We start from the raw sequence: 279,448 nt of genomic DNA, 5'->3' as shown, positions 1-279,448 counted from the left end.
CTTTGGAGACTTCTAAAATGAGTGCATGGAGGTAGCCACCAAAAAGGTTTTGTTGAATATTAATTAGATGAGGATTTTGATGGGTTCATATTATTCTGTTATTTGAGATATTTGAGATAAATAAAATGAGCCAGCAAAGGAGGGCACATAAAGGACAGTCTACAAATGAAAGTTCATTTATTGATTACATAAAGATTAGCAGAGAGCGGCACATGGCACAATCCAGGGCTCTGGGGGTCACTTGGAAAGGGATGATTTTCACACTGACCTCAGGGATTCTCCCTTCCTTTCCAAAGCTCAGACCTCCACAACAGAGCCCTCCTTTGTGTATCCCCAGCTGATGGTGTGTCCTGGCTGGATGTCCCACCTTGTGGTGCTCAGGTGTGTGCTCGACAGGACTGAAGCTGGTGGAAATTCCAGAGCACATTTTATCCTGTTGACTGTGCTGGAAGCACAAACTGCAGGCAGGGTGGATGTTGTAATTCTCTATTTTTGCAGCCTACTGAGGTTTTCACCTTGATCATTAGAAACCACAGCACACACCAGATGGCTGATTGACGCCATGTAATTTAGCTTTATCACAGCTTTTCTCCTGACTTTTTTTGGGGTCTGTGTGTGAATCTTTTAGCATTTAAAATATAAACTTCATTATAAATCATGTCGTAATTTTGTGACTGAAAAGCTACAACCATATCATCAGGAGCTGACCTTGGAATTCAATGTTTTCCTCTGAAGTTCTGACTTGATAAAATGTTCCTGCATTTCCATGCTTGGTGAAACTCATCATGTGAGTAGGCAGCCGTGAGATTTTCTGGGTCTGCTTTCCAAGCTTGGCTAATCACACAATTTTAATAGCAATAAATCATTATTTCAACAAAGGGCTGTCTCTTCAGCAGAGACGTGCAACTTTTACTCACAAAGGTGTGAACTGATCATGTTTATTAATAGACATGCTCCACTGCTTTGTCTTGCTTTGTGTACTGCAAGCAATGACTCAGCCCTGTGCCATGGGCATGCAAATATATTATTAATAAAACCTTATTCTGTCACATTTAGACAGATTATGGACGAATGATAAGGAGGGATTTGCATATAAGCAGCCCCATCAGAAGTGTATGAGAGAGGATCATAGATTCTGGTAAATTAGATATGCCATTTCCTGTGGGGGAAAAAATTCTTAAAATTCAGGTGGTCTATCAGAAAATGTGTTAAATATGGTAAATCTTTACTTTGAGGCTTCCAGCTGTTCTTCATGGCATGAGGACATCCCTGATCACCCCCAAATCTTTACTTTGAGGCTTTCAGCTGTTCCTCACGACATCCCTGATCACCCCCAAATCTTTACTTTGAGGCTTTCAGCTGTTCTTGATGGCATGAGGATGTCCCTGATCACCCCCAAATCTTACTGTCAGTGTAGGAACCCTGTGTGAAGACATCTGCCTCCACTGATCTGTCACTGCTGCAAAAAGGAAACCAGCCAGCACTGCTGATGGTTGTCAGGGCCCCAAAATCTCCATGTTGGGGTGCTCTCAGTACCCAGCTCTTATCATGCCTGATAAGCACCACCAGCATAAGAAAACCTACAAAACACTAGTAAACAAGGCTTCCCAGGAGGGAGATAGACTCTCCTCCTTTTCCCTCCCACTCTCTCTCTCTGTGTGCTGGCAAATGTAGCAGTGAGCCAGGATTTACAGCTTTAATTATGAACTTTAGCCCAAGCAGTCATTGTGGAAATATCCTCACGGGGGAAATGGGGAATGGGACCTGGCGTGCACAGCGAGGTGTACAGCTGTGCCTCTGCTTAATTGTCCTGGTTCTGGTCCTTCACTAAAATTATTTAATGGGAAGGGATTTCATCTCCCCCCTCGCTCACCAGTGGTGACAAGGAAAAGAAAATGGGAAAAAAAAAGGAGCTTCAATCTGTCTTTTACTGTATTATCTAATAAACCAGTAGAAATTAGCCTCAGCAGCAAAGATTAGCCTCTTTCAAGCTCACACACCTTAATTAAACATGCTGGGCTCTGGCTGGCAGCAAGCACAAAATGTTTTACACTGTTAAAAGCTGGTCATTTGTTTTAATGTCCAGACATCCTAATTTTTTTACACCCAAAAGCAATCAGGACTCCTAGAAAGAGCCTGACCAGGATGGTGAGCCACAGTGTAGAAACCTCCTTGAAACTTGAGAGAGAAGGCTGAGGGTAAAGAGGCAGGGAGATTTCTATAATGATGTCACCTGTGAACCACTTTGCTGAGAAGGACCACAGATCCACAGAAATATTGTGCTGAAACAGAATCTGGTTTGAGTACAGATCTCCAATAAACAGCCCAGCTAATGGAGTTCAGTAATAATCTGGGTCTGGCCTCATGTTGGAAGTGTGGCCACATCATGATGTGCTGCTGAGCCTATAACCCAGCCCTAATCAGGGCTGTACTGAGGCTGTGGTTCTGCTGAAGAGCCAAAGCAGAACAAAACCATGTGGAAGGTCTTTGTGTCTTTGTTTACTTGGTGTTTTTAGTGAAATAAGCATTCTGTGTAAGACCTATGTGATTGTGTAAGACCTGTGAGGGTACTGGGGCTCTGGCACAGGCTGCCCAGAGAAGCTGTGGATGCTCCATCCCTGGAAGTGTTCAAGGCCAGGGCTCTGAGCAATCTGTGGATGGTATCCCTGCCCATGGCAGAGGGGTTGGAATTAGGTAGTCCTTAACACCCATTGCAACCCAAACAGTCTATAATTCCACCATTCCAAAAAGGCTTTATGGTATCAGGAGCTTTGTATGAACCTACACAAGCTAATGGCAACTTCCTTTTGCAGAAGGTTCAAGATATTTCAAAAAGTCCAAGAACAGGGGACAAGAAGCATCTCAGAGGCACAAAATTCAGAGCAGCATTCCCCCTGTGTGAGGCAGGGAGCATCAAGGGACAGCGTGCTGGCAGCCAGCCCAGCAGGTGAAACAGCTGAACCCGACCCTGGGATGCCCCTGAGTGCAGAGCTTGGCTGTGATCCAACTTGGAAACAGTTTTTTATTTTATTACTATATCTAATTATTCATTAGACATAGTGAGTGGGAGCTTGCAGCTCCCTGGGGAGTGGAGACTGGCCAACATAATTTCTGAACAGAGTCCCTGAGCCCCATGCCATGCCACATCCCCTGGCACAGGCCTTGTTCTTGTCATCAGGGCCTAACCAAATGCATTACCTTGCTGGCATTTGCTGCTCAGCAGCAAGTACAAATCTGAGCTGCACAAACTTCATTTGGAGGTCCAGCACAGTGATTTAGAAATTAGCTTCAGAGGCTAAAAAGCTTATTTTTTTTTCTTCCTCTGAAAAGATTAAATTTTAAATCTCTTTGTAAGAAGACATTTGCAGCTCAGCAGTCCTTTTAAGCTATATTTCGCTCTTGATAAGAAAGAAATTGAAGTACATTAGAAAATGTTCAAGCAAATCAGTAGTCTTAAATATTGGTGCACAGAATACAGAAAAAGTACCTTTTCTTTTCTATGAGGTCCAAAAAAAGGCCTCCAAGCACTTTTGAAGACCTTGCTCTGCACCTATTGTGTGCTCCTGTGGCCCAAATGCCCTCTTCATTATTATTTGAAGGCTCTCAGTTTTATGGTTTAATTTTCAATTCCATACTGTATCTAAGAGCTGGTGTTTGTGGCCTGTCCTGCCAAAGTTCAGCAGCCACTAGGTAAGGTCATTTTTCAGCTATATACTTTAGGTATTATATCACTTCCTGATGTCCCCTTTTGATCCCAGTTTAATTACACTGAAATTTAGCTGTGAATAAGGTTCTTCATCTTGAATTAATTCAGTTTTCTGAAGGTCACATAATCCTGTCCTTCTCTCATCCTCTCCTAAACTCTGTTAGAAATAAGATCCTCCTCATGGTTGCACTCTGGGCTGGTTATATTTCAGAAAATGACCCATGAGCACCACTATCCCTGACATTGATGGAGAATTATCTTCAGTCCAGTTTTGCAGCCATGGTCCTTAATCCACTGATCCTTGACCACATGCAAACAGAGGTTGTAGAATTCCTCTAAAGGTTCTCAAAATATTAATCTTCACTTCCATTGTAGAGAAATATGTATCTATACTTTCACTCTCAGCCCTTCTTTCAAGACCTGTCTGAAAATGCACAAAAATACTGTACTTCCTTTACTAGAAAAATTATCTGGAAGAAATATTGCATCAGCTGGAGTTCACTAATGCACAGCCAAAAGCTGTCATTAAGTGATTGATCATGCATTAAAGATAAAGTTATGAGCTTTAAAGCTGATCTAGTAAAGGAAAATTTAAGTTATTATTAATTACCTATAGAAATAACTCACCTAAACACTGTCTTCATTCATTATGATCGGTACCATTACAATAAATATCAGATATATTCATAATTGCATGGCATTTATCTTCAGTTAATGACCTGTAGGAAGGTTATTGAATAGGTTTCATCCTTTGGCTACTGTAAATGGGAGAATTCACTGGGCTGGTTTGCAATCTCACTCCTCCTCCTGAAGCACAGCTCCTGCTGAGCCCTCCTGCAGCACGACAAAGGTGTTGGCCAGCCAGGAGCTCTGGGAGGGTTGGGTTTGACATAAAGACACTTAATCTGCTGCTCCTTATTGCCAAATCCTAAAGGGAAAGGTGAATTTATCTCACAGCCCTGGGTTGGGATTCATGGTCCAAGAGGTGCTTGGCCAAATGCTGTGTGAAAGAGCTCATCTCTTGATGAGCTGTGTCTATCCCTTAATTGTCAGTGTCCTTGGTTTCCCTCAGCCTCAGCAAAGCACTGGGTGGCCAAGCAGGCTGAAGGACCTTTTGTGACTATTAATTCACCTCCAGGCCTTTTGGTTCTCCTGGGATCTCAGTTCAAGGAGGGTGGTTCCTGTTATCTCTGGTCCCCTTAATTCAACTCTTCCTGCCTCTAACCACAGTTACTGCCTGCAGTGCAGAGAGAGCAGCAGCCTGTCCTGGCCATTAGTGGCTTTTCCTTGGCTGGTGTTTTATCTATCAGTCTTTCCTCTCTGGACTAATTTTAGAAGCTGGATTCAGTGCCAGCTCCACAGATGATCTTTTCATTTTGTAAAGGTGTTTGGCTTTGTTCACTAATAACTTAATTAGAGGTACTCTCCAGATTCCCTCTCTGCTTATGCAGCCCTCAGCCTTTCTGTTCTCCCTGTTCTTTTTCTGTCAGACCGGTACCTCAGAGCTCAGAGGAGCTGGGGTGATGAAACGTGGCAACACTGATGAGTCTGTAGGAGGATCAAGGGCTGCAGCACCTGAGAAATGCTTTGTCAAAAGCTTCTTTCAATTGCAACCACATTGAAATGTCCCCCCTTGATGAGAAATGGAGCTGTTCAGGAAGCTGGGAGCTTGAGGGATGAGAGGGGATGGACATTTCATGGTGCACACAAAACTGGGAGGACTGGTGGTGTGCCAGATGGTTGTGCTGTCCTTCAGAGAGACCTTGGCAGGCTGGAGAATTGGGCTAACAAATGCAAAGTGCTGTGCCTGGGGAGGAATAACCCCTGAAGCAGGACAGGCCGGTGCTGCTGGGCTGGAAAGCTGCTCTGCAGGGAGATCTGAGTGTCCTGATGGACACCTGAGCCAGCACAGGGAGCAGAGACAAAGGAGGCCACAGCTCTCCTGGGCTGTCAGCAGGTCAAAGGGGGTGCTCCTGCCTCCCAGTTCACACTGGTGAGACACACCTGGACACATCTGGGTTCCCCAGGGCAGGAGAGATGTGGATGTGCTGGAGTGAGGCCTGTGAAGGGCCATGGAGATAATGGAGGGGCTGGAGCTTCTCATTGATGGGGAGAGGCTGAGAGAGCTGGGATCACTCAGCCTGGAGAAAAGGAGCCTTGGAATCCTGTTAGGTTATGCAAATACCTGATGGAGGAAGTAAAAGAGACACAACCAGACTCTTCTTTGTGGAAGAACAATGAAATACACTGAAATACAGGAAGTTCTGCTTAAACATAACAAACAATTTTCTTACTGTGAGCAAGGCTGAGCACTCAAACTGGTTGTCCAGAGGGGCTGTGGCTTCTGCCTCCTTGCAGGTGTTCAAAGCCCAGTGGGACATTCCTGGGAGGGTGCTGTAGGTGGCCCTGCTTTGAGCAGGGACCAGGCAATCTCCAGAGCTGCTCCAGCCTCAACCACTCACCGATTCTGTGATTTCTGCTATCTCTAAGGCAAATCACATCCATTACTTTCAGCAGGGTAAATTTGGTCTGCAAATGTTTCTGACATTTTCTGAATTTCTACCAGAAACTGGTGTTCATTCTTTCCTTTCAGGAGCAATAACCATCTGTCCCAACTCCCTGAATGAAAGCTTTTACCTCTTATCAGCAGGTATGGTGGGAAAGAAACAGCAAAGATTGAAAACAGCTTATTGTTTATTAATGTTTGACTGAGTTTATATCCTTTCTGATACTCTGCAGCCTTGTGTATGCTAACTATTCTCCTGGATATCCTTCCTTTGGGTATAAATATCTCTTTTTTTAAACTCTTTAATACATTCTTGGCCTCCATCAGAATTCCTGGGGGCAAGAAATCCCTAAAAATGTGTTATATTATTACAAAATATATTACTTACAAAAAAGTCTGGGTCCAGGTGTGATTGATTGTGCAAAGCCTTGCTTGGATTTTTCCAAAAATGTGACCTGAGGCCTGGGGCTGGAGGAAGGCTGTGACTTGATGGTTACCTGACCCCTGGCAGAAGAGTGTGATCCAGTGAGGCTGACAGCAGCAGCCTCTTGTTCCAGCATTGCTGTTTTTCTGGTTTTATTTCAATTGGAAAGGGGAAAGGGCTTGGGAAGCTGCCAGTGTTAAAGGTTTAGTCACTGACAAGGTAAAACGTGCTCCAAAATACAGACAGCTCTCCTTTCAGCTGCTTTAAAGTTGGAGCTAAACCTCTCTCAGAGCAGGTACAGAGTGTGGATTGCGTTGAGTCCTGGCCCTGGGAGGGTGGGAGGAGATTTGGTGTCTCACACCAGCCCAGCCCTGCTGCAGGAGGGGATGGCACAGGGATGGGACTGTCTGCTCTGCAGTGTTTAATTGCCCTCAGCACTGCAATCTGCAGCACTTTGCTAAATTATGGCTAATGCTGAGCTTTATTTCTTCCTGAGAAACAGCAGCCAGTAATGAAGTGGAGCATTTAGTCAATGGTGATAAATAATTTCTTTCTTAACCAGAAAACCAGTGGGGAAAAAGAGCAATAGCTGAGCAATCAGGCTATCTTCTTTTGTCTGATAACATCACCAACAAGAAAACAGGAGCTTTAAGAAGTCAATGTCCACCCATGAGTTTATTGGTGCACCAGAGCAGGTTTTTCTAGACTTGACTTTGCCATCTCATGTTTAAACCTCAAGCCTATTCTCTCTCAGGCATGCATTACAGAAGAGATTTCAGCTCTCTGCCCACATCACACTTTCTTTCTTCCCTCTTGCTTGAGCCTCCTGCTCTTGGCACGGGCAGAGTCTCCCACAGAAACAGATGTTCCCCTCTTGCCTGGCAAGGACACACTGCTCTTGGGCTCAGCCTTTCTGTTTGTTAGTGCTCCCAGCCCCATGGGTGAGCCATGCTCCCCTCTGGAGCTCCCTTCTCTCCCCAGGAAACCCCTGCACCCCTGAGCAGCCCTGGGAGCAGAGACTGCAGGGAACAGAGGTTTCCTGGAGCTTTTGCTGTCAAGTACAGCAGGGCTGTCCTGGGATGTGTCAATCCCCCTGTATCAGGGACTGACTTGGCTCCCTGTGAATGCTTTGGCTGTTTGCTCTGTCGTGAGAATTCCCACAGACAAAGGAACGCCCTGGCACCCCCTGGCAGGGCCAAGGAAAGGATAGCAAGAAAACAACACAGACTGACTGCAGAAACTTACTCATGGCCCCACCAGCAGCTTTCTTTGTGACTGGGGACCCTCAAGGCCCAGCCTTTGTTCAGAAAATCTTAAATTTTATATAAAAATTAAAACAGGTGAGTGAGATACCCTGTAAGCTCTCGCAGGCTGCACAGCAGCAATTTTTAGGCTCTGTTAAGAATAAAGCAAATCTCTGAGGATGCTGCTGGCTGTGCCTGGATCCTGGGTGTTCCCTCATTAGTTCTCTGTGTGCTCTGCCCTGCAAGGCACTGCTATCAGTGTTTGGAGAGAGGGTGCACACCAGTCACTGCACTGCCGCCTCTGCTCTGTGCCTCATTAGCTGTAGCTCTTGGCATGTTGATAAATCATTATCTCCCAGATAAGCTGAACACACTGCGTGGTTGTCTGGGCCTGTGCAGTAGCACTTGGCCTCTGCCTCTGTGGGAAATAGTGGAGAGGGTACCTGATTAAATCACCTCCTTGGAGATACTGCCCTGTACCACCACCACAAGCACTGGTGTGTGAGAGGGGATCTGAAGAGGAGCACCTGAGAGGGGTCCAGGTGTCCCCTTCCCTGTGCAGTGTCCTGGGCAGAGCAGGCACAGCAGCAGAGCTGGCTCAACAGAGAGCTGCTCTGGGCTGGGACAGCAAACAGCAGCTGGGGAGGGTCATGCTGCAATGACAGGACCCCTCCATACCTGATATTCTTGTGACTTGGGGGAATTTGGTGCTCTCTGGACCACCCAACCACTCTGCCCTTCTGCAGCACTTTGCCACTACATTTGGGCTCATCCAATATCCCAGCAGTGGGAGCACCCGGGGTTTTGGTGCAATCCAGAGCACATCACGAGGGAAGCTGAGGCTCACCAAGGTTTGGAACTACTCTTGGTATATGTGTGCCAATAAAGCAGCTCAAATCAGTGCCCACGAGGCCTCCATGTGCTTTTTCTGCTGTTCCTGCACTGGTTTCCCAGGGCAAACACAAACACAAAACATGTGGGACCTTTTCTGCCAGCCTCTCAGTGATGCATGGCTGTCAGCATCAACACAGCAGAAGAAGCTGCACAACCATCTGCAGCACTGACAGAAGCCAGGCTTGATCCATGAGAGCACTGCATGTTTTCATCAAGGATCAGAAAACCTGCTTGCCAAGGAGAAAAACAAAAGAGCTCGCCATTCAGTACCCTCATCTTTCCACTCCTTCCCAGGATATGTATATCTGGACCCTGTAAGGTTCTAGCTTTTATTTTATTCAGCTGTTGGAGGATGAAATGCCTGAGATCCCCACTTCAATGAGGTACCTGTGGCTAATTCACAGGCAGTGCCACTGCAAAGGGCCCGGCCACTCTCAGGCCTCCGAGCAATCTGTGTTTGGTGATGTCTGCAGATGGCTAAAGTGCCTCATCTCCTCCTCAGCAGAAGTGTTTTATGTTCTCCATAGGGGGAAAAAAGGAGAATAACTGCATAAATTACCACTGGAAGCAATCTCTTCCCTGACATTCTTCCCTGTCTGCTCAGCTCCTAAAGGACCAGTATATACTGACTCTAATCAGGCTTGTCTGCTCGTGTCGGGAATTTCAACAAGAGGGAGAGGAGATTTCTGCCTCCCAACCAGCAGAGAGCCTCCTGCAGCAGAGATTGCTCCCAGGAGGCTCAGGCCCTTTCCCTTCATTGATCAGAGGGAAAAGTCACTCCAAGGCATTACCCACTCACTTTGGCCTTTGTTTTCAGCTGTAACAAGACCCCAGCTCCCTCCAGCTTGTGTTTTAACAAGGCTGATTTTCAGCTGGGAGATGCCTGGATGTTATCCTGCTTCTCCCATTGCCCAGGCTGGGATGTGACCATTTTCATGTGACACCAGCCAGTGTAACCACAGCAGAGTGGCAGAGCTCCCCTATTCTCAGTGCAGGGAAGGAGGACCATGAAAATGCCCTTTACAGGTTTCCTGTCCTAATCCAGTGAGAAATTGCTCTCATTGTTCACTGAAGTTGTGGAATTGCAGGGGTTTGTACTTTCCTTTAAAGAGCTTGCAAGCCCTGCAGAGGCAGTGCCTGTGTTCTGTGTTTTAGCACCTGCAAAAACCACTCAGATCAGCAACTTGCCAGAGCTACAGAATACATAAACCTGGTATTTTTGCATCTGTTTAGTATGGGCTGTTAGTGGGAACCAGCTGAGTAGGTTCATGTCGTTTCTGCAGGAGAAAGCAGATGACACAAAATCCCTCTCCTTGTGTTTTTAAAAGGAGGCCAAGAGAAACCACTTCTCTCTCCTGCATAAAACATTCAACAGTGCCCAACTCATTATTTGGCACATTTTTTTGTATAAAACTCTAGAAGCAATGAGTGCACCTGGGGAAACCTGCATTTTACCAGCCCTGAGACACATTTGGATTGACCTGTCCCCTCTCACAGTGGGACCAAGCAATCCTTTCAGACTGGGTGTGCATTTAGAACTGCTCTCCTTGCTATCAGCTGGGACTTCCCAACCCCCACAAGCCTGGAAGATCTGGGAGCTGTCTGGGGAGCTGGGATGAAGCAGAAAAGATGAAAACACCAATATTGAGTTGTTAAATGTTGTCTGAACGGCTGGATCAAGGCCTCAAAATGAAACGCCACTCGCAACCTCACTTGGAGTGAGAATATGACATTAAATTGTGAGAATTCGGTATTAAATTGTCTCCTTTTTCTACTTGGGCACCACCTGCTGGCATTTAATTAAATTAGCATCATCAGCCAGATATTAAACTCTGCAGTCCCTCAAAGTATGCCAGGTTTTTTCCAGATTATTAAGCAAGGTAAAGAGGAGAATTTTTTAATCACCTTATGCACACCCTGTACCAGCACTTAATTACTGTAAATATAACTCCTTGTACATCCCTCCTCTTTAAGTTTGTGGTGGGGAGTTCTTATGGTGAATATCTGTGGGCACAACTTGCTCCTGGCAGCAGGGAAAGCCAGGCATGTGCATGGCACGGGCACAGTGCTCATCTCACCCCTCAGTTGTCACGGACACATTTTATGAACAATCCTTTCCTTAGGATTTTTTTCTCCTGAGAAGCTGAGAGGCCTCAGGAACAAAATGTAAACATTGATTATCTGCTGCTGTGGAATGCAACAGGTGCATCTGTGATTGGTCTCATGTGGTTGTTTCTAATTAATGGCCAATCACAGTCAGCTGGCTCAGACAGAGAGTCCAAGCCACAAACCTTTATCATTCCTTATTATTCTATTCTTAGCTAACCTTCTGAGAAAATCCTTTCTTCTATTCTTTTAGTATAGTTTTAATGTAATATATATCATAAAATAATAAATCAGCCTTCTGAAACATGGAGTCAGATCCTCATCCCTTCTCTCATCCTGAGACCCCTGTGAACACCGTCACAGACAGGGACATCTTCTCAACATGGGGATCAGCAACTCTTCCTCTTCAGGAAGTCATGCATGTTGCTGTCCTTCCAAGAAGGAACAGACAACTTTTCTGGCTCTTCCCAGGAGTGCAAAAAAGGGAAAGGGCAGCCAACAGAGCCAGCTTCTTCTCCCTAGGTACCCAAAGTCCTGTTGTGGTGCATTTATTGGTGGTGGGGGAAGAGCTGACACGTAGTACCCAGCGCTCATCCTAAGATATTTCCTACTCAGCTTTTGGCTGAGAGCTTCACAGCTGGTTCCCAACATGCTGCTCTGTTTCTCCACATTGAGGGGAAAAAGGATAACCAGGACTTGGATCCGGAAGGCTGAGGGGAAATGAGAAGTGACATCCAAATTCCTCATTGCTTGCAAGATGTGTGTACACCACAGGAGGAAACAAGCCAAGAAGAAATCAAATTAAAAACTGTGCTTGTGAGAAATTCTGCTGAGAGTGAAAAAGCTCCAAACTCTCACTTCTGCTGCAATCTGCTGTTGAAGGCTTGTGGTCTCACAGGACCCCTGGAGCTGGGGGAGAGCAGTGTCAGGTGGCTCTGCAAAGTTATGGAGAGCCCTGTGAGACATATGGGAGCATTTATACATTATCTGCCTTTAGCTGGCTGCAGAAACGTGTGATTTTTATAAACTGGGGGGCTTTTGGAACTTCAGCCTTGCTGCAGGGCAGACATTTGTCCATTTTCTTGGCTCACTGAAGCAAACATGTGCGTGAAGCTCTCCTGGACCTAAGGGACTGGTTCCCAGTGGGATGAGGCAATCTCAAAACCTTATCCCAGTGTCAAATCCAGCGTGCCTGAGCAGCCAGCTCCCATTTCCTCTGCATGGGATGCACAAAATCAATAATGCTGAGAGGAGATACAAGGCCAAGCACAGCCCTGCCATGTGCCAGCTCCATCAGGGAGGCCCCTGGATAAAATGCAGCCTTAGCCCAAGCAGGAGAAGCCCCTGGGAGAACCAGAGTGGGTGGAGAAGCAGCTTTTGGGATCTGAGTTGCTGTGTTGGATGTTCCTGGGGTAGCCATGGAGAGAAAGCCACGCTGGACCTGACCTGAACTTTTCAACCCTGATACCTTGGCCAGCTTACTAAGGACACAGGGCTCTCAGCAGGGCTTACAGTGCTTCATTCATTAGCTCATTTACTCATTAACTCATTGATAAGGAGCTTGAGCAGAAGCCCTGCATCGTGGTGCTCATGAGCCTCTGCAGAGGAGAGAGGCCCATGGCAGTGAAGGAGAAGTGTCCCTTGGGGGCTGCTCCTCCTCGTACCTGGGGCTGGGAGATGAAGTCTAGTGAGAAATGATGAGAAAGGAGGGTGACAGGAGCCAGCAGAGTCACTTGTTTCCCTCTGCTGAAATCTCTGTTGGCATAGGGATCATTACAGGGCCACGCATCTGGGTAAGGAAATGTGCAGGTGAACATTTCCAGTTCAAAGATGGCAAAGGGAGGCCCAGTGCTGGCACCTACCACCAATTCACAGCCCCTGTGTGTCACCTTTTCCAGCAGCACCTTTCTCAGGAATCTTTGAGAAGGCAGAGAACATGGTCCAAAGTCTCTAGATAAAAAAATAAGGATGTCCAGTTTAAATTGAATTTTTGTTATTAAAGAATAAAATTCACTCAGAAGGTAACTTTGCAGAAAGTTATCATTTCATGGAGGATTTGTTCTGAGAAATAGAAGCTTAAGGCAATCAAAGTAGAATTTCTTCCTCCTTTATCAGGCAAGGGAACAGAAATCCAGGCATTTAAAGCAACTTCTGGGAAGGACCCTGCAAGATGTAGGATGTGTGGAGCTGCAGGTGGGATTCATGCAGAAGGGACCTGAGGTTGATGACAGGATTTTCTGGCAGTCATGCAGCTCTGCTTTTACTTGGCAGCCCTGTGCCTGCTTTGTGACATTCAGAATTGTTTCAGCTCCTCATATGGGTAGGAGAAAAGTTCTCAAAATGGCCAGAGAAGGAGATTTTTCAATTAAAACCCTGAGAGATCTCCTAGACGCCTTCAGCGTGAAGAAATGCAAATCTCCATGTCTTCCCTGCAGTAACAACAGTCCTCCAGCTCTTAGAGAAACAACCAGCCTCCCAAAATGCTGCTGCTCCAGAAATGGTATTTAGGATGAAAGCTGCACTCCCATCTGGAAGGACATGGCCTTCCCCTGGTCACTGCTATTTCCTGTGAGTTGGAGGAGATGGGTAAAGAAGTGCAGATGGAAGCAGCAATGCTGTACTGGGAGAGCTGCAATTTCTCTGCTCCATTCTCCCAATGGGGAGTGATGCAGCTCCTGGTGGCACCAGGCAGTGACCCTTGGAGGGGAACAAAGCCTCTGCCACAAACCCTCTTGCTCTGTCCATAATGACCAGCACAGGCAGGAGTTGGACATGCCTCCAAGGCAGCACATGAAAGAAAAAATAACCAACCAACAGTGAAAAGGATTTTAAATATGGTTTGTGAGCAATAAGACTTTCCCATATAGGCTCAGTCCAAAAACTTCTCACAGAAATTTCAGTGAGGGTTTTACCCTAGTGAAAATACAGTGAAAATCTCTCCTTTGTATGTTTTTTAAAGTCTGTGCAATCCAAAAGCTCTTTGAAGCTCCAGGAATTGTAGACGTTTTCTAAAAACATCTGCTTCTCCTTTTCTGCTGTATTTTTCCTCAATGCAAAATGAAACCAACCAAACTCTTGTTGTGGAGGGGAGGCAGGATGGTGCTGTGCTGACAGCCTGGATTCTGGGCTGGGACTGCCTCTATGGCAGGGCTTGGTGGCACCTGCAGTGCTGAGTTTGCTAAAGCCAGCCTGTGCCTCCCCTCTGTGATCTGGGGCATTGGATCCAGCAGGGCTGGGTTTCCCAAAGCCAGCCTGTGCCTCTCCCCTGTGATTTGGGGGATTGGATCCAGCAGTGCTGAGTTTGCTAAAGCCAGGCTGTGCCTCTCCCCTGTGATCTGGGGCATTGGATCCAGCAGGGCTGGGTTTCCCAAAGCCAGGCTGTGCCTCTCCCCTGTGATCTGGGGCATTGGATCCAGCAGGGCTGGGTTTCCCAAAGCCAGGCTGTGCCTCTCCCCTGTGATCTGGGGAATTTGATCCAGTGTGGCTGCAGTTCCTTCCCCAGCTCTTTGCTGTTCCCAGCCATGGAGCTCAGCTCCCCAGCCTCTCCTGAAGGGCTGCATGGAGAATTCTTTCTGCATGCCTGCTGCTACCCAAAGCTCAGTTCCTTTGGTTCAGCTCCATCTCTGATGGAAAGGAGAGCCTGATGGATGGCAGTGTGGCCTTGGAGAGCCCAAGGAGCTGCCTACACCACCCACATGCCCCTAGCAAGGGAAGAACATGCTGGCCAGCCCACAGCCATCACACAGATCACTCTGAGTTTACTGTGTTCAAGCAAGCTGGAGAGAACAGCTGTGGGTTTGTAATTTAAAAGCATTTTAATGGGAGGAAGCTCATTTTTCAGTGTGAAAACAGAAGCTCAAGGAAATATTACAAACTGTGAGCATTACTTTCTGCTTCCTTCACAGCAGGTCTGAGCCATCTCATCTGGTGCATTGTGAAAAAAATATTTTAGATTTCATAAAATGAAAAACCCCAAAAAACCAAACAAACCAGGACTGATGGTGCAGCTACCTTGCTGCTTCTCCCAGGAGGTAATTGCTTAAGAGGAATATCTCACTGTGTGAAAGAAAAATAGAATAACCAGGCCCTTTAGGTCTTCTCCCCAGCTGTTACCTACAAGTACCCACAGCTGCTGCCAGTAATTTCCAGCACCCTGGCTCCTTTCATGCCACAGTACAAGAATATCATCTCCACAAGCAGCCTCATTGTGTAAGAGCACAGTCTGTACTAAGCTGGAGTTGCAGGTTATGTGTTCCAGGAGAATCAGAGCTGATCCAGCCCCAGTGGCAGCCAGGGCTGGCACCCACCTGGAGCTGATGGGCTCTTTTTGTGCAGGGACTTTCTGCTGAAAGCCCAGCAAGCACAGCCAGCAGGGATCAAACACGCAAGGGGAGAGAGCTCAGGGTTCCTCAGGTGTTGTTTTTCCACCTGAACCCCTGGGCTGAGCAGCAGGTGAAGTGGAAGGAATAAGCAGCCAGACCAAAAGCACATCTCCAAGAGGAAGAACATTTAAGCAGAGGATTAACTGGAACATTTGATGAAATTCTGGCAAACCTGCTCAGAGGCAGTGCTAGGGCAGGTGAGGGGGTCTCTCACTGTGTTTCCACAACCTCCCAGGGCAATGCTGGTCTTTCACAGCATCAGTCAGCCTTTCCCCAGCCCCCCTGCCCCTCCAAAGCCCACACTGACTCCTGAGCTGAGCACTATTGGAAGGGCAGGGACAGCCACAGGGTCACTCCTTTGCTTCCCCAGCCCTTTTGTCTTTCTGATGCCCAGCCCCAGCTTTCAGCAATTCTGATTTTTGCAATGGCATCCCAATTTCTGCTCTTCTCAAGACAACTTCAAATAGCTCTTAATCAGTCTCTAACTGCTGCAGCTGCTGCCTGCAGACTCCGTGTTTCTCCAAGGGACTCTCTCTCATCCTGCTGTGCCAGGCAGGGTGGGCACTAAAAGCAGAGCAGAGCTCCTGGTCCATGCCCTGCTGTGCTCCTGGGCCCTGTGCTGAGCTTCTTCTCACGTTGGAGCTGGGGGACTCCTTACCCTGGATGTCTGATGAGAGGCAGCACTGATGTGCAGCATCTGCAGCCTAAAAACTTTGTGAGAAAATGAAATGGCAGGAGGTGGGAAGTTGAGTGTAAAATTCTGTGCTCAGCTTGAGGCTGAAATTCAGTGTGTTCTCTATTAACTCACCTGATTTCTTCCCTCCCCATTACCCTGACAGGTCCATCAAAGCAGTGCAGGTTTCTCTATGGAGATGTGAGGAGGCAGGATCGGACATTCAAAATGGGTACAGTTGATGCAGCAAGCAAGAAGTTTGGGGGAAAGAGACTTAGAGGTAAAGCAGGAAGATTTTAGGATAAAGCTTCAACCTCCTCAAACCACACACCCAGAAACACAAGGGAAATAATTTTTAACATCAGAAAACTGGAATGATGTGAAGCAAACTGCAGTGCAGCATGAGCTGCATCTAGTGGCCAAGGAGAGCAGTGCTGGGCTTTGGAGGGGCAGGGGGGCTGGGGAAAGGCTGACTGATGCTGTGAAAAACCAGCTTTGCCCTGGGAGGTTGTGGGAACACAGGGCCACAGTGAGAGACCCCCTCACCTGCCCCAGCAGTGCCTCTGAGCAGGTTTTCCAGAATTACATCAAATGTTCCAATTAATCCTCTGCTTAAGATGTACTTTTGGTTTGGATGCTCATTCCTTTCCCTTCACCTGCTGCTCAGCCCAGGGGTTCAGGTGGAAAATCAGCCTGGTAGGAACAGTGACAGCCAGCTCCAGGAGTGGAGCAAATGCTTCTGTCCCTGCTGCTCCCAGTGGGACCCAACAGCAATTCTCCTCCCTGGGGAAAAGCAGCAGCTCACACTGAATCACAGCTCAGCACTTTCAGCTGTCCCTGTTCTGGAGGTGCCACAGGTGCCTCCTGACCCGGGTTTGCAGCAGCCCTCAGAGCCTGTGGGATCCCTGTGGGATCAGCTGCAGTGAAACCAGGCTGGTGCTGCTGCACCACCCCAAACAGGGCAGTGTGGGCAGGAGACTGGGGCAGAGGGGCAGGAAATGCAGAGCAGGCAGGTTCATGTGTTAGTGAAGGTACCCAGAGCTGCCAGTGCAATCTAAGGCAGTCCCTGCAGCTTCACATTCTGCTCAGGGCTGTACAATCCCCGATGCAATGCACAGTGTTGGGATCCTCTGCATTTCCTCCCCTGCATTCTGACAGAGTACTGATAACTCAATTTGAAAGCCAAGGTGCTTCCTTGACACAGAACTTCCTCTGAAGGGAAGGCAGAATACATCAAACCATGGCACGATTCATTACCCTCAGCTCAGAATGTAAAACATGTCAGGGATAAAGCTGTGAAGTTTTGATTTATACAGGCTAATCAAGCAGAAAGCTATTAACCAAGGGGCAATGGATTATTAAATAAAATGACAGGAGAAACACTGTCAAAACACCTAGTTCTGACTCTTGAGCATATTATTGCTCTTTTTATCTGCCCAAAGTCTTAGCTATGAAAGTTAAAGCAATCTCTCCAGCTCAGATACAATTTTAAACAAATTGAAGACTGGAACCAGCATCTATTTAAACATTTAAAGCATGGCAAGTAATTTGAAACTTGAATAATATCACTGAAGGGCTTTCTTAGAGTACTCAGTGAGTTCAAAGACCAAGACCTGGACACCATCTGCTGCAAAACTTTCAGTAAATTGCCCTTGACTGACAGCAGGGTCAATTTTGGGGGGCACAGCCTGGAGGAATGTGGCACAGCATATGACAGAGTGCAAGAACAGTGTCTATGATCTTAAATATAATACTCCTATCTGAGCAGGCTGCTAACCAAGCAGAGATTTGTTAATAGCATTTCTCAAATAAGACAAATTTGACCATAAAGCCAAAAACCCTCCCACCATCCTGCTCTTGCTATTCAGCCTATTTTCTCACAGGGCCTCCACAGCTTTCCCTTCCCTTCCCCCTGGGTCAGATTGTTCTAACTCACTCCCTAATAACCAGCTGACTTTGGAGGTGCTTTCTTCTCTACTATCCCAGTCCCCTCTGAAAAAGAAAAAAGACATAACCCCTCCTCTGTAACACTCTCCCATCTCCCTTTTTAAGGGATTGCCCCTCCCAGCCATGTCAGTGATTATTCCCAGATGATTCAGGCATCAGCTGAGGAAGGGAGGGATCACTGATCCATCAAAGGTAAAGTTACCCAGAGACGGTTTACAGGCTGGGCTACAGCAAGTTCTGCTCCACACCAAAAGGTTTCTCAGTTGAGGGGTGCTGCTGTATGCTGCTCTTGGAGCACAGCAATAGGATGGGCTGGAAAGAAATAGCTGGTTTTCACTTTATTTTTGCTCTCAAAGATCAAGGTACAGCAAAGCTCTGTAAAACCACTGCTAATCCTGCAGTGATTAGCCTTCAGGATGAAGGGGCTGGTGCACTGATTTTTCTTCTTGCACAGTAAGTTGATCTTAAACCCCTCCTGAGTATTTTCCTTAGTTGAAAGGGTTCTGATGTTCTAATCTGCTGCTACCAACCAAGCCCATAATTTAAGTTCTGACTTGTGTTTTGTTCTTCATATAAGACAACTTTGTTTCCTAATTTTCACAGATGCCTTAACACAAGGACAAATACTGATCCTAGGGGTTTTGGAGTCACCCTGAACACTGGATATCCCAGACTTTCTGCAAGGTGTTCAAGACTCTGAAACAACCCATCTAGCACATTTTCCTATGCCCAGGGAAGTAGTTTCCCCTTACTACAGTGAATATATTCTGGCTCCCTTTGTTTCTCAGAGGGGCTCTGCTCTCACATGTGCTTTAGTGCTCTATCTCCTCTTTGTATCAATTTTCTTAATCAATCAGCCTGAGATCTCCTGTTGGTTTTAAGCTCTGAAATAATCTCCTGGCATGCCTAACCTCAGTAGCTGTGTGGGTTCTGGGGACTTTAGAAATTAGTAAGGGCGCTAACAGGTTTTAGGAGAGAGAAAGGACATGATGAAGTCTGCTGATACCACTCCCATGCTGATGGAAACAGTCTGTAATGGTCACTCATCTTCTGGTTGGTGGCTATCTGTGGCAAGGGAGAATGTTGGTGGCAAATCTCTCAAATAAGGTTTTCTCTTAAATCAATAAAACTCCTTTCCTTTGAAAGGGATTCCTTGGCTGCTGCCACATTTCACAATGACAGAAAAGAGCCACCAGGTTTAGATGTCAACAATGTCATTTTAATGTTAGGGGGAAGGACTTGCCTCCATGTCAGTCCTGATCACATTTCTGGCAAGCCCGGAGTGAGGTGTGCCATGATTGTTTCTCTCTTTGCTGGGGAAAGTCTCTTCAGTGCTGGCTGATGTGGGAGTTCTGCTGCTCTCTGACACTGCTGCAGTCTTGGGCTGGCAATTGGCACCCTCAGGCTGTGGGGGACACAGAAATCTGCCCCAGTTTCCTGCCCAGATGTCTGTCCCTGGCTCCAGTACAGGGGATTTCTACTGGGAACAGTCTCCATCCTGTTCCTCACTGCAGAGGGCTCTGCAACCCAGTCCCCTTGCTCTAACCCTGCACCTCCATAGCAGGAACTGTTTAGCTTTAATCCTAGAGTGACAAAATGTACTTTGGCCCAAATAACTGAGTAGTTTTAATTTTCAAATGGCTTTATCAGAGAAGGACCATTAGATGTGCTGGGGATTACAGCTGGGATGTCTGAGCTGCAGGACAAGTTTGAGATTTCTGCCCAGCCCACTGGAAAGCATGTTTGAAGTGTGCTGAAAATGAAAGGCTAGTGCTCTAAAAAGGGTTCAAGAGCATTGATACCTCCAGCCTGAGGATGTCAAGACAACATAAGGAAATTGTGTCAATAATTTGAAGCAATAAGGTGCCGTTATGGCTGCAGTATCAAAAGCAATGTAAAGGCTGTTCTTTGCAATCAGCAGGTTAAGGGCTTGCTCTGAACTGCAGTGTTTCAGTGGAGGATGTGGATAATGAGCCCGGGGTGCTGCAGTCTGTCACAGCTCATTCAGTGCCTGCAGTAAAGCAGAGCTGCCTCAGCAGTCCCCAGTGCAGGATTTTTCTGGCTGGAAATACTGTTACAGCACATTGAAACTGTAAGTGGGGGGATGAGAGGGTTGTAAAGCATATTTAGGCACAGGAGTTTTCATAGGTCAAAGGGGGAACTCCTTGAAATCGTTTAGGAAAGTGTAATAAAAGTCAAAAGCTGGAAAAGGCTTTTCTTTAAAAAAAATTTAAAAATAGAAAAAGCATTCAGGGTATCATGGCTTCCAGTGTGTTTTCCAGTCTCCCTGCAGCAACTTGGCCAGAATAGAGTCCTCTTCCCCTTCAGGCAGTTTTGTAGGGTTTGCAATTCACTTGATAGCTCTTTGGACTCGCTTTTCCAGGGTGGGCACAGCGGGCAAAGACTGTGGCTTAATTAGGCTGATATTGCTGAAGGACACAGGGCAGAAACCTGTGGGGCTGGGGCTCCAAGGAAGATTTTGATGCAGGAAACCTATTTTAGAGGAAAGCTACCTCTTCTGGCATCCTGGAGAGGTTCTAAATGTGCTCACTGCCCCTCACCAGGAAATGTGAAGTGTCCTCAAGTGTGGCTGGTCCAGCAGAGCCCTCATGAGCCTCTGCCAGGAAAGCCAAAGATGCTCCTAAGGCAGTAAGAGATGCCATGTGGCACTGAGGCTCCACATTTCATCTGGGCCAGTTTTGCTGAATATCCCATGTGAAAAAAGCCAATTGCTTGTTTTTAAAATTATAAAAGTTTAATAGTAATAAAATGGTTATAAAAATAGTAACACAATTACAGTGATAACAATTTGGACAAATTGAATTAAGACAATATGAGGCAATAAAAACAAAGAGTTACAGATGTCTGGGTACCTTTTTCTGGGCATCACGAGCCCGAAAAAGAACTCCCGTTAACAAAAGATTAACCCTTAAGAACAACAGCCTGTTGCATATTCATACACCTCATACATGATGCATAAATTCCATTCAAACACAGGATTCTGTCTGGTCAGTGTCATCTTCTTCCTTCTAATCCTAACAGGGCCTCTAAGGTGGGAAGTAGTTTGTTTCTTCTGATAAGAAGGCAATAAATTCCCTTTCTCTGAAAGATTTAGGTGTCCTGTGGCTGCTATCTCGCTGCAAGCCCTTCTTGTTAAACAAAGCATCTTACATAGCATAGTTTCTATTTTAACAATTTTTATAGCCTAAAACTTTATTTAACACAGTCCTTAAGAGAACTAATACAGCATTACTTTCCAACACAACACATATAATATTCATTTTAATATTTGCGAAAAGCCAATCATAAAATACATGCATTTTTCACATCCCAGGTGTGCTGCAAGAGCATTAACGTGGTTTTCAATTTTACTGGAAAGTAAAAATTGAAAGTATGGAAACCAAACACATCACTCAGTCTTGTGAGAGCTATTACTAAGTCAGCTTATGAATTTTCTCCCCAGGATTGTGTGCCTAGCTGGCTTTTCTATTAGAATTCAAGAAGAAAAGGAGGCTGGCATTGTGTGGCCTTCAGCCTCTCTTCTGTTTGTACACGTGTCTCGGGAGATGAATTATTTATGATAATGTAATTATAAAGTGAACAAACAAACGCGTTTGTTGTGCGTTTTCCCTGCAGAGAAGCTGCAGTGTGTGATGGGGACACTAGATGGTGGTGTCAGACCAGGAACATTGCACAGATGTCTGACAATGCTGTGACACCAAATCGTGGCTGTTTCAGTGCGTTTTGCTCCCTGCAACACGAAATTTGAGGTGAATAATTTGAGGTGATGTGGTAACGTTATTCTGACCCAAAATTTTTGTAGTTAGATTTGAAAGCTGTAAGCAACTGTTTACAGCTGATTCCAACTGTTTTCCAGAAAAGGAGATCTTGAGTCTGATAATTTTCCAGTTAATCATTACTGGTCTACCCAAAAACCAGTGAAATCTCTATTTCTGCTGGTATAAGCACACATTCTGACCAAAAAAGAAACCCAGACCCGTGATATCTCAATCATTTACATCAGTGATGTTAAGGAAAATTCACAGCCATGTTCCTGCTTGCTTTTTTCAGTAATGTTTTACTGTGAGGTTAATAAAAATTGTGTGTGAGATGTGGAAATCACCATTTTTAATTATTAGATATCATAGATTGACTGCAAAATTAATCCAATTCTGACTGGGAATAGAATGCAAGGATAAATCAGGTACATGTTACTCCTTCTGTGACCATTTCAGTTTCAACAAATTGCAAACAAGTATTGATTTCTATACATAAACTATGAACAAAAAAGAATTAGAAAACTTCTCAGCAGCCTGAAAAGTCAATATCAACCAAACTAGAATGGCATTTGGGAGAGGGATGCTCTGCTGATGAAAATAAATAGCAATAAAATAGCTTCTCACTTGTAATTTTTATCTAATATGGTATCAGGTCTGTAATCCTTTGCAAGTGTCATCCAATGCAGCAATGGTGACTGCAGAAATGGGCAGAATTAATAAAGAAGGTGCCTGGACGTGGAATAGCTCCAGCCTTTCTGAAAGGTTTTAGTTTGATGGATGATATTCCACTGATAAAAGTATAAAATCTATTAACTCACCAAGTGAGTCTTATTCTTGAGTTCCAGCAAAAGAAACCCTTTGTTTGAGGCCCCAGTTTCATACCATGAATTTGTCTTTATCCCAACATGCATCTTCAGCTGTGAAACTGTGCTTGTGTCACTTCTAACAGGAATGGCTATGGAGCTGCAAACATGTGGATTAGAATAAAAAAATAAAACCTGGTTTGATACTCTGCTTTAAACAACCTTTAAACACCTGAAGGAGAGGAAGGGAGTCGTGGGTGTGAATTGGCTGTCAGCACATGAAAGGAACTCCAGTGGGAAGGGGACAATGGACAAGGATGACTGGCATGGTGTGAAATAAATGGGCATGGCAAAAAGCCAAAATATAACAATATCCCCCAGAATATGACCAGACAAATATTCCCCAGAATATTTGTTATATACATCCAGAAGATATGGGATTAGTTTTTCTGGAGATCCTTTCTGTTCTGTTGTCCTGCTCCTCAAATGTTACTGTCCCAGAATATGACAAGAATTCATAATTTTTAAGGGAAGTGGAAGGAGAAAGCGTTTCTCACTAACACAGGCTCATCACAATTTTGCACAGAACAACCTTCCTTTCCTTTGTTTTGGTTCTTCCCTTGGCTTAGAGCAGGGGATGGAAGGGGTGAATGGGGAAGCCCACAGGGATGGACATTGGCAGAGCACACCATGTGTGATCCATCCATAAAAACACAACTTCCCAGGGCCATCCCAGTGCCACTCCATCCCTGTGGAGCATGTGTTGGGGCTCTGAACACATCTGCTCACCTCTTCCAAAGTTTTTATTGAAATAGGAATTTCTGATCCCTCTTCCCTCGGCAGGAGCTGTGTCTCTCTCAGGTTCAGCACGAAGTGAGACCCAGCAGGATGTTCTTTGCCTTCTTGAAGAACCCTTCAAAGTGCTGGACTCTCTTTTTTTTCAAAGGAATTTTGACCTACTCTACTGACCCGAGAAATTCCTTCTAGGCAAGCACCAGTGTAATTTTTAGGCTCAAAGCCAGTTTCTTGCACTAGTTCTGCATGGATGTGGGCTCTTGCTAAGGATAGGAGGATGTTTCTTTCAGTCAGTGTTTTTCAAGTTCAACACAGACTTTGTCAGCCTGGAGCTCAAAGCTTTATCTGCTTGTGTCTGATTGTAAGCAAGAGCAGCTCTATCCTTTCCTGTTTGGCTGGTATCACAGTTTGAAAATAAACTAAATTGAAAAGCAGGTGCTGCATATGACCAGACAAAAAGTTCAGGAAGACTTTCTGTATCCTCAAATCAAGATGAACTTAGATAAACTTGGGTTATTAAAAACACAAGCAACATTTATCTTCCTCTTTTGACTTGCAAATTAACCTAAACTCATATAAGCAAATCTGATGGGAGTTTATTTTCAGCTGTAGAGTTCACCACAGATTTAAAAGACTAAACCCAGAATCAAAACTGCATATTGTGGATTGCTTCTGCTGCAAAAGCTTCCAGAGCAAAATCCAACTTTAGTGAAAGGGGTTGAAAGCTAAAAGAACAGTCAGAAATGCAGAATTGGATGTTTCTCATTCAAATGCAATAAGGATTTTGATTTGGGTCCTTTCTCATTCCCTTGAAATGCTGTTTACCTACATCAGAGTTTAATAAGGTTAATGTGTTAGATGTTCCCCCAGTGTAAATTCTATCAGTGGGAAGAATACTGCCTGAATAAAGTCCTCCAGCTCTATTCATTTGCTTTCAATGTGTCAAATTAATTTTGCCACATGGGTAATAAAAGCTGTGCTTCTGTGTATTTCTGTAAACATTGTACAATTTAGAAAGTGTTTATGATTTCTTTCAACAATGAAACTTAAACTGTGCACAGTCCAATAGTGGTGAGTAATTTCAGAAGTGACTGAGGCATGTAATTGAGTTTGTCAGTGTAATTGTATTTTGGAATAGATAGTGGTGTGGTTTTTTCAGTCGTTAGTGAGTCTCGTATTTAGTGTGCTGATTAATTCCATTAGAGGAGTTAATTAGACTGAGGAGGTGGGGGTGAGGATGGATACAAATCACTTTCAAGCACTGCATTTAACTCAGAGTTGATTATTCTGTGCACAGAGAAATGCCTCCTCTCCCTGCTCTGACTCACGTGTGTGATTAGAGCTCATCAGGGCAGCCCCACGCCTGTGACAAGGACAGACAATGAGCATGGATGCAATCCTCTCTCCTTTCAAGTGTGAACTTCCAAATTAAGGCACTGCAGGGTACAGGGATGACCAGGCTTAAAAATAATAAGCTCCTGTGCATACTCTGGAATAATAAAAATAATAATTACAGTATCTGTATTTCTGGCACAGCCTCCCCATATTGTTTCCTGTAAAGAATAAAAGGCAATAAGGAATAAACAGGCTTCACTTAAGGGCACTCTCTGGCTTTGCAGGCTTCAATAGAGCTTGGGTTCCAGTCTTGACATGGGAGATTCAGAAAGGGGGATGGAGAATTGAAACAGCCTCCTCCAAAGCCAAAATATGCAAAATCAATATACACACAATAGATTTTGAAGCAGCAGTTGGTGTGTAGTTTTTTTTAATTACCTGGAATATTTCCAATCAGGCAAACACAAGACACTGTCAGAAGAGCATTAAAACAAGCCTTGAGGCATCAACTGAGCTGCAGAAAAAGTCAAGGCCCTTTATAAACCAAATGTACACCTTGGAAGATGATATAATTTTCTGGAAAACAATCCCAGTCTGAATAAGCATGAAGGAAGGATACTGTCAAATGAAACAGTGGTCAGGACCACACAAAACCCAACATTTGGCACATTTGCAAGGGATTGTGATGCTGTGTCAGGGAGCTGCTCCCAGGCTGCCTGGTCAGGCCATTACAGCACTGTCAGTAAAATCACCTCTTATCTCCCAACCCCTTCCATGCAGATAAAGCAGCTCTGCTCAGGGCATATTTTAGTAAGATTCACAAATTCACACGTGCTGCTCCTTGCCCATGCCCAGAGCCCCTGTTCCCAGAGCCTTTTGTTTCCCTTAGATAAGAATGTTTGAGAAGTTATCAGCTGGGAATGGCCACACCTCTCCCAATGGCACCACAGGCAGGGACTGTCAGAAAATCCCAGCAATGGGAAACTTCCCATGGGAAGGCAGCTCTGATAATCCTGCTGAGAGGAGAAGAACTGGCAAATTTTTCTCTACAAAACAGAAGGAAAAGGAAAAGGGCCCTGGAAACTCACAGGAAGGTAAATAAAAACGTCTTGTCAGCAGGCTCCTTCCGCTGGTCCTGGGAAGGGCCTCTCAGCTGCCTCTCACCAAAGGGCTGTGCTCACAATGGCAAACAAAACAGGGGGCTCAGGGCTCTCCCTTTGACATCCCCGCCTGCTGGAGCCACTGGAAAAGGAGTCTTCTGGAAAGGGTTAAAGGAGCTGTAAAAGCCACTCACCTGTACCAGTAAAGCTGTTTAGTTTGGGTTTGATGGTGCTGTATGGACAGCCTGATTGATGAGCTGGGTGTGGACAAAGACCCATTCCCTGATCTTCTGAGCTGCTGTTTCACACCTCTGCAGGGGCTTTGCTTTGGGTTTGACTCGCACTTAACAGGAAAGGGAAAAGGAAGACTGAAGAAGACTGAAATTAGACAACTTTCCTCCCCACTGCTGACCTCCTCTGTCATCCCCACCCAGCCCACTCCTGTCCCCAGCTCTTTAGCATCCACACTTCTCCTAGAAGGGACAACCCACCTCAAGTTTCACTAACTCCACACCTCTGGAAGACACCAATCTGTTAATACTCTTTTTTAAAAAAAGAATATTAACCTAAATCACCAGAATGACTGAAGCAAAGCAGTGGCTGAAGACACCATGTTTCCTGGTTCCAGCCACTCTATGGGAATAACAGGGAGGCTTCTCTGGGACAATTTGGAAATGCACAATTATTTGAGGAGCTTAGGGCCATTCTGCAGTAAACTTTTTCTTAGCTCTGCTTCCTGAGTCAACTAAGTCATTGCATTGGCCCACAAAATGAGCTGAGAACAGATGTGAGTCATTCCTGTGTCAGGGGGTTGGATTATAACCACAACTACAGGCATAATTAAGATTTTCCTTCATTTCTCTTATGAGCTAAAATGGAAATATTAGATTAACTCAGCTGTGCTGTAAGACTAACAGCAGAGGGTCTGAAAGACATGTTCATGTGTAAAGGTCACTGCATTGCCACTGGATCATCATTATTTTACTCACTTTACCCAGTAGTTTAAATGTGTGTTTTCTGTCTTTCCCAGGCCTTTCATCTTCAATTGTCCAGGCAGCCAATAAGGCAGAATAAATGAGGAGCACTCAAAAGTTGTACATTTTAAGGCTTTCTATCATTATGCAAAATCTATATCATCATTAATCACTTCTTTTCCTAATGAATTTGGGGACTCGTGTTTCTGCTGCTAAGTACTCAAAGGAGTTATTAAATTTATGGCTGTCTGCTTCCCCCATCTGTTTCCATAAAAATTTACTGCAATTATTATTTCAGCAGAATTTCTAAACCTTGCCAGACTTAAGAGCAGGGAATGCTACTGTAAGCATGAGGGGGAGCTAGTGGCATAAGAGTGGCAAAAAACCACCTAAAATCCAGATTAAACCAGCCTTGCCTGTAGTCTGCATGAGGGTTAAGGCAAGAAAAAGAAGCTTCAGATGGCTTCTCTGGACCCATTATGCACCTGCTTATTATCAAATTAGGGGCATCCACGAGTCTTTATTTTCACTGTATTTATGCCAGGATAAATTTTTGCAGCTGATAAATTTCCATCTGCTTTTATGAACAGTGGGATGGGCTTTTCCTTCTCAGGAAGGAAAAGTTGTTGGGTGTTGCCCAAGCTAAAGCAAAAACGATGATCCAAGAAGGATTGACTGACTGGAAGGGGTTGACTCTGGTGTGCCTGAATTGCCCAGAAGGAAGATAATGAAGAGAAGGAGAAGAGCAATTGCTTCAATAAATAAACTGGAACATGTGTGAGACCAATACCACCGGGGGCTGATAGATGCCAAGAAGTCTGTTTTTAACATCTGCTCTTCAGCAGCCTTAATATGTGATGACCAGATCAATAAATCTTCTGCTGCTGGTGTCAGATATCCAGCAGCAGCCAGAGAGTGGGGAGGAAATCCACACAAAGAATAGAACATGCTTACATATCCACTGATCCACACACTCAGGCATTTCTGTGCAGGTGCATTGTTGTACCAGTGGAAGGATTAATGTGAAATCAATGCAAAATAAGTGTTTAAGTAGCCCTGATAAAGAGGAGCCATGAGTGGCTGATACTCACTCCCTAAAATCTCTTTTTCTGCAGAACATAAGCCAGAGGGTTGCTGTGTTGCTGGCAGCTCATATCCCACTCAGTGCATCCAGAGATGCAGCATGTTCCTTACCCTACCACAATTAAAAGGCTTTTTATCTCTTACCAAAGTTTTTTATGTGCTGCAAAGGCTGAGGGAAGCAGCTGAGGTGGTGTAGGCATAATGGTCATTTTTAAAAGCATTCTTACCAACCTGCAGCCAGGTTGGGCAGAGAAAGAAGAGCAGGGAACAAAAAAAAAAGATGAAAGAAGGGGCTGAGCAAAAAAAATTTTTACACTTGCAGCAGGATGAACACAAGTGTTTGTTCTCTCCTCTGCTTCAGGGTATTGCCCTGCAGTGCCTGGGACAAGCCCCATGGATGCTCCTCAGCCTCCCCAGCTGGACTCAGGCCTGGGAGAAGCTGAAAATAGAGTTTAACATCAATACCTGCAGTTCAGGAGCAGTCAGGCACTACCTGGGCAAGGTTCTGCTGGGGATCTCCTTCCCTCACAGTGGAGCAATGCTGGAAAGCACCCACAGCATTTTCTTGCAGGGAAGAAAGGATGTGAGAAACCAGATCTCCTTCACTCAATTTACTTTTCAAGCCCAGGGGGACTGCACTGAAGGACTTGGCACAAAGATTGATGTCTGGCCTATGGCGTTAAGCACAACTTGTTCATTTAAGACAGGACAGTGGCTTGGAAGAACAGAAGGTTGTGACCTGTCTGATGCAGCAGCAGTTCTCCTGACAGAAGGTGATAAATAAAGGAGTCAGTGCCACAGAGGTATCTGAAAGCTCTGCACTGAGCAATGAAAGAATGCTTGCTGTGACCCCAAGAACCTTTACATCAAGAAACCTCCTGGGCACGTGGGGGTAAAAAGGTCTTGTTTTAAGTGCTGCCATGGCTGGGTTCTGGGGGATAGCAGTGAGTCCAAAACCCCGCTTCATTTACTGCAGATGTCTGATTTTTTTCACATTATGGCTCCAATGTGCTTTATTTAATGACAGACACAGACCTGGAAAGTGAGGAACTTACAGCTTTTGAGTTTATTTAGCCACTCAAGAGAAAACCATCTGGAAATGGTAGATTTCAGGTTCTTTTTATTTCTGTGTAAATAGCAGGGCTCTTTCAGAGAGCCAGGTGCTCTGATGGGTGTTACTGTAATAACTGCTCACAGTCCAGCCATCCCTGTATTACAGCTGGAACATGGAACTGTGGCCCCTGCTTCTTCCAGAAACCAGGATCAAAGCTTTTGTAGAATCACAGAATGATTTGGGTTGGAAGAGACCTTAAATATCTAGTTCTAACCCCTGTGCCATGGGAATTTCCAGGAATTAATTCCCAGGACAGCAAACCAGCCTGCCTTAGACTTCAGGTGCTCAGACATCCACACTGGGGACAGGTGTGGTAGGAATGCCAAAGGAGCCCCCTTGTTTGACCATTCCTGATATGAAACAAACAAATGTTCCTTAATAAGCACAATACAGCCCAAACTAAAGCAAAGTGCTGATAACCCACCAGACTACCATTAAAATTGTAACTTAGAGACAAAAAACCAAGGGCTGCCTTAAAAATCTAAGGAGGCTGAGAAATGCAACACGCTTGGGTTCTTTATATTTTTGCCTGTAGAGCTTTGAGCTTTTCACTCAAAATGAAAATGAAGACTAAATGAAATGAAGACTGCTCTAACATCACCTGTCTCTGGAGACTGAGGCACCTCAGGGAAAAAAAAAAAAAAAAAAAATCAGTGTTGTAGCAGAGCTGTAATGAATTTCCTGGAGCTGGCAATGGCACTTTAATGGTAGTCTCTGTGCTTGCTGTGGGCAGATATTACAGCCCAGGTCTGCACAGTGCTTCCCACCTGCAAACACCCTGATGGAGAGCAGCTGAGCTGGATGTGAGGCACCATCACACTCCCAGCATCCAAAACTCCAAAACTCCTCATCCAAAACTCATCCCAAGAGACGTGCCTGCAGCCAAGGAAATCTTGGAATTGGAGCCTGCCCGAATTTTCTGGTTCTGCACACACTGCAGTGCTGTCCAACATTCACCCCTTCTTCCTCCTCTAGAATCACATTTCCAGTAATTTCAAGTGTGGTTTCCTGCTGGGTGAGGCTTGTGTGAGGACTCTGTGCCAAAATCCTCTCTGCAGCTTTTGGAATCACTGATTAATTGAATGCCTTTTGTAGAAAGGGGGAGAGCCAGTGGGACACAAACACAGAATGTAAAAGCCTTTGGGATGGGGGTGAAAAATGGCATTTTCCATTCCAGGAGAGCAGGCAGAGCTTTGGGAAGAGGCAGGGACAATACCCCTGGCCAGGAGGGTTTATTGCTTTTCCTGTGCACTCATTCCTTGACTTTTTCTGGCAGCTCATTCCTGGTTGGGATTCCTGATCATTCCTGGTTGGAACATCCCTGGGGGAACACCCCATGGGTGTGGGATTCTCAGCACCTCAGGACTGAGGTGCAGTGACCGAGACCACCCTTGGGGGGCTCGGGAGTCCTGGAATGTTGCCAGAAGTGTCTGGTGGCTGGACTTTGATCCTACACAGGAGACGACACCTGTATGAGGATAGGAGGATTTCACTGGGGTAAATGGTGAAGGGATAAGTTAATTAGTGTGAAACACAGGGTTTAAGATTTCTGTACAGGGGGGTCTAAAGAAGTAAGATGGAGGAATTGGGGCGTGTCCTGTCCTCCTTCTTCTTCTTCTTCTTGGCCTCCATCTTCTGTGGTGATGTTGGCACTTTGGGATTGGTTATTACTAAAAGTGCACTGGTTAATAAGGGTAAAAGGCATTGGGGAAAATTGATAAATATTGTATACGTAACTTTGAGTATAAAGATAGGTGACCGCCCCGGGGGCTCGCAGTGTGCTCATGGCTGGCTTGCTGTGCAGACCTCTGTCGGGCCGAGAGAAAATCTTTTAGATAAACAATTAATAAACACCGAGACCGAGAAAGAACCTGAAGCCTCTTCTCGTCCTTTGAAGCGCGGGCTGCCCAAGGCCACTCTGGGCCTTTCCAGGTCATTTAAACAGCCGAGAAACCGACACATGGGCAATGTGCAAAAAGGAGTTTTTTAAGTCTTAAGGCTCATATCATAAGACATGTGATCCAGGTCTTGGGTCTCCCTGCTAAGGCCCAGGAAGAATTAAGGTCTGGACTCTGACACCCTAAACAGTGAAAGATTCCCTTCCCTCTGAAGGTTTACAGCCCATTCTGTCAGCCACACTGCAGAATCCATGTCTCTCTCCTGATGCTTTTATAAACAATAATGAGGGAATGATGCTGCTGTCTAATATTCAAATAATCATTACTCTGTACTTTGAGGGAAAAGCAGCTTTGTAACAATGAGTAATGCCATTGCAATATCCAGTGTCTGAGGTAGAGATAAGCATGGCTGAGAAATAAGCTGCAGCATCAGACTCAAATTCAGCCTGCATGTTCTTCAAGACTAGCAAGATTTTTACAGTCATTTGGTGTGAGTGTATGTCCTTCCAGGGTACTTTTCAGCAGTTGCTTAAAATACAGGGAGCAGATACCACTGTCCCTTATTGCTTTTCACAATCTTTTTATCTCATGAGGCGGGATAGCCACCCATGTCCTGGCACCACCAGCTTGCTGGCTGAATAGCACAAGCATAGCTAAAGGATTTAGACTTTCTTCTTTGCAAGTCTGTTAGTTGAAAATTATAAAAATATTTTTGTGAATGTTCTAATTTTTGGATTAATGCTGGTGGATTTTCAGGGTTTAGTGTATCATTTTGGGTTGAGAAATCAGTCCCAAACACTGGGGGGACTTTGGAGCTGTTTGGAAACAGTTCTTTTTCGGAATTATTTTGTGTTGGGATCAAAGGGTTGGCATTTGCAGGGGCAAAATAATTCTCTGTCTGTCCTGTATTTATTAAAGCAGCTGTCACGTTCCACCCCGGCCCCCCCCTCGCTGCACGGTTTGTGAGCCTGGATGTGGCTGCGCGGACGAATCGTGACACAAAGTAGTCCCACTCGGTGCCGGGAGTGTGGAAGGCGAAAACGCGGTCGGGTGTTGCAGGAGATGCGGCAGTGATCCGGAGCTGCTCGGGTCGGCTGCGGGATGCGGTGGCGGAGGCAGGGACGCAGCGGAGGGGGTGCAGGACGTGGCAGCGGCGGCACATCGAGCACCGGTTGTGAAGGGCTGCGCGCTGCGGAGGGATCTCTCAGTGATGCGGCTGTGCTCGGCTTCTCAAGGTCCGGCAGAGGCAGAGACGCGGAAGGATACATGCAAGGCGCTGCAGTGCCAGCCTGCTGTGCTGCCGTTTGTGGACCCGGTGGAGGCGGAAGCGGCGTGCCCGGGCACGGGGATGCCGGCTGTGGCCGGACAGCGGCACGCAGCGCCTCGGAACCGGGACCGGGCTGCACCAAAGCTGCGGCGAAAGCAGTGGGGGGCCGTGGCGGGGCCGTTGAGATAGAACTGCGCATGCGTGCGGTTGATCCCGGAAGCAGTGCTGCGGCTGGGTGGGGGGCACGGAGTGATATCGCTGGTGGTGCGTGGGTTGTAGCAACCGCGCATGCGTGGCTTCCATCACTTGGTCAGCGCGGGCGGCCGCGGAGCTGCGGACGCGGGAGATGAGGCTGCGGCTGTGGGAGGGAACGACGGGCAGGCCGTGGCTGCAGGGGGCGGCGGAGCCGCGCCATCCGGCAGCTCGGAGGCGGGAGGCTGCGGGGGGAGGCGGGGGGAGGCACGGCTCGGCCCGCGGCCGGCCGCGGTGGCGGGCGGCGGCGGCAGGAGCGGGAAAGCGGCCACGGGCGGCGGCGGGGCGGGCTCGTCGGCGGGAGATAAACCCGGGAGGCAGAAGGGGCGGCGGGGCGGCGGCTGGAGCGCGGCGTGCAGCCGCTGGGAGCCCGTAACCTGGGCTGGGGTGGCTGCCGGTGTGATACGAAGACTTAGGGAGCACTGAAGAGGCTGTAAAAGTCAAGTGATATTCTTTGGAAATTAAAAAATGGAAATAATTAATAATGAATTCCCTGCAGAAATGACATAAGGGACAGGTTACAGGCCAAGTGAAACCAATAGAGAGTAATTAAATTTGCATTTATCAATACAAATAGCTAGTACAGAAAAAACAGTGTATTTTTGTCTCAACATCTGTCTGATAAAGACCTTTTAGCTGTAATATTGACATTTTTGTGACTCATAACTCACTGGAGAGTCACCCACAGTAAAATAAAATAAAAATCCTCTAATTTTTAATGCCAAAATCTCTTTACCAAAACAAGTGTTTTACTGCTGTGTATTTGGGCATACTGGGCAGCTTATTTTAATTCAGAAAAATAAAATCATCTTTCCCAGTACAAAAACCCTCTCCAGCAGCAGAGGAAATGCTGGCAATAGTGTAATTAGAGAGGTCTGGAATCAGGTAACACCACCAACATTGCTTTATCCTTATCAACTGAAAAAAAGTTAAGTAAATGCCTTTTAAAAGTTAAAGCTGCCAAGGTTAATGCACTGGGGAGAGTTGAGTGTGCTGTATTTGTGCAGTAAATTAATTATCCAGGTACAGCAAGAGCACAGCAAAACATGAAGTTTGCCTGGAATTCATGAATATTCAGTTATGGGCAGCTCCAAGCACCAGACTGAATTGGGACACAGTACATGGTAGTATAATTTATTGGATTAAAGTGGTCTGCTGGAAAAAAATGTTTTGAAAGGTTTTAGATGTTTGGGTAAAGAGCTGGCAAAGTCTGCAATCCAATTCCCATCATGAGGTCACCTATCATCAAGCACTGGCTTCCAAAACAAAATCTGGCAAATCTGAAGTTTACCACATTGTCTCCCAATCTGCTTTCATAGCCTTTCCCTTCCTCAGTCTCTGAGTTTTCCAGCACTGCTGAGAAAACAGAACTTTGCCAGTGCACTCCTTACTTTTGGTTATTTTTAAATCTCCACAAAAGCTTCCACTTTATTCTGTAGCCAATGCCTCTTCTTCATGGAAGCTGTTCCAATTTATTTTCTGTAAGGGAAAAAAAAAATTCTACTGCCTTGAAAGCACTGCAAGTATCCACATTGTTCTCCTGCACTGTTTTCCTTAGAAAAAAGGAATTCTTTGGAGCTGCAGAAGAATTGAGTCACCTCCAACTCAAAAATGAGTGTGTCCTTTTACTGAAGGCCAGCTTGTTATTTTTGGGGTGAATTTCCCTGCTGATTGCTCTGCCTTTCCCCTGTGTTGCTCTGCTGTGAAGCTGCTGCTGCCACCATTCCTGTTCCAAGTTTGACCACCAGGATGACGGCCACCAGTTCCCAGTGGGACAGCCAGGGTGACCACCACCCTGTGGTGCTCCCTCCAGTTGTGTGTAACCATGGGGAGAGCCAAACCCCTGGCAGCCTTTCCCATCTTCACATGGATGGCCCAAAACCGTCACTCTCTGATAACACAGCCATGAATTATAAAATCCTGGCAGCAGTGGCCATTTGTACATGTGGTGGTATAACCACGTGTACAATAATATTGAGATATATATATATTCATATATTCATATATATTAATATATATGAATATATAATATTAATATAAAATATATTAATATATCCATACATATTCATAGATAGATAGATAGATAGCTATAGATAGATGATAGATAGATAGATAGATAGATAGATAGATAGATAGATAGATAGATAGATGGATATCATTCAGATGCTCAGAAATGAATAGCAGCTTTCTATGAGCTCAAAGAGCTTCACCCATGGGTGTCATAGGAAGACACACATAAAAATCTGACCTTTCCTAGTGAAACAGCTGATCCACTTCTCTGCATGGGAATTCATGGAATCCTGGATGCTGAGAATTTTAAACTTTCTGTGCTGAAAGGCACAGACCCACAAGACAGCACTGCATTTGATCTGAGCATCTTCTGTGAAGAAGGCCTCCAAAATTGATTGATAGTGCTGGAATTAGGGGTGTGTAGTTGGTTAGAAGTGTGTAATATCACAGGGTGGAAAACTTGGAGTTTGGGATTTTAGAATATAGAAATAAATATGAAGCAAGATGGAGGTTTTAGGGTGGAGGCAGGTTCTTCTTTACTTCATCTTCCTTCTCCTTCATGGGTTTGGGTGGCATTTTGTAATTGGGCAGAAAAGTCCCCACTGTGGGCTCTGTGGGATCAGTTATTGGGTTAAAAGGGAAAATAATTCAAGTGTCAGTTCTTAATTGGATAGTTTAGTCTTAAAAGCCTTTGTAACAAGAGATACATTTTTGTCAAACTCATGGTTGTGAGACTGTTTTACTCATAAGGAATAATAAACATTTGAGTCCAAACATTAAATATTGTCTTCAATGCAGCTCCAGAGAAACACATAGGAATAAACACCTCGTTTATATTCTGTGAGAGTAATTGCTTGTCATCCCTGTATATTCTCTTTCTTGTAGCAAGTTTTTCCTTAATATTACAAATGTCTTGGAAGCACATGCAGAACCCCGTCCTTTTCACAGAGTTCTCTGCAGGACCTGAACTAATTTGGATCACTACAAAACCCTGAACCCACAAGGAAAAAGCACAAGACATGCAGGATTCAGGGTGAGCCTGGAAATCAGTCAAAACTTCTAATATAATCTTTAAACAAAATCTTGGCTACCTGAAGCAGAGAGGTGTAAACCACCTCTGTGCTACAGACCCTGCTGCCGATTTTAGCAGCTCTCTAAACACAGAAATACTTTAATTTCTAAAGGAAACATTGTTTATTTCACACTCAGTGCAAGGTGGCAGTTGCCAGAAATCGAGCACCCCAACGGGTAAAATGCTACATCTATTATATGATAAAATTTACACGAACCCGCCTATGTAATATATATTGTCCCCCTGCCTAATGCACATTGATTTGGGTAATATGACCTTAGGCAACGCTGGAAACACAAAGTTTTATTGTAGATGTTATCTGACCCAGTTACGTTCACAAAAGGGCAGAAAATTCATCCTGGAGACAGAAAATTCAGCTTGAAGGCATCAACACCAATTGAGGAAAAAGTTGATTTCAGGATTTCAGGACTCTTTTCCTTCAGGATTTAATTTTTTTTCCAGGGCACATGGATAAGCTGTTTGCTTTCCAAACAGATCCCAGGCACCTCTGGCGCACGCACCAGCACCTCAGGGGCTCCAGGGAGAGCCGAAAGCGGCTGTGCCGGTATCGCAGAGCAAACTGTCGCTAAGCGACAACTAATCAACTAATTAATTAACACTTGGCGCTAATTGCCGGGAGCTGCCCGCTGTGCGCATGCGCCGAGTCCCGCGCAGGCGCAGAGATAGCCGCGCCCACGTGACCGCGGGCCGGGACGGCAATATGGCTGCGCCCATGTGTGCGCACGGGGTAGGCCCGGAGTGCCGGGACGGGTCCCGCTGATCCCGGCCCGGCAGCCCTGCATGGAGCCGCGGGAGTCCTGGGCGGCCTTGGCGGTGAGTGAGCGGGTCTGAAATAGGCTGTTATACCCGGTGTGCAGGAGCCCGGTCCGCAAACAGAGTAGGGGTATTTTTAGGGAATATAAATTATGTGTCTCTATTATATGTGTATGTATTGATGTATATTTTTATATATAATATACACACATGTTTTTAAATAATATATATATATGTACATATGTATGCACATATATGTAATATGTATACATATATTTTAAACATATAATATATATGTACATATATATATATTTGCATATATATCGTGTATATATATATATGTGTGTGTGTGTGTGTTTGTGTGTATATGTTTGTGCAGAAAGGGTCTCTGCTTGGCAAATACATAAAAATGTATATTGCCACCACCAAAACTTTTCAGTATTTCTGTCCTTTAACGAATAAAAGCATTAATGTTCATTGGCTACAATTTTCACAGGTTATCTTATTAATTAGTATTGTATCTTGTGTTGGTTAATGAGTCTCTGACTTGCCATGGTAATTAATCCACAGGCTCAGTCTTTCTCTGCCTTTAGGTCAGTGGGTTTCCTGTGATGTGCCCCTGCTGGAATTCCCTTTTGCTCAGTGGGAGCTGATTCTGCTCAGTTGAGGAGCTGTCTTTTATTAATTTCTTCCTTTTCTTTGGGGTTCTGCCAAATGTCCTTGTGGCCCATAAATTCTGCATCCTTTGTCTCCATCAGTGGTACATCCTTCTGCCCTGCATTTGTTAAAATCCCTCTAGGTCTGACGTTATCGAAACATGCAGCCCTGAAATTAGCAATTCTACTGACAAGTATTTTGGCTTTCTAACACAGGACATCACATGGAGCCTGTTGGTTAGTCTGTTTCAACAGTTAACTCCTTTGTTGTTGATCAGGCTGGAAAGTTACAAGGCCCTAACATCAAGGAACATCCTTACTTAGGAAAAATTTTACATATTCCACGTTTTGCAGATGTCCTGCCTGAGCATTGTCAAGGTGCTGAGCTGAGCTGTGCTGAGGGATGGCCACAGTTTGTGGCTTCAGCAGCACTCCAGAGCCACAGGGAGGCCCTGTGGACTCTGTGAAGCACTGCCCTCCCTAAAAACTGCTTTTCCATGTGTGGGCTCAGCAAGGGGGTGAAGCCCAGTCACCACAGCTCCATTGAAAACACCCAGTGGGTTCTGTGTGGAAAATCAGGGATGTAGTGCCTTGGGGAAAGCTGCAGCAGAGGAGAGCTCAGCTGCCTGCCCCAGTGCTCTGAGGCAGGTGGGTGTGAGCAGTGAGGTGGTGCCTCCATGAGCTGGAATTAGGTCCTGGTTTTGCTTGATCATTGTGGTGGAGTTTATGGGGTCATTGCATCTCCTGAGTTGGAAGGGACCCACAAGGATCATCCATCCCAGCTTCTGGGAAAAAAAACCACAGACACTCCTGTGCCCAGGAGCTTTGTCCAAACCCTCCTGGAGCTCTGGCAGCCTCGGGGCTGTGCCCATTCCCTGGGCAGCCTGGGCAGTGCCAGCACCCTCTGGGGTAGAACCTTTCCCTGATTCCAAACTCCTCTGGCACAGCTCCAGCTGCTCCCTGGGTCCTGTCCCTGATCAAGAGCAGAGCTTGGAGCTGCCCCTCCATTACCCTTGTGAGGAAGCTGCAGAGCCCTGTGAGCTCTGATCCTGCTCCATCTCCTGGTGAAGGTTCTTTTGCTAACCCTGCTGTTGCTGACAGCTGGGGGAGGAGATGTGCTCCAGGTGCCTGATGAACCAAAAGCCATTTCTCTTTTCTGCAGTTTTTGCAAACACACAACTATTGTCACCCCCTGGCAGGTGCTCTGTCAGCTACCTCATGAATTTAAATGACATTTAAGATACAGAACTTTGAAAACTTAAAGAAGCAATTAGTAACTTTTGATTCATGTTTTAACAGATGGCCAGATTAAATCTGATTAAGTCTGATCAATGCTATTTTGAGCAGATAAGGATTTTGATGAAAAAGAGTGAAGAAGAATCAATGCATTCAAAATAGCCAACTAGATTAAAAGAGTAATTAACTTATTGATTAAACCTTTAGTGCTAGATAGTGAACACCTCTCTGAATCCTCTGTTACCCTGAAAAAAAATCATTGGTGTAACACACATGTGATTTGTTTTCAGAGTTAAAAATCTCTGCAGCTGTTTTTTGGGATCTATATGAGGTAGCCTTCAAACTGTGTTTTCTGAATAGCTCTGCAGCTAAATAATGTCTCATAATGGATTGATGTTAGCTATTGATGGTGTTTTATTTTGAATCAGTTTTTCTGTTGATTTCAGCCTTTTCCTCATGTTTTTGTGAAATAATTTTTTTCTACAATCAGCCATGTCACGGGGTAATTTAAAAACCCCAAAATCCCACTCATCTAGGAACACAAGTGATGGGAATAGATTGAGCCCTAGTTGAATCAATTTTTTAGGCTTTTATTTTATGAGTTCTTTGGATAAAACTCTTCCCCTTTATGACTTTGAAAACTCCTTTTATTTAATGTGATTTCCAGTACCTTGAGGGAGTCTACAAGAAAGTTGGAGAGAGCGCGTGGTGACAGGACAAGGGGGGACGTCTTCAAACTGACAGAGAGTAGGTTTAGATTAGATTTTAGAGAAAAATTGACTCTGAGGGTGGTGAGGCCCTGGCACAGGGTGCCCAGAGAAGCTGTGGCTGCCCCATCCCTGGAAGTGTCCAAGGACAGGTTAGATAGGGCTTGGGACAACCTGGGATAGTGGAAGGTGTCCCTGCCCATGGCAGGGGGCTGGAATTAGATATTTAAGGTCCCTTCCAATCTAAACCTTTCAATGATTTACCATTTTCTCTTTCTATAGGCTTTTATCAAAAAAGAAATGAAAAAAGATGGCTTACTTTGGGCTTTGTTCAACAAGGCAATGAGAGAGTGTGAATACTTTAAATGAAAACATTTGCTGGAAAAATGTGAATGTGCTTTCTAGGGATGCCTAAGGTGGGGAGTAGAATTGCTTCAGTCTTTCCCTGATTTTATCACTCAAATGCTGTAGAGTTTGGTCATTCTGTGCTGTCTCTTCAAAAGTGACATCCACTGTCTGGCTCTTCTGTGGATGGGGAAGTGTTGCATTGCTTTGCTTGCACTATTCAAAACACTGAGATTGTTTTAAAAATACCTTAAAATGGTTTAAAAGTTGTAATATCTGTTACTTTCTTTTGTTGAATCCTCCTTGTTACAGCTGTGGAAGCTGTTGAGTCTTGTGAAAGACTATCAGCTTATAAACTGACCTCAGGAAGGTTACAGTCAGCAGTGCTTTGAGTTACACATGCCTCAGTTACCCACATAAGCACCACTTATATGAGAATATTAATTCACTTTTTTCCATGGTTTTGTCTTGTAGGCTGGTGGAGTTGCTGGTGTGTGTGTTGACTTGATCCTTTTTCCCCTGGATACTGTAAAAACAAGACTTCAGAGTCCTCAAGGATTTAGGAAAGCTGGTGGCTTTCGTGGCATCTATGCTGGTGTTCCTTCCACTGCAATAGGATCCTTTCCAAATGGTAAATTCTCTTTGGATTGTGCTTTGCCTTCTTTAAGTAGTAATTTGTGTCACATAGGACATTCATGTCTGAAGGCTTCCTCTCCTGTGGGTGCCTTTGAAGAGCAGTTTCTAGAATTCCAGCATTGGGCAAATTTGAACAAGACTGGAGTGAAGGCTGCTGCAGGTTTGCAACCCTGATTCCTTGGAAGCATTTCTGGATATAAGCCTGTCCTTACTTACAGGAGCACACTAAAGCATTTCTGGATTCTGAGGGGAGCTTGTGTCTTGCTTGTCCTGGACGTTTTTGTCGTGATCCACACTCTTTCTTGGCACTGGAAATGAATTTCAAAGTGCTTGAGCACTGCAGGTGTTTGAGTTAATTGCCCTGGGGATGCTCTGCCCATCTCCCCAAAACAGCAACACTTATATTGTAAAGGCATCAGGAAGATTTTTGAATCTAAGGTTTTACAAAAGTAAATACTTTTAGTCCCTGCAGAGAAAAAGCATCTGAAATTCCTCATGCCTTTGTCCATTTTGTCTTTGTAGGGAGGGATGAAAAAACAGCAATCTGTGCTGTAAATGTTAGGAGAACTTTGCTGACAAATCCACTGACACCTTCAGATGTTTGATGTCCTTCATAAGGTGATATTAAAAAATTCAGTTCTTTATCTTGGCTGCTCTGTTATCTCCTTTTGAGGTGATAAGCATCTTTTGATTAGTAGAAGGCAATTCACATGGCCCTTCTCTGCAATTAAAATCTGTTCCCCCTCAAGACATGTCATTTTTTTCAGTATTTACATCTCCAAAATCTGCACTGTAGTTTTATCTTTCCAACGTATGACTGAGAACTGAAATTATCTTTAGGAAAAGGAATAACCCTTAAGGTGTAAGTGCCTTTGTAGTTGACTGTTGCAGTGAATAAACAGCTCAGGTTGCTGTGCTCAGTTTAGTTTTGTTCATTTCTTGTTCATTGCACAGAACTTTTACAAATCCTTCAGAAGCTTGGAAAAATTTTATGGAGCTAAATTCAAAATATTTAGCTGACAATAGCTAGGAAGAAGTTATTAATAAACTGCTACTGAAACAGTTTTGTACATTGCAGGATAACAGAATTGTATCAATTTATGTTTCTTGGGATTGTCTATCTTTTCAATAATCAACTGATTTGTTTGTTCTTCCCTTCTTCCCCCCGTCAAAAAAAACCCATTCATTCAATTCAACCAAGAGGTGATCCCTCTACTCTATCAATGGATATGGAAGATACCAGTTTTTCAAAATGTGCTGTTTTGGTGTAAAAATATCCTGGTTTTAACTACAGCCCTGTGATGGAGGAGCAGTGCAATGATTGCATGTATTCTTGAATTTCAGCTGCTGCTTTTTTTATCACCTACGAGAATGTGAAATCCCTGCTGCCCCATGGATCTTCATCTTACTTGTCCCCTGCAACACACATGGTGGCTGCCTCCCTTGGGGAAGTGGTAAGAAGGAAATTCATCTGTTGTGTGTCCAGGGGAGGGGAGGAAACCATTCAGTTATGGGAACTGAGGTTTGGTGTCATATATTGTGACAGCTCTCACAGCAGCCTGGTTTCTCACTGTTGGCACAGTGTCTGGGGCTGGGTGTTGAGCTCTGAACACCCCAGACTGCTCCTGCCAGCCCTGGCCACCTCTGCTCTCCTGGTTTTGGCACAGTGTGTCCTGATAAAATGGGGAGCAGATGGTCTCTGCAGGTGTGAAGTAAGGAAATGGGCTGTGTGGAGACAAACAGGCTTTTCTGGCTCTTTTGCAACTCAAACTTAGCTGATGCCATGGTGCAGAAGAATCTGTTGTGTCTGTGGTTCCATACTATTTTATGTACTGCTTTTATTAACTGATTTTTTATTTTCTTTCCCATGGGGGCTTAGCTTAGGTGTATGTGGTTACCAGGAGTGTGGAGATGCCATTTATTTCAGCTGAACACCAGGTGCCTCACTACTACAGCAGCACAACCTGGCTATTTCCATGGGAAGCAGCTCAGCTCTCCCTGCTCTCTGTGGGATCAGCTTTGACACCCAAATAATTTTTATTCTTCTGTGGAAATGTTACTGATTAGATTGAATGAGATTTAGCCAGGAAACTTAATTTAACATACCAAGGACATGAAGATAGAGGAGTGCAGCACCTATAACCTCTCTGGTAGGGTAGATAGAAGGTGATAGAGGTAGGGCTGGGTGGGATTTGTTTGTGTTGCTGCCTCAGGTGGATTCTTTCTGAGCTTGGTTAGAGCCTGTGCTGTCAGGTTGTAACTCTTAACTTAAGGCAATGCACAGAACTTATTTCCATGAAGATTCTCTAAAAGCTGTTAGAAATCAGCAGGAGGTGTTTTACCACAAATGCACAGCCCTAAAACTCCTTGTTTGCCTGATGTGTCATGGAACAGCAGAGCCAGGAGGTGTTTAGAGCTTCTCAAGTGCTATTGCAGAATCAAGCAAAATGACAGTGATGCCAGCACTTTGCAATAAAATCCAGCAGAAGAAAAAGTCTCTTCTTTGTGGAATAGGTTATTCATGGTACACTCCCTGTGCCTGTAAGGATCCTGTGAGAAAATCACAATCCAGTAATGGAATCAGCAGTAGCCAAAGCCCAGTTGGCTGCAGATGACTCCTTCCAACAGAGCCTGTTGCCTTTTGTTCCCTGTGCTGGTCTGTGCCCTTTACAGCTCAGGCACTTGCTGTTTTTGTGTTGGGGCTGGCAGAGATGGTGCAGCACAGGTAAATGAGCTGCTCAGTCCCACGTGCTTGGCTCTGACTGCTCTATGTACCATTATACAGAAATGTGTAATGGTAGCCACTGAAATGGCAAAGTGACTTTATCATGTGGGAACTACAATGTTTAACAGCCATTTTCCACCTAATTTTCCTGGTTTTGATAGCTTTTCTTCTCTTGGAGTGATGGGTGTGAGTTGAGGACTAAGCTCTAAAATAACTGAGATAGATAGATAGATAGATAGATACTTAGAGATTTGCTACAACAAATCAGTAATAAACTAGCACAAAGCAAGACCTTCTCATGTATGTTTTATGTAAAGTCTTAGTTGAGCAATAGAAATATATAAACTAGTCCAAATTGCATCAGGGTGAAAGTTATAATTGCAGTTTTATTGATTAGTCATTAAGTTTCAATCAGGGCATTACCACTGGGACTATTATTTTGTCAGTAGTTTTTCTGATAATACGTACTTTTCTTCCATTTTATACTTCATGATTTAAATTGCTTTTCGGTGTGAAGAATTAAGCCAAAGACTGTCATGTTAGGATTCTCAAGGCATGTCTTTGCATTTCCACACTGGTTTTTCACAAAACAGGGAAATTAGAATTTAGAGCAAGAAAGTGTTGATAGATTTCTAGGTTTGCTGCTCTTTCACTGGTGAGTATGAATGAGTCAGATTCCTTCTTGTGCACCAAAAAAATGTGAGTATGTGCAAATCTTAAATGTGTTTGTGGTGACTAATCTGTGTTTTGAATGTGACCTGTTAAAAATAACAGAATAGGTAAAGAGGAAGAGATACAAAGGTTGCTTCAAGATATGATAAAATATATTTGAAAAATCAGTCAAATGGGAACTTAGAGTTTTTGTAACAGCCACTTTCCTGTATTTTTTACAGGCTGTGGAAATTTACAGCAGAAAGAGTCCCCTGGAACTGGTTTGGTCCATTTTTCCAGTTCCAGGCTGGGAGAGACAAAGCCAAGCAATAAAAAGATAGGGGTTGTAGCAGTGTTTTGATTTGTTTGTTTTTTTTTTTTTTTCCTTTTAGGCAGGAGGAATGTAGAAAGCTAATCTCATCTCCCAGAGTGAGATAAAGAAAAGTACATACAAAATCTCACCATGTTAAGCATAATTATTTTTTCCTACAGCTGAATCTCACTGTATAGGGACTCTGAATATCCCCTAATATATTAAAAACTGCTTACAAAGGCACATCCAAAACTCTAGAGGGCAGATACATGGTGTATCATCTCATCAAGGAAGGAGAAGGTTGAAGGATACATGAGCTGGCAATGGGGGAAAAGCCCTCATTATGCCACTTGTGTAACTGAAATCTGGAGATAGAAACCACACTGACTGCATCCAGGAATTTGGAATTTTTCATCTTGACTCTGCTTTGCCCTCTGTGTTTAGTCTGCCTGTATCTTTACAGTGAGCTGCCAAATGTGCTTGGAAAACGTGATATCATAGGGAGTGGAAAGGAAAACCAGATGTTCTGAAATGTTACTTTTAATATTCTAAGGTGGTATAAGTAACTCTGAGAAGGAGCAGCATTTTTAAGTTCCTAGTCTCCATTTTCAGTAGTAACCTGGTGTGTCTTGCAGGCCCAGAGTTAACTGTACAGATTTTTTAATGTCAGTTTAATAGAGTGAGTGTATTAATTACAAGAAATTTTGCTGAAGAGAATTCCCCCTCTGAACCTCTCCCATCAAGCTCCTGCAAATGTGGTTTTATGGGACAAGTTTAAGTTTGTCCCTGTTTGACCAATGAGGTTTCCCTCAGGAATGCCAAACTGGCTGGATTCAGCACAGATAATTTTCCATCTCTTTTCCATGGAGGTGAGAATAAAGTTGCTTGGCTCGCATTCCAGAGAAGGGAGCTGACAACAGCCCTTTCCCATTTAATATTTAGATATTGTTATGGTTACAATATGGGCTTTGCAAGACATTAGTGAAAGTTTTGGGTTGTTGCCTGTAAATTGTGGGTTCACTCTTATCTTTCTGACCTTTTGTTCTGGATTGGCTATTTGTGATAGCATTGTCTTTCTTTTTTTTTCCTACTTTGCAAGACAGCAAACCACCCTGACTTTCAGAGAGGAAGTGAGGGGGAGAACTGAGGACCAGCATGGGAGGGAGATGTCCTGATCTTTTGGCAGCTGGTGGCAATGACCCTGCTCTGGATCTTCACCAGCTGAGGTGATGGAGCTGCTTTTGTCCTTGTGCAAGTTTCTAGAGTACATTAGGATTAAAGGTCTGGAGATTTGAAAGGCTTAAAAATTTGTCACTTCAATGGGGAGAGGAGATCATGTGACTCCACAGGGCAAGGTGAGGACAGGTATTTCAAGGTGAATTCCAAGCTCACTTGGAATTCCAGTGTGTTACCACTTGAGGTACTTCTGTGATAAGAGCAAAGTGTGTGGTTCATCTGTGATTAGCATCTGACCCCTCATATTAATAACTTTGGAATTTTTTAATCTGCTGTTGGGATGTATCAAATAGGAAAACTTCATAATTCAGGAGTTATCTTTCTGGGGAGTTCATTTACCCTTCTCTTCTAGTATGAACTTGTTTCTTAGAAGAAGCAAGCTCAAATACAAGCAAGTTTACAGTTTAACAAATCATGATTCTGTAGAATGACTTTTTGAGTGTGTTTTAATTAAAATAAAAGAGGAAAGTGTATGTTTTACTTTATTTTATGCTTGTGGGGTTTTATTTCTGCACAAAAAGAGGCATTTTAGACATGATGGACAACGCTGTTGTCTATCTCTGTCCACGAATCAGCCACTTCATCCCTCTACCCTGGCAGCATTGTTTGAAACATTTAACCAGTTTCAGTTTAAGGGAAGAGTGGGAATCTCCAAAAGGGTATTGGGGTGGATTCCAGGAGAATAACTGGCTAGGTCAGAGAAGAAAGTTGTTATTAATGCCTGTTCTGAGGAGAAGGCAGAAGCATGAGTCAGACAAATCCGCAGAGTAATGGAATGAAAATCTCCAGCAGGATAATTGGCCAGGGCTTTATAGCATGGTAAGCTCTGCAAGATCAGCTTGCAGGAGCCCAATTTAACAGAGACAAGACAGCCACTCACATCAGACATGAAGTTAAGATTTTAGGTATTTCAAACTCTAAAACTTTCAGTGTTGGAGGATGTGACTTTTCAGTTCAACAGGAAAGTTGGACACTTTAGGGAGAGCTGATTTTAGTTCAGCAAAGAAGAGATAAAGTACTTATTTATAGACTTTGGGCTGATGGCTTTGAATATTTTAGCTATCCCTTTTCTAAAAGCTGAACTAATAAAGGGACAAAATTGTTCTGCATTTTGTGCTTTGTATCCTATCTTCTCTCAAGTAGTGTGGCATGTGCTGGCAGATCATAGCATTCATAAGTAGTGTGCAAATGACAGAAATCTAAGTGTGATGGGACCTTTCCCACAATACTGAAACTTTTTTTTCTATTTTCATTGATCAGTGCCTGTGATTTTAGCTGTGACTGTGCCTTTTGTGCTGTGCAAGTCTGGCTGCACACAGGCTTTGAGAAAGGGAATACTCCAACCCTGGCAAGATGAGCAGTGCAGCAATGTAGGTGGTCTTCTGAATTAATCGTGGTGGGGTTTGAAATATTCATACATGAATCTTTGTGAGGTCAGGTCTGCAATGCAGATGCTTTAGGATTTTTGTCAAATCCTTGTGCAGAAGCAGTGGTTAGGAGATGGTTGGGAAGGTGAGACTGCTGCCTTTGAGAGGTAGTGGAGAAAGAGCAGAGGACGGATGGAAACTCGGAGCAGCGGTTGGGAATTGGTTGTAAATAAAGATGAATGGGGGCATGAATCCACAAATGCTGCCAGCAAATTCATCATACAATTAGAGGCTGAAACAGCAAATTAAGAACTGTCAAATACCCAGCCAGCCACCCATGCTGATCTTCTCTTGTGTGCTCCATGCTAACTGCACATAGTGCATCTTCTTCATCAGCTGCTCTCCCCACACTGCTCTGTGTAACCTGCTCGGTTCAGGGCTTAGAGACCATGCTGCTCTGCAGTACAGCTTGATGGTTTCATGTCTTTTGATCACATGGCTGATTATCAGTTGATTTAGAAATATTTGCAGCTCAGAGTCTCTTCAGAGGAAAGCAAATTTGGATTAAAAAGTTGTAAGTGTAAAGTATTTCCTGATGGATTTCCTGACTTGCTCTACCAGTCAGCTTTGGAAATGTTTGAGACACTTTGGAATAAACTTACCTTAACCAATGTTCTATGCAGAGTTTGTCAGGAATAACTCTGAATAGCTCCATATGTGGACAAGCCCATAATTCTTTAAGTGAAAGGGCTGAAGGAAAGAGTAAGGTATCAATTAAAGGAAAAATACTTAATAAAATAGAATGTAGTTGAAATTTCCATATTCTGGGCCAATGTAACCCCAAGAGAGTGAGCAAATTGCAAAATCCTAGTCTTCTTTCAACAGGAGACTTAATGTGTTTTCAGAAAATCCTGCCTGTGTTCTCTTGCCTGGAATCTCATTACTGTCTGTCCTCCTGTAACTCAGCCTGACCCCACTTGGCTGCTTGGACACAGTTTTATGCTGGATGGGATGCACCACACCACTTCTGCTGAAAGAATGGTTTGGCTGCTGGATTTAATGAGTTTCTTAAGCCTTTTAAAATAAATTTAACAGACTTTCATGGTGAAAGTGTTGCTGGAATAGATTGGATCATGCAGATGGTTCTGTACATTGACTTAAGGGTCTATTTTTCTTAGGTTTTAAGGATTCCTGTCTTTAAATGTGGTAGTAATTTATGACTCAAGCATCCACCGGGTTAAGGAAATTTTTTTTTCAAGTTATTCAGCTGCTTGATTTTGCTGCTGGAGTTTAAACCATCTGCTTGTGATTGTACTGAGGAACTTCAAAATCTCTGGGACACAGTTTGTGCTGGAGAACAAGAGGTGTGTAACATCAGGCTACTTTTGGTAAGCTTTAGATCTAGTTTTTAAAAGGAAACAAAACTCTACATTGCTTAAATGTTAAAAGACCAACTGATTTGTGCAAAGCACAGAAACTTTAAAAACATCTGCAGTGAGAAGTACTTCTGCAGAGAAGTTTTTAGTGTCAGCCTTGTCAGCTTCACAAACTTTCCCTGTTCTCTGCCTGTCAGCTGATGTAACTGGAGTAAGAGTTTCTCCTTGCTGTGAACAGAGCTTGGCACAAATTCCCACTGCTGGAGGACAGAAGTTTTCTGAGGTCTATCTGACATGGCTAAAGGAAAGGTAGGCAGGGAACCCACAGCAGGAATTGCTGGGAATGGATGTGGGCAATTGAAGAGCCATGTGTGGGGAAGGAAATGTGAGAGGGGCAGGAGCCCAGCAGCCCTGAGAGGGCTCCTGAAATGATGGATGATCCCAGCTTGGGGTTTCAGGCAGCTGAGGTGAAAAGGCTCAGCCAGGATGGCCATTGTGGAGCAACAAGTGTGTGGTGCTGCAGATGATGCTGGGAAGCAGGAAGGAGGCAGCTCTGGGAAGGAATAAAAGAGTTGTCAGATTTGGAAATGACAGGATGAAATAAATGTGCAAAACAGCTCTGCAGATTCCAGGTGAAGCCATCTAAGGTGGGAATGTGGAGGAAGTTGAAAGTGTTTGTGTAGAAACTCCGGTTTTCCAAATGCTTGTGACATTTGGTCCCTGTGAATGGTCTCATCTCTGAAATAATATGTTGTTAAGCTCTGGGAGGTGCTGAGATCTGAGGGATCTTGCTGGGTGAGATTGTTCTTTGAAGAAATGTTTCCTGCCAGCATGCAGGGGAACTGCAGTTAAATTAATGAAGACCTTGTTGTGTCAGTCAGAGGAAAAGACTGGACAAAGAGCTTGGCATTGTCTAAACTTTCCCATCCAGAGCCCATTAGTCAAAACTTGTTCTCTCCATGGGGTTTAAATTAGGAGTGGAGTCACCTGTTGATGACCCCAGCAGCTTTACACAGGGCTGAATTTCACTGTGCAGGAAGGGCACTCTGTGCTGTGTGGGGGGAAAATAAGATTTAGCATATTCTGAGGCTGTGTGCTGAAGGTGAACCCTTTCCCTGGGGCTGGCATTTAAAGACAGTGGACAGTACATGCAAGGGGCACTTTCTGTCACCCCTGGAGACAATTCCCTCATTAAAACAGGAGTTAACTCTTCCATTCTGTATTCTCTGGCAGCTGGCACAGCCTGCTGACAAGCACATGTGGAAGGATTTGTTCACAGCTGCAGTTGTGACCCACAGTGAATTACTGACCAGATATATATATATATATATATATATATATATATATATATATATGAGTATATATTTATATAAATGTATATTCTGTCTTGGTCAAAAGTGCAGCAATTATTTAGATGAAGGTTTATTGGTGGTAGAAATGTTTTGGGTCTGTGATTGCAGCAGTTCAGGTGCTCTGTCCAAGGAATATATGAAACCGTGTACATGAATATGAGGATATTTCATGTTCCTCCTCCTTTCTGCTCATTTCCCTGGTGGTGGGAAGGGTGAGGCAGTCCATGTTCCATCTGCAGCTCACAGCTCATGCTCCCTGCTAGCTAATGCTTCCAACCCAAGAGCTGTGACCACAGTTAGAGGTACTTATTTGGAGGATGAAATACTTTGCTAATCTCATAATTTTTCCCTTCTATTGAAGAGAGGCATCTCAGGGAGAGCTGAGGAACCAAGCATAAATTCACAGGGTTTGGAGAGGCATGGAAAGCTGCAGTGCTGAATTCAAGTTTTGCTGAGAGCCTTTGACATGAACCAAGAGGGAAATTTCCCTTTGTTCTCCAGATCCAAAGGAAATCAGTGCCATTTAAGATCTTTCAATTTTAAACTTGCCTGTTATTTTAACAATTCAGTTATCTGAGAAAGGGAAAATGACATTTTTCATATTTCAGATTAAAAATAGTAACTTGCTACTTGGAAGGGAGCATCTGACATAGAAACTGAGACATTCAGATTATGACATATTAACCTATTTGGGAAACTGCATTTTTTTAATATTAAAAAAAACCCAGAAACAAAAAAGCAAACTTGAACTCCAAGGTAGCTTTTGTCTGCAGCAGTATGGTCAGGGCTAACACAGGTTACACTTAAAAACTCCAAAAATGCCAATTTACTGCTGCTTCTCTTTGAACAGAGTCTTAGAGTTGTTCTATTTTTCTTGCTTATTTTACATTCTGTTCAGCAGGCAATCCTTCTGACCTTCAGAAATGGGGTGAGAGATTAGGATTTTGTTAGCAGATTGACTGCAGCCTAAACATATGTCCTTTGATAAATCATAGCATCTTTGTTGTTGTCATTTTTGTGCAGCAGCTTTTCCTCCCTAATGGGTTGGTGATTATCTTGCACAGCTATTGTGAGGTTTAGCCTAATGTTTCTGCTCTCTGGTTGCAAAATTTTATAGTGTCATAAATTGTATTTTTATTTGATTAAGAATAAATTAATGCAAATGAAATTTAAAGAGAAACTGTCCCCAGGCATATTTTGTGTTAAGTATTTAACCGATATGGTGAACATCAATTCAAGCTTCCCAGCCTACTCAGACATATAAAGTTCTTAGAACTAACATCCTGTTGAGAACTTTAAATATTAAAATCCTTTAGAAAGGGTTCTAAAGGGTTTAAAACTGCATAAAAAAAAAGATTTCTGGAGCTCATTCCATGTTTCTGTACTAAATTTTCAAGTATGCAAGCCAGAGATTTGCTCAGAGTCACTGAGTGCAGGTTCCTAAATCACCAGCCACTCACAAATTCCATAGCAGCTCTTTGTCCTCACACTGCCCTTCTCCTGCCATGGAGCAGAATGTCTGGCTAATTAATAAGTGGAAAAATATTTGGTCTTGACGCTGACCTAAGGCCAGTGCAGAGAATAGTGCAGCTCATTAGCCAGGAGCTCATCAGGTGCCACAAATGGAGCTCTTGCTTCAGTGGCTTTACAGCAGGGCCAATGCCTGTCTCTTATTAAAGATAACAAGTGCTCAGACCCGGGGCTGTGGGAGCTTTTGGGAGTGTGTGAGTCAGATCATCAGCTGTGCAGGGTGCTGCAGGGGCAGATAAATGGGATAAATGCTTCCTCAAGCTGCTCTCCCTAGAGCTGCAAGAGCTGAAAGTGTGGTACCAGCTGTGTCCCTGCTTCTGAGGAAACCTGTGCTGAAACCTGTGCTTAAACCTGTGCATTGGAACCCAGCTTAAATGCCCAGCCTAAGCCCTTAATGGCCATTATGGCACCTGCTCTGTCCTCTTCCAAATGTTCCTGGATCACCTCGTGCCCAGCTCACAGGGTGAGTGGTCAAACTGTGGTGGAGGTGCCTAAAAACAAATCTCTGTTATCTTGGATTCTCCACCAAGCCCTACAAATCCAGCCGGGGGAAAAACGCTTTTCCTGGAGCACAAAGGGTGGAAGGAAAAGGCTGTTAATCCAAATAAGATATGTTAATATTTGGAGCATAATATGGCAGTGGAGACCAGGAGTTGTTGTGTTCTTTTCTGAAGATGTTGGCATTGTCCCTTTGCAGTGAGCCTCTGTGTAAGCAGCACTATGCCCCCTTTGTTCTTTTTTATTATACAAAGAAAATGCTGGGTACCCCTGTGCTGAATTAGATGAATCTGCCTGATTCTGAACAGCTGCTCCAGCTTTAGGTGGGATTGGTCCCTATGCACAAGTTCCAGTTTTAAGATCAGGTGTTCCCAGTAAACTTAGGGGAGCCCATAGGAAAGGCTTTGGTGGGTTCTTGGTGCTATTTACAGCAGGTCTTATTTTCTGTTTGCTACAGCCACATTTATACTGAAACAAACTGTTTCTATTGGTGTGTATTTAAAGTTTCATGGCACTTTGGAGACTTTATTTGCTTTAACAGCCAGGACAGTGTGGTTCCAACATAAATCCACCAGGAGATGGCAGCGTTGGTTCGTGCAAGGAGTACCTGAAAGTTAGAATGCTTTTCCCTCGCTGACAGGGGAAAGGAATTACCTTAATTTAATTAGAACATACTCGGTCTTAGCAATACATAGATAAATGTTAATGAAATACACCTGGTTTTAGCTTTTGTTCCTGACTGGTTAATGCAAGTTAGTAAATTAAAATTAAATTAAAAATGCATGTAGGTTTTTGTCTAAATACTGGAGTCACCCTCTGACCCAGTAAAGATTTGAGACAAGGGTTTTGAAATTCAGTACCCACTTGTTTAGAAGTGGTCATAGCATCAAAATCTGGAAAGATAATAGGTGCTGATATTGTCGTTTCTGCACACCTGCTCTGTAAACTATCAGTAGCTTTGCTTGTAGCTGTAAAATCAGGTTTTCCTATAGCTTAAATTTGAAAATTTTTGAACCTTTTGTTTCAGTATTATTGTTTTCCTGCCATTGTGGTATATATACATGTGCACTGACATTGTGCTACCTGACCTGGTAAATAAGGAAGGAGATTACAGAGCAGCACCTGAACTTTCCCAGGCTCTTTATTCTGTCTTTCTGCTCCCATCAAAAGATGGGAATAGCCCCTGGCTCCAGAACTTGTTTGGGAAAATGAGCATGGCCCCAGTCAATGGGGTGTTGTTGCCTGATGCCCAAATGTCAGCTGGGGTGGCTGAGCCCCCACTGCTGGACCCTCCCCATGGCTCTGCAGATGTTCAGCACAGAGCTGATGCCACCAGGTCATCTCCAAATCCAGCAGGATACACCAGGAATGCCCTGAGCTTGGTGGCTCTGTTGTGCTCCTCTGTGTCAGGCAACAGGCTGTGTGAACAGCAAGAGATTAAAAAGCAATTATTCCTGGGTGATTGGGGAGCTGCTTGGGCCCCCTGTGTGAGGCCATGTCTGTGTTCTGTTCATGGTGAGTGCAGGTAGAAGTGTGGGACAGCTGCACACTGCATCCCTCACCCTCCCCGTGCCTTTGCTCGTGGCTTTCACATCTGAAAGTGGAATTGTGGGCTCTCTTGGTGCAGTGCCACCATGCTGGTGCTGCTTGAACACCCTTGTCCAAGAAAGCAGAGCCTGGAGAGGTGCCCTGTGTTCCCTTACCTTTGGCAGGATCACCTGGAGGGGCTGCAGTGATTGGGATCAGAGAGAGACAGAATTGAGGTTCTTCTGCCCCCACCAGCCAGGCTGTTACTTTTTTAATAAGACACTTGTGAACTTAATCTTGCATACTTCCCTTCAGAGCCCTGTTCTCCACATCAAAAGCCTGCAGGGGTTGTTGTTGACAGGAAGGTGCATGTGTAGGAACAAACAAGGCTGTAAGTTCAGGAGCACAGTGAAAATGTCACCCTGCAGTCTGATGTTGGCAGCTGCAACTCGTGGCTTTTTGAATCCCAGAAGTGCCCTATGGAAGCAATCTGGCAGCACTGCCCAGGTGACATGAGCCTTTATTTCCTTTCAGAACAGCACAGTGTAATCATTGTTTTTGTTCTTGTGCAGCCACAGACTCCCTTGTAAGCACGGATTCAAATGGAAGGAACATCAAAGTTAATTTGAAATGAAATGCACCCCAAGTAGTCAGGGGGAAACGGAGACATTGCTTTGTAGCCACCTTTCTCCTGCCAAAACTGCAGCACCCCAGATGTCAGGAAGCCACGCTGAGCTCTTTGTCTGCTCTTGATTGACTGGATTGTTTTCATCCCAGCCTTTTTAAAGCTTTCCTCCTGCCTCCGTATTTTTAAGGAATAAAAAGCTAATATAAGGACATGGAGTGTTATGAAGCATGAAGTTCTATAAATATTTATGCTGAACTATCAAAAAAACTTGACAGTTCTTATTTTCTTGACAGATTGGGGTCACTTGTTATTTTTGACCCTGAGAATTGAAGAGCACCTGGAGTTAGATCTGTTTGTAATGACTTTTGGGTATTGTTGTCCAGTAAACTTGTAGGAATGTAACAGGATAACAGATTTTTTCTTGGTATCTTTGTGAAAATAAAACCTAAACCTTGTTATGTGTTACCCACAAATGACCACTCAAGTTACTGTGCCTGTGCAATCTCCAGTGAATTCCTGTACTTTCTTTGGCACACATGGATTTCCCAGTTAGCTGCTTGGTTTGCCACCTCAGATTGACAGCTTTCACCTGGGCTGCTCTGCTCTGTGATCACCTTTGTGTCTAGGAGCTACAGTGTGTTCTTGAGCCCAGGATGGTCTAAAGGCAGGCTAAAAATGTGGCAAAGCCCTGTGGGCTCTGCAGTGTTTTGCCACCAGTCCCGTCACTGCTTTATGTTCCCCTGGAGCCAACTGAAGACAAACTCTGCTTCAAATTTTAAGTGCTGATGAATAGGCATTTTCTAGAGAGATGAGAGGCTTGTAACTTCCACACTTCAGGATTCTCATTTTGTGAAATGATGTGCACAAAAGCTTAATTTAAGGGAAGCCAAAGTGGCAGGTGAATATTTAAAATCCAAGCCTGGCTTTTTCAGCAAGGCTGGTGCTTTGTGGCAGCAGCCACATTTTTACATCCAGCTGCAGAGTCCAGAAATTCATTCTGCAGGAGGGGATCAGTCCAATGCCTTACCTTGAATGAAGCATGGTGTGTATTTTGAGGTAAACCTTGGAATATGTTGTGTTTGAAGCTGACCAGAATGACTCCCGCTATCAGTCACTAGGGGGCACAAAGGAATTACCAAAGAAAGAAGTTTGTTGGTCTTACAGTCCTGAATCTCCTCTTGAAATCTGTGAAAGCAGGGGGAAACAGTCCTGTGGAATGGGAACAGTCAATTCCTGTGACTGCCAAAAGACAAGATGGATTGAAATTTTGGTCTTATCAGCGATTTTCTCAACTCAAATCTACTGCTGCTTTCGAAGTTAAAAATTCCAAGGGTGCTTCCATGTTCCTGTTAGTATAACTTTATGATCAGAAGGTACATGGCTTTCAGAACAAATACATAAGATACTCAGGGACACCTAATGACAAACCTGATTTCCCCATTTGTCAGTTTTTATTCTTGCAAGGAGTGTTTGCTGTATGAGGCTAAGCCAGCCTTGCTGCCTCACCCCAGGTTCTTTTGCAGGTTGCCTGTCTCATCCGGGTTCCATCCGAGGTGGTCAAACAGAGGGCCCAGGTTTCTCCTTCCTCCAGCACCCTCCGGATCCTCTCCCACACCTTGTACCATGAGGTGAGTCCAGAGCAAAATTCCTCAACATTTTCATCCTTCCCACTCAGTGCCAACACATCCAGAAGCATCCCTACAACTTTATCCCAGTTCTGTGCCTTCCCAGCACTTTTCCATCAATTGTTCTGCTCTTAAAAGTGATTGGCATGTTATGATTGAGGAAACCAAGCTCCCATCTCCCCCTGGGGCATGCTCCAAGCAACTCTTTTTTCTCCTCTTTTTAGATGGGATATCTACATTTAAAGATAAGGGGGAAAAGAAGGATTTAGCTTCCAGGTTCCAAAACTCTGCTTGTATTTATGCAAACTGTCCTTGTCAGGGGCAGCAGGACATGGAGTTTCTGTGTGCAGTTTGCTGAATGCTTCCCAGTTTTTGAAGCTGGATTTGGAGGGCGTGACCAAAAGGCAACATTTCAGAGAGGCTCTGGAGGAGTTCTGGAAATGAGTGCTCATCCAGTATTAGTTACTTCTGAAAAATAAGGGTCTTTGTCTTCTTTTCAAGAGTTCTGATCCCTCCTGTGAAAACCTGTTCATGTCTGTTTTAGCAGAGTTTCACAAGGGGGGATTTTCAAGCTGTGTTCCATAAGAGGAAGTGGCTTCTAAAAACAGTGTGGAGAAAAATAGTATAATACATTTTCTAAGCGTAAAACCCAGGGAAAGGAAGACATAAATATGACCTTCAAATGATCCACTTGATTTTTATTTGCTTTCAAATGAAAACTGTTGTGATAACCCTGCACCCTTCTTTCTGTGACTTGATTCTGCTTTAAAAGCTGATTCTGTCAAAACCATATGTTTTTCCCTTTCCATATAGCTGGCTAGAGAACCATAAGTCTTGCCAAACACTTGAATTAAGTGCCCTATAATAATAAACAACATAATTTTATATGCACTTATAAAATGAGTTTTAATTGTTTTGAGTATTTTCAGCTGGTTAAAAATACAAAACATTTGTCTTGATAAGGGCTCTGAATCAAGGCTAAGGAGGTGAAAATAAAACCCTCTGGCACTGTAAATAATGGAATACAGTACACAGTGTTATAATCAATACAGTCAAATTGAAGCTGAGGTGTGACACTTTAGGGCTGTAATGCTTGCCTCATAATCACCAATAAATTGTGGTCTTTGACAAACTCATTCCCCCTGGATGATGCTTTCTTTTGTTGCTTTACAGGGTATTCCAGGCCTGTACCGGGGTTATAAAAGCACCGTATTAAGAGAGGTAAAACTCTTGACTTTTTCTCTTTTATTTTTTTCTCTCAATTGCTTCCTTTGCCTCAGTTTTCTAACAAGAGATAATAGTACAGTTGAGATCAGTTGCTCTAACCTTAAGCTCTAAATCCCAGCATATTTCATTCTAGATAAGTTACCAGCCTGTAATTGTATAGAATACTGGTAATGAACACTAAGAAAACCTTTGATACATGCAAAAATTCATTTGCCATCCTGTCTCCCAGTTCTGTTGCTGCTGAATTGAAAAAGGATGGAAAGGTATATGTCAACATGAGAAAACCATAAACTAAAGCACTGGAAACTTTCTCAAGTCTTGTGATTGCATCATGTGAATTATATATGCCAACAATGGTGAACTGGTGGCATCAGGCCAAGTTTAGCACAGACAGATTTAGGCTTTCTTTAAATATATTTGTCAGCAGATGCCAAGGGATTATTTGTCATCTGTATATAGAGAGGATTGTGCTCTCTCTAGTTTTTTTTTTGAGTGTGTGAAAGAAATGCATTTAGTCACCCAGTCTGTAGATTTGATATGGCATTACTTAACTCTAAGTCAGAAGTATTTCACTGTTAGGAAAAAAAAAAAAAAAAATAGGGCTAAAAATATTTTGGTCCACTCAGAAGAAAATAGTTCCTAAACTAAAATCTTTTATAAATGTACTGTGAATTCCAGGATTGGTGTCATGGAAGTGCTTGATATGCTGTGTGAACTGAAGGCAGTTTATAAAAGAAGTAGAAAAACCTACTGATAAACTCCCTGTCTAAAATTGTTTCAGTCTCAGATCCCAGGAGATCATCTTTTGACAAAACAGAAGTTGCATGATGTATGTGTACCTGAAATAGAGAGATCAGTTGGTTCCTAGGAAAACATAAAATCACAGAAAGGTTTGGGTTGGAAGGGACCAAAAATCCATCTTGTTCTACCTCCCACCTTCCACTATCCCAAGTTTCTCCAAGTCCTGTCCAGCCTGGCTTTGGACCCTTCCTGGACCCCAGGGACATTCTGGATGTGCTGGGTGGGTTTGTCTCCTTATGTAACTCAAGTGGATAAAGGTTAGGTTTGGATACCTAAAGGTAGATTTGGATCTTCCCTCTTCGGTTTTAAACACAGGCTCAGATCTGTTGTCTGTGTTGCCATTGATAATAAAACCAGTTGCAGAGGCTTTTAAATCTTCATTCAGTAGCTCTGTTTTTTAAAGCCTTTCTTCATGATGAAAACTGTTTTGAAAACAATTCTGTTGGCCAGCTCTTGTTTCAAGTACAGAATAAAGATGGGTATTACCTAAAACAAGAAACACCAAACTTGGTGTTCCTTAAAGTGCTGACAAATGCCAATGCACTGCAGTTTATTGTAGCAGTTTTGAGAGTTAAAAAAATCAGTTATTTGTGCAAAGGTGATACCTGCTTTTCTAAAATGTAACCCCCACCACAGGTTTGTCCTGTACTTATTTTCTGGCTCACTAAGCCTGTTATTCACTCAGATTTCATTTGCTGACGGGCAAAAAAAGGCGAATGAATACGAATCATTTTGATTTCTCAGAGGGGTTCTGAATAAATGAATAAATTTAGATCCCATTGAGTACAGATTTTGCATACTAACAGGTAGATAAAGCACATGGTTGCTACTGTGTGCTATTCTCCTTAAAATTTGTTTTGACATATGTCAGGGTGGTAATTAATTTGCAGACCATATTCATGGCACAGTGTGTGACCCTGCTGAGATAACTTTGTTTACTCAAAATGGCAACACTTTGTTGGAAATTTAATGGGAGTCCTCTTCATTATGTGTATTCATAAAAGATCCTTCAGAAGCGATTTCAGTTGAAGTATTGCTTTTTGGAAGAATCTGTCCAATAGAATGAGGAATAAATGATTACTAAATGAAATGTGCTTTCTCTTAAAAATGAAGCAAATCATAGGTGATGTTTAAAAAGAAGAAAAAAAAACCTTTGAATTTAATACTGTTAAAATTGTTGCATTTTTCTGACACTAAATTTTGTAAAGCAATGTCCACTTGAGTAACAGCTTTTTGCACCTTCAGCTGGAGCTGCTGTAAGCCTGATATTTAATCTTGGTACTTTTCCTTCTGTTTGAGTACACTTCTTCCTTTAGGGTCTTTATTTTCAGATAAAAATCTATATTAATTCATTATTAGACACATCCTGGTAGCTACATAGCATATATCAGGTGGTACTTAATTCCAGCTGACTTTTATACTTACAAGGTTTGTTTACATGCTTTGGTTCTCTGCCTACACAAACGCCTTTGTTTAGTTATAATGGAGTGGGAATTTTTGGATAGAGAGTCTTTGATACATGATATTTCATTTAAAAAAATTGGAAGAGGCTGGGAATATTGATGCTTTTCAGATGATTATATTCTTGTGTTGGCAAAGTTCTTGAGCTGGAGTTGGAGAAAGGTTAATTTTAGCTATTGCATTGGGATAAAATTTTTTGTATTATATCAGGATTTCTGGACAGGGATCTGCTTGCCAGTTGATTGAATTTCAGTGAAAATAAATCTGTTTATAAATGGAGTGTGGTGTGGAAGCCTCATCTTCTTGCTTTAGGATAGAAGATCTTTTCAAGGCAGCCTTACTCTGCTCCATGTAATTGGCTTTAGCTGCTGTGCTGGTGCAAGGTTTCATCCTTCAGTTTTGATTCTCACTCTGACTTATCCCCTTTATCTTCTCAGAATGCTTTCTGAGCAGATGGATATTAGAAGAGAAAGAAGATGGCTAAATGCATAAAGCTTTTGGAAATAACTTTGAGTGAACCTCCAGGCTTGAAAGTTTTGGCTGTGACTCTTTTCACCTTTTTGGTGCCTCTTCTCTCACATCTCCATTACCTTTTGGTCTTTACATCTTCCTTTGATAGAGTTGCACTGAACTAATCCTAAAATGGAAAGGGAGGTGAGGTACAGTGCATCATTCTGTTGGCAGCAGAAGCCTGACAGAGACATCTGTGCTCCAAGAGGAAGGCTTTTGTAATAAAGCACAAAGTGGGAGTATGGTTATTAGGTTGCTGAATGAGACTTTGAATAAATGGCAGAAATCAGAGGCTGTGAAATGATGTGGAATTCCCATGATGCCATTTCCAAAGCAAATCCAAGTGAGAATTGCCCCTTCCTATGGCTGTAGTGTACCAGTGTGCAGGACTGGAAACTGGATCATGCTACTAAAATCAATCAATGAACAGGTAAATTTATTCACATCTTCCACAACAGAGAAAAGTTAACTGGTGAAATTTCCAGCCAGCTCATAATGAGGCAGGAGCAGACTATAAATCCACTGCAAATCCTTTAGAATTCCTAAATGGGAATGGAGTTCTGCTGCTGAGATCTTATATAGGCAAATGGAGCCAGATTTTTAATTCCTGCATAATTCATTTTATTAACTATGACCAAGTAGAACATCTGTTAAAATTCCATAATGTTCAGTTCATGGGAAAAAGAAAGAAACCCCTGAGTTCCCACTGGAGCTCTTCCATTTCCTTTCCTGCTACAGGACTCCAGCAGATGTCTTAGAGGACGTTCTTGTAAACGAGGGGACAGCACAAAAGGAAAGGAAGTGCTTTGTCCCTTTCCCTGTGTACAGTGAGTTACTTCACTGGCGTGTCTGTGTGCAGGTTGCAGCTTCTGAGTAAATCTGGTGTCCCTTCTGTCCTGAATTACCATGGTTTGGAGGAAGTGAGCAAGTCCAGAGTGGGTGTTCTGTGTGCTTTTAATCCAGTTTGTCACTTGTGAAAATATTGCAGATGGGCTGGCATCTAGCTTGGAAGTAGATTCAAAAGGAGCTATATTAATATTAAACTTTCTTTAAGACAAAGGGGATGGAGAATGACTGGCTCTCTGTAACTCAGGATGTCCTGGAAAGAGACTGAGAGTCACTTTCAAATGTCAGTCTTTGCTGTGCAGGCAGCCCTGGCTGAGCTTGTCTATTGTAGAAACAGGGCAATAATGTGCTCTGACTCCATGATTCAGAAGGCTGAGCAGTTGCTTCATTAAGCTATACTATATTACACTAATACTATACTAAATTACGTACTAAAGAGATACTGTACTAAGGAATTCTATACTACAAAGATACTAAAGAAAAACCCGTGACTATTTGCAGTCAGCTTTGACCCAACTGGCCAAGGAATCAAAACAACCTTCACTGGTTTCCAATTAACAATTCACTTTGGGTAAACATTCTACACGTGCAAAACAACAGGAACAGCAAGTAGAGATAAGAATTGTTTTCTCTTCTGCTCTGAGCTTTTCACTGCCTTCCCCAGGAAAAATCCTGGGAGAGAGAATTGTGTCTCTCTCTGTTCAGAGAATGTGAACAGCACACTTGTCCTCTTAGACTTTTCTGGACAATTCAAGCTCTGCTTGTGTTGGTGGATGGTAGTGATGCTTTATTGTTGATGTTGTTTCAGATCTCAGAGCTCTGAGATTGGAAGGAAACCCTGACAAACCTGACCCCACCTGGGGACCACACGCTCCTGGCTTTGGTTTAGGTGAGGCAGCCCAGCTGTCACCTTGGGCAGTCCCAGTTCTTTAAGGCAGAGCAGCTGTGGCTTGGTTTGGGCTTTGTGGGTTTGTGTTTTTCCCTTCAATACATGAGAGGCAGAGAGCCCTGAGTGGATAAAGGCACTGCTGCTGTCTTGGGAGGGAGGGAATGGTAGAATAACTTTGGGAGGAGAGGGACAGCCAGTTCAAAGTGTGCTGTGGCAGCAGTGTGGCACACAGCAGCAAATTCCAGAGAGCCAAGCAGAAATAACATCTCCTGAGGAGGAGGAGGTCCTGCTTGTTGTGTGTGTTCCACAGAACTGCTGTCCTTTCACAAGGTGTGTCTCAAAAGGGCTGAGGAGGACCTGCAGTGCAGCCTTTGCAGATGAGAAAGGAGCTAGAAGTAAAAAAAAAACAAACAAAAAAAAAACAAACAAACCCCCCCCCAAAACCCCACAAACAAAAAAAAAAAAAAAACCCAAAAAACAAAAAAACCAAAAAACTCTCCTAAACAACTTACTGCCTAGAAGAGGAAAACTAAAGCAACTAGCAGCAAAATGGGCTTTAAAGGCACACCTGCTTGAGTTTCCCTAGTTTTAAAGGGTTGGTGAACAAAGGATGCTGAGGGGGGTTTGTATAAAAATGTAAAACCCAGCTGAGATGTGTTGACCCTGTTGACTGAGGGTTGGAGGGGATTTCTGAGGGCTGAGCTCAATAGGGCACACTGCAAACAGGGAGTTTGTTTATCCATTTAAGGTAGTTGTGCATGCTTTTCTTTTGTTAGGACATCTTTATATAAATATCCTGTTCTCTGAGCTGTTAGAGAGAGTTTTTTTTAAGTTTATCTCTGTTGCTGTAAGACAGAAAGAATGTTATTAATACATTCTTTCACTTGCACAATTAAAACTTTGATCTTTTGTCGTTCTCTGTGTATTACAGAGCAGATGTCGATAGAAATAGGCAAACAGGACACTATCTTAGTACAATATTTGGAAAAATAAACATCCTCCTTAGTGAAATATGTGCAGTATCTGTCTTTTGTTACCTTCTGGAAAACCAAGCTGTTTTGTTATTGTGACTCCTAGATAAGTTAGGTTTAACCAGGAATTTGCCAGGCAGGAGCTGTAACACTGGTTTTTGACTTTTACTGAGCAGCCAGCATTTCTTTGGCCTGGGTGTTTCCATATAGATCATCAGCAGTCTCATGAAAGGGATAGGGGCTGTAAAATGGATTAAAGAGCTTTGTGGAAAATTGTGCAGAGCTTGTGTGACTTCAGGATTAATGGGAGGAAGTTGAAAAATAAGTCCCTGCTTCCCACTCTAGCATCACTTTGTCTTGGAAAGCCCATCACTGGAGCTCTATCAGCTCCTGTATCACTTGTATCATCCTAGGTGTCAATATTCAGGAGATTTTCATTTTGAGGGGGCTGTGAGGGTTAAAGGGGATTCTTGAGGGGTGGGAGCACAAGACAAGTCTGGGATAAGGCCTCAGGCACACCCTGGTTTGTGACCTGGAACAGCAGTACATGGGTAAAATGAATAACTCTGCTGCTGTAGGTTGTGCTCATTGCCTTCTCCCTGCAAATGCTGGAATAGTACTTGGAGATGAAAATGGAGTTCTCACAAAGCAGCTGTAAATGACTTTTACAGACTGCAAAATAACCCTGGTTTTCCTAATTTACCAGTTGTGGGAAATAGGTTTTGTGACACGCCTGAATGGTGGGCAGAATCCTGAAGCGTATTCCTTGACATTTGTGAGGAAGGAATGAGGTTTTTTTGGGGTTTTTTTTTTGGTCTAGTATGTTTACAAGCAAGATGTTCTGGTTGAACACTCTGTTGGTGCCAGGTGCAGTGTCCACAGAGCCTGGCCAGAAGCAGAATTCAGCCATCCTTGGTGCCAGGGATGTGCTGTTCACCAGTGGAGCAGCACACAGTCACTGCACCTCTCTGACATCAGTGGGTCTACTCACATGAAAAGAATTCCATATATGCAGAGTATTCCTGTATTTTGAAAGCTACAGCCTTGCAGCTGGGGTCTTTGAAGAGGAAACCACTTGGAAAGCCATGTGCACTCAGAGCACAGGCTGTGATTTGATAATGCAGATTCTTTCCAGCTCAATGTGGGTGCAAGCAGAGTCTTGCAGGAAGCGTGTCCTACTCCAGGCTTCCAACAAAGATACCATTTCCATACATTCTCAGAGCAGCTTCCTAAAGTGTTTCTGCAAATGCAGCATTCATGGTGTAGGAATGTGTTTTGTGGGTGGGTAGCAGCACTGTGGGCAATAAAAAGTTGAGAAGAAAATAATAGTACGAAGAAAAAGCTCCTTTTTTTCTTTGTGCTGTGATATTTTTGTTTATTTTATTGTGTTCTTTTTGTTGATTTGTTTTTGTCTTTTAAATAACCTAGGAACTCTATTTGCTACACTGATTGCTTTGATTTCTCCATGTTTCACAATGGTTTGACTTTTTGGCTGAGTGGTGGCTTTTAGTTCTAATTCCTCAGCTGCATTCCAACATGGACACTTTATTTTGTCTGTGTAAATGCTTTCTGTAGGTCTCAGTTCCTGTTTTGCTAAGCTGTAGATCCATCCTGCTGATGGTGGAGGTTTGCTGGGCTGTTTTTGGTGAAGGCCCCATTTTGTTGGTGGGTGAAGCAACTTCGGCTTGTGTGTGCTCTAACCCCAAAAAGATATATATGTGTAGGGCATATGTTTATATAAAATATGTATAAATATACACGTGGATACTTCTATATGTAAAATATGGTATAGCTTTTAATAATTTCTTGTCCCAGGGTCTTGGAGTCTCTGAAGCAGCTAGTCCTGTAAATGTGTGTGATTGGTCTGGAACAGCAAGCAATTTAGCAATTTCCTGAAAGTACAGGACTGTTTTTCAAGGATGAAATTCTTGCCTGAAGTAGACCAAAACATGATTTTACAGTGGAGGACTTCCACTTGCAAGATCACCCTGCTGTCAATTTTAATAGCACTTACCTGTTTTTTTTCATACTTAGGGTACTATTTTCTGGTTTCTCTGCACCTGCTAAAAACAGAAGCACAGTTAAAAGAATCAGCAATCTGATACTTGATTCTGTGCACAAAGATTATGGTGAAGGTGTGGAAAAGAAACCAGATCTATGGCAGAGAGCTCATATAATTTATCAATTATGCTAAGGATTGGAAGAATGGCTAGAGAAGCGCTTGTGAGAGAGTGCCACAAGTGTTTGAGACACATCATACTTCAATTATTTTGAAAGACTACCTGCTTATTATCTAGCAGGAAATAGGAATTGATCCCACTGTTTTGAGTGCTGGAGAAGTGCCCCTCAGAAGAGAAAATACTGAAAGCCATACCTAGCTTCAGGATATTTTAAGGGCCAGAATTGGCTGGTTTTAGCGGATGGAATAAATGAAGCAGCTTCGTCAAAGGGGAATCTCGGGAGCGCGGCAGGAATTCACCCTTGCAATAAACATTTGGGGCAGGAAAAGGGAAATGAGAGAATTCCCGTGGCTCCCTGGCCGTGGCACTGCCCGCGCTCGGCCAGCAGAGGGCAGCAGACTCCGGGCGGAGTTTGGGGTGAAATCCGCGGATTTGGGGAGCGATCCCTTCATCCCGGGGATCCCGGGAGTGACCCCTTCATCCCCCGAATCCCGGGAGTGATCCCTTCATCCCGGGGATCCGGGGCGTGACCCCTTCATCCCGGGGATCCTGGGGTGATCCTCCATCCCGAGGATCCCGGGAGTGACCCCTTCATCCCGGGGATCCTGGGGTGATCCTCTATCCCGAGGATCCCGGGAGTGACCCCTTCATCCCGGGGATCCGGGGAGCGATCCCTTCATCCCGGGGATCCCGGGAGTGACCCCTTCATCCCCCGAATCCCGGGAGTGATCCCTTCATCCCGGGGATCCGGGGCGTGACCCCTTCATCCCGGGGATCCAGGGATCGATGCTTTCATCCCGCCTGCAAAGCAAACTCAACATCTGAAATGTGAAATTATTGTTTTGATGCTGCGAACTAGCCCTGTTGAGTTTCACTTGTGTGAGGTTTAGCTCGGCAATGATTTTATGGGCTCCTATTTTTTAGCTTTGGCGAGGTTTTCACTTGATATGAATAGGTTATATGAGGTCTGTAGCATTCTCCATGTATTCTTGCCCCATGGAATAATGCCCACGTGCCATGAAAAAGAGAAAGGAGGATGTCTGATCCCAACATCTGGCATTAGCTGTGCTGAGACTTCATGGCCTGTGTAATCATCTATTTCAAATTTTGATGTTTCAAATCATCTATTTCAAAATTTTCAAATTTTTTTCAGCATCACTTTATGTTCATATTCTGCATTTCTTTAGCTTATCTGTTTCTAAGAAAAATACAACTAAATTCATAATCTTTGGGGTAATGTGGTGTGTGTCTTAATATGAAAATCTCACATCATTTCTTAGTGATAATATAGTTGGAAATGCAACTATATTGCATTGCATATTGTGGGAGGTGGAGCAGGGTGGTAACATGATTTTCATAATTTTTATAGAAACTTAAGTAAAGCAGGCCTGGTGTGTGTACTGCAGATGGAAACGGTGCTATTAAACCAGGCTCTTATCTCACTTTTATTTTTCTGTTAATTTTAAGGAAGCCAATAAAGCATAAGCTCTGCACATTTTCTTATTATGTTGGTTGAATATGTGAAAGTTGTGTTCTTGCTTTTCAAAGCCAGCAGGTCTAGAGCTTGCCCTGAGTGTTTTGGCATTACTCTGCTGTTCTGGAGTCCCTCTGCCAGATCTGGCTGTCCCAGGCTTGAATCCTTCCCAGTTAAAGGCTGCTAGTGATGCACAATATGTGACATGGGGAGACTGAGGCATCTCAGTGCTCTTTCAGACAGAGCAAAGCCTCAAAAAGAGAGGGAATCATAAGCCAGGATATTACCCCTGCTCTCCCATGGGAGAACAGCCAGTACATTGTGTTCTGTGGTTGCATTTGGCATTGTACAGTCTCTTAATGTAAAAGAGAGGGGAAGGCAAATAGAGAAAGTTCCATGAGCATCAGAATAAATAATATGCTCATACCTCAGTGGGAGGTTATCTGCTCCCTTCTTGCTTCTGCTGATATGAAATCCTGAACTGCAATAAAACATTTTAGGAGGCTCATGAAATACAAGACCATAAGGCACTTAACTGAATCTTGTCCTGCTGACTTTAATGTACTGAATGCCAGTTAAAGCAAAATTTAGCCCATTATTAGTTTTGCCACTGGCTACATACCTCAGAAGTTTTGGGTGGATGTTTCTTAGCCCAGCATTTTGCCTCCTGGCCTGTGCAGCTGTGCTGCTGATACCCTTTCTATTTCTGGAAGTGACCCATGCAGCTGGGTCAGTTTGTTTTAGCCTCACTCCTTGTTGTTCAAGTAGAATAGCACATTTCCCCTAACTGCATGAAATCCAGGGTAGACAATCTTGATAAATATGATTAATGGGCCTCTCTGCTCTGCTCTGCAGCTGAAGGCTTCCTGAGCTCCTGTGTCAGCTGGGCAGCAGCTCCCCAAACCAACCTTTGCACAGAAAGGTTCAATTGTCTCTCTGTGTCTCAGGTTCAATTATGTTGTTAAAAGTACTCCCTGATTTCCCTGATTTTGTCTTTGTTATTGAAATACAGTAATAAGAGACTGAAGATGTGTTATTGGCAGGAAAAATAGTTCATAAATAGGGGTGAGTTTGGATTTCTTAACTCAGTGCTGTTACCTAGAGGTTTGTTTGTTATGGTTCCCAGGACAGAATTTAAATCTGGGGTTAGTGAGGTGTAGAATTCCTTGTCCTGATCAGCAGAACAAGAACTATAACAGGAGACAGTGACAAGTGGTGGCAGCTTTGAGTCAAGTATAACCTGTCAATACTCGGCATATATTTCTAAGTTACTGTCATGTTTATCTCCCATAATGTGGCTTAAATATGGTGTTCATAGGATTTGACAGAAGATGCTTTCTGAAGTATTGTCAGAAGGAAAACCAAATTAGTATCATATTATCTTGGTGAAAAATGTAACCTAGAGACTCCAGCAGTTACACAACCGCTCCTTCACAAATGAAATTAATATATGGGGGAAAATTCCCATAAAATAAAATGTGTGATTGGTATTGAGGCAGACTGAGCTTGCACCTCTCTGTTAATCAGAATACCCTCAAATTTGTGAGGGTATTCTGCAAGTTATCCTTAAAATTCAGAGCCCCTGCATGTGGGAATTGCTGGCTGAAGCTCAGGCTGGATCCATCCAGCTTTCCTGATGGCTGCTCTGCCATTGTAATTGCAGCACAGCAGCACTCTCAATAATTGAGTACAAGTCTTAATAGCAAATAATCCTCTTGAAGTTGTTCCCCCTCCACTGCAATCAGAGGAGAGCTTTGTTAAGGCATTAACGAACAAATTAGCTACTAAATACTGGTAATAGCCTATTTCCCAAAGATTGCTTTTTAATTATAGCCTAAGCTGTGTGATTCCTGAAATCACTTCTTTGGCACACCAGTGTTTGTGATAATTTCCAACCACAGTAAGTAATTGCCAAAAAAAGTAGTTTTTAAGTCTTCACTGATATCTGAACAGACTTTGCTTCTCTAGTCCTGCCTGCAGAAATACTTTTTCAGTGTTTCTTTTCACTGCTGCTAGTATTTCAATTTAAATGTATTAGGCTGTGCTGTGAAATTATTGTTTTACTTCCACATACAATATGTGGCTTCATTAGATTTTTAGATTATGTAGTTATTTTTTCACTTAAGCATTACAATTTTTCCTGTGAGGGAGGAGGAATGAACCACTTTGTTTTTTTTTTTTAATGTATTGGTTAATGCAAACTATTTATTTTGCTAATCTGTGTCACAGTAACTAATTAGAAAAGTAAATTATGTTTAGGCTTTGGCAAGAAGGGATGTTTTTGGTATATTGGCTGTTTTTCCTCCAGAGATTTCAATAAAGGCTTCACATCTACCAGTATATCATTCCACTTCCCTTCAAACCTGACTTTTTTTATAAAGGAGCACAGCCATCAAAATTGGCACGCATTAAGCTTGATAATTAGTTCAATATAGTGACCAATTCTCTGAATTACGAGTTCAAAGCAACACATGGACATGGATGAAATCAGATTTTGGCATTTCTCACTTAGATTGTTTCAGGACACTGCTGGAGCTTCTTTGATCTGTAAATAACAACTGTGGTTCAGTGTCTTGCTTAAAATACATCAAACACATTCATGACTTTTGCTTTTACATGTAGATCTGACTTCTAGTTCCAGTTTTGGATCAGACTAATAAAACTCTTCATGTTTTGAGATTTCCTAGAGAAAGCTACCAAAGAGAGCTCTTGTCATTCTTTATATTTTAAGAAAAGCAGCAAAGACTTCTCTGGTGTGCTGTGCACCCCAGACCTCATCAACAGCTGCTTTGTGAAGCCAGAGGTGACCATGTCCTGTGGTGCAGATCCTCTGCAGCCTGCTGGCAATGTGTGGCTTCCTCTCCTCTTTCAGCTAAAACAAGGGAACCAAGGGTTTATTTTCCCTGTGCCATGTGGTAATCTCATTTCCCTGCTGTATCATGTACAGACCAGTGTTTTTGCTCGTTCTGACCTTTTTTGGGGTTTGAGCTGTGCTGTGGCAGCCAGCAGACAGGTGGCTGGAGATGACCAGGCAGGCTCTGTTTGCTGCTCCTTAAAGAGCTTAAAGATAGACACAGGTGCTGCCTATTCAATCAGTCATTGCCTTGTATAGTTGGGTATCTGCACTACCCTGGGCTTTTCAGCTGTGTCATTTCTTGGTAAGAAAGGAAATTGCAGCTCATTGTCCAGAAATAATAACCAGAAGAACCTCTAACAAAGGTGTGGGCAGAGATGATGTTTCAGAAAGAAATTCTCACCATTGGCAGCTTTGGCACAGCTTCATCCCACACCTGTCCTGCTCATGGCAGAGGTTTCCACTTCTGTGTCAGGGCAGGTAAAAAAGCTGTGCACATCCAAACCCCCCAGAGTTATGTAGGTACAGTGTGATATTCCCCAGAGTATTTACCTTTTTTGTGCTCTGAAAAGTATGCATCTTTTCTGAGTGCTTCCACTCCATCCTGAAGTTATGAGTAGTAATTCTCTTTTGGATTCACAGCTCTGTCACCAATACTTATTGTTTTTCACTTTGCTCATAAGTCTAGATGTGTGTTTAATGTGTTAATTTTGAATTTTAGATGTTTGAGAGATGCTTATTCTGAATATTTAATGGTACTGTTATTTTGAGGGCATGTAGTGTCTGAAGGAATGCAATTAGAAACTAAGCCCAGGAATTTCTGTGGCAGGTCAGGCACTTGTGGCCTCAGCTGTCATTGACTGGAAGGAGAATAAAGCTCTCAGTGCCTCTGCAGATCACTGAAGCATCCCCTTCCCTGATGTTATGATACAGGTCATACACTCTGTTGAGAGACAATATGAATGTGCCTGGTGGGTAAATGTTCTCTGGGCACCCTTGGATGTTCCTGGTTCTTCTCACCTTTTATGATCCACATCTCTCAGGCTGATGTGAATGTGTGAAGTATGAGCTGCTTTGAACAAGCAGGATTGTGTGTACATCTGACAACCATGGAAAAATATGTCTGAGGCATGAGCTGGATGCTGTGGGGAAGTTTCAAACACCAGCCAACAAAAGAGCCCTGATGTGTTTGTTTTCATTCCTGTGCGTTTCAGAGCCTGTTTCATGATTGTTGATGCTTGATTCAGAATTTTGGGAGGGTGTTCGAAGCAGTCAGTGTAGTTGTGTGACTTAAGAGGCTGGTGAACCATGATGGCCTCTGTGACTGAGGGTGAACTCACCTTGCCTCAGTAGTCCAGATGCCTGTGAGAGAAAATAAATTCAGAAAAACAACAATTAGAGAAGAATTTTGAAGACAGTTAAATCTAAATTCTTCACGTTGGCAAACCATAGGGAGAGAATTCTGCCCAAGTTCCCACTGGGCTGTGCCTTGTTCAGAGGGGTGAAAGGCAAGATGCAAAAGATCTTTAGTTCTTTGTTTTGCTCTAATATTTGAGTCAATGTGTGGCACAGATCCACGGGTCAGGTGAACAGAAATTGTGCAGTTGGAATTTATCTGGGCATTAAGTTAACCTCTGACTCACCCCAGCAGTGGTGCAGCATTACAAATGTAGCCTTCAAGGAAGGATGAACAAATTTCCTAAGCCATTGGGCACAAACAAAACCTTCAAAATCAGCCAAGAATTCCTCCTTGTTGCACTGTTCTCTCACCCCTCCTGCCCTGGGATGTATTTATTGTGGCTAATGCCAGGAAAATTCAATCTGTCCATTTGTGCTCAAGGTACCTCTCCTTGTTTTGTGCAGCCTGTGTTCAGTTCTGTGTCCTATAAAAGATTTCCCCACCACCAAGTGTGATGAGTCTCAGCTCAGAACATGAATATCAGTGGTTTGACAAATTAACCTCTTTTGTTAATGTATTTCAGCAGAAGGGAGCATAAGGAAGGGAGTGCAAAATCATGGTTTTCTTGACAGTCCCAGCTGTTTAGGAATTAATTCAGGCCACAGGAATCTTGTGCATTACTAAGTGACCTGAAAAGAATGTGTCCTCTCATCTGTGATTTTATTTTACCTTCATGCTTTCCCAAACCCCCTCAGACACACAGAGCTCCCACTAACAGTGAGGAAGGAGCTTAGAACTTCCAGAAACAAATAAAGCTCAAGTATATGAGTTGGAAATGGATCCTGTGTGTGTAAGGGAACTACTCTTATTTCTTTTCCTAACAAAAGCATTTCCTTTCTGTGGATTTCCTCCCTATTTTGAATTTAGAAGGGGAGCAGAGCTGAGTAGCAATGGTAGGAAGAAGCCAGTCAAGGATCCCATAGGAACTCTGTCCTAAGAAGCCAGCTGGAAGATCCTTCATGGCTTATGGGGCAGACACTGAACCATGGGACTTCTTGCTGAGGTTCATGTTTATCCTCTCAGTCCCCTTGGAGGTGATGGTCTTGATTGAAAGAAGATGGCCTAGAATGACTTAATGTATTTATTTTCCAAAGGCCCATGAATAGCCAACATAGGGAGTACTTTTACTGTAACAAAATACTGTGTATTTAAAGGGAATTCCTTCTTTTTGAGGAGAAATATGACCTTAATTAAATTATTTCTATTTTTAATCAACTTTAAGGTCCCTGGAACCTCTGAAGTCCTCAGCAGCTGTTCCTCAGATGTCTCATGGCCTCTTGGCCTCACAGATTTCCCCATCTCCTTGGGAGGACTGAGGACTCTGAACGTCCTAAACAGTCAGAGATAACATTTTGTGGCCAAGAATGACTCAGTGGTGCCCTGAGCTCAGGAAAACACTCTGTAAATGTTCCCCAGAGCCTCCCCACAGAGGCTGTGTGTTAGAGAACCCTGCTAAGGAGCACTTCAGCCTCAATGGTTGTACACTGATCCCCAAACACTGGATCCTCTGTCTGCTGCCAATCTTGCTTTTGTGCACTGTGTTTCCTCTGAGAGCAGAATGCAGGCAGAATCTCTTCTGCTCTTGCTTTGCTCTTTAATCCAGCACTACAAACCATAAACCCTCAAGGTTTAAGCAGCTTCAACATTTATTTACACAGGTCTGCAGCAGCTTTTTGTTTTCTTTGCTGTTTCATCTGTGGTTTTCCCCCTCTGCTGTGTTTTGGATGCTTCTGTATTCTGGAATTTTGTTTAGGAAATTTTTACGAAATTCTGGAATTTTGTTCAGCTGCCTCCCTATGCATGCAGCTCATCACCTCTGCACGTGGGGCGGTGCAGGACCAGCATCCCAAAGCCACGCTCCCTTTTCCTTACTGATGGAACTCTGCACACAGCACAGCCACAGCTTCCCATGCATCTGTACCCACAGCACCTCTGCTTCCCTTTGTGCTTTTGTGGCCCCAAAACTCCCTCCTCCAGCCCTGAGCTGCTGGTGGAGCAGATGGTGGCAGATGCTGGGCACTTCCCAGGTGCTGCTTGCCAACCCATTGGTTGTCTGTTGACTCCTTCTGCAATTTTCCTGCAAAATGAGGTTCCCAAATTGAGTCTCTTGGCCCAGCCAAGCCTACAGATGGGTTTGAGGCGTTTCTTTGATGTTCACATGAGTTTTAGGAGCTCTGTGTCTGCTGCTGTCCTGTTTGCCTAAAATCAGATGGTGAGTTGAAAAGCTGAGGAGGAGGGGGAAAGAGGGGAATTCTTGCCTAACTTCAATAGCAAAGCAGTCTAAAAATGGAGCTCTGTGCACTCACAGACAAGATGCCACTAAATATCCCATTGAATGGCTCTTGTTCCATTACTTACTGGTACAGCAGTGAAATAATTAATTTTAGAGCGAGCTTATAAGCATATAATAGACATGGAAACCTTAATACTGATCAAGTATTATTATCCCAGTGATCAACTAGAAGTTTACCATCCAGACATTGTGTAGTTGCAGCTGATGGAAAGCAAAACCCAACAAGGCCAGTGAAATTTGCATCAGGACCATGTAATAACAGTATTACTTGTTGGCAAAGGCATTGGGTTTTACTGTATGAACCAAATATTGCCATTTATTGTGTGTAGGTATCCATTGAAAATACATGGACTGCAGTCCAAATACCTGTGGAGATTAACAATTGAAGTTTAGTTCAGGGCACCCTGGAACCCCTGAGGTATGAAAAATGAGGAATAATTGTTGGTGCAAAATGTCCTCAGACTTCATGAGTGCACATGTCCTTTCAGGAGTTGTTATAGATAGTCTGTGACCAAACCATGATGCACATCTGAGGCACCAGTTTCCTTTTCCTGCTAAATATGAGACTTTAATTGAAGATTTAGTTATGGAATTTTGTCTGTATGAGCAGAATTCCGTAGTTTATTATAGTGAAATGCCTGAAATAGCAAAAAAAAAAAAAAAAAAAAAGCCTGTAAAGGAAGATCAGGAAGTCTAAAACCAAGATATTAGAATTGCATGGTGTTGTGTGAGCATTGGGTTGTTGCCTTTAACCAGTGAGAATCAGACTTGCAAATGCTGTGTGCTCGCAGAGGTGGAGTTTTTCCATTGTTGGTTTATTTACAGTTAATTGTATCCACGCCAGATAACAGTCACAGGTGCTTGAATGGGATTAGAAATCTTTTTTTTTAAGAGATATCTGGTACTTTGCTGCTTTTAAGCTTTAGCAGCACAGTCAATGGGATTTTATGTAAATCTGTCAATGCCATTTTCACCACTGGTGATCTTATTTCTGACTGCAAGCACTACTATTTAATTCTGTCAAAGGTGTTTCCGTAATTAAATTTATAGTGAAGCTTAATAACAGTTCAGAGAACATAAATGTGTTTTAGTTCCCAATGTATTTTAGTTCTATTTGAAAATGGATACCCAGGCTAGAGTCTGCATCAGAGACAGTAAAATTGGATAGTGTTTTGAGACCCTAAAGTTTTTCTGTTCAATGACACCTTGGCATTTCATGTCACTGGGTTGGAAAAGATTTTTGTACAAGGAGGTTTGGAAGTGTTTTAGTACGTTGAGAGAAAAAAATCACAATGAAACAGAACTGTTGGCATTTCTGAGAATCAAGAGCTGTTCTGCTCTACAAGCTCCTGTTAACTTCAGTGTGAACTGCTTGACTGAGATGTTTGCGGGGTCAGGCTGCTTCCAGGCCTGGAGATGGAAGATATCCTGGTTTCCTTACTTGAGGCAGCATATTGAATTGTCAGGAAGTTGCTGGTGTGTTGTCTCTCTCCTTCTTGTACTTTTCCATGAGAATAATCAGGAGATAAAAGAAGCTTGTTGCTTAGCAAAGAAATTATTAAATAGTCCTTTGACCATTTAAAAGAAATTGCAGCATTAGAAAATCCTGTTGACTGGAAGTATATTTCAGGTTTTAAGAACTGAAGTATCATGAATATGGACATGGTGCAAATGCCCAGATGCCAGAGCTTGAATAAACTTTTTGATCAAGGATGCAGGTGTATTTTTGGATGAAAGAATGCAGCATTGAGCATTGCTTCCTTTTTAGCCTGAGCTTTACCCCAATATATCCTTTAATGCCTGTGCTCAGACTAACAGAAAACCTTTGATTACCAGTGCCTATAAAGAGCAGATGGTATCTCCTGACTGTGTTTTAATATGAGTATGGATTGAGACTGTGCATATTTTAAACCAACTGTGTCTGTAAACTCCATTCAGTGTTACCTGTGCTTTGAAGAACTTCAGATATTTAATATGGCTACAGACATCCCATAAATTCTTATTCACCCCACCTGCTTCCATGTGCAAAGTTCCTGCTGTTACCAGCAGAGCTTTGATGAATATTTTGATTGCACTATAAAGTTCTTGCCTTCAAAGATATGGATTTTCCTCATGGAAAGAGCTTTGTTTCTGTTCAGAAACACAAGCAGAAAAGGACTGTCTTATGTCTGCAGCTCTCTGGCATTGCAAGTGGGGTGGGAATGAAGAGTTATTCCTAGATCTGTAAAGAGCAGCCAATAAAGGCTCCTATTACCCAAAAGATTGGTCAAACAACTCCAAATCTAGTCTATGCTTTATATTTTTGGTACTAAAGGTATCTCCCTCCATAGCTCTGACATGACTGCAGTGTCGCTGTGTGTTTGTGACACGCTTGTTCATCTTGTGACCTTCCCTCCCTGCTCTCCCCACCTTTCCAACCATCCATCAGAAGCATCAGAAGTCCCAGTTATGGGAACCTGGCTGGGCTTTCTTTGTTTTCCCTCTCCAGGAATCAGCTATTTAGAAGGAGATCGAGTTTTACATACGCAGCTGTGTGAAACTACAGCATCCTTTTCTGAAAGGGGACATTTTACTGCCTCATTAACACCAGCTAGAAGTCCAGCTTTGCAGCATTACATCAACAGGAGCAAGGTGGAAACACTTGACACCATTGGGCTGAGGTTTCATTGGTGATTTTGAGTGTTGTTCCTGTCTTTGTAAAGCTGCCGGGTTCTTGGGAGAGCTGTGTGCCCCATATCTGGCCAGGAGGTTTATAGAACTTTAGACTCATCAGTTATCATCTTCTTCCTCGTCTTTCTTCACAAATGACCTCTTTGTGAGGCTCTCCAGCAGAGAGCTGTTTGATCAGAGTTGACTTTGTGAGGTCTCCCCTACAACTTCCTGGCAGACGTCATCATTTAATGGTTTAATTTTATCCTGGAGCATTTGGGTTCCATGGAAAATCCCTGGTATGTGTGTATATGCACCCCTGTAAGAGGAAAGCTGAGATCTTGCACATATAAAAGATGTTTGTGCTACAATCTGACCTTTCACCATCCTGATAGAGTGCTCAACAAGAAACCTAGATCACCTACTTGCTGTTTTAGGCTTCAAAACCAAACTGGAAATTTGCAGACATAATATGAATGTTCCCTGTGTTGCTGGTGAATAAGATCCACAGGTGAGATGTATTCTTAAAGAAAATGCTTATCCAGAAGGTTTTTTCCTTCAGGGAATTAGTGCCTCTGAGTGCAGCAGTAATTGTGAACAGAAGGGGGTTGTGTTCTCAGGTGGATTTCATGTGTGTTCTCATTGCACATCTGAGCTGGCACTTTGTGTTTGGGTCCTTCAGCCACTGCTGGAATATGAATCATCCACAGAAACCTCATCAAAAGGAAGCCTTACTGTTAACTGACTGTCCTCCCAGCTGAAGGTCATCTTTGAGCTGCTGACCTCCCAGTCCAGTGGGCAAGATGAAGGGCTGCCATTTTCCCCAGATGTCAGATCCAGAGATGGAGTGCTTTGCTTGAGGTTATGCTGTGAACTTCCTATGCAGTTGGGGAGTTCTCCTCATTGCCAGAGCAGTTTCAGGAATGAAAGACCATCCTGCTGCCTCACTGAAGGGTTTTTGTTGTGGCCTAACAGTTGAGCATACACGTGGCATTTTGCAGGGTGCTGAGGGTGAAGCTGTCACCCTGACTGACTCTGCTGATGATCTCCTCTGAAATTCACTGTACATGTGCAGGGATTTCTCTCCTGTTCACTTTTGAGCCCCAGATTAACAAAGCCCTGCAGCTCAGGCTCCTGCTGCACACACAGAGTGCCTCAGAACACAGAGGCTTGCACAGACTCTTAGGGCTGTTCTTGTTTCCCACAATTTTCTGCGTGTTTGTCTCTAAACGAACCATGAAATGATTCAGTGCCCGCATGTGGTTTTAATAACAAGCGTATGTGGGCAAAAGAGAAAACAGAATGTCTGACTGTGGAAGTTTCCAGCACACACAATGGGTTAAAATTGAAGTAGGTTTGTAGTACAGTGTTGTGAGAATTGGTTAATTACTTTGGGTGAGATGATATTTTAGATGATAGGTTTCTCTCTAACCTTGTAACAACTGTTGAGTGGTGGAAGACTATGCTTAATTAAGGGCAGCTTTGGAGCAATAATCTCCAGCTTGATCTTTACTGAGATTTGATTGTTTTTCTGGGAAGTTTGTGTCATGTTGTTGGTTTTTCGGCTTTTTTGCTTGGCTGCTGCTGTTGATGGTTGTTGGGGGTTTTGGCTTTTTGAGAGAGAAAGAAAGAAACAAAGTGCAGCAAGTGGCTTTCTGATTGTGTTTGGCTGAGAGTTATGTCAAGGGCTTTTGCTTCCACATCTTGAAAACTACAACTCTTGTAGATCCATCATGGGTGCAGGTGGTCTTCTCAGTCCAGAGCAATCCTCCCTTTGCCACGTATCCTCATTTGCAAAATGCTTCTGAAAAGATTTTGTGTCACTCGTTATTATTTTGTTAGAATGAAATAAGTTCTCAGATTTTTGAACTCTGCTTTTCTGTTCGCTTTTACCACCTCAGACGTGTTCATCTGTGATGTTCCCTCTCCCCACTTCACTGAAGGGAGATTTACATCCCACTGCCCTGAGATCAGAAGAAATTTGTTGCCATTAGACAAGAGAATCTCTCAGACTACTCTGAATTTCTGTTTTCTTTTGCTCCCACACCTGAAGGGTTAATGTTGGTTTATACTTAGCTTTTTCTAACAATCTGACTTAAGCTTGCTGATGAAAAGCACAGTGAGAATTGCCTTTAGCAGTCTTTGATATCCTTGTGCAGGAAAGAGGGGGGGAAGAGCAATGGAAAAGCCACAGGAAGGTAAAATGATAAATAAAGACAAGTTCTTGAAAATTTTCTGCAAGCAGGAGAAGAAAAATCTGTTCCTGTGCCCGTGATAAGGAGGTGAAGAAGTAATGACTTAAATTGCTCTGGGGAACCATCCAACAAAGCAGCACCTGAGCTGATCATCTGTGCAGCCCATCCATCAGGAGAGGCTGCTGGTGCAGGTTAGACAGGCTGGGAACAGGCCCTGCCCTTGGTCTGTGGCCTTCAGACCTTATTTTCTCTGTCAGTGTAATTCCTGTGAAGGGCAGGTGCAGGTGTAAGAGCAAAAGAAATGCCAGGAGCAGAGCAATTCCTCCTCTGGGAGCTGTGCTCGAGGTGTTGTGTAGAATAAGAGACTTAGGTAAAACAGGTGGGTAAAACCTTTAGAGTTTGTTAAATTCCATGTCTCTCCAGTTGAGTTATTGGAAAAATTGTTTTTCTCTGGGAGTTTCTTCCACTGTCTTCAGTGTCAAAGTCCTTGTGAGTGTGGAGGTCCCTGAACTTGGTGCATAGGTGTGTTTATAAGCTGTGCTGTGCTGCCTTGGTTTCTTCCCAGTCATCTTGGAGCATAAAAACTTGCTTGCAAAGAGGAGCTACAGGAGTGTAGCTCTGCTGGAAGCTCTGCTCAGTGTAGAGGTTAGAAATGACAGCACAAAAACTGTGGTAAAATTTGCTGTAAATCCTTCAGCCTTTATATAGCTGACTTAAGTAAAACTTACAAAAAGTATTCTTGGCCCAGGATTTTGAACCATCCAGGCACCTAAGCTGGGGAAGGCCCTGTGGGGTGTGTTTTTGGGGTACAGAAGGTTTTAGGAGCACACTGAGCTGAGGAAGAGCAGTTCCCACAGCTGCTCCTGCTTTCTGCCCCACTGTGGAACTGGATCCCACCCCAGGCAGTTTGTGGGACTTCTCACAAAGCAAGGGCTGCAGTATCCAGGCAAATACTTGCATGTTCCAGAAGGGAAATGCACTTCTCTGAGGCACAGACATCCCAAGGTGCTGCAGATGATAACACCTGTATGCAGTTATTTTATCTCTGGGCTCATCGGGCCTTAGGAGCAGAGCCATATCTTAAAGGAGCTGTCACAGCAATCCTTGTTTGCCCCCAAGGTGTCTCCTGAAGTGCTCCTGCAGGTAATTAATCACCTAATAAAACACATTCTTTGACAGTAGGTGGAATTTGGAAATTAATTTGCGCCCCTTAAATGAGGCCTCTAAAACTATAATTATCACGGAAGAGAGGAACGAGCTGTGTCAGGTGTATAAATGATTTATTTATCAATAATAAACTGTCACCAAAGTGGCACTGAGCTTGCAGTATCTGTGCTGCTTTTCTTTAAGGTGAATTAAGCAACGACATTTGCCTGCCTTCCTGTATTTGCAGGTCTTGGGGCAAATCTTCAATTGTTTGTGAAGTGTTTGGTACAAAAGTGACCTGTGACAATATTATAGCTCCTTTCCAAAGTTCTCTTTCTTTCATGTGTGATCACTTCTTGCTGCCCCATCAATCCCTGCTGGATGTCTTATCCACTGAGGAGCCTCTGGCCTCACCAGAACTTGTGCAGCCCAGCTGGCCATTTGGATTTCTCATTATCTCTCCAAATGGTGGATTTTGTGAGTTGGATGTTGGTAGCAACAGGAAATAAAAAAGGGAGGAAGTTTTAACTCATTGGCTGGACTGCATATGGAATAAGTTACCTGGAATAAGAGGAAATCCAAGATATCTGATTCTCTCTCCATTTTTTTTTTTAATGGTACAGGTTTAAAGATGTAGGTTGAAACAGAGCAATTTTTAAAAATCCAGATAAATGTGAGAACAGTAACATTTTAAAGGCACATAATTTACAAAAATATTTACCTTCAAAAATACCCTTTCAAAAATGTGTTACCAAAGTGTTTAACTGTGCACCAGAGCATCTAAAGACTTATTTTAGCTGCATATGCAAAGGGGACATGGGCTTCACTGCAGCATTCCCTGCAAAATTGCCACTAACAACTGTTCTAGCTGCTCCAGCTGAAATGTATTTGTTGCTGACAGTGTAATTGACTGGCTTCAAAGGGCATACAGTGCATGTAGTCTGTGGGACATGGAAGAAAATTGTCTCATTATTACATATTAATCTTGCATTATTGGTGCATTTATTTCTGAAAAACCCCAAGAGGATTTCTGTTCATTCGTGTCAGGCTGGCTTCTCTGATGCACAGCTCCAGGGAAGGGCTCTGCCTCATTATTTCCCCCAGACTTGTTTGCTTGGAGTTGAGCTGACTTGAAAAAGGGGTGAGGGTGCTCAGCATCACTGGCTTGGTGCAAAAGCTCTGCACACAGTGAGATTTCTTGAGTTAAAACCCCTTGAGAAAAAATGGAGCAAGGGTGCAATCAGTTACAGTGCCCTTCTGATTTACATTTTAGCTGTGCCATTTCCTACACCACAAGTGACTTCTGCTGCAAAAGCATCACAAACACAAACAAAACAGGGTGCCATTCAAAAAAAAAAAGCCCCTGTGATTAAATTGGCAATGCCATATTGTAGCTGTGAGAAATGACAGATTGCAAACAACTCGTGTGAGCAAAAAAACACTTGTGATTCTGGCTCCTCACTTAGGGGTGTGAGCTGGAATAATGCTCTGCAAAATCCTTTCAGTATAAACTAACGTGTTTCTTCTTTTAAGTTTTACCACAAGGTATTTGTGCTGTATTGCAGAGGTTTTTGGAAGTGTGCTGGAAATATTTTTCATGCAAAGCAAGTGGCAAAAATTAAACGTTCAGGAATGCAGCTGAAGGGGCAGCCCAAGCACCCTGAGCATGTCCTGGTTTGCTTGAAATATGGTTGCCCTTTCCAGGCACTCAATTCATCTTGAGGCCAATTTTCACAGTGCTCAGTGCAGAAATGGCTGTTATGACATGCCCTGAACCAGCTCTGGTTCAGCTTGTGTAAATTCTACATGTGGGGTGCTTTTGGAGCTGACAGGTGGAATTTTATTGTGATCCTATTTAACTATTCTATCACAGTAAAGGCTTTTGGAATTTATCTCACTGGGTTGCTCTGTGTTGCAAAGCAAAATCATGAGTTTTTAAATTTTTTGTTGTTTTTTAAATCACATATTGTAAAGACACTTGTTCAGGGTAGGATCTCCCCTGTGTTCAGCTGGTCTGTGGGCACACACCATCATGTCAGGATCTTTTGTGTCTACAGGACATTTCCAACATAACAGGCTGTTTCCACCATGTCCATCAGCATTTCAGAATGAATTTGGGAACCTCCTTTCCACCCCAGATTAGTCCAGGCCTGTGACAATAATGGAAATTCCATGCCCATGGCAGGGGGATTGGAATGAGATGATGTTAAGATCACTTCCAACCCAAACTGTTCTGTGGGTCTATGACTTCCAGACAAACTCAGGTCATTCACTGGCATCAGGTCAGCTGAGTGTTTAAAATTGCATGTGAGAACACAGAATCTGCACAGTTCTGCAGGTTTCTTAATTCTTTTCATGATCCCAGAGCCCACTACCAGCACATGGTGATACTATTTAAAGAAAGGTATTAATGGAATTATATCCTTTGATTGAAAGCCACAGTTGATTTTTGCTCTTGTATGAGTTCTGCAGATTTTGGTTGTTTTGTCTGAAGTGGTCTATTAGCACTTGCCCTGAGATAAAAATTGCTTTTTAAGTGAAGAAAGGATTTTGGCATGAGTCAGAAAATCCCAGGGAAGATAAATGAATAGTGTAATTAAAATGCCTTCAGGCTGAAACATTACGGAATTGTAATGTATAGTTTGCTAATCTCATTAGAAAAAATCCTGGTTTAAGTCACCTGGTTATATTATATGCTGCTAACACCAGCCTGTTCCTTCTCAGCCCAAAAAGTTACAAAATTATACTGCAAAAGGCATTTTGACATCAGCAAAGCAAGTGTATTAGTATCATTGCTTTCCTTCCTTTTCTCTTTGGTTCTTAATTTGCTTGGTAATTTTTCTTTACCCCTCTGCCTGGTGCCAGTTCCCTGAGTCCAAGTTGCAACTTCTGGGACACCATGTCTTTGATCAGGATCAGTATTTTTTATTTCAGATGCTGCTTCACAGTTTTGTTGAATTAATTTAGGCAGATGTATCCCAGCCAGGCTCAGGGTGAAAGGAGCATTATCAGTGCATGATAGAGACTGAGCAGCACCCAGAATAAGGCATCCAATCCATTCATGAGGCTGCAGGAATAGAAACAAATAGAGAAACCTAAGGGTTGGTTTCTCAAGAAGTTTCTACCCTACTGTCCAGAGAAAAGGTGAAATTTCAGGAGATTGCTCATGGCTAGGGAATGTCCTGACTATTTCTCCAAGCAACATTTTTGTGTTCACTTTTTTCCCTCTCAAGTATTGCCTGTTAGCATGAAAATTATTTAATTTCTGACTACTTCCCAGCTGGAAAACAACTGGGGAGACTGTGGTCCAAATCATATATATGTAAATCCCATTGATTTGGTCTGTGCATTGCAGTCACAATCCTGCACCTACCCACACAACCTCAGCCGTGGCACTGTGAGTTTTGTGAATGTGCCTGTGACAGCAGGGAACTGGCAAATCTGCTGTCATGGGCATTTGACATGGCTGCAAAGCCAGTGAGGAAAAGAAATCATCTCAGTGAAACCTTCTGGGTGCAGAATTTAGATGGGTTGAAGCTGTGAGAGCAGCATTTCCCATCCTGTGGCATTTCCCATCCCTCTGGAGGCCGTGCTGCAGTGGGCGTGCAGCTTGGCTTTCTCCTTCTGCTGTCAATGTTTTCCACAGAAGGAGGTTCCTTAAAGGCACCATCAGTGCAGCAGATGCTGTGTTCAGACCTGCTGTGTGTGAGAGAGAGAGAGAGAGGCAGTGATGGGATCTGATCCCATCGTGGGGCCCTGCAAGGCCCTGCTTGGCCGTGGTGCTGGAGCTTCTTGGTGGAGCTCCAGTCGTGTTGTTCCCTTGGCTTGTCCCCTCTTGGGTGCTTGAGATCACTTTGAGCTCCTCACTGTGTATCTAAAGGAACGCACAGAAAAGATTAGGCTGTTAGCTGGCTTTTCTCATCAGTCACCATGTTGGTTGCAGCCCCAAATTAGCAGAACACTTTGTTCAGGCTTCAGCTTTACAAAACACTTTGGCCCAGCTCCAGCTCTGGAAGAGCTTTTGGATTAAAGGGAAGTTGGGAGTGTGAAGAAGAGCATGGAGTTTTGAGAACTTGTGCTTGGTATTTAACACTTTAAAGGTTAATTTTGTTCCCATTCAGCAATAGTGAAGGCTGTTGTCATGGTTTAACCCCAGCTGGCAGCTCATCCCCACATGGGGTGGGGGAAGGATTGGAAGTGATAAAATGAGAAAACTTGCGAGTGGATTCAGATTCAGGCAGTTGAACAGGTGAAGCAAAAGCCAAGCAAAGCTACACAAGGAATTCATTCACTGTGAGAACAGCAGGGACATCTCACCTGGTGGGGACTTGGAAGACAAATGCCATCCTCTGAACATCCATCCCCCTTTCCTCCTTCTTCCCAGCATGACACCACACGGTCTGGGACGTCCCTTGGGGTGGTTGGGGTCAGCTGTCCCTGCTGTGTGTCCCCTAACTCCCTGTGCACCCCCAGTGGGGTTAGGAGCAGGAAGGGCCTTGTCTCTGTGTGAGCCCTGCCCAGCAATAACTAAAACATCCCCGAGTTATCAACACCATTTCCAGCACAAATCCAAAACACAGCCCCATCCTGGCTGCTGGGAAGAAAGTTAGCTCTAGCACAGCTAAGCATGTGCTTAAGTGCTTTGCCAAACGTGGAGGGGATGATTTATATGGTAAAGTGGAAACTTCTAGCATCTCCTTTGGTGATCACAGCTCCAAGCAGGATTTCACAGAAGGAGCCTGAGCTGCTGTGGTGCTCTGCAGTTCTGTTCCCTCAGGCCCTGCTGATGGCCCAAAGCTGCTCCTGGGCTGTGTGAACAGGGCTGCAGGGTGAGCAAATGAGCAAAATGAGCGTTTGTGTGTGCTGGGATGTTCCAGCTGTTTAGCTGTCTTGCCCACCAAAGCACCCTTGTTGCCCTTGATCTCATTCCCAGGCTTTTGCAGCCTCACACACTTTCCTCCCATCTGAGCTGGGTAACCAAGTGTGAGAATTTGTTCTGGTTTAGCTTAATGGTTAAACATTGTGGCTATGAGAGATTCTCAAGGCAGACAGACATGAGGTGCCTGTATGGAGTCATGCAAAGGAGCTCAAAGGCTTAGGATGAAAGCATCTTCTCCCTAACTGGATTAAAACAAATCATTGAGAGTCGTGACTTTTATTTCCACAGTTCTTACACTGTGATGCCATTGTACAAGAGGGTTTAGGCTCCTTTGAGGCAGCCTGCAAGAGGCTCCTGAGAGCAAACCCTCCCTGCTCTGTGCATGCTGGATTTGTGCAGCCAGCACAAATTGAAGTTTTTTCCCAGCTTGCTGACAGGCAGGAAGTTGGGGGATGCAGCCTTTCCCAGGGGCTGGATTGCCATGGACGAGGCTGCACGTGCACACCTGGGAGGGCAGAGGGTCCCAGGTGGCCCAGCAGTGTCCAGCCCCACATCCTACAGCTGCTACCTTGGGCTGGGGCTGGAAGAAATGCTCCATTAGGAGCAGAGTCACTCTCCAGCTGTATCAGCAGGGAGGTCTGCTGGGTCCAGGGGGCTTCCTGTTTGAATAGTTACAGAGTCTGCAGAATTGGTTAAACTGTCAGAAAAGAGTTATAGAGGGTAAAAAAAAAAAAAAAAAAAATAATAAAGGAACCATCCTTCCTGTATCTGTACATGCATTGTCTAACTGCTCCTCTGGGATCAGCCAAATGCTTGCTGGGATTTTTCAGTTCACTGTAATGAGGTTTAGATTAGGTCTTTTGTGATGTAGAACCAGATTAAAGTTTGTGGAATTGTAGCAGGAAAGTTTTCATAGGTAAAAGTTAAGGTAGTAGGTCATTTCACTTCTGCAAGATCATGTCCTGTGGTTGGGCAAAAGCAATGCAACTGTTAATGATAACAGCTGAAAATGGTACCCACAGAAGGAAACATAGCAAAGCTCCATTTTGTGAGATACAAAATTCTGAATCTGAGGTAAAATACCTTTACATGAACAGTATTTCCTGAATTTGACATTAGTCTGCATTCTTTCTCTCTGCCACATGATGGAGATAATGGTGTAAGATACACAAACAGTACTGCACAGGCCTTACACTTCAGGGACAGAAGTTTCAGCTTGGTTTATAGTAGTTGTTTCATTAATGTTGGTTTTGCACTACCACTGATGGAGTAGTTTCCTCAACAATATCCATGAAGTGTTTTGTTTAAAACAATGTTTGCTTATTTTTCTTTTTTGGTACAGTTTGGATTTTTCCTTTTTTTCCTCCACAAGGGCAAAGAAGCAGGAATACCCTTACCAAATAACCAAGGGTACTGATGCAGCAAAATGCCAAAGTCTGTATTTGGTAAAACATTAAAAAAAACTTGGTTAGCTTACATTAACCATATTGGGACTTAAATTTTTATTTAAAAGTTGATGTTTTGGGCTCAGATATAATTAAGGATGTTGTGTATTTCTGTAAAAACAGGGAATTTGCAGCAGTTCCTGTTAAAGAAGTTTTAAAAAAAAGGAGATTCTAGAGCCTGCTCTCACCATGAGTGGGGTCTGTGCATTCTGGTAGAATCCAGATTAGCTGATTTTTGTGTTGTGCTGTAGAACCTTTGCGTCCACCCTCTCCTCTTTTCTCCATCTTGAGCATCGGTCCTGATCCAGAAGCTGTCAAAGCCACATGTGCAAAATTCCCAGTGATTTCAATGCCTTTGGACCAGGCCAGTATCCAAAGGCAGAGATGAATTTCCTCTTGGAAATTTTTTTTTTGAGTGATACTCAGAAAACTTCTGGCAAGGGGGATGTATTTAATTTTTATGGTGAGAGCTGCTGTGTGATATTTGTAATCATAATGTAGTAACAAGACATTTGTAACAGAACTGGTATAGGTTGAGATATATCCAAGATGGGAGAAACACATGTTTCTTCCCAGTCTTTTTTTTTTTTTTTTTTTTTTTTTTTCTTGTGGCTGTTACTCTGAGGACAAGAGTTCCTTTGCTGATGTCAGTGCAATTACAGCTGCACTGTTTTCCAGTTTCTTAGAGTGAATATTTGCTGGATGAAGCAATACTCTCACTCCTCTCCACAGATCCACCTGCCTTGTGATTCAAACATGCTGTCTTTGAGTCAAATTCTGGATTCAGTTTTGGGCCCCTCACTACAATAAAGACATTGAGGGGCTGGAGCTTGTCCAGAGAAGGGAAAAGAGCTGGGGAAGGGTCTGGAGCACAAGGAGAGGCTCAGGGAGCTGGGGGTGCTCAGCCTGGAGAAAAGGAGGCTCAGGTGGGACCTCCTCACTCTCTACAAATCCCTGAAAGCAGCAGCCAGGTGGGATCAGTCTCTTCTCCCAGGTGACAAGTGCCAGGGGGAGAATGAAAGGCCTCAAGCTGCACCAGGGGAGGTTCAGATTGGGCAGCAGGAAAAATTCATTCACTGGAAGAGTTGTCAAACATTGGAAGAGGCTGCCCAGGGAAGTGGTTGAGTTCCCATCCCTGGAGGGATCTAAAAGCATGTAGATGGCACTTGGGATGTGGTTTAGTGATGTGCTTGAGAGTGCTGGGTTAACAGTTGGGCTCAATGATCATAGGGGTCTTTCCCAACCTAAATGATTCTATGATTTTGTGAATCTATGCTGCTTGTTTAATTCCTTGTGCTTAGGTCCTTATATAACCTGCAGAATTCTCACTTGAGGAATTGTTCAGCTCTGATACTGCAAGTCCATCACTCCAGTGCCCACCAATGAATGAGTGGAAACTAGAGTTTCCAAGTTTGTATTTAGAGGCTATTTCTTGATAGGTACCTTCCATAAGGCATCTTAAAAAATATATTTATATCTAAAATGCCCCATGTATGAACAATGTCCATTAAAATGCTCTCAGAGTCAGGGAACTGATGCTGCCCAGACTGTGTGTGTGTGCACCCACGGGTCGATGTAATAACTCCTCCAAATGTTGGGACTTTTCCCTCAGAAGACTTCTTCCAGCAATGCTGCTCTCCATGTTCTTGGGTTCTGCTCCTGTTTCTTTCATGAGAACAAAGATTAGTCCTTCATGCCCCTAAACTCAATGCATGTGCATGACTTAAAGGCATTACCTACCAATAAATGGGAGATTAGCTGTGGCTTGTGCGTTTCCTGATCACTGCAGGTTTTTTCAGATGGTTCGTTGTTATCCCATTTCCTTTAACGATGGGACACTTTAATGAGTTTGCCATCTGACATACATCTGCTTCCTGTTAAACAATACCTTCATTCTTCTGGAGCTGCTAAACTCATCTTTTATCCTACAAGATTTTTATCTGAGCCCTGAAAACAGCATGTACCAATCGGTGTCGGCATATTCATTTACTTGCTGAGGGGTTTTCTTAATATGTTGTTGAAAATTAATAGCAAAACAGGCATCTCCTTTAATGCTTATTTGTTGGAAAATGGAAGAACATGGATATTATTTGTGTAATTACGGGCTGGTCAGTCCAGCTCGTGTTTGAAATCCAATAAAATTGACTTTTGTGGCTGACAGTATACAATCTCTAATAGTTATTCTGTTCTCCCAGCAGAGTAGGAAGGGGCTGGTTCAAGAAAGGGTTGGGGTGGAATGTGTGGCTGTTAATGTTGTTTCTTTGAGGAAAGAGCCTTCAATAGCTCAGTGATGGTCTGTCTCACGCGTGTGCAAAGTTAGGGCTCTGTGATCATCAGCATCTCTTAAATCAATCCAGCCTGCATTGAGTTTGTGCATCTGCCTCAGTGCCTCTCTTTTTCCCATGTTTTGGAAACATGCACTCATGCTGGATCTCTGACTATGTCTTTCCCCTTCGCTGGTCAATATTGCCCCTGCAGAAAAACATTTTTTCCTTTATTTTTCTTTGCTTTTTTAATCACAGAACCTTTTTCTCATGGAGGAAAAACTGAATTTTCCTTTTACTTATCTTTAGTACGTAATATGCCCTATAAGTTGCTTTTATAATAACTGTGTGATGCTATTTAAGAGGAAATGTGGATGTGAAGTTCTGCCACACAGGTCCACAGGACATCTGTGAGAATGGCTTGTAACCAAATTAAGCAACCCTGTGGGGCACATAATGTTTTGTCTAGGAAAGGAATTTAGTTCCAACCATTCACATATGCCAGGTGACAAGTGGAAATACTTTGGGGTTAGAGCTGGGGAAACGTAGGAAGCAAGGTGCAAATATTTATTTGAGAGTTAGCAGATGCCTGAACCAGAAAAATGACTATAATTCTGGAATTTTGTACTTCTTCCCATTTATAGCTTGCAGTTTTCTCCCAGCTCACAAAGGGTTAATGTTACTTGCTTGAAAATGAGGGAATTGCTGATTACTTCAGGTGGCTGCTGGTGCATGATCTGAAACCTTTGTTTTAATAATACTCTTGGCATTGTTGAGATTGATGTTTCTACCACCCCGAACGCCATTCCTTTGCCTCTGGCAGTGCTGCAGAGCTGGTGTTCAGCACTGAAGGAAGGGCTGTGAAAAGTTGTTTGTTGCAAATGCAACTTGCTAGTTTTCCCTGTTATGGCTGAGCTTCCCCTGGGGTTCCTCCACCTCTCTGGCTTGGTGGTGCAGTGTGTGAACTTGGACCTTCACTGTTTTCCTTAAGGAGTGGAGCCAAAACCTCTTCCCTGGTCGTTGCTATGCCAAAGTTGTTAAACCTGCCTGAAAAGCTTTGTTTGTTTTTGCATCAGTGTTTATTAACAAAGCCCTCCATCATTTGTTTAACATATAAACTTGTCCATTCTTTCACCACGCTCCCAACCTTCCATCTCACAGAGCTGCAGGAGCACAGCTGATGGCTTTGACAGTCTTTCATTCATGTTCAGGTTACAAATTGCCTTTTTATAATTCAGTTCCTTGTGGAGTCTGCAGTTTTTCAAGGAGGGCCTGGGGGACAATTTTAATTGAAGCTTTGCAAGAAAAGAAGTCTACTTTGTCAGCTCTAGGGTATCCCATCGATGATGGGTCCTAGACACCTTCACCTTCAGTCAGCAGAAAAGCTGTGAAACCTCCAAATCTTCCTGGTGGTGGCTATTGCTATGACCTCTGATGTGACCAGGGGCCAGCCTTGCCTCATTTCATGCTGTCTTTTCAAAGCCCGTCCTGGGGAAAGTATATTTATAGCTGGAACATCAGTTTACCCTAATCCAGATGTATTGGGCAAACGTGTGAAGAATTTTAGGAGGGCAAAACACTGGACCAAATTTGCTGGGATTATTAACAGAGATCTTTAACTCCAGTGGGCTGACAGGGTTGTTTTATTCTGCTTTAACTTGAACCTATTAAAAAACTCTTCTATCCTTTATAAAGAAGGTAGAAAAAAAAGAGATTGTAAAAGGGACTTAGGTAGAGGGGAGTTTGTTCTGAAATTTGCTGTGTATGTATCCTTAGAAAATAGTATATTTTTGCTGTACAGAAGTGGCTTATTAGACTTTTCTTTGCAATTACAGCAGAGAAGGCACAGTTTGGCACAGCAGCTCAGTACTCATAAATACAGATTGGACAGTGATGGCCCCTCTGTCCCTGTCCTGGTGACTGCAGGTGACAGGTTGGGTGCAAGTTTGAGAGCTGCCCCTCGATGATGAAATGGGTTCTCCCTGAATGAGCAGATGTTCTTGCTGCTGTCCTTTGTGACATTCATCCTCTAAAATCCCCTTCAGAAGTGTTTGCTTTCCTCCCATTGCTGTTAATGTAGGGAACAGTGGGGTGTGGGTGAGAGCAGTTCCTGGGATGGAGGTGCATTTTCAGGGGCACTGAGAAAGCTCCTACAAGGTGAGCCTGTTCCTCCTCTGGCTGTTTATGCCAACCTCTCCTCCAGTATTTACTCTAAGGTTTATAAAAATAGATAAAGTCTTCTGGAGAGCAAAGCCTGCTGAACTGGGGACAGGGAAAACCTGAATAAACAAACATGTGCCACAGATTAGTAAGAACATCTGTAGGTTTTATATTGTTTTGAGAACACATACCACAGTTTTTCAATTCTTGTGCTTTTCTAGTTTCTCCCTTTCTTTCTGTCTCTGTCTTTTCTTCTTCTTTTTAAATATATTGCTAATAAAGGTTGGAGGTAGGAAGCACAGCTGGACTCTGCATGACATGCCACTGTTTAATTTCTAGCTCGGAGGATGAGAAGAAGAGTAGTTTTATTGTATCCTAGAAGAGAATAAAGCCACATGCAAATTCCAGCCATAGACATCTGTTTCCTCTTTGTGTGAAAGAATTCTCATATTTGGAAGGGAATCCCAGTTCTGAAGGGGCTGATGAGGTTTTGATTTTTTTTTTTCCTTTGGTTCTTTCCCCCATTCTTTGCCACTCCTTCAGCTTGCTGCCCTTGCTCTGGCTGCTGTTTTCCTCAGCTTGCAATTTACCATCAGATATCAACTGGGTGAATTTTCAGTGTTATAGATACACAGTACTTTAAAGCGTTGTGTTGTAGTTGCAAAGAGCTTTATTAAGTTCCTCCTTAAATTTCTTTTATTTAATTAAAGAGTATTTGGTGGGAGGACTTTTGCTCTGTCATCAATCTTCAGTACTTACAGGTTGGTATTTTTCTTTGGAAGCGAGATGTGTCTGCTGCTCTGGTGGGGAAGTGCAGCTATTTCTAAAAGTAACTTGTTAAACAGAATAATTTAAAATTCTTTGTATCAGGGGAATTAAGTAGATGTGTAGAAATAAGCATCTGCAAAGTTCATTACCTTAACTTAGGCATTAGGTGCTAAGGACTGCAGGGACCAGAGTAAATGATAATTTCACTAACCTATAAAACATTTTAGAATAATTATTTGCAGCTGTCTGGGGGCTTTAAATTTGCCTTTTGTGTGCGTTTAAGGGTTGACTCTGATGAACAAACAGCATAGTTATATAACATTAGGCCAGACATGAGAACTGGTACTCTCTGTCTATTTTATATTAATGTCAAATGAGAGGTTGCTGGAACTTGCCAGGGTTTCATATTTGCTGGCAGCAAGTTACCCACATGTGTGGACCACATTTTCATTGTTGCCTTAGCCTATTTCAGGCAGAAATATCTCTGCCTAACAGGGTGTGATTCTGTTCATTGCTGAAGAGCTTTTCTTTCAAGAAGAAGCAAAGTACAAAAAGGAATGAAATGCTGTAAGTGTTCAAATTCGGAAGTGTCCCCAGACTGCAGGATTTTGTCACGTCTGCCGTGGAGGAAGAATAAAGGGCAAGAAGCCATCTGAAGGCTTTTCATGAGCTACCCTCACAGGGCTATTTCTTTTTGCATATATTAATGCTACTTTTGGGTGTGGGCTGTTTAGTCTGGTCTCTTAGGGAGATGAGGCTTATGCAAGCAGGGTGTTTGCACACATGGACACACAGCAGCCTGCACAGCCCTTCCACAGCTTGGCCACGGAAATGTGGCACGAGGGCAGAGGCTGCAAGGATAAACAGGAGTTCTGGTAACTGTCTTGAGGGGAAAATAAAGGTGATTAAAGGGTTTGAGGGAAGGTTTTCAGTAGGAGCTGAGCTTTCAACAAGGGCTGTGGAATAGATCTGGAGAAGAAATGTGATGGAGGTCCCTGTGATGGGAAGATTGCTGAAGGCGGCTTGGAAATGGTTTGGCTTCGGAGAATCTGATGACAAAACCCAAATCCACAGGAAGACAGAGTCCCTTTCATTGCAATACCCATGAAATTGCTTGTGTGGGTTTTGTTTTTTAGTCAGGATGTCAGACAGGATCCAATGGGTGACTGCAATAAATGTAGGGCATCTCTTTAGGATCTTCTTAGTGCAGCAAAGATGCTGCTGCCCTGCTTGGTGATGGTGGTGCTTCCCATTTTGTTTGTGTTTTGCAAGTCTTTAAACTCCAGTAAAGCGTGACTTAGGAATATTTTAATGTTTACGGCCTTATCCTGCAGCCCTGCTAGATAGGAGGGAGCCCAGTGGCTGTGCAGGTCACCCTGGCACACATCTGAAACCTGCATCCCATGGGGCACTTGGGGAAAAGGGAAACCCATAATCCCCATCCAGCCCCAAGCAGGACACGGAAAGCAAACACCACCAACACTGAAAATCAAACAGCACTTGTGAACAAGTTTCCCCTTTGATTGAAATGCTTCTAGCTAAGTAGATATAAAGGGGATTATGTCACAAGCTTCCCTTGTTGTCTTATTAACAGCTGCTTAATTTTACCACTCATTCATGAGCATAAAAAAAGCAAAACTTGGAGGCTGTGTTTGAAAGCTTGTTTTGTTTGGTGTACAGCTGGATACAGAGCGTTTCCTTTTCTCTTTTTTAATAAATTTGAAGCAAATGTATTGGTTATTGTTACTTATTTTTTCCCTATTTTTTTGGTCTAGATCATAGAAGATTATGTTGCTTTTCATTTTACATTGCAAAGAAATCATTCCATATAATTTCAGTTCAACAATGCTGCAGTAGCATGTGGGTGTGTATATATCTTCTCATAAATATATTACCACACATTACTGTCAAAGAGCTGGGCTTTTTCACCCAGTATTAAAAATGAAATTTAATTGCTACACTAGAGTTTCAAGACCCTGATAAATAAGAGCCATGTCTGACCTTTATTTGGGGCTCTGAGATGCCACCAGGGATATTGCTCGTTGTCCAAGATGACAAACTTCCTCTGAGATTTCAGTTTGTCAGCTCAATGTACAGCAGTGACATTGATTTCTTCTCACTGCCATTTCCTGCCTGAATAGATAACAAATTTTCTGTGGCAGGTGTCTGTCAAGTTTAGTTTTGCCTGGCAGATTAACTTAATAGACTCATTTATTAATCATTACTTGCAGCACAGAGAAGCAGACAATACTCTTTGTCTCCTGTGATGTTGAATGGCTGTTCCATTTCAGATTCCTTTGTGTAGCCTGAATTTGGGTTTAATAAGCCATTCATATCTCTAGTGAACGTTTTTAACCTGACATCACTCAGAGCAAAGATATCTGCATTAAATAAGCATGGTCCATTTTGTGTATCTACTCCTTTTCATGGTGAAAGATGTGTAAGTGCTTTCTGAGACTAAATAATTTGATATATGAACTGCCAAATCAGCCTAAACAAGGGGAGAAGTTAAGAAGGATAAAAGTAGAAGAAAACAGGTTGTTGGAGGAAGATTGGAGCCTGGGGTTGACTGGCTAACAAAGCAGAGATAATGCAGCTTTAGGAAGGTGCAAAGCAGACCTGCAGATACAGTTGTAGGGTGATCCTAGGACAGGCCATTGCTTTTCTGGACACCCTTTCCTCTGAAATATCCTGATATTCAGCCTGGAGATAGCAAAGGCAGAGTTGGTACCAGAGATAGGTGTTAGACAGGACTTCTCTGAGTGGTGAAGGACAAGGAAGAATTCAGTGGAGGGCTTTGCAAAGGAGGAAATACAGTAGAAGGTATAGCCTTGGAAAGTGATGTCTCTTGTTGCACAGTGCTTCAGCGTGTTCACAGTGCAAACTGAGTGATGAGCTGAGTTTCTTATCAGGGCAGGATCTGTGAAGGACATGGAAATGCCTGTGCACTCCAGGGACAGGAGGCAGCAGGAATGAGCCGAGGCAGAGATGCAGAGATGCAGACATGCTGCTGGACAGGAGAACCCTGTGTCACAGGCAGAGAACCACCAAGCTTCTCCCTTTTAGCTGGACTGTGCTAGCTCCTCACAACCTGCCTTTAGTTCTGGTTCATGGGAGATCATGGGACATGTTCAGGAAGGTTTCTGCAGCTGATGCCCAAGGGCACAGCGCTGGTTGCAGCACAAGAGCTCATAATCTCTGAGTCTGCACTGCTGAGGATGTTTTCTGCCAAGCTGTGCTCCTGGCCTTGGGAACGTGTTTCTTGAACCATCCTTATGGCTTTCTTGGCTGGCTGACAAACCCAGAATGTCCCTGCACTAGATCACACTGCTTATTGCACTTCTAGGCCACCCTGGTAACAATACATTAACCTCTCAGCAGGGAATGTGATAAACAAAGTAAAACTGCTTTAGTGAAACCAGTCATTTAATGGCAGCGTACATAAAGTGTCCGTAAAGATTTGTAAGCTGCAGTTCACTGGCAGAACAATAACTGTTCCTAATTTAGCCAGTTGAGGAACATGCTAACCCAATTTACCAATTTACTTTGGTAACATTATGTTGTTGTTCTTATTTTTTTCTTTTCCCACCTCTCCAGATTCCTTTCTCTCTGGTGCAGTTTCCCCTCTGGGAGTCCTTAAAGGTAAGTTCTCTTTTAGTGATGGAAATATAAGTTATACATTTTGCAAAGGTTTTCCATGGTAACTTATTTAACTCCATTATTGTGATTTTGGGTATGTTCAAGAATCAGTAATTATGTGCCAACTTACCTGTGCATGAGAAGATCATATGCCTGAATATCTGAAAAATAACAGAGAATATCTAACCACTGATCTATGGCATGCAGGCTAGATTTTACTCCCAGAATGCCAGAAATTTTATCTTCAGCTCTAACATTTTTAACTGCTTAAAAAGAGTGGGAGCCACTTTGTGTTGTGTTACTTCTTTTTTTTTTTAAATTTATTTTAATATTTTTAGTGTTTTGGTCTTCATGGTAAAAGGAAATTGCAAATGAGAAAACTGTTTCAGCCTGGGTTTTGTAAACATCACTGCAAAGATATTTTGATTGGCTGTATGTACTTTATTTTAAGGTCATTTAAAGAAGGTGTCAATGATGATGTTTTAACAGTGCAGTTGTTACCATGGTCAGAGATAGGATCTAGATTTTTGAGTGGAGAGTTGGATTGGAAGGTGTAATTTCTTCTCTGTATGTCCTTGAACTCACTGCAAAAAGTGCAAGAAAGGGTTTTTCGAGTACTTGGAGGTCATGGGGTTGAAGCACAGAGAATTATTGCAGATCATTAAAAACATTGTAGTAAAATATATTTATAAAAGAGGAACTGGAGAGAGAAACTTTCTTCCTGGTAGGAATGCTGGACTCCTGAGCAAGCTCAGCAGAGACCCAGAGTGGGACCTTGTGTGCTGGACTGGGACTGCAGTTTGTCCTCCTGCTGTGTGTCTGTAGCTGGGCCTGTTTGGGAAGGACAAGCCCACAGAGTGAATATTTGCATGTAGAGGCTGCAGGAAGTTCAGTTTAAAGGTGAATCCACAGGCAGGAGGACCATGAAAACCATCGAGAGCTTTGGCAGCAGTGAGGATTCTGTGGGTGCTCCATGAGCTCAGCCTGCTGTGGGGTCTGGGTCTCATCCCACTGCTCAGGGGAGCTGGGGCTGCCTTTTTAGGAATCTGCCTCCCTGGCAGTGTCCAGGAATGGTTTTTGTAAACTCCTCAGTGGTGCTGGCCCAGCCTGCTGGTGGTTACTGCAGCAGGCATGTGTGGGAGCAAGAGGTGGCAGTGCTTTGTAAGTGTGGTGTCCATGCCAAAACCACATAAACCAGCACCATCATGGAGCTGTTTGCAGAATGTAAAGTTGTTTTAACTAATGTCCACCTAGCTGAGACAGTAAAATGTATTGTTTACATTACAGGCTTTAAAGAAGACAGTTTGAATTTAGCTAACTGCAGGAGTGAGTCACTCAGGATGAGGCATCATGTTTAATCTCAGGAGGTCAGTGCAGATCTGAAGAGAAACAAAACTTGTGTCAGTTTGTTCCACAAACCTGTTGCATTATATTCTTCTGATGTGAAGTCGGGAGTAGAAAACTGCAAAAATTAGTCTGGCACACTCAGTTGCTTTGGCTCAGCACAGGGAGAGAGCTCAGGGTCTGTCATATCAAAGCCAGGCAGTGAAAGCAGAATACATTGTGTTTATCTGAGGGAAGCTCTTAAAAAATTGTCCTGACAGTATAACAAAGGATGAAAATCATTATGGTCCCATCAAGAGGATAAATGTGGCCAGTAACATCACTGGAGTGTGGCTGAGGGTGTTGGGCTCTTCACCTTCTCATGGGTGCACATGAACAGACAGTAATTGCAAAGAAATAGAAATGCAAAGGACAAGAGAAAAATGGCACAAAGCCCGAACAGAAAAGAGTTATTGAGATGATGCCTGAGGGACTGCTCTGCACTGGATTAATAGGATTACTTGAGAAAGTAACTGTGGGTGCAGTTGTGTATGATGTGTGTGGGCCATCTCACTGAGGAGAGTAGAACAAGACCTGTGGCTGTGTCATATTTAAAACCATTACTGTGAAGTGACATAAGCTGATGGAAGAGACTCAGTCCTGATTCCATGAACAAGGTAATCACCATAAAAATAAGGAAAATCATTCCACTGTGAAAGGACAGTTAGAGAGGCATGTGGAAGAAGAAGAGAGGTTCCTTTTCTTTCAGATGTGTGCTGACTGCAGCCAGCAGCAGGGTGTTAAGCTTAAAGAAGCCTAATAAAGGCTTGTCATAGGTAGCAAATGGTGTATTTCTATACCCCATTTTCTCTATCTGCTTTACTCCAAGCTGCTCTGGTTATTCCTTATGCTTTAGTCACAGAATTTACATGCACAGTTTTCTCCTGTCCGTGAATGTGCACCAGCTGTCCCCTGTGAGAGCTGCATTCCAGGCGCTGGGCTATGTTAAAAGAAGAGAGAACATTGTATAATTACTGAACTATAATGTTACCTTGGCTGTGGGCACTGGCAAAGGGAGGATTGCAGTAATTAGCAAGAAACAGAAACTGCTTCAAATACTGGCATTACTGATAGTGACTCAGGTGAACACACAATTTAGGAACAGGCAATAGACTCCTTCCTTAGTTCACAATGACTCAAGAAACAACAGTGAAGAAATTATGGTGCTTTCAATTTAAAAAAGTTTTTTTTTCTTTTATTAAAAATATTTTTATTTAGGTAGCATCCACTGTGCTTAATGTCCTTTCTCTTCCCAATTCTCCATTTTTCCATATTTTGTTGGAGGCACAGATGATTGCTATCAACCAAAGGAGAGAAGAAAACTGCTATGGTGTATCAGATTTCAGGACCCTCACCAGCTAGGATGACTTAGTGTAGCTCTTTCCTGTCTCTTTAGTCCAAGCCTTACAGGTAAAACAGTCTTGAATTCTTCTCAGAGTTCAGGGGAAGAAAGGATATTACAAATTTTATTCACTTTCTGCTACACCAATGCTCAGAAGAGCACCATGGCTGAATATTACTGTGACAGTTTGGTCAGGTTTGGATTCTTTTATGTGGGGTCAATGCTTCTGATCCCATCTCAAAGCCAGGTGGCCCTGAAGAAAGGCAACAGAGCATAGATGTGGTGTCTTTCCCAAATACCAGCCAAGCACACAGCCTTCCATATTAGTTCAGGTTTTGGAATTAAAGTTGTAAGATACAGTCCCCTTGTTTTCTGCCCTGGAATTTCCAGGGTGCCTCAGTGAGTTGCTTTGGAAATACCATATGTGTGTTCCTTACTGTGTGAATTTCACACTGTGGGCTCTGTGTTTGGCATGAAATTGTTGTGGGTTACAGGAGCCTGGTGCAGCTCCTGCTCACCCTGCTGCCAGGGCTGTGCAGTCTCTGCTCAGATGGCTCTGGCCCTGTGGAGCCCATCCCTTCTGTCTTGTCTTTTATTCTCTTCTGTTTAGACATTTTATTCAGTGCTTATAATCATCATATCTGAGTTCCTACCAGCAGCAGTAGTGATTTATCGTTTGTTTCATGTTTTAATCCTTCTAGTTTAGAACTAACTGAGAAAAAAGACAACTTTCAGTTCTGCTGAGGGGCTATTACAGACATACAGGGCATCAGGTGTTTTGGGGTTTTTTTTGCAATAAAATAGCATTTTAAAATGCTACAGAAACATATGAGTCCAGAAACATCTTGTCAAAAAAGCCTGTTTCTTAAGGCTCAGTGGCAATGGTCAGGTCCCTCAGAGAAAAGTGCTGTAAGATAAACCCTTCCCAGGAGAAACAAGACTCAGTCCTCCTGGGTTTTATGTTTCTGCATGTTGGCTGTGCTTCAGAGCCTCTGAGAGTTACTCAAATGCAGCTGCACAGGGAGAATGGTCTCTTTATAGAGCAAATGTATTGTGTGTCTGCAGAAAAGGCTTTGGTAGCCAGGGAGGAGGGAAGGAGCAGGCAGGACAGGAGGACACAGGTCTCAAATGAGTTGACTTGAAAAACAAAGGGGTTTTTGTTTGTTTAGTTGGTGGATTTTTTTTTAAGGAAAACAAACCTGCTATCCTGGGAACCTTTTGTCTTTCTCATTAGACAGGTCTGACTCTTAAGATGAGACATTTGGACATTGCTAGGACTGTGGAACATCAGGGTCAACCAGTCCTGCCCCTACAAACCCAGCCTCTCTGGGAGGGCAGGCACACACTGCGCTGCTCTGCTGGCCCAGGAGCTTCAGAGAAAGATAAAAATCTTCAAGTGACCATGCTCGAGGTGATGTCTGACTCTTCTGGCACTCAACAGGGCCAGGATTTCCCTCTCTGAATGCTGAGCAAAGTTTAGGGCTCTCAGACTTTCTGCAGTTCTAGTAAGCCCACAAGGGTTTTTTGTCACTGATTTTAGCAATAAAATAATTTTCTCAAATCTGTAGGTGTCACAAATTAAAAGGTGTTACACAAAAAGAGGATGGGGAGAGTCCAGCTGTTCTCCTGGGAGGCTGAGCAGGATCAGAAAATTGGTTGGGTCAGAACAGGAGTTCCATGGGCTGGTTCTGAGCTGGTTTCTGGCCACACAATGGAGAGCAAGTTTGGGATCAGGCCCTTTGTTTTCTGTTCAGGTGCAGCTGTGACTGTAGGCACAAGGCACTTGTGTGGAGGGGAATGTGCTGGTGAACTGAACCATGGATATAGAGGGGAAATGCACATGGGCTCATTTGCTTGGTTCCCTTGGCTCCCTCTCCAGAGAGCTCAGCTGCTGGGGGCTGGGGTGGGCAGCAGAGAGTGTGAACTGATTTTAGGGTCAGCTTTAGCTGATTTAGGTGATTTAGCTCAGCCTTGCTCTTGGTCGTCAGTGTAGATGGATTTTGAGACACATCCTGAAGCTTGCTGTGCAAAGACTGCTTGGTGGTGGCTTTCAGTGGAGAGTGAACACTCTAACCTTGGTTGAAGCTTATTGCACCTGATTTTTAAAGTTAATAAGAATGAAAGGTTTACAGAATACTTCTGCCCAGGCAGCTGGGGTTCTCAGCAGTAATATGTGTTTATAACTCCACCATTGAATCCATAAACCGCATGCTATTTCCCTCCTAAAATTTACAGTCAGATCTGTTGCTGCTTAACAGGGCAAGTAGAAAATAGAGGCGTGTAGCCAAACTGGGCCCTAAATGGCTCTTTCCCTGCCCTACAGGTAGGTGACCATTTTCCCTTTTTCCTGGAGAAGCAGTCTAGTATTTCTTTCCTCTGTGCTCAGCTGCATGTAAGTCAAGAGCAAATGAAAGCCAGGCCCAGCTTTAAAGCCATTTCCTCCCAGGCAGTGCAGTAAGTGTTCTACCATGCCTTGCTCCCTCTTGGACTAACAGTTGGGCTGATTTTGGGATTAAATCCTCGTGGTTAAATAGCACTGAGTGCCATTTGCTGAGGTGCTGGATCAGGAGAGCAGCCTTGCACGGGGTGCTGGGGGTGGGATGTAACGTGCCCATGCCATGAGCAGAGCTGCTGCATTTTTCTCACAAAGGAACAATGCACCCAACAGCTGTTGAGCAAACAGCCCTGGCTTTATTGCTGCCACAATAAGTGTCATTCACACCATCCTGGGGCACGGCCCGAGGAATGCTGCTCACCATCTGCACCAAAGGCAGAGAAACAAATGCAGGCCTTGCTCACAGCACTGCAGGCACGTTTGGGAAAAGTCATATGGCCTTGGATCATCAATACAGCATTTCAACAGAGCAGAGGAAAACAGGCTCACACAGTCTGCAGATACAGAGCCAGATTGTGATGCCCTCTTGGGCATGGCCAGGCCACAAGAGGTTCTCTAGAAGTTGCTAAGCTTGCCAGTGACATCTGGGGATGTCTGAATATTGAAGGTTTGATTTGGACACTGGTTATTTGCTGAAGAATCTTAGCAGATTTATGGAATTCTTCCATGTAATTTATTCACACACGCCTACGAAGCACAGATCTATTAGGTAAGAGCAGTGCAGGTGCTCAAGAAAAACCCTGCTGGCTCTAAAGTGGTTTTTCAGAAGTGCATTTTCCCTCCCCATATGTCCCTTTGTGCCATGGAAACTGAGTGTGGCTGTTCTGCCTTGCCATGGGAACACAGCTTCGAAGAACATTTCCTTTAACCAGGCTTTTAGCACATCCATTTTGATTTACATCCAAATGGGTCACAGACATCAATGCAGTATTATATGGGCAGAAAAAGGGAATGAAATGCTTTTAACATGAAAAATATGCTCTTGCATATAGGCCAACTTTTGTTCTCTTTCAATTTATCTAGGATTTGGGTGGGTTTAATTCTAGGACTGAATTCAGTACTGGCATAAGTGAGCACAACTCCATTAGTGCAAATGGAGTCTCAGCATTTATGTCAACAGTGAACTTAGATCATTGAATTTTTCCCATGTTTGGGCTTGCATGTTTCCTGCAGGATAATATACACATGTACTTGCCCATATGCTGCACATATGCACATAAAAAATCCACTGAGGAGGACATTTGGCTCTTTGCTCCATGTTGACTTTCTGTACAGAAACAGCAATCAACTTGTGAAGTTTTTGCTTCTCCTGTAGCTAATGTGCCATGCATCTGTAAGGGTCAGCCATGCAGAATGCCACGTTGTGAGCAAAATCCCTAGCAGGAAAGGCAAACATGAAAATTGCTTTTCTTTTCTCAGTCTGCAGGACCTCACATGCACACAGATCCACGTGATTCATTTGTACTGATTTTTTTTCTCCCCTGTTACCATGAAGTTGAACACTGTTGTGAACAGAGGGGCACACAGAGATACTATAGATACTTATCACTGGAATGAATTGTAATATTTATTCAGCTGCAGGCCTCAAGTGTGGTGTATGCCATGAGTTCTGCTTGAAGGATAGCAAGGCCAAGGCAGAGATATCTTATTCTCTGCAATGCTTCCTGCAGCATTGGTGGTGTTGGGTTGGTCATCAGCTTTGAGAGGTGTGGGTATTGCATTTTCCTTGGTTACCAAACTTTAGATGTCCTGAATATAGACCATGACCTGGCTGTGTAGGGAACACAAAGCTGACAGCTGATTTTTTGCACAAACTTTTACTATAAATGATTGGCAAAGGTGACAGGCATGCACAGGTAAGAGTTGTGTGCACTGGTCAAAGGTTATTGGCCATCTGGAGGCCAGGTGTCCTCAGCACTGAGGAGTCCATATTTGTGGGCACCAAATACTTCCCCCACTATTTAAAAGCAGAGGTAATATTTTGGTAATATTTTCCATATTTTTAAATTTTTTTTTAGATTGAGGGGCCTTTGGTATACCTTGAGAATGACTTTTCCAATGCTCACTCTGCCCAACAAAATGAGATGTCCTTGTTTTCTTAGTATCAAAAGAGCTAAATAACATTTGTGCTGAGAATTCGGGTACACTGGCCTATGGAGCAGGATGAAATGGGATCTCTAGGAAGAAAAGTAGGGCTCTGCCCACATATAAAACTTGACCCTTCTCTGTGAACATTATCCCTGTGGATAATTGGAAATATGCAGTCGGGCTTCCTGCTGTGTGCCATCCCCTGAGGCCACACCCGCTGGATTGCTTTACACGGTGCAGCAATGCACAGCCAGATTTACATATATATCACAGAAAAGTGTTTACAAAAAAAAATTACCATGTGATTGAGCTGAGAAGCTGCAGAGGGCCCCAACTGTATGAGTTTCCATGCACTTCAGCCAGAAGATTTATTTCCAATTTGTTATTCATAAGGGAAGAGAGAGAGAGATTGGGATGGGGTCCTTTGAAGTGGAAAACAAAGTCTTCTATTCAGCCTTCAGCTTAATAGAATACACATGACACAGGCTTGGCATGGCGGCCCTTTCATGTAATGTGCTCCCTGTCATTCTGCTTCCCTGGGCCGTGACTGCTAGTGGGAATGGGGACTGCCCTGGAAAAGCCAGGTTGTCCCCTGCAGCCTTCTGCTCAGGAGCACAGTGTGAGCAGGTAGGAGCCTTTTTGGTGCTGGCAGTGGTGGACCCAGGCTGAGCCAGCTGCTGCAGTCGTGTTGCTCGTAATTCGCGGCTTGTTTCATCCTGCAGGAGCACATGGAGACTGAGCAGTGTCCTTGGGGCTTCTGCAGGCTTTACATGGGCACTTGTGCCCTGCTTTGGAGCCTCTGAGCTGTGCCCCTTGGGCTCTGAGCTCTGCCTGACCTCTCCCCATTATCCCCCGTAGTGGAAGGCTCTTCTGCTTCTGTGCAGCATCCAGGATGGCAGAGTGTGCCCTAAGCACTGTACCACTGCAATAACCAGCAATTTTATTCAAAGTCAGTGTTTTAGGCAGATATGGATCCTCTGTTTCTTTCCAGGAAGGCCCTGGTTTTATAGTAATCTACAAACCCCTAACAGTTTCTGTGCTTTGCCTTGTTTTAATGGTATTAAAACCTGCTCAAAGGGCAAGTGTTTTTGAAGGACTTACAGGCCTGACTTACCAGCCCTGTCAATTAGTTGGCCCATGGACTATGAGAGAAAACATGTGTGACCTCCAGCACGTCATCCTGGCCCACAGCATCGTGTGGTTAGAAAGAATTTGGACAGGAGTCCTGCCCAGGTCCTCTTGGCCCTGTGACACTTGTTCCTCTTGGCTTCCTCCAGGATCGTGTCCTCGTGCCCCGCTTCCCTCTTGCTCTTCTGCATGTTCAGGTTTGGAGCTCTGGGTGAATCACCGAAATTGGAGATGGAAAGAAACACATGAAGTCATCTCATCCTGCCCTTGCCAGTGCAGGATTATTCCCCACAGTTCAGCCTTGAGTGCCTTCTCCAGTCTATTTTTAAATGACTCAAAGGAGAGGGCTTTCCTCTCCTCCCTGGGGAGGCTGGCTCCGTGGTTCAGTAGACCTCACTGTTGGGGAATTTGCTTCCTGTTCTCCAGCCTCAATTCTCCTTTTCCCTAATTTAATTGAACTGTTCCTGGCTCCACCCTTTTAAAGCATTTTCCATCTTGCATGACTGTTGCAAATACCTGTTGTCAATTTGCAGGCGTAATGGATGGGAGTTCATCACTGTTTGCCTTGCTTGGCAGAGGCTCTTTGTGCAGAGCTGCCCTGGGCAGCCAGGCTTTATCACAAACTAGATTTTAGAGCTACATGCCAAGAAATCAGAACGACCTTTTCCTTCTTCTTCTTTGGACAATGACATTAACATAAAACCCCATCATGACTGAGAATGGGCTGGGCTTCTGGCAAAGCCATGAATGTATTAATGGGCTGGTTTTCCTCTTAGTCCTCCAGCAGCTCTTGCACAGTGCATTTTTACATAGCAGCAGTAACTGCTCTGAGTTCTTGGGCTTAGCTGTAGATGTACAGATGTTTGTAGAATGTGTAAAAAAACCCCAACAATAATTCTGTTTCTATCAAAAGAAAGCTGTGGCTCCAGAAGCTCAGTTTTTAAACCCTGGCTTTCAAGTCAAGGTTTCTTAAGCACCTGAAGTGTTTTGCAGATGGGTGCTGAAGGTGGGATTTATGCTTTGAGAGTACCCAGATGCTCTGGACGGTAGTTTGTCTAGGGGAGTGTGTCCTTCTTCCATCAGGACTGAGTTGCACGAGAACTGTATGTCCAAAGACTGTAAGTTATTCCAGAAAAGCATATTATGGTTTTGAAGAATTATGAATCCCTATTTATTTATTTATGAAATGAAAATCAGTTTCTGCTGTGGGTGATGGCAGAATAGCAGCCCATACCAAAAACACCAGGAAAAGAATGGCTAGCATTAGAGAGGCTGGAACCCCTCTAGTGCTTTCGTACAGCAGAGCTGCAGCTATTTAGCTGTGGCAGGGTACCAAACAACATTGTGGCTGGCCATTGTTGCTTGAACAGTTTGATTTTTAAAACATTCAGCTGAAATATAACCGCCAGCCAAGCTGGAAGGAGCGAGTCACGAGGACAGCATGTTAAATGAAGAGTCAGCAAACGAGAGCAGAGCTCTCCTGCTCCAGTGGGAAGTGGCTGCACTGCAGACCAGGAGCCCAGGAGCAATAATCTCAGCCTAGCACTGCTATCCAGTTGCTTCTAAGAAAATTTTACAGAAGTAATATGACTTTAAAAAGAAGGAGAATGCCACAGCTATAAAATAAAATTGCTGATTTCTCTGCGGTGGGCCTCAGAAGGGCTGTGGATCCCATCCCTTTTTGCTCAGTGCTGATCCTCACATCATAAACCAGAAACCTCTCCTCCAGAGCTTCCAAAGTTGTGTTTCAGGAGATGAGGACGAGGATGGAGCAGGGTGCAGGAGGGGAGAGCACAGTGACTGCAGCTGCCAGGGAAAACCCCCCTGAACAGACACTGCCCTTGGCTGCTGATACTGCCAGGGCTCATCAAATTGTGTGATGTGACTTGAGAGGTGCTTTTGGAAGGCACTGTTCTTGCTGGGGCATTAAAAGCGTGTGCTTAAATGCTGCTGTGAGGAAATGGATGGGAGCAGGGTGTGTGGAGAGGAGGGTGTGTGGTCCCTAACAATGCCAAGTGAAAAACAGAGACACACCTGCTTTGGGGTATAATGGGAGTGATAAGAGTAATTTCTTAATGGTGGGGTTTTTTTGGGGAGTGTGAGGGGAAGGGTTGGTTTAAGAAATGTAGGGGAGCAAACAGGATTTGTGTCTCGTGGAAGCTCATTTTAAATGGGAGCCTTTTGTACATCTGGGCTGAGCTGATATTGGTTCTTGCATGCCGCCCTCGCGCTCAGTGTTTTGCTTTGTGCTGTTTTATCTGCCAAAAAGAAAATAAATTCACAAAATATTTGCAAAGTTGCATGCCCACAGGCTTAAATACATACATATGAATTCCCTGAAAGCAATTTGCTTCAAGCCCTCCTCAGTTCCAGACGTCTTTCTCACTCCATCTGCTTGTTCAAGTACACAAGTTCCTTGGGAAAAATCACTTATTACATCACTCAAAAATGCCACAAAAATAGCTTTTCACTTAAGTTCCCATCCTCAGAGTTAACTCACATGGGGATCAGATAGATTCAAACATTTAATAACTTTTTATTTTCCTTTCTCTTTAAACACAGGATCTCTGGTCATGGAAGCAGGGTCACGTGGTGGATTCTTGGCAGTCAGCAGTCTGTGGAGCTTTTGCAGGTGCAAAGGATTATATGTTATACTGGGAAAGACTAAAGAAGAAAGGGAAAAATGTGCAAATCTATTAAGTATAGCAGAACAACATTCCTTTGTAATTCAAGTTTGTTTAGAAGAAAACGGATCCAGTTGTTGTTTGGAAATGGGAAAGTCAGCAAAGGAAAGAGAAGGAGGAAAAAAAAAAAAGACTCAACCAGGGTGTCTGTTTGAAAGACAACCAATTTGTTTTTGACAAATTTCTGTTATTTAAAAACTGTGGGCCTGTCAGTCAGGCTTTGTGATTATTTCAAAGTTGATTTGTAAAATCCTCATCCAGGAGAAACTGGGTTTGGGTGGGGGTTTGTGCAGCTGTTCGCTCCGAGCGCTTCCCCAGGGGCTGAAGTGATTGCAGAGGCCGTGATTCACCATCCCTGTGACAGCTCTGACAGCCACCTAGATTAACTGGAGGCAGGAGAGCAGAGGGCCAGCACTGCTCAGCCTGGAGGCAAAAGCCTTCTGCAGCAAAAAAAACCCCAGAGCATGAAACATCTGGGCAATCTCCAGACACTACAACAAGAATAAAGGGTGGCAGAATACAATGCTGCACTATTTGTTACAAACAAGCCAGAAGTTAATTGAATTCTTCAGTAGGCTTCTTGCTTGGTTTTAGCCGACTGTACTTGCTTCCAAAAAAAACAAAAAGAGGAAAAAGAAAAATCAATTAATGACTCATCAGTGTAGCTGACAAGTTTGAGGGAGGAGAGATTCAACTGTCTTAATAGAAAAAACAGATTAATAGTAAAGGGATGGATAGCCAGAGCTTTTTCCCCGAGGAGCTAAAATACATTTTAAGATTCCAAACTAGTAACAGAATATGTGGAAAAAATAAATCCTGTTTAAAGAGAAATTATAGCATTTCTTGAAATGGAGATTATCAAAAGCGAAGCTTGTTCTTTGATAACTTACAAACTCGGAGCCATTACATTGCATGTAATTTTTTAAAAAATAAGTTCTGCTAGGGGAAATGAAGTATTAATAGCAGCAGAATTCCACTAGAGACTGAGGATTTGTTTTGGAGGGCACTGAAGCTGCACAGCTGAGGGGAGGCAGCGCGGCTGTGTCTGCACAGGGTTAAGAGATCGGGTGTGTGAGCAGTGAGGGAATGGTTGAGGTAGAACTGATTCCATTCTGGGGCCAAGGGAATATTTTAGGTGACCTCTTGTAGTCTTGTCCAGCTGTATTTTTTCTGTTTATGCTGATGGGAAGGGAGTTTTATTCTGCTTAAGATCCTGCTGTTGGATTTTACACTGACTTCATCAATCAGTGCAAACCAAGTGAGAGCAAATGAAGCAGATCGTTCATTTTAGTTTTGAAACAAATCAAACTAACAGACTAAAAATGCTTTAAAATGCAATCTGTATGTCTGCAGGTGTGAGGGGGCTCATTAATTTAACACTGCTGATTTCTTTACAGTTAGATTGATACAAAAACTGTGTTCAGGCATGTTCAGAGAGCTGGAAAGGTTATCTGATTTACCCAAAGCCTTGCAGAATAATTTCCTGAGGTCAGATTTGGTGCCTCAGTTGAGAATTTAGCCCTGTGCCTCCAGTTCTTTTTCTGTATGTCCTGATTCTGACCAGTCAAAATAAGAGGAGTCTTATTTTGTAGCTCATGCTGTAATTGGTGAGGATAAATGTTCTCTGGGTTACCCTTCCTCCAGCCAGCTTCTCCTTCTTTTTGTCTCCCCATTATTTCTTTTCACCAGCAGCATTGTAATCTTCCTTTCTCATGTGTCCTTTGAGGAGCTGCTTCAAAGCTCAGGAGGTTGAGCTCTTTTGGGATCAGAACCTTCCCCTCTGCCTCCCTCTGAGATATGTTAACAAGCTGGCTCTGATATTGATCTATTCTGGTACTGCATCCATTCTGTTTCACTGAAAATATTTAGCCTTCTTGCTGAGGGGAGGTAGTGGAAAAATAATTTCCTGCATTCTGAACAATGGATTCCAGAGTTAAAAATTATTAACTACCTACATGTAGCTTCAGATGAGGGAAGAAAAGGCCAACCAAACTCTTTATCCCTTTCTCTCAATCCCAAAACAAAAAAAATCTTCACCAGTACCCTGTGAATAAAACAAGATGTATGTGTGCATATACAAGTGATTTTAAATCACTGTGTTATTGTCCTTAAAAGAAGAATGTTATCCATAAAACAAACTTTGCACACAGATATGCCCTCAAATGCCACCATGGTGGTGGTGGGATGGTGAAATCACACAGACAGGCCTTTCTCCTGTGTTCTTTGCTTGAATTCAATACTTTCTAAAAATATGTTAGAGGTCCTGAGGGGCAGGGTAATAAGCTGAAAGAAACAGAAAGAAAAGTCCTGTTTAGCTTCCCTTTATGGCACATATGTGCGTGTGTCTGTATGAGTTGGTTATAACTGTTTGGTGAAGACAGAACCAAGAGCAACAATCTGTTGAATTCCATCCCCAGTGCCTGTGAAATGGCAGCAGTTTCAGCCCTCATGTGTAAAATGGATGTATGTGATCCATGGGCTTTTTATGGAAATGTAAATGGCCTGAACATAAATGTTAGAGATTTGGAATCCTCTCTGACTCATCTGTTAATAATTTAATCCCTCAAGGCCTTGTCCAGCTTTGTCATCATCTTTGGTGTCTTAACAGAGATGTTTGGAGTATTTGGGGAGTGGGAAAAGGTGATACCTGAGCAGAAGAACCCAAGGGTAGATCTAAATGAGATTTTAAGCCTGAGGTTGTGTTTGAACCAAACCTTTCCTCTGCACCACCCCAGCCCTGCAGAGTGCCAAGGCAGGCTGTCCCAGGAGAGCTGCTGGGCTTCCTGTGTTCTCCATGCAAGGGACAGTGGCAAGGAGATCCTGCCACTGGGTATTAGCTGTTGGAAGAGAAAAGCACTGCCCTGGAGCATCGAGGTGATCCCCAGCTTGTCAGAGAACCTGAATATCCATTTAATGTGACTGCAAATTGCCTTCTTTCTCACTGCCATAAGAAGAAGTGTGGCTGAACATTAATAATTAATGCTCTGTGGTAATAAAGTCACCAGGAATGGAGGTGCAAGTCCAGTGAGTCATAATGCACTAAGGAGAGCTTTTTGCACATGAACAGGGAGGATTTCCCATCACTTTTGTTTTGATCTAATCGGCTCTGACAAGATTACACACTGTGTCTAAAAGCCTCTTTAACTCTATAGCTCTGAATAAATTTTTGAGTAGTTCTCAAGATTTCCCTGCAGAGTCTGCCTGGAACATGCTCCTAGCCCTGAATTGGTTAAATCTCTGGAGGGAGCAGTGCTTTGTCTTGGTATTTCTGCTGAAATCCAAAGAGGTTCTTGGATCACTTTGCTGTACTATAGGCAGGTGTCGTTCCCACACTGATAAAGGACCAGAATAAACTTCCTCTTAAAAAAATTTAACATGATACCAATAAAACAAAAGTTAAAATAAGAGCTTATTGATTGAAGAGTTCTGAAAAATGCCATTTGTGAACTTGGAGATCAGTCAGTGTAAAAGGATGCTGTGAGGTTTAGTGTTGGACCTGAGCCACTCAGTTTTTTAACCCATGTCTTGATTTTGAGACAAATTTCAGGAGAAAACGCCCTGGAATGAACATTTCCTCTAAAGAGAAAGGCTCCAATAATCCCTTTTTGCCAATGAGAGAAATGAATACCAGGGTGAAAGTGAAAAAAACCCTGTTTATTAACAAAAACCAAGGTCCTGGGTAACCTCCAGGTGTCAGTACAGAAAATAAGGAAAAAAGCCAATAGTACAGTTTGACCTGAATCGTTTTTCTTTTCCTAAGATGGGCTAATTCCAACAAGGAACAAATTCCTGTCTCTTGAAATGAGCTTGACCTAGAGAACAGGGCTGGTATTGCAGAAGGGAGAGCAGAGGTCTGGGCCATATGACAGAACTCAGACTCAGGGAGAACCCCTGTAATGGCCAGAAGGATTCCCTGAACCCTGCAGAAGAGGTGAGGAGGAGTTAAAATGGTACAGAAAAGCAAGATGCCAAAACTGAAGGAGAATTTGTCTTTCTCCCTTCATAGGATTTTGTTTGAGGATTGTGCCTAAGTACCTGAGAAACATTTTCCTGTAGCAGCAAATTCTACAGGCTGTGAGAACCTAGGGTTATGTATTGTTCCCAGGTGAAGTATTTCCCTCAGTTCTGATGCTTTTATTTGTGTATGACAGCTAAAATGGTATAAAATGCCACCAGCAACCTAGAGGAATATTTTAAGTCTTCAGGTCTTTTTATTCTTATTGCCAAATAAAGGTAAATCATGCTCTGCAGATGTCTGTCACCAGCACTTCCATCAAGGGCTGGTCATTGGGAAGGTGTGAGTAGCAGGGGGATTTTCTGTTTAACACCCTGCCTTGGTAAAGTGTGAATATACAGTGACCATTGTAACTTCTTGGGAGATGGGTGATGAATTTTCCACTACTGCATGAAGGTTTATTTTCCCAGTAGAGGAATTTGCTCAGCTAGAAGTATAAATGAGCCAAGAGCCTTCTCTCATGTGAAAATCCATCTTTAAGCCTACTTGCTGAGCCCAAGTCATCCCCAGCTCTGTCTAGGGAAGGGAGAGAGGAGCCTTGAGTTGGTGAGTGAGTCTGGACACGACTGCCTGCAAAGGTGCCCTGTTCTCCATCAGCTCTGCAGAGAAATCCCATCCCAGGATGATTTAGGAGTGGGAGGCTCCATGTGTCTCAGCCTTTCTTGTCCACATTGAACTCTGATGCTTTTCCTGGTTGCTGATTAGTGGAGCAGGCTCCAGCCTCGTGTGGCAGCTCTTGGTAAATTCAGTGACAGCAGGAATTGAATGACTATTACATAATTAAGTGATTTAAAGATCTGTTGGGCCCTATTGTGGATTAGTGCAGTGCCCAGCTCTCCTATTTTCAATGAATAGACTGCCTTTTACAGTTTGTGTCTGTTGTATCAATCTTCTGATTGGAAGCAGTCAAGTTTTAAGTTCCTTTATTCTCTTCCTGGATACCTGTGTACTCAGTTTAAGAGGTCAATCTAAAATTATCTTGGACATTTAGAGTTAAGGCTGGAGAACATTCATTTTGTCAGACTCTCTGCCTTCAATAAAGAGCAGTCCCCAACAAATGCTAGCTTTAATCTCATGTTTTTGTCAAGCATATACAAACTTGCTTTTAATTTAGCTGCTATCCTGCTGCTTGTTGTGCTTATGAAGCTTTTTATTGTTGCTGTTGCCATTCTGAACTGATTGGTAAATCTGTACCAAATACTTCCCAGTGATGGAAAAAGAAACATTGAAATGTTAATAACGAAAGAGTAGGGAAGATCCAGATGTCAGCTGGGGAAAAAATGAAAACCAATCAGCCTTGATTAAACTTTTCAGATAAGAATTTGGGAACATCATGTCAGGATAAATTGTGTTTGTTCTAACCCGTCCATCAGCCAAGACTGAAGCTGCTGCCAATAAGAAACTCTCAGGAGTAAATGCATTTAAAAAGTTACAGGAATCTGATAAGAGATGTAAGTAAGTCCGACTAAAGTGTTGCCATCAGAGCTGGGTGATGCTTTGAGATTTTTTTGCTTGATACAGGCCTGACAGCCATGTGGTTCACTGTTTAATTTTAGCTTGGTCTGTGGGCAAAGGAAGGCCTTCTACATCCAGACTTGTAAAGCCACTATTTTCCATGGAGATTATTTTTACCATTCTAAAAATACATTGCTGACATGAGTACCGAAGTTTCTATCCGGACCATTCTCGAAGCCTTTCGGTCACTTACACAAAAACTGGCTCACAATAAAAAGATTTTCTGACCTTAAAGAAGGTCCAAGAATGGACTGGAATTTGGTTTAACTTGCTCATAGTTTCTGCTTTGTCTTGTTGAATACACAGCCCATTTTTCTGCTTGTTAGTGAGGTATCACTGCTAGAAAGCTTCCGGCAGAGTGAACCACGTGGGCCAACCCAATGGGAGTGGAGCTGCTCCCAAAACCAGGCATTTGGGGCTGCTCACTGACTCCACTTTCCTGCTAATCTTGTTTGAGATCCAGGGCACTGCACATGTGCCTCACTGCATCTCCTGAACTGTCATGGGACATGCCTTAATTAGCTGTAAGAAGTCAAGCAGGGTGCCAGCTGGCCCAGCCTGCTCTGTCATAAAACAGGGGTTTAATATGTTCAAGTTAAGGTGGTTGAGAAAGAGAGATGCAGGTAAAAACACAAGCCAGCAGGGTGATTTATTTTTTTTTCATTACTTTAAAGATTTTAGAAGAAATGCTTTTTTCCCCTTCTCCCATCCCAAGAAAAGAGAGATCAATTTTTCTACATTCCATAAAACTTGGAACAGAAAATAGATTATTTTTAGCTTATTCCCTGGGCACTGTGTAGGCTTCAGTCTTTGGAGTCACTTTGTTCCCGGCTGTAGCAGATACAGGATTTATACAAGCTCCAGAGAAAAGAAAAAATTAGGAGCAAGAAGAAAGATTTCAGAACAAGTTTTTGCTCTCTTTTCTCCTCCCTTTCTTCCCCTTTAATTCTTCACTTACTGCTGCTCCTGCATTTTAGAAGTTTCCTTCACTTTGGCTCTTCCTCAGCATGAATTACTCTCTTGAAATATTTTGAACAGATGAGGGAAAGATTAGAATTGATTTTAGGATGGGGAAATAAAGGAAAGGAATAAAATCCTGGGAGGAACAGCAGCAGAGCTGGTCCCTAGATAATACAAGAGGCCAGGCTGTGGTAACGGTTAAAATACAGAGCCAGACACACACGTTTGGGGCCAGACATGCAGATGGATAAGCTGAAGATTTCTGGCTGTCAGGAGGAAAGCCACAGCTGAGCTGGCTGGGGCAAGTGACAGTAATGAGCTCCAAGGGTGAAGTTTGGAGAGAGTCGAGAATAAAAATGCCCCTGAGGGTAAGATGGCACTTGTGACAGCAGACTTCTGACAATTTCCTGAGACCCTTGGGCAGCTTCACATTGTTGTTATCCAAAGTGGAGCTGATTTCATCTGCTGGAGATGAGCTCCATCCAAAACAATGACTTGTCTTTTTTCCTTGGAACAGTCCCAGATCCAGTCTGTGTGTATCTATTGAGTAGCCCAAGCATATGTGTTTCAGAGACAGAGCATGATTCTGTCTTGCCAGCATTTAAATGGTCAGGCTTTAATTCTCCAGGCAGAACACAGTGTGGCTGGTTTATTTCCTATCTCTGCAAATGAGTAAGCAGTTTTTTCCTTCCAAACTTGCTGTAGATGTTGGAGGTGGAATCTGTTATCCTTACAACCTTCCTGTGTTCATGTGTGTACAGAGTACAGAACAAAAAGACAGCAATGTCCCCGGGGATGTTTGGATTTACAGTTTAGCAGCAGAGAGCTGTTTTCTAGAGTCAATATCAGTAACAAAAGGTCTGTGTCCAGGCCTTGGGCAGACGTACCTGGGCTCTGACGTGAGGGAACGTGCTGTAGGTATTAATAACAAAGCAGTGTTGACCACAGCCCTGGGAATTATAGGCAGTGTGGCATTCATATTCACACAACAATGTCTCACTTGTGCCTGGTGTTTTAATTTTCTCAGGTGGATTTGCAGCTGCAGTCACCACCCCGCTCGACGTAGCAAAGACAAGAATTATGTTGGCAAAGGTAAGAGGGAGGGAGGGGAGGAGGCCACCAGACAGGCCAGGGGATGGCCTGGGCTTTCCAGGGCTTCTGTAGGTCCTTACAGAATGAAATCCAGCCCCTATTAATAATCATTTCTGCTCCTGTCCTGGAAGGCAGGAGTAGATGTGAACAGGCACTGCATGCAGAGCTAATGAAATTGTTGTGTTCCTTTCCTTGAATGCTTCTCTGGTCCCTTCCCAAGGGAGCTGTCTGAAACAGACCTGGGCTTGTGCTCAGCCTCCAGGCTCTCATGCAGTGTCTTTAGGAGAAAAGCCTTGCAGAGTCAGAGTTAACCCAAAGTTAAACTGCCCATCAGGGATTCATTCTGCTGTTTTGGTATGTCTGTATGTATTTTCTGGTGCTGGATTTTCTGTTGTAAAATGTTAACTATAGAGATTGTGATGGCCAACATCAGCCAACCAGGGCAGGAGGAAGATTGCTTATAAAATCAGCAAGTTTAATAAGTTTAGAAATTTCTGGTGAGTCTGGTGTTCCCATCATCATCTCACTGAGCCAGGGCAGAGCTGAGAGCCACCAAGCTAAGGGCCCTCAGCTCCTAAAGCCTCTCCCAGCCCTGAAAAGAGCTGCTGTGCTGGTGAAGAATGGGCATTCTGGAGTTTCTGTGGGTGTTTTTTACCCTATTCCTCACATCTCTAAATTTGGGGTGTTTCTTGTTGCTAAAATGCACTTCCCCAGCTGGGTCCCATCTGCTGTGTTATCTGTCACTGCTGGGGTGTGTCTTTGGATAGTGTTGGTGATAAACCTGTAAAAACCGGGTTTTATTTACCTCTGCCTCTCTTCTGAGCAACCAGGGAAAGAAATGAGGGTGCTTTGAGACCATTCAGTTTCTATTGATCATTTCACATTAACGAGGTCACACATGGAATTAAAGTGTCTCTAGTCCTGCTGTTTGTCAAGACAATTTTCACATGCAGTACACTACTCAGGGTTTTTTTATTCTTTTAAAGCTAAAGGAGCAGCAAAGTCACTTGGTGCTTTGAGAAAGTTTTTATTAATGTCTAATTGCAGTGTCAGCTGCTGGATGCAGAGCTGAGTGTAGTGCAGAAGGAACTGCCTGCCCAGTTCTGAACTAACCAGCTCTGGGACCTTGATTGTTTTGTTCTCCTGTGTCTCTGCTTCACTTTCTGTCCTTTTTTCCATTCCTGTAGGTGAGGAGCTTTTCCTGTGCCCGGGGTGAGGAGGTTATGGGGATGTCTGTAATTCCTGTCATGCAGCACTAACGAGGGGCAGGAGCCCAGTAAATCACTGAACCTCTGCCAACATTTCCCATCTCTCTCTCTCTGTGCTGCAGGCTGGTTCCAGCAATGCCAGGGGGAATGTCCTGGCTGCCCTTGGTGGCATCTGGAGGACAGAAGGCCTGTCAGGGTAAGGACGTGCTGCACCTCAGGGGTTGTGCTGTCTGTTGGTTTAGGGGCTGTGAGAGGATGGGCTGGGCTCTGTTTCTGTTTAAATACTGGAGTACAGAGAAGCCTTTTGATTGCTGCACACCTGGGCAGGGAGCAGCAGTGGGGTGGCCAAGAACAAATCCCTCAGGGAGGCTGAGTGTCCTCACCTTAGCCCTGGCTGGGGCAGTGTCCAGGGAGGAGCACAGAAAAGGGGCTTTGTTGGGAGTGTATCCAACCTCTGAGCCCAGCTCCAGGTGGCAGAGGTGAGGGTGGCTCTGTGTTAATGACCATGATGGACTCCTCCCTGTGAACATTTGTGATTTGTGTCCATTTAAATTCAGGCACATCTCGTGGCAGGTTCAGCACTTTCATTTGAGGGGTGTGAATCTCCTGTCCTGAGGAGCCAGGGAAGGTCAGCACAGGACCCACAAGCCCCTTCTGGACAGTTTTTCCTCCTCCTGGCAATTTCTTGCAGATTTGAAAGCACCAGCAAGGTGTGCTCTGTTCAATTCCCCATCCTTGTTGTGAAGCACAGTGCGAGCAGCAGTGCCAGTGTGGTGCCAGCAGTGGGATGAGCTGTGAGCTCTGAATCCCCTCTTAGGTCTGGCCCTGAGTGTGTGCCCCCAGATTTTGGCAGTGTGGAACCCATTGCAAAAGTGAAAATTTCCTGAGTACAAAGAGAGGTCTGAACAGCCTCAGAGCAGCTCTGCAGGGCTTTCCTGCTGCACCCGGGGTGCAGAAATGTTCTGGGCTTTCCTCTGACCAGCTGGAAGTCTGAGGTGATGTCCATCCAGTCTCTTTGTCCAGTCCTGAGACAGAGAATTGCTCTCCTGCCCTTGGAGCAATGTAGGAACACACAGTTTTCTGCTAGTGTTTCTAGAGCACTTCGAGGTATCAAAATTATTATTGTTTGTTACTAACACTGCTTCACTTACACCACCTTGTCCTCTTTGAGTGTGTGTCTTATACCAGTAGTTGGCCTCTGAAAGGGAATATGTGTCCTAACTCCTCCAGTCCATGAAGTTCAGCCTGTGCTGCCTTCAGTAGGGCTTGTGTCTCACCTGCCTTTGGCCTGGAAGAGAAACTGAGGGATTTTTCAAAGATTTGGGCTTTTCCCTGTAGTTTTCCCTAGATTTTTAGCCCTGTCACTCCTTCAGGGCACTGTCCTAACCTTTGTTGCCCCGAGCATTGTGCACAACACAGCTTTCTCTGAACATCTGATCTCTGCCTGCCCAGCTAATAAAAGTTCAGCCCTCTTTCTACACATGTGGGAAATAATGCAAAACAAATTGCAGGAAGTTCCTGAGCACTGATTCCAGGAAGGCATCCAGCTGTGCCCCCCAGCAGCACCCAGGGAAGGGATGGGCTGTCTCAGGTTTGCCTCTCAGAGGGGACAAGGTGATGTGGCAGGGGATGAGTTTTGGGCGCTGCAGGGCTTGGTGGGCTCTTAAAGCATGTTTGGAAAGGGACTGGGAGAGCGAGGCCATGTCTGCTGCTAGTGGAAGCTCTGAAGGGTGTGAAGAAACAGGGATTATACTAAGGAAATTTCCCCCACCCTCCAGCAGAAAGTAAAAATGTGTGTTTGTGTTCTTTCCAGAGTGTTTCAGCAGTGCCCTTTCCTAAACAACCCAGAATTAAGCTCTGCCCAAAGATAGCACCACTACACCAGGACCAAAGGGAGCACAATTCAGTTGAAATCAGCAGAAGTAAATCAGCAGAAAAATTCAATTGAATTTTCAGTTCACTTTCAGAGGCCAGCTACTGATATAAGACACACGCTCAAAGAGGACAAGGTGGTGTAAGTGAAGCAGTGTCAGTAAAAATCAGTAATTTTGATACCTCAAAATTGAATTCAATTCAGTTGAAATCAGCAGAAAGCAAAAATGTGTTTTTGTGTTCTTTCCAAGCTGTTTCAGCAATGCCCTTTCCTAAACAACCCAGAATTAAACTCTGCCCAAAGACAGCACCAGTGCACCAGGACCAAAGGGAGCACAATTCAGTTGAAATCAAGACAATAAGAGATCTGGAGAAAAAGTAACGTGCAGAGGAGGCCAAGCTGCGTCAGCTGCGAGGAAAAGGAAGAAAGTCTTGGGAAAAATAAACGCAGAGGCTGCCATGCCTGCTGCCAATTATAAATCTATTAATCAAAACCAATAAAAATGTCGGGCTTTTTTGGCCAGCTCCAACATGACATGATTTATGGCTCCTCTAATAAATCTCGTACTTGAAGAGGAGGAATTCTGAGGGCAGAAAGACGCATTGCTTATTGCCACCTTATTAAAAGCAGAGCACCGGGCTCAGCTTCCTGGTCTGCACCTAGTAAATCCCTCTGCTCCACGCCAAGAAATTCCACATCCCTTTCTGTCAAGGGAGAGCCAGGACCGGCAGGGCTTGGGATGGGGATGGGGTGAGTGGATCCGTGAACCTCTTTGCTCTTGCCAGAGGAGTGGAGGAATCATTCACAGGAAAGGTTTGGGGTTTGCATCTTGTCTGATGGCTTTTCTCACAAGGAGATGGTGGTGTTTGGAAGGCATGGATGAAGCTTCGCAATTTCTTGGTGAGAAACAAACACGAGGGTTATAGAATGGTGATGCTGGTGAGGTGACCTGTGTAGAGTGGTGGTGTTGCACCAGGTGTCCTGTTCCTGCCATGAGCTTCCCAGCCAGAGCAGAATTGGCACGTGTGAGGTACTGATTTAATTTTGAAACAACAATCCCTTGACATCGTTTGGTTTTATTTGTTGAAGTGTGGGTTGTGAATCTGGATTTCAGTGGAAAAATACCAGAAGGGCACAAGCCTCAGCAGTAACAGCACATGCACAGGAAAGCCTCTGGTGCTGGGCAGCCCCTCCAGGGAAGGAGACCAGGAAAATTCTCTTTAGGGAGTAGAGAAGGATTCAATCTCTGAGGAATTTCACCTGGCAGCCAAGCAGGGGTAAAAGCCTCCAGCACTGGGCTGCAAGTTACACACAGTGCTTTTATCAGCACTGGGCCCTCTGTGCTGTGTCCAGGCCCTGCCTTGCCCTGTTTCCCAGGGAAGTTGTAGAATCAGCATCCCTGAAGTGTTCAAAACGTGTAACTGTTCTGCTTGGGGACATGGGCTAGTGGTGGGCTTGGTAGTGCTGGCTTATTTTGGGCTTGTCCTTTTCCAGCCTGAATGATTCAGTGATCCAAAGGGTAACTGCAGGGGTCCTGTTAGGAGCTGAGGAGTGGCAGAGCGCCAGGTGAAATCTGCAGACACAGACCAAATGCAGCTGGACAGCAGATCCCTGCCCAGCAGAGCAGCTTCTGATGGGGCCAGCAGAAATAAACCCAATTTATCTCCTCTGCTGGTGGAGGTAGGCATGGTCCAGAGTATCAGACCTGCCACAGAGCTCTGCTCTCTGCATCTGGGACCTCCCTGCAGCTGTTGAGCTCTGTCCTCATGCAGAGGGGGAGCCCATGGGGAAGGATGGACTGGCAGGTGGGAACAGGAGACTGGGAGAAGCAGGGCCAGGATTCTTGGAAGTGATGGTTGGTGATGGGGGTTGCCAGGGATGCAGCTTCTGGGTAACTCAGTTATGGGCCCCTGTTTGTGTAATAGCTGTGTCTCGAGTGGGCTGTTCTGGAAACAAATGTCTGCAGTGTCTGCCCCTGCTCTGTAATGAGCTCCCTAATTCGGGAGGAGAGGGATGCTGTGTGCTGCTCCCTAGGATTTGCCCTATCAGTGCTCTGTCCATACATGCCTTGTACAAATTACTCTGTTTTAAAGCTGTCATTATGGTAATAGGCCCAATTGCTGTCTAGTAAAGCCATAAAATGTTTCCATCTGCCTGTGTGCTCCAGGCTCCTTAGCAGAGCTCATTGCTGCCAGAGGTTTCCCTGCGCAGGGGGAGCAGGGAGCTCCTGAGCAGCCAGGTCTCACCAGGAATCACAGCTTGTCCCCCCTCAGCAGTGCTGGACAGCCAGGGACAGGATGGATCCCTGTGGAGCTGAGCCAGGCTCAGTGCCAGGGATCTGGAATTGGGGTGGGATGCCAAACAGATTCGAGTTTAATCCTTGCTTGCCACAAGGGAAGCCTGTAATCCTCTGGGAGGATGCACTGGCCTGTCCTGAAGTTGTTGAACCAATTGTGAGTTTGGATGTGTCAAGGAATTGGCTTTGCACGAGTTTCCTGTTAATTTTGAAGAACTGTGCAGATCAGGCAGCTGAAGGGTGGCAGCTGAAGGTGCCACAAATGGAATATTTCTGCTCCCTCACTGTTGTGTGCTCCTGGGAATGAGCCACTCCGTGAGCAGGGCTGGCTGTGCAAGGGGCAGCCCTGAGAGGCTGTGGGGACATTGGGGACAGGCTGTTCCCACCTGTGTGCACTCTTTGTGTCCATGTGCCTGAATTCCCCATCCCAGTGGTCCACAATGGCCTCTGCCTTTTCCTCCTGCACCCGAGGAGTGTGGAGAGGGGTTAAAAACCACAAGCTGTGTTAGGGAAGCCCAGACAGATCCCTGCAGTGAGTAGTGGGGTGGGATTTAGGAAACCAGCAAGGGAGAGTTGTTCTTGGCTCTGCTTCCCGAAGCAGCCCCTGCATCCGCTCCTCTCTCAAAGCTCCTTCCCTCTGCCCTCAGCTTGTTCGCAGGTGTTGTCCCACGGATGGCAGCCATCAGCCTGGGAGGCTTCATCTTCCTGGGGACATACGAGAAGACTCGGCAGCTGCTGCTGTGAGCCAGCCCGAGGAGGAGGAGGAGGAGCGGGAGCGGAGCCTTCCTCCCGCAGCCCTCCCAGCAGCTGTCCCGCAGGCTGAGAGCCACTCTCCCTGCTCGAGAGAAGTAAATCCTCCAATAATCCACTTTCCCAAACATGAAATTCTCCTGCATGGAAAGTGGGTGAGGTAATTTGGGAGAGTTGTGCCAAAAAAAGTGATGTTTGGGGGGTAAACAGCTAATTACGGTGGCTGCAAAAGGCATTATTAGAACTCCTGCAGGGAAAGTGTTTTGGAAAGCTCTGGCTTGGGGGGCTGAGTGGGGAGGCTGAAATAAAGCAAGTTTTCATCATTCAGTGGCACCTGCCTCGTAACAGGGGAGGGGAAGGGGCTGATAGAGTTACAGCCAACAGCACCGAAAGGATCCTGGCCTGGGAGAGCTCTTTGTCAGAGACAATCATCCATTTGTTTCTGATCCGAGCTGTATTTGTGGAAGTCTATATTCCTGTTTATACCTACAGGTGCTCAGCAAGCATTCCTGTGTGGGAGCCAGTGCAGCTTTATTAATCACACTCATATTTCTGCAGTAAAAGCACAGGCTTGTATTATTTTACAGCTGTGCTTGTGCAGAGGCACGAAGCTCTGCCTTCTTTTGGGCTTCAGCCCTGAAGCTGCAGGAGGATGGAAGTGCTGGGATGGAAACCTGGGAGGTCAAGGCAGGGAGAACATCAGAGTTCTGCTGATGTAGAGGGAGAACAAACACCAGACCAGGTCAGTGTCCTGACACCAGTGACACCAGAGCCCCTGCCCAGAGTGCCTACAGCACAGGCTGGATGTTTTATTATATATAAATATATATAATATATATTTATATTATATAATAAAACATATATATATATATATATATATATATATATATATATATATATATATATATATATATATATATATATATATATATATAATATAGATTATATACTATATTATATATACTATATATTATATTATATATAATGTATATTATATATTATTATATATTATATATAATTATATATAATATATACTATTATATAATATAAAAATATAATATATATAAATATAATATATATTATATATAGTATATAGTATATATATTATATATTGTATATAATACATATATTATATAAATATATATTTATATAACATAGTAAAACATATTAGCAGTATTATATATACATATATACTGCTATCCATGACAGAGTAGTAAGACTTTCCAGAGGCCAAAACTTACTGCAGACAAGTAAAACATGCAGAACAAAGGACATAATTCTTAAAAATAATCTTCAATTAAAATAGGGAATTCAGCCAAGTCCTGTATTGGCTGGTTGGTAACGCTGCTCATTAGCATGGCTTGGTGTAGCTGTGCTTCCTGCCACTTTGAGGCTGTCTCTTTTATGACATTCTATAAATACATGTATCACATTCAATTTTAGGGGCTGGGAAAGGAGGGAGATTTATTACTCTGTCTCAAAAATCTATCACATTTCCTATTGAAGATCTTTAAACATAGTGAGGGGGTTAGCACTGCAGTTGATGCATTTAATTACTTGAGCTGTAAATAACCATCTTGATGTCATTGGGTCCAAACGGGGCATTTTTTGTTGTTTTTATTTAATATTGCAGAATCAGTTTTTGTCATCACTTTTTTTAAAATTAAAATTAAAAACCCCAACTAAAACCCAGCCAAAAAATGATTCCCCTTCCTGTGTGCCAGTGGAGCAGCTCTGCACCAAAGGCCAGAGGTACCTGGGAATGGCAGCAGGACACTGACAGTCCCAGCAGGTGGCCAGGGCTGTTCTGCATGCACCACTTTGCCTAATATGGATGAAAAGGACATTTTTAGTTTTGGGACTGCAGGGGGAAAAAATAGACCAAAAAATGCATGGGTTCCCCTATGACTGTTTGCCTTAAGTTTTAGCAATGTTTTATTTTAAGTTTACCAAAATTTAATGTGGCCCATTACTAGGATAAAGTGGGAGAACAACTTAAATTTTACACCAGGCACCAGCCTCTTAAAACCTCTCTCAGTTTTAAAAAATTTTAACTCCTAGATGTGTTAAGGAATTTTGAGTATTCTCAGACAGTCTGCTTTATACCCAAAGTGGTAATTTAAAGGGGGAATTAATTTTAATTTTTAAAAAATTTACAGAAGCTAAGATTTTTAGTTAAAGCAGGATTTCACGCTTATCTCCAAAGCTACCTCTGGAATTTCCACCCAGGGTGGGGTTGGGGTTTGGGAACACCAGAGGTGTTCACAACTGCAGCTGGGTGTGCTGCTGTCCTGTTTTTACTTGGACACACACACACCCCCCTCATCTGTTCTGTTCTCACTGCCAAAATGGGGGGACTTGCCAGCCACTAAAGCAAGCTGATATATTGGAAATGTATTTCTTACAAGTTCTGTATTGTATTTTTCCATCCAGCCCCAAATTCCACCCCATCCACGTGCCAGGCTGTCAGAGCCCCACAATCTCATGGCCCCATTTCAAGAGCAGGTACTCTGGCAGTTAATCTCCATTTTCATGACAGAAAGACAGCAAAGAGATATAGCAATGGATTAGAATTTTATTTGATTTCCAACTGAAACTCCCAAAAGCTCACTCTCAACAGATCAGCTGTAATATTATAAATGAACCTTTATTAAAGACACTTCAATGCCATTTGTTAGACACTTCAATATCTTACATGTTTTTCAATGTACAACATTGTACCAAATTCTCTAATAAATAAATAAATTTGTACACAAAAGTAATACTTCCTCTTTCACATTGCCTCTTAGAAGCAGCAAATTCACATATTTAGTGGAAGTCATAACATTAGGCAGTTAACTTTATTCAGAACCATTATTTTCAATGTTAACATGGCAAATATGCTTTTGTATCTGCACTGGTGATGACATTTCTGCCAGCAAAGCGAGCCCATCGAATCATTCCCATCTCCCCCACGTCCCTGGTTCCATGAGTTGGCTCTGGAGCACTTCTCCCTTCAGCAAAGGGAAAACTCTGCTCGGTTTATAATTTTCTAACATCCATTTATTTCCTCTGCTCTGAATAAACTTGGCACTCAACATAATTCGCCACCTGTCTCAAAGTGCAAACGTGTCAATAGTCAGGGACTGGGACAGACAGGTACTGGTGAATTATGGCTGGCTTCATGCAGGGGCAGCTGCTGCTCCCCCTGAGCCCAGGTCCTTCCCTAACAGGAGATAAGGCTGGGCTGGGTTGGTTGTGATAAACCAAGGGGCAGCTTGCAGCTTTCACTGCCTGAAACCCCCCAGGTGCAGCAGCACTGGGACAGGACCCTCAGTGATGGAGCTAAAGTGACCATGAAGTGTTTCTGCCCTTGTCTCTGCTGCTTGTTCTGAACCACAGTCCTGGCAAAGGTGGATTCCCAGACTCAGCCTCACTGGAACTGGTATTTGAGTTGCTTCTAAGGAAAAAGGTAACAGCACCCCCTCCCACCCATGATAAACCTGCCCCCAAGTAGTCATCACCAGAGTTAGCAACCTCATGTTAGCACAACTCAAATCACAAAGAACTGGGAGTCCTCCATCCACAGGTACCAACAAACACCAACAGAAAGGTTTTATTTATATAAATAAAAAGTGTCATTGTGAAGTCAGAAGTGACAAATATCTGTTTGACTGAGGGGGGCATTTCTTTATATTCCCCCCCCATTAATGGATGAACTTAAAAAAAACCACATAAAAACGTTTGGGATATTTCCATTTAAAAGTCTGTTCAACCATGAATCCACAGTTTTCCTTATAAAATAAATGTATTTCTAACTAGCCCAGAATTGCTACACAAGGCAGCATAACTCACTTGAAGGTGATGTTTTTATATAGAGAGTCTGGCTGTTCAACTACAAAGTGTAATATTGTGTTGCAGGGAAAAAAAAAAAATTTATTGGATGAATTAGTGATACAGCTGTCCCCTCAGGAGTACAGTTTAGTTTTGTTGTCAAAACAGCTCTATGGTATCAAACCCCCACAGAACAGATGTGGGGTTTGGGTGTGAAAATGCATTACACTGGCACAGGTTATTTATTCTAAGCTGGAAAGGCTGGATTGCTGCACACACCTCAGACAGGTAGAGCTGGGTCCCTTTGGGAGGGGAAGGGCCTGTGGTGAGGGCTGTGGTGCTCAGAGTGTGCACACATGGCAGGTAAAACCTCTGTGATGACGTGTTTGAGAGGTGCACTGGTGTGAGACCACCCCTGGTTTACTGCACCAGTTATTTATTTTGGTAACAACTTCTTCCCAGTCAAAACAGCCTTTTCCTCTGGTTGTTTTGGGGCTCTGCACTGCTGAAGAGTTATTTAGTGTCTCCTGTGTGGTCCACTCTAAAGTCTCACACAGTCACAGCTCGAATACTAATTTTTATGAAGTTTTGAAAAATAATGGAATTCAAGTTCTTCCACCAACAGGAAAATATCAGGTTGCCATGTAATTGCTCACTGCTTTTTTTCTTTATAAATTTCATTTGACACAATTGAAGAGCTCTGTTATTAAATGTGTTAAGTACAATAAATTTCCAAGGGGAAGGAAATTTGTGCTAAAAAATCCAATTGAATCACAGAAAGTCTTGAGTTGGAAGGGACAGTCACAGGATTAACTAGGCTGGAAGAGACCTTTGAGATTATCAAGTCCAACCTATGACCTAACACCACCTGATCATCTAAACCATGGCTAAGTGCCAGATCCAGCCTTTTTTAAAACACATCCAGGCATGGTGACTCCACCATCTCCCTGGGCAGCCCATTCCAATGTCCAGTCACTTTCTGTGATGATTTTTTTTCCTAATGTCCAGCTTAAACTTCCCCTGGCACAGCTTAAGGCTGTATCCTCTAATTCTGTCAGTGGTTGCCTGAGAGAAGAGCCTGACCCCACCTGGCTCCAGCCACATTTTGGGAGTTGTAGAGAGTGAGGAGGGCACCCTGAGCCTCCTTTTCTCCAGGCTGAGCACCCCCAGCTCCCTCAGGTGTTCCTCACAGGGTTTGTGTTCCAAGCCCTTCGCCAGCCTTGTTCCTCTCCTCTGGACAAGCTCCAGCATCTCAACATCCTTCCCAACCTGAGGGGCCAGAGCTGGACACAGCACTCCAGGTGTGCCCTCAGCAGGGCCAGGTACAGGGGCAGAATGCCCTCCCTGCTCCTGCTGGCTCATGTTCAGTCAGGTCTCAACCAGTGCCCCCAGGTCCCTTTCTGAAATCTGGCACTGTCCAGCCACTCTGTCCCCAGCCTGTAACACTGCAGGGGTTGTTGTGGCCAAAGTGTAGAACCCAGCACTTGGACTTGTTCAATTTTATGTTGTTGGATTTAGCCCATCTATGCAGCCTGTCCTGACCTTAAAGATGATCTTGTTCCAGCCCTCTGCCATGGGCAGGGAGACCTTTCCTTAGTCCAGGTTGCTCAGAGGTGCAGCCAGCCTGAACACCTGCAGGGATGGGACATCTGCAGCTTCTCTGGCAACCCGTACCAGTGCCTCACCAGCCTCACAGGGAAGAATTTCAATTTCTTCTGTATCTAACCTAAATTTCCCTTTTTTCAGTTTGAACTCATTACTCCTTAAATCAAAGGCACCAGAAGTGTGTGCAGAACCCCAGGTGGGGCCTCACCTGACTGGAGCAGAGGAGAATCTGCTGCCCACAATGCTCTGGATGCAGGCCAGGGCATGGTTGGATTTCTGGGCTGTGAGCACCCATGGCCAGGGCATGTCCAGCCTCTGATCCACCAAGACCCCAAATCCCTCTCCACAAGGCTGTTCTGGTCACTTTTCCACCCATCCAGTACCTGGGATTGCCCCAACCCCAGTGTACATGGTGTAAAGGAACTTCCACTGAAAAGAGGACAATCCCTTTGGAACAGTCTGGCTTTTAAAAGTTCTGTTTATGCATTTAAGGCACCAGAATTATTTCTCTCACAAAGTTTAACAGCAACCTGATACTGAAAACAATATTGCCAAAATTGTAAAATTTCACTCAGTTTTCCATGCACTAAAGATTAAAATAGCCTCTGTAAAAGATATATATATTTTTTTTAATATATATATATATTTATATATGAAAACTCTTATGTACACTTGTATCAAATACTTTTTCTCTTTACACAATAATCCCTTGCATTTATGTGCTTCATATGCAAGTTGACTTTTGAACACTTCATACTTCTCAGGGAAGTTTTAAACTATGTACAATCAGATGACGCTCGAACAGGAGTTTGTTCCCCATACAAGCTTGTTTCTCATACCTCAGTTGGTTGCCTTTGCCAGGCCATCAGTTCAAGATTCGAGGTAGAAGTAAGTAGCCTATATACTCTGTGCAAAAAAAAAAAAAAAAAAAATTTAAAAAAGTAATAGTGTGTTTGTTAACTTGCACATGGCAGTCAGTCTGTGCTCTCAGTCCAGAGATCTGTTGGGCAGCTTGGGCTCGTGAGCGGAGTCGTGGGGCTGGGCTGTGCTGTGGCTGGGCAGGAGAGCCTGCTCCACCTCTGCTTCCCCCTGCAGATCCAGTAGTGCGGGGGGTATTTCAGGAAGCACGTTCAGTTGCTTTAATGACCCTCCTGCAGGCGAAGCTCTCACCAAATTAAGGTTGTTAAGCTCTGAAGGCTTTGCTGCTGCCTGTGAAGAGCCTGCAAAAGCCCAAAGGAGCAGCATGGTTAGGTGACGCTGAGCTGCCAAGCACCCCCACCCTCCATTGGCCCCAACCTTAACAATTCTATCCTCTGCCCAAACCAACCCCACCGGTGCCATCCCCAGGCTGAGGGGAGCACTGGGGCTGTGCTCCAGCCCTGCTGGTGGCCCTGGGGATCAGAGGTGACCCCAGGAAGGAAGGACGTACCGTGCGCGCCCTCCGGCCGTATCCTGTCGTGGTTGCTGGGGTACAGGGTCCCGTCTGTCTCCACCCTCCTGCCACTGGCAATGCCGTTGCAGGGCTGGGCATGAAGAAGGCTGGTGCCAGCACCCCTCTTCCTCTGGTGCTCCCTGCTGCTCAGTGCATTGGGGTGGGTGTTCTCCACAGTCTTTAGGCCCTGGCAGTCCTTGGGGTAGGGGTGGACGCTGTCGCTGTCCGTGCTGCCGCTGCACTCCGTGCACACCACGGGCAGCCCGTAGCCTTGGGGGAGGAAGGGAAAACCAGCAGGGTGAGAGAAGCAGCTGGAAGTGGTCAGCACTGGAGGACACAAATCATGGAAGGAAATGGCAGTTCACTGGGGGAATCTCTCACTAAATAACATGGACACTTCATGGTCTTACACAGCGCTATTCCACACCCACCATCACTCAAGGTAGTTCCAATTAACAGCTTTAGTTATTTAGGGATTCATTTGCACTCCAAAGTACTTGTAACTTTCTTTTTTTTAAATAAACTATGCATTTATTTCCTTTTCCTTTCTAATCAGGGTAGAAGTGCAAAGTGGAACTTTACTGTAGCTGTGTTAAAATACCAAGTTATCTTTCTTATTTTTAATATAAGAATTAAGAATTAAATAATTCTTAATTAATTAAGAATTATCTTAATTTTAATATTCTTATTTCCTGTGCTTTACAGGGAGCAGCATCAGCTTGCACTGATATCTCAAGATATGTTATTAATGGTAGTGATATCATTAGATGAGCAGAATTCAAAGCAGCAAAGAGTTTCTAAATGCTCAAAGTTAATTTCCTTAGTGCACTCAACAACTTTCCATTATTAAACTTTACATTAGTTTCTCCTAGAGAGAAAATTTGTTTCATTGGCTGATTTTCTGTGGCTTTTACAATGCAGTGTGAAAACAGAAAGCACATCCTAAAAATAGAAAAGTATGAGTGGAACACCATAGAAATTGGCAAAGAGCAGAGGCAGGTGTAGTGCCCAAAACAACCTTTAAATTTTGAAAATAAATTTAAAAGCTGAGCTTTAAAGTCAACAGCCCTTTTAAAAGAGCATGAAAAAATTTAACACTTTCAGTTTTGAAAGTGCTCTCATAATTTAAGAATATTTCAAATCAAAATTCCCATCAGCCAGCTGCACAGAATGGCAACTGGGAGCTTTACTCTGCCTCTTTCTGACAGTTCCTCAAATTCCAACTATCCGAGCTTGAGAGAGTATCAAAGCAAGCAGGAGAAAGTAAACTTTCTGTGCTTGCACCTGAGAACCATTATGAGCTTTTTTTTCTCTAAAGGTAACAATTTCTTGTGTCAATGCTGTCTGACTTGGAGGGTTTTGTGATCTGTACAAACACAAAATGCCTTCCCAGATTAATGGGTTTTGTACCTGTCTTATCTGGAACAAGCATTCCATCAGCCATGTCCTCAGTTTTCCAAGTGTCTTTGTTATAGCTGATACACAGCTTGGGCTGCCTACAACCTGCAGCAGGAGCTTCAACATCTGGACACCTTCCAGCATCAGCCTGACACATCCCTGTAACAAACAAACCATCTGGGTAAAGATCACAGCCATCTGCTCATAGTTAAATGACTTGTTGGTCTTACTTACACTGGAAAAGGGATGAAAAATAGAAATGGAGATAAAAGATAATTTTCAGCAAACATTTAACAGAGTAAATGCTGCACAATCTCACAAGGATCTTTGTTCAGAACTCTTAACTTCTCCTTCCTAATGTGCTGTGTTTAAATAGTGTAAAACCCCAACATTTAATTTCAAAGCCTGGAGGCAGGGACAGGCAATGTTAATGCATTTTCTAGTATGACTGTGGGTAACTCTGCTGCCAAAAACAGAATCCAAAATTAGCAAAAAACCAGTCCTTAGGGCCTGACTGAGCAGTTTCTGAAGCAGTCAGCTTGTAGGAACACTTACTCCTGGGAGAGGAGAGCTCTGTGAAGTCAAACACAGATCCCTGCTCTGCATAAATGCAGGAGTTACTTTATAAAGATCTCGCAGATAACTCAGAACAAACACAAACACAGAAGTACTCTGGGCTGAGATTTCTACCTCCCCTGTCAAGTTCAGAGGCAGCACTGCAGAACAATGAAAGCACAGCTCACCATTGCTGTCGATGTGCCCGTTGGGCTGCTGGCTGTCCACGCCAATGGCCACGTCCTGGCGCTCCGAGAGGGTCCCCTGGGAGGACAAGTAGCTTGGCACATCAGGAGGCACTATAGTCTCATCTGGAGCAATGGCAGAAGGGAAAAGTCAGCTCCCAGCAGGATTTTTCAAAGGAAATTCACATTTTCAAGGGGGATTTGGGACCTGATCTAGAACCAGTTGTTTTCTGTAGGTGCACTAGAAACTGAACTACCTAAATATTCCCTTCCCCTCAGAAGCCCCATTCCTGATTTTTCAAAGCTCACAGCTGTGGGAGAGAGTGCTGATAAAGGCACTTTGAGTGTTTGCATGTGGCATGGTCAGTACATTGTAGGTGGAGAAGAACTATTTATTCAGAACAAGTAAATCCTTCTCTTTCCCCTGAAATTCAATCTGTCCTTTGACTTTTACTTCTGCTTCCTGAAGTCAGGAGTAAAAGCATTCTGCAGAACAGGGTGTTTGATTCTCTTAAGCAGGAAATAAGTCTTAAGCCTCTTGGCATTCTCCATTTTCTATCAGGCAATTTCAGCTTCCCCTGCCACACAAAACCAAGTAAAACTCAATTATATTGGGCACGAAGCCATGGATTTTGAGGACTAAAGAAAAGGAGTCATAAAAGAATCCCACTAATACATCACACTTATAATAGGCTATCCAAGACTTCCTACCTAGCCCACATCTTTAAAAATCCTTTTGTACTCTATCTAAAGCTAAGGAAGGCTGGAAATTCCAAGCAGGCTGGGAAAGTCTTAGGCTGGTTCTTCCATACTTCTGTTTTGTTCAGAGGCTGCATAAGGAGGGCAGGAGATTTTATTCTCACTGCAACATCTATTTCAGCATCAAATTATCCCCTATGAGTATCAGGAGAAAGCAGTAAGTGCTAATTCTTCCTCTAAAAAGTAACAGATACCTCCATCATCAGGGGGGGTATCTGTTATAGCCAACATGGAAAAAGGGATTCCAGCTTCTAAGCCTAATTTTTCAAGTTTTGACTTTGAAGACTTTGACAATACATTTTTCCAACAACCAAGACAGGTTCCCAGCATCACGAACATCATCCAGACTGTCTCAAAAGTTATCATTTATGGTCATGGAAAACCAAAGTAACAAAGCAACAGCTGGAACTACAGCCAAGTGGAAAAGACCTTCCTGAAGAGCAAGCCAAGGGGAGAAATGCAGCTCTGAACATGCTTCAGCAGCAATTGTGAGAGCTGGTTCCAGCCCTGGGAGGCAGGAGAAGCTGCAGTTCCAGGGGACTGTGGGGCTCCCTGCCGAGCTGGCTCAGCCTCGGTGGGATCTCTGCCAGCACAAAAGGTTAGAGGGGACCCGAGGACACTGCAGCTACCTGTGTTGGTGACACTGTACTCCTCACTCTTCTTCCTGGTCTGGTAGATGATGCAGACCCAGACGAGGGAGGTGAGCACGATGCTGCAGACCACGGCGATGGTGATGATGCCCACGGTGGTGCGGTCCTTGCGGCAGCCCAGCGCCTGCAGGATGCTGACGTGGCTGTGCGCGCGCTCCGTGCCCAGCGTGTTGGACATCTCACACGTGTACTTCCCTGCGTCCTCCAGCACCACGTTCCTGACAATCAGCAGCTGGTTGCCCGAGGTGAAGTGGTGCCTTTCTGTCACCACCAGGGGCTGATCACCCTTCAGCCAGGTGATGCGGGGCGGGGGGCTGCCCGTGGCTTTGCACTGGAGAGCCACGGTCTCGCCGACGGACACCACGTGGTCTTCCAGGGGATGGAGCAGGGATGGTGTCTCTGCGGGAGGACAAGCACAGAAATTGATTTTTAGGGATGGTGTGTAGGAGTGATGGGGGTAGGACGGGCAGGACAGATGGAGATGAGAGATCCCTGTAACCAGGGCTTGGAACTTGGGGTTTGTTGCAAAGAGTCTGGTGCAGGGACCTGCTGGGAGCTGCCAGGCACAGCTCAGAGCAGGCCTGAGAGAAGAGAGGGGTAGGGAGGATGAGAGGGTAAGAGTGTAAAAGGGTAAGAGAGTAAGGGAGTAAAAAAGGTAAGAGAGTGAGGTTCCCGTTACAATACAATAAATCTTCTGTGTTGAATGTTCTGATTCTCACTAACCAATCTACTACAATATACAAATCCTATAGCATTTGCATACAGCCTATAAGAATCACTACATTACCATACTGTGTTACATTTTAAACCTAAAAAACTCCTCTTTGGGCCCCTTCTGCCAAGCTGTAGGGTCTGCTCTGAGCCTTGGACCTGTCTGCAAGCAGAGAGTATTGTTTGATCAAAAGGGGATCACCTTCAGCCAGCCATACCATTGTTTTCCAGTTGTTAAGTAACTAAGGTTTCTCAAAGCTTGCTTTCATTTCAATCTCACTTATAGTTTCTATATTCTCAAAATCTTTTGCCAGACAATCATATTTATAAGGCTTTCCTGTTTCATCTTCCCCGACAATGGTGTAACAACTGTCCCTAAAATCCCTGTCAGATTTAACAGCACTGAAAGTTCCTCGTGTTCCTGCAGACATAGCAAGGCATGAAGCAAGCACATGCTCAGGAACACAGCACACACAACACACCACAACAGATCTAACAACCACAGCCAAGCTTTCACTTCCCACAACCAACTGGTATTAAGTTTTCCCAACAAGAAACTTCTGAGGACATATGCCAACAGCTGAAATGTGAATTATTTCACAGAGCAAGAGAGATGAAGTGCAATTTCCTTTTGAAGTCATTTTCCCAGACAGGAAATAAGCTGGTTGGAGGGGCTTCCTTGGCACAAGAGGAGATGCAACTTACAGCTCCTTCTCTTACTTTACAGATATTTTTCATTAGTGAACTACAATGTGAAAGAATGAAACAAGACTAAGCAGACCGTTTGACTCTGCCTCTCTTTTATCTGCAAGTGGTAAAGAGCTTGAATGGCCATCCTTCCCTGTTCCCACTTGTACTTGGCCTCCTGGGGCACTGATGATGGCTTTTTGGGACTACCTAAAAACAGAGGCCAGACAAAATTAGGGGAATAAAAACAGTTAATATTCATTGAAGGGCCTTCAGGTTCATTTAGAGCAGATGAAGTGCCCCCAAGGACAACACCCAAAAATGGATGATGGGTCACAGGTTTTCACACTTTTATCAGTTTGGTCCATTTGCGTATTGGGGGTTAATCTTCCAATTACAGCTTCAGGTAATGAAGTAATTTACCCCAAGTTTACTTCCCCCCCAACTGACTTTTCTCTCCATCTCTCAGGGCCTGAGACAGTGATGTGTCCTTGATTCAGGCCTAGAGAGAAATTGCTCTGTGTGACCAAAATGGAGGAACAGTAACACTCTATATGCAGTTTAGAGCCATACACTGAAGAACTGTAGGATTACAACCACATGAAAAAATTGCAAACACACAAAAACCCAAAGGATCCCTACCCAGCACGGTGAGGGTGGCGTTGGCCAGCACGGAGCCCGCCGAGTTCTGAGCCGTGCAGCTGTAGACGCCCATGTCCTCCACCTTGACGTCGGTGATGAAGAAGACGTCGTCGTCGGGCATGACGTGCATGCGGCGCTCGCGGGCCGCGGGGAAGTCGGTGCCGCCGTCCTTCTGCCAGGCGATCTGCGGCGCGGGGTGGCCCTCGGCCGCGCACTCCAGCCGCGCCGTCGTGCCCGTCCGGCTCGTGATGTCGTGGGGGGTCTTGATAAACGATGGAAGCACTGATAGAGGAAAAACAAGAAATGAGTGTGAGTGGTTCTGCGGGGGAAACATCATCTTCTGGGTGGTTCTGTTCTCCTTCCCACAGAGGCCCTCGGCCGCGCACTCCAGCCGCGCCGTTGTGCCCGTCCGGCTCGTGGTGTCGTGGGGAGTCTTGATAAATGATGGAAGCACTGATAGAGGAAAAGCAAAAAAAGGCTGTGAGTGATTCTGTGGGGAAACATCATCGTCTGGGCGGTTCTGTTTTCCTTCCCACAGAGGGATTAAGGTGGTCCTCAGCCGTGCACTGTGATAGTGTTCGCAGGGGTCTTAGGATGAGGGAAGATATGAGGATCTGACTCCATGTTTCAGAAGGCTGATTTATTATTTTATGATATATATTGTATTAAAACTAGACTGAAAGAATAGAAGAAAAGATTTCATGACAAGGTAAGCTAAAAATAGAAAAAGAAGAAGAATGATAACAAAACTTTGTGTCTTGGACAGAGAGTCTGAGCCAGCTGACTGTGATTGGCCATTAATTAGAAACAACTAACATGGGCCAGTCAAAGATCTACCTGTTGCATTCGACAAGTTCCTGAGGCTTCTCAGGAGAAAAAATCCTAAAGAAAGGATTTTTCAGAAAATGTCATAGCTACAGCACACTCCAGCCATGCCGTTGTGCCCATCCAGCTCATGATGTCGTGGGGGGTTCTGATAAATGATGGCAGAACTAACAGAGGAAAAGCAAGAAGAGGGTGTGAGTGACTCTCTGGGGAAATAACATTTTCTGGGCAGCTCTCCTTTCCTCCCCACAGTGGGATTAAGGTGACAGTTACCCACAGGCAGGAAGATGGCTCTGAACTGTTTCTAGAGAATACACCTGTCTGCAGAGTCCATGACACCCCCAACTCAGATCATTAGAGCTGGGATTAAAGCTAATTTTCTTCTGTGAAAACAATCTGTTATCTCTCCTACAGAGAACTTCCAACTGCTACTTCCCTCTTCTTTGCACCCTTTTATATTTTCATTTTCATTGGGCAAAGAATCTACCTGAGCAGCCAAAGAGCAGCAGCTCAAGCCGCTAAAAACATGCGTGCTTGGCTGCATGGCATCCAACACAAAATGGTGTGTGCTCCTCACAGGGCATTTCCCAGCATCCACTGAGATACATACAGCTGCTGTGCAGAGGTTAAGAGCTCACCATCAGGAATAGACCCTCAGGAACAAGGAACTGTGTGGCATTCCCATCCTCTGAAAAAATCCCTTCACCCAGGATTTTTCTCCTGGAAAGCTGAGAAACCTCAGAGAAAAGGGAAACAATTATTATCTCATTTGCTTCTCCTGTGTTGTGCTCATGTGTGGAATGTGTTTGGAGATTGTTTCATTGGATTTGGGTGTGAATTGTTTTGGATCATTGGCCAATCAGGGCCAAGCCGTGTCAGGACTCTGGAGAGAGCCATGAGTTTTCATTATTATCTTTTTAGCATTGTGTGAGTATCCTTTCTGTATTCTTTAGTATAGTTTAGTATAGCATTCTTTAATATATTATAGCATCATAATATATTTAGAACATGGAGTCAGATTCATCCTTCCTCCCTTCATCGGGGCACCCCACAAACACAACAGAATTGTACCACAATTCAGCAGCAGCTCAGGCTGAGGAGAAGAAGAGGAGGAAGCAGCTCCCACTCACCATTGACGGTGAGCCTGGCCTTGTTGGAGTAGGTGGAGCCGAAGTGGTTGGTGATGACGCACTGGTAGCGGCCCTCGTGCGCGAAGGTGACGTGCCGCAGGTGCAGGATGGTGGTGCACTCCATCACCTCCCCGTCCTTGGCGCGCACGTGCGCGAAGTTCTCGATCTCGGCGTTGTGCAGCATCTCGTTGTCCTTCTTCCAGGCAAACACCATGGGGGAGCTGCTGCTGCTGGCTGCCAGGCAGGTGAAGCGGATGTCCTTGCCCAGCACAGCCACCGTCGTCTCGGGCTGGATGATGATCTGGGGCTTGGGGAAATCGTCTGGGAAGAAAGAGCAGCAAGAAACAGTCAGTGCCGGGCTCTGAGGGGAGGCTGGAGCAAGCCAGGAGGTGAAATGAGAAATCAGCAGTGCTCTGTAGAGCAGGTGTGCCGCACACAGCTCTGCTAAGTCATTGGTTTATGTGGGATTGTTGTTCCTCTGAGATGGTACTGAGTGACCTCAGACACCTACAAGACACCCAGCTCCTTCACCAAGTGAATCTGAGAAAGATACTATGCTCTGAAGAAGATATTCAGACTGAATTTAAAACCTCACCTCCAGACCTCTACTGGCATGAAGTAGGAGGGGAGAGGGCATTTAAAGGGCTGGAAGCGTTACCTCCAGGGAAAATTGCTCACAGGTTTTAGTGAGGTGGGGATTGGTCTCTTCTTCCGGGCAACAGCCTCAAGTTGTGCCAGAAGAGGTTTAGATTAGCTAACAGGAAATCTCTCTTCCCCAAAAAGGCTGTCAGGCACCAGAATGAGCTGCCCAGGGACCAGGGAGGTGGTGGAGTCACCATCCCCGGAGGTATTTAAATCATGTGTCATTGTGGCACTCAGGGCCCTGGTTTAGTGGTGTGTTTGGCTGCAGGAAGTTAACAGTAAGTAAGTTAAAGTTAAAAGATCTTAGAAGTCTTTTCCAGCCTAAAGGACTCCATGACTCTCGAAGCAGAAGCAGCTGTATTTGCCTGTCACCCGACCAGGGTGGAAAGCTTTGCACACTCTCTCTCTGCCCTGAAGACTGTTGGTTTTAGCAAGGTTCCAAGCAGATTCATTTATTAGGTTTCTACAAATGGTGTAATTTAATATTTGACTAAGGTTTAATTAAACAGCCAGGCCTCTGGAACCAGGACTACTAGTGCCTGGAGGACTTGGCAGGCAGCGAGAGCAAAGCTGCTTTTGCTTTGTGATGTTGCTGTGGGGATGGAGCTTTCAGGATCTCTCCTTCCAGATGAGCACAGCAGGGCTCCCTCCCAGCCTGCTCAGACAGAGGCCACCTAGGCAGAGAGTGTCACAGGGGGATCAGGAGGGACCCTGGAACAAAGCTTCTGCTCCCTGTTCAGTGCAAGTCATGCATTCAGCTCAGTTAAATACTGTTTGCAAAAGCTCATTTTTCCTTCAAACAGCCATGTGCAGCTCCACCCAGGATCCTCACTGGTTGGCTCCACTGCACAGGGTTTGGCTCCCAAACCAAGCCTTTCTTTTCCCCAAAACCTGGATGCCTGAGCAGCACTGATTTGGCCTCTTCTGATCATTTAAATTTCTTTATGAGAAAGGTAGTAGATGTTTATGTGCGCTGGTATTAAGTAAAGCTGCTTTGAAACCATAGCTCAGGTGCAGAGTGAGCTGCAGTATTTGGGTGGGCCTTACTGGCCCCAAAGAAGCAGCTGTGATGGAGGGATTCCCCTCTGGGTTTTGTTTTTAACTCTTTGTTGTCTCCAAGAGGGAGAAGAGATGGGTGAAGAACACAAATCCACAGAAGAGCTCAGAACACTGCAGAAGGAAAAAAAATTACAGCTGCAGGCTTGATACTATCAAACTGAGAGGACTGGGGAAGTGTCTGTGCAGCCCCATCTGGAAGTGGAACAGCCCTTAGTCCCTTTTGATTTAATACTCAGGGAGCCCTGTAAGGAATACTCTGGATGCAAGCAATGCACTGTGTGGTTTTAGTGGGAAATAAATTGTAGCCAATGACAAATTTTTTAAATGCAGGCTTGGGCTTCCTTTGATCCCACTGAATAACAAAACAAAACAGAAACCCTCTCATAATAACATGCTGGTACTCAAAGAAAATGTTTCCCAAGTGACTCCTACCCTTCACACAACCTCAAAACACACAGGCAAGACTTACCACACACAAAACTCTCTGGCTGGATGGCAAAAATGCTCTTGCTCTTCAGTGACTCAGGATGGGCACAGGTGGCCACCACAAAGGACTGCAGCTCCTTCTCCACCAGCCACTGGGGCAGCCACTTGAGCTGGCAGTCACAGAGGAAGCTGTCACTGTTAATGTGCCTGCAGGGAAACAGAACCAACACCAGCCTGCTGTCAGTCCTGCACGGAGGGAAGGCTGGGAAACTCACAGCCCTTTCATGTTAAACAAGGGTGGAAGGATCAAAAAGGACTGCAGGGATGTCCTGGAGGCACTGAAGGTGTCACAGGCATGACACAAATAGAGAAACCCCCTCCTGCACTGCAGTGACACTCTGCAGCTCCTTGTAATTATTAACCAGCCCCCAGAGTGATCCCCAGGAACAGACAAGACATATCAATGAGCTCCTGCTCTGCTGCTCTGCCCCTCTGGGGTTTGAGCCTTTGGTAGGGACCAAATTCAACATTTGGCTGCTGACCAGAGAGAGAGGAGACCCAGCTCCCACTGAAAGAAAGGCTTTGAGTTCCCTCCATGGCAGAGCAGTCAGCAGAGAGGTCCTGCCTTCCACAAGGTGACCCTGGAGTTGTGTTTAGTGATTAAAAGAAGCAGCAGAAGAGAAATGACCAAAGATATTTGTGTAAACCCCACAGGAACAGTAACTAGTCTGGAAAACAGAACACACAAACATTTCTCAGCATCCTGAGTTCCAACTCCACCATTGTAAGAGTCTGTAATTCTCTGATCCAACACTAGGAAAAGAGGTGTGAAAAAGGGGCAAAGAAAAAGGGAGCTTTGGGATTAACGTGGGTTCTTTTTAACATTCTGCGCCAAATTATGGCCCAGTGTAACTCAAAGGCCAGTGAAGAATTGTAAATTTACACAAATAGGGCATTCATACTTTGGTTTGCAAAACTCATTCTGATCCTTGGAATTGAATGTGAGGATGTTCAGAGACTGGAAAATGCTCCAGAGAGAGCTCCTGCCCTGCAATCCTACAAGCTGTGCAAGAGCAGGGTATCAAGAGCACAGCAGAATCCCAACTCCAGCACTGCACTACAAGATGTGAATCTCCTGCCAATTTTCTACCCAATACCTCAGGAAATCCTGAAGTTTGAAATGAGCAGGGAAGGTAAAAAGGGAAAATTGACTGGAGAGGGAGGGAATATGGGATTTCACTTTTCAAAGCTGTCCATTTTCCTGTTCTAGAAAGATGTGTAGCCTCTAACACATATGATGACATAAAAACCTCCTGGGTACTTGGGACAGGTCAGGAGATCCTTCAGCACAATTCATTCTGCATGTAAATGGCCTCTATCTGAACTTCTCCCTTTTATAAACATTCCTTCACAATATCTGGGATCTCACTATCTCTCACTAATAAGATCAATCCTTCATCTCAATTTTGTTTCAAGTGCCAGTGCAGAAGATAAAGTTTTTAATCACATAACAGACACACAGTGTTTATCTTCTTCACTCCCAGTCACTGGTATCAGGTGTCACTGCCAGCAGTGACCATCTGATTCCCATTTCCAATGTCAGGAGCAAGAACCTGTACCTGCCCAAATACCAAATAAATGATTCTGTGTTCCACAGACACTGCACTACTCTGGGGCATAGCAACACACTGACAGTGGATTAAATATTTATGGAGAAGAGGAGAAAAGGAAACCAGGCAAGACTGGAAACAGTGTCTGATAACAGTGCAGAGCCCCAGCCTGGAGCACAAGCAGCAGCTCTGATAACACATCTGTATTTTTACACCAGAAGGCTGAATGACAAGTGGATGCAGTTCAAATGGTGCTTATCACTGCAGTATCAGTCCTGTGTGTGAACCCTAAACACAGGAACAGCAAGGGAGCACATGGGCCACTGGGAATTAAATCCATGGTGCTGTGAGCAGGAGAGCTGGCTAGCAGGAGCAGGGCTGGACTTCCTGAATGGAGATGGATAATTGCACAGGCACAAACCTGCTGGAAGAACCTGTCCCTGTGATCTAATTTCACTCACTATTACATGCAATGACAGCTCCTGATGTGTAAAAATACCCCCCAGAGGAGGATGCAGGGGAGGGGGAAATGAATGAATGGCAGTGTGGGTAACAGCAGTGCTGCTCTGAGGTGCAGGGCCAGGAGGATCCCTCCTGCCTGGGTGGGTGTGAGCAGGACAATCACTTACAGCTGCTTCAGGCTCCTCATCCTGGCAAAGGCATCGGCTTGGATGGAGCGGATGGCATTGTCCCCCAGGTTCCTGCAGGCACAACCACAGGCAGGGTCAACAGAGGAGATGCCATGGCTGGGATAGAGCCTCTCACAGTGATTTAAGCAATGACTCCAGTAAAAGGTGGTTTGGTAGCTCCTTGTTAAGGCCTTCAGCACTTACATAGAAATGTTGCTCAAAACGCCTTTGTATTATTAAAGCATTGCTGAACAACAGCCAGCCAACAAAAATTACACTTAACTGAATCACTAAGACATTCCCTACCCCATCTTCTCACTGCATTTTCTCAGTCTGAGCTACCTCCATCATCCATAGCTCAGAAATTCCTCAGCCCCCTCAATAACCAAAGATAGTCAGGAATGTGTACCCCAGGCTAGACCTTCAGCAAACATAAAAGAAAGCAAATACTTGCACTAAGCAGCATCTGAGGAATTATTTGAAAATGATTTGGAGAGGATACTGTTGGATTTAAAAAAACATCCCAGTATTTCCAAAGGAAGGGGTTAAAGCCTTTCCTCACAACTATTGCTAATTAAAAATATAATTTGCTCTCTGAAAAAGCAGTGTCAGATTTGGGGCTGAAGTTTACTAAGTGACATGTAGGGCAGATGAGCACTGCCTAAAGAGGACAATCTCAGTAGGGCATTAAGGGCACCTTTATTTGGGAATGTACACCCAGTCAGGCAGCCCAAACCTTTCAGTGTGCTCTCAATGGCCACAACATTTCATACAATCAACAGCCAATAAAACATGTAGAGCACAGTCACATATACTTTAACTTGTCTTAATCCAAGAAAGGAGGTTATTAATGAATCACTGCTGGAGTCATCAGCCTTGGGACACAGAAAAAAAGATTACACAGAGGCAGCCAAAATTCACTTCTTGCAAATGGCTCTAAGGGGGTTGTGCTGAATGGGGATGTTGAGTGGGGATGCATCAAACCCAGTCATCCGTAACATGTGGCACTGCCAGAGCCTGGTTTAGGAGGGAGTTGGGGCAAAGGAGGAGAGAGTGCTGTGCCTGCACCAGCCCCTTTTCATTGCTAACTGCCTGCAAAAAGCAGTAATGTGCAAGTCAAGGTGATACTCTCAAAAAATTAGGAGCATGTAAATTTCCCATATGTTCTATAACTTTGTTCCTGGCACAAAAAAAGGCCAAAGTTGAGGCGCACTTATAATGAGAAGGAAGCAGGTGGGCCCCACAAATGGACTGGCTTCTCAGTTTACAAAGACACTATTAAATTGCTAGCAGATTTCTCAAGCAGCTCCTTTTGGCAGACCCCCCTTCCCAAACTCTGAGGCATGGTGGGTTACTCACAGGTGCTCCAGAGCCTCCAACCCTGAGAACGCCTTCTTGGCCACCGACTTGATCTTGTTTCCAAACAGAGTTCTGCAGTTTCCAAACATCCAGTGCCAGATAAACAGAAAGAAAATGGGGAGAGGGGGGGAAAAAAAAGAAAAAAAAAAAAAAAGGAACACAATTAGTATGGCTTTATCTGATATACACACTCAGTGTAAGTCCCAGGAAATCTGAACTGCACAGAGATTAAGAGGGCTGAAGCACACTCGCCTTCCTGCTCCTGAAATGAAATCCTTTTATCTGTATTTGAATTTAATAGTGATGACAGCACAGAAGGGAATGTGCCATATCATGTAAAAATGCAGGTTTGCTCCTGTGCTTGGGAACCAGCTTGCTGAGTAACAGAAGGTCCCCTCTGTTCTTCACAGGCTGGCTGTGGACAGGATTAAGTGCAGTGACAGCTTAACAAGATATTGGTTTCTCCCCACAAACTTTTCATTTCTGACTTCTTCCCAGACAGGAAGAAGAGTGGTGATTTATCCCCTGGTGCTTGGCCTGAGCAGCCATCAGCACTCAGAGCTGAGGGCTGCCCTGGGCTGCACACTCACACAGCAGCTGACTGCAGGCACTGCTCATTCCTCATTGTTAAATAGGACAGCAAAGCAGTACCATGCAACAGATCCTAGCCAAGGGACAATTTCAAGGAGCAAAAGGCAGATCAGGTAATGTGCAGAGCTGAGGAATGGGTTTGTGTGCATCTGTGACCAGAGAGCATTCCTCTGAATCAGCAGTGGCATGAGGGGGCTATCACCCAGCTGGAGAGATCCCAGCCCAGCTGCCATCTCCAGAGCAACAGCTCTCCATAAATATTGACCAGGGTTTGTGCCAAATGGATAGTCCCCTCACCTGTTTTAATAAAACATCAACCAGTGTCATCAATTAGGAACTGCTTCCTTCCCCAGGCTCCCACCAGGGTTCATCCTCCAGGTGCCTCTGTTATCACCACGTGGTGTCCAGGGCAAGCCATCACCCACGCCTCAGGTGGAAAAAGGGCTTATCTGGTGTGCCCTTTTTGATTGGTGTGCCCTACATTTGATTTTGAGTTTTCATTCAAGAGCTGCCCTTCAGTACAGGGTGTGAAGGCCATTTCTGCACCCCAAAAAGACTTACAGCTATGATGGCCCCACTGCTTGCTCACTGACCAGGGAGAAGAGTTCAAGATGGAGCATGTGCAGCCATTCCATGAGCAAACACATTTCCAAGAACTTGTCAAGGCTTTCCACAAAGCACTTTAAAAATGTCAGAATAATTTGGTTATATATTGGCTCCAGGAAAGCCCAGTCTCAAATACCCCCAGCACCAAAGGATGTGTGCAGTCATGTGTGCCATCATTTGATAAAAGGGATGCTGCATTAATGAAGGCTTTGAGAAATCCATTAGAATGATTAATACAGTAAATAATTTACTATATGTAAACTCTGATCAAATAGCTGCATCCACACACACAGATTTCTGCAGCCATATTCCTAATAAATGTGCTTTAAGGACAAGGTGAGGATAAAGTAAGGACTAAAGGAAATGGCCTCAAGCTGTGCCAGGGGAGGTTTAGATTAGATTTTAGGAAAAATTTCTTCAGAGAAAGGGTTGTAAGCATTGAACAGACTGCCCAGGGAAGTGGCAGAGTCACCATCCTTGGAATTGTTCAAAAACATGTGGATGTGGCACTTCAGCACATGGTGATGGTGCTAGGTTAATGGTTGGACTTGATGATCCTAAAGACCTTTTCCAACTTTTATGATTCTAATGGAAGTTAGATGGGAAACTGCTGCTGAAAAGATTATGCTGAGCTTGGGTTTGATAGCTGCAGATTTCTATTACTGTTCAGTGGATTTTGGTCTTTGAAAATTGGATACTGCTGCTATCTGTTTAGTTATCTGTGCACAGATAAGGAGTGCATCTGGGGAAGGGAATACACAGCTACAGCACATGTGAAGGTGCACACAGCTCAATGCCTGGACATAAAAAATGCCTAACACACATAACAAGTCAGGCCTCAGCAAACTCATTACTCCTTGCAACTAATTTCAATTAAGTGCCTCTACAAATGCCAGAGTTTGAACCTAGAGGCCCCCATCAAAGGGCTGTGAAGGCTGGAATGTGAAGGCAGCAGAACACAGCCACAATTACCCATCCCACTGCTGCCTGAACCTCCTCCAGGGGCAGAGCCCAGCACAAGCTCTCCTGGAGACTGCACCAGGGTAATTACATGCCAAGCACACAATTCACTGCAGCCTTTTCTCCTCCAGCCAGTTTTGCACCTGCAGGAAGATCTCGCTGAGTGAGCCATCAAAAAGCTAGTTACGTTTAGCAGCTTGAATAATTAGGAACCTCCTTGCTCCACAGCGATTCCACCGGTGCTTTTTATGCTCCAGTGCTTCTCAACTCCCTCTTTCTTCAAGCAACATTTTAATTTAAGCCTGTGCTCTCCATCCTGGAGAGTTCATATATAATTCAGGGAAGGCTAAAGTGACTGGCCTCTCCATCTCTGTTTAACACCTTCATGTCAGCGAACAACCCTCTCTGTGCTAAATCCTTTCAGAGGCTAATCTGTGCCAGATCAAAGGGGAAGGGCTTTTAAGGCAATCTCCACAGAGCTGAGGTGATTATTAATTCATTGGAAGGTCTCCTCTGAAGTGCCCATTTATTTTTTGTATGCTAATGCATTTAAAGAGGCTGACGGTTTAAACACAGGTCCTAAATCACACAGTGAAATGTTTGCTGAAAGGGCTGATCTTTTATTTACAAAAAAATCCTGATACTCACTTCAGCCTTAGAAATCACCAGTTTGGGATTTATGTGCTGATAAGCTAAAGAGTTCCGAGGAGATCCCTTTAGAAGTGATCATTCACGAGTATTCTCAAGATGTCTCAAAAATAAATAATAATTAAATAATTTTATTTTCTGAGCGTTTTTTAGCTTTACATGCTGGCTGACAGTGAACAATCCCAGCAAGCTGTCTGTCCCACAGCAGGTAATTAAACCACTCCTGCCTGCCCCAAACCAACCTGATCCACATGCTCAGAAATGTGCTGCAATCCCCTGCACAAACCCTCCCTGCACAGATCCCTCAGCCAGCCACAGAGCTGGCCTGAGTCCATGAGCAGTGACAGGCATCACTCAACAGAGGAAATAAAGACATGAACCAAACTCCCTTAGGCTTGCACAAGCCCTCAGTGCATCCTGGGCTAACAGCAGCCCAAGCTCCATTTTCTGGAGGTGTTCCTGGGTTGCGCTGGGTGATGAACATCACATCAGGCCAGGGCATTTTCCAGGGGACAGCCATAGCTGCTGTGCCCAGAGCTGCCAGCACACAGCCCCACAGGCTGCCCCTGCTCCCCTCCTTCCTCCTCCTGCTCCTTGCTGCTCCTCCTGGCCTCTGCCTGACCCCCACAGCTCATCAGGCCTCACTGCTCCTGCTTTCCAAGGCAATTCTTCTGCTGAGCTTTCTTTCCATGCTGTCTCCTCTGGACTTTTCACCACTCTCCTGTTATCCGCACCCAGCATTTCTACCACATCCTAAACCACTAGTTTTGCTCCCATGCCACTGGCCCTGTTGGAAGGATGCACCACCAGGACAGCTCTCTCCTGCTCCTTTCCACCACTTTCTCTCCCTGTCAAAGCAGCACTACAGACTCACAATCCTTGCAGCCTGCAAATCCCACTGGACAGAGTCTCTGCTCCCATCACCCTTCCAGCTGCTCATATGCTCTCACTGATTTCTTCAGACAAACCAAACACTTCAGTCAGGCAGCCAAGAACTCTTCTACCCACCACATCTGCTCCTCTGCCTCTTTTCTGGCAGCCATGGGAAGATTCCCTGACTCTGCATGCACAGCAGTTCTTACTCACTTCTCTCTCACCCCCACACTGCCTCTGCTTCCCTGCCTGGCTCCCCCTGTCCTTAAATCCTCCTCTGCTTCTGCCCCACCTTCCATGCAGCTGCAGCTTGGTGCCCTCAGCAGCAATGAAATGCCCTCTCTGTCTGTGATTGCAGATTTGTCCCCTCTGAGCACTGCATCCCCACAACCCCTGCCTGTCCCTCTGCCCCAGGAGTCTCTGATGAGAGCGTGACAGTGTCCCTCCTCCTGCCAGGATTCATTGCAGCCATCTGCTCTGCATCGAGGTGCTTTTACTGCACCTCTGGCTGTGCCATGCCAGCAGCACAGACAGCGGCACAGGGGGGGCACTGGGAACCTCAACAAAGGCAAGAGGTAATGATTAGAGACTCTTGATTTGTCACAAGCCATCAGAGGCACCTCTGACAGGGCTGATTTATCTCCCCCTGTTTCAAATGGGACAGGGATTGCAGAGAGCAATGTGAAAATCCTGGCCAAGGCCAGGCAAGCCATAAACATTTGCAAGGCGCATGCTTGCCTCGGGAGCCTTTTTATCTCCTCAAGAGCCTGAGCCCCATGGTGCCTTTTATTGTCACTGCACATGGAACTGAGCCCAAAAGATCACTCTCAGAAAGAGTATCCCACAGAAAGGAATCCTGTTTCAACCCCTCTGCTGCAGCAGGAAGTGGGGAGATTTTTCTCTTCTGTTTATTGTTATTTGCTGCATCAATCAGTGCCTGGCTGCACACTGCAAGGGGTCGGTTTTGTTGCTTGTTTGCTTTTGGGAGTGAGGAATGGTTGTGCTGAGTTTTATACGTGAAAACAGCTTAAATTCCTCTCTGTGTCTGAACTGCAGTGTGGCACTGTCTGCTCACCATTTAGAAAGGGAATAATTGCCTCATACCTGCTCAAAAACCACATTTGCACTCCTGCAGTGAGCCTGCAAAACTACCACAGCACATCAGATTTTCTGCTGATTTTTGTCTTGTTCCAAGGTGAGAGAGGCTGCATAAAAAGGGACAGACCCAACCCCACACAGGCACACACCAAAACTGGCTTGCAGAACCCAAGCCCAGGGATACTCACAGCTTGCTCAGGTTTTCCAGGCCTGTGAAGGCTCCATTGGTATCTTCTATTGTGCCTGAGATGTCGTTGTGGTCCAGCTCCCTGGGGAGAGCACAAGAGAGAGCTCAGAATCAGCACCTCAGTCTCAATGTTACAAACAAGTGGAGGAAACTATGTTTTAGAAGGCTAATTTATTATTTTATAATCTATATTATATTAAAGAATACATGAGAGCTTCCCATTTTCTCCTGACAGTTACCAGAAAATGCAGAGTCCTGCAGCAAAGCAGCACCAATCACTTCTCCTGCCCTGGAATGGTGCATTCCAGACAGAGCTTGCCCCTTGCTAAAATCCTCTGAGACAACTACTTTTTACCAAGCAGGTTTCTGTCCTTTTCTAGTTCTGCACATCCAAACAGGAGGAAAATTAAAATAAAGTGCCAAAGTTAAACTGAAAGGAAGAGCTGTCCTTAAATGCTGCTACCATGAAATAAGATCACTTTCAGTGTATACATGTATTTGTCTAAAGCTGAATCTTAGGAAGATGATTTGGTGTATTTTCTACAAAGCTGCATTTTTTCTGGCAATGAACTTGAAAACTCAACAAAGGAAAGTGCCAGCATCACTACACCAGCCTAACTCTGTATAAGCATTTGAAAAAAAACCAAGAGAATTCCTTTTTCAGTTAGCTTCTTTTGGCTTTCAAATTGACCATCAATTACAAGAGTCAAAGAGGTCTGAAGAAAAACAAGCACACAGAACAAACACAGAGATCCACAAAAGCTGTTTGAACAGACTGTTTAGAAATCCTTCCCTCCCAGCTTTTGAATCCAGCTAGCAATGAGTACCCAGCAACACAGACAGAAATTCATCATTTCCAATGTTAAGTAAAAAGAAAGAACAACTAAATAGGCTTTGTTGGTTTTGTTACATCACTCTGATTTAAAACCTGGCAAAACACAGCACCAAAGCAAACTTCAGCATCTAGATAACCCCTGAGCCCTCAGGTACTCCTTTCACACCTTTTGAAGATGATTATCAGAACGTTTCCAGACAAAAAAATATTAAGACCAAATAAAGAAAAACCAAGTCCCCTTGCATTTTGCAACACTCCAGACACAGCCAACACAGTGTGGCTTCTGGGCAGCACAAATACACAGTAACTCACGGGAAGGGAAAACAAATTTAAAAGAGAGCCCACTTTCAATACGGGAATGGTTTCCCTCAGCTGGCTCAGTCTTTGCTCCTTTTTCTGCTTTAGGGTGAACCAAAGGGAGATGGCCAAAAGCCACAATTCCCATTTCTCAGCTGGCTAAAGCCTGTGACCTGCATCTCACATCCCTGGAGAGCCCTGGCCTCAGCCAGCACCACTGTGGGTGTCAGGGTGATCTGTGGGGTGCTCTGTGCCAAAGGCATGGACAAAATGGGGGCACACAGAATGCTGTGGTGGCCAAAGAGATGGATCCAGGACAATGCTTTGATGTGCTGGCATTTCCAGCACCATCCTAGTGGGACAGGAGCAAATCCATCCTCCTGGAGCTCAGTTTCTACATTTTCCTTAGGCTTGCCAAGCCCATGTCCCTTGTTCTGTTTGTTTTTTTAAGGGAAAATCCCTTCTCAGACATTTCTCCTCTTCAGTTTCACCACGGGCTACTGGTCTTTGGAGCAGCAAAGCCTTTCCCATGGCAGAGGCAGAGAAGTGGGAACAGCCTGTAGGAGCTCTGACACACACTTTTATTAATTGACTGCCACACATTGTGCCTTCTTGAAAAAGGGAAAGAAAATGGTATTGCTTGTTCATCCAGTGGCAACTCAAAGGTTTAGTGTTAGAAAGGAGGAATAAAAAACCTTTTTAACAAATGAGTGAAAATAGAGAGAGGGAGAAAAAAAGAGTGGGGTATTTTGGCCCAGCTCTCTTTGTATCCCAGCCCCTCTCCCAGCCCCTGTTGCCAATTTCCTATTCTTTCTGGCTGGCTGAGCCTGAATGCTCGCAGCCTTGTTAATCATTGTGCTCAGAGGTCTCCGGGCCTGACCTCCATTTGAATAGCTCCACATTTCAGCAGTTTCACACCCACCAAAGGCTCCCCAACAATAGCCCATAATTAAAGCATGCTCAGCTCTTTTTCACCAGGTGCAGGACCCAATGGGCCTTTCTCTTTATTAAATTAGAGCTCGCTCACACACTCCACCTCCCCCCCTCTGCCCTGGACATAAAAGAGGCTCCACATTCAGTGCAGAGCAAAGAGAAGGAGCAGTTTCCCTTCCCCTCCATTTTTCTTTGGAAACCTTTAGTTCCGGTCCTGACAGCTGCCTCAGAGAGGTCCCTTCTCAATGCCCAGGGCCTGAAAGGCTTTGGCTTAAGTTTAAAAAAAGCAAACAAAACCCAAACTCACTTTCCAGTCACTTCCTTCACTGTGAACTTCAATAAAGAAAAGAGTAAGATTCAAAAAAGTACTGTAAAGAGGGGAGATTTTTCTGTTCCCATTTCCTTTTAATGACTCAGGCCACAATGGGCTTCTCAAGAGGAATAAAAGTATCAAAGTGTGGCTTTTTCCTTTGGAAGGAAGAACTAAATCAGTTTGCTGAACCCAAGCAGCCTGGGAACGTGTCTGGTGCTGTCACAATGGCTGTGAGAACTCTGTGCTGTGCCAGATGAAGGTGCTGAGCCTGCAGCTCCCAGGGAGAGGAGAGAGCAGCACTGCAGGTTCCAGTGAGGAGACAGAACACAGCAATGGAACTGCATCCCCATCTCCTGATGCTCACAAGACAAGCCCAGATGTATTTCAGCTCTCACTGTGCAATGCTACAATGATACAACTGTGTCATCATCACATTTCTGAAAATTCTCCTCCTGGGAAGCTGAGAAGCCTCAGAGAAAGAGGAAAACAATAATTATCTGATTGCTTCTCCTGTGTTTTGCTGCTTTAGAATGTGTTTAGATATTCTTTACCAACAGGTAATTGTTTCATTGTTTTCATGTGAATTGTTTTGACTCAATGGCCAATTATGGCCAAGCTGTGTCAGGACTCTGGAAGGAGTCACAAGTTTTCATTATTATCTTTTTAGCATTCTGTCTGTATCCTTTTTCTATTCTTTAGTACAGTTTAGTACAGTATTCTTTAATATAATATAGATCATAAAATAATAAATTAGCCTTCTAAGAACATCGAGTCAAATTCATCATTCCTTCCTTCCTTCCCTTGTTGGGGGTCACAAAAATACAACACAATTGCACCCCACAGGAGGCCACACTGATCTATCTCATGGGCTATACTGCTCCTAAAACCTTACAAGTTGCTATTTGGACTAGGCAAGCTCATTTCCAGTATCACATTTCCAGGTATTTTATTGTGTCAGTGGTTTTAAAATAAAAGCCTGTGGTAAATGGCCACAGCCAGCACTCGATGGATCATTTCTGCAATTCAGTATTAGGGCACACAAAACTTTTGCCATTGCAATTTTTTGGTTTTTCAGGACTTCCCATGAAAATCAGAACACAGAATATTTCATGGGCTCTTTGAATTAAAAACTTCTGCTTATTTGCATGGTACCTGCAAAAGCTTCTTACTTCTATGACTCTTCTGGTACAGTCAGATGCCAAGCACAACTTCTATATTTCTTTCTTTTCCAATTGCTTTTTTTTCTTAACATCATCTTATGTTAATCATAATTTTATATATAATCAAAATTTTATATTTAATCGCAATTTTATATTTAATATTCAGTTTAAAAAAAGTAACAACACAGAAATGTTCAATAGCACATTTAAGAGGATATTCAAATTTCCAGTGTTGTCAGTAGAAGGAATCATTCCCTGCTCCTTCTGAGTGCAGAATGATCCAAAAGAAACCAAGATTTTCTAAGAATTTCAATTAAAATCAATGTGATAGCAAGAGAAATACTGCTATTAGCTGCAGGAATGAGACCTCAGGGATTTTTGGTCAGCTGAGGTGGCTTCAGGAACCTGAAACTGCCAGACGTGGGCACCCAAAGCATCTTCAAAGCAGAACCATGTGGCAGAACACAAACTGTGGAGGGAAAACATGGGTGTGGTGTGACAAAAGCTGAGAGCAACTTACAGGACACGGAGGTTTTTGAGTCCCCTGAAAGCTCCTTCTGCAATGTGGTTGATGGAATTGTGGCTCAGCCTCAGCACATGCAGTCCCCCCAGGTCTGCCAGGCTTCCCTCATCCAGCCTGGTCAGGTTGTTGTAGGAGAGAATCCTGAGGGGAAAAAAATGCAACAAACAGCTCTTGTCAATCCATTTGGTATTTTCCAAACTCCTCAGTGCCAAGCAGTGCCTGCCTCCCACAGGCACCTGATGCACTGGGTGGGTGAGGAAATAAGACTGAATGCAAGTATTGCCCCAAAACACCCATGGGGGACATCAAGGAGCAGCAGGCAGCTGGTACCCAGCTCTGGGGCCATTTCTGTGCAGGCTACAGAGAGGCTGTCCCAGGAGTGACTGAGGGCAATAACCCAGCACACACACCTTGTCAGCTCCAGCAGGGAGAGCTCCTCTCTGGTCTGCTCATGGTCTGGAAGCCCTGCTGTGCTCAATCCCTCTCCCTGAGGCCCACAGGAGCAGCAGGCCCTGCTGCCCACGCCCTGTGAGGTGCAGAGTGATGTCACACTGATGGATTCTGGAGCTCACACAGCTCTTGGCAGGCTGCTGTGCTCAGGAGGTGCCTTATCATTCTGCACTTGTGCACAGCCAGCCCCAGGCTCTGGGTGTGGGTGCCTGGGCTCCACCCCAGTGCAGAGCCAAAAGCATTTCACCATAAGGCAATTGAATGCTTCCTTTCACCCACAGAAAGGAGGTGTCTGTTGTAAACGAGCCACCTTTCCTTCCTCCCACTCCCCTTTGTAAGGAGCACAGCTTGCCTTAAATCCTCTCCACTTACAAGAAACTTGGAGGGTTATTTTTTTTTTTCCTAGTTTTCCATCTATCTCCTCCCCTTGCCTGCATTATGTCTGGTCTGGGAGGTTTTTTTAAGCACTGCTCCTGTTGCATTTGGAAGCTGGCAGGAAGGCAGCAGCTTTGCTCTCCCAGCAAGGTGTGGATGAGGCTTTGGAGATGTGACACTGAGGGCAAGCCTTGGGATCTGTGCAACCACCTTCCATCCAGAATAAAGTTCTGCTTTATTGTGGAAGATCACCCTGGATTCTCACATGAGAGGAGCAGCAGGCACCAGATTTTCACAACCACCTTCTTGGTGACCTGGGAGTGCCACTCACTTCAGAAGATGTGAGGGTTTGGACTGCTCAGCTTTTGAAAAAGTGAAACAGCTTTGAACAAGCACTGAAATTCTTCACTGTACAGACAAGAAAAAAAATCACTGAGTTCCAAACCTACAAATTCCTCTTCTAGCACTGCCTGTTAATGAGTCTGCTTAAAAATGTGTCTGGGGCTTGCATGAAACTCGCTGCAAAGCCAAAACCAAAGCCCAAACAGACACATACTCCAGAGCACTGAGAGTGTCATTTACTTGGCAAAGGGGCTGTCTATCTTTTAGCTGTGTGAGTGGGCAGAGGGCAAGCTCTGGAAAAAATTCAGCAAAGATTAATGAGTTTGAAGGTATGGGACAACATACTTTCATTCCTAAAGAACCTATAGTGTTAGTTATGAAGAACTGGCATCTGGTCAAAATTATGTCCTCACCTGCTATTAAAGAATTTGGGTTTTAAAAAAAATTGTTTAAAAGAAATCCTAAACCTGGCTGAGAAAATAAATAGTTCCTTTTGACTCCACACATAAGAGTTCCTGCCACAACTGGTGAAGGCATGTTCCCTCTGTTTGGATGGACAGACAGCAGTGGTGACTCTCATTGGTGTCACACATGGAAAGTTTCAGGAGCTATTGCACCTGGCAGTGGCTTCTTCAGGGCCCTGCTTCCTGCCACAGGACAGGGCAATTTGTTGTTACACTTCTGGTACAGTCAGATGCCAAGCCCAACCTCTACCTTTCTTTGTTTTCCAATTGTTTTTTTTTCTTAACATCATCTAATGTTAATCATAATTTTATATTTAATCATAATTTTATATTCAATATTCAGTTTAAAAAAAGGTAACAACACAGAAGTGTTCAATAGCACATTTAAGAGGATATTAAAAAAAAAAGGTGAGAAATCACTGGCATGAATAAATGGCAATGTTTGTCTACACAGCCCTTCCAGCCTGGTGAGAAGTAGGAGATTTAGAGCAACATGCCAAACTTGGTGCAGGAAGGGGTTAACCAGAGCCCTGTTGTGCAACTGGAGCTGCTGCTGCCAGCCTGCTCTGGACCAGGTACCTCTCACACACTTCACTCCCCCTGACCAAGCTACAGGTAAAAAAAAGGGAAGGAAAGACCCAGCAGCCAAGTCACCATTTACCTCTGATGAAACCCTCTGCTCCCACTGTGGTTTTTTCCATGATGCTGATGCTCCAGCACCTGACTGGTGAATACAATCAGCCCTTTCTCATGCTCAGAACAAGGCAAGAGCTTTCTTTCCTTGTCAGCTCTTACATCAGCCCAGAGCCTTGGCTTCACGTTTTGTCCCAGCAACTGAATGTGAGATAACTCCTCCTTCAGATATCAACTCCCTCCTTAGAAGACTGAAATTCATTCCCTGTACAGCCACAGTGGGTTCAGGTAACTGAAACCCAGTGGATTTAGCAACAGTGGAGGTGAGCAAGGATCTTTCAATGAGGAATGAAACCACTAACAAAGTGCACGAGTCAGTCTGGATGTACCCACGGCTTCCTTTCCTCACCCTGGCATTTCAGCACAGGCCTCTCCTACAGGAGTTTCACTCTGAGATCTGATGGCTCCCTGCAGCAGCCTTACCCTAAAGGCAGCACCTGAGAGAGCTTGCAGGACTTTGCAGGGCTGTGCTAACTCCCACACAATCACCTTTCCCATCTCAGCCACGGCCTCAGACTGCAGCACAATCCTGCCCTGTCAGGCCAGGCACACCCCAGGGCCTCACACCACCAGGCACCTTCCAAATCTACCCCATCCTGCACCCCAGTTTCTGCAATTCCTGCTCCTAAGACAGGACAGCTCACTGCTAGAACTGCTTGCTGGATGAGATCCTAATCCATACCTGAGAAAAAGGACTCAGCATGACAAGCAACCTCCAGTGTAAACCTTGAGGGTTTGCAAAAAGAGTCATGGAGAGAAGGCAAGCTCAGCTCTCCCTAAAAGAGTTCTGCCATTAGCCCTGGGAGGTGCAGGTGAGTCTGACCCATCCCATCTAACCAGGCTGAAATAAAGCTCAGCACAGGCACCAGACATTTGGTTCTGTGCAGTGCAGAGATCTGCATTTGGCTGCTCCAAGGATCCAGCTGTGAGCGCAAGTTCCCCTTTTTTGGATGCTTCACATTTTAACAGACCAAAGGCAGAGCACAGTTCCAGTTCTATCTGCTGCCTTGAAGATCTCTCCATTAACACTGCCTTAATCTAGCAAAATATCATGTGAGGATCTGAATTGAGCAAGGCATGGGCAGTTCTGCAGCAATTTGAAAAATCAGGTAATTCAACAATCACACATGTATTTAATTAAAACAAAAAATAAAGTACTTCCTTGCACCCCCAAAAAATAACCAACATCTGAACAAATAATTTGGGTTCAAGAGAAGACCACAGGACTAGAATGTTAATTCTAAACATAAAGAAATTATATGTGTCATGTGTATCCATCTCTGAACCCACAGCCCAAAGGTTCAGGACTCACAGCTGGGTGGGCAGATACCAACCTCCAGTGTGAGAGCAGAGTGAGGCCTCTGGCAGCAGGAATTTGCTCCACCATACTGCTTTTTGGTGTGTAGGAGACTCCCTGACAATGTTTAGCAGAATGAATTCCAGCTCCACTGACCACGTGTCAAGTTGACCAAAGTAAAAAGCAAAGCTTTGCACAGAGGGGATGGCAGCACCTTCTGTAAACACTGCAAGCATCCCTGTGTGTCTCTTCAAAAGGGCATTTAAAGCAGTGCCACAGACCCAAAAGACACCCTTGTGGGGCTGCCCTCAGCAGCAAGGCTTTCCTTCACTTGCCAGGCTGTATCCCCAGCACCTCAGGAGAGCAAAGCCATGTATTTACTGTTCAACAACTGAACCCCACAGGAAGGATGAAGTGTAAACAGGAGAAACAAGGAGAACTGCCTTGAAAGGGCCAAATCTCTGCTGGCTGAAAGCATGGTTGTTCTTTGTAAACACAGAGGATAAAGCAAAGCTTCCTTCAGGCTGTACAGTTATTATATGGCAAGTTACAAGTCTTTTAACTCACTAGCTAAAAACATTGGCAAGCCACAGCTCACAAACTCTCCAGGTCTTCTGGCACTGTGCACTTTTAGTGGGTTCTAGCCTTTGTTTCTGGTACAGATGTGTTTTAACCAGGTGCTCTGAAGGTCGTAACATCATAAATAACCAGGGCATCACTTAGGAGCCTGCAGTTCCTGCATCTCTACAGGCTGATACAGTGGGAGCTGTAAGCCTTGAGAAAATTCCTTACTCCCCTCTCTCCTGCCAGCATTACACAACACCACAGAAAGCAACTCACAGCTCATGCAGCTTCTGGCAGAAGCTCCAGCCATCGGGGTTGATGCGGGATATGGAGTTGTTGCTGAGGTGGAGTTGGTGCAGAGAGGAAAGGCCATAGAGAGAGCCACTGTTCACTTCTGTCAGGCTGTTGTATTCCAGGTGCCTGTGGAGGAAAATCAGAAGGAATTGCCAGATAAGCAGCACTAGTCAAATGCTGCAAGAATTTCCAAAAAGAATTGGGATTTTAGCCATTCCTACACACCTTTCTACATACCCAGGTGGACACATGCATGTGTGGGCATTTCTTGTCAAACAAAGAGAGAAATTCAAGGACAACACAAAGGAAATGCCCAGAAGGAGATGTGACTGCAGAGAGAAGCTCCACTGCAAGTAAACTGGGCTTAAAGCATCCCACTCAAGTTTGTATTTGCAGAGTCTCAGTTGTGTGACAGCAGCACCCAGAAACCTGCTGCCTTCATCACCTGGGACCTCACAAACACACCTGGAAGCCAAGGGTGCTGGAAGCTGCAGGTATCTCTGCAATGACTAATCAATTTATTCTCTGGTATGGAAAGAAAACATCACCAAGAATGGCCAGCTTGGTTTCTAGGTATCCCATGAGGTGGAATGATACTGTCTGCAACACAGAGTTTCCATCTATCAGCCAAAACAATTTTGCAGAAGCCAGATATTTAAAGACCAATTGAGATAAAGGCTGAATGTTCAAACTGTCAAACTTTCAAAGGAATAGTGCCACAGCTTAAAAAAACAGTGCTGTTTTTACTGAACACCTGCTGAAGCAGTGAGCTTTTGTAAACTGTGGGTCAGCCAAAGAGAAGCTGCTGTACGGAATTTGTAGGCACCCTAACGAGGGGAGAGAATTATGTATCTGAGTCCATCTTATCAGAAGGCTAATAATTACTTTATTATACTATATTACACTATTTTACATTACTGCCAAGCACTCAACTCTGCACACAACTGCAGGGAATCTCGTGACTGTCAGCTCACAGTCCCAACACACACTTGTAAATAAAACACCATTACTTTATATAAACAATCTCCATATTGCATTCTATTTTTACACAAACACGGGTACAGCAAATAAATTAAGAATTGTGTTTTCTTTCTCTGAGGTTCAGAGAATGTGAATCTCAGAAATATTCTTGAGGGAAATTATGCTTTGCTTTTTCTCTGTGAAGAGAAATGTGGCAGCACCGCTGCAGCAGCAGCTCTGGGCGTGCAGGAAAGGGGCACACAAAGCAGCACGGGTCACTGCTAAAATACAGAGAAGGATGTGACAGCACCAACTTACAGAACTTGCATTTTGGCCAGGCCCCAGAAAGCCCCATCAGTGAGTTTGCTGATGTTGTTGCGCTGCAGTTTCAGCACTTCCAGGCTGTCCAGCCCCTGGAACGTCAGCCCTTCAATCAGGCGGAGACGATTGCGGTTCAGCTCCCTGAAATCACCAAGGCCATACAAGTTTGTTAAAGCCCAGTCCTTTCTCACCCAGTCATCTGTGCAGCACACAATGGGGACAGCAATGCCAGCAGCTCCTGTGTCTGTGGTTCCCAGGAGGCAGCAGAACAGCACCGGAAACCTTCAATCCCAGAGCTATCCAGGGGAGGCAGCTGGGTGTGATCTCCTAAACAAACTCACCCTGGGACAGGCTTTCACCACAGAGAAATTACACAGGGCAGCGATTCCTCTTCATCCCTTCTCTCTCTGCATTTCTTTTTAACCATTGATCCTCCTCATCAATTCCCACTCTCTATCCTCCCTCAAGCACAGACACCATTTGATCAAATCATTGGCATTATTTCCTTTACAATCCATTGTTTTTATAGGACTTGTAATTGCCCAGTAAGAATGAGCTCTGAAACATGCAGGTACCCCAAAAGTGTGGGCCCAAGAGAAAACTTTGTGGCCAAGTCTGAAAGGAAAGCCTTCAGTCCCCGTGAAAAATGTAACTTTTTTCTTTTTTTCTACTATCAGAAACTAATAAAGAATGAAAGTGTTTCCAATAACAATGTAGTCTTAGTATTGTATATACAATAGTTTCCAGCCTGGTTCATTAAATTTCTTTGGAGTTTCCCTGGGTGAGGAAGGACCCCTTAATTTTGGCAATATCTTTTTTTCTGAATAGCAATATGAACATCATCACAGCACACTTTACCAACCTGTATCAGTCTTATGGATGGCTTAGCCCAGACATACCAGCTGAAAATCCAGTTCTGTTAAGTCAGTGGAGAACTTCAATGCACTGAAAGCTGAAGCTAAAACTTTTTAAACTGATATTTTTCCACACATACAAGATTAAGCTGAGGATAGTTCCCTATTTAGTGTTTGTATTGAGGAAAATGGTGGAGGTTACAACATCCAAACTTGTTTTGGAAAAGATGTAGAAGCCATAGAGACTTTAAGCTTACTTTTCAACTGCCTAAAAAAACAATGTTGAACTTGGGCTCAAGTTGAGAATACTTAAAGTCAAGTAAGCAATAAAGATTTTGCAGGCCTAAAGTCCCTTGTGGTACAGCACTTCCTGGGCTATTAGTGAAACAGGCTTTGCCAGAAAAAGAACTGTACACAAATCCTACAACACACCAATCTGGGTAACTTGCAATTCATTCATGTTTATCTGCAGAGTTAAACATCCAGCTCTGAGGCAGTCATTAAGAGCACCAATTACTCCATCTCTCAGTGCAAACCATGTTCCTAAACAGACTGAGCTGTTTTCATTACAGTTCTGCACATGATGCAGTCAAACACAGTGAATTAGAAGCCCTCACTCAATGGACAGCAACTTCCAGCTGAGAGGCAAAAGACTCTTCCTATTGTGTGTCCCATCCCATCCCATCCCAAACTGGCTGTAAATCCTGCATGTATGCAGACACAAATGCACACACTCTCCTTGGGCACACCCTGGCTTCAGGATTTCTCCCTCAGTCAGGAGGTTGACACTTGGAGGTGCAAGTTCCAACAGCATTTGTGGACTTTATGTTAACGACAGAGGTGGACCTTTTGTCTATCAAATTTGATGGAAAGATTGCAAGGAGCCTTAGGCTGGGCCCATTTCTGCAACAGCAGCAGAAGGGAAAAGTGCCATTAAGTGGCCACTTTTTTACACATAAAGCACGTTTACAGCTGCAGATGTCTGCGTGTCCCCACACAGGCAGAACAACAACCATGTGTGTGTTAACTCATCTGAGCTGCAATTTTCTCTGCCCAAACATCACCTCACAGTTTAACAACCTTCCCTCATTGCTTTTTTATTGCCAATAAAGATACCTGTGTGGCCTTCAAACATTAACATAGCATCTGAGTTCTGTCCCTCTCAATGGAAACATCTTGCAAACCTCTGTTGCACCAGACACCAGCAGCTTGCAAGGCAATGGATTTCTCTCACTCTGTCAAGTGCAAAAGATGCTGATATCTGTTGCAGCATCCCTCCCTCCCTCCCTACCTGATCCAAATAATGACCTGAAAAGCCAAGAAGCAGAAGACAAAACCCTCTCCCAGTGTGCCTTCCTAGGAGCTGGCAGAGAACTGCACAGTGAATTCTACATTTCGTACACAGCAGGTGAGGACAGGTGACATTTGCTGTGCACACCCCCAGGATCATTTTATCTCCACAAAGAGCTTAATTAAAGTGAACATTTGTACTCACAGCTGAATTAGCCTGGGCAGCCTGAAGGCCTTGACAGGAAGCTGGGTGATCCTGTTTTTACTCAGCCTGAGTGTCAGCAGGGTCCGGGACAGGCTATCAAAGGCACCAGGCTCCAGGGTGCTGATTCTGTTGCTCCCCAGGTAGCTGCAATAAATCACAGCACAAAAATGAATGCTTCTGCCAGAAATTACCTTTTATCAGCATTTAGTTGGTCTCCAGACAAGCTGGTAAAACTACAGAGGTGGCTTCAACCCAGCTGAATTTCCAGAGCCTGTGATGAATGTAGGGAATTGCTGGGCACTTCCAAAGAGCTCCCTGACACCCTCCTACTTGAACAAGGCAATCAGGAGTGGAAGCCAGGAACTGGAGACTATTCCAGTGCAGGATGATGCTATTCATTCCCCATTTTCCCCTCAGTATCTGTCCCAGAGGTCTTTTTTATTTGGATCCTAGTCTGAGCCACAAAGGGCTGTTTCTGCAGGACATCAGTCACAACACCACTCTTTTGTACCCTCCTGCAACCAGGAACACCAACTTGGGAGTAAACTTTAATGCAGGCAGACTACTTGCCTGCACCTCTTCAAAAGTACCTAAAATACAAATTATTTCATATTTCTCTGAATAGGCAAACATCCTGTGGGAGTGTGTTACTCTGCTTGACCCCATTTTCTTCAGATAATCAGAGACATGTCTGTTCTCAATATTCAGAAAGCCACTTTAATGATTAAATAGTTGTTCTCTCTCCACTCTTCTAGATACACAGAGGTTTGCAGTTGTAAAGACACCTACACATGAAGGATGTAGGATACCTGAAAGATATCTTTTCACTGCAACACAATAATAATAGTAATAATAAAAATAATAATCTGTATTCTTTATAGAGACACCTACACATGAAGAGTGCAGGATACCTGAAAGATAGAGATCTTTTCTTTGCAACACAATTAATAACAATCTGCATTCTTTATTGAGATACCTACACATGAAGGATGTAGGATACCTGAAGGATACCTTTTCTCTGCAACACAATGAATAATAATCTGCATTCTTTCTAACTACATCACAAACCAAACACCACTCAAAAAATATCGTGACAACAGTGACAACGTGCTGCCTTTTACTCTCCCTTGCGCTTAAAATCCTGACAAACAATCCCATACTTCTCATGCTCATGGCTTCTTTTTCTGAAGGTTTGAGGCCCTTTTCTGTGCTGTGCTAAGTCCACAAAAGCAGTTCCCAGCCAGCAGCACTCACAGCTCCTTGATGAGCAGTCCCTGTGGGAAGCAGCCGTTTCGGATTTCCGTGATGTCATTGAAGCTCAGGTCCAGCGTTTCCAGGGTAACGTAGGGCTGCAGCTCTCTGCCCTCGATGCTGCGGATCCTGTTGTGATGCCTGCAACAGTCAGGAGCAGAAAAAAGGGACTGTTTAGCTCTCTTAGAAAAACAGAATTAATATCAGAGTCTGCAGCAGGCCCTGAGTTTGTACACTCAGAGTTATGGTGCCTTTTTAACAGCTTTAACTTTTTAACCATTGGGGAGAGATTCCCTATTCCCCTCTCTGCTCCTCTGGCTACAGCCAGCTCACAGGTATCTGCAGGCTTCCACTTTTTTCCTTCTACAGAGCTATTGACTCCACTCATCAGTTTTTCTTCCATTAATCTGGGCTCTCCCACAAGCCCGTACTTCCAAACTGGGTTTGTTACATGCAAGTGCTACAGGGCTGTTTCTAAATCCCAAAGGCAGGAGTGCAGATCAGTGGCTCAGCATGCCAAGGCTTTATCCAGAGAATGTGGCTTTCAGAGAAGGAAACAAATAAGTGACTACAAACTCAACCAAAGTTACATAACACTCTACATTCCTAAAGATTCTTCTGAAAATTCCCCACTTTGCACTGTGTTACAGTGATTTATAACATACAGAAATAAGAAGTCTTGCAAACGTTCTTGCTGGCATTTCCTTATCTTTTGCTACTTTTGTCCTGCTGTAGGATTAGGACAACTCTGCAGTGCCCAAGCACCAGCTGTAGGATCAGACCTGCACTGATCCTGTGTTTGCTGCCTGACCAGGACAGCCTGAGGGATTCAATCCAAAGTTTCTCTTTAGAGAAATTCCTACCAACTGCCCTCAGTTTGCTTCCACAGGCAGCAAACAGTTAAATACCTTTAGACATCATCTGTACTCAACAAGGCCTAAGTAAAAATCACCCTCTCACTGAGTCCTTTCCTCTGACTCCTTTCTGGCCTGAGTCAGTAGAGAACAGTAATCAATTAAAAAAATACATTGTGCATTAGTCACAAGAGGCAGAGCACATGCCTGATGTGAATTTAGAGCAGTCACTGATATTACTGGCAAGGCTGGGAGTGAGGCACTCCAAACAGAGATGCTCACCAGATACTTGGGAACTTGCTGAATAATAAGAGACAGTAAAGAGAGTTCAGACAAGTCCTGTGCCTCAATCCATCCAGACACCCACTGGGTGAGCAGAGGAGGGGAGAGCAGCCAGTGAAAGCACTCCTGAATGCAAGTCCAGCTCCCCTGACAAGGCATCAGCCCTTTGAAACAAAAACCGAGACAGCTTTTCAGGCATTTCCAGCTGTTCAGGAGCCCATCTTCTCCAGCTTCACCCTCTCTTTGGGCTCTCCCAGGGGTTCAGACAAACCCCTTTGGAAGAAAAGCTCCTCTCTTTGACAGAAAATGGCAAGGGACCTGCTCCCCACACCGTGATCTGCTCCCTTACCCTCCCTGTTATTAAAACCAGATTGTTTCACCACAACCTTTGCTGGTGTCCACAACAGGAAGAGTGAAAAATCTGCAACCTCAGAACAATTTGCTTTTGGGAGACTCACCCTTTAAACAGCCAGCACATGGCCCTTGCTTAATGCTGGGGAAACAGGCACAGAAACAACACTTTGACTGAAGAGTTTAAATGATAATTAATTCAGTGCAGGCTCAGAAAACACTAAGGACAAATTTTACAGCACTATAGCTGCTAATACAATGCAACAAGGTGTCAAGAAAAATCAAAGGAAAGTCATAATTTATGTCTCCAAACTGGTTATTCCATGGGTTACCTGCACACAGGTCTCCACAACCACAACTGTTTCAAGGGTAATGACATGGCTGCTATCCAAAAGACCAATATTCATTTACAGCTGGGAATAAAGTCTGGATTTTCACATCCATGCACACAGTAGGACAGTGGTGCACTGAATTTATACCACAGTGAGACTAAAATACAGGAAAAATCACTATACCCAGAATTTTGTGACCTCCATTAACTAAAAACACAGGCAAGGGAAATTTCTTTCCCTCTAGGACTAATTTTTTTTTTTGCAATTAACTTGATTAGTAGAATCACAAGGTTCAGAAATTTTTAATCTTTTTTCCCTCCTCAAAAGAAGAGCACCCATTAAATGTGCATCCAAGCCTGACTCAGGAAAGTACCTGAACACAGACATAACTGAAAGCAAAGCACGAGCACATTTTCTGGAGCTCTCCTGAAGCAGGGGCTGCGAGTTCAGCTCTGATCTCATCTAAGCTGAGATGGCTGAGATGAATCTGGCTGTAAATTAACAGGAAATGAAGGCTTGTACAAACGAACATGGAGAATCTATAAATCACCTGACAATCCCTACACAGGGCAGCAAAGTCTGCAAGGGACTGAGAGCACAGAGTGAATTTGGACGTGAAATGCTCTTCAAAAGCCAATGTTTTTTTGGTTTTGTTTTTTTTCTTTTGGAGTATTAATATTTTTGTGCTTTGGTTGCTCAATATATATTCACTCTGCCTGCCAGATCTCCCAACCCATCCCAGAAGACAGACTTGAAGAAGGGAAGAAAAGGACAGGAAAGAACTATTTTGTTTGAGCCGTGTTCACAGTTTCCAGGTGACTTCTGTCTGTTCGCCTCTCGCTTTTCATGTGCTGCAGCTGGCAGATGAGAGGGATACTTTATTTTACACAGGCAGAAAAACTGGCTCCTTTCTCTCCCTCTCCCCCTTCTCCTTCAAACATGGGCTGACTCCAAATGTAGCTCTCAGCTCCAAACACCATCCCGGGCCAGTCCCAGCTGGGGAATGTCAGACAGTTCGCTGCAAAGCACTGCACCCTCTCAAAGCACTGCACTTCAAACAAAGCCTGTGACTTTTCCTATACACAGCATGTGATATGAAGGCAACAGAGCCCAAACCTTTTACTAGCTTGATTACAATTTATTTTTCATTCTTTTGGTAAGGGGCCAAATGTGATTTAACCCTTACTGTTACTACTTGGATCCTCTCACTCTGCCACCTTTGTTCCCCTGTTCATCCCAAGGGAGTTTTGCAGAACAAAAAGCCAAAAAACCAGTGATGTTATGAATTTGCCTCTCCCCTTTATCACTGACTGGAAAAGGGCTGGATTTCTCCCAACCACTTCACACTGGGTTGGCTTCAAATGTGACAGATCAGATTTTAGAACCAATTGCCGAAACCAGGCGTTAAAGCACAAATACTTGGTGCTTGCACAACAAACACCTCCAGGTATCCTTTCCTCTCCCCACTCCTTGGGTATCACAGCCTGGAAACAGCCTTCCCTGCCTCACTTTACTTCAAGAGTGTACAATGACAGGGCTTCAATGTGAGATTGTGCAATTAGAGCCTGGAGTGGGAGCCAAGTCTCTTGGTTTCTATTCCCAGCTCTGGCACAGACTCATCTGCCTTGGGCAAGTTCCTTAACCCCTCTCTACCTCTGGCTTTCCAAAGTGCATGGAAAAGGACTACCCAGCTAGGATGATGCAGCCTTTGCTGAGGACTAAAAACCTGGAGTGAAAGCAGCTCAAGCGAAAAAGAAATCATAGGAACTGAGGAGCCCATCCAAGTCCATTTGGGTTTGTTTATGAATATGGGAGGATCTGGCTAAAACAACAGAACTTCCAAGTTCATCCCCAACGTCATTCCCAGAGACACCTCATCTGCAGCTAACACAGACCTGGAACACCTCTGTGCCAAGCTAAGGTAACTGGCAGTCAGCAGAGATCCCTTCCACACTCTCTGTGCTCATGGCACTTGTTCAGGAACTTCTTCACCCTGGGGTCAGCAGCAGCTCCAGTCGCAGAGGGAGAGGAGAGCTGGGTGGATGCACCCTCCAGCCCCTCAGTTCAACACCCCAGAGTAGCACAGCCCTTCAGCACTTGTATTTTGCACAGACCCCTTGTGTCTACAGGAGATTTGGACCATCCCCAGGCAGCTCCTTGCTGAAGCAAGGCCGTGAGGAAACAAACGCAATGCGCGCTCTCTGCTCCGCCGCGCTGAGAAAAACAAGCAGAACGTTCCAGCACAGCCAAAGCCTGTTTGGGTTTGCTCTGAGCCGGGAGGGAGCTGGAGGGGGTAGCAGGAAAATAACAGGTGGCGCAAAGTCAAAGGCTTGCAGCATTTCCAGGAATCTCAGCTTGTATTTTAGAGGTAAAGTTACACTTTAATCCCGGTGTGTTTCCTCATTTGAGGCGTCTTTGTGAATATTTATTTGATAAACAGGCTGTGAAACATTTTCCACCAGACCTAATAGGGGAAGAATTCACCTTCCTCTTTGCAGCAAGCAAGGAGAACGCCACTCAGTTTAATTTATACCTCAGCTTCAAACTCCTCGTGTGAAATGGATGCAAAGAGCAGCACAAAGTTGTTCCTTTGTTGTTTGAGCCACATCCACTCTCCCCAGCAGCTGCCCACTCCAAAGCTGACAGCAGAAAATCAAAGCAAGACCCTCAGACAGGAATGCATGAGGGGCTTTGCTTAGGCTGATTTAAATACAATCAGCACAAAACCTCCTGGTTTACACAAAGCTTGAATTAAGCCTGCTGTGGCTGCAGTGTAAATGTTCAGTGTGAAGCGAGGCCAAAGGCAGGGAGAAGTCACATGCCTGCCCTTCATGTAGTGTCAGCTTACAGATCTGGCCCAGCTCACCAGAGAAAAAGGAAAAGCTGTAATACAGCAAACCTATTAAACCAGCACCTGTTATAGGCATCAAAAATAAAACTGAGCTTCTAAAGAGGGGCTCTGTACCTCGGGCAGGGTTCTATTAATATGCCAGCACATTTTCAAAATTAGCGTACGAGGGAGATCACAGGACTAGAAAGAGAGAGTTTTTTAAAAAGTTCAGGGTTTGGTTAGTATTTCCATCCTGACAAAGCACTGAAGAAACAAAATGCTGGAGCCAGAAAGAGTTATGGGGTTTGGTACTGAAGGACAGGCAAGGTTTGGTGTCACAGACTGGCTGTGCAAAGGGAGGGAGATCAAAGGCAGGGTACCCAGAGATGGATCACACACACTGTGACTAACACATAACCTGCCCTCCTCCTCCTGCTCACCTCAGAGATGGAGATCCAGTACTGATCCTTCTAGAAACACTGAAGAAGATCAAAGGTTCCTAAGCTTTCACCACACATGATTTTCTATTTGATTTTAGCCTGTCATTCACCACACAAACACAAAAAATAATAAATAAAATCATGGTTTCAGAGTAGACTGCAATGCCTGAGTAACCTTCCTAACAAGACAAGAAGGGTAACTGATGGTCTGGAAGATGAATTTGTTTTTACAACAGCAGCAACATAAATGTTCCTGCTTTTCCTGGTCACCTTCTTACATTCAATAACCAAAGATCTCCTAAGTGATTTTTATTAACATATGGAAAGAAGGAAGGGGAAGAATGTCATGGGGACCTGCACATCAGTTTTGACTCAATTTATCAGCGTAGAACTTCTTACATGGTTTTAACATTTTACTCACAAATTTTACTTCCAAAGACTTCTATCAGAGAACTTTTTCTTCTCTACTGTAACTTGTGAAATGCCTTCCTTGGAGTAGAGCGAAGCCATCTCTGCAGCTGAAGATGAAATAAGCATGCAGGACATGCTGGAAGTCTGTGTCACACCATTCTCTAGTTCTTCACATGAGACCTTCCCAGAAAAACTGAACAGCCTGATGTGCATGAGCCCTCACACTTCCCAAGTGCTCTGGAAAGCCCCACTAGCTGTCTGACACTTTGTGTTTTCTTATCAGCCTTTCCAGAATAATCCATGAGGCACAAGATTTTGTACTGTCACAAGAATGTGTATTTTTATCCAACACAAAAACTGCATTTGCTTATGGGAAGTGCCCCAGTGTCCTTTCAGAGCAAGGCTGCATGGGTTGCTGTGTGGACAGGAAGCAGGGATGCATGGAAGCAGCCCCCACTTTTCTCAGATGCTCTGAATCACTCCTTCCCTGAGGAATCCTGGCGGGTTCCCAGGCTGTCACAGATACAGCTCTGTTTGTTCAGGTGCTGCCTGCACACACAACAAGAGCAGAGCAGTGGCAGGCCAGCCAGCCACTGCATTTCAGGGTCAGCCACACAAAACAAACCAACCCAGAAAAACAAAAACCACCACCCCCAAAAAGCCCAAAAAAACCCACCAAACCCCCAAACCACTGAAAAAAAAAGCTACTTGTGTAATTTTTTACAGATATCCAAACTTTCTCCTAAAGTTCATATACTCTACCTAAGACTGTAAGTCAGGATCTTCTCTCTCCCTAGCGCTCCTTCAGAAAAAGGTCTAAGATGAAGCAAACAAAATCCATGACCATTTTACACTGTTTTTCACTTAAAATCATATAAAGGAATAATGCCTGAAACAAGCTGATGAAGCTGTTCCAACTATATCTAACTACAGCAGAAAACCTGAAGAAGATTTATTCATCTGCTGTACATCAGCTTCAAATCAGATATATTCCAGGGGGCTTTTATTTATGAGGTCATGTTCTCACCCTATTTGGTGGTTCAGGATGGAGAAGCATGAAGCAAATTACCCCCAGCTACACACAGCTGGGACAAGACAGGGGGGTTTAAAAACAACCTGGGTTTTGGGGTTTTTTTGAAGATGGAGGGGATGGTAAAAATGTGGAACCTTTCACAGTGAAGTGACTGTGTCTCTGTTCCAGGTCATGGCTGTTTGGAGGCAGAAATCAGTCTGGGAGCTGAGATTTGCTAATTCACCCCTTTGGGCCTGGGAGCAGCTGCCACCTGCAGAGGGCTGTGCTATGAACTCTCTTCCCACAAGCAAACTCTTATTCACACAAATAGTTCCACTGCAGCCAACAGGGCTGTTCATGTGAGCCCAGTGTGACCCAGGGGCTATGTTTTCACTGTCTATTATTAAAGGCTGCTCTGTGGTCACTCACAGGACCAAGCTCATCTGCCTCTCACACTGATGGACTGCAACCACTGACCCTGCTGCACTCCCCGTGGCCCCAGAGCATCCTCGTGCCTGGGGTACCAATCATGGGCAGATGTTATCCTGCTGCCAGGAAACCACAGCTCCTTCTTATCCACATGGATAAGAGAAGGGGATCAAGAATTCTCTTTAAAATCTTTCCCAGCAGCTGGACATAAGCAAAGGCCTGGATCTGATGAACAATTTTTGATAGGTTAAGTCTGAACTGCATGAAGGAAAGCCCTTCTCCTATTGTAACCAAAACCACCACATGCCCACTGAGATACACATTCCCTCTGAGTATTTCTGAACTAGCACTGTTTATGTAAACTTTCTGACTCCTTATATGACCTTACACTGTGTGCTGATCCACTGAGGTAAGCCATGTCATTTTTCAAAGTTCTCTCCCTCCCTCACTTTGATCTGCATTTCCTTTCACTGGACTTTGACTTGCCACCATATGATTTTGGATATTTTTTGCAACATACAACTTCCTAAGCCTTCAGCATTTCATTCCATTGAGAGAACAAAATGTGTGGGACAGGCAGGATTAGAATTTAGTCATCTTTACAACAGAGGCTGTCTTATCTCTTCAGCAGATTACACAACCTGATGTGACATCAAAGGAAATAAAGATTCCTGAAGACAAGACAGTCTCTGTTATGGGCACAGTCCCCCCATCACAACTGGGTGGCTCTAAGAGGACCAGCTCTCTTCTGGTTACACTGGATGTTTCATCAGAACAGTGCTCTGCAGCAGCTTTTAAAATTATGTATTCACAAGGGGCTGAGATCCATTAAACAGGCTGTGCAAAGCATCTCTCATTGTCTGGCACAGCTTCTCTGTAATGACCCTCCCTGAACTTCTGTTAACTTGAACCCAAAGCATCTCAGTGATGATCTGCAGAGCCCTGAGCTCACCCCTCAATGGAGGAGATGCATCTGCAAGGCTTGGGGCCAGGTATCTTCAGCAGGGGCTGCCCAACCTGTGATGCAGTTTGGCCAAAGGCACAAGGGAGGGAATCTCTAAGCCACCGAACAACATCACTGCTGGTTTTGCAAGCACTCAGAGCTGTATGAGCCTTTCACCCCCTCCTCCAGCTCCTGTCACTTCTCACATTCCCTGACCTCCATCTGGAGCAAGCACTAAGGAAGGCTGCAAAGGACAGGAGAGGCTCTTCTGAGTGCTGAACTCTGCTAAGAGGAGAATTGTCCTGTGGGAATAGAAGGAAGGGAGTCACACAAGGTAAATGGCAGTTTTCACACAAGAATGCAGGAAACCACAGGGCTCTGCACCAGCTGCTGAATGGGGTCGTGGCACTCAGCAGAGCCTCTTTGAAGGAAGAGGCTGCATCAGTATTTGAAAGGGGTCATTCAGTTGCTGGCAGATGACAGGTCAGTGTTTCCATGCTCTACATCTCGTATCTTTCATCTGCTACTCTTTGCTCTGCCACTGGCTTTTCCTCTTGTGCTTCTCCCTCAAGGCTTTCTTCTGCCACTGATACATGCCAGCCAAACTCAATTTTCTATCACAAATTAAATGCATAAGCAACTCTCTGAAGCCAAGAAAGAGGCTAGCTTCACCCCACAGTTTGCTGCTCTGATTAATTCCTGCTCTTCACAGCCCCACAGTGCCCAGTGCCCATGTCAGGGCTGCTGCCCAGGCCCCCCACCTTATCACTGCCTCAAAGATGAGCCAGGTCTGTGATAAGGAAAAACAGAAACCCCAAAATCAGATCCAGCCCAGATGTCAACAGAACCAGCACAGAGCACAGACAGTAGCTTCCTTTCATTTCATTTCATTGCATGCAAGTTTTGTGCTTCTAATCAACAGGGATGGCATTTCCATTTGAAAGTCAAGAAGCTCCAAAAGCACAGGGCATGGAGGCACTTTCATCCTTAAATCCTGATACTGATTTTAGTTTCTCTTTGTGTAATACATGATCAAAGTAAATAAGATCCACCACAGCCCAGAGAGCACATGTGTTTTGTGGGTGGTTTTGTTTTGCTTTTGTCTCTCCACGGGAGCGAGGAGGGGAAAATAACACAAGGGGAGAAGCAATTCAAGTGCAAAGCAAATGCAATGGCTCTGCCCATGATGCTGCAGTTTTCATCCAAATTTTAACTGCAAGCAGACTTGATAGCCTGCACTGTGTGTAAGCCACAATGTGACACAGGGGTTTTTCCCACCTTTGGCATGAACACCATGAAAACAGGTGGATTTAGCTACAGTGATGATAAGGGAGGTAAAGAAAGGACAACATACTTGAATTCATCTTCCACACCATCAAACTCTCAGCCTCATGGAACTTGCAGCAGTGGCTGCTAAAAGACCTGCCTCTTGAAAAAGGCAGCATTTGAAGGAACTCCTTTTTGACTGGCCAGTCAAACTCCTGTTAACACTTGAGAGATGTAGATAGGCTGGCTGTTCTGGCTGCTCCAGCATGACACACACTTGTGCTCTGTTGAAAGGGCTTATCTGTCTTGTCAGCAAGGTCACAGGAACAGGGATTGCCTCTGGGCAGCCTTCACTGAGCTCTGCTGGGCTCACACTGCTCTGCCTGCAGAATAGCTCCAGTGTGGAAAAGCAGTGGTCAAGCTAGCAAAGAAAAGAGCTGCTCTTCACAAGAACAGGACCCTGCTGCTAATGAAGCTCATCAAGGGGGAAGGGTGGCTTTGGGAAACCCCAAAACAAGGTGCCAAAACATCCAGGGAAGAGGAAATTTGGGGTTTAGAGTAGAACTGCCTCTGTGCTAAGCCAGGCTGGTGTAAAACAGGCTGTTCAAGCTTCCCTGGTAAAGATCTTATAAAATCAAGTGCAAGCAATCACCACCACTCAGCCAGTAAGTCCTTCAAGCTTCTATAGTAATATCATTTACATCTTCAGTTCTTCCTATTTTGAAAAAGATGACTGCTCTCTCAAGGAAACAACCTTGATGGCAAAAATATCTTGGTAAAATCACCAGAAGTGTTCCTTTTCCAGGGCACCTGAGGGATTACAGAAAATCCAATCCCTTGGCCTGATTGCTCATGCTAATCACCACCCTGGTCAGCACAGAGTGTGTGATCTGCAGTACATGGACTGGGCAGGAAATGACTTTTAAGTCTAAAATCCATGAGCAATTTACAGATTCTTTCTTTTGTCAACAATTCTTAATTCTACCTCTCCCCAACTCATTTTATCTGCTCAGATCTGACCACTAACACAGTTGTCTTTTCACTCAGCCCTGCACTCCAGTTTCATCTTCCAGTTACCTTTGCTATTTTCCCTGATGTGCAATTGAACATTAAATGGTTTGACAGGCAGAACATGCACTCACCCAACCACTCATTCCCAATCAATACTCACGTGGAATTCCTGTTAACAAGCAGGAGTTATGCACACAAACCTGAGGGAGCGTGGCCTCTCAAGTGATCACTTCATCTGAAGGTGTGACAGATCACTCTCTCATCTCTCTTAACCAGCAATCACATTTTCCACTCTGCACACCCCCAGCAGGGCTACTGTTGCAAGATAATCACTATTGACATGATCTCTATTGTTCACTTCTGCAATTAATTGGGGAATTTGACATGGGTTAAAAATAAGAGAAAATCCAGCCCATAGCTGGCTTTTATTCAGTTAGAAATGAGCTTTCTGCAGACTTTTTTGCTAATCTCTTAGCAAATGTGATCTCTTAGGAGTATCACATTCAAGTGAACATTTTCTTCACCCCACACTATTCCTAATAGTGCCAGTGTTTTATGGCACCCAACTTAAATCCCACAGTTCTAACCCCAGCCCTGTTCTTACTCCTCTCTGGGATTTATTTCATGCTCTGAACAAGCACCACTGTCTACAACCAGGATAAATAGCTGCTCAATCTCAGTAGGGATGTGGGAACACACTTTAGATTGTGCAATTTTGTTAAAAAGCTGAATTGGCTAAGCTTTCAGAGAGGAACATGGAGAGAGACTTTTACCCCAAAATAATTCAATTTGCTTTTACTGTAGCTTCAACTTGACTTCTACTCACCTCTGAGCAAACTTAATTGCCACTGCCAGCAGTTTTTAGGCAGGAAACTCCAATGAACTAAAACAACTTTCAACTCAGCAAGTTATTTATATTTGAAACCTGCTTGGTCTGTGAAGACTAACAAAGGAATTGCTTTTGTAGACGTGTGCTTTATTTGCCATATGCCATTAAATGAGACAGTCAATCCACCACAGATATTAATAGGAGCAATTTTGGGCTATTCTAAGGCTCAAATGTGAAGCTATTTTTCATACTGACCTTAACAAAATATCGTGGTTGCAGATGACCCTAACAACTGATCTAGGCTTGATCTGCAGAGGGACAGAACTTGGAAACTTGGAAACTTTGTGCATTGTATATAAAAGATGCTCCTGCCCTTGGAGATGTATACACATACTTTAGGGCACAATGAATACGTGGTCATGCACAAAAAGATCCTATTCCAGTATTCCAAGCCCTAACCTTGTGCTCTGTCCCACTGGTGTCCTCTCTTCCCTCCAGACACAGATTAACCCAGCATGGCCTGCAAAGCAGGACAGAGATGCCAGAGCAGATCTGGCCTAGCTCACAGCAATTCTCTGCTCACAGAAGAAGCTGCCATGGCTGCACAAAATGCTTGTTATTAAATACATAATAGAGCAGCCTCCAGGGGTAACTGGTATTTCATGGGCTGCCACCAACTTTCACTATCTTTATCCTCTGGCCAATTTTTACACTCCACTGTATGTGCCCAGATTACTTTCTGATGCTCTTTTGTTGAGTCTGATAACTGTGGGCTTTACTGCTGTTGCTTTTCCAGAAGAAATGATTACTCATTTCCCTGGAATAGCCTCAGACCCTTTGCTATTTCCATGCATTCATGCTATATCTAAAAGCTCAAAGAGAACATGCAAATGATTAGAACAGTTCCAGCAGCCCAAAAGAAAAGTCAAAACAGCATCTCTTCTGGTGCTTGGGAGTACATGATTAATGAGGGTTTCATCCACTGGGAAAGGCTCCTGCAGTCTTTGGCTATAAAAACTTGCAGACTTTACACACCAGAGCCTTAATATGAACTCTGAGCAAAACAAGCTTAAGAGGTGAGTTTCAGAGTATCTTATGCCTGTGCATTGCTGCACACTGAACAGCCTATCAGCATTCTTTTCATTTTCCCTTTCCATATTAATGTATTTCACATCCAAACCCAGAAGCTCAGTAGTATACCCTGTATAGCCAAACTCTCAGAAAGCAGCTCTCTCCATCTCCAAGGGGAATTACCTAAGCAAACACTGGAGAACTGGCCCCTGCAGACATTACACCATGGAGGTGATGCAAGCAGGGGCTGGGGGTGAATCTGCTCCCACTTATCTACCTACACCACCTCAGTTCCCAGAGAAAGTTTTCCCTGGGCCAATAATGAGGAAGGGAGGAAGGCAGTGTGGTTTGTGAGCTGCCCAAGGCACGTCCTGCACACAGGCAGAGCTGCTGACTCCGAGCAGACCCCGCTGCCTCTGACTCATCTGGATTTGGTGCTTGCGAGCACAAAGCCTCTTGCTTCGACCCAGATGGAATTAACAGAGTACTCTCCTTATTTCTAATTGTTAGATCATCCCTTTTTAACTCCAGCAAAGATGACTTGCAGATTAAACCCCTTGGGGGTCAAGGCAGTTGTTCTGTTTGTACAGCAATTAGCACAGCAGGATCCCAGGCCACAAATGGCCTCCAAGGCTGTGTCTGTGCTGTCTGTGAGCTCAAACCTCATTCCTCCTGCAAGCCAAACTTCCCAGCTCTCAACACTGCCCACACAGAGCCTTTTACTCTGACCTAGCCAGGAACACAAAGTGAGCTCACACCTCGTGTAGAGACCAGCTCAGGCTTGAGCTGAGCTCTAGGAGCAGCACAGATGGCAGCAGCTCTGAGCTCTTCCCTCTAACAGGGTCACCCTGACAGAGCTGCAGCTGCAGCCCTGATGCTCAACAGAGTCTGCAACACCTTAACCTGAAAAGCAAAGATGTTCACAGATGTCAACCCCACCAACCCAGCTCCCAGGAAATTTTGCAGAAAAGAAGGTCTGTTTGTGAGATCCCACTCAGAGCACAGGCTGCTTGCATTGTTTCAGCTCACAAAGCAAGACACCTTTGTCTTGGATGAAAGCAAAACAGCAGCTCAAAGAACCTAATGGACCACATGGGTTTTCAGAAAGTCTCTGCAAACCCCATCTGACACCACAAGTGAAGCAGTGCAAACAGCATTACAATAACAGCAGCTTTCCCAAGCCTTCATTGTGGAGGAATGAGGCAACAGCTCAATAGTGCAATCCTGATTCTGCCACATTATTGACTTCCAAGACCAGACAACTTTTATCCAGTACAAAGGTTAATAAGAGTCAAAGAAAATCACAGAAAAGGATTACAATCTTAACAGTGTGGCTAATTTAACCAGAATTATAAAGAAATTCCCAGCACTTAAGAGGAAAAGCTCTACAAGAAACCATGCAAGCCAAATGGAAGAGACTGGCTGAAGTCTTTGACCTGTCTTACCTGACATCCAGCTGGAATAGCACTGACTACCCTCCTTTCCAAGAGGATCATGCTGCCCCAACCATCTGAGCTCATCAGCCCTTTTCCAAGCAGCCCTAGCATGTTCCCTGCCACTCCCAGTTTCCAATTCTCCAGTATTTAGTTTTCAAATTTTACATGATCTATTTGGCCTGGGGCACAGCAGATCTTACCCTTCTCCCCTTAGCTCTCTGTTTAATTACAGTTTAATGTGAATTGATCTTTACATTAATGAGTCTGTAAAGAAGATTGATTTTCTTCAAGAGACTTTTCTGCTCAGTTTGGCAGCAGAGTAGTCCTATTGATTTTGCTTTCCCTAGTAAATACACTGCAGTGTCACTGCATCTTCTTGTGAATCAGCTAATCCTATTTCACACTCTTTTGCTCTAAAAATCCCTATTCTGAGTTTCCTTGTTATCTGTGCTTATTCAGAGCAAGATGATGGGGCCAAAGCATCTCGAACAGCTCTGCCTGTTGCTAACACACAGCTGACTGCTGTGGGTCACTGTCCCCTTTGTTCCTAAATGGCTGGAGGCTTAAAAGACTTACAGCGAAAGAAATGAAAGTTATTTTTAAGTGTTTAATCTGTTAACTTCCTTAATTCCCAGTCAGCTAAGGATGGGGCAGAGTGTTGTCTGGTTAGCACTCTCCACTGAGCCCTACAGCTGCCCAACATTCTGTGGCAGAAGAAGAGGATGCTGACTGAATCAGGCTTGGAGCCAGGGCAGAGGACAAGGATCCACCTCCATCATCTGTCCAAATGCCCCAAAACCCCTCCAGGATGCAGTTTCTCACATGCAGGTAGATGCAGCAGTAATGAAGACAAACCCTAGAGTAAGGGCTGAGCTTAGGGGTTTGTAGGAAACCCATAACAACAGACCAGTGCAGGGTTGATTGCAGCTCCTTTAACCTGGCAGGCCTAAGAGTCCTTCCATGCAAGTTAGTGAGGAAGCTGGATATAAACAGACTAAGTTCTGCAAATAAATGGTTTCTTCCATCACCCCTCTCCTCAGCAGATCAGGTAACAGGGTCTCCTCGAGAGCCTTCAGAGTTAACACACTGTGGCTGCACTGGGATGGGAAATCCTCAGCCAAGGGCATGTCAGTGAAAACATCCTGCCATCAACTCCCCAATGTCCAAGTCTAGGAACTGTAACTAAATTACAAATGCTGTGGGAATTGCAGGCAAGGTTCTCCTCTCAGCTATTCCGATGTAATTTCGGAATGAATCCAGACTCGGTCTCTCCCCCTCCCAGCTGAATTTCCTGGCTTTTGTTTGCACTAACAGATGTTTGCATTTAATGTCTGTCTTTATTTGGTAACCCTACATAGATTATTTTTCCCTTCTGTTCTATTAAAAGCCTTATCAAGTCCCTTATGTTTGCTCTTGCTGAAATGAACGACTCTGGCAATATTTTCAACATGCAAGGCAAACAAACTGATTCTTCGAGGAATAACTGAACTGAACCAAACTTCATGGCAGGGTATCAGGACAAAGCATTTTTGGTACATATGTTATGTCTGCATCCATCTGCAGCCTGGGACATCCAAAGGCTTGCAGAAAGCTCTGAGAATTCTCTCTTCAGCAGATTCTCACATGCTTACATATATATTTAACTGGCCTTTGGTCCTCGCACGTGTTGGGTCAGGCAAGTTTTGGGTGATGGAGACAGGTATGGAAAACCCAAAAACAGGGAATGCAAAGCAGAGCTCATTAAAAAAAAAAAAAAAAAAAAGGCAAAACCCAAAAAAACCCCACACAACCATCAAACTTTATGGGAAATTTGAGTTTGGCAGTATTGTTTCTCCCAGCCCCAAAATGAGAAAAAGTGCTTTCTCCTGTTTAGGAAGAGTAGGAGATGAAATAACTCATTCAGAAGGGATGTTTTGAGTGACAAATACACAAGACTTGCTTTTATAATACATTAACAGTCCTTTGGAAATACTTAACCACATGCAATATACAAAACCTACTTCAGAGGTTTGTGAGGTAAACACACTTCACACATTTCTAAACACTGAAAAAAACAAAAAGGAAATGTATTTATTTTTCTTTAGCATTAAGAATACACTGTAACACTATACACTTAAACATAAACCAGTTTCTCAGTACACAAGTCTTCATTATGAGTCTTCACCCTGGGTTTGGTTTGGCAGCCTCCCCAATTATTACTTCACAGATTGGAAGGCCAGAAGAAACCAGTAAGACCATATAATCTGATTCCTCACATCACACAAGGCTAAATTTTACCCACCAATTTGCCTATAAAGCCCATTAACCTAGGGTTGAACTAAAGGCCCATCTTTTAGGAAGCCAAGCAATTGATTAAAGACTCCCAAAGATGGAGAAAACTTCACTTCCTCAGCAAATCATTCCAATGTGACTCAGCAACATTGATTGGAACAGGTCCTTTAAAACATCATTCAGGTTATTTTTATCTCTGATAAAAATTAAAAGGAAATGCAAGGGGGAAAAGATGTGGCATTCTCTAATACAAGCTGAACAAAGAGACCCTTCTTGCAGCAGTATGACAGCAGTATTACAAATCCTGCTATCAGAGTTATTTATGTGCAGCAGCTGAGGGGAGCAATTCAGATTTCTGGAAAGTGATAGTAAGCAGGTTTGTTCAGAATACCATTCTTTTATCATTTGGCTTTGTAGCTTCTTCTTCCTTCTGCACCACTCTGAAATTTCAGAGGAGCTGTAAATCTACTGCCTTCCACAAGCCATTATTCCCCCTTTCCAAACTGCTCATTTCATTTCAGGAATAAAAAACCCAAAGCTCTTGCAATTTGGTTCTTTGCCAACGGTGAAATTAATAGCAAAAAATAACAACAGGGGCTTGTGGAACTCAGAGCATTTATAGACTTCATGAGAAAGAGAAGCCAATCTGGGGGGCCTAAAACTATATCCCTGCATGGCAAATTCTGTGCAAGCTTTCCATCCATAAATCAGATTTCTGGAGGTCTTTTTCAAAGGCTGGTGCACAGCACAAATGTGGCTGCACAGAAGGGCAGCAGATAAAGGTTGCCTCAGAAAAAGTCAGAGCCTTTAGAGCAAGAGAGGCCAATCAGCTGGTGGTGTGGTCACAGATGATTTTCCACCCCAAGAAGCACCAAATCTGTGGAGAACACAGACACCTGCACAGGGCCATGCAGGCTGGAAGCCACCACTTGAACTGCTCCAGTCCCTGTTAGCCATTAACACTTCCCAGGAACCTGGGAGGTATCATGCATACCTCAGCAAAATTCCTTCTCAGTGCACAGTACAAGCACACACATGCAAAAATTAATTTCAGAAATCCACACTCTTTAGATACGAAATAGTTTTCTGTTTTAGTATTTTATTCCCTTCAGCAGCACCATGGACCAATGTCCTTGGTGGTCAATACACAAGGGCTCCCAGGTGTCTGATGCTTCTGTGGCCATCTAAACTACCAAAGTTAGGAACTTCAAACCTTCTGCAGATCATGCTTTGCAATCACTGCATGATTTCTTCTGAGAAAAAGAAATCTCAAAAGAAAATGTTAAAAAGAAGTTGAAAGAAATCATAAAAACAGGTCTGGAACGAGTTCCCTAAAAGATTAAGATATGAATACTCTCTGGCTTTAAGAGGAAAGAAGAAATGATCAGAACAGGCCCAGGAATAAAAAGAACAATAAAGCAAATGTAAAATTTAATACCACAGGTATGACCTAATGGTTGAAACCCAAAGGCAGATAAGAAAAATGAAGTTTTATTCAACCTGTGGAATTTACTGACCTGAATTACCACTGACCATATGTACAACACAAAACCTCACACAAATCACACTACTCCACATGATGTTTCTTAATTAAGGTTAATTAATTCTTAAATTCCTTAACAAGCCAAAAACCAAACCCTAAAATCAGCAGGAACAAGTGTGACACCCATGAAGCTCCCAGAGGCAGCTAAACCCTCCCCAGAGAAAGCCAGAGGCAGAGGAGGTGACAATGACTTACAGGTACAGGGCACGGACGCTGGAAGCAGCAGAGCCCAGCGAGGGAATGGCACTCAGCTCGTTGTGGTCCAGCCTCCTGCAAGAAACAGAAACCAGGGTTGAAGGCAAGCAGCATGTGCCCAGGCCTACAGGAGCAGGGGAGGCTGGCACTGAGGCAGAAACCTCCATCTGGGTTTTTCTGGCCCTCTGATGGCCACACCTTGAACTTTAGGCCTTTCCTCCCTGCCACCCACTCCCCAAAGTGCCAGGCAGGAAAGCAATGTGGCACAGCCCTCCTCTAGCCTGTGTTTCCAGAATCAAACCTGACACAGGAGAATTTTGCACCTTAAAGCCACCTGTGCCATGGCTCAGGAATTTAACCCTTCCCATGCTCACACCAGGTCAGGGCCTGGGGGCACAACCTGATGGCATCCTGTCCACAGCAGGCCCAGCTCTGGAAATCCCAGAGGGATTTCCCCACAAAGGCAGCAGTGCTGGCCACAGAAATGTCACCAGGCCCAGAAATGTCACCAGGCACAGAAACATCACCAGGCCAGGCATCTGGGGAGCACAGAGAGCCCCTGGTTAATGGCAGCACCAGCACAGACACATCCCCTGCCAGGGCCTAATGCTTTAAAGTGTTTTTCTGACTGAAAGCAGATCCTTGCCATGTGACTGGCTCTTCCTTGCTTTAAAGAGCTCTTGTTTGTACGGTGAATTAGTCAATTAATTACTGTAACAGTCGCTCGTCTGGCTGCCTGAAAATTACCTAATTTCTCAGTCTTCTCACCCTCTCCCCCCTCTCACTGCAGTGATCACAGCCAGGCCCTGGGCAGGCTCCCCAGCACCCCCACAGCACCCCTGGTCACTCTGGGCTTTCCAAGTGCTCTCCTTTTGCAGAAAATCCCAAAATGTTCACAATTTGGGTGCAAAGCACCGCATCCCAGAGCTGCACAGCCCAGAGTTGCTAAGCCACAGGCATGAGTAGGGGCAATCTTAAATTATGTTGGGTTTTTTTCCCCTCTTCTTTCCTTTTAACACTATTTTTGGCAGGTGGGAGAGGGCAGTGGCACATTTATCCCAGAACTTCCCTTCTGGCTCCTCTGAGAGGAGGCAAGATATTTGATTTCACGAGGAGTTCCAAGCACTGCTGGGATAAAAGCTTTCCTCTGCCTCTGACATTATACCCATGCCTTAAAATGTAAGGGAAAAAAGCCAGATGCATTGCAATTCAGCAAGGAGCTCCACTCTGCAACTAACAGCTCACTGTTGCTCATATTACAACATGGTCTGGAGCTTCCAAAGGTACAGAGCAAGCTGGAAAGAGCATTAAATTGCTTATTTGAGCATGTTTTCATTAGCATCTAACTAAGCATCTTCAGGAGAAGAAGGAGCCTGGGTCAGCTCTGGTTAAGCAGCTCTGACACCAAGCAGCATCTAACAACTGGTCAAACCCTGCTCTGACATAAGTGTGATATTCATATATCAGCCTCCTGCCATGGCAGGAATCAGTCAGAAGTGCTTCTCCCACCTCATTTTCTCTCTTGGCTCACAGGCACCATTTGCTGACACAGAGGAGACAGCCAAGCTCTGTATTTGCCTGGGATTTCCCACTCATCTTTTCTTTTTCCCTATGTAAAGCAATTGAAAAATAAAAAGAAAAAAAAAAAAAAAAGAGGGGGGAAAACCCCCTCAAAACAGAGCAGCTGGGCTCAACAACTTTAAAAACTTTCAGTCTCCTTCCCCAGCCCTCACCTTTGACAACACAAACCCTCTGGATGCTGAGGCAGAGGGGGGGGGGGGGGGGCACCCATATAAAATATTTACAGTCCAGTTGCCAGGCTGGTGTCAAGCTGAAATGGAGCCTGCTCAAAAATAGCACAGCTCTCCAGAGCTTTCAGTGAAAGGCACTTTAGAAAAGAAAAGGTGAGTTGTTTGGAGAGGAATTTTAACTTGGTTACTACTTTTATTTGCTACCAATGAGCCTGGAAAACCTGAGAGCCATGAAACCATCAGTTTGGGGGATTCCATGAGCCACATGAGCTGAGGAAAGGCCAGAAAGGAGCACGGGGCCCACCCCACCGCAGCCCCATCCATCCATCCATGGAATGAGAATGGATGGACACCAGGGCATTGTCACCACATGAAGGCACCAAAGGGAATGAAAGATCAAGTGTCCTGAAGGAAAATAATGTCCCAGTCCAGCCCCTACCCTGAGCTTCCACCACTTATTTCAGAGCAAGGGGGATCACTTTGAGCCACTAAATTTCATCCTACACAGACTTAAAACTTTTCTAAAAGCTTCTCATAAAGGCCCCCAAAACAAAGCACACAAACAACTGCCTAAACTGAGGGAGAAGTGTAGGGTAAATTCTGCTCTGACTTTATCACAATCTCAGAAAGCAAAGCACAGCATTGAAGATAAGGGATGAAATTTAAATCTTTTGGTCTGCAGATATTTTCTTTAAATCAAGGAAAACAAAATGTTTTCAAAATATACCACAGTAATTATTCACATGGAGAGACACACACAGAGTTTTAAGCCTTGTGCAATGCTCAGGAACCACAGACAGCACGTTTGAAGCATCATGGGAGGTTCTGCTCTTATCAATGCATCTATTATTTGGGGCAATCTCTTTCCCTGAGGGTGCCTTGGTTTGCCCAGCACAGCATGCACAGAGAAACACTGATTTGCTCTCGAGACATGCCACAGCATGATGCTTATTTCATGAATGTTTGTCAAGTGCTTAAAAAAAAAAACCAAAACTCAGAGAGAAGATGCTCTGGCAATAGAGATGTGGTTCTCCTTGTGAAATGAAGTTTATTTCAGTGGTCTGTGGTTTAGCTGTTATTCAAAAGCAACCAAGATTAGTAGATAGGGCTTTTAATAGAGCTTCTCCCTCAGACTGCCTTCCAGGCTCTGCTCCAGACCTCTGACTCCCCTCCAGTCTCCCATTTCTGACTGCTCCCTTTCCCTCCTACTCACTCTTCTGCTCTCTCCCCATTCCCTAACCCTTTCTGACACAGCTAGCAGCTCTTATCTACCCATTACACTGTGGCTGCATTACTTATCTCCCCAGAAACCCTGACACCTTTTTACAGCAGGGAACTGTTCACTGCTCTACACACGTGCACAGCACTTTGCTCAAGGGAATTCCCTACCTGGGGAATCAGAAGCCACACACATTTCCCAATTTCCCACCCTGTGCTCCCTGAAGTCACACACCTTCAGGCACTTCCATGAATAAAAGCTATTGCTAAGCCACAGTCATGTCAGGATAATTATAAATCAGGGCTGCAATTCTCTCCTTTAAGCACAGAGCAATTTAAGGCTTTTCACAGTGAAAAGAGAAGTTGAGAAAACAGATCCTGCAGGCAGTGTTCTGCTGACCCACATCACTTTCTCTCTAAAGATTGTGCAGAGCTGATTTCAGAGCAGCGCAGTCACTCCTGATATCCATTCCTCACTTACTCATGATTCCCAGCAAGCCCCTACTATTCATGCAAACAGGAGGCCAGGAGAGAGATGCTGCATGAATCTCCACAGTCCAATCCAGCAGCCATCAGCCAGGGAGAATTCCACTTTTTGCCTATTTAAGAATCACAGGATCTGGCCCCTCCACGAGTCCCAGAGTCAACACTTAATGAAAACAGACAGAGGACAAGAGCAAATGCTTGACAGAGCACAGTATTGTTTCTGAAAGGAAATGTTTTTTCAGTTTCCCATGAGGCAGCAGTAGCTCTTCAAACAGAGCCCAAACCTCAAACATGCCAGCGATTCACCAGGCAAACACAGCTCATTACCTCAGCCTGCCATCTCAGGCACTTTTGGTTTTAAACCCCAAAATCAGAACTCCAGGCACCCCTGTGAAGGGCTGACAGTGCAGCCCCTCTCTGAGTGAAACTGCTCAGCCTTCTCAGGAGCTTGGAAAACCTGCATTCCCTGAAATGGGTTTGTTTTACAGCAAGGAGGGGCTGGCACAGCCACTCAGACCTTCAGCAGCTCCTCTGTTCCTCACCAGGGCAGGGGACAGCTCTGCTGGTTTAGCCTCTTCTAGCAACACCTCCAGCAGAGCTTGTTCTGGTTCCAAAAGGAGCACAAATGTCTGAGAGAGGAGGAGGCACAGTTAAGTGCTTTGTTATCCACTACACTACACCTTTGTTTCCTGGGAGATTTGGGCTAAGTTGGCATCAGGTGTCACAATCCAGGCTGCTGTGCTTTGCTTCAGGGTTGTGCTTTCAGCAAGGAGCTGTGTGAGTGTGCTCAGGAGTGCTCAACTGCTGCCTCCAAGCATTGCACAACACCCAGGGAGGCAAATTCCAATGATTTCCAATAACAGCTCTGCTGTTTTAATTGGAATGTTGTGTTCTGCCCATTGATTAGTTTAAAAAAGAGCAGCCCAGATACAATATAGAGGGGAAGAAAAACCTCCACACCAAGTCAGACCTGCTCATTCAACTTAGCTAAAGGAAGGTACTGTCTTAGGAAACTAGATATAATTTCCTCACAGCCCACAAGCAGCCCTGGCAAAACACAATTAAAGCCTTTGAAGGAATACTTACACCTCCTGCAGGTTCGACAGCTCTGCAAAGACAGAAGGATCAATCTCTGCCAACTTGTTGTAGCTCAGGTTTCTGTTAAAATAAAAGACAGAGGGATCAGCAAAATGCAGTCACCCTTCTCAGCAAAACAATCATCTTAATTATTCTGGATTACACTAGGAGAGTTTGGGTTTTGGAGTTTTTTTTAAAGAGAACTTAAACAGGAGTGCAGCACTTTTCTGCTGGATACACAAGTGAGTTTAGCTCCATGACAAAAATCTTATCTAGCTCTCCCCAAGCTTCTTCCTCTTTTGCATTAGATTAGTGTGGTTTTAATTTGTCTTCATATTACACAATTACATTTATTATTCTACTATAGATTATTTCCAACCACAAAACTAATCACAGACGAATAGGATGTTTCCTGACAAAGTCAGAACTTAAACAATCAACAAACCTTCCACTAAATATTTTATAGCTATATTCACACAGGTATTTTTTATACCACAGTGTGTTACACACAAAATACGCATATGTACACTTGCTATGTGTAAACATAAAATATATTCTATATTTTCTAACAAAATTATATAATTAGCCTGTCACTATTTTTTTTTAATCAGTGAATACAGCTTTCAAGCCACACAGTAGAACACATTTTGGTCCTCAACAATCCCAGCCAACACTTTCCAACTATCCAACAGCCTAAACCTAAATCATATTCGAGCACTGATGGCTGACAAATGGGCTGTGCAGCCTGGTGGGAGAGCAGATCTGCCTCACAGGACATCCCTGACTGAAAACACATCCACAGCTCAACATGCTGCAGGAAGGAACACACTGCAGCAATTGCTAGGGACAGCAAACAGGCAAAATAATGCAAATTAAGTGCCAAATGCAGAAACCACAAGCAAAAGCTTTGCCATGCTCTGCTGTAGCATCACACAGTGCAAGAGCAGAGCCTTCCCTCCAAGATATGCACTCTCAGCACTCCACACAGGACAGGTCAAACCTGCAGCCAGGACTAACCAGATCAATTAAGACCAAGTGACTAATGATGCAAAAAGTAACAAGTGCTTTAATTATCCTTCTGTATGCAGCGCTGGCATGTTTCTGTGAGAGTGTAATCTAAAGAGGGAGGAGGCAAATTGATGGGTGGCAGCAGAACAGCAACCACAGTAAATTGTAAGGAAATTGTGAGGGGGACTTCTTTAATTTTATTTTGCTCCATGCCCTGCTCTCGGATATTACCCTGGGTAAAATTCAGCCCTCCTGCCTCCTCTGCAGGGAGGTTACACCCTCTTACTGCACCTCTGAACACAGCCCAAAAGATTCACGGCTTGATTTTAGATAAACCCTCAAACGTTGAGCTGCTTATTCAAACCACCAAGCCAGTCTGACTAGAAAACTGGCCAATCTTCCCTGGTTTGGGATTTTTGTTGCTTTAAAACTGTGCCCACAGAAAGCAAGCAGGTCTGGAACCCAAACTGGGTCTAAGTCACTGAGGCACCCACAAAGAAAAGGCAGCTGCCAGAAGAGCACTGATGGAAAATCTCTCCTGAAGTGCTCACACTGACACACTGCACTCTGTGGCAATGCACAGAGAAATCCAGGCTCACAGCAGCCTTGCAAACACCAAGACTTGAAAGACTACAAAGCTTACCAACTTTGCAGGAAGTGATAAACACCTCTTTCAAGCTAAAAAGCAGATATTGATCACCTGCCCTCTTGTAATGCATTTATGGGAAGTCCTCAAAGCGTTCCCCTGCACCAGGGAATCATTTGATGGCTCTCACATCACACTATTCCCCATCATTTCAGCTCCTTGCATCTTGCCCAAAATGTTCCATTTTTTTTGCCAATACCTGCTGTGGAAGAATGCTCCACAATCAGCAACACAAGCTGGCTCTTAACAGAGCCTAGAGCTGAAGTTATAGAGGAGTGTAAAACCTAACCAAGCATCTCAGTTTAAAATATGCTGTCCTGTAAGCCCCTACCGTCTTTTAAAACACTCAAGAGACCTTTAAATCAATACCAGGCTACAGCAGATATCCATTTCACTATGAACTCAAAGGCATTTATCTAAATAAAAGTCAAACTGCAGTTTAAACTCAGAGTGTGTTTGAAAGCCAAGTCCATATTCATAGCACAATTACGAATTAAAGTGCAATTTGCCCACAGATTACGTTACTACTTTTTTTTTTTTAACCACACAGTAAGATCATGCTGAAGCTTGCCCCTGCCTGATCTACAGGCAAAAAGAAAAATACAACAGGTAACCTCCTACAGGCTCAGCACAATAAAGTCAACACAGAAACACAAGTGACAAACTAAAAGGGGGAAATACAGCCAGACATGATGGTGCATGAATCCATCTGTTTTCATGTATTTCTGTGCCTTTTACTGCAGCCAAACTTCACATTTTTCAAGTAATGTATTTCTCCTCAACACATTCCTCTGCAATAGGCTAAGGGGCTGTTTTATGAAGCAAGAAACAAGAACACATGCACCAGAACTGATCCTCCCTGCACTTGCCAGAGGGACCAGGTCCCTGGTTTAGTCTGTGCTCAAGCACTGAGTGATGCTGACAGGAACCTCCAAAGTTCACAAGTGAAAAACAAAGATATTCATAAATTAAAGGATTTCATGGCCATAGTTTAACATCACGCAAAGTGATTTTCTGATTATTGCTGCTGCCATGCAGGACATTTGAACATCAAGTAGCTGATTCTTCAGATAGCACAGAGAGATTTTGCTGCACCAGCAACAGAAAGACTTTCCAATATCTGCTGCAGAAATGCAGGTGAACTCCATCCTCTTGAACACCAAAGTCTTCAGTTCCCCCCACACTACTCACCCCAACCACCAAATATCCTCACTAAATGTACACTACACTGCTCAAAAATCAGTGGGGAAATGAAAGCTAGAAATAGAGTCAGTACAAAACAAACAAGAGACTTGAAATTACATAGATATGCCAAAATAAAGCTTACTGAGTATCTGGCACTAGCTGTATTTTAACTTATATTAAATATCCAAGAATTTCTAGCCTGAAGCATTAGCAATCAAAGGATGTGCTTCCCAGAACTCTGATCCCCTCACTAGGCAGTGTGTGGCATGCCAGTCACAGCATTGAAGTGAGAGAAAGAATTAACATGTTTCAATAGACAGATCACTGGGACTGGGAGTCAAGAAACCTCTGTCTGTTCCTGGCTCTCTTCATCTCCTGCTGTGTGACCCGGTCATGTCACATCACCTCTCCAGAGCTTTTGTTTCCACAGCCACCCTTTGTCTGTCTTGTCTATTTAGACTGTAAATAAAATTGAGATAGGTATTGTCTTGCTTTGCCTGATGCTGATGAAATGAGGCCTCAGTCTTGGTTGGGCTCCAGTAATGCAAACAAAGAAGGGAGCTCAAAACTTGAGGTCATGGGTGCACAGGATGCTCTCCCACCCCTAAATGTGGGTCCTAAGTGTCCAGCAGTGAATGAAGCACTGCAGGATTTTAATGTCCCCACCAGGCTGGCCTGAGCTGAGCAGACCAGCAGTGCAGGCTGATGGAGATGCCAAGCCCAGGGCACAGCTGTCCCACCACTGCAAGCTGGCACATTTGCTGTTCCTCTGCAGCACAGAATGCATTTCTTCTTGAGGAGCCCTTGGGATGATGCCAAAATTGCCCAATCACCAAACAAATGTTTCTGCCATCAGTTTTCCAAAATGTCTCCCTCAAAGAAAGAGAGGCATCAGCTCCCAACACCAAAACCCCGTCCTTTCCCAAACCAGCACTTGCCCAGCCCTCTGAGGTATCTCTCACCCTGAGCATCACTTCAAAGCCAGTTTATAAAGCAGCATCTGCAGTGTTTTATGCCAGCTCTAAGACCCCATGGCTTTGGTGCATGTTCTGCCCATTTCCTGGCACCTACAGGTGATGTTAGCTGACCCAAAAGTGGGGCTGCCCACAAACTGCTCAGTGCCCTGCTCCTCTGCATGGGTATGTTGAATTACTCATGGAAGGATATTTTGATCCCTCTAAGACAACTGTGGAAAGAAAACAAAAGTCAAGTATATAAATTCAAGAGCCTGAGCTGTGAGTTGAGGGAAGCATCCTACAAAGCTTACTTTTCTACAGCTGGCAGAGGAGAAAGAACAGAACAACCAACCTGAGCAGCCCCTAACATTCAGATTGTTTTTTTCATATCAGCTTCTATTGAAAAGGAAAAGCTGGTAAATGTTTTTAAACTTTATTCTGATTTACTGGCATGAAAAGTGTTCTGCATATTATTTATCCATTTAAGTCTTCCTTGTACTGGCTAATCCAACAATGAAGGGTTTTCCCCTCCTGTCACTAAGATGCCTGTGATCAGGAACTGAGAGCCTGTAAAATCAATATGGGAAGGGCCCTGGTCTGTCTTTTCAGTTATTCTAGTCTCTAAATAAGAAAGCAGTGTTTGCCTTCAGCTGGCATTATGAAAGTGGCATTATCACTGAACTCTGCAGAGACTGAAGTCTTGTTAAATAACTGGGTATGCTCAAACTACCTCCCAAAAGAAACAGTGCTGTCACAGAAAGAGTCCTGCTTGCAGTGAGAGGGATCAGTCAGTTCTTTGACCTGTAGAGGCCAGGTGCAGGGCAGATCAGGAGTTTATGTCCAAGTTTTGGCCCTGCTTTGGGACCTTGACCAGTGCAGAGAAAAGCAACCTAGCTCTCTGCTGAAAACCAGACAAAGGAACAGAGACATACACAGCTCCTGGTCTCTGTCCACCACGATGATGGCTGAATTCTGTTCTGCAAGGTGAAAGTTTCCAACCCTCACATCAAAACCATTTATCTGTCAGTGCAGAAGATTATGTCAAAAGCGTTTCTGCACCTTTTGATGACAGGCATTGAAGAAAAGGAGGATAGCTTGAAATTCTGTCACTGCCAACTGTGGCTTTCATTAAACACTTTGTCAACCGTTGTCATAACACAACTTTTCATTGCTCCTGCACAAAAGGGAGCTGAGGGCCCAGAACAATTGAGCCCTGCAGTAGAAATTCCTCTGGCTCATCTGTCGAAAGATAGCTGCCTAGTCTGCAGCTCCCTGAATAGGCACCATCCTCTTCCCACATGTTTGTAGATGGCTTTACAGCCCTGGAATGGAGGCCCCATGCACACTTGAGTGGGTATGAAAAGCATGGCTGCAGCTGAATCAGCTTGGGGATGGGGGCCAGGGGAGCCAGAGAGGGAGCACACTGCCCATGCTACAAGGGTACAGCTGTGCAAGAAGAAAGCACACTCAGATGTCTCTTTTAAACAAGCCTGTGAGGTGCCAGGGAGATGGCAGTGTCCTTGTAAGCAGTGACAGGGGAGCATTAATGCTGAAGCACAAATCCATCAGATTGCATGGATTCAGGTGGTTGTATGGACAAAAAGGACAAAGAAGGAGCTTTAGTCCATTTTTGATTTCTGTGCACAGGACAGGTGCAAAGTCTACTCCCATGAGGCAAGAGCAGCCAAACAGCCACTGCAGCCTCTTCTCATGAGAGCTGTGCTCCAGCCCCTTCCTCTGGACATGCTGCAGCACCTCACTGTGCTCCTGTACTGAGGGGCCCAGAACTGAGCCCAGCATTCAATGCAAGGCCAGTGCTGAAGGTGATCACTGGCCCTGTCCTGCTGGCCACACTATTGCTGGGTGCCGCTGGCCTCCCTGGTCACCTGGCATTCACTAGCTCATGTTCAGACAGTTCAACCAGCACCTCCTGGTCGTTTTTCACCAGGCAGCTTTTCAGCCACTGTGCCCCAAGCGAAGCCCCCTGTAATTTCTGTTACAGGGTACCCTGGGTGCTGCCTATAAGTGCAAAGCATCCAGCTTAAAGAGACTCTGAAATGCAGCCCAGAAATGGCCCACACCAAGCATGGCAAAGAGCCACCTCCTAGAAGGAGGTAAGAGCACCAAAACAAGGTGGATGCCCCGGATTGCTGCTCAAAGTGCTTTTGGAGAGAAGGGGGCTCTGCAGGACACAGCACCCACCTGGGTGAAGCTGTGCCCCACAATGAGGGGTTCTGTTGGTGGCTCAGATGATGTGCTCAGTCAGGCTTTACTTATGTCCTTGTTCAAATTAGCTGCAGCATCACACTGGCTTGGGTTAACAGCCTGCTCATATAAGGGGCTTTATGTGCAGGGGGGAGTCAACCTAAGGGCAGCCCTCAAGCCATAATATGAGCTAATTTGACAGTGAAGACAAACTCTGAGAGGTCATCCAGACACCAAGAAAACTGCACCATGAATCACTCTCAGTCATGACCAGTGATACAGGCTAAAGGAAATTCCTGTAGCATGATCCCCAAAGAACTGATACCATGCAGATACAGCCATTAACGCAAAGAACACTAATTAAAACCACATCACTGAGAGGTATTGTGCCAGACTACAATTGAATTTAGCATGTGGTTGGTATGGTTTGAGGAAAATGGTTTGGGAATGATCTTACCTTGAAGTGACTTTCAGGGACACAATGTCAGCCTTGGCCCTTCCTCCTGCTCTGCCACTCTGCACTCACAGCTTGGGGTGCACAGAGATCACACAGGGCTGTAAACGTGAATATCTCTGCCAATGTGGACTGCCAGCCTCCAAGAGGCAGCACAGGATGAGCAGGCACACTCTCAGGGCTGAGGAAAGGCAGGAATCCTCTGCAGGAGCACTGCAAGGCTGCTGAGGCTTCCACATCTCCCACACCAAGGATTTTTACAGGCTTATTTGTCTCTTTCAGTAGGTTATTTCAGATCCTGTTTGGCTTACACAAATGTGTTTTGACAAAACCTAGGATCCCATTTCCTCCTATTTTAATAACCTTAGCAAAACTCAAGTGGAGTTCTTATCTGCTTTTTTCTCTTTTCTTGAAAGATCATCTCCTCCCTATTTTATTTCTTAAGACAGAAGGCTTAGATGCAATTTAATCTACATTACCACACATATATGGCAATACTCCATAACACATGTAGAAACCACCTGGGTAACTCAGGTGCTCATGGACCTCATGCTATGGCTCTGCACCATCAGAAGGGACATGAGGATACTCATTTCACCAGAGCTTCATCCTGGCCCACTCAACAAGCTCTCAGTATTCCAACTGCTTCAAAACCACTGTTCCAATTGTTCAAAAAAAAGTGAAGTGAGGTTTCAAGAAGTGAAGTGATTTCAAAGTCATGCATGAGATCCCCTCAGGCCCCTCTGTTCCCTGGGCACATGGACAGCCCTTCCCAGCAGCTCAGGGACTCAAACCAACACAGGGCAAAGCAAGCAGGAATCACAAGGTGTTCCACAATGCTTTTTCTGCTTCTGGGAAGAGCAGCAGCCACAGGCAGACAGCCTGCAGCCCCTGAGGCTGCTCACCCTCCTGCTGGGGCCACAGGCTCCTCTGCCCCAGCCCAAGGCAGCTTTGTGTGCAGGGGATGCTGCAGGGCTCAGAGCAAGCAGGATTTAATTGCAGCAATCTTTCTGTATTTGCCTCTTCTATTAAGCTGCACTACCTGAATGAGAACAATCCTCTCCAAAACACACTGAGGCATCAGCTCCAAATACACATTTCAAAGGGGGAATGAGCATCTAAATAAGAATAACTGTATTTAATTTCAAGTAAAGCAATCCTGCTTTGCCACCTGTGACAGGTAAGCAGTTGGAAGGAAAAGCAGGATGTGGAGGGTTTTTTAACCCACAAATAAAACTCCACCCATCATCTGCCCTGACACCTTAGAGGGTTTGTTCTGGGTTTATTGCTTTGATTAAAGTGCCAACTACTGCCGTGAGAAAGACATAGCCCTAAAACCAAAAGCCTGCAAGTTCGTTGCTTGATTGTATATGACCAAACTCACATTTCTCTAATTTGATAGTAAATTTCTTTCTTGGTGATTTTGTACCCACAAAGCAAAGCAGTCTCTTGAACCACTGGAGCAATGGCTGGATAGCCCAGCTCAAACAAAATACTTACCAAACAAGTTGCTTCTGCTTCCATCACTGCTGTTTTTCTTTGGTAAATCAATAAAGGCCATGACTTCTTTACTAACATTTTCAATTAAGGCTCCCCACTGTGTATTCAACATATTAAACCAATTTATTGAGGATTAATAACTATGTGATTTACTATACATATCTATCCTAGAACTGCTCAGCCTCCATTAACAATAACAAGCTGCACTGATAAATCAGCATTAAGTGCTATTTACAGTTTCAAAAATGGCTCCTTTTGCAAAGCAAATATTTTCTTCTGAAAGTTGTGCAATTCTTCACAAGTACTCACAGCAGATAAACCATGTCAAGCCTTTGGCTTTTTCAGATGTTTGGGAAGACCCACAGCAGCATGTTGGACTGCTGGCAATCAAACCCTCCCACCACATGACTTTGCAAAATCCAGCTGGGGGTTAGAAAGTGAGTGCAGAGAGAAGAGAGAAATAATTCAGAAATTCCTCAAACATTGTTCAAGATTTCCATGATTTTAGAAAACTTCCAAGGTCAACCATTCAGTAATACCGAATAATCATATTTCAAGTTTTCTCAAAGAACACAGAATTGTAACGTGCTCTGCTCTCTTTGGGGATTCAAATGGTTTCAATCCTATCTGCAAGTGTTCCTGGTAAGCTCAGAGATCTTAACCACCCAAAATGATATTTTTTCCACTACTCCAACACCACTTTTTAATCAGAAATATTAATTTAGTAAACGCACAACCTGGCACAACAGGTTCCCACTATCAACCATTACCCAGCAGCACCATGTCTGCATTACTGCACACAGGATGGGGGATGCCCAAGCCCTGAGGATGAAATTTCAGCACAGAGCTGGCATTACCCCTTTGCAGAGCCCACCCTGAGTGAGAGTTGGCCATGGCTGGCCCAGTGACAGCACTGGCATGGCCCTGCCCAGTCGATCATTAATGGTGGGGACAGGGCACACAAACCTCTCCCACTGTGTTTGCTCAGCCACTCTCTCCTGGCACTTATTAACAGTTAATCAGCGAGGACTGATCTGCCCCCAAAACATGCTTGTTGAGAAGTGGCACCAAGGAATATCTGGTTTAAAACTAGTCAGGAAGACTGCATTGGTTAAAACTAGTCAGGAAAAGAGTAGGGGGAAAAAAAGTTTTTAAAAAAGCAATGTGCAGATTTTTCCTGCAGCCCAGGTATGGGGGCTCACTCCAGGCTTGCTCCAGCTTCTCCTGCACTTGATGCTGCTTTCCACCCATCCTGAGGGGCTGCATCACCTCCTGCTCTCACACAGTGATGGTACCCAAGTATTTTTAGAGGTTTTTCCCAGAAAAAAGCACTGCTGTCCTGTTCTCCCCCTGGCTGGCCACAATACCTGGCTGTTTCACTCCCCAGCCACCCAGGGCATGGCTGTGCTGTCACCAGGGAAAAAGCTCTCAGCAGATGGACTGAGGTGAAGCTGTGCCTCCTCAGATGGGCTGCAGAGTTTGATGGAGCAGAGCCAGCCCAGCCCACCCAGCTGGAGCAGCCAGGACACAGGCACGGCCAGCCCTGCCAGCTCTGCAGCAGTGGCTCCGATCTCACGCAACACCCAGGCGACTCTGCAGCTCTGCACAGAGGGAATAAAGCCCTCTCTGATCAGCCCAAGTGGAATTACAGCCCTGTGCCCCACCATAAACTCGCTCAGTTTGAAACCAACCAGAGCAAGGACATTCCTGGCACCTTCCAATGCCACGGGCGGGAACTGAGAGCTTGGCCAAATGCAAACATTTAGTGTGTGGAAAGGAATGATGTATATAACCCCAAATATCCCAAGGACTAGTTACCCAAGGGCTGTGTGAGGCTGGCAGCACTGCATGGTGCAGGGCCAGCTCTAATCCCCCAGAGGTGTGAGGAACACATGGCAGACAGCTCTCCATTCCCAGTTTAAAAATAGTTCTGCTCTGTAATAAAGAACAGCATTTTAAGGGCAAAACCTGAGGATTTTAAGCTAAAAAAAACCCCAAAGCTGTCCATCCTGGCTGGAGGTATATGGTTTACACAAGCATCCATCCCCTTTCCTTTCGAGTAATCAATGTCCAATCGTAATGCACTTCCACTCTAAGCACTTTCATACTGCCAACAAAGCACCAAGCAATTTAATGGATTTCTAACCCCAAATTGGAAGCTGTACCACATCCAACTGATCCAATTTGTTCAGCCTTAGAGGAAGCCCCGGGAACAAAATGCTGGAAATAAAACCACATGCACTGATAACATTACAGAAATAGATACACCAAGAAGCAAATGTTCTGTCCCTTCTATCTGACCTCCAACTTGGTTTAATTGACCTTCAAGATGGAAAAACTGCGTTTAAAACAAGCCATTTCCACTCAGATCAAGAGAAATAGAAGTGTGAGTGAGTGTATAACTGTGTGTGAGAGTGTGCTCTATAAAAAGCACTTTCCTACCTCCATGTTAGCATCAGGGTCAGCTGTCAGAATAATCACTCAGACTTTTTGGCATAACGCCTGTATTGGTTTTTGCCCCTGGGACAGCAGCAATGTCAAAGCAGATGGAGCTGAAGCTCAAGTCTCTGCCCAAGGAATGCCATAAAATAATTGAGGGAACAATTGAACCGACTGCTGCTTTACATGCCAGCCTTAACATTCCTTACATACAGCAGAATCTCACATGTGTGCATTCATGCTTAAATAACTTACACATGTACATGACCTTCATGCAAACACAAACACATGCATGTATGCATGAGGCAATACAATTACAGTGATTACACAGCTAGAAAAGCTTTATCAGGGGAGTTTGGGACAGCTGTACAGCTTACAACTGAGTTGTGAAGAGTGCTACTAAAATATCTTTATTGCACTCTGCCCCGGCATATAATGTCACATCTTTTACAGAAGCACTATTTTAAAAATCTTTGAGAGCTTTACAGCTTTTATTGGTGCTGTTTTTCAGCTCCTTCCACTTAGAAAGCCAGGTTTCTCTATTAGTGCAACTCAGACTACAGAAAATCTCAGAAGAAGAAAATGTTATAGGCAATTAAATTTTAGAAAGTCCTTCAAATGAGCTTGTTCTTCCCCAAGTCTGATATCTCAGAACTTTGCAGCATTAAAAGTCAGTCCTTATTTCCATTGGCTGCAGTTTTTTGCTTTTTGGATCTCTCAAACTTTCAGGATTCTGGGCAAATGGGGCTGCAGCAGAGCCAAGGGGAAGCAGCTGCTCCTGAGCCCACGTTTGCTCCTGCTCCCCACCTCTGTTGGGGGCCACTGCAGCTGGGTTTGAACCCTGCATCAGCATCAGTCAGGCACCAAAGCTCTCTCTCAGATCATAAAGGTATTTTTTCATCTACTTCAAAGGGCCCTGATGTCCTTTGCTGGATGGATGCCTTGATTTATTATTCAATGAACTCCCTCGGATTTGCAGAGTTTCTCAGCTAAAGGCATCACAGCTAATTCAAAGGGAATGTAGATGTTTAAGGTTCAGTCAAAGAACAAACTTTCCCTTCTATAGATTTTTATCCTTTCCACATTGCAGATGGGAGGGGAACATTTCCCAGTTCTTTTGCTATGGGAAACAAAGAACCTACTCTCCCTGCAAAATTGCTGGATTCAGAAGGTACTTGGATAAACTAATTTTTTCATCTTTTAACTATTATTACTGGAATCATTCTACTCCTCTTGGCATTTCAGATAAGATTTTTTGTTATAACTACCTTAGTTTCTGCTCACCAGGGGATGTGCATTTGTCACAGGAGCTTCAGTCCCAGCTCCAAGGACAGGGAATCCTTCCTCTGAAGGGATGCTGCATTCAAGCAACAAATTCTGCAGGAAGATGTTTAAAGGCAGCCAGGTCCTTCCCTGTTGCTTTGAGCCCACCTCACTCAGGCATAACCCAAAGTAGATGCCATCTCAAACTTACCTAATGGCCTCTCAAAATATTTTTTTTAAAACTCTCATAATGAAACTCCATGTGGGTGGCCACCTGGCTGCCCTGAAAATAGAAAAGCTAACAGTGCAATTTGGCCAGGAACAGAAATACCCCTTCCCTCTTAGGAGTGGTCCTTGTGAGCCCAGGCACCGTGCCAGGGGCTCACCATTCGCTGCACAACCTGCAGCTCTCACAGGGCCAAGGGCTCCTTGGCTTCACACCAAGCCCTGCTCCAAAATGGGATTAGCTGGGAAATGTGAATGCAGAAGGTGCCCCAAGGTTTGTTCCTGCACAGTGAGGGACACAGGTGCACTCACTGCTTGGAGAATTCAAACCATGTCCTTTTGAGAGGAGACAGACTGATCTCTGTGAAAATAATAAATGTCACCATTTCAAGGAAATCAGAGAAAGAATTAGTTAGGGCTTGTGGGAAGCACTGCTGCTCTAAGCACAGACAGCAATTGTCACAGACATCTTTTCATGAAAATCCTTTCCTTAGGATTTTTCCTCCTGAGAAGCTGAGAGGCCTTAAGGACAAAATGTAAACAATGGTTATCTGCTGCTGTGGAATGCAACAGGTGCATCTGTGATTGGCTCATGTTGGTTATTTCTAATTAATGGCCAATCACAGTCAGCTGGCTGTGAGAAAGTCTGAGACAGAGCCTTTGTTATCATTCTTTCTATTCTTAGCTAGCCTTCTGAGGAAATCCTTTCTTCTATTCTTTTAGTATAGTTTTAATGTAATATATCATAAAATAATAAATCAAGCCTTCTGAAATATGGAGTCAGATCCCCATCTCTTCCCTCATCCTAAGAGCCCTGTGAACACCGTCACAAGCAATGGGAAAAAGAAATGCAGCAATTCACATGAAAAGATGAAGGAATCCTGAGATGAACCATGATGGAGAAGCCAAAGCACCCTCCAAGAGGAGATATGGAGGGATGGAAGGGGGCAAGCCAAGGAGCCAGAGGGTGACAGCGTCTCCATAGCTGAAAAACCAGAGGAAGGAACTCCTGTGCAATTCATCACCACATCTGTGCTGCCATTGCCAGCTGTGACCTGCCTGAAGGAGAAAAACTCCCTCAGTGCTTCCCAAAACTGGGCATTGCCAGGAGCAGACCCTGGGTCAGACATCAGCGTGGGAGCACAGGCTGTGCACACTCCCAGCCTGGCCAGACTTCAGCAATGCCACATTAAAAAAACACATTTTCCTCAATTTGTCACAGCAAGTGAGGTATGAAATAAAAAACAACAACTTTCAAGATCTTCCAAACCCTCCAAGTCTTTGCAAAGCAATCAAAATTGTGTAAAAATAAATTGCAGTGAGTTTTATAGGGGAAAATAACTCTACTGCAACTGGAAACACATAACCTTGCTTTTCTCTAACAAAACCTACAGGAAATGGCTCTGCAAAAGTTAACTGAGTGATACTGGACTTTCTCCAGAACTGCAAAAATGACTGCCCAATTTAACCTTTTGTCCAGACTGCACCACAGAGCCACCACAGAGGAATCTGGCTGATGTTAACAATGCTCTGGTGCATTCTCCAGAACTGAAGCAGGTTATCTCACACATGCTCACCCTTGCCACAGCACAGAGCCCAGGCAGCCAAGTGCTGATGGAAAACAGCAATCCACAATTCTCCCCTTCTCAGCCAGCAATTGGGTTTTGTTTTTTAAAGATGCCAAAAGCAGAGCAGATGCCCGCATGCCCTGTGCCAGGCTGGCACTGCTGACACACCCAAGGGGTCCCATCCCCTGCACATCTGCCAGCCATCCATCCCTTGGGTAGGGATCTCAGAATGTCATAGCAGAGTATCTGTGGGTGAAGCCTTTTCTTAGCACACATCACTGACACTCACTGAGCTTCTCCCCCTTTACTCACCACCTCCACCAGCCCAGCAAGGGCTGCAGGAAGTGCCAGGGAAGGATCTTTAGCTCCCAAGGCACCTCAGGAGCAGAACATCTGCCAAGGAACCTGGTGTCAGCATTTGCCTGGAGCTGTGCAATCACACAATTCCACAAGCTGAGCCAAGCTGTACTCCCCATCCTTTCTCCCCCACCATCCATGAGGCTCCAGAGTGGAGAAGGTGCTGCTGCAAACACAGGAAACAAATCTGGTTTTCAGCCTTCATTTCTTTTGGTTGAAAAGGAGGAACTACAGCTTTATACATACATATATACATACACATACATCTACTGAGTCCCCAACATTTCATTCAGCTTTCACTTTCCATTAAATACACCATATTGGGGATGAAAAAAAAATCTAAGAAGAAACCAAGGCTTTTCCATATCCCCACAAAGTTTGGGGTCCTGTGTGATTTAACCAGGAGAGAGCTTCAAGAACTGCAGAATACTTCTTGATCACATTAGGCAGCAGGAAACCATTTCATGCTCCTTTTTTTCAGCAAATTTGACACCACTACCAAAGTTGCTCCAAGACACATTAAAAAACACACCAAAAAACCACACCCATGGTGGGGAGAGCCAAAAAATCAGTCCAGAGCAAAGGAGGCTCACAATAAAATGCCCCCCCATGGAATGACACTGAATTCAATATACTGAAAGAGCCACTGGGAAGGAAGCCAATACACAGGGATATTGCAATCAGCCTTGGGAATTAGCTCTGGTAGGTTGTTGCTTTTCCTGCAGCCCCACACTTACGTCAAGTCACGTGAACACAATTACATAAACTGTACCTTTTCCATGAACACCTTCACTGCGATAAAGGTTCTCATTTTGCTCCACATAAAAACACTCTCCACAGCTTTATAAGCTTTAATTGCTATGAGAACCCATAAAAAGTGCCCAAATAAGTCTATTTAATGGTTACACATTAACCATCATACACCTCCAGGCCTGTGTTATCCACCTATTTGCTCAATCAATAAACTGCTCGTAGGCGAACTTTTGAAAAGCACTGCTGCTGCTGAAAATGTTCGGTTTCTGTGTACCAATAACTTCATAAAATTAACTGAAAACTCCTAGCCACAGCTGAAGTTTTCTGCTTATTTCTTGTAGGGAAAAAAGCAAGCTTGATTCAGCAAAGAATCAACCTCAAATATCTCTCTTGTGCTTGAATTTGGATGCTGGCCCATAAGGCAGGGTAAGAGCAGCACAAATCCAGGCTGGGAAGGACTTGGGTCAAGAAATACGTGAGTGTGTGTGCCTGCAGAAACAGCTCCTGTGATCCTGAGAAGAACAAGTCTCTAGGAACTGTAATAAGCACAGACAGCCAGGAGCAGGGAAGCTGTTCACATGAGCAGGACAAACAGGAAGCATTAGGAAGGGGATCTAGGACAGCAAAAATCAAAAAAACTTACTGGCAAACAAATCAAGGGCATTGCAGTCAGTGGATTCACCCCTCTAACCCTCACCTGCCTCTGGGTGCAACAGCACCAAATGAGCAGCACAACAGCCCCTGAACCAGCCACTTCAGAAAATGGAAAAGCTTGGGTAAAATATCTGAAAAGGCCTGGATAAAATAAATACCTGAAAAAGCCTGGATAGAACACCTGGAAAAGCTTGGATAGAACACCTGGAAAAGCTTGGATAGAACACCTGGAAAAGCCCTCTTGCAATGCCCCTCACACCACGATGCAGGAGGGCAGGCAGCGTTTCAGTTCACTGCCCCGTACCTGAGGGGACAGCAGTGACCTGATGCAGCCCCACTGCTCTCCTTATGGCCATAAATGTTCCCTTGGGCACTGACAGATGTCCTGGTGTGCCATCACAGACACGTGGAGCTGACAGTGGGGCACAAGGCCAGCCCCAGCACCTCCTGCCTCCTCTGGGGCTGGGAGAGGAGCAAGACTGGGCCAAGCTGCCTGACTGTGATGAAGTGCTGATCAAATCCAACTATTTCATAAAGTTTCTGGTATGCCCAGCCAGCTTCAAGAGTCTCTGCACTCTGCTGTGAAATCTCTAGGATATTTATGAAAAGCTGGCAAATGGCTCCTTAGACACACTTCCCTCCACCTTAATAAACAAAATTCAGTTTGAAATCTAGAGATGCACTCTGAAATCTCAGTGTGGCTTTTCTGTCCAAGCACATGGGTACCAGAGCCCCACTCTGTGACTTGGATCCCTGTGGAGAAGGGACAATTCTATGGATGGGTCCCAGACCAGCCTGGTCTAGTGGGTGCACAGGACATAGGGATGGGAGCTAAATGGGTTTTAAGGCCATTCCAACCCAAGCCTTTCTGTGATTTCAACAATTCCATGACTCTGTAGATGGCTAACACACTTTTTCCCTGAGCAGCCCCCAGCCCATCTGCAGAGCCCCTTGCAGGGGGGCAGACAGACAGACAGACAGCGGGCACTTCACACCTCCCCACCATAAACCTGCCCAGAGCAATTACCCAGCCCCATTCCAGCTGGGAACACATTGCTGCCTCTTTTATAGCACCAGGGCTGCAAGGGCAGCAGGCAGCTGGCCCCAGCTCTGCTCAGAGAGAAGCCAAAGGCCTCCACCAGCAGAGGAAATGCAAACACAGGGGGCTCACACCACCTGCCCCCCTGCCTGTGCCCATCTTAAAAATTAATCCCAATTGTAAAAGCTGGAGTGCAGCCTGTATTTCAGGCTGAATAATAAGGCAAGGCCCATATAAATAAGGAATCACTTACTATTCGTAGGGAGGGGAAATTATAAAGGTTATTTAAATTAAAAACAAGCCACACAAACAAATAAACCTCAGTGTCTTTCTCCCCCCAGCCCCACGCTGGCTGCCTGCTCTGCACATGTTATCTGCAAACCACAGGGAAAAACCATGCCCTGCTCTGTCCCTGCTGTTTCACAATCTGAACCTTACACCACGTCAGCAATTAAACAAACATTTCCTCCTTCTCGGGGATTTCCCCCTGCCCCATCCAGAGCTGGGCTCCAAAGTCCAGCTGAGCAGCACGGGATTGAGGGGGAATGGTCAGCTCACCCCAAAAGCATCCAGGGGGTGCTTGGTGGTGGGGATGGAGCACAGAGATGCCCTTGCATCGGGAAAACAGCCCAGAAAACAGGAGGGGGTCTCAGTGAAACCCTGAGCATCCATCCCACTGCACCACTAAGGGAGAATGAATTCACCAAAGCCACCAAATCTCCTCATTTCTGCATGATCAGTGAGGGGAAAGTTGTTTGCAGTCGTGTTGTGGATGTCTGTCCTCTTCCCCAATGAGTTTAAAAGTGGAATAAGACCAGAGGGCTGGGAAAGGTAAGGAAGGAGCTCCTGCCAGGCTGCAGAACAGGGACACCAAGGAGGGGAGAGCAGCACAAATCTTCAGCCCTGGATGGCCTGGGCCCATCACTGCAGAAAAGGAGCCCCACTCTCTCAAAATACACCACAGCCAAGGTGGGGAAGGAGGGCATTGATAAAATACAATCCAGAGATAACAGCAACACTCTGCACTAATTAAAACCTCAGTGAGCCCTGGAGACACAAACCATCAGGAAATCAGATTTCTTGTGCCCATTTTCATGTCTATTACTGGGATTACAAGTAACTGCAGCAGAAAAATTCCATGAGAAGTCTTCTCTTAATTTGTCCATGTTACCAAACAGGTTTATGTTACAAATTTGGAGTTTATCTTCCTTGGAAAACTCTGGTCATAGCAGGGAACCAGCAAAGTGAGAGCATGATTTAAACCAAGGGGCTAAACACTGGGGAACAAAGTCAGGTTGGCTGAATTTTTTGTGGTTGCTGCTCTTTAATGGCAATGCCTCATTAAAATGTGGGATAAAGGAAGCTTTTGTTAATGACCTCCTCTTTCCCTGCCTCACGTACCTTTCCCTCAGGGTTTTGAGATCACATACAAAACACATCCCCAAGCTCCTCAAGGGATTTCTTTTTTTCTTTTTTTTTTTTTTCCCCAGCAAAGCAAAGGCTGACAAGACTTGACATTCTTGAAATGTTTAAATGGGGGAAGAGAGAGAAACAACATTTTTTCAAACCCACTTTATGCATCAGAGACAAGCAAAAAATTGGCCCAGGGCCAAAAGAAACCCCCAAAAAATTTCAAAAAATATTTGCGAGATCATCTTAAACACTCCCAGTGCTCCTTGACAGGAAAGTCCCCAGCTGCACAGGGGACCCGAGCTCCCACACTGAATACTGCACATTCCTGGAGGGACACAGAGCTGCCAATCTGTCCCCAAGCACTCCATGGGGACAATGCCACCACTGGCTCTGTGGGGAAGCCTCTATGGGAGGATTCCAAGGAGGTGGGGACCCCTAAAAAAAAACCCCAAAACCCACATCCCTAGGACTTGGTAATGAGCTTGGGATGTGGAAACCAGGCTAATGAAAAGGCAAGAGCCAAGATATCCAATTTCTGCCAAATCCCAGGAAAAGCACACCGCTATCAGTAGCCATTATATTAATTAATTCACACACCAGCCTATTCTGTAGCTTTTTCCAGGCTGGGGATTTCACTTTCCTGATGCTGTGGGACAGAACTGGGCAAGGGAAAGGGTGCAGATGGAGCACTGCAGCTTGCAATAAAACCACTGAGGGTGATACAAACCAGATGTGGATGGTAACCCCATGTGCTGGAGAGGTGTTACAGCTCCACACGTCACACACAGCACGTCAAACACTCCAGAGCAAGCACCCACAGTGCCAAAACACACTCAACAGTGGGGAGCATTCCAAGGGGTACAGAATGGGTTAACAGGAACCCTCCGAGCTCCTCTGGCCAATTATCCTTCCTCTGGCCAATTTTACTAGCACAGAAATGTGGGCATCAAAGGGGACCACAGTGTTCCACTTGTGCAGTAAACTCCTTTCACCGACATCACTTCACACTTTCTAGAGTGCAAAGTTCGTGCTGATATTGTTGGCTTTTTTGCTCCCTGCTTTTTGGCACCCTCCCTCCTTTCTTGGCTGTTCATTAATACGCAATCAGTGCATTAAAGGCTCTGTTCCACAGGCCCAGCCAGGCTGCAGCAGCCTTTTCCAGCAAGTGCTGTCTTGTGCAGGACAGACGTGCAAATGCATTTAGGTGCTCCCAAACAGTCAAAATTAAAACCCCAAGCCCTATATTCCTTGCTCAAAAATTGTTGTTTTACAGAGCAAGGAATTATCACCATCAGTGCCAAGAGTGTCCAGAGAAAACCTGGAAATTTACTGAATTTACACTCATGATGCTTTAATCCTGTCTGCACTGGTTACACCACTGATGTTTTGCACCATTTACAGACTGACTGATCTTCATGGCAGAGGCTGCCTGAACTCACTGGCAGCGAGAAAGTTTCCACTATTTGCATTTGAACGATGAATCGCTGGGGATGCTGTGAACAGCCTTCCAAAAAATAACACCCGTTTTTTCAGCTATCCTCTAATCTCCCAGATCTGATCAGGAAGCAGGACAGCCCTACCTCATTTACCATCACCCTGGCTGCATGGAAAACCATGTCACCATAGATCAAAATAACTCCTGCTCTCTTGGGAGCATTTTCTGAAGGGCTCTGCTCCCCACATGCCTCACTCCTACACCAGCCCCATCAGCGAGCAACACTCATTTCAACCAGGAAACCAACTCAGCTCAAGTTCCCCTCCAGTTCTCTACAAAAAACAACCCATCAGCTGCTGGCTAACAAGCTCCTCAATTAAACACCTTGTATTTCCTTCCCAGCCTCCTCTTCTCCTGCCTCTGGGCTTGACTGTTCAGCCTCTGCTCCAGCCCATCCCCTGCTGCCCATCCAGCATCACCTCCTGCCCTGCTGTCCAAAGAGGCTCAGAAAACTCACCCCAGCCTCCCATAATACATTATTAAATCCTGCCTTATTTTTCTTCCCTGGGAGACTAAACATAGGCTCTTAGCTCAATATAAAACTAAGTACATGCTCAAAACAGATCAAACACAGTTTAATTGCAAGGAGTACCAGAAAAAGCACTCTGGCCATTTTAAGCCACACTAATAAGTTTTTTGTCCCAGTTTTTCAAGGGTTGCTTATTATGGAGATGAGCCCAACTGGAAAATCAAAATCAAGAATCCCTGAACTCTGTAGGAAGGATTATCTGAGTTTGGGGCCATATCTGCACTGAATGCAGCACAGACAAATAACATTTTTCCATTACTTTTTACCACTATTGCTTCGTGTTCTCCCCCATGAGCACATGGTCCCATCAAAATTTCTCCAGACAGCCCCCAGTCCCATAAATTATTAGAAATCTGGACTTACATCAGTGGGATTACAGGAGAACAGACAAATGTGCACATGCTGGATGGAAAGGGGACAACACAGCACTTTCAAACTGGAAGAGATTTTTCATTTATAAATAGTTTACATTTTTTGGATCCAGGGGCGGACAACCCGCTCAGTCTGTACTGAAACCAAAGAAATATCATGTGTGAGCACTAACCACAGTGCAGCAAAGATAATAAACAACAGACAGGCAGCCATATGCAATGAGACTGGTGTTTTTGGTAGGGGAGGCAAATTAAAAGAAGAAACACCAAATCCAGCAATATATAATCACAGTGAGAACTATTAAATTCCAGAGGGACCCAAATCTGGCTGCAGGAGTAACCTCCAGCAGAGACTGAGCTCCCTGCACTCCACTGCACTAATGCTTTTAGGTCTCAGACCATCACCCTGGCACAAGGGAAAGTCAAATCTGAGTACCTGGAGCAAGGAGGGACAAAATGATGCCCAGGTGGTCACAAACACACAGCATGGAGTGGCACACAAGTCCTGGGGCAAAATTCTGGGTTAAATTCTCATCCAAGACACACCTGGTGCGCTCTTCTAAATTAATACAGGAAATTCATACAAGAAACAGGGACCTAAACCACACTGTGCACCTTGCAGACCATGTTTGCAAATGTCATCTTATGGGGTATGAAAACAACAGCTTGTACTCAGCGCCAGGCAAGCAAGGGCTGCTGTGGGCAAAGGTTTGCTGGGCTCTTTGGGAGTTCCAGCCTCCTGGACTTCACCATGAGAACTGGCTGAGCTGGGCTGCAAAGCTCCCACACCAGGCTCTGCTGTCTCAGCAAACAAAGCTGAAATGAGTGCAGACATCTGTATTAGCCATGCTTTCACAAATGTTTTCGAAATTACGTTGAACAATATCCTTATATCCCACAGAAGAGACGAGTCTTAAAAGGAAGTGGGACAACTCTGCTTGCCAAGCTGAGAAACCTGGACTTGGAGCATCTCTGTTGAAATCAGCCTGCCAAGACCAATTTGATGTGTTTTATTACTGCAAGGAATTCCACAAATATGCTGGCAACTTTTGAGCGTCAGCGCGGGTTCCTAGGTAGGAAAATACGCATTTTCCAGATTTTGCAAACATTTACCAGATGTAAATTCATGGGGGCAATTCATCTGCCATGACAAGTGTGCAGACATCAAATCTAGCAGCAGGCTGAGCACCCACCTCTGTCGTGAGTGAAAGTCAACAGCCAGATATGCCTGGCTGAACAAAGGTTTGTTTTCAATTATATTTCAAATTCTCCTCACAATAACTGTGTGGCGTCTGGCACCAACACATCTGAGCCTTTGAAGTGGTTCTTGACTTCAGCAGGAAAAAGGGAGAGGGCAAAAAAGGGGAATCAATCAGCAATTTCAGTCTGAGTCAGACCCATCCTCTTAAGAGAAGATGTCAAAACCAAAATCCCCTAGAACCGTGGATGTGCTCACAAAAACAGTAACAGCAAGAAAACTAAGACAAAATCTATACTTGGGCCAAAATAGCCATGGGGTTTCACCTTTAGAAATAAGGTTATGAGATACACAAGTCAGACTCAGGAGTCTTCCTGCCTCCCAATTCCCTTCCTGGTCACTCGTGGTCATGTCTATAAAGAGCTCATGGCAAGAGACATCCAGGGCATAAATTATAAACCCAGTGTTTGGAGCATCCACAACAGACCACAACAGCAACATGGGTGCTGCAGAGCACAACTATGGGGTGCTGGTGGCAGCACACCCAAATAACCTCTAGGAGAACATTCAGAGGTGAACATTCAGAGAAGAACATTTCCAGGAGCCTTAAGCAGGTTTGCAGTGTCTGCAGGTGCAGGAGTTGCCACACAGACCCTTCCCTTTCTTTCAAGTCCACTTTGAAGCATCCAAACTCCATTTCAGATTTAAATGACACACAGATCACTGGGGAAGTCAGTGCAAGACCAGGGGAAAGCTCAGTTTAAAATCTGTATCTTTATCTGGTTTATTCAAATAAGCACAGCTGTGGTTTAAGAACAACACGGTGGCAGAGTGCAGCAGCTCTCAAGACTGGGAATGGTGGTTTTGGTCAGAATGATGCGAATTTAAAGAGGGATAAAAATGCCTTATTCATTTTTCCTAAGCCATGCCCAAGTCCTACCAACTCTTTCTTAGGTCAGGCAGTTTTTGAAAACATTTTCTGGCTCAAAACATTTGCAGAATTTCAAGAATTTGCTCCACAAATCTTGAGGCTGCTTTGCTCAGGAATGCTGACATGTGGGCAAAGGGAAACCAAAACTTTCCTTGAATGCTGCAGAAAACTTTAAACCCTGCCCATGATGAAAAATGCAAGAGTCAAAACTCTGAAGGAAGTGTGGGATTTCTGCTGCATTTCAAATATCACCCTGAACCCTTTCTTCCAGGAGGGGAACATGGCTGTGCCAGGACAGCAAGGCTGGTGGCCTCCATGTGCTTCCCTCAAACAGGGCTGGAGTTAGGAATGAACAAATAAAACAGGCCTCCAGATCAAGTTTTCTTGGCCTTTACAGAGATGATCATGCTGTGAAAAAGCTCTGGGAAGAGTCTCTTTTCCCAGACAGGATGCAACCACATCCCAATGCCCCCATCCACAAAGGACAAGCCACATTTGGACATTTGCTTTCATGGCCCCTGGACAGTTCTTGACTTGTCCTCTGGAAATACCCACTGCACTCCACAAAACAGAGAAAACTAAATCTCTAGTTTATCCATAAAGCCTAATGTTTATAGGGCTATATTAGGTGAGATGCATCTTCACTGCTTTAATACAGGGCCATTTTCAGGAGGAGTGTTACCAAAGCAAGGTCCAGCTCCTGCCTGCATCAGCTTGGCATTTATTTCTGCCTCCATCAGCCTGGCATTTATTCCTGCCCTGCTTCCCAACAAGTCCTCATAGACCCCATAAGGTGAGGGCTGGAGGGATGATTTACATCAGAGCAAGGTTGGAAATGCAGAGCAAGGGTGGAAAACAGCCATGGTGGTAGGATGGGCATGGGTCAAAAAGCCAAATACTGCCCCAAAACACCATCAAACACACAGAGCTGGCTCACCTTGGCTTGAAAGCCCTCAGTGGATGTGGCCAGAGTGGATGGTGAAGCTCTGGCAGAGTGAGAGGTGCTGGAGGGCCTGGCTTGTCCCCACAGACCAGACCTAAACGGGCATCCTGCAGCCCCTTCCCAACACTATGGGAATGACAAGAGAAGGACCAGCTCTGCTCTTCCACATTTGGCACAGTCAGGTGGCTCCAAATCCACTCAAACAACTCAAGAGGAATTCTGCATTTCAAACCTAAACAGCAGGAAAACCATCAAAAGGCTTTTCAGTTATGACTGTCCATAATCCCCCCAAAATATTTCAATGCACATTTTTAATTCACTCCCAATCCCAGTCTATGAGGGCTGTGGCTGTTTTTGTCTATCTCACACTGTGTTCAGGAAACCGACTTCCCAGAGGATTGGAAATTTCCCTGCCACCAGCTCAGGAGCAGGGATGGGATGGCAGGCAGGTGCTGGTCCAAAGGGAGATCTGGGGAATGATGCACCCTGCCATGGCAAGAGAGATTGTTTATAACCAGCAGTCAGAATTACTCAGGAAACCATAGAGGAAGCAATTGGAACTTGTTGGACAGGGACACTTCCCCATTTTGTTTCCAGACCTGTAAGTCTGTGCTGAATTCCTCTCATTTTAACCATGCATCTCACAAACAAATTGACATTAATTAACACAGCCCCAAGTGTTCAGCTGCCACCTCATCCTCCTCTAAAAGTGTTTTTGTATTTTCTGACTTGAAAAAAAATGATCTGTGACAAATCTAAATGGCTTAATGGTGCACAGCCCCTTCCCCAGCAAGCCCCCTGCCAGCATTACAACTTGCAGTGCTTCAAGCTCTGCCTTTCAGCTATTCCCAGCTGGAGAGAGAAGCAAACAAAGTAAACAGCAGGGCACAGAGCCTGGGCAGCCTGAGCACACCGTGCTTATCACACACAGAGGGATGCAGCACAGTCCCAGGGTCCCTGCCAGCCGAGAGGACAGCTCAGGCTCTTGTGAAGCCGACCACAAAGTGGTAACACTTGAGACAAGTGCTAGGAAGCATGAGAGAAAAGCTGTGGTAAACAGCCAGGGCTGTGATTTGGCATCTCCAGGGATGCTGCCCAGCTGCATGGCTCTGCCTCCTCCCCACAGGGCTGGAAATCCCAAACCCTGAATGGCCCTGAGGGAAGGGGCAATCTGAGGGATGCAGACACCCAGGGCCATTCCTTCTCAACCACAGCTGACAGCCCCATGCCCAGCAGGCTGTGAAAGCACCTTCTTCCTGAAAATTCTGCTTCAAGAGGAGAAGCACATCACCAAAACCCAGTCTCTGGCTGTGGCAGTCACAAGAGCTTGCTGCTTTGGCTGAGATGCTCCTCCACTGCACTGGTGACAGCACTTTAGACACAGAGGAATCCATGCTGGTCCCCAAAGAGATCAGGATTTGGGGGCTCTCCATGGCATCAATCCCTTGTTTGTTCCTCTGCTCCTGGCTGTGGATATCAGATACCACCAGCACCATTCCAGCCAGACTCTGAACAGCTCCCTAACCAAACTGGTATCAGGGGTAAGCAGAGCCCTGTCTCCCAGCTGGGACTCTGTCACCCACTTCTCCTGCAGGGATGGCTAAACTGCACCGCTCTCTCCACAGAGACTGATTTCTCATACAGGATAATCTCACACTGCTTCCCTTCCCTCAGAGGGGATACAGCCTGCTGCCCATGGGAGAGGCAGGCATTCCAAATCTGAGTTCACCCTTAAAGTGAAGGTGGCCAAAAGCTCTGGGGGGAAGAGAACAACTGCACAAGCTCCTTTCTCAGGAAACCTGGGCAAACAGCAGTACCTGCCATGAGAGATTATTGCACCAGGGAAGGCAAACCCACCTGTTGTTTGAAGTGGACAGTGCAAGCCTAACACATCCTGGTATATCTGTACAAGTTTCTGTCCAAGGAATTAACTCGGAGAGCAGCACATGTCTCTGCTGGTAGGGTCAGCAAGGATGAAGCCAGAGCTCCTGAAGAGCTTCAGCTCACCAAGGAACCAGAAGCCAAGCACCTTCACTGGGGAGCTGGGCTCAGCCTCACAGAGATCAACAGCAGGAAAAACTGAGAACTGCAGGAGCTGATGGAGTCCCACTGCATCCCTGTGGGATGGAGGGACTCCTTGTCCAGCAGGCAAAACAGGTGACAACCCTGGATAAAAGTGCTCAGAAATCAGGGTGAAGCCTCAGCACTGCAGACCTCCTCCCAAAGCAGAGAACTTCTCCTTGCCCACTCACACAGCAAAGGTGGAGTCTGCCTAGGCACCCATTGTAACATTATTTTCCAACCCATTGTAACAGAAAATTATGAACAGTCATTCAAACCCCTTAATTTAATCAACCTCAACAGCTTTTGGGTGGTCACCACCTCAATAAAAATGTTGGAAAGTGGGAGAGGAGATACACAAGAGATTTATAACCATGTGAAACAAAGATGGAACAACTCTCACAAATCCTTCCAATTCAGATAAGTCTAAAAAAAAAACACACTATCCTTTATGTACTGATTTATAAGCAAAATGCATGCACTACTCCAAAAGAATCCAAAGGTGTTCAAAAGCCAGGAATTCTGACTTAGATTACTTGTTTAAGGAGGAAAAAGAATGAACAGAGTTGTTTATAGACCAACAGACAGGAACAGCACAAAAATACACTTAGCAAAAAAAAGCACAAACTATTATGACACCTTTCAAAATAAAACATCACATGGTTTGTTTAAATCTCCTAAAACAGGAGAAGCCTCCCCATATTGCCAAAACAAATGAAATACAAGTGTGGATGTGGCTGTGCTGCAGTTCAGGAGGGGACACAGGTTTGCATGAGTTACATGGACAAACAGAGCATGGGATGCTCTCCTGGCTCCCAGCAGGTCACAGCTGCCCTGTGTCACAGCACCTGGCATTGCTGCCCATTTCTGCCTCTGCCACCACCAGGCAGGTGGGTGAGCACAGAAGGAACTGGGCATGAGAGAAGCAGAACATCCGTGATCAATATACACCTCCTCACCCTCTGCAAGTGACAGAGAGGTCATTGCCTACACAATCCTGCCATACCCCTCCATTCTCTCATTCCCTGAGGCTGCAAAGTCTCCTGAGAGAGGAATAAATCCATGGCTCCGTGCACCTTCCAGCTCCATCTCAAAGCAACCACCCTGTGCTGGGAAACAGCCAAATTCAGTCTGCCTGCCCATGGACTGCTGCAGAAGAGCTCATCCTGTCCAGACTGCTGGAGAACATTTTTTAAACCTATGCTAAAGTTTCTGGTACTTTTCCACAGCTCTGAAAGCTGTGTGGACGGCAGAGGAACAGCAGAAAGGCAGCAAGGGGTGCCTGGGGCTGCTCCCCAGGCAGCAGCAGAGCTCCAGGCTCCCCCTGCACACAGCACACGAGGAGAGGCACCACTGTTTGGACAACTGGAACACATTTAGGGGGCAATTTTTCACAGGGCCTCCAGCCAGGCCGTTTCCTACAATTGCTGTTTTATTACCCAGGACACAATCCACAGACCAGCAGCCTCCCCCACCCCTGCCCAAATCTCCCACCACCCCACTCCTAAATGGACGTGCACCCACTCACCACACCCCAGTGGAGCTCCTACACACACAGGACACCTCCAGCACTACATCCACAAACACAGCTACAATCTACACCCACCAAGGGAACATCTCCCACCAATTCAGCCCAAACCTGCCACCTCCAACAATTTCTTTCACCAGTTCAGCCCCAGTTCCCATCTGCACTGAGGAGCAGCACTGCAACACAGGCCGCATATCCTGCCCTGCTGGACAGCCAGCACTTCTTAAGAGTATTTTTAAGATAACATAGAAAACTTGTGTTTATATTGGCATGCAGCAGGCTAAAACACACTATAAGTGAAGTTATAAAGCAGCCTGAACACCAGCTAGGCAAAGTGTATTTGGAATTTGCAGGTCAGTATTTTGGAGACAGGCCTGTGAGTAGCTGGTGTTGATGGTAAACTCTCCAGAGCAGAGGAGCATTCACAGCATTGAAAGACAACAGGGTTCTGTCCTGGAAAGTGCCCATCCCAAAATCACAGGCTTTGGGCAACCAGAGAAACATTTAAGTGGTGAGGACAAATCCCTGTCCCTGTGTGTGTGGGCAAGTGGGAAGCAGCACTGCCCACACTTGGCATTCTGAATTTCTCATTTCCTCCATGCACCTGAGGGTTTGTCTGCCTTCCTACAGGGAGGAAAAAAAAGCCACTAAAAATTGAAGGAGGTGGTCTAGGAAAAAGCTTTTCACTTCAGGATTTCACAGTCAAATTGCCACAGAGCTCAGGAGGGTGTGTTCTCTAATGTGAAAGGATTCCTCTAAAAACAGGCACTTTCTGTAGTATGCAACCAAGTAAGGTTGAGTAGGATTTACAGGAATTACGTTTAAAACTGAACCTCTCCTAATTACAAAAAATAATGAGACTGCCCCAACAGGTCCAAGAAAAGACCCCAAAGGAAAATTCACACAAGTTACTGCCACATCATGAGCAGCAACATCAACACTACCAAACCCTGCCTCCCACCCTGGAAAGAAGGGAAAAAAAGATAAAATTCTCTTGCACATAAAACTTTCATCTCCAGAACAAAGTTTTAGGCAGATAATGCATTTTCAAATGCAACTTGTGTATAGCATTTTAAGAATCTGTAGCCCTATATCAAATTGTTCAATTGTTAAGTCTCCGCCACTTTTCCTCCCAAAATCCACACAAAGCTCTGTGGGAAGCTACAAAACTGCCATGGCAGGTGCAAACAACCAACCATTCTGTCTGCACCCCCAGCATGGTTAATAAAAGCTACACAGATGGCTGCAGTTTGAAGCCTGTCCTTCAATTCTTACTCAAAGTGAAAATGGAACCGAGTGAACCCTGCTCCTGGAATTGGATGTGACACGTCATCAGGTCTTGAGAGGTGTCCCCAAAATAGCAGGGCCTGCTTCTAGACATCTCCAAAATTATATGGTTGAGGCCTGAGAGACAACGTGCTGAAAGCATAATGAGGGGGTGTAACACAGGACATGTGTTCATGTGTTGTGGTCCTGCTCCGAAGCCAGAAGAGGCTGGGGCTGCAGGACTCGGGCTGCAGCACAGGACTTGGTTAACTATTAATGCATGACTCAGCTACAACAATAATAGGTATTTCATGTGGTGCATTAGCACAACGGCACCTTGGTCCTTGACTTAGGCCTCTGTCCATGCTAGGAAACAAAAAAAAAATAAATTGTAGTACATTATTGAATAGCTGGATGTAGCAGGAAACAGGGTGTGCAAGAAGAAACCCTTTGTTTCTTCCTGCACACCCTGGAGCCACACACTCTGCTTCTTTCTTCACATGCCACCAAAAACCAGCAAGGAAGAGCTGTCAGGGGGTGCCCAGGTATTTTATGAAACCACAATCCAGACCAAGGTGATTTATTTACTGTTATTCACCAAAGCTAAATTCTATGTTAAATCACTCCCTCACCCCGCATGAGGTGCTAATTCCTGCTCAGCCCAGGTCCTGCAGAGCTGCTCAACCTGAAGCCTGGATTTTCCACAGATGGCTCTCCCAAGCAACATCAGTCTAAATTATCTGTGCTGCATTCATCCACATGACCCCATCCAGCTCAGCGCTGCAAGACAAGGGAGTCACACGGGGTGATTAGGTTAGCAGCACAAAATGATTGTGTTAAAAGCTGATGAGCTGAGCTAACTCAATCCAAGGTGTCTGGCAGGGCAGCCAACGAGATCAATTAAAAGCCCTGCAGCCCTAATTGAGAGTTTCTGGGTGCAGCTAACAAACCAGCCAGGGCCAATACACAAATCAGGGCCAATACACAAACCCTGAGCAGAGCTGGCTACCGAGCAATGAGAGCCATCATCCCCATTTGCACCACTCAAAGTTCAAGGCAAAACCTGAGCCCCTCTAGGATGGATCAAAGCTCTCAGGAGCCAAAGACAGGCAGTGCTTGGGCATGGCCAGGGTGGCACTCAGCAATTCCCAGCTGCCCTGCATGGGAGATGCTCCTCTACTCATGAGCCAGGTGCAAGCACAGTCACAAGGGCATTTCCAGGACAATTCTTGGGGGATTTGCCTCAACATGAAACCACCTTGAGCCCTTGCAGCAGTGAAGCTGCAGTCTGGAACCACCCTTCCAGTGCTGCACCAGGTGAGGCTCACGCAGCAAATAAAGCTACACTTCCAAAAACTTCCACATCTGCCCAAATCCCCATCAGACAGAACTCCAGCAGCAGCTTAAGCGGGGAAGTGAAAGCTCACCCATGCTCGAGGAAGCATTTAAGTACCTGAAGTGCTTTGATAAAGTGTCTGGGGTCCCAAACGTATTAGTTTACCACTTTTAGGTTCTTGATGCCAACAAGTAAAGAGATAAGACAATCAACCTCACATTTGCTCCTTAAATTCCAAGCAGGAAATCCTGCAAAGCTCAGCCACCCCCAAACCTTACATCCAGAAGACTGTGGAGCACTTTGCACAAGCAAAGAAAAAAAATATTAAGCTGTACCTAACACATAATAGTTGGTTTTTCTAGAGAACACTTGATGGTGTGTTCGGTTTTTTCGGTTTGTTTGGGGTTGTTTTTTTTTTTGTTTTTTTTTTTTTTTTTTTTTTTTTTTTTTTTTTTTCCTACTGCCTACTGAGACGCTGTTTCCCCTGTCCTGGGAATTTTCCCTCTGCAGCTCCTCCTCCCCCAGCTCCCAGACCATCCATTCTCCCCTTTTCAAACTGCACCCATTGTAAATGGCACTGAATATTAACACAGCCCATTGAGCACTTGCTTCTTTTGTATGGGACCCCTGCGTTTCGAATTGCAGTCACTGCAGAGAGGAAAAGTCTCAAAGTGATTAAATGCCGTGAAGTTTCTCAAAAGGAGACAGGAATATGCACGGGAGGTCCTAAGATTTTCACTAGAAGCCAGGGGCTTCTGCAGAGCCAGAAGGGCTTCTAAAGTGGGGGTATATTTTTTTCTTTTATCAGGCTCGTATTTGCTTTTAATCCTAGTCCGATGAGCCAATTTCTGTCCCGGCCGTGGCTCAGTGTGGGATGGAGATGAGAAGCTCAGACAGCAGATGCAAAGAGGGTTTGTGTTAACTGCTGCCCTCCCGTAGGAACTGATAAATAAATACTGCGGCATGCTGAGGGTGGTCAGCGAATCCACCGACACATGTTCGCACAGGAAGGGTGGATTTACTCGCAGGCACATGTATTTATTTGTGCTTAAACAGCCGGCCCGGAGAGGCTCTGCTGCTCCCCACCAGGGCAGGCACTGCAATGCTGAGGGTGCAGAGCCATCCTCAGCCCTGGGACTGTCCCAAACAGGGCCACCGGCAAGGACAGAGCTCCATTAACCACCAGAGCTGTGTGGCACTGAAATCCTGCAGGGTGCAGAGCCATCCTCAGCCCTGGGACTGTCCTGAGCAGAGCCACTGGCAAGGACAGAGCTCTGGGAAGCATCACCAGAGCTGTGTGGCATTGCAAGCTCCAAGCATGTCCCACCTGAGCAGGAAAACCCTTGAAGCATCACCAGCAGGGTGTTTGGGTGGCCAGAGGGAGCAGCCACCTGCACTAAGGCACATCCCTGTCCCAAGGCATCCTCCAAACCCCCCGGGCAGCCAGCACACGCTGAGAGCTGCACAGCTGTGCGGGGCAGGAGCCCAGGGTGACCATGACTTAATCTTTGTTCCATTATTTCAGCAGGCCTGGAAGCAGGACGTGCAGGAGAGGTACTGCCAGCAGCACTCCCCTCTCCCAGCAGGAGAGTCCCCCACTCCTCCTCCAGCATCTGCAGGAGCAGGCTTACTCCAGAGCCCGAGAGAGAGTTATGCTCTCCCAAAAAAAACAAACCCAAAAAATTAAAATCCCATGCCACCAGCATCAGCAGAGCCCCTTACCAAGCAAGCAAAGCTACCTTAACATGTGAAAGCAAAGCTACAGGACCTGACACCCAGTTTAGCATGAAATTTACAGGTAATTTTGAGCACAAACATTAAGTTTCACTAAACAAAAATCTTTGTGTGTATGCACTTGAGCCCAGAAAGAGACTGCTCCTGACTCCTAGTTCAAATGCACTTCCAGAGCCTGAAACCACTGGCAGGCACCCACAGGACTTTAAAAAGCATTCAGGCGCTTTGCCCTGGTCCCTCCGGAGAGCAGCAGCACCGTGCAAAGAGCCAGCACGCACACAGCTGGTGCCTCGGGGCAGCTCATCCATACACCAAACCCCGGAGCCTTCCTGGGAAACAGAGAGCAGCTCTTAGCCCGGCTCTCCTGGGGCTGTTGCCTTCTCCCAGACATGCCAGGCACAAGCACACCGACCCAGAGGCAGAAGGGTCCATGCACAGATGGTCAATATCCCCCAAAATATCTCATTTGGGTCAAAAATGCACATTACAATACTTCTGTTTAAAATAAAAACTGTCTTTGCTGAAGACCGTGCTAGCAATGAATTCACAATCCAACCATAGCCTCACTGTCCCTAAATCTTCTCACCAAAAGCTGTACCTAAAATATTGTTGCTTTATCACTAAATAGAAAAGGAAAACACCGTCAGTCATACATGATGTCTAAAGGAAATATAAATGCTAAATACTCTTCTGTCACTCCTCAAAAATCAAGATGCATGGAGAGACAGAAGCAGAGGATGCAGGGGATGTGCCACATCACCAACACTGCTGAAGCCCTGGCTGTTTTGGGGCACAAAGAGTTCTGCACTTAAGCTTAGCCCTAAACTTGATGCCACATGTAAGACTCTACTGTAAAAACAAACTTCAGACTTAAACACCACAAGACACTAAAGCACCTGCAAAGGGAGGCACTGCAAAGGAGCTCTGTGCACCTTTCCCAGGACCAGGAACCCTTTCCCAGCTGCAGCTGGTGCTGCTGCGAGCACGGGATGGGTCATGGCAGTGTTGCAACGTGCCCTGTGCAGCAAGTCAAGAACACTTATATAACTGCTGCACAGTGCTGAGCTGCCTGTTGCTTTTAAGGAAGAAAGAAATCAAAAACAACTCTGAAAAACATCCATGCTACACACAACATTAAATGTGAGCGACTGTGTATCAGCTATTCCTTCTGAAAGCTTCGGAGAAAAATGACAACTCCGAGCTCTGCTGCCAGCAGAGGAACAACAATAGTTTCAAAAAGCGATTTTCCGCGGTACTGATAGTCCTGTTGACAAAATACGCGGCGTGATTAAGTCTGTTCCAGAAGCCTCCCCGGCCGCATTTCCAAGCCGACAAACAAAAGCTTTATCTCCAACACGCTGAAAACCGACTCCGAGCGCTGCCCCGGCATTGTGGCACTCGTTAGGAATAAAGATAAACTGCTAAGGAGGGATTGTTCAATAGAGCCTTAATGAAGTTAAAGCACTGCCACCAGAGCCGCTGGAAGCTGGGGTTTATCTCGTCTCCTATTAGCGATCCAACATGCCCGAGCTTATCACGGCGGGGAGCGAACAGCTCCGGCGGGACCCAGCCTGCACAGCGGGGATGGAGATGGGGATGCGCAGCTCCAACATCGCCTGGATCCCCCAAATGTATGGCAGGAGAACCCGCACCCCCTGGGCTGCCCTCCTGCATCAGCCATGCACCTCTGAGGATCGCTACATTTCCCTTCTTTTTCTTTAAAAACAAAAACAAAAAAAAAAAAAAAAAAACATCCAAAAAGAAACAGAGGTACTCGCACAGAGTATCGCACTTTTCGCTAGCACATGGTGCTTTTAAAGAAGTGAGTTATCAACTCTCTGCACAAAAAATGAACATTTACGATCCCACTAAGCCTGAAAAACATGCTTCATCCTTGTACTTCTAAACTGAAATAGGTAATTTTAAGTAACTTTTAATAATTAGAAACAAAAGTACTTGCAATAGCTTCAACGTCTTTTTTACACTAGCTATGGAGAGGAAAAAAAGCCTTAATGTTGCATTTTCAAATACAACAGCCATCATTTAACCAACTCTTGGTTAGTTTCAGTATGCAAAGTTACACATCGTATTCTACGTGTCTAAAAGATCAACAGCCCACAGGTCCACAGCAGAAGATTTATACGTGCTGTTCCTCCACCAATAAAATCTGAACTGAACTCAAGACACTCCAAAACCTGCTCCATTTGAAAGACACTCCTGGGTATTAGCACTCCGGAAAAAACACCTAACAATAAATTTATTTTGTCGGGGTTATTAACGCCCTTCCTTGCCCAAACAAAGATACACTGTCCTAGTTTAAGAGGTGCATGGGAATGCTGGAATTATTAAAAGCTTGCTCTGAAAGGTGAGGGAAAGATCCTTCAGAGCAACAGGTGAATGGGATGAGTCAGGGCTTTAATGCAGAGGCCACACGCTCCTCTCGATACGAGACACGATAATTTAATGTAAAACAAGGCATTTCTGCAGCTAAAAGTGAATACCACCAGGAGAACCCGACAAACCTCTAATAATTCTTTTCAATAAGGAGCTGGACGAACTCCAGCAACACTTCAGTGACCATCCTCTCTCCTGGCCGGGCTGAGCAGTATCTATTACAACCAGGCGTTTCAGAGATTCGATAATTTATGAATCTGTTCAAACAGCAGAAAGGCCCCGAAGCAGAAGCGCTGTTTCCCTGTCCCTTTCTGGATACTGATTTCCCGAAGTTAACTAACAGCTCGGGACACTTTTTAACAAGTTTGTGAGCGCATATAGATACTCTCAGTCCTCCTGGATTGTTAAACCACTCGAACTGTCAATGCTGAGCACACTTTTCCCCCCGAAACTCCTGAGCATTAAGTGTCCGATGTTTTATTTCGATTTCCACGAGCAGCGGTCAAAACGCGCTGCGCTGACCGGGAAATGGCAGAGACACCATCCTGCGCTTGGACACGAACCTGAGCACTTAAAATCACCTTTCTTGTAATAAAAAAACACCTCAGGGTGCCGCAGCAAGCCCCAGGTGCGGGGCTCTGAGCTCGCTGCCGCCCAGGACACACGATACAGCGCAGCTGAATGACTTCGCTTTACAGCGAGCACGGAGGGAGCGCAGCCAGCCGCGGCTGGAAAACACCTGGGTTTTACCGAAACTCCCCAGAAACCCTCGCCTCCCTTTCCTTCCCCGAATTTCACAGCCGAAAAAGTTGGCAGCGTTAAAAGCCAGCACTAAAAGAGCGGGCGCGGCCGCGGCGCTGGGGTCCGGATTGGGGCGCGCCCCGCTCCGCAGCCCGGGACGGCGCGGACAGACGGACGGACAGACGGATGGATAGATGGACGATGCCCTAATAAGGATTCGAGAGCCCGAGCTGGCCATTATCTCCAGCAGATCCCATTGCTGAGAGACCAAACCCGCTCCCGGCTCCCTTTCCTCCGGGACACCGGAGGCCAGCCCCGAAGGGAGCCGCAGCTTTCACCCGGGACCAGCACCGCACCGCCGCCTCCATCTCCGCCATCCCCGCCCCGGTGGGTGCCAGAGGGGACACCGGATCCCGGGACAAATCCCGCACCGCGCAGCCCAGTTGTTTAAGCGAAGCTTAACCCGGAGTTTTGCGGGGATTTCTGTTTTAAGTTCTCCTGCCTTGACAACAAGCCAGAGAGCGCTGGCTTGGCTGCCCGAACCCCCCGCCCCGTTCCCGCGGGTGCCCCCGGTACTCACACGTGCCGCGGCCAGCGGGGCAGGTCCCGGGGCAGGGCGGGCAGCGCCAGCCCGCCGCAGCTCAGCGTGTCCCCGCCGCAGGCGCAGCCCGCGGGGCAGCCGCCGGCGGCCGAGCGCAGCAGCCCCAGCAGCAGCAGCGCCGCCGCCGCCCGTGACGGCAGCGCCATTTTGTATCCGGCACCGGGCAACGTCCGCGGCGAGAGGAGGAGGCGGCGGGAGCGCTCAGCGCCGCTCCGCCGCCCGCAGCATCGCCTCGGCCGCCGGCCCCGCGGGGCGCTACGGCACCGGCATCCACCGGGCACTGCCGGGCGGGTCAAATCCGCGTCCCCGCCGCGGGAAGCGCCGCCTGCTGCTGTCGCTGCTCCTCCTCTTGCCGCTCCGCGCCGCACGGCTCAGGCTCGGCGGGCGCCGGCCGGTCCCGGTGCGCTCCCGCGGGGTCGCAGCCGCCGCCGCTGCCGCCCGGCCCGAGCGCCGCTCGCCGCGGACCCACGTTGGCGACACCGCAACATGTAGCCGCGCCGCCCCCCGCGCGCCCGCCCATTGGCTGCCTGGCGGCCCCCGCCGAGCCGCCATTGGTCAGGAGTCCCCCCCTTTGCGGCGCCGCGCCGCCCCATTGGTGCTCGCGGCCCGTCAATCACGGGCGGCGGGGCCCGCCCCCCTTTCCCACTCCAGGTGTGAACGCGGGCGGGCGCCCCCCCCGCGCTGCCGCTCTTAAAGGGGCCGCTGGGACCCGCGCTCCCGAACCCCCCCGGCCGTAAATCCCGACAATTCCGGGAACACCCGGGCCCGGGGCATCCCCGCACCCCGGACTGTGCTTCTCTGCACGCCACGACGCTGCCGTGGGGCTGCACTCGCAGGGACACGCGTGGGAGGAGCGGGTCAGTCCTTGACGCGCGTTCCAGAGCGCACCTGAGCGCGGCTGCGGGTCCCAAATGTGCCCGTAGGTGGGGGAACCCAGCTCGGGGCCGATGGAGAGGGCACCGAGCCCGACCCACCGGGGCTGCACCCACAGCATCGCGGGCACGGCTCATTTGGAGCATCCCTGCGCTCCAGGACCGCACCGAGCGAGAGGCGCTCCCGAGCTCACCGGAGAGCATCCGCTGCCCTGGGTCAGGTTTGGACGTGGTCCAGCACAGCTTTTAGGGAGGGAAGCTCTAGGAGCGCTCAGCGCACCCACAGAGGGCAGAATGTGATTTAACCCCTTACAGCAGGATGTATCTAAAATACCAAGCCAGTGTGATTTAACCCCTTACTGCTGTAAGGAGTTAAATCACATTGCCCTGATATTTTAGATATCACAGGGCAATGCTGCTTCTACTGCCTTTAATTAAATTTGCAACCTTTTAGTGCAGATCCCTCCTGCGTGCAGGGACAGAGCCGAATTTCCTTCCTGTGACAGAACGGGGCATTGCACTGCAGGATGCTCCAGTCATGCTGCTCATCCTTTCCCAAAAAATCCCAGGGCAATGGCATTTCAGGCTGTTCAGAGTGGGACCTCAGCTGTACAAAGTCATGAAAAGCATCAAAGCTGGATTGCTGTCACCTAGAGAGTAGGTTCAGATGAGCAAAATAAACAAGTATGAAGTTGAATTTGCTGGTATCCCAACCAAGGAAACTCCATTTAGCCCACAGGCTGTGATAGTCCCATGTCAAAACCTCAGTGTCTCTTCCCCATGCAGGACGTGGAGTTTTGCAGCTCCATGAGTATGATGAGGAGGATGAAGGCACAGCTGTTCTCCATATCCATCAGTAAGAACCAGCAGCAAGAGAAGGCAGCACACTGGAGCCTTATCAGCAACTGACAGAGGAGGAAGGCAGGTGACAAGCCAGCCTTTAGAGTGATGAGCAATTTGGTTTTTGAATGCCTGAGCTTCAGCATTCCTGCCTGCAGTCCCAAAACTGAGCAAAAATCTTCCAAGGTCTTTCTCAACCATCAGCACCAGTGCTCACAGTAATGAAAGGCTGCCTTGATGGTGTGAGGGAAGGTGTGAGAGAAACACAATTTTGGGAAGCTGTCACTCTGGGTGAGGACATTCCCACCCCCTGCCTATTCTCCTTTTCTTCTAGATTTCTTACAAAGTGGTCAATGGAACCATGAATTGTATTTGACACAACGCACAGGGATTTTTTAGCTTCTCAGCCAGATGCCTGACACACAGCAGTCAAATCTGCTGGACCCAAAAGCACTTCTATGGAGAGGATTTCTCCTGCTCAGTAGGGATGGTACCATAGAAATAAAGAGACTTTTTTGCTTCTTTTAAAGTGTTCTCAGATTTGACAACCAGGCTTTTTAATTAACTTCAACAATTCATGTCAATATTTTTTAATATTAGGGCAAGATTGTAAGTATGGGGTTTCCCATGTGGAGAGACAGAGAGATCCAAAATCTTTAGATAACCTTAATGAAACAGAAAGCTAGAAGCAAATCCGCTGGACCCCTCTGAAATTTACCTTGCAAGATATCCTTGCACAGAGGAAAGGGCAGCTGGGAGGAAATAAAGCTCTTCGCAGTTGTGCTCTCCCTCATCCCCAAGTCAATGCCTGTGCGCAGCATGGAGGATGTTTCTTCCTCAAACCTCATTAAATCTAATTAAATAGCTTATAAAAGTATTTATGAAAACAAATTTTAAAATGGCAGAGGCATGCCAACACGGAAGATACTTCTAATTCTGCCGGTGTCTTTTTGTGGATTTGGAGTCGGTTCAGAAGTGCACACTTGGAAGGTAATTGCTGACAGCATGCAGAATCCATCAAGCTATAATTAACACTCTACTATTATTCTAATTGCCTCACTCAAGCTTCGGTGTTTTTTAATTGTAGAGCAATTTGCCAATAGAGGATTTAATTGCAATACATATTTTATACATTTTGGGACAAAGTACCATTATTTCCACTTCAGCAAAAATATTCCTCAGTTTTTAATAGCTTGCTTTATTCCTTTTGGGGATTTTTCAGGGGGTTTTTTTCCCCCTATACAGGAATTTGATTGCAGCCTCTTGTGAAATTAGCAATGCTATAACATCCAGGAGTGCCTGGAGGCTTCAGTTTGGATCATGACTCTATTAAGCCAGGAACTGTACATACATGTATCAGACACAGCCCTGAGGAGCTTGAAATCTAAACAGAGGAGACAAGCTGAGGTGAGAACAGAAGCATTACCCTGCTCTACAGCTGGGGAAGCAGCCCCAGATGATTCACCTGGGCTGACCCCACACTCCTGGGGCACAGCCAGGAACTCACAGGAGCCCCAGGCTCAGGGCACCCTTCATCTCCAGCATGAGCTGAGTTTGTCTCCTGGTTTCTGCAGAAATCTCTCTCTGGTTTGATTTGCAAGCTAGACCTTCCAATTAACTTCTACCCACCCAGGATCTGCAGCTGCCTTTCACAGATGTCTTTGCTTTCACTGCAAGACCCAGCATTGAGGAGGAGCCCTGGGGATGGCAGAGCACCCAGAGGTGTCACACTGCATGGGCAGCTATGGCAGTGCTGTCAGGCTTTGGGAAGGCTGCGTCTGACTTCTCCTGGGGCAGGCTGAAGGTTGGAGACAGCAAAATAGCAAAGGATGGACCTTTGCTCTTTTTGACCATCCTTGCATTTGACATTTTTCATTCCCTCCTATTTGCAGAGCAACAAATCCATCTGTAACAAGATTTGTCTTCTTCTAATAACTTTCACGATGGCTTTACACCCAGCACCAGTGGTGTTGAGGTTTGCAAAATGACTGCTGCTATGGCTTCAACCCCCTTGTATTGTCAACGTGGGTGCACTGAGGTTCCAATCAATATTGTCATGATGCCAAATGCTTAAAAAGTTTTCAGCAGGTGTGACAGAGTCACAGTGATTACTCAGCACAGCAACAGTCACATTAACACATCTCTAGAGTGGCCTTTGCTATCAGCTTCTCATGAATTGGCTCCTGCCATCCCAGCTGCAAGAGATGGTTTCTCTGGTGTGACCAGATCAACCACAGCATCAGCATTCCAGAGGTTTATTAGCTGTTCTGGTTACACCAGACCTGCAAGGACAATTCTATGGCTTGTTGGCACCGAAAGCTGGTGTCTTGGATGCCAACCCCACTCCTCAGAGCTTGTTTTGTTGGTACAAGCTGCATGACGTGATGCACAAGTGATAACATCACTCCTCACTGCTGAAATGGGGGAAGCCAATTCAGCTGAGCAGGAGGCAGAATATGACAGTGAGAATTAAAGGAAGAGATGATCAAGTGAAGCTTCAGCACAGGGTCACAGACAGTGCTGACATGAAAGTTTACCTTGGCCTCAAACTCTGAAATTTACTTTGCAATGACACAGAAACCTTTTCTCCTCTTGAAATGAGAGGCTGGTGCTTGAACTCTGGTCCTCCAGGAACACAAGGTCTTTGATCAAGAGCAGATCATGCTTCCTTAATGTGAAAGTTCACTTGAGTAGCTGCTGTCATTTCATTTTTCACAGGCAATGAGTTAAATTGCTTTCTGAGCCCAGGACTGACACAGGCAGTTAGTAAAAAATGGTGCAAATAAGTAGATCCAATTAACCACATCCAAGTTCTGTCACAACTTTGCCACCTCTGATTCCTTTTTATCCCATACTGAAGGACTTCTCATAAAACTGTTGTATAAATGTCCGTGTATTTATCTCATTTTTCTAAAAGCAAAACAGCATGAGAGCAGTTTCTTGTCAAGACAAAAGGAAGAGAGAAAGAAACAGCACTAGGATATTGCCTGCCATTTGGATGGGCAAAATATATGGTAAGAATGAGGGTTTGAATGTAAACCTGTAGTACTCAAACCTGGAGATTACACTTAAAAGCTTTTTTATTTTGGTAGACAAGGCAATGGACTGAGTCCAAGTGCAGGAAGAAAAGCTGGTAGACCTGAAGTCTGAGCACTGTCTGCTTGGATCACACATTCCAGCACAACATTACACTAATCCTGCTTGAACTCCAAAACCCAGAGGTTTCCCCAAGCCCAGGGAAAGGTTTGGCCCCATGTGTGAGCTGGCAGGGTTTGGGCTTTGCTCTTCAGATCTGGGCTTGGACTCAGATCCGTGCCAAGCCTCCAAGAGCAAGAGCAGAGCTGTTCCCAGCAGTGTTTGTGCCATGAGGAGCTCTATTAGCTGGCATAATAACCATAATTACATGGTGCAACTTCTGCTCCTCGCTCTCACCTCTAGGCTGAGAGGGAAGCATGAAGTTCCTGCAGCCACAGAGGAATGTGCTAGATGAAAAGATAAAAGTGGAGCAAGGAAGACTGGAATCCTGCTGCAGATAAAATTGGAGTCACCTGCCCCTGCTCAGAGAATAATAGAAAAAATAATTAGAAATAGTGGTGGATGAGTTTAATACCTTTCAGATAGGGATGCTTTAATAAAGACTAATTATTCACTCTGGATAAGTCTCTAGAAAGGGCTAGGAATCCATGTGTAGCTGAAAAACAGATGCTTTATTTTACTGTAAGCTCTTGCCTCTGTGTAAGTGGGAAGATGAGCCACAAGCTTGCTTAATAAAAGCAGTGGGCTCCAAAGGGTTCCCAGAGTAAAGTTTGCATTTCCTTGCTGATGGCTGTTGACTTGACTTCCATGGCAAAAAAAGGTAACTCACCCTGCCCCAAAACAGCCCTGACCTCTCTGTGGGCTCAGATAAGGAAAAACCCACATGGAGTAAATGCAGGGTGCCTGCTGAAAAATAAAAACCTGCCAAGCTGAGTAGCTATGTTAATTATTAATAAACATTTAAATATAGAATTAATAAACACATTTATTTAATAGCTCAGTGTCCAGTCGTTATTCCACAGCTGAAGGGCACCATCAGCAGGGGTGGGCTCTGCCTGGCAGGGTTTCCAGGGCAGGCTCAGTGAGGGTTGCACAAGTTGGGGCTGCTCTCAGAGGTCCAGATCCCATAAAACAATCAAAGGAGGATGATTGCAGAATGGCCACAGCAGCCAGGCTCTGGGAGCATCTGGCAAGCAAGCACTGCCTTTACAGGGCAGAGCTAGTTTTTCTCAACTTGTGTCCTTGATCTTTATCCACACTGGAAGTGGGGCAAGATACCTTGTGACAACTTTTATTGGGACTCAATTACTGCCTCCTTGATTACTCTGGGCTGTTACTACCAAGCTGTCTTTTGTTGCTTCATCTGGCTGGAAGATATTAAGATTTGTCCACTGCTTCATCATACTTTGATCCCTTGTTTAGGAAAGAAATCTGTTTCCTTGCTTGAGTGCCTCATTCTCGGCTAGGGATTGAGCTGCAGGCTGATATTTCTGTTTGGCCCTTGAAGCCAGCCATTAACCACACTCCTCATCCTGCTGGTACCACCCAGGAGTGCATCAATACTGCAATACAAATGGCACAGCATCATTAGGGGAAGAACAAAATATGTGGCAGGGCCCTGCTGTGGCTTAGAGGCTCTGAGAAGAATCTCTCAAAATATCTTAGACATCTGCCATGTGTAAAATCTCATGATTGTTCTTCAAATTCTTCTGTGGATACATCAGCCTCTGCTCCACTCCTCTCTTGGTGTCCCCGTGCCAGCACATGTGTTCTCACCAGCAGCCTGTGACACAAGGCCTGTTTTCCTCCACAGTTATTCTGTTTGTTCAGTACCTGAGGGATGATCCTCTGGTTTGAGGCACCCTAAATGACTCCCACAGTGCAACAGTTGGGATGGCATGAAGGATTACGACTTCATGTGGGAATAAGGAAGAGCAGATGAAGGCTTAGTAGACACAGATCCCAGTTTATGCCAATGCCATAACTAATTAGAAACAGGGGAAGCAATGGATGGAAAATGTCTCAAGCTTCTCTCAGAGCCTGCCATGGCACATGAATGAGTCTCTGGCAATGCCACACCATCATGCAGGAGCTGGACAGCTTTGTCCACAGCTCAGTGATGGATGTTTGGGATTTGTGCATCAGCTCAGTGTGTGACACCCATTTCCCACACACGCCTGCAGCTCCCACAAGATGTGAGCAACCAGGGGAAGTTCCAGGGATGCAGAACAACTGTTTCCATTGTATCCCAGGAGGATTGCATTCCTTTGGCCCTAAGGAGGCTGCTCCCATCAGCTCTGCAGAAAGGCACACTGTGATGAAGAGTTCCCTCAGAAATAGTGAGCCTGAATCCCCTACCAGCCTGTGATCTGAGGAAGCACTGTGTGAAGAGGCACAAGCTGCCTTATGCTCCCTGCCACCCAAATTTAAAGAAGACAATACCCTCAGAACTGAAACACTCCAGCAGGATGTGATTTGTCTCTTGGGTTAGAAGAAACTGTGTAGAACTTCTACCTTCACATCTCTGCTGCTCCAGAGAGGAGCTAAATTCACCTAGGGTTTCTTTTGTTCTTCAGCTTTTATGTTTTTCTCCAGGAGGCCTCTATTATTCCCTTCCATCCCACTTGGCCAAAGCCTCTGTGTTCTAGTTACCCTGGACAATATTTTCTTTTGGATGATCCAAACTCAGACCCCTTGAAGGTCAGGGCAGACCAACCAACCCCCTCTGCTGCTCACAGAGCTGTGGCAGCATCACCTGCTCCTGGGGCACTGAGAGGGAACCCTCCCTGGGCACAGCTTAGGGGACAAGCAATGTCCAACAAAATCCCCAGCCAAGAAGGTGAAAGAAGAAAACAAAAAATGCCATTCTTACCTCCCACTTACCCCCCTTTGTGATGAGGCTTTTGCAGTCACTGACTCCAGCTGGTAACAAAGCAGTAAATAGCCACGTACCTATGCACAGGCTTGCTGAGAGAAGGACGGGGAGCCGAACTCCTTCCCTTCTCCTACATCACCACCATCTGATGCTGTACAAGCCCTTAGCTACACAAACCATCCCTCTGAACCAGGGCTGGCTGCAGCAGAGGTAATTTGTGCTCTCTCCAGCATTTATGGGGTGCAGGGTGTGTTTGCTTGGGTCCCTGGATGAGCTACACCTGTGGGGAGGAAGCAGCTGTGGGCTATTAACCTGCCAGCACCACCTGCACTGCCCCAAGCCTTTATCCTTCCAGGGAGCCCTGAGGCTGAAGTTGCAGGTGGGGCCTTTTTTTTTTTTTTCTTACATTTTCTGGTTATTTTGCCAGAAATACCAGAGCTATACTTCAGGTGACTTCTTGTCTTTAGCCCTTGGACTTGTCCTTTTTTTGGGAGGATGGAATTCATCTGGGGTGTGCTGGATATTTTTGAGTGCATGGTGAAGCCTTATGATACTTGGAATATCTGTCATGGTCCCAAGCTACAATGTGAGGGGTAAGTGAAAGAGATTTGCTTCTCTTGTTAAGTGCTGTTTTATAATTTTATCTTGTTTTGAGCTGCTTACCTCCAGTTTGACTAATCATTGCTGAATGGCATTGTTTGAAGTGGTGCCTCTGTGTGAGGCATTTCCTTGGGACTTTAGGTGCCTTCTGTGGTTTTGAACAGAGCCCACACTTGGATGTGGTCAGGAGGGGCTGCTGGTTCTAGAGCGGGAGCGTTTTCAGATTGGTTCCAACAGGACTGATGGTTTTCTTTGGCTGAAGGCTTTTTTTTGGGGGCAGTAGTTGTCCCAAATATCTTTCTCTGGTAGAGAGCAAGGCAGACAGGAGGTGTGTGTGTGTATGTACCACAGTGATTGTAGGCAGTGCTGAGCGTCGCCTGGCTCATCTATGAGAAACCCAGGTTCTGTAGGCTGGCACAGCTTCCTTGCACATGGCAGTCTCCAGGTGACTGGATCCTCCCCCAGATCATCCATAATTTGTTAAAGTTGGCTCTCTGTGTTAACACAAGGCTTTGGAAAAAGCCATTAATCACATTGAGGGTCGGTGCTGAGCGCGCACCTGGAGGCTGCAGCCCTGGCTTTGGGGTTTGAGCAATCTGCAGGGCTCTGACACTGCCTCAGAGCCTTTCCCATTACATCACCTCTGGGGCCAGCACAAAGGCTATCTGGGTTGCTCAAGGAAGTGTGTTGTGGAAAACAATTCCACTTTGATGACTGATCCAGGCGTTTATTTAGGCAAAGCTGAAGCAGTTGCATTGGCTCATTTGATCTGTGCTGTTAATGGGAGACAACTCAGTGCATGCTTTTGTTGTGCTTGCTCTTGCTTGCAGAAGTTGCTGAGATTTTTTTTTTTTTTTTTATGAATAAAACTACCTATCCCTTCACATGGCAATGATGCCAGTGTCACAACCTTAATTATCACTCAAGTTTTCCAGATGGGATTTTTTCTTAAATCTGGCTCAGAAGAATTTGCCCAGGTTTAAGGAACTCACTGAACATGATATTGAATACCTAGAAAAGCATCTGATTGTTACAAGAAAATAAAAGACAGGATGCAGCATGTGCAGGCATGGGGTGAAAATAAAACAGTTACTTGATTTCTAGTTGCATGCTTTGCTTTTACAGCAGGAATGTGTCAGTAGCCCGCTGTGTCCTTTTGCAGCATGGTTTCCTGAGAGAGAAGGAAATCTGTTCCATGAATCACACTGATCTCTGGGGCTGTGGCTGGAGCACCTTGCAAAACACTTACTTTTCTTTTTTTTTTTTTTAACATTCATTCTCTGTTAACATTTCTCACACGTCAGTGGCTGTTATTAAAGGTTTGATAAATGGCTTGAATGAAAGACTTGCAGAAATGGCCAAGTGACCCCTTTGAAATTTTGTTTACTCTCTATCTAGATATTAGTTAAGTAAAATAAACTGACCTTCTGAAAAACAACCCCCCAAAAAATAGTGGGGCTTTTAACAATGTAATCTACAAAAATAAAAGGTGAAACTTGGTGGGAGAAGCTGACAAATGGATGTTTAGCTTTTCTCAGGTTTATATGATATGCTAAAACATGATGTTACTGCAGGATCTTTCTGTGTCATAGAAGTTTTATCCTGTTTTAAATCTCTTCTAAGGGTTAATGTTTCTCACCCTCAAAGCTGTGGGAGAGGAAGGGGTTTTCAGCTCCTTATTTTAGAGAAATTCTCAAAATTCTCCTCATTTTGGAGAAAGACCACTGTAAATAACAAGGCATAACTGGGTGAAATTGCAAGAACACACAATGAGGAGAAATCTCCTCCACCCTTCATTAAGGTAAATCACAGGAAATCCATCTTTCCTCCTAACCTGGTCTTTGAAAGTCTCAGCAAGATTTGTCCATCGCTGTTTCTTGCAGAAAAAGGTAGTTCTGGTCCAGCTCTGCACTCACAGGTCCACCAGCCCTGCCAGGGCAGTTCCATCAGGAACGGGTTCTGTTCCTTCTCTTTCTGCAGCAGCTCAGACAAGCAGTGGGCACTGAAGGCTTTCAGAGTTTCCAAAAGCCAGGAGGGCAGCCCAGGGCACAGCTCCAGCCAGGACTCCCTTGAATGCCTCTCCTAAAACCTGCCCACCCTAATGGGGAGGATCATAAAGGGGGGTCAGGACAGCTGGAAGTCACATCTTTGGGATAATGGAGTGTGCAGAGTTGCAACGTGGATCCAGACTGAGTGTCAGCTCCTAAGGGTGCTGACAGAGCCCATGCTGAGAGTCCCCTCCAGTGTCCCTCATCAGAGCAGCCTTTCCCATCCTCTGCCTTCTCTGCTAGATCATTTGTCTGCTCTATGGGCTCCAGGAATGGCGCATCACCATCTCTTCCCAGTTCTTGCAATTAATTTTCCACAAACATTATGGGGTGTGTCTATTTCATTCATTCATTTATTTATTTGTTCAGAAGAGGTTTTTACATAGCTCCAACGTGACCTCAGGAGCCTGCTGCAGTGTGAGGCTGGAGGAGGGCAGAGCTGTGTGCGTGCCTGGTATCGCCTGCACGCACCAGACCCTGCAGCTACTCATTCCTTCTCGTGCAGGCAGCTGAGAGCGTGACAATAGCACTTGGATATCATCCCATTTCCTCCCCCTTGAACCTGAGCGTTGTCTTCCAGGTGTTACAGACGTTTTTGAAGTCAAAGCACTTGCCAGCTCCAATTAAACTTGTGGTTTGCAGACAAATTGGGAGCCGGCCGGAGAGGAAGCTGGCGGGAGAGCAGCTTTGTGCAGGGTTCCAGGACAGCTGAGCTTCCAGAAATTCTGTAGAAAGAGTCATCAGGGCAGAGATGAGACCATAGTGATCTGCCTCTGCTAAGAAAGGTGTAAATGCACAGCTGCACAGTCTGCAGTGAGGGACCTGCTGTGGTTGGGTAGGGGGAGCTCCTGTTAGAGGTTACAAATTGGAGAATTCAGATTTTATTTGTCCCAAAGCCCAGGCTCAGTGCCACCTCTCTGGCAGTCCTGCTGGGGCACCAGGCTCTGCAGGGGCTGGAAGCAGATTCTGCACGGTCTGCTGATGGTTTTTTACAATGAGAGTGGTGAAACACTGGCACAGGTTGCACAGAGAGGTGCTGGATACACCATCCTTGGAAACATCCAAGGTCAGGTTGGACAGGGCTCTGAGCAACCAGATCTGGTTTAAGATATCCTTGCTTATTCCAGGGGAGTTGGACTACATGGACATTAAAGGTCCCTTCTAACTCAAACTATTTAATGATTTTATTTTTTTTTTTGGGGGGGGGGGGTTGGATGTGGTAACCACATTTTCCTTCCTTCCCTCTCTATTTTACTGCTACAACCTCCAATCCTTCCTTCTTCCTTATTCAGTCCCACATTCCCCATTTATTCCCTGGTCAGAAAAGGGCTGGTTTACTCTCACCTCTTTGCAAATGATTTTTGGACATCTGAAGTCCCCTTTTATGCAGTGTTAACCAAGTTAAGAGATAGCTTGGGTCCATTTGTAATGAATTTCTTTAAAATGGAGCAGGAAAGAATTTTCCCAATCTGGGAATATTTCAGACAGCCTTTGAACAGTGTTTTTCAGATTGCATAGTGACCATGTTCAAACACTTGGGTTTTGTTTGGGGACAAGGGAGAAGTTATTCTGATCCTTTTCCTACTTGCAATGTAAGGAACAGACACGTTTTAAACAGCAACATAAAAAAAGACTTTCAATTTTGGCACTCACTTGAAATGAGACACTTCACCTGGATTTAAGAAATAGATCAAAATGGCCTCAAAATTAAACATTTCCTGCAAAAATGTTCATTGTGAAAATGTTGTTTTTTTTTTTTTTTTTCCGTGGGAAAATATTATATAGTGAGGAAACTGCTCATTAGTTCTAGCATTTGATACTATTGGAGAAGCCTTTTACAGTTGTTAAAAAAAAATTGCTTTCTTTTTTTTTTTTTTTTCATTCACTCTGCCAGCCAAAGTGGAATCTGAGACTAAAGTCAGACACAAAACCAGGAGGAAGCAGTTTGTTAGACTAAGGGTGAGTTTTGCATCTCACTGTCCTGGCTTTAGTGATCTTTCCAACCTGGCAGCATTGCAGGAGCACCCTCAAAACGTGTCCCTGTGTTGTTGCAGTGTTTCTGCCCAGGGTGCTGGTGCAGCTCTGGGGATTTCCATCCCTCCTGCTGCAGTCTCTGCTGTTCTCTGCCTGCAGGCCCCACAACCTGCAGCTCCCCAGGTCTGTGTGTGCCTTGCCTGTGCCATTCCCTGGGGGATTTTGCTTGCTGCACCCTGTCTGCCAGGCACAACCTTCATTTGCTGCCCCTGCTAGATCTGAAAAACTCCAAAAGCTGTGGCTCTGGAAGGCTCAGAGGGAGCTGGGCTGGGGTAGGAGAGAAGGGCTTGATTGCCGTGGTGAACGTGAGGATAAGGAGGACTGGGGAACAGTGCCAAATAACCCCTTTAAAAACACTTTCTACTGCAAACGTGGGATTTTGTATGTTCCTTGTAGGAAGTGTTTCTGCTCCAGGCACCACTGGGGCATTTCAGAGGTCAGAACTGGGAGGTGTGGGGCTCTGATGGCTGGAAATAAGCCCACACCCACAGTTCTTCTCACCAGCAAGATTTTCCTTAGCCAGTATTGGTGACCATGTGGTGTCCCAGGGGGCCAGGCAGCATCTGGGTTTCCAAAATGAGTTGCTTTGAGTGTCCCCCAGTGCCTCATCCTGTGAGCAAGAGCTGTGCCCTGCTGTTTGCCCACAGCCCAGGAGGACGTGCAGGTCTGGGTGGGTTCTTCCTGGAAGCATCTCTCCTCCTTCTTCCTGACCAGGTTTCTGTTTTTCCTCTCGTCTCTTTCTCCATCCTCCACCTCCCCCTGCCTCCATCTGGTTTCTATCTGGACTAAACAGATGTTTTTCCACTTCTGAAATGTCCTGTACGCTCACCTCGCTGATGTCTAACAGGGGCTGCTCATTCTTCTTTCCCCAGGTGTAAAACTTGAAAAACTGGAGGGGCTGGGGGAGAAGCAGCTCCTCTTAATGCCTTGGTGTGCATTTAGTGCTGGTGGAGGGATGAGAGAAACCTTTCCAATTACTCACCTTGCAGCCTAGAACCCTCTCACTCCTCCCAGGTCCCCTTTCCATTGCTTGTGTACACAGAGGATCAGAGCTGTGATTTATGCCAGGGCAGTGTGTATAATATTCTCACTTTCATGTTATAAATGTTTAGCAAATCCACAAGGTATCAAAAGAACTCGTGGAGGAGATTTGCTGCAAAGGGCTTGTGGATAAACCTTTTGGACTTGGCTGCAAAGCAGACATCCACAGTTTATTGCTTCCCCCTGCTGCAGAGTGACAATAGGTTAAATGGAGGCTTTTCCTTAAAATAAAAAGTTCCTTGCTTGGCAGTTCAATCAAGTGGTATCTGTCATGCTGAGGTCTCATGAAGGATTTATTCCCATTTTAAGTAATGTTTTGGAGGTGCAGGCTCCACATGGAATACATTAGGCAGCAGGAAGGTTTGCTGGCATGCTCGTGGGGCTGGAAAGGTGCATGTGCTGTGGGCACAGGGGCTCATCGGTGGCATCTGCTTCCCCCTCACCCTCTTTCTCCCTTTTTCCCCTTACATGGCTCTGAAGGTCTTTCAGGGAGGCTTTTCCAGCCTTCCCAGGGAGGGAGCTGAAGCATCAGAGCCGATTGCTGGGGGCAGGCAGGAGAAGGTCCCCATATCCCTGTCCACTGAAAGAGAACCCAGCAGCTCTCCCAGTGACTGTGGGGCAGTGCTGATCCCAGCTCAGGTTCCTGAGGCAGTGCTGGCCCAGCAGTCCCCATCCCCTGCAGGCCTTGCTGGGGTGGCAGGAATGGTCTCTGAGCTGCTTTGAGCCCCAGAGGTGGTGGCAGCCACTGCTGGTGCCTCTTTCTGCTCAGCTCCCACAGGGGACACTGAGGTGAACAACCATCTTTTTTTTTTCCAGAAAAACAAAACAAAACAAAACAAAAAAAAAAACCCCAAAACAAACAAACAAAAAAACAACAACCAAAAAAACCCCAAACAACCCAGTTGCTTTCTGTGATGGGAACTGAATGACCAAGTAAAATAATGTAATTTGGAAGCTGCTCTCTTCTTGGCTTTTGTATTTATTTATATTTTTTGGGGTTTTTTTTGTTGGCTGGACTCTTTCTGCAGTGAAAACAGCAACCAGGGCTGGGGTGAGCAATCAAGTCCCTGCCAGGTGTCCCAGCTCTGTGCCACCTCAGCAGGTGGGTGCTGGTCTCTGGGTCAGGCTCTCCTGCTTTGCTGTGGCTTGTGGAAACTCCTCCCTGGAGAGCAGAGCTGTGAGCAGTGGCATTTTCCATGCTGCCTGCCAAGGGGGGCTGTGCAGGGGGATTAGGGACTGAGTGTGAGCACAGCCTGCCCTCCTGGGCAATTTGGCTTTTGTCAGGCACCGGCTGCAGGGACAGGAGCACCCACAGCATTCTCTGCAGAGAGCTCTTTGCTGGGACACAAATGAGCTGGGAGTGGTCCCCATGGTGTGATGGGCACTGGTGAGGGGCAGCAGGGGGTGGGAATTGCTTCTGCTGTGAATTTGCCCTCGTAGGTGCCCTCTATGAGATCCATGGTCAGAGGGATGCACCCGTTCCATGCAAGTGTGGGCACAGTGCTGCACTGTTAGAGGGGCACAGAGACAAATTGCATGGAGTATGCATGGGATTGCATGGAGTATGAACACAACCAATTAAAAAGCAGCAACCTGAACAACTTGAGGACCCATTTTAATCCATATTTACCTGTTATGCAGCTATAGGTTTGCAGCATTGTTCACCTTGGGACTGCCTTACTATGCTATCTCACAAAGTCTGCAGGTTCCCTGCTCCTGGCACTGTGGGCATTGGGCACATTCCGTGCCATTGCTGCCAGTCCCAAAATGAGCAAACACAGCCCCATGTGCCCCAGGGGAAGCTCACAGTGTGGGGACAAAGGGAAAAGAGGATTTCAGTTGATTTTATGGCAGTGCATTGTAATGACAGAGACTCAGCACTTCAGCCACTGCAGTAAGGTCCCTTTGGAGAGGGTGAGGCTGGTGACCCTCTGCTGGTGACCCTCTGCTGTGTGCCACCAGCACCACTGATGGCAGCAGACAGGTTTAGCTCTTCACAGAATGAATTTCCCTAAACTTCTTCCTGACCTTGAAGTTTTCAGCTGGAGTTTTGGTATTTCATGTTCCCCACCCCGGTGAAAGCTGAGCCTCGGGGTGGAGCAGAGGGGCTGCTAATGGGATGTGGAAGGGCCATATGGCCCTGGAACATCACTGTCAGCGAGACAGCACTGAGCAGCCCCCCCAGAGGGGCAGGGAGAGGCAATTAATCATCCTCACCTCCTAATAAGCATGTGAGCTCCAGTACCAACAAGGGCTCTCGTTGGAGGGGCAAAACTTCAAAGCCTGTGGTGCCCTGCAGATGCACAGGGCAGTGCTGAGCTGGGGCTGTGTCCCACTGGGGTACAGTGAGGGCATGTAAGAGCACTGAAAATCAGTGACAAATGTGATTGGAGTGGCTAAAAATGCTGCCTTTGGAGAGGGATGTTGTGTGTCACAGGGCTTCACCAGAGGGGTGCAGCTCACAGCATCCCCTGCTCGTCCCAGCACGGTGTCTGGGGGATACTGTGCTCCTGGGGTGTCCGGCTGGAGAACTTTCACTTCCCCTAAAACATGAGGGGTCTGTAAAGCAAAGGAGATTCAGGTCCCATCAGCACTTGGTTGTGCTGCCCCCTAAGTTCTGAGTCCTCATCAGATCAATTGTGAACATGGGGCTCAATAAACACAGCCCTGAAGCCCCCAGCTGAGTTTCCCCCACTGGAAAATCAGCAGCTCCTTTTCCTTTTATCTTTAAGCTCTGGCTGGATGAAGCTGAAAGTGATATTTGGGGGAAAAAAACCTGTTTATTCATGCTTTTCTTACTTTAACAGACTTCCCTTTGTCCCAAACCCCTCTATTTCACACACTTGCCTCCTGCAGTACCATCCTCTGGCTTGTTCAGCCCTTTCCACTGTTGTATTTGTACACTTGGTGTCAGGTTGGAAAATCTTGAGCTAATTGTGTTTCAGCTCATGGATAAAATAATACTTCCAAACCTCACAGCACATTATCAATACCCCTGCCTGCGTGGAGAGCAGTAGGCACATTGCAGAGCCCTGTTTGCAGGCCATGGAGATTTCGGATATTTTTTGGGAAGCTGGGCTGGATCTGTCCCTGCCCAAGTGCTGGCAGTAGTGTTTGCTGTGTTCAGGAGTCAGGGCAAGCTTGGGGCAAACTCCAGAAGAGTTTGTGCATCCAAGTCCATTATCTCTGGAGAAGAGGGGTTTGTCCCTCACTGGGATGACAAGGAGGCAGGCAGTGAGGTGCATGGGGTGCTGCTGCTGCAATTCCTGTGTGGATGCAGCTCAGTGAGTAATGATGGCTCTGGGAAGAGTATGCTGGAAGGAGAAATGTGCTTCAGGGAATTTTTCCCTGCTTTCTACTGAGACTGGGTCTCCAAGAGGGACCTTGGGGGCAGCTCTGAGTTTGTCCTCCTGTTTGCCACCCCTGGATCCCCCTGATGGGCGCAGCCCAGCACAGGCACAGCTACTGCAGCAGCCACAGTGCTCCATGTGGGGCACCCAGAAGAAAGGAGCTCAAACCAAGCTGTCCTTGGCTCGTGTCTAGCTCTGGTTAAGCAAACAGGCTTTGCAAATTCTGTGGTCTGAGCAAGCTTCCACTTGCATTTCCACATGCAGCATCGTCCCCAGCAGTAACATAAAGCAGATCCCACAGAGGGTGGTGTGTGGGGGGAAGACCTCTGCCCAGGCAGGGACCAGCCACCAGTGTCCTGCCCCTGGCAGGGCTGTCTGGGCACAAAGTGCAGCCTGGAGTGCAGGGACCTGGGGCTGAACATGTGTGGCATGTTCCTTAACCATAAAAACCAGCTCCCAGCCTGGGGGATGGCTTTTGCTGGGATTTTTTTCAGATGTTTGAGCCTGAAAATTTGTGTGTCTGCACACATGTTGTTCTCCCTCTAGTGCACTGTCAGGCCAAAAAGACAATTTCCTTTTCTCACAAACTCTGCCTCTCTCCTGTGTCCAGGAAGGCACTGCAAAATGGGGGCTTTGGTTCCCTACATCCACCCTGGAGTACCTGTGGGGGAAGAACATCCATCTGATGAGCACTGCTGTGTCACCAGTCACGGGGAGGGCCCAAGAGCAGCCAAGCTGGAAGCAGCTGATGCTCTGGATGGGTTTTGGAGACCTCCCACTTGCTGTGAGGAGGGACATGCAGGATTCAGCTGAGCACACAGGGCTCCACTTGGGATCCAGCAGCAGCAGTTATATATCAAGCTATTCCTGGCAATTCACCATATCCTAAAAATACAGTTTCATTAAAGCTTCTTGCTGAAGCAGCTCTGGTGACCCAGTAAAGGGAGGTAGGCTACCGAACCAGCTGTGGCTTTTTTGCGAGCTTGCTCACTGGAGTTTTGAACTCTCTTGCTCAGTTTGCCAACTGCTGTTCTTTCTGATGCTGCCCAGTTGTTTTGCATGGCCTTGAAGTGGTTTCCCAGCTATTTGAACTCCCTAAATGACAATGCTTCATTATTGTCTAATGGAGAAGTGGATTCTTCTGTTTATATGTAAAGGTTCCCCTCCTTCCCCCCTACCTCCCTCAACATATGCAAAGGCACTGCAGAAACTGGAACCAGATAAAAAGAAGAAAACAGGCTTTTAAAGCAAGTTCTGAAGTGTAAAGATGTGAAGGCCACTTAGAAATCATTGCCTTGTGCTTTCTCCCACACTGTGATTCATTTGGTCCAATCCATCATTGATTCAACATGCTCATGGGCCAGAGCCTTCAAAGGCAACTGTGCATCTGCTTTAGCCATTCATCAAGGAGGAGCACAAAGGAGAAGGGCAAAGGAAAATGTATTGCCAGCTCCCATTGGTGCTGTTTAATGGGTGTGAAAGAAGGACAGTGGAGAAGCTGGGTTAATGAAAGCCAGGATGACCGAGGAAGTGCCCCCAGGACAGATATTTTTCCAGCCTAGGTATGGACCTTGCTAAATTTGATTCTGCACAGGAACTTCAAACACTAAGCAAGAGAGCCAAAATGAGGTCGACACACAGAAGAATAATACAGTGCAGGTGGATGTTCTTCCCCAGATGTGGCCACCAAGTGGAGAGTGGCTGTGGACCATGCAGAAACAGCAAAGTATTTTCAGATGATGCTCTGCTGCTCCAGAGAGCTCCCATGGCCTGATCCCTCCAGATCTGAGGCTCTCATTCTGCTGCAGTTCTGCCTGCAGTGGTTTATCTTGCATGTTTGCTGCAAGGTGGGTCCCTGCAGCACAGCCCTGCTCGCTGGACCCTGCCCAGGTGTGTGCACATAGTCCTGGTGCTGGATCTGAGGGGTTCCTGAGGGATGCCTGAGCTCCCTGACTCCCTGCTAGCACACACATCTGCTCTGTGCTCTGTTCTCTGGGGACAGGAACCACTGGGCAGCAGCAGCACCTCCTCTGACCAACCCAACGTGGTGGCAAACCCAAATTGTGATGGGCTCCAGGGGAAAGTAGCTTGTCTTAATACAACAATATTTCCTTGAGGTTGCTGGGCTTGTTGCTCATGTCATCTGTGACCCTGCTGAGTTGTCTAGTGATTAAATCAGGGTTAGTTTACCTCATGTGTTTCTTTTTATTTCCTTGCCTTCTCACATTGTTTTTCCTGTTCTTCCTTCTCCTGTTCTTCCTTCCTTCCCATTGTCCTCCCACATTCTCTGTCCCTCCTTCTTGTGCACCCTTCCTCATGTGGAGTAGAGAAAGAAAGATGGCTGGTTTTTAGGAACAGGTTTGACCTTTGTTTGTTCACCTTAAAAACCAGAACATGTTGGAGGTAAAATACTTATAATTCTCAGTCTGTAGGAAAAAACAAAAGGAAAAATAAGATTATAACCTGTGAGAGTATCACACCATCTGCCTGTACAGCCCCATGACTCTCCATACACACGTGTAAAAATGATGCCAGTGGCCAGCAGCAAGTGGGACAACAGAGAAGAGACTTGGTCCCCACCTTTCCTCTGTCCAAGCAGAGCCAGAACTGTGCAGGTGGGAGGTGCATGGGAGGTGTTCCTGATGCTGAATCCAAGAGTGCCACCAGCTGCTCAAGGAGGGTGAATTCACAGCTGGCCTGAGCTGTTCTTGTGTAACATCTTTCTCAAAACATGTTAGGTGCTTGAGATGTGACTGTGCTCTCCTTGGCAAGGAGGAGTTAATATTAACAGGGTGTTAGATTTTTTTTTTCTGGGCATCCTTGAAGCTCATCCCAAATTCCTGGGCCAGCCAACCCTTTGTTAACAGAGAGGGATTATTTGTCCTTTTTCTCTGTGGGTTTTTCTTGGTGGAGGAAGGCTGTTACAATTTGCACAGAGGAAAAAGGACATTCTGTACAAAACCCCAGGGAAGGCTCTTGGGCAACTTATTGGCTGCTATGGAGCAGCAAGTGATAAAACATGTCTGATGTTACTTATCTCACTTTTGGGGGAGGTTAAAGCCTGCTGTGTTCTCACCTGATATTATTTATCACTGATATTATGCTCTTTTCAATCAAAGGTACTTTGCCTGAAGTTTTGTGAAGATTCTTCCAAGTAGTTGAGCAACAATTTGTTCTCGGAATAAACCAATTTGCAGCTGGGGCCTGAAATGCTTTGAAGAAGATGAGTTTATACTTGCAGGCATTCTGCTTTGTGCTTATCTTGATTTGGCCTTGCAGATCTTAGTCCAGATTTATAGCTGAGTGCAGTCTTCAGCTTCAGCACGGGGAGGGAAAGCACTGTGCTTCCCAACAGCATGTGGATGGGTGAGCTCTTATACAAAATCCAAAATCCTTCTCCTATGAGTTAAATAGAGCTTCTGGACTTCAGTAATGCATGGTCCAGCCTGTGCTCCTCTCTTTCCTTTTCATACTGCAGGATATAGATGGAAGCTGCTATGAATTATTAATCTTTGTGCTTCTGTTCTGTAAATTGGGAGAGTTTGAGGTTGAAACCTCTGCTGGAAAAGTTTGGGAACTCTGGACAAAAAACATGTAGGAGTTCTGTGTTTCTTTTTTTTTTTTTTTTCATTTTAGCGCATCTATCAGTGAAACCCTGCCATATCTATATTTTTGTGTCCATTTTCCAGTACAACTGTATAGACTTCCTTTTTTTTTTAGTCTCCATGCAGCAGGTTGGGATTTGCTTTTCCTGGCTGTCTCCCCTTCAGCCTCCCTTATTAATGCCCTTGCTGAAGCTTTTTTCTCTTGAATTTTCTTGAGTTCACTCCATTTTTGAGCTTTAAAACTAAGAACCAGGACATCTCTGCTAATTTGCTCGCAGCTCAAGTCAAACACAGCCACTCTTCCCTGCAAGTTCATCATTGTTACAGAAATATTGTAAATCATCCTTGTGAGTTTTCAGTTTGCTAATGAAGAAAGCAAGACAATGCCTGCTGCTAAATGAGTGTACTCATGTTAAAAGGCTCTTGATGGGAATCCGGGGCAGTGAAGTCACACAGCCCTAGCCTGGGTGCGGTCAGGATTGTGAGCACACATCGGGTTTAGATAAAACACAGCTCTAGCACCAGTGAGCTTTTATTGAAAGTTAGTAGCAGGGATGTTGACCTTATGTTTGGCAAAAGCAGACTACCCAAAACATGTATGCAAGGCAGATGGGGAATGCGATTTAATTAAAAAAGAAAATATTATGATATTCTGAGAACAAAGTGGTAAAATCTTCTGGCTGCGCAGGAATTTCTTTTGAGAAATGGAAGGCTCTGAAAGGCAGCGAGACGATGGGATCTGGAATGTCCTTCTGCAGTGGGGAGGAAGAAGAACCATCCCAGGGTATGTGGCTGGCAGCAGGGTTATCAGGGACTCCTTGGAGCAGGCATGGCTCCAGGGAGAGCTTCCAGGAACATTTTTCCATAGGAGGGTGCCAGCTTGCTGAAGCCCAGGCATTTCCCAGGAGAGGGTTTGATTGCAGGGTGATAGTGGCAATGGCTCCCTGCCCTGCTGGCTCCCCACAGCCCCACCTGTGCTGCCCACCTGTGCCTGGCCCCAGGGCTCTCCCCCAGCCCTGGGTGCTGTGCCAGGAGCTTTGCACTGGCTGAACCTCAAGGCATCAGGTGATGTAATGGGGAGGAGGGAGCTGAACTCAGTACACACCAAACACCCATCCCTGTTCCCATGCATCTGGATTTCCCTCTATCCCTCAGGGACTTGTAATGAAGACCCATGTCCTGGGACTGGCTCTCGGATCCTGGGCCTGCTGGCTCTCGGATCCTGGGCCTGCTGGCTCTCGGATCCTGGGCCTGCTGGCTCTCGGATCCTGGGCCTGCTGGCTCTCACATCCTGGGCCTGCTGGCTCTCACATCCTGGGCCTGCTGGCTCCCATATCCTGGGCCTGCTGGCTCTCCAATCCTGGGCCTGCTGGCTCTCACATCCTGGGCCTGCTGGCTCCGTGATCCTGGGCCTGCTGGCTCCCAGCTCCCCTGCTCTTGGTGAGGAGTGGAGCCTTTGAAGTGCTCTGCAGCAAGGCAGGTTTTTGGGAGCAGGGAAGGAAGGACACAGCTGTGCAGTCCCCTCCTGGTGGGAACAATGTGACCCTGGATTCCTGCAGGGTGGGACAGGGCAACAGAAACCTCCCCTTGTTCCCTGAGGTTCTGCACCCACGCTCTGCTCTCCCTGTCCCTCCTGCTGGCCTTCACCCCGGGCAGGGACAAGGCTGCAGCTGCTCCCCAGGAGCAGGGGGGCAGAAGATGACTCTGTGTGGGGCAGCTGCAGCCCACGCAGGCACAGACACAAACTGGGGCTCTCCTGAGGCAGGGAGTGCAGCCCCAGCTCTGCTGTGCATCCTCACTGCCATGATTGATGCCTCTCTGGGGACTGGAGAGGATTGCTGAGTGGGCAGGAGCTCAGGAAATCAGGGAATTTAAGGGGCTTTTGTGTGGATTGAAGAGCCCCCAGACAGATGCCTGCTCCTGAAAACACTTGCCAAGGGCACCAGTTGGGTGCAGGACGTGGGAAAGGATCTGTGAGGGTGAGTTGGGCTGAGGCTGCTGTGTCAGAACAGGGTCCCTGAGGCAGAGGGAGCTGGCAAGGGCACAGTTGAGGCTGCCGGGACAGGGGTGACCTCCTTGCCTGGCAGAGAGGGTCTCTGGTGGCTGATGGAGATGTGCCTCAGCTCAAGGACGACATCCCTTGCCATGGGGCTGCTCAACCCTCATCACCCCTACTCAGAGCATTGACCTCTTGGTGGCTTCTGTCACACGTTCAGCCCTTCAGAGAAAGATCCCCCAACCTCTGGAGACCTCCACCTCCTGAATGACCTCAGAGACCTGCAGACAGTCCAGCCCACAACCCTGCTCCTCCAATCAACCATCCAGTCCTGTGCCTGTGCACACCCTGCAGGCTGCCTGTGCTGGCCCTGGGGGCTTGTGGGGAGCAGGGGAAGCAGATCTGGCTGCAGCTTCCAGGCCTTCATTTGTAAATAAGCACCTAGCTGCTATGGTAATGCTTATTTAATTTAGGCTAAGCATTTCCACAGCTGTTCTGGGGGAATCATGCTGCTTTATGCTCAGTGTTAATTCATGGCTGCTCACAGCTGCAGAAGTGTATTGGCCAGGCAGTCCTGAGGTTCTGCTGCTGGTATGGCACAGCCATGTGGGCTGTTCCTGCTTTGGGCTTCATGGGGAGTGCCAACTGCTCCCCAAAACCATTGCACACAGCTGACACCAGACAGACACCAGTACTGATCTGGGCTAGCAAAGCAGGCTGTAGATTGTAGGTTACCTGAGGCATTTAAAAGAAAAGGATGGTGGTACATTTCCCAGGTGTAGCTGTCTTTTTTCCTGCCCTCTGCCCAGTCACACTGTGCCAGAATTCATGCTGGGTTTGCCAGCCCCAGTTGTACAGGATTGAATCTCCTCCTGCTCCTCATCCAGGGTCTGAATGACCAGGATGGGACAAGGGGACAGACACAGAGCATGTGGCACAGGCACCTGTGTGACCCCAGGGGTTACAAGCAGTGGGTGAAGGCAGGAGGGTGCCAGGGACCTGCTGGGGGTGGTCTTGCTTTGGAGCAACCATCAGAGCAGAGCTGCTTCAAGGCTGGCCATGGGAGCCCTGTGCCAATTCCCCTTAGAGCTGTGGGGACACAGCAACCATCCCAAAGAGCCACAGAGCCCCCTGCCCCACTCTGCAGCACACCAGAGTCACACTGGCTCCTCTGCAGCTGAAACCTCCCCCAGCCATGGGATCCGTGGGCTCCAGGGCTGTAAAGCTGCCAGCCCATGCTGCTGCAGCAGGTGGGCCCTGCTGGCCAGGAGGAGCTGCAGGGAGTGTTCACAGCCCCCAGGGCTGCCTGCTCTGCTGCTGACAGCAGCTGGGAAGATGCTGCTGCTGGCCAAGTGTGAGAAAAGTCTCCCTCCAGCATCCCCTGGGCTGGGCTGGGATGGAAAGCCTGGCTTAGTTTGTACTCAGGATGAAGGCACCCTGCAAAAAGCACTTTTTAGGATATGATGGGCTGTAGTCACCCCTCTGTTGAGGATTTTGGCGCAGGCTTTGGGGAGCTGCAGGGCGCTCTGCAGCTGCCAACCTAACCATGGGCTCAGGATTGCCATGGGCCTGTGTGGTCTCAGGGGGCACAAACCTTTGTGCAGGTGAGGTGACCCTGGGCACAAGTGTGCTATGGACTCCAGGTGGTGGTGGGTCCAACCAGCTGTGGTTTCCATCACCTGAGGTGACCCTGGTCCAAACCTGCCATGAACCATGGTGGTTCCAGCTTCCAAACTGTCAGGGCCCCAATCATTCTGCAGATCTAATATCAGCTCAGGTGGAGAGCAAATCTTTGCAGAGGTGCTGGATCTATGCTTGGGCACACCATCACCTCCATCCACTGCTTGTTTGCACCCAGTGCCATCTCAGCTTGCAGAACACACTGTGCACCCCTGGGACAATGCTGGGTCCATGGTATGCTGAAATAAGCCCCGTCTGGCAGGAGTTGTCCTGCAATCTGTTTATGGCTGGGGTTTGTACCAGAATTTAAACACTGCAGCGAGGAGTAAACGCAGCCAGCCCCACGCCGGCTTTGTTATGACATTTTGTTGCAGGCAGGAGGCAAGCTCCAGCTCCAATAACAAACACCCACTGTTATGACACTTTTACCTTTCCAACTATTTATGCAAGCACAAATATTTTATTTTAAGTTTCGAGACACACCGTTAACACAAAGCAGTCTCGTTCCTGTCAGTACAGGAGGTTCTCACTTGGGGAGCTGTTGTTTAATGAAAAGGTTAATTGTGTTTTATGGGGCTCTATCCCCTGCCTGCCCACCAGCCTCTGGCTTGGAAGGAGGTGAGGTGTAGCTGCTGGTGCTGGTGCCAAGTTATGGGCTGTGAATACAGGCAATTTCTGGGAAGAAAACCAAATGCATGGCAAGAAGTGGCTCAGAAACCACTTGGATTTGTGGTGCAAATCTGTTTAGGTGCTACAGAATTAATTTCATGTGAAATGGTTTCCAAAGAGGCTACCCCATGACAACACCCAGCAGCAGAGGATGAGAAGGGGGTTTCAAAGAACAAGGACTGTTTTCTGCTCAGCTGCAAGCACACTCAACCTGTCCCTTCCATGTTAAATCCTACAAGTATTTTTCTCTCCTGAGGTTGAATTAATTAACTTGAAATTTCTTAACAGCCTGTAATGAGCGCAGAGAGCAGAAAGAACTGAAAGTTTAATCTTGACTTGTCAGCAAATTCCTCCTCCAGCAGCTGAAGGAGCAGCAGCCATGCACTTGCATAATGCCCTGGTGTGGCCACCGGACTGTTTTGATTAAATGGATTCTGGGGGTTTAGGAAAACTACAAATTTTATAGCTCTGGTGTTCTGTGCAAAAGTGATGTAAAACATCGTAAAGCTGCCAAACCACCAGTGTGGTGCAGGGATCCTTGCTGGCCTCCTCTGCAGCAGGGACTGTCAGCCCCAGAGAGCACTGCTAACAAAACAGTCCAGAGGGGATTGGCAGAATGGTGTAGGGGGAGGTTTGTGCACTGCAAACTTTTGTTCCCTCTTTCTGAACAATTAATGTCTTTGATCTGTGCCACTTAGGAGCCACATCTGAGTTTGGCTGGGGTTTGAATTGGACAGTGCAGAACCCAGTGCTTCTCTGCAGCAGCATCACTCACAGCAGCAGCAATGCTGTCATACCTGAACTTTTCTTATCCCATTTGAAGAGGTTTCACAGCTGTCTGTATCATAATACTGCCTGTGACTGTGTTCACGGGGGTCTTAGGTTGAGGGAAGAGATGAGGATCTGACTCCATGTTTCAGAAGGCTTGATTTATTATTTTATGATATATATTACATTAAAACGATACCAAAAGAATAGAAGAAAGGATTTCCTCAGAAGGCTAGCTAAGACTAGAATAGCAAAGAACGAATAACAAAGACTCTGTCTCGGACTCTCTGTTCAACCCAGCTGGGCTGTGATTGGCCATTAATTACAAACATCCAACATGAACTAATCAAAGATCCACCTGTTGCATTCCACAGCAGCAGATAACCATTGTTTACATTTTGTTCCTGAGGCCTCACAGCTTCTCAGGAGGAAAAATCCTAAGGAAAGGATTTTTCATAAAAGGTGTCTGCAACAACTGCCCTTTTCTGCCCTCAGAGTGCATTGAAGGTGGATCCAGGGGAAATTGTCTATCTAAACAGTGGTTCCAGAGTAACTGAAAGAAGGTGCTATTGGCCCAAAAGCTCATGTAGGGAGTCATCCCCTGCCTCTTATCCACCCCATGTTGCCACCTGACAACTGCCCCAAGCAGTTGTACCCAGCTCCAGCAGAGCTCCTGAAGGTGATCTCTCACCTGGGTGTCTCCATCAAGCATGCTGTGATCCCCAGATCACTCTGTGTCCTCTCAAACCCAATCCAGCTGTCAGAGCTTGCTTTGTTTTTCACTCATAAGTGGGGTGATGACCTGGAACCTTGCAGAAGAAACAGGCTGGAATACATAGTCTGGCTGTAGGTCTTTGTCAGCTCCCTCTCTTGCCTCCTTTGGGCTGGATGGAAGCTCTGGGAATGGTGCACCCTCCACTGTGAGGGTCTGGCTCTGAGATTTTGGGGAATGCTCCCTCTTTTGGAAAATTTTGATGTATTTTCCCATGGGTTGGAGAGATTAAATGCAGTTCAGGGTTTCTTAGGGAAAAAACTGAATTCCTGAAATCAAATCAATTGCATTAAAATTCTAGTTACAATTGTAGCCACTCTTTCTTGAGAACGGTGCCAGAGGGGTGTGCTCACTGACAATTCTAATGGCCAGGACCTGAGTATTCCAACATCCCAGGCCCTGAAGAAGAGTCAAACTCAGAGCAGAAGGGGAGAAAATTGAGCCCTGTTCACTGCCAAGAGGCAGCAGGGAGGATGGGTGGACACAGAAATGACGCTCTGCTCAGCACTGCCACCAAACTGTTCACTTGACTATTTTATTTTATTTTATTTTATTTTATTTTATTTTATTTTATTTTATTTTATTTTATTTTATTTTATTTTATTTTATTTTATTTTATTTTATTTTATTTTAATTCCTTCTTCTTGTCATCAGCGCCAATCCTGCTGCCAGCACCATTGGGACAGAGTGTTCAGTGATGGGAGGTCACTGCCATGGAGCAGGGGGTGTTCCCTGCAGCCCAGACATGGTCCCAGGTGAGCTCTTGGACCCAGCACCATCCCAGGTCTGTGGCACACCTGGAGCCAGCCCTTGGACAATGCTGGTCCAAGCCACACTTGGATCCAGCATCACCTCAGATGGCAACAGGACTTGTGTGAGGCAAAACTGTGCTCTGGATAGAACTGGTGGAAAAAATTTAGAATCAAAATACTGTTAAATGCCTCTAATGTAGAAATGTAAGTTCTTTAAACCTGAAGGTTTAATTGATATTTTTTCTTCAAATAACGGACTAATGTCAAGTAATTTAAGCCATTTTACAGCAAAAGCAATTGAATAATTGCTAATGGCTTTCAGCTGAATGTATTTAAAGTCAGGTCACAAATCTGAGCTGATTGAAAGACCAAGGGGCATTCCTTTCTCTTGAAAAAGAATTAGATAACAATGACAATTAGAAGGTGGGATTCAAAGAAAAGTTGGAATTTGAGTATGACCCTTGGCAGACCAAGAGAGAAAGAACTGACCTGATGAAGAAAAATTGTTGCCAACTGTCCTGTGGAGTGATTGAGGAGAGAAAAAGAAAATAAAATCAGAGACTTTGCCATTAAATTTTTGAATTATCTTAATGTGCACTGAGGGGTGAAATAAGAAGGTTTTTTTCAGCCTGGTGCAAGATATCCTGGGCTGTGGCTGCACCTTTCATGCATTCCCAGGCTGGAAAAGGATCAGGATGTGGGATGATGGGCACTTTGGCTGGAGGATGCCCTGGGCACAGCAGAGCAGTGCAGACTGGCAGGGCAGCACTGCCACAGGCTCTGTGTCCAGGGGTGCTCACAGGGGGAAGATTTAAAATAACCCCCAAGCCCAGGAGAAACATTCAGAGAAATACTCCCCAATATTTGCACGGGTGTTCTCAGAGCAAATAAACCTCACACTTTCACAAAGAGCAATTTATTGATACTGCAGACAAGCTGGAACTGCAGCCTCCAGTTGCTGTTGGGGCAAGTCGTTGTTGTGTTTGTTTTGCTGCTGCTGGCTCAGGAATGTGCTGGCTCTGGGAGCTGGCAGGTGCCTGTCCTCACGTGTGTCACCTGGCACTGAGCACTGCCACGTCTGCTCTGGGGGCTCATCCTGCTGCCGGGCAGGGCATTCCTCTCGGGTTGCTGTTGATATTTGTGGCCCCCAGATGTGCAGGATGTCTCTGCTTCGGCCCGTGCAGCTGAAGAACGAGTCTGGACTCTTCACTTTTTGGTCTTGAGGTTGTTTATTAATTCCTATCTATAAAATTTTCTTTCTGCCCAGCGGAGATCTGCTCAGCAGGGCAGCCACAGGCACTCTGTGTTGTCCTTTTATACTGCAAACTACGTATAACATATTTACATTTAATTCCCAATACCTATCACCTATGTTAGACAGTGCACTTCTACGCTAGACCAATCCCAAAGTGCCAACATCACTGCAGAAAATGGAGAACAAGAAGAAGAAAGGCTAGAGACACACTGATTCCTCCATCTTGTCCCCATAACCTCCATACAAAAAATCCTAAAATCTACATTTTCACCCTGTGATTATTCTGTTATTACACTGTTCAAACCTGGGTGACTTTCAGGTCCTCATACAAAGCTGGCAACTTGCTCCAAGGGTCAAAATGAAATCCCAGGTGTTCTGGGCAGCATGCCAGGGTCTCTGAGCCCCCCGATGGGGTTCTCAGCAACTCTGGACATCCAGAGGGATGTGCTAAGTTCCGACACATTCCAACTGTGCAGCAGGCAGATTCCATGAACAGCAGCTCTAAAACTGCTCCACAGAATAATTCCAAGCTGTAACGTGCCCAGCCTGGGCTCCGAGGGGTAATTCAGGATATTCACACCCATCTCAGCTGCAGCTGAAGCTAGTAGGGATTTCAGTTTCAGTGACACCTTACAGTAGTGGCCTCCATGTCCCAGTGAGGGGACTGAACAAATCTGTACCTTTGCTGTTCTCTGGGCTGGCCTTGCTCTGGTAGTTCTTGGAGGAAGAAAACAGGAATTCTTCATCAGCTTTCTTCAAATAATTGAAAGTGGATTCCTTTGTCTCCTCCTTTTTTGATTCCTTTTAAGGTAACTGGTTCTGGCTCTTCAGAGGGGAATTTTCTTTTTATCTCAGTGTTTGTTCACTTCTCTGAATCCCTCTGTGCCCTGCAGGGATGGAGTGTCCTGTGGCAGAGTGGCACATCCCTGCTTGTCTCTGGCCTGCTCTCCTGGATGGGGTTTCACTGGAGGGTGCTCCCCATTCAGCTGAGATCTTCCCTGCCCCTCCTGCTCTGCAGGTCACTGTGCAGGGCTGTGAGCACCTTCCAGCACTGCCTCTCTCAGCACTCAACTTCCATTGCTGTTGCTCTGTGTCCTGAGGAGATGGTCCTGCCTCTGGACCATGGCTATTTGAAAGGTTTTAACCCTCCTGGCCTGCCTCCTGCTGTAATCTTGCTCTTTTCTCCTGCACGTGGAGGTGTGATTTGTTAGCACAAACCTGCTCTGAACTTTGTCAGCATCACCCAGGGTGTGCTGTGGGCAGTTTTCTGTGGCTTGCAGGCCTGGGGCTCCTTTCTGGCAGCACAGTAGTGTTCATGAAGTGTTCTTGCAGCCCTTCATTGCAGCTCTCATGGGTTTTCCTTCTGCTTTATTGGCTCCTGGCAGAAGATCCTTTCTTACTGGATCCCATCTGTTCAGCATCCCAGCTGAGGCAACCTTTGTTCAGGTCTTCTTCCCTGCAGATTCCCTTCTGGATGCTCCTGTTCTCCACCAGACTATGGCAGCCTTCATCCTGATTTCATTGGGAATGGCTCCTCATTCAAAGTCATAGCTACTCTTCGTTTTCTTTCCCTGGTCCTTTAACTTGCTCCCCAGGGCTCTCAAGGCATGAGATAAGGAGAAGGCAAAGAGCAAACAAAGCTACCAGTGGACTTTTATCCTCCTTTTTCCTTAGAAAAGGCACTGGGTGTTGCTCTTTGCTGTTTTCTTTGCTGTTACCCAACTTTCAGGGCAGTCCAACATGGGAGCAGTTAAACAGTGTAAATAGCAAACAGGTTCATGTGCCTAAGCACTTCCAGATGCCTGAGCAGGTAATGCTTTGAAATGTGTTTTAAATGAGTGCTGAGTTTTGGCCTGCAGGATAAATGCTGGCTGGCATGACACAAATAATACCAATCTTGAAAATTATCTCAAATTATCCCCACTGGTTGTAATGGAGGTAACAGCTCAGGGACTGCCCCTCAGAGGGTGATTTCCTGACAGGGCCCTGTAGAGCCCTGCAGTGACTGTCCATTGAATTACCATGTCTCTGCTAATTGTCCCTGTTTCCTCAGGAGGTCTAAATACAAAATTAATTTTTAATTTATTTTCTGCTCCTTTATCCCTGCTCAGCCATGCCCAATCTCTGTCCTCCTGATTTGGTCCTGAGGAGCTGAGAGCTGCATGTTGAGCACTGCTCGTGCAGAGCTTTTTCCTTTGGTTGGCTTTCCTCCTGCAGGGATTTTGCAGCTGGTCCCTGCAGCACAGAGCTGTTCTTTTCCCTTCTCTCCCTCTCAGTACAAACCTCTTTTTTTGAGGAGGATAGTGCTTGTCTTGCTGCAAGGACAGCATTGCAAAGCAGTGATAAATCAAGATGGTTACATATCTCCCTTACAACTCCTGTTTGTAGGCTCCAAACAGCTGAGATGGCTCCAGTTCATTGAGAGACATAAGAACAGGTTGTGTTTTGTGTCATTTTAGGAAGAAAATTCTTTGTAACTTCTCATAGTTGAATATAGCCTGTAAATCAGAGCAGATCAAACTCCATATCAAACTGATACCAATGTGAAAATATTCTTTTTGCCTATGAAATGGTAGAGAGTGGGTGGAGGTGAAAACCTGGACTCCACTCCTGGATCCTTGAGGAGGACTTCTTGTCCTTTAGAAATCTTGGCATCAAACCCTGACTCAAATCCAATGAGCTCATGAGAGACAATTTCTATAGAAATTCTCATTATCTACATGCTCAAAAGATTCCTCTCTGTGTGTTCATTTTTCCTTTTTTAATTTTTTTTTTTTCTGCTGAGAATGAGTATTTCATCTTCCACAGGAGAGAAATTTATAGGCAAAAACCCTGAGGTCTGTGTGTGGGATAAACCAGTGAGCTGGACCATACATTCTATTATTGCAGAGCAAAATCAAATTGTACTTCTAGTAACTGTTTAGAAATGCTTGGTTCTTGGAAACTGTCTTCTGTGTGTGAACAAGGAATTAACCAGTTTAAAATTATTGGAATTAACCTACCAGTTTTAAATTATTGTGAGAGCAATCGCTTTGCTTTGTGCTGAGTGATAACAAACATCCAACAGAATTTTAGAGCCTTTCCTTCCTCTGGCTGTTAACATTTAAAGCTTAATACTAAATAAAACTTTAAATGAATTATTCTCTCTTGACTGCATTCTGTCTGCTCCCACTTTCTCCTGCAATAGCTGCAGGAGACCTTCCCTAATCTTTCCAATTAAGTCGGTATTTCCTGCAAGGCTGACACTGAAGAGGGTAAGAAAGGAGTGTAAAGCGAGGAAAGACATCTGTCAACTATTGGAAATACTTTCTGTGTTAGGAATTGAAGGGAGCCCACACTGCAGCCAGATGATGTGAGGAGAACAATTGCAGCGTTGGCTTGACAAGAATGTGGGTGATTTGTTATAGCTGTCCTCGCAGTAGGCACCTGGTTGTCACGTTCACATGAGAATACCTTGGAGATATGCTAAACAATATCCTGTTCCAATCAGGAGTGCTGAAGGGCCAGAGCAGGCAAGGTTTGACTTGCATTTTCTGAAAGACATAAATTATCATTTGTTACTAAATCTCCATCTTTTTAAATTCCTTCTCATTCCTCTCCGCTGTCCCATGACTATTTCAGAGGAAGCAATGAGAGTTTGTGTGTTGGGCAGGCAGCTGAAAACGTGTGTTTGACCAACTGTGGAGGCTCCTGGCTGACCCTTTTTGGGGGTAAGGCTGTGTGCAGAAGGGTTTTGGTGGTCTGCTTTTGACTGAGTTTTATATAATAGGTCAGCAGAGACCCGTTTTGGTAATGCAGCAGTAAAAATATGAAACACTTTCTGGAGAGACTCAGTTTCTCAGCTGATCTGACACATAAACTTGTTGTTTGCTTGGTTTGCTTTTTGATTTACTCTGAAGTCTGAAAATGGCTCCAGTGTAGCTTGAAAATGAGCTGGAATAACATTTCATGTTTGGGAGCCAGGACACATTTTAATCAGGGAAAGGCACTACAGATTTCCAGGGCTCTCCTACTTCTCTGCTCCTTGCCCAACCCAAACTAAATTAATTCTAGATGCAGAGACTAGAACCAGCTTCATCCTTGTAAAAGAAAAAAACAATTTCACTGAGATGGTTTCTGCATCGCTTGGTGTCCTCCTCCCTTCCCTAGTCTGATCAAAGCCCAGCTTGTCAGCAGTCCCTCCTCATCCCCATCTCAAAAAGAAGCCTATGAAATAGTTGAGTCATGGCCCCACTAGTTTGTCATTTCACTCTTTTGTTCTCCTGCATTTAATCTCCCTCATTGTGCCAGGCTCCAGGAAAACAGAGAAAACTTCTGTGAACAGCTGGATTAGTTTTAAGGGCAGAGAGTATCGAAAGATCAACAACTGGAAGTTTACATTTCATGAATCATGGGATTTACCAGTCACACTGGCAATGAGCCCAATCACTCTTATTCCAAAATGGCCTGCCAGTGAGACATCAAGGGATGGAGGCTGTTAGTAGCTCCTTTGTTATCTCTGTGCTTAGCCATGACGCTTGAATTGGGTAATGTTCATCCCTAACACAAATTCACACCAGTCCTTCCTCAATTTCGGCAGTGGATGTTACTGTGGGGTGAGAAAAGGAGAAGTGTGGAGGTCCCTGCTGCATGTTTAGGTCCGCCAGATCAGCCTGTGCTCTGGATCTCATGCAAAAAGAACAGCCTTGCCTGAGGGTGCAAACTGATCCAGGATTATCCCTGAAAGCATCACATCACTGTAGTTGTGTCCTCCCCTGCTGGCTCGAACACAGAGGGACCTTTTCTAAGTCAAAACCTTCTATAAAAACTGTTCAACATGTTCTCCTTCAAAGGGTCAAACCTCTGTCATCTTCTGGGCATTTTCCCTGGAGCTGTCCCTCTCTCTCTGGCATTCAAGACAGATGGTCCCACCAAGGACAGGAACTGGTGCAAGGCTTGTGTCAATGCACTGTAGGTGACACTGAGCAGGGAATCTGCTCCAGCCTGTGCCTGGACAGTGCTCCTTGTCCATCATGAGTGGCAGACCTGTGCCACTGCATCATTTATATTATAAATATTTCACCTCTTCCTTTGAGCGTTGCTTTCCTTCAGCCTGTTGGCCACAGTTGGTTATGCTGGCCTGGACTGTTTGGTGGGACATCCTGGCCATCCCCACTTCCAGCCCCTGCCTCCATCCTCAGGATTTAAGCTCCTCCCTGCCTTGCACTCCTCCCCAAGCCTCATGACATATGTGCTATTTGCAGAACATGTTTGTCAAGACCAGGTGGTTGAAAGTAAAAATGCCAACAGATCTGCCTTTTGTAACCGTGCAAGCAGCTTGTTAAAATTAGTCACAGGCTGAGCTGCAGCACATCTGTGCTGTCAGCCTTCCATCCATCCCGCCCCACGGGAGCTGTGCTCCAACACCCATCTGCAGGGCTGCTCTGCTGGAATCACTGCTGCAGTCCTTCCCAGAGCCTTTCCCCCCTCCTCCAGTTCACAAACCTTTGCCCAAATTTAGCCATAAGCCTCCTTGGAAATAATAAACACTTGTGTGTCCTGAGTTTTGGATACTGGCAGACAGAGCATCCCAAAACAAAACCTGGGGAATCTCGAGGCTGGCATTTGCTTTAGAAGAATTTGTGCTTGGCTGCTGTGAGAACTTTTTTGTTTCACTTAATTGAGCAAGGACTGTGATTTCCAGGGTTCTTTGGGGAGTGAGGTACCTAGCTGCCATTGGAAGATTTATTAAATGTGTGCCCACCTCCCATTTTCTGCCTGTAAAACTGAAAATCAAAGTTCCTCCCTGCTGTTGTACAGCTGTCTATGGGAAAACACCAAATCAACTGGTAATAAATAGCCATCCCTGGTGTTGAGCAGGAGCCATCTGTCCCCACTTTCTGTGCAGCTCCCAGCACCAAGAACCTCTGGAAACTTCACCCCAGTGAGCTCAGCATGTGGGGTTAAGATGGCAGGGCTGTGCCTCAAACCCTCCTCTTCTCCACTGGGGCTGCCTTTGATGCAAGTCCAAAATTACAGCTTAGATTGGCTTCTTCAGCCCCATCGTGCTTAACTGCACTGTCAACAGACACATGAGCAGTTTGCATGTCTGTCCTGGAGCCAAAGGTCTTGATTTCTTCCCATCCTAGTTCTGAAGATTTTTCCTGACATGCTGTAAATGATGCTGTACTCACTCTGTCCTGCATCCTGCGGGACCTGCATCCTGCTCCCACCTTCAGCCACCTGGCACAGCCTGCTCAGCTTGGGGATTGCTGCTCCTCCTCCTGAAGCACAGAAATGTGAGGGGTTTGTTCTCCCACCACTAAACCAGGGATTCTCATGGGTTCGACCAAGATTCCTCCCACCACCACCAGCCACAGACCCAACAGTCCACGCTGGCTGGAGAAGGGGAGCGCACTGCTCTGGCTTTGCCTGTCTCTGAGCACACTTGGTGCTGACTTCCAGGCATTTTGCACACAATTCCCTTGCTGTGTGAGGGGCTGGTGCAGTGCTGGAGGCCGTGAACACAGAACCTTTGTGCTGGCCCATTGTGCTTTTCCCGCGCGGGGCTCTGCGCTCGCACGCGCCGTCTGGCCAGCCCCCCGAGCTGCCTCGCTCGCATTCCACGCTCTCCTATGGAATTTGGACTCAAATGTGAAAATTCTCTGCCACACAATAAAAGTGGCATTTCCATGCCCTTTAGCACATCAGTCTTTTCTTGTGAATAGAGCCCTGAGTTCTTTGGCTTTTGCCGTATGGAACAATTGATCCCTTCAGTTCACTTGCCAACAGTAATCGGTTTCTTCTAGCCATAAATTTTAGCCATTCTTTTTTTTTTTCCCCCCTGCTTTTTGGGGGGCATAGGGGTGAATAAAGTAATAAAAAAAGACAGCCATAAAGTAGGCAGCTGTTACTAGCCAGATCTTAGTCTGAGAAAGAAGTAAATCAAATATCAACCTGCATCTTACCTGTTGCTGTTTGCTCACAGCTATCAGGACAGGTTGCTCAACAATGGGTTTCACTGCCAAGGTTCCTGCTTCCTCTATAATGGCTGGTTATGTGCAGTTTTCTTCTATTTAAACTAGAGGAATAACCAATTTAAAGCACCCTGTGGATTTTAGGGTTGTTGATGAAACTCAGGTAATAGAATGTAAGTGAGCAAAGCAGCACTAAAACAATTTTTTTAGGATGGAGATTTTGTATTAATCACTTTTCTACCTGCCATCATTATTTGTTTGCCTTGACAGGCTGTGCTCGGACATTTTAGCCAGGTTTTCCTTTTCTGTTCAGTGCAGTATCTGCTCCAGGGCTCCTTGCTCTGGTTGGTCACAGTGAGCTGCAGGTTTCATGCTGGGTGGCACTGGAGGGGCTCTCCAGAGCACCACGGCATCCTCACACCAATCCCTGCAAAATCTCCCTCTCCTCTCCCCTCCTAGGGACCACATGTGTGTTTTGCTTTCCTTCTGTCTGCAGCTGAGGCAAAAAGGGATGGGAAATGCCAAAGAAAACAGTTCCCCTCTCCCCTCCAAAATGAGTGCTGCAGAGTTTACTTTATAGGCTCAGCCTAGAGTGTGTCTCGAGCAGGGGTTTATTGAAATACATTTATCCTGGAGGCAGATTTCCTATCCATATGGCCCAGTACAGCAAAAGCTGTTTCACACTTCTCTGGTGGTTTACAGTAAACTGGGAACACCTGCCTCTGCTGGGCTTGGGAAGAGCCGAGCAGCTTAGGAATTGTTGATAAAATTGTTCTGTGAGAGGATTTGATCTTGCTGGGTTTCCTTCCTCTGCCTGCCCGGTGCTCCATGCTGCTGGTATCAGAGAAGGAGGGTGAGAGCCTCTGTTTTGAGCAGCTTATCAGAGGAAACACATCAGATTTAGAGTCCAATCCCTTGGAATTGCAAAAGAAAACATTCTGCGGCTCTGGAAGGGAGCAACCTCCTACTTGAGACCAGCCTGTGCCTCTGCAGCTGCTGCTGCCACTCCAGGGACAACCAGGAGGCATTAATGAGATATGTGATGGAGCCTGGGCATGCTGGGCAAGCTGCAGACAGCCAGAAAACTCCCCTGCAGAAAGAGCTGCTCCTTCCCCTGCAGCTGAGGACCTGCAGACATTTGCTGTCTCCCCAGCAGGACTCTGATTCCTGCAAAGTTCTTCCAAAGCTGATGTCATGTGGGCAGAGACCTGCCAGATTTCCTGACCTCCTTGACATGCTCCCAATATCCACATCCCCAGGGACTCTGAGAGGATTTGTGCCAAGGCCAAAGGCCGTGGGGCTGCTGGCCCTCAAGCAGGCACTTGCCTCACAGGCTGCCCCAGGGGAGCCAGCCCAAATATTCAGTTTCCCACCCCAGCCTGCCTAAATCACTCCCACTGAAACCACTTTATTTCCCTAATAACCCTCTATAACTACATTTTGATTTTGGAGAGGGTTTAGGTTCCTTTCCACCACCCCCACTGAGGACTGGAAAGAAATAGATGTATTTTAAACCCCCTAGCTTTGGCAGAATCAGCTCTTTCCAGGGCTGTCCCAGTTTGCATGCCAGGTGCCAACATCAAACCACAATGTCACCTTGTTTCCATCAGTTCAGCTTGAGACTTTTTCTAAAAAAATATGGGATAAAGCAGGACCACCAAGGAGGTCTGCAGACATATGTCATTAGACACTTTCTCTTGAGGAGTATCCATTTCAGGGCCCTGTGTAACCAGGGATCCTTCCTTCCACTTTGGACACTGTGCTGGTGTTTGTAGTAAAGCTGGGTGACCCCAGGGTCCCCCCGTGTGTCACCAGCCACACTTAAAATAGGTGGATGGCACTGGAACACAAATGGGAGGCAGCTGGACCAGCCAGCACAGGGACAAGCCTGAAAAGCATTGCCTGAGGCTGGACACATCTTGGAGGCACTGCATGCCGAAAACCTTCAGCATTTCTGTGGAGATTTCATGCACTACAGCAGAATTTGAGATGCTGTTTCAGAATCCTGTTCCAGATCTTGACAGGCTGGAGCCACCTGGGCTGAGCAATGGTTTTCCACATTCAGGTGCACAAAGTCTGGAGCATGGTCTTGAATCAAGATGAGCTTTTTTTGTCCATGCCAGGCATCTGCCTGTGTGTGAGGCTTCTGACTTTGTGCAGGGTCTGGTTTGAGAAGAGACCTGCTCAGATGGATCACCAAAATGCTGCTGACACCCAGAGAAGATTAACAAACTCAAGGAAAGGCCAGAAATAATATATCCAGTCCTACTCACATTCTTGTCATGAGCAGTTAAAAGAAATAAATATACACAACAGTCAGTCCACCACAACTGAACACAGTTGTATTATCTGCTGCACTTTCTGATTTATTTGTTAAAGTAGAGCAGTGCACTTAATGCTCTGCACAGCTCAGAACTGCCCTTTCACAGGCAGCAGAAATGCTTATGCATTCCAGTAGTTAAATGATGCAATATCCAGGTGGATATTTAATGGCCCATGGCAAATCTGGAATGACACAGCAGACACCATAAATATCTTCACTTGAACAGATAGAACAAAATCTTTTTTATGAAGGCTGTTCCAAATATTTTCCACGTGCTGGCCAAATTTTTAGAATACCCTTTAAGGACAGTCTGGGGAATCATCCCTGTCCTCCTTGCAGCCTGGTCCATTCTGAGCTTGGAGCTTTGGTACTGCAAGAAATGGAGCCCTTTCCAATGCAACAGATAATTCCTGGCATTTTGTTACACTCACAGGAAAACCTGCACAAGTTCATTCACATGAACGTGCCCAGTTTGTTCAGGGAAACTCCTCAGGTTTATGTGCTTTCCTGAAACATTACTTTTGGTTTAACATTAATAGGTATATTTAACATATTTTGTTTAATCACTCATTGACTTAATTTTTAAAAAAAATTTCTTGACTCTCTTACTGAAACAGTGTCATGGCATCCTCTGTTTGATGCTTAAATTATAAAGGTGCTATCTCCAAGTGTGTGCAGCCCCTCAGCACTGGCACAAACAGAAAACTATTGGGTTGTTGTCACGTTCATCTGAAAACTTGGATCTTAAAAAGGCAAAAAAGTGTGTGAAGGGCAGAGCAGGGCTCATAGTGACCAAATCCTGCTGGCCACAATTGCCAGGGCAGAGCTGTGGTGGTGCCAGGGACCTGCTAAAGGGATGGAGGGTGGTGAATCCCTGGAATTCACCTTGGACAAAGGGAAGTTTTAGGAAGTTTTTGGCATTGCTTAACACTCTTTGTGGATTTGACTCCTTGTGGATGCATGGCAGAACCCATATTGCTGATCCCAAACAGGCTATAAAGACCCAGAAGAATGTACCTACTGCGGCTGTCCTTGTTTATGGGCCTATTTTTGTGTACTTCTTTCCAAAACATTTAGAAAGCAGTAGGATTTCATGACTGAGACGTCTGTGCTTGGAGGCACCTGCTGAATCCAGTGGAACACCACTGTTTTAGGTAAATTGTGGGTATATTTGTCCCTTTGGACACACAGGTATTAATTAGTCTGTTAAGTTCAGCAGCCCATGCTGATATCAAGTACCTTGGAGCCATTTTTCAAGCCAGGCAAGTCTGAAATGCAGCACACTCAGCTTAATGGACTATGCAAAACTCCACGCCTGCACACACCTCCCCTCTCTAGAAACTCTCTATTTATTCTTTGAAATACTTCCTTTATTCATAAACAGTGAAGAACTTGTCAATTTGTCACAGTCTCTGTGTGCCCTTCTCCTCCCTGCAGTTAAATCCTTGTTACAGGCTAACACAACTGATCTTTATCTGTTCTCAACCACTTACCCTTTCTGCTATTTTGCAGTCACTTTCACTGATACTGATGTTTATTTCTGTTTAATCTCTAGTGTCAAAGCCCTAGAAATCTCTCTTGGGCTTGAGTTATGGGATACTTGTCTCTACCACAAAATAAGGAATGATGTAATCACAGCTGCATCTTGAAGTAGCTGGAAAATACCTCAGCAGGGCTCTCCAGACAGGACCACGTTGCATTTGTCCTCCAAAAAACCACGTGCTGAGGCCAAGCATCCATGGGAGACCCTCTCAGATGCACATGGAGACAGAATCCCAGAATAGGCCAGGTTGGAAGGGATCACAGTGGGTTATCAGGTCTGCTCAAGCAGAGCACAGGGCACAGGATTGCACCCAGACAGGGCTGGAATATCTTCAGAGCAATTGCTCCATCCAGTCAGGGTTTACTGACTGCTCCAGCTGCTCCTGCTGGGGTGCTGGTTCGTCCCAGGAGTGTCCCTGTCCATGGCAGATTCCCATTTGGGGAGATGGAGGAAATGTCCTGGCCATGGCTCAGCCTCCCCAGCAGGGATGTTTTCCTTCTCATGGCTTTGAGCTTGCAAACTCCTCTCTCCTCCAGCAGGCTTCAATGTTTCACTCCATTGTATGGAAATGTTTGTGTTGCTCTGTGAAACATTGATGATTCTCTTATTTTTTTCTTTTGCAAACGTAGACAAAACAACCCTGTTTTCCATGAGCTCATTCTACAAAACACAAGACTTATTTCAAGTGTTTTCCCCCCAAGACTCCGACTGCAGCAGATGCTTGCTTGGAAAATTTAAGCCTGGATAGTGGAATTTTGGCAACAGCAACTGAAAAACCAGTGTCTTGTCACTGAAAGCATCTGACAACCGTAACCATTGAGAAGTGCAACATAAAATAAACGCAGGGAAAGCATTCAGTGTGCAGGGGAGGCTGTGCAGATGAATGAATGGGGAAGGATATCTCCAGGCATGTGGTTTTCTCCTTGATTTGGGACTGTGCACAGTCTCCCACTGGCCAGTGGGGCTGGGCACCACTGGGACAGCCCAGCTGCAACCAAGCCACGCTCCTGTTGCTCAGGGCAGTGTGAACAGAGCTCACAGTGACTTGGCCTGGCCAGCAGAGTGACTTGGCCTGGCCAGCATCCTGTGTGCTCCATCTCTGCCGGGGCAGCAGCCTCTCACTGCTCCTCTCCTCCCTTCAAACAGCATTTCCCACACAACCAGCAGGCTGCAGATGTGGAGCTGTCCATGGGCAGGGGCTGCAGCAAGGGCAGGCTGGGCACTGGCAGAGGAGAGTGAGGCTTGACACTGACCTGCCCTGTTGGAACACATCAGGAGAGATGCTCAGGCTTCCCAGGACCCTCTGCACCAGCACCAAGATATCTAGATGGACCTAATTTAAGTTTGGGGTTTTTCTTTCTATTACCCCAACTTCACTGATGGCTTCTTTGCTCATCTTTGTTTCCTTTTTCTCCCCTTTCCTTGTTGGTAAGAGTGTGGCCCCTTCTAAGGACAAGTCTGCCTGGCTGGGAAGATTTGAATTTCCATTACCAACGTCCATCATGTGTTTGTCAGGTCCAGTACACAATTCTTGCTTTGTATACCCAAGTGTTAAATTGCACTTATTATAACAGACACTAAGAGAAAATTGCCAAAGCAGTTGATGGATAATTGTGTTTCTTATATTTTCCCATTTTTCCTCATGCAGAAAAGATTTGTTTGGTGAAAGGACCTCTGCATTTTTATCCAGTTTTTTTCCCACTGTGATGGAGCTGTGCTCTCATTACTCATTCATGGCAATGAATTTATGGCAATGAATTTAGGGGGTTTTTGGCCATGAACTCATTTGTTCTGTCTTTGCCCTGATTAGCTCACATTTTCTTTTCCTTCTCTTCCTGAAAGAACATCTTTTCCTACCAAAAAAATTAGTGCGTTTATCTTTAAGGCATTTGTTTGTAAACCTCCAGCAGGCCTTTGTACTTAATCCAAAGCAAAAATCCCCAGGATCTCCAGGAGATGTTTGCAATCTGACCACAAAACAGGATCCTGTATGTGGTGGGTGTTAGGACCCTTCTGTGGGCCAGATCAGAGCTTAGTTCTGCCTCGTGTTTGGGACTATGGAGCAGATGCTGAGAAAAAACCCTAAGGACAAAGCAGAAGGGTCCTGATACCACCCTCAGCATTGTTTTGATCCACAGCAATCGATGGTTTTGGGGCTTCCCACACCAGAAGTTGCCTGTTGGTATTTAATGTCCATGTCTCTAATCCCAGTTAAACACTGTGTTTAGTAACATTTGACTGTGTGGTGGCTCACAAAGCCTTCTGTAAGTGGCTTTTTTATTTTTGTTAGCAAAATTCTTTTGGGTTCCATAAAACGTTTCCCTTAAAAAAACAAACAGAACAAATCTTGGTAATCTATCAAATTTAGGGCTGTAAAAATCACAGCCATTCCCAAGCCAACCCCATTGTCTCGGGCTCAGCTCAGCCTCTCTGACAGTTTTCCTGCAGGAGTTTCCCTGCAGGGATCTCTGGGGGAACCATCCATGCCCCAAAAATGTGACTTCTCCATGCAGGAGTGATTCTGCATGTGCAAATCCTCCATGGGGTGGAGTCACTCCCACAGCTCTTTGCTGGAATTTTTCCAAGAAAACTGATTTTTCCAGGTGCTCTTTGTATTGCCCTGAGTTGAAGGTGCTGATTTTTGCAATGCTGTGGGTGTTCCTTGGTGACCTTGCTGCTCATGGCCCTGCCCAGGATCTGATCTCCTCAAGGGCCTCTCTGTGGCACTGCACTGACCCTCGCTGCATCCCCATGGTCCCAACTCCTTGTGCTGGAGAGAGGGACAGTGTTGGGCCCTCTGCCCCTCCTGGGACATTCTTAGAGGAAAACAAAACCCTTTTCTGGGTTTGCCCCAGGTTGCTCTTTATAGCATTATTTTCCAGACTGGGATTGGTTTCTCCTGGGTGCATCAGGTAGTATTCCTCTCCCAGGCAAAATCATAGGATTGTTTAGGTTGGAAAAGACCTCTAAGATTGAGTCCAACCATTAGTCTAAAACTTCCTTCTGGTTTTGACTCTTCCCCTGTATCTTTTTTCACCCTTCAAGCAGTTTAGTGCCCAGGGTGAATTTTTGGAGTGTCTTCTCTGCTGTTTTCATTTCTCAACTGATAACACTGGATAAGCCTGACCTTTACCACAGCCAAAATCTCTGTACACCTCTCCTGCCTTCCCCTGTGCTTCTGCACACTTGGCTCAGCTTTTCTCATGGCTGTTGGTCTCCAAATGAATGACTCCTTGGCACTGTCCCATGGCTGGAAACCCAGCCCCAGCCTCACAGGCTGCCCATGAACATCTGGGAATCAGGCAAGGAGCAGGATGCAGTCCTACCCATCTGTCTGTACAAATCCCATGGGATTTGAATGTCCTCTGCATCTGTCTGTCCATCCCCAGCTCAAATGCAGTGTGGAGCCAAATCCCTGCTCTGAGCACTTGGGCAAGAGCCTCTTTTAGGAATTTGCTGGGTGCCTTGGCAGTGGTGCTTGTTTTCCAACCCAGAGCAAGCCATCAGGGCAACAGATGATGTTTACTTCATGTGACATAATACTCAAGTCAAATATTATTTAGTAGCGCTTGCTTTCATGTCCTGACAACTCTGGAAGTGCCTCTGTATGACAAAAAGCTGTCAAGCAACGTTCTGCAGCTTTGCCTTGTTTTGTGTGTGGAGGGAATATTTGTCTTTTCTTTGGCCAAGTCAGCCTGATCCCAGCAGAGCCACATCAGGTCAGACTGAAGCCATTTGCCTTCAGTTTTACTGGTGCAAGTTTATCACATCCGTCAAAAGAGACTGGAAAGGCCTCTGGTGGGGTTTGAACTGGATTTAAGGTCTCCTGGTGTGCTTGGTGAGGTGGGAGGGGCGGCAGGAAGAAACCTCAAATTATGACCCAAAAATGTGTCAGTGCTTCCCAGTGTGTTCAGATGTTTGGGGTGAGGTTCCTGCTCCTACTGACATCCTTCACTGGGTGAAGGAAGTATCTGCTGCACACGAGCACTGAGAGACACCATTGCAGCAGTTGCTGATTTATTAACCTCTGGTAAACAAAATTTTCACAATAAAGCAACACATTTCAAGGACATGACCCGGCATCTTGCAGTATGACAAGCTGACTGAATTTACAGAGCCTCTCCCACTAAAAATTTGTGGATCCAACTAACCAAACTACCCTGGCAATGTGGTAGCTGTGATGTAATGGATATGCTATTTAATTTTTATGGTGTGCTTAAACATATTTTATTGTCATGTTCACTGCAGCAAGCAAACATTATCTGTCTTGATGAAGATGTCTCTCTGGAGATGATATTCCAGGTGGCTGAGGCTGCCAGAGGGAAGCGTGTCTGCTCTTCACCCTCAGCCTTTCTCAGTCAACAAGGTTCCCATGAGCAAGGAGTAAATAAATATACAAAAGGTTTTGTTAAAATTTTTGTTGATAAGGGAAAATATTACTCCTAGCATGCCTTCTAGCAGCACCCAGAGGATCTGGCTGAGATCAGGCTCTCCGTTCTGTGCCAAATGCTCCCCAAATCTCTGTGAGAAAGGCGGTCCCCACTTGCTGCTTGGTGTTTAGCAGAGAAATCAGTGCATCTGAAATTACTTGGAGAGGTTGGTGTTTGCCCTGTGTTCTGAGGCTGCAGGGGTAAAGCACATCAAGGATCACTGGAGGGTACTGGGATTGAGGGTTGTGTTCAGGATGTTTACAGACTGTGCTAAGTGTTGAAAAGTAAAGTTGCATTGGTCCTAATTTAGCAGTGAAGGGTTGATAACTCCTGTGTGAAGAGCAAAGCTTTTCCCCTGCCCCACAAATGGCTGTGATGCTGCTGGGGGAAGTCCAAAATGCTGTTGATGGTTGAATGCCACAAAAATGTCATGAATATTCATTGGGATTTTACCATGAATTTGCCTGTGATCACACCCTTTGTATCCACTTTTCACAGATACCCAATCCATCAGGTTGCACTGGCAAGCATAGAAACCAGGATATCATTGCCATAAGTATTTGTAGAAACTGGGCTTTACTTTCCCATGCAGGGAAAAAGAGAAAAAAAAAATCAGGAAAAAAATAATTCAAGATATTGCTGAATAACAAGTGCCAGGAAAGTTGGACTCTTCGAGTTGATTTTGTGATGGCTTCTGGAGTGCCAAGTACAAAAAGGGTAACAGCCACCAAGTAACAGCTCAGTTTTTGCCAAGCAGCATCCCTGTGCTCGTTAGGCTGGGCTGTCTCTGTGTTTTAATTGCCCACATAAAGCTTTCCCCTGGACACCTTCAGCACAGCCCTCTGTGCAACTTGTCAGAATCCAAAACATCCAGAAGCGTTGCATATGTGCAAGCTGTAAATCAGTTTTAAAGCTGCAAAAAAAAAAAAAAAAAAATCTGCGTGCTCTGGAGTCTCATCAAGCCCTCTCTGTTTTCCTCAGTGCTAACTGTGTGTGGCAGTTCAGGAAAATAAACTCCAGGCCATTAAAGTAGCCTTTGCTGAGAATATTGGACTGACAGAACCTATTTTATTACAATAAAGTTCCTCTTCCAGCCAATGCAGATGTAAAGTCACTAATGCTGGTGTGTTTGGAAAAAAGATGTTTGGTCTGCTTTATGGGTTTTATTGTTTTAAGATGATTGATGTTGCAAAAGGCTTTATCCTGCTGTCAGCAATAAATGGGGAAAGGACACAGCACATCCACAGTCATGGAGCTGGTGGCTCAGCCTGGGTCTCCTGACTTGCAGCTGGGTTCCTGCTCTGCTTGGCCACCCCAGTCTTCTCCAAAGTGCTGGACTTTTGTCAGAGCTCCAGCAGCAAGCCAAAAGCCCACAGGAAGGAGAGGGATGTCTGTCAGCAGCTCTGGTGGGCTCTGCTTGGAGAGCTTCAGACCTTGAGGGATTTTCAAAAGGGGGATTTTCAAACCCAGACAGTGTCCCAGGCTCCACTCAGGGCTTCTTCAGCCACGTTGTAGCTGATTTGACTTCACATTTTGATTGGAGACAGGCAGCACAGTTTAATCCAGAAAAGATGGAGACAGAAGTTCTTTAAAATGGAGTTTATAGAGCTCCCTACTGCTTTAATGCCAGGAGGGGCATTTTAAGGAGACAGAAGGTTGGGAATCTCTCCCTGCTCTTCCCTCCCATCCTCCACAGGAGGGTGCAGATGTGACCCTGTGGCTATGGACACAGCAGAGACAGTGTCTGGTGTGCCCTTTCCTCGGAGCCTGGTGTGCCATTCCCTGCTGTGCCATTCCCTGCTGTGCCACTCCCTCATGTGCCATTCCCTGGTGTCCCCCTTCCCTGCAGTGCCCATTCCCTGCTGTGCCATTCCCTGCTGTGCCACTCCCTCATGTGCCATTCCCTGGTGTCCCCATTCCCTGCAGTGCCCATTCCCTGGTGTGCCATTCCCTGGATCCTGGTGTGCCATTCCCTGGTGTCCCCATTCCCTGGTGTGCCATTCCCTGGTGTGCCCATTCCCTGCTGTGCCATTCCCTGGATCCTGGTGTGCCATTCCCTGCAGTGCCCATTCCCTGCTGTGCCATTCCCTGCTGTGCCATTCCCTGGATCCTGCTGTGCCCATTCCCTGGTGTGCCATTCCCTGGATCCTGTGTTCAGACCCCAGCCAGCACTGAGGGGCACCTCTTGCTCTTCTTCTCCCTGCCCTGCTTTTGTGGGGCAGCATTTTTCTGCCCTGTTGGCAGCAAGACAAGCTTTGTCTGAGCAGGCAGGAGGCAGCCTTTGCTGGCAGCTCTGTCTCCTTTCTCGTTTCCCCTGGTGCTTTGGCTCTTTCTCCCCTCTCTGTTTATTCCCTCAGGAGCCCAGACACCAGCAGAGCTGTTGAGACTCCAGCAAGGGTGCAGCAGTCACAAACATGCCATCACATTTCTCTCAGCAGGGAGAGAAACAGAGCAGATGCTGCATGCAGGGAGCTGCCCTGGGCATGGGGACACTGGTGCCCATGCAGGGTCACACCTAGGCTGGCACCACACTCAGGTCATTCCATGCCACCAGCAGTGGAGAGCACTGTGCCAGCCTCTCACAATGCCAGCCAGGACAGGCCAGGCTGCTGGGATGAAGCTCAGGAACAAACTGCAGTCCTCTGCTCTGCTGGAAAACTGCAGGGCTGCTGTGGGAGCAAATCTGCCCTGCAAGGGAGCATTTGTAAAGTGCCTTAACTCCCTTGCTGTCTCTTTCTGCCTTTCCTCTCAGGGATTCAGATTTTAGATGCTGAAAAGAGAACATTGGATCTGGATACTCACAGATTTGATTAATTCAAGCAGGGTTTTGAATCCTCTCCCAGATAACTGGAAGGTGTAGTGGTGCTTTGCTGCCTCTTTCCTGTCACGGCAGGAGATGAGGATGTTTGCTTCTCCACTACTCACCTGTAAACCTTGAGACAGTTCTTTGGCTGACACAAGATGCCCCAGGAGCAAAGAGCTCTTTGTTGGCTTATGCCAGTCTAGGAGCTGCCTGTCCCACCTTCTTTTGGAGCTTTTGATATATTTATTTTTCTCCTTAACTGAAAGCTCTGCCTTTGGAAATCTTCCTGTCCTATAAGCCTGGGACAAATAATGACAGCTAAAACCCTTCGGTTTTCCAAAAGGAGCATTTTGGATTTGAAAGAGATTTTATGAGATTTTTTGTGGGGTTTTTTTGTGTTTTTTTTGGGGTTTTTTCTTGTTTTTTGTTTTTTTTTTTTTTTTTTTGGGATGGCAGGAGACAGGATTCAGAGGTCTTTTCCAGTTCCTTATCCCTAAATCCAAAGATGGTAACTTAAGCATTAGTTTTACCCAGGGAGCCTGGTGCTCCATGTTACAAAGAAGCACAAAATCAGTACTGACAAGAGGCTTCTCACTTGGCATCACCTCAGGGGGGAATGGGGCTGATGTGACTCTTAGATAAATCCCTTCCAAGGCATTGACCATGAGGCCAGCAGCCCTCACAGAGCTCCTGGTGGGGCTCTTGGTGGCACCCCAGCAGGGCAGATCAGAACCTCAAGGCTCCCTCCCAGGCAGGCAGAGCCCACACATGCCTCTGCCATCCATCCATGCCTCACAGGGGTGACTTTGAGCCTTGCCTTTAGCTGGTGGAGCTGCCTGGCTCAGGCACCCCTGTGCTCATCCATGGGGAGCATTTCTCATGGGGCTGAGCTCATGTCCCACCCCACATGTGGCAGGATGGGTGGCAGCAGGGAGAGGCAGCTCCTCTGCCCAGTGCCCAGCGAGGCACAGAGCTGCTCTCAGCACAGCCCAGCTCCTCCAGGCACGGCCAGCAGGGAGCTTGTCCTCTCCACAAACCACCCCGGAGCCTTTCCTGTGCTGGCTCTGGGCGGGAGGCTGGGTGCTTTGAAGGGCAGGACCACACAGGCAGTCAGTCTGTCCATCCCAGCGCTCTGCTAATTATCTGTGTCTGGCTACTGCTTGGCAGGAGCCACCCTGCCCATGGAGCAAGGTGGGCTCAAACACACAGCCCAGGCAAGGGCAAGCAGCTTGTGCTGTAAATTCCCCTATAAATAGCTGAGGAATTACCTTTCCCTTTCTCTGAGGAAGATGTGCTTGGCTGAACAGAGAGCAGCACCGAGGGGTGGCTTTGTTTGTTGACACAGTTGGTCTCCATGCAGCCTGCAGGCTCTGCCAGGTTGGAAACCCCAGCAATATTTTGGTGACATGGAGTTACTAAGCTACTGTCAAACCTCCCTGGGAGAGTGAGCAGAACACCTCCCTGAGCACAGCATGCTCGCTTGGCTCTCCTCTTGTCACTCTGAACCTGTTTTTTCTTTTATGGCAGCGGCTTTGTCTGATTCTGCAGAATTCTGGTTGGACTCAGGGTGCTCTTCCCTTCTCCTGAAGACACCAAGCTGAAAATGTTCCTCCCTTCAATGCCCATGGTGGAAGGTGGGACAGAGCTGGAGAAGCCTTTTGTTTAGGAAACCCAGCCCAATCCAGCTCCCAACCTGGCCGTGGTCATCCCACACGAGGCAGGAGAGCCGCGCTTGGCTGAGGGATGTTTTGTTTGTTCTCCTCTCCATGCTTTGACTTGGAGCCTTGGCAATGCCTGCAACAAATGCCTTGGGGTTAGAAAAGTCTAAAAAAATATGTTTGTTTCAAATATTTGGCTGGGCTTTTTTTGGGAAGGTTCCCAGCACAGGTGTGAAGTTTTTTGGGTGTCGGTTGTAATGCAAACAGTGAAGGAAGTGCTCCCAGATGCTCCCTGGATTACATAACATTCCAGATCACTTTGGGTTTTTTTTTTTTTTACTTAGGGCCTTTGGCAATGTTTGTTTAATTCCTTATTTATACATTTATTACTTAAAAACCACTCTTCCTTCCCGCCCTGCCCCAGTCATAAGATGGGGAGGCAGGAGATGCCATGGTGATTTTCCTGGCAAAATTTTCATCTTCATTTTGCCCCAATTCATTTAAGTTCAGCCTGAAAGACTGGAAGAAACCCCAAACCCTCAAAACACCCTGATGTCCTCTGAGCCCCACACCTCCAGCTGTTGGCTTGGTCTGCCTCTCTTGCTTTTCAAAAGAGACCTGATTTTTTACGGCACTGCCCAAAGATACCATAGATATTTTGATTTAATGGGAAAAATTCCACAAATTTTAATAGAATAAGTGAGAGTAGGAACCCGGGCATGCTGCAACCTTTGGTGCATCATGGGTTCTGGTGTAAAAGGAAAAGTGAGTTAAATTAGCAGCAGGACCAGGCCTTGCCCTGCAGACCAAAACTCCTCCTGACTGCTCCAGGACTTGTGGGCTGGAAAGGGTATGGAGGGTGGGGAGAGGGAGCTGCTAATCTGCTGGAAAGGAGGTTTCCTGGAAAATCTCTAATGCAATCAACTCACCAGCACAATGCAAGGCAGGAGCTGCAGTGGGAACAATGCACTTCACTGGAAGAGCTGGGAGGAGAAATGCAAAATATCCCTGCAGTGACAGCTCCCTTCAGCCTCACCCTGCTCTGCTGAGAAGAGCCTGCATGCCCAAGGTCAGTTCAAGGTGCTCCAGGCTCCTTTCAGAGCTCAGAGGTGGCCATGCTTCGCTCTGCAGCAGTGCACGGGGTCTGGCTGTGCTCTCCATGTCTTGCTTTGATCCACCTCAAGGCTGCTGGGAAACCAAACCATGCTACAGATTTCAGGAACAGAGGCAGCACCAGAAAAAGTGGCTGAAGTGGGAAAAGCCAGGCCCCAGGTTTCACCCCCTTAGCTCACTGCCTTCTGCTGCTCTTTGTGGACAAACCATAGGACTCTCTTCCTTCTCAAAGGGTTTTGAGCTCTTACCAAAGGCTCCTTTGAAAAAGAACCAATTATAGCTCCCAGCATCATTTCCTTGCTCAAGCGTGACCCAGAAGTTGTAAGTACTCACATTCTCTATCTGTACTTCATTTCAGCTTCAATAATTATTCCTGCTTTTAATTTGATGCTGATTGATCATGAAGCTGTGTGGAAGACACATGGCACAGTGTGCACGGTTTTACGCCATTCCCATTTTCCAGCAATCATGTCAAATGATTTATGTAGCTTCAAACATGCTTAAGGGACAAAGAGTGGCATTTGTTTTGATTATCTTATTAATGCTTTATTCCATCAAGAGAAATCACAGTGAATGGGGAACAGACCAAATGTGTACAAACACAACTGCCCAAATTCATGGGGGCAGGAAGGAAGTGGGGGCACTTGATAGGGCTTTGCACATCTACTTTCTGAAAAAATAGATTTCATCTTTGCCAACAAGGCCTGAGAAATTCTTACTGAAGGCAAAAGACAATTTTCTTTGGCTTGCCCATTTGTGAATTCAGTGGGCACAGCTGGTGGCAGCAGTGCTTTGGGCAGGTTGGTGCCCCAGGACTGGAGGGCACATGGGGATGGGGTGGATGAGGAGGAGCCCCCAATTTGTGCCCCATCAGCCAGCTGAAACTCAGAGCCTTCTTTACCAAAACATGTGGCATTGTGCCAGACTGGGGTGCCAGGTGCCACCTGGGCCCCGCCTGTGCCACACCCCCAGGGGCAGGGCTGGTCCGGGCTGTGATTCCTGCTGGGCACAGAGCAGTGCTGCCAGCTGCCCGTGCCCTGAGCTCCAATTCCTGCCTTGGCAAGGCTGCACCCAAACCCCACAATGGGCACAGTGTGTTTTGGCCAGCTGCGCTCAAAATCAGGAATTCTGAGTTTCCTCAGAACCTGACAAAGGAGGGAGGGAATCACCTCCTGCTGAACAGATGGAGATGACTCCCATAGCCATGGGCTGCAGCCTCTCTGAAACAAAACTTGTCCTTTTTTCTCTCTGCACGCCCATGAAAGCAGCGGCCACAGGTGCTTTAATATGCATGGCCCAGTTTAATCCAGTTCAAAGCATAAAATAAAATGGCAAAGAGGCAGTAAATCATGACAAATACCGATATTCATCCTAATCTCATTCCTGGCAGTGTCTGGAGCCTTTTATCATAGCCAGGCATCTCAAAAGAGCAATTCATATTTAAAAGATTAATTTCTTAAAGGTAAAATGTGCATTCAAGAGAAAAAAATAAGGATAAGGGGAGAAATCTGGGCTGGAAGCCTCATTCAGACTGGGGTCAAGGTATATAAATACAGTTGCAGTATGAGGTTTGCAAGGATGTTTTAGGGATATAGTGCTCAGTTCCTGTTTACTTCTAAAGCTGTTGATCACTCACATCCTGCAAACAGCATTTTCCTTTTTGGATAAATGCTGCTTGATTTAGCTATTTAAACAAAGATAATTTTCTTTATGAAGAGATCTAGTTGGTAAAAATGAGAATATATTATTTTCTAATAACTGGAATGCCAGTTACTTAGTCAGTTTAAAATCCACTAAACTTTAAATAACCTCCCTATCAGTTTCATACTTTTTTCCAATAAATCCCATGCCTCCTTGCCAAGGATAATGGTTAATCCAATAGTGAATTGGCAGTTGCAGGCATAAAGTGGGACAAGAAAATTACATGAGACTGTCACTAGTAAAAGTGCTCCAATCTGCTACAGATATTAGAAGTATCTCCTGCCTTAATAGTTAGTGACTGTTTTGCCCTGGGGAATGATTTTCTCAATGACACTAAATTTTTATATATATATATAAAAATATGTGCACACACATATACATATATATGCACCATATCAAATGGGAAATGGCGCATATATATATATATATATATATATATATATATATATAGTTACTGTAATGTATATATAATAGTTACTGACTGTTTTGCCCTGAGGAATGATTTTCTCATATATATATATATATATATATATATATATATATATATATATATATATAATATGTGCACCATATCAAATATGAAATGGTGCATATATATATATATACATATATATATATATTATATATATACATATATATAATATTACACATTTCTCATTTTACATGCACTGTTTTCTTCTAACACCTCAGAGTTAAAAGAAATAAAATGAGAACAAAACTCCAGCTTTGCCAGAAAAACCTTTTCAGCTGCACTTTGCCCCAGGGCAACTTTCAGCTGTGCAGCACTGGGAAAGACTTTACCTGCAGGAAAAATCTATTCTAAAAGCCATTCTAAGAGGCTTTTAGAATAAAGAAACCTCCAGGAACAGTAAGAGTGGGATGAGCAGGATGCCCAGGCAGGGTGATGACACCTGTGAGCACTGAATTGAGTGTATGGATGTCAGCTAAGGGGGGTTTATCTGCAAGCAGCAGCTGCACTTGTATTAAGCACTCCTTCATGCTGCTGTCAGCAGCCTGTTCTGCCTGCTCTCCTGTCACCAGGTCCAGCTTTTGCTGCAGGCAGCATTTGCCTGCCACTCTGTTCTTCATGCACAGGTGATTATTTACAATTCCAGGAGTGATTTTTCTCCCTCCCAGCAGCGTGGGCATGACACCCTCCCTGCCCCCTGCTATTTTCCTTTAAGACAAAGCAAAAGCTCAAGCAGGGAATTCAGGGAATGTTTTTTCTTCCAACTAAGGAAATCTCAGGGGCTTCCTCTAAACCTCTGGTGAGTGCCCTGGGCCTGGCTGCAATGTGCAGCATTTCACACTGGCTCAGCCCCTTGCCTGGAAAATGCGCCCCAAGCTCTGAGGCAGCAGCTGGGGAGCAGCTGGATGGGCCATGCTGACACTCACAGCCAGAGCAAAGGAGGGTTTCTGTATAAATGTGGGAATTTTTTTTTTAATGCATATGGAGGGTGAACTTTCCTGGTTTTATGTTCCTTTTCCTTCAGGGAAACAACTCAAGGGCAGAGTTGTTGCTCCTACACCCTGCACCCCTGAACAAAGAGGGTTTGGGCAGAATTCTAGCCCACAGTCACTGTGCAATGAGTCAGGGCATCACCTTGCCAGGTGTGATGGAAAAACCCTTGTCATCCTGCTGGGCTGATGGTTTCCTGGTCCCCCATCACTCAAAGTGCTCACTGCAAACAAACATTTTTGGCCTGCCTTTCCCACTGACATTTCCCTGTATTTCCCACTGCTGAAGCTGGATGTTGGTTTGGTTTTCACACAGAGTGTTTAGGGATGGGTGTGTGACGTCTCCTGACTGTCACCACATCTCCAGGCTCTCCCTGTGTGGCCCTGATGCTCCTCCTGCAGCTTCACTCCTGGGACAGACACACACAGAGCCTCAGCCAAAATTGTCCAGAGCTGGTTCAGAACCTCTGACCTGTCGAATTTATTTATGGAAAAACAAATTTCTCCTCTTCCTGCAAGACAATTCAGTGTTTCTACATGAAATTTGGATTGACTTTATGAGTACCTAAGCTGAAATCTCCCAACATAAACACAGTGAATTCTTCATGCAAATCTGCAGCAATTTGTTTGACTTAAGCCACAGGAAAATCAGCAGAACTTTTCTATATAGATTTTTTTTTTCTATATCAGAGAGGTCCAGAAATAGATTTTAATTATTTTTAAAAGAGAAATGGTTAATATCAGAATTGATTGAAGTATTTGCTTTCTGGTAGGAGCAAGGAGTCTTTTGAGGTCTCTTAGGCAAGCTTCAAAAACACCTAAAAGTTGCATGATCGAATTGTTTTCAATTATTCATTTGCTTTCAATATCTGAAGGTCATACAACAGGCTGTGATGGGGAATGCAGCTGTCATTAAAAATTTACTTTCTTTTTGTACTCCAATTAAACTTACAGATAATAGCAGATAAAAACAACAATGTGATTGCTTTCCTGATGAGGGCACTGATTTATTGACACTGGACTTGGCTTCAGTGTGCTCACACCAGGGATGAGTTTGTCTGCAAAGGTTTGCTTCCATTTTAGGAAGAAAACAATTGGCAGCTGTAAAAGCAGCAGGCAGTGATGCTGTCCTTGGTGAGGATTCTCTGGGCAGCATGGCACACACCATGGCATGCCCCATGCCCTCTGAAGGTGTGGCCAGCCAGTGCTGGCATGTTAAATTTGGATTTCAGCCCCTTCTTTCCTTCTGCAGTCAGTGATAGAGGAAAAAGATCTGGGTCTCTGATGGGAATGGCCTTCAGAGTCCAAACACTGAACCTGGGAATTTTCCCACATTGAAAGGAAGATCTTTCATCTTCCCCAAGAAATCACCCACCATTCAGCTTTCTAGACCTGGATGTTGGTGTTTTAATAGTTCACTGGGCAGTCAGTAGGACAAAGTTATAGAAATGTTGCTTTTGGAAATCCAGCCATGGAATTCTGGCATTTGGACAAAGCCTCCTTTTACAGAAGGAAGAGGAGATGCTGCAGGGAATTGATGCATCCTGCACATACCCAACAGATGGACTTACAGGCCAGCAGTACCCAGGAAAACTGCAGAAATAATTGGGATATGCAGCAATAATGCAACCTTTTGCTCTATGTGACCTAAACAAGAAATGAGACTCAGCCTTGTGGCCCAGATTCTCCTGCCTGAGCCAGGGCTGAATTTACAGAGGATGTGCTCAGCTACAGCGACCTCAGAATATTCTTTAACAGCAAATTGGACTGCTGCACAAAGGCAAACTCTCTAGGAATGACTCCTCCCTTATCAATGATGGCTAAATCTGATTTATACTCAGTATATGTACATAGGTCTGTGGATAAATAGAAAGAGACCGAAATGCAAAAAACCTCAAAACAACAAAGATTGCATTTGGAAGCAGCTGTAAAAGAAGAAGATGTCACAATTTATGAAGAAAGATCAAGAGGGGGGAGCTTTGTGTAGAAATAAAACAAGGAATTAATTCTTATGCCAGTGTCTCAAGAGTCAGGATTTCCCAGAAAAACCCAGAAATTTTAAATGGAAATGGATCAGACCAAAGACAGCTTCACTCTCATGCCTAAGGCTTCTCTTCTAAGTGGTTCTCCATCTCTTCTTGTGGTATTATTTGTTTTATCTCTCTCAAAACAACATCTCAGCTTATCAGTAATATTAGGGAGTGATCTTAAGCATTGGATCAAAGGGATCCTTTCACTGTGAGATTTCTGGTCAGTGAGCTTTAACTTGTGCACAGCAGCTACCCCCACCCACAGCCTCTGCTCTGAGAGGGAGCTCAGCACCTGTGGAGATAAAGAAATCAGAAACAATGGGTAATTTGGTAAATATTCACTATAAAGTGGGTGTCTGGTGGGGTTAAGAATGCCAGAATTGACGCAAAATCTGCTCAGGATTGGTAACAGGACAGGCAAATGATGTGAGGAATTACACAGATAACAAGGTCCCATTAATTCAGGAGGTTGGATCATTCTCACTGGCCTAAACTTTCATCCCCTTTTTAAGCTGCTACTCCAATGTGCTCTGTATGAGCTTTGAATTTCATGAGACATCAAAGATGTTATCACCATGGAGCTCCCAGAAAGACTGATGGTCCAGGCTTGCTGTCATCACTCTGTCATCCTCCCAAAGTGTCTGGATTGCAATAAATTACAGCCCTGCTCTGACTGAGGAAAGGCTCCTGTGTGCTCTGCTGAGGACAAACTCCTGCTGCAAGCCTGTAAAATGACTAAGATGGATGAGAAGGGCTTAGATTTGAACTCATCTTTGAGTCCTCCTCATGCCTGTAAGCCTGACTGATACAACTACGTGCAGTGAGTGAGAACATTGGGTCTAAATTATGAAAACAGCTGCAGCAGAAGGTGGCTCCTAAATCTTCCCTGAATATCTGTGTACGTGTGCATGGAGCAGTCAGCTCCATCTTCCTGCTCAGTATCCTTCCAGGCAAAGCTCAGGGAACTGTTTGCCTCAGATTTGAGTGGAATTTGATGAGTAATTTCAGCCAAACTCTGGTATAAGGTGAATTTTGTATGGATTTTAAGTGCCTGCTAATACATTTTTAACCAAGAAACATCTTATTGTTTGCTGTTTTTCATCAGTGTGTCATGGGCCATTTTGACTTTTTGGTATCTTTCATAAATGGCAATGCCCAAGCTAAATATACTCACCCCAAATTGTCATTAAAGAATACCAGAGTAAGTACTGTTGTAGCCATGAAGAAAACCTTCAGCTGGTAGGAATAAGGATTAAAGAGACATGAGCACTGAATGAAGAAGAGATCCAGACCACAGCTGAGATGAAGTCTGGGGGACCATGGGTTTGGGGTCTCTCCTTACCAGGACAATTGAGTGTCCTCATGGGGTTGAGCAGTGTCTGGGGAAGCCTGTTGGGATTGCCTTTTCATTTTAATTCAATTATTTCTGCACCCAGCCTGTTTTCTGCAAACTCACTGCCTTGCAAACTCACAAATTCCTTGTGCCCCACTGAACTCAGGGTCCTTTGTCAGGGAGCTGCAGCTGACACAAAACCAGAGCAGCATCCTGAAGTTCAGGGCTGGGACTGAGAGAAGTGCTCAACTTGGTTATTATACAGAGGGTTAAAGATTCTCCCTGTGCAGTTAGAATTTTGCTATGGGCTTTCTGAAATTAAAATAACTTCTGGAATGTATTATTTCTCTTTATTCTGCTGATAAGAATTGTAATACAGGGAATATTTTGTTATCCACAGAATGTTTAATTTCCCGTACAGACAGGATGTTGCATTTTTGCATTTTCTTGGATATTCCCAGAAGCAGCCTGAGATCTAGATGCTTGTAGGGAAAAAAAAGATGAGCAGATTTGGTTTTCCTCCACTGAATTTTCATGAGGTGAAAAGTTAAAAACAGCCTTTAGGGAAAGGACAGTTGTAAAGAGGACAGCCTAGAAGCATAAGTGCTAGAAGCTAATTGAAAGGCACAATTACTTTAAAAATCCCCTTTATCTCACTGCAATGTTAACATTAGTATAATTTTTTCCCTTTCTGGGAGGCAATGTCACAGCAGGTTGATATTGGTGTGATTAGATAAATGTGACTCTTGCATGTGCACTGCCTCAGAGGCTTGTGTGTGTACATTTTTAATGACTGAGGTCTCCTTCCTTTTAGAAAATATCCTTTTACACCTTAGCTAATGTAAAAGGACACAGCAAAAGCATCCCATGCTGGGAAGTGCAGTTAAAAGTATTCAAAAAGCTGGAATTTATCAGCATGAGCATATCTAAATGGGGAGTGTAGTTGGTGCAAAGGAAAACATTTTTGATAGAAAAATAGGAAAACATTTTTCTGTTGTAAAATGGAAAAACATTCTGCTGGAAAAAATTCAGACTTGGTTTCAATTAGTGAACTGTAAAATTTCCCAGAATTTCTGGGTGGTGTCAGATTTCAATTTTTTGGCCTCGATATTTCAAGTAGGTATTAATTTGCTGATGGAAGAAATCTCCCTGAGTTCAGCAGCAGCACATCTTCCACAGATCCTTTCATGCAGGGGAGCACTATCCAAACCCAAAGGAATCAAATCCAAGCCACTTGTACACAGGTATAAGCACTAGGAGGTGAGCATTATTAAACCAAGCACCCAAAGTTATTCTCCCAGTCCTTCCCCACATATTCCCTGTTTGGGCACTCAGAATAATTCTGTTCTCATGTGAAAGAGAACAGGAATCTGGGAAGCTGATACCGAGTTTCCAAGTCTTTTTTTTTTTTTTTTTTTTTTTTTTTTTTTTTTTTTTTTTTGCTGCTATTGCGGTTGTCCAGTTACTGTTTCAACAGGAAGGTGTTTAATCAAGGCAAAAGTCACAGAAAAGAGCTGGTGATTTCCAGAAGGAGAAAAAGTCGTGCTGATTACAGTGTTTCTTTCTCAGGATGGAGCAGACAACACAAAGCGTGTGATAACACGCTGGAGATATGCCTCAGATCCCCAGCAGCAGCAGCAGCAGCAGCCCTGTGAGTGAATGAATGAAAGAATGAATGGCACATTTCCTATCACTGCTTTCACAGTCCCAGGTTGATAAGGAATGTCTGCTGCTGCAGAGGTGTTTGTGCCAGAGCCTTGGGTACACCTTTGCAAAACCTCAATCTTCTCCCAGGCAACAAGAACACGAGGAGTTCATAGAGAGGGAGAAGTTCCCTCTGAATTTTTAGCTTGTGAACTTGCTGGTCTATTTACTTTTATTTTTAATATTGGATAACTGTATTCTCCAGCTCAGACCATGGCAGGAGGACAAGAAGAAAGAGGATATTTCCCTTAAGTTTTGACCCAGAGAAGTGAAATGTTTGGTCTCCAAGTGGGTACAATGTCTTTTTTGTGCTTTAAAATTTGATTGACACTGGCAAAAGGGACATATTATGCACATAGCACATGTAGCCCTTCATATCCTGTTCGATGTGAGACTTGAAGTTGTTAATCTCATGCATTTCCTATGCTCAGCACTGTGTGCCAAGATGATCAGAAATAGCCAGGGATTTGGGATGCCTCAGCTATTGGGTGTCCAGCTGAAGAAACTTCTAAAGGTCTTGGTTTTCAGAAAGCTTTGAATATCCATCCTCTGAAACTGGGCTTGTAAAATGTCTGGACCCAGCTCTTGGAGGTCTTTGTGGAACAGACACTTTCATATTTGCAGGTTGGGTTTGGTGGAACATCACTGGCATCTTCAGAGCTCTTCCAGAGTCATGTTCCATGGGGGGAGAGATGTTGAGCTCCAAATGTCACCTGGTGTACTCTGATGCTTTAGTTTTCCTTGGAATTGTTCTTGGCTGGAGTGGGAAAAGGGAAGAATTTCCCCTTGAGATGAAATCTGCGATCACTAAATATAAAACAAGGGAAAAAAGTATCTTCCTGAGATATCCCAGCCTTATCTTCAGTGGATTGGCAAAGCTGGGATTGACCTTCATGCTATGAGGTTTAGAGACAGAGGAGTGATGCCTCTGCTGTGCATTAAATTTGCAGATATCAAGTTTAATAGAAATGTCAAGTTCATCTTTTCCTAGCTGGTGTTCTTCAACAACATATCCTATCCTATCCTATCCTATCCTATCCTATCCTATCCTATCCTATCCTATCCTATCCTATCCTATCCTGTCCTATCCTATCCTCTCCCTGTCCTCTCTGCAGCCTCCCAGCAGCTTCTAGAAGTGCACATTTCATAGATGAACTCAAAGGTTAAAGCCAGCAGAGAATAAACAATGTGAGGAACAGAACCGGCGTGAAGCAGCTTGTCCCAGAGGTACAAAGCTGAATAATACCTGGGTAAACACAGCAGAAATGGCTGTTGACAACCCAGCCCCTCAAGAACAGTGACTGCTGAAATGCCGGGGCCTGCCAGAGTCCAGCAGTGCCCAACATGATGAACCACATGTGTCTGAGAATGAGGACGTGGGGAGAGATCTCAGTTACATCCTGGATGTTCAGTGTCCCACAGTCACACCTCTGTTATGTGCAGTGCTGGGTGTATAGCACAGTTACACACACTAAATCTGGGAATAAGTATGTCAAGGGACAGCCAGTTTTCATCTCTCTGCTTCTAATGCTTCCTTCATTCTTTTTTAAAAGAGAATAATGCAAAACAATAACAATAAAATCTGCTCTTCAGGATGTTTGCAGTCAGTTTGGCAGGTTCAAAAGATAATCCTTCACACTTTTTGGCTTTAAATAAATCATCTTTTGTGTAGAGAATAAAGGCAGCCTAGCCCCTTTTTCTGCTTTGAGGAGCCAACCCACTGCAAAACCTCCCAGCTATGTAAATGCCCTGGCCATCCTGCAAACACATTTCTCAGCTGGGCTGGGGGATAACACATTTCTTTCCATCTCAAGGACCCAGAGAATAAGGTTTGCTCATTCTGCATGATCTCAAGTAACCAAACCCTTAACTCTTTGCAAACCTTTTGTGAAGGCAGAGCAAGGACGCTTGTTCATGCCAGCAGGCGCTGCTGGGTTTGCTTACAGAGCTCTGCAGTTTGCCTCCATGAGCTCATGTAACATGGAGGCCTTGCATTTTTCCTTTCCATATTCTGTTTCCAGACTTTCCACTGTGTCCTCCTCCCCCTGAAAGCTGCCTTGCAGGCAGGGTTACTCATGGAAGTTAGGGGTGCTCATTACCTCGGGCTGGGGAGGCACAGTTGGCAGCAATTGCTGCTGTGAATATTGAATGTGCAATATGAGTTGGGTCCTGAGCCCTGTGGAGAGCCTGGAATCCTCTCACTGCAACAGAGATGCATTGGCAGAAAAATCTGAAATGTCACAAGTCCCTGCAGGTATTTAAAAGAGGTGTGGACACTTCTTAAGGGACATCTTTAGCTTGGCTGTGCCAGGTTGGACTCAATGATCTCAAGGGTTTTTTCCAACCCTACTGATAATGATAATGAAAGATGCAGAGGAATTATATGCATTTCTCAGGGAATAATACCTGTTGATTTGTTTGGTTTTTTTTTTTTTTTTAACCTCTATCCCAGTCTTCCATGGGAAAAAGCAAGATGCTTCTGTGGCATCAAAGCAGCAAAGTTTTGGTCCTGGGAAGATATGTTTCATGACAATGATAGCCACAGTTATGAATAAGGGTCTTGTAGGAGAAGTAGGAAAATGGGAGAAGGCTCTGTCTCAGTCCAGCTGGGGTTTCTGAAAGTTGATTTCGTGACCTCTCCTGTGCCAAAATCAGCCAAAAGAACAAGTCATGTTTATGCTTTATGCAGACCATATGCCACTGATTTTTTTTTCTTTGAAACAGCCAAAACCCTTCACTGGTTAGGTGGAAGTGTGTGGATAATGCATTTTACCAACACCAATGCTTCATGTGTAGAGCACAGCATAGATGCCTTTGAAAGCAACTCCTCTAAAGATTTATTTTAAGTCGCTCTTACTCCCTGCTTGTTTTTTGGCTCAGGTCTGCACTGAATCGCAATTGATTTTGCTTTTAAACATAATATCAGATAATTTTTAAAAATCCCCTTTATCCTCCACGAAAATGAAAAAAAAACCCTCTTCCTCTAAAAAATTAGATATTTACTCTCCTGCTCTTGTGCGAATTCGTGTCTGCTTCCTTCCAACTCCTCACTTCTGGCCAGCTGCAATTCACTTTCTCTGCTGAGATGGGCTGGGAGGGAGGCTCTTCATGGGACATTTTGAAGCAGTTGTTTGCAAGCCCTCTGTTAAAAGCTCCTCTTCCTCCTGCTGCTGAGCGTGTCCTGTGGAGCCGTGTCCCCTTTCGTGGCTGCAAATCTCATCTTCTCGCCCGCCTGGGGGGCAAACCATCTGACCTGTGACCCCCAGCTGATCCGAAACCTCCATCAATCCTTCTGCAAAGTTTCACTGGAACCACGGCTTCCAAATGACCCTTTGCACAGTTCCTGAAAGGAAAAGGAAAAAGACAATAACCGGCTCGAAAAAACCAGCCCTGGTCCTGCGCTGTTTTCTGTTGTTTTAGCAGAAACCAAACATAAGTCATAAAAACACAGGCAAGAAAAATAGAGCACGCTGGCTGCCAGGAAAACAAATCAGAACAGAACATAGAGGGGCCTCTCACAGGGAGGAGGCAGGGAAGAAACACCTGTGATTTCCATTGAAAATCCCCTGATATCTGCATTCCCCCCGTTCTGCTCCAATGAAAGCTCTCGTTGCTCTATCTCTGACCCCGGGGCAAGGTCCTGGTGCAGAGAGGTCCCTCCTTGCTGGGTCAGTGAATCACAGCTGAGGAGCACAGGGAGTGCCTGCCAACTGTCCTCATGTCATTGCTATGGTTATCTCAAAGTGCTCTGCAGATGTTTGTCTGCTTAAAAAACAAAAGGAGAGGAAAAAGGAGCGGAGAGAGAGAGGGAGATCAAAACAAAGCTTTAAATTTTCCCTCCCAACAGTTACACCAGAAACTAAAACCCTTGGATGGAGGCAGAGCTGAAGTTGCTGATTTGGGTTTGGATGGTGATGGTCCCTGGAGGCTCTGGTGGAAGATCCCCAGATGGCCCACAGGGACATGCTGAGCACAGACAGTGACAAGTGAGCAGGGATGGTGCCCAGGACATGTGCACAGCTCTTAGACAGGCTTGATTCTGCTTTGGCCTTTCCCAGAGCAGGGGGACATTCCCAGGAGCCGTGCTCAGCCCTGTGACACCCCCTCCAAAACAGCTTAGAGATATCTTTGCATAGAGTTTTCCTAAAACTCCTTTATTGCAACTGAAATAGGCACTTCTGCTCATGCTGGGCACAAATCCTCCTGGAAGCTGTCAAAAATCAAGCTTTGGTTGTTAGAAAGTGTAGCTGTGTCAGAACAGCTCCTCACTGGACAAAGAGCCAACACAGCTGCTCTGCCTCCAGGACGCCGCCTAGACCTGGCCATGGGGTAATCACAGCCCTGAGCTCGAGGACACAAACAGCCAGTTTTCAACACTGAGACACATAACCCCTCCTGTGGATGGTGCTTGCAAGCACCATCTCTCAGTTGCCTGTTACTGTCCCACTGTGTTCCTGACTATCTTCCCCAAAGGCTCCCTAACCAACGTGCACAGGGACACTGGGACTTGGAGAAGAGATCCAAGACATTACAGAGACATGAATGTCGTGATTCAACATTTTTTGTGGTTGTTTAGTAACTTTTTCAGAGGTTTACAGGAGGCAGGAAGATAACTGAGGTGCTGAGGGTGTAATTTGGGTGAACAGGAGGACATCAAACAGGATCTTAAGGAGCTCCTTTGCCTTAGAACTGCTACAGCACTTGCACTGCTGTGTCCAAATGCCCCACATGGATGTTTTAGGGCTGTCCAGCCCTCCTGGAATCAACAGGAGAATTTTTCCATCAACTCACATGAGCCCTGGGTCACGTTGGCAATGAGTGTGCATGTTCTCAGCAGCAGCACCAGCCTGCTGGGCTTGGGTGTGTTACCACAGGACACAAACCACTGCATGGGGGAATGCCTGTCCCCAAACCACACTGAAAGAGAAACAGCCTGGGGAGAAAGCTCCCTCTGTAATTCCATGGGTGGTAGGTACAAGCACACAGTGTTTTCAAGAATATTTTCTGAGGCTGGGGTGGCTAAATGTTGTTTCAAAATAGTGCAATTTCCTTTGCAAAATGGGGTGAAGAATCCTTATCAGGGAAGCAGAGCCCAACTCAGAGCTGAATAGAAAATAGTCTTGCTATAAAAAGCATCATTGCCTCTCTGAAACATAAGCCCAGGCACATAAAGAGCTCAATTCAGCAATACATGTGACCTGGGGTCTCCAAATTGTTTGCCTTGCTGTAGGACAGGAAGAGAGCCACGGCTTGAAACAATTTGACAAGGCCTTTCTTTGGAGCTGCCTGACTTACCTTCAGCAGGGCAAAAGAGGGAGCTCAAGTTAAAGGAGACAACGAGCTGTGCTGTAGATCATGGAATCACAGAATCCTTCAGGCTGGAAAAGACCTCTGAGAGCATCGAGTCCAACCACAATCGCCACTGATCCATATCCCCAGGGCCACATCCCCATGTCTCAAATCCCTGCAGAAATGGTGACTCCACCATTCCCTGGGCAGCCTGTTCCAATGCTTTCCAAAACAACCCTTTCTGTGAAGATTTTCCTAACTCCTCACCTAAACCCCCTCCAGTGCAATTTGAGGCCATTTCTTCTTGTCCTGTTGCAGATAAAACTTTATTCCCAGGACAAGGAGCATCCCAAGAGTTCTGGTGTGTAAATCTCCCCTGATCTCATCAGATCTGCCTGAGCATCTCCACAGCAGCAGACTGGGGGTTCCATTGACACAAGTTTTACACCAAAGGCTGTGGGAAAAAATTGCCTATTTTATTAGAAGTGCTTGATTTGGGGTGGTCTTCGAAGTTTATGAACTCATTGGAGATGCTCACTAGTGTTGTTACTTCCTCCTTCCCTTCTCTTATCCTTCTCTCCCTATGTGAAAAACACCAACAAACACAAACAACCCAGATGACAGGAAGAAGTGGGCTTCAGGCAAGAGGAGAAATCAGGAGATGTTTTGGAAAGCACTTCAGTAAACATTGGCTAAAACTCTGAGGAAGTGGATTTCTTCACTTCTTGGAGTGGAGAATGCACTCTGATGCAGTCTGTTACATGATTTCCCATTTCTTGCACACACCATATCCTTCTCCCATTTTAGAGAGCTGTGGAGATTTTTGGAGCACACATTGGGAGCTGTGGCTTTGCAAACAGGGACCAGGCATGTGCTGAGCTGCTCTTTCACCCTTGGTGTTTGTATGTCCCTTGTGCAGCCTCTGCCCATTCTCCCTCCTGGGTATTGCTCAGGCTCAGCTGTGACAAGAGGACGTGCTGGGGGACCTCTCCTGGGTGGCATTGGAGCCAGGACACCTGTCCCATTCCCAAATCCCCTTCTGATTTCATTTTGGGGTTTTCTCTCAGTGCTACAGTGTTTGGCATCTTCATATCCAAGACAGACTAAAAATAAACCAACAGACTTAAAAAGAGGGAAAAAAAATTGAATCAACACCAAACGCTGCATGATCTGGTAATAATTCTGGGAAGATGATGTTTAAAGGAGAGCTGTCTCTCTCCTTTGGTCAGTGCAATGCTTGTGCTTGCAGGGCCAGCAGCACAGCCTGTCTCTGGAGCTTGCACAGGTTTGGTGCAGCCAGAGCTCCCCAGCCTGTGGCTCTGCACTCAGGCTAATGTTACCCATAGCTGCCCACTTTGGGTTGGTTCTCCATCTGAGGAGATCACTGTGCAAAGAGGGATAAAGGGTTCCTTTCTTCTGGGTAACATCTGAAATCACAGCCTGAGCTCTGGTAACAGGATACTGGAGGCTTCAGTTCTGCCGATAAGGGGGATTGCTTCTTTCCCTTGTTGTTGTTAATCCTGGGAGTGGAGATCAGTTGCAGTGCAGGTGTCTGATTTTCATTAAAATTGCAAATTGGACTGAATGCTTGATCAGATAACAAAGACATCATTGAAACCATGTGTCTTCCTTCAGCAGCAGAACAGGACAAGACAAAGAATTTCCCAGTGTGTGTCCACTTGTGCATATTTACTGCAGAGAGAGAGAGTCTTAATACTTTGGTCATGGGTGAATAAACAGCTTCTAAGAAATGCCATCTCTATCAAACATGCTGCAGCTTTGGAACAGCTTTAGAGTTGAATAGAAGAACTACAGTATTAGCCCTTTGGGGAGAATACAGGCTGCTCTCAAAGGAAATCAATTAACTGTAGCATCCCTTTGGTCCCAATTCATCAGATCCTCCCTTTTTATCAAAGCACTTAAGTGTTTTCTTAGCTTAAGTTTGAGCTTAAGTGCTTTGATGAGCAAAGGATGGACTTTCACACATGCTGCTGTCCTCTCCAGAATCAAGACTGTGTGTTTTTCACTATGGGAAAGAGAACAAGTTCAATAGAGAGGTTCAAGCACTCGTTCTGCTTGGGAATCACATGCAACAAACTCATCTGGAGTAGGAAGGAGTGGGGGCTGATGGCATCTACACAATGTTTGGAAAGAAAGTTCCTCATGCAATGTCCTCCTGGCAGCTAAACAAAGTGCTTTTGAAGTAAACAAACACACAAACACTGTGTTTCCTACAACAACATCTCCTGACAGATGCCACTGCCTTTATGTCTTCATTATGTCGTTTCAGATCATTGTCCTCTCTTCTTCCTCTTTGTGGCAAATAACCTTGGACTTCCTTTTGCAATGATGAAGGGAGTAGCTAAAGGTTCATCCAATCAAATCATTAGCTAGCAGGTGTCTAAGATAATCCTTTAAACACTCCAGAAACCAGGATTTATGAGAAAGGTGCTGAGCTGTACCTACTCATAGTCAAGCATTTGTTTAAAATCTGTGGGACAGGGTTTCAGCTGTGACCCATTTGTCTGGTGTTTGCAGAGCTTCTGAAGGGGTTGTATTTAAAATGGAACATATTAAATGGCTACTTGGCATTAGAGTATGGAATGGACTTCTCTTGGCCGTCAGTAGGGTTAGATACAGCCACAAGAGTTTAGGGGTGAAAGAAATTCTGTTCCTGGTGCAGGGGAGCAGTGATATCCTGGGCTAAAAACTTATTATTTGGAGGTTCTTTACCAAGTCTGCCCTGCTCCATGGAAATGTTGCAGGAGGAATTCCTCAAGGAGTTTAAACAGGTTAAGATTTGGGAAAATAATTCTTGATTTTCACACTGAGACAGTAATGAGGAGTTCCTTATGCTCTGCATGCACGGGGAGCAACTCAGCTTTGAAAACAGAACTTGCTGTCCTTGAGTACAGCCTGCTCAGCCACAGCTGTCTCTGTCCCATCTCATTTTTGGGGCAGTTTCCTTTGCTCTGGGTGAAGGACATGATGCAGACCTTGCTCTGGCCATGGCGACAGCCATGCAGGGACACTGTCCTGCTGTGCCTCAGGACACTCTGGGTGCTGGTAAAATGGACAAATTCAGATAAACTGCAACCCTGAGAAAGAGCAGAACTCCCTACCCCCCAATGCTATGAAAAGCATATGAAGGCTGTGAAACAAATTGTTTTCTGAAGAGTGGGCATTATTTAAATTTTACAAAAACATGCAAGGAATTCCTCTGGGACTAGGACATACAATACAGACATACAAATGGATTTCTCTGACAGCTTCCCATGCAATGAGCACTCAGTATTTACTGTTCACTTTCATCCCTGGGTAAATGGGACATAATTTGAAAATATTTTCATTCCTCTCAGAGCATCACTTGGGATATCTGTAGAATCACTCAGCGTCACGATTCCGAGAAATCTGCCAGGATTGTGTTCTGAAGTTTGCTTTGGATATAAAAGGGCTCAAAAGGCCATAGATTATCCCAGGACATATCAAAACACGCATTAAAAATTTCCGTGTTCTTGAACTTGTGGTACCACTCAGCCACATTCAGTCAGTTCTGTTCGAGTTTAAACTCAAGGGACTTTCTCTGTGCTTGCCAGTGTGTCAGTGCCTCAAAGGGAGGTGCAAACTGCTCACTGGACCCTGCCCTGTCCTGTCAGAGGAGAAGCAAGTGCTGGAACAGGCGGGGAAAGCATTTGGGCCACAAAGCGTGAGAAAGCGCTGGCCCGAAATGGGGCTGGGTCGAGTTACAGCATTAATTAGTGCAGAGCAGCAGCAGCCCAGGCATTTATAACCTTCTCTCATGGCAGTGGAAATGTGGCAGGAAATTGCTGGGTGCGTGGCTGTCAGATGTGCCAGGAGCCCAGCCCGGGGCTGTGCTGCAGCAGGTGGTTTTTAAGGACAGCAGCCAGCCAGAAGCTTTGGGAAGCAGCTGCTGTTGTCACTATGGGGCAAATGCAGTTTGCTCCAGCTCTGCTTTGCTGTTGCCTAAAGGGATGAACATTGCAGGGAGGCAACATCCCCATCCTCACCTTTTGCTTTAACTTAAAGGATTTCCAGGGTAGAAATGCTTTAAGTTAAAGCAAAACTCCTGCATGTGCAGAACAACACCAAAGGATGGTGGTTCCCTTGCTGGTTCCCTTGCTGCCACCTTCTTACTCCCTCTTGTATCAGCAGCAATCTGTGGTGAGCAGTGAGGTG

The 279,448-nt window shown here is 45.2% G+C and overlaps 2 protein-coding genes across 3 annotated transcripts; one reads left to right on the top strand and one right to left on the bottom strand.

Annotated features, from left to right (window-relative positions):
- The first annotated feature begins 36,064 nt into the window (after window positions 1-36,064).
- Window positions 36,065-117,708, top strand: SLC25A26 (solute carrier family 25 member 26). Its single transcript, XM_059480174.1, has 10 exons — window positions 36,065-36,198; window positions 39,557-39,713; window positions 41,063-41,172; window positions 54,445-54,549; window positions 55,720-55,767; window positions 92,615-92,659; window positions 103,555-103,624; window positions 111,194-111,258; window positions 112,589-112,662; window positions 117,283-117,708. The coding sequence occupies exons 1-10, from the start codon at window positions 36,166-36,168 to the stop codon at window positions 117,377-117,379; spliced, it is 804 nt and encodes a 267-aa protein (XP_059336157.1). The 5' UTR covers window positions 36,065-36,165; the 3' UTR covers window positions 117,380-117,708.
- A 2,234-nt stretch (window positions 117,709-119,942) lies between these two features.
- LRIG1 (leucine rich repeats and immunoglobulin like domains 1) lies at window positions 119,943-212,874 on the bottom strand. 2 transcript variants are annotated; one of them, XM_059480029.1, is made up of 18 exons: window positions 212,697-212,874; window positions 177,934-178,005; window positions 173,393-173,467; window positions 155,890-156,027; window positions 154,636-154,779; window positions 152,284-152,427; window positions 146,524-146,667; window positions 142,467-142,547; window positions 137,503-137,574; window positions 136,144-136,215; window positions 133,948-134,111; window positions 131,778-132,098; window positions 129,823-130,104; window positions 127,762-128,181; window positions 126,377-126,499; window positions 125,646-125,792; window positions 124,233-124,505; window positions 119,943-124,023 (listed from the first exon to the last, which is right to left on the bottom strand). In XM_059480029.1, exons 1-18 carry the CDS (start codon window positions 212,861-212,863, stop codon window positions 123,791-123,793), a joined length of 3,072 nt encoding a protein of 1,023 aa, XP_059336012.1. In that variant the 5' UTR covers window positions 212,864-212,874; the 3' UTR covers window positions 119,943-123,790. The 2 variants fall into 2 exon arrangements, with proteins under 2 accessions (XP_059336012.1, XP_059336013.1); XM_059480030.1 differs by lacking the exons at window positions 119,943-124,023; window positions 124,233-124,505 and adding an exon at window positions 150,988-151,131 and having other exon boundaries at window positions 125,526-125,792.
- Window positions 212,875-279,448: the final 66,574 nt, after the last annotated feature.

The sequence above is a fragment of the Ammospiza nelsoni genome, chromosome 11, assembly GCF_027579445.1.
Source record: "Ammospiza nelsoni isolate bAmmNel1 chromosome 11, bAmmNel1.pri, whole genome shotgun sequence".
In the NCBI taxonomy this organism is placed as follows: Eukaryota; Metazoa; Chordata; class Aves; order Passeriformes; family Passerellidae; genus Ammospiza; species Ammospiza nelsoni.
Note: the sequence above shows the minus strand (reverse complement) of the source record. Positions and strands in the feature narration are given on the sequence as shown.

What these genes read in the sequence shown, in the direction of transcription:
- SLC25A26 (XM_059480174.1), top strand. Translation starts at nt 36,166, where the DNA reads ATGGAGCCGCGGGAGTCCTGGGCGGCCTTGGCG. An exon ending in AAAGCACCGTATTAAGAGAG is followed by an intron (nt 55,768 to 92,614) that starts GTAAAACTCTTG and finishes CCACCTCTCCAG; the next exon opens with ATTCCTTTCTCTCTGGTGCA. An exon ending in CCCTCTGGGAGTCCTTAAAG is followed by an intron (nt 92,660 to 103,554) that starts GTAAGTTCTCTT and finishes CTTTAAACACAG; the next exon opens with GATCTCTGGTCATGGAAGCA.
- LRIG1 (XM_059480029.1), bottom strand. Translation starts at nt 212,863, where the DNA reads ATGGCGCTGCCGTCACGGGCGGCGGCGGCGCTGCTGCTGCTGGGGCTG. An exon ending in AGCGTCCGTGCCCTGTACCT is followed by an intron (nt 156,028 to 173,392) that starts GTAAGTCATTGT and finishes TGACTGTTGCAG; the next exon opens with GCATCACAACAGGATCCGCA. An exon ending in ACGGCCGGAGGGCGCGCACG is followed by an intron (nt 124,024 to 124,232) that starts GTACGTCCTTCC and finishes GGGCTTTTGCAG; the next exon opens with GCTCTTCACAGGCAGCAGCA.